At 41.7% G+C, this 288,358-nt stretch overlaps 9 protein-coding genes and 1 long non-coding RNA gene across 32 annotated transcripts in view; 4 read left to right on the top strand and 6 right to left on the bottom strand.

Moving 5' to 3' along the window:
• RFC1 (replication factor C subunit 1) overlaps positions 1–10,493 on the bottom strand; it is a 40,494-nt gene extending 30,001 nt beyond the window's left edge. Inside the window, 4 exon segments of the mRNA XM_087936822.1 lie at positions 1,503–1,616; positions 3,132–3,207; positions 5,020–5,145; positions 10,267–10,493. Coding sequence (XP_087792948.1) covers positions 1,503–1,616; positions 3,132–3,207; positions 5,020–5,145; positions 10,267–10,269 — 319 coding nt within the window. The 5' untranslated portion in view covers positions 10,270–10,493.
• A 4,460-nt stretch (positions 10,494–14,953) lies between these two features.
• Positions 14,954–38,648, top strand: KLB (klotho beta). The gene is made up of 5 exons (XM_087936830.1): positions 14,954–15,934; positions 27,600–28,110; positions 30,426–30,694; positions 32,690–33,833; positions 37,160–38,648. The coding sequence occupies exons 1-5, from the start codon at positions 15,200–15,202 to the stop codon at positions 37,561–37,563; spliced, it is 3,063 nt and encodes a 1,020-aa protein (XP_087792956.1). The 5' UTR covers positions 14,954–15,199; the 3' UTR covers positions 37,564–38,648.
• LOC148125475 (uncharacterized) lies at positions 15,940–19,386 on the bottom strand. The gene is made up of 3 exons (XR_015744192.1): positions 19,262–19,386; positions 18,754–18,790; positions 15,940–15,957 (listed from the first exon to the last, which is right to left on the bottom strand). It is a non-coding gene; the product is annotated as an uncharacterized LOC148125475 (long non-coding RNA).
• On the bottom strand, positions 38,544–46,176 carry RPL9 (ribosomal protein L9). The gene is made up of 7 exons (XM_026699839.2): positions 46,092–46,176; positions 45,836–45,951; positions 42,779–42,874; positions 41,480–41,612; positions 40,811–40,891; positions 40,399–40,510; positions 38,544–38,652 (listed from the first exon to the last, which is right to left on the bottom strand). The coding sequence occupies exons 1-6, from the start codon at positions 46,135–46,137 to the stop codon at positions 40,404–40,406; spliced, it is 579 nt and encodes a 192-aa protein (XP_026555624.1). The 5' UTR covers positions 46,138–46,176; the 3' UTR covers positions 38,544–38,652; positions 40,399–40,403.
• A 1,848-nt stretch (positions 46,177–48,024) lies between these two features.
• On the top strand, positions 48,025–68,332 carry LIAS (lipoic acid synthetase). Its single transcript, XM_087936818.1, has 11 exons — positions 48,025–48,630; positions 51,371–51,537; positions 52,133–52,226; positions 53,457–53,537; positions 53,956–54,112; positions 58,168–58,225; positions 59,804–59,932; positions 61,691–61,836; positions 63,883–63,953; positions 66,595–66,706; positions 68,077–68,332. The coding sequence occupies exons 1-11, from the start codon at positions 48,550–48,552 to the stop codon at positions 68,127–68,129; spliced, it is 1,149 nt and encodes a 382-aa protein (XP_087792944.1). The 5' UTR covers positions 48,025–48,549; the 3' UTR covers positions 68,130–68,332.
• Positions 68,227–96,739, bottom strand: UGDH (UDP-glucose 6-dehydrogenase). Of its 2 annotated transcripts, none has more exons than XM_026699838.2 (12): positions 96,484–96,739; positions 89,195–89,363; positions 87,689–87,790; positions 85,152–85,352; positions 84,872–85,069; positions 84,546–84,693; positions 81,795–81,889; positions 76,776–76,906; positions 75,305–75,438; positions 71,227–71,318; positions 71,032–71,142; positions 68,227–70,094 (listed from the first exon to the last, which is right to left on the bottom strand). In XM_026699838.2, exons 1-12 carry the CDS (start codon positions 96,735–96,737, stop codon positions 69,984–69,986), a joined length of 1,746 nt encoding a protein of 581 aa, XP_026555623.2. In that variant the 5' UTR covers positions 96,738–96,739; the 3' UTR covers positions 68,227–69,983. The 2 variants fall into 2 exon arrangements, with proteins under 2 accessions (XP_026555623.2, XP_087792943.1); XM_087936817.1 differs by having other exon boundaries at positions 75,326–75,438; positions 96,484–96,727.
• A 5,468-nt stretch (positions 96,740–102,207) lies between these two features.
• SMIM14 (small integral membrane protein 14) lies at positions 102,208–135,524 on the bottom strand. 9 transcript variants are annotated; one of them, XM_087936813.1, is made up of 7 exons: positions 127,954–128,033; positions 125,856–126,044; positions 124,860–124,952; positions 119,005–119,110; positions 111,745–111,793; positions 107,017–107,165; positions 102,208–105,046 (listed from the first exon to the last, which is right to left on the bottom strand). In XM_087936813.1, the coding sequence occupies exons 4-7, from the start codon at positions 119,077–119,079 to the stop codon at positions 105,014–105,016; spliced, it is 306 nt and encodes a 101-aa protein (XP_087792939.1). In that variant the 5' UTR covers positions 119,080–119,110; positions 124,860–124,952; positions 125,856–126,044; positions 127,954–128,033; the 3' UTR covers positions 102,208–105,013. The 9 variants fall into 9 exon arrangements, with proteins under 9 accessions (XP_087792939.1, XP_087792935.1, XP_087792936.1 ...); XM_087936809.1 differs by lacking the exon at positions 124,860–124,952 and having other exon boundaries at positions 126,952–128,033; XM_087936810.1 differs by lacking the exon at positions 124,860–124,952 and having other exon boundaries at positions 127,853–128,033.
• Positions 135,525–135,534: 10 nt separating this feature from the next.
• Positions 135,535–162,764, top strand: UBE2K (ubiquitin conjugating enzyme E2 K). Its single transcript, XM_026699835.2, has 7 exons — positions 135,535–135,880; positions 151,852–151,945; positions 154,815–154,873; positions 157,231–157,313; positions 158,661–158,760; positions 159,906–160,034; positions 161,652–162,764. Exons 1-7 carry the CDS (start codon positions 135,818–135,820, stop codon positions 161,724–161,726), a joined length of 603 nt encoding a protein of 200 aa, XP_026555620.1. The 5' UTR covers positions 135,535–135,817; the 3' UTR covers positions 161,727–162,764.
• Positions 162,765–169,119: 6,355 nt separating this feature from the next.
• On the bottom strand, positions 169,120–235,229 carry PDS5A (PDS5 cohesin associated factor A). 12 transcript variants are annotated; one of them, XM_026699829.2, is made up of 34 exons: positions 234,907–235,229; positions 234,107–234,289; positions 214,762–214,965; positions 213,801–213,887; positions 213,396–213,493; positions 212,265–212,391; positions 211,146–211,226; positions 209,306–209,446; positions 207,257–207,372; positions 205,794–205,888; positions 205,136–205,281; positions 204,174–204,325; positions 203,175–203,288; positions 202,380–202,461; positions 200,683–200,731; positions 200,454–200,593; positions 198,093–198,208; positions 196,363–196,468; positions 194,769–194,929; positions 192,632–192,755; positions 191,865–192,023; positions 191,657–191,725; positions 190,227–190,363; positions 189,079–189,202; positions 187,767–187,971; positions 187,473–187,587; positions 185,635–185,767; positions 184,964–185,083; positions 183,415–183,477; positions 182,475–182,620; positions 181,112–181,220; positions 176,337–176,692; positions 172,714–172,864; positions 169,120–170,269 (listed from the first exon to the last, which is right to left on the bottom strand). In XM_026699829.2, the coding sequence occupies exons 1-34, from the start codon at positions 234,931–234,933 to the stop codon at positions 170,177–170,179; spliced, it is 4,329 nt and encodes a 1,442-aa protein (XP_026555614.1). In that variant the 5' UTR covers positions 234,934–235,229; the 3' UTR covers positions 169,120–170,176. The 12 variants fall into 12 exon arrangements, with proteins under 12 accessions (XP_026555614.1, XP_026555615.1, XP_026555617.1 ...); XM_026699830.2 differs by having other exon boundaries at positions 181,112–181,217; XM_026699832.2 differs by having other exon boundaries at positions 234,780–235,195.
• Positions 235,230–238,625: 3,396 nt separating this feature from the next.
• N4BP2 (NEDD4 binding protein 2) lies at positions 238,626–275,971 on the top strand. 3 transcript variants are annotated; one of them, XM_087936744.1, is made up of 18 exons: positions 238,692–238,784; positions 245,494–245,818; positions 248,530–248,614; positions 248,733–249,900; positions 250,937–251,064; positions 253,027–253,115; positions 254,465–254,541; positions 254,918–255,076; positions 257,575–259,781; positions 260,547–260,632; positions 262,102–262,141; positions 263,651–263,877; positions 265,685–265,803; positions 265,902–266,037; positions 267,602–267,796; positions 268,723–268,891; positions 269,430–269,553; positions 271,540–275,971. In XM_087936744.1, the coding sequence occupies exons 4-18, from the start codon at positions 248,744–248,746 to the stop codon at positions 271,583–271,585; spliced, it is 4,959 nt and encodes a 1,652-aa protein (XP_087792870.1). In that variant the 5' UTR covers positions 238,692–238,784; positions 245,494–245,818; positions 248,530–248,614; positions 248,733–248,743; the 3' UTR covers positions 271,586–275,971. The 3 variants fall into 3 exon arrangements, with proteins under 3 accessions (XP_087792869.1, XP_087792870.1, XP_087792871.1); XM_087936743.1 differs by lacking the exon at positions 248,530–248,614 and having other exon boundaries at positions 238,626–238,784; positions 262,105–262,141; XM_087936745.1 differs by lacking the exon at positions 248,530–248,614 and having other exon boundaries at positions 238,697–238,784.
• The last annotated feature ends 12,387 nt before the right edge of the window (positions 275,972–288,358 follow it).

Raw genomic sequence — 288,358 nt, 5'->3', positions numbered from 1 at the left:
ACAAACTGGGATGTCCAGAAATCCAGACTGCAAATCGCAATCATGTGACTGCAAGTCACTGTGTGTATGTGTACATATACACATGTATGTGTATCTCTATGTGTGGGTCTGTGAGTATATCTATGTGTGTGTATGTATGTGTATATCTATGTATGTGTATATCTATGTGTTATGTCTCCCCTTTAATTGCAGGTGAGCAAAATGAAATAAAGCAGTTCCAGAAATATCACAAACCAATAAGCAAACCCTCACAAGAGGACTGCTGAAGTATTTTCAGTCCTCAACAATAAATCCAAACTCTGTCCGGTAATCCTGACGTGGCTATAAATCCCAATGCCTCTAAGAGTTCTCTTCGTGTGTTCACTCCCATAAATCACTTTGCTTCTGGCAAAGTTCACCAGCCAAGCTGTTTCCTTTTATCCTCTAAGGGGCGTGTTAATCTCCTTAATTAGTCACTGGCTCGATGCCTCCTTCCCAACTGAGATTGACGTCTCAATCTCCGTCTATTTCTTGCATCAAACCAGGATCTTTCTAAGTTCTCTTCTTCGCTAGAAAACTCTCGCATGTGTTCCTGGTTAGCTATTCCCGGCTGTTGCTCAGCCAGAGGAGAAGAATCAGAGGAGGTCGAAGGTCCTGACATCTCTATTAAATCAGGTTCGTCTCTCCTAGTTAAATCCATTTCCTCATCCTGGCTGCTATCCAAATCACTCAGCAGTGCCGGCTCATAATTCACTGCCATATCCTCTTCGCTCGAGCTCACATCTGCCAACGGAACAGATTCCAACTCCGGAGTCACAACATCTATGTATGTGTATATCTATATGTGTCTGTGTGTGTGTGTGTGAATATATCTATGTGTGTGTATGTATTTGTGTATGAGCATACACACACATATATACAGGGGAGAGGAGGGAGAGAGGGGGAGAAAGAAGGAGGGAGAGAGGGAGAAAGAGAAAGAGAAGGAGAGAGGGAGAAAGAAAGAGGGGGGGAAAGAGGAGAGGGAGGGAGAAGGAAAGAGAAAGAGAGGGAGGGAGAGAAACAGGGAGAAAAAGAGAGGGGGAAGAGAGAAAGAGAGGAGGAGAGAGGGAGGGAGACAAAGGGAATCTCCTGCTTGAGCAGGAGTTTGGACTAGAAGACCTCTAAGATCCCTTCTAACCCTATTATTTTATGTTATAAAACCCTCCAGTCAAAGGTTTTGAAATTGGCACAAATTTCCAGACATTTTGACAAAAAGGTCTCCAAAATCCCAAGAGTGATTAGCTATTAGGGAAACATGATACCCATAAGGAAGGTAATTAATAAGCCAAGCTAAGTCCACATACACACTCATCACATGTAAATCCATTTCTGCACCATGTTTGTAATATACTGCAAACTTAATTTCCTCAATCATTATTTTACAATAAGCGAACCTGGAAAATAAGCGAATTAAATTAACCTGGAAAATATATTTCCAGTGGAACATAAATCTCGCACATTAGTAGATCTTACAGTGGGGTTACCTGTTTCTGAAACGTAAACCACAGGCTCCGTCTTTAGCAGCTTAGCAGGTTTAGAAGATAACTTTCTGTCTGGCGGCTTAGATTTTTTGATTAATGGTACCTCCTCTTCAGAATCTGAATTAAACAGCATTATTATTTTTTTTAATGTATCCATCCACAAGTAAAAATACTCTGAGAGAAATAAGAGGGCCACTTTAGATTGACCAGCATTTCCCAACCTTGGCAAATTTAAGATATCTGCACTTTAACTCCCATAAATTCTCTGCCTAGATGAAAAAGAGGATGCAAAGCCTTAACCTTCAATACTGCTTCCCCGAAAATACAACCTACCCTGAAAGTAGGTCCTAGTTTGATTTTTACACATGCGCCCAATATAAGCCCTAATTAAGATCCCACCCACTCCAGAGTGGATGGGTAAAAATTAAGCTAGGGTGGGGATGGGAGGTGGAGCTGCCCTGCTACTTAGCTTTGGACAGGTGTAGCCAGGCCTCGCACACTCCAACACCTGCCTGGCTGGCCCATTTCTTCTGCAGCCAGCTAGGCTGGCAAGGCTTTCCTGAAGGCCTCGGGAGCTGATAACAAAGCTCTGGATCAATCCAGAGCTCAGTTATCGGCTACAGAGGCCTTCAGGAAAGCCTTGCTGGCTGTAGAAGAAGTTCCTGAAGGCCTTTGACAGCAAAAAGGAGGCCGGGGGTGACGCACGCAAGTGAGGTTAGTCAATGGATGACATCCCCGAAAATAAGACCAGGGGCCTTTTTTTGGTGGCAAAAATATATAAGACAGGGTCTTATTTTCGGGGTAACACGATAATCCAACTCATGCAATGCTTTTAAAGTTCCAGTGCCGAAATGTTCACAGGGATTCAAACAGAAATACTGAATACCATAAACTTCTTCACTTGGTACATATCTAAAAATGTTTATTTTCATATTTGAAATGTTCCAATGTTTCTATATTATGACTGCAGGAGAACTGCTTTTGTTTTTTAATCCGCCCCATTCATGGAATTTCCTAATGCTGTATTATGGAGCTATGGGCACACTAAAACAAGGAAGAGGCACCCTGTTGCTATTAGATCATGCAGATGGACAAAATCCTAACAAGCATTTATGATTTAAATCATTTATGATCAAGGTCCCTGAATCAAACTTCAGAATCACTGAAAAGTACAAGAGATTAAAAAATAAATAAATTCAGAGTTCTTGGATCACATTTGCCAGTTAAACGGAGGACAGTGAGCTGAATGGGAACAAGTCCAACATAATAAAACAGTGATATTAATGTTATGTTTGAAACTGATACTCTCCAAGTATTCTTTTTTGCAGTATCTTCCATCGTTTCACGGCCCTAATGGCTGACACTAATGAAAGCTGTAACTCAAACCATCTGAAGCCATCGTAGAAGGCTTTAAATAGAAGTTTTCTCCGGTCAATTTCAGGTGAGGCGAGTAATTTTATCGTGAATCCAGAGATCCCTTAATTCTAGATACACACGTTATGCAATTTATGAGCAAAAATTATTGGAAAAAACCTATGGAGATTTTCCAGTTGTCTCTCCAGGAAAACCTTAGCAAGCAGAAATCATTGTAGTGACGTAAAATAAATCTGGAACATTAGTTATAAGGCTTACCTGAATCATAGATTATCCTTTTTTTCTTGTTCACCTGTTTTCGCTTGATATCCTCTTCGTGAGATGAATTTTTCACCTACATAAATGATTCATCAGAACAATTCTGTCGATATTCATTCATTGATACAACGCTGCATGAATCAATGCATTTACCCTATATGGGATCCATTGTCCTCACTCTAAACTAAGTCTTCGTAATAAGAGGCTTAAGTCTGCCTCTTAGGAAGTGTTCTGACCTAGGCTCTCCAAGATCATGAAGCCGACTCCTCATCCTGATAAAACCCCTTTTATTTAGTTTACGGTGAATTCCTCTCTAGCAAAGTCCCAGCAAGAGATTTCATGAGATTTCACAACCACAGGCCTTTATCAGGCTGAAAGAGTTGCCAGGCCAATAGCTTCCAAATGCCACACTGTAGCAGCAATTACTTAGCGAGATATCAGGAACAGATCTTCACCCTAATGAATTGAACTAATTGTCTCCTGCAGACGCCACTCCCCTTTCGCTCTTCATTCCCTATGGGAGGGGGCATTCACTGTCCACCTATGGCTTTACTCCCGAGTCAACCCTTGTTCCTTAACTGTTCCCTTCTTCTGGCAGCTCTGTGCATGCGCACATCAGGAACAGGCTCCAGCTGTTCTTCTGTCCCACTGATCTCCGACTCCAAAGGCAGCTGATAACTGTTGGACGGCCCTGGCCCCATCTTTGCCTCTGATGCAGAGCCCTCGTCAGAGCCTTCCCCAGACTCCAGGACTGGCCCATGTTCCCCCCACAACCTCCTCATTGTCCGAGTCTGCTGCCAGCACCATTGGCCGCTGGAGGGCCACAAGAGGAAAGTCTCGCACTCCTCCTAAAACACCAAGCGACCACCACTCAATCCCACTGCCCACTGTCCCATCCTGTGTCCCCCAAGGTGAGGGACACACATGCACACATTAGGCGATATGATGGGCCCTTAGAAGGTTTCCCAGGCTCTGGTCCTGGCCACGCCTCCACCCAGCGTGGGGCGGGGATGCCGTTACTGGATCCTCCTTGGATGTGGGGTGCAAGGCTGATGCATCAGAGGCTCCAGCCCAGCTGGATCGAGCCCACATCTCAGTCAGAGGAGCTCTCCTTCCAGCCCCTTGGAGTTGGCATACCTTTTGGGTCTGGGGGCTTGGTCTCCTACTTGGCAGAATTCATCACTGACTTTGCAGACTGCATCAGTGGAGGCTTTCGAGAAAAGACTGGACAGCCACCTGTATGAAATGGCCTAGGGCAGGGGTGTCAAACACAAGGCCTGCAGGTTGGATTAGGCCTGCGGGGCTGCCCTGGAAAATGCAAAGGGCCGGCCCGCGTCGCTTCGGCCTGGTCTAACCAATCCAAAGAGGAAATATCAGGCCAGCGTGGCTTCGGCCCAGTCTACCCAACGGGAAGAAGAAACATGCCAGCAGTTGGGGGAGTGGCATCAAGCTGCCCCCCCCCCAGTCAGCCCCCCTCCCCCCAAGGTCAACCATAGTCCTGATGAAGCCTGCAATGAAATTGAGTTTGACACCTCTGGTAGAGGGTCTCTTCCTTGAGGAAGGGGCTGGACTAAAAGACCTCTATGGTCCCTTCCAACTCTATTCTGATTGATTGATCCTCCACTAACCCACAAATCATTTGATTTATATAGCTGCCGATCTCACAAGGAGACTTTGGTTAGATTACAGTAAGTAAAAGCAACACAAAATATAATTTTAAGGGCAGCAACACATGAAGCATAATATCTCTGAAGTATAGAATGATCCAGCCAACCATCAGGGAAAGTCTTGGCAAATTAAGCACTCCAGAAAAAGATACCACTCCAAAAAGGATCATAAAGCCATTATTAAACTCTTAAATATTTTAAACTAAACTTTATATGCTCACCTTGATTTCTTTCAGCGTTGACGTTCCCCCTGAATTCCTCTCTTTATTCTGGGGTTTCTCCTTTCTCACAATGCCACATTCAGGTTTCTTTCCTGGAGTTACAACTTCAAAGAATTTACGGATATCCTGGTAAAAGAATCCATAAAAGCAACATCAAATTTGATCTTTTCTTCTGCAAAATTTCAGGGCATACAATTCCTGTTGCGAAGCAAAAAAAAGTCTGTTGTTTAAGAACTGGCTTCAATTTTATTTTCCAACTTATTGAGAACACTATAATTTGCTAGCAAAGTTAAAACAGTCTAATGCTCAGCTATATACTGTAAATCCTGAATCAGTTTCTCTTAGAAATATTGCCTGCAGTTTAATCAGTATTTACAGGGGGAAAAACACTACGTAAGCCATTTATGTTCAAGTATACAGGTGCAATTTCAACAGATATAATTTGACAGTTAAACTTCCAATAAATCTTTGGACTTAAGATTGTTTTAAAACAAGTTTTGGATCAAGAGTAATGTACATCTTAAACAGGATTTAATGAGATTTTTTTTATAGCAGGTTAAAGACTCAAGAGTATCTCTGGCAAAATTGTGAGGATGGCAGCCTTCAATCAGATTTTCAACCATATCATTGAGGATTCATTTTAATACTTACATTTTTGGGGGAAGTTAAGATATGATTTCTCTCTTATTTGGGCCTGTTTGAAGAGCAACTGTAGAACACCTTTGAAATCTTGGCAATTTTTAAAAGCCAAATATATTAAATTGGTAATCATTACTTGTTTGAAAACTGTTAGCCATAGTTAGTAATTAATTGCTAAACAATTATATTTTTGATCCTACATCATGTAAGTAGGTCTTTTTTATAATTTAAATTTGAAAATAGCAGAGTAGATGTTCCTTTGGAATACCTAGGCTAAGAAATTAGTACATTAAAGGCACAAATTTTAATAAGTTCTTTAAAAGATATTACTTTTGTGTTTGACTTACTATATATTAGCTTGAAATAAACTGATATAATTGAAGTATGTATTAACTACCGGTAAGCAGTATGGCTTAGGTGCTATTGGACCTCTGAGAGTTTATCTACACTTTAACGAAATCCAAGAATACAATTTTCTGAAGTATTACGAGGTGAAATTAAATTTACCATCAGTTATATTTGATTTGTAAAAGGAAGAATTGGAACAATATTGAATTTTGGAAAAATGGGTCCATATATTAAAACAATGCGAACATGCGCTTTGAATGAGTTATGAGTGAGCTCATTAAAGACAAATTTCAGATCTAGTAGACCCCACAGAAATGTGTAAAAAAGAAATTAGATGTCTTATAATGTAGCCAATAATTTTTTTAAAAAGGGGGTGAAGGAACTGTAAGTGACGTAATGTAGTGATGGGATTGGTACTGACAATAGAGACAGGATATTCAGGGTGACAGAAGAATGGGTTCTGATCAGATTGGGGGGAATGGAAGATCATCTTTCTTTGCAGTCATCTGTTCATTAGCACTGTCTCTGAGAGCTCTTAAGGGTTTATCTTTTCCCTCAGGGTCACCTGAATTGGAGTGCAATTGGTTGTGGAGCATGCGTCCCTCCTGAGCTTCATTTTTGCTGGCAGAGTGCTTGGGCCGCCACAGGCGCCCCGACACAGCTGGCCATGCCCACCTTGGCCATACCCATCCCCCCCACGAGGTCAAACACAATCCTGATGCGGCCCTCGATCAAAACGAGTCTGACACCGCTGTCACAAAGCATCACTACACAATCCAGATTTAATAAGCTTGACAATGGAATTAAATCTGTAAAAGTATTAATTATTGTATATATTTTTTCTGTTAATTAGAAAGGGTATTTTATGTTTAGGATATTTAATTAACATAACATATTTTGGGACTTTTTGTTTTAGGCGTACAATAATTATTCAATATCTTTTTTTTTGCATTTCAGTATTTTGATAAGTAAAACCAGTAACAAAAACATTACTGAAACTTATTACTTATTTCCAACTAATTTGTTTGCTAAGGAATTATTCCATTGGATTCAACAAAATTAGGACTGGGCTATACAGATAAGCAGCTAATCAAACAGTAAAACAGTCAGTACTATTTCAGTTCATAATTGAAAAACAGCTTCAAAGATTAATTAATCTTTGCAAATAATTAGGAAGACATATTACAACAGCTCCTTGTAAAAAATTTCAAGACATGGAAAGAGTTGCATGGAAACACAAATATATGCATTTCCAGAGTGTAACTTGCCACATATTAAAGTATAGTTTGTTAATATTTTTATTCTCCATGGCTTCTGCAAACTGTGAATGCTATGTCACATAGGCCAACAAATCTCCTTAATTATCATTCTACTTCAAAAGCAGAGTAATAATTCTAATACTTCCAAATCAATATGTACATATTAAAGTGCTTAAATATGATTCAAGCATCTGCTGCCACTCAGTTAAAGTGCCTAGCTATCCATTGCATTTTATAGTAACTACATGCATTTCAGCTGATGATAAAAAATGGTCATATTTATTTATCTTAGGTGCTAGACTATATTATCCTATAAAGAGATTTAACTGCATTCTCATAGCCAATTATATATTTCATATCTTATGCAGATGGCCATTTAGCCCTGGTTGAAATTGTCAAAGTTTGAAAAATGTTTTAGCAATATACACACACACACATATAAAAACACAGCACGTATATGTTCTTTTTTTAATAGCAAAAGTAAAAAATAACGGTGCAAGAAAAAAATTAACTCTGATATCTTACTCCTCCCACATTAGAAACTAAAATGTTTCCTCCTGATTTTACCAATTTTATCAAAGCGCAAAGACAAGATTATGGAAATGTGCACTAGTGAAGCCAGGAAGTGTGTGCTTTGGCATACATCTGTATTTACAAATACAGAGAGAAAAACTAAATGTTTTGATAAGAGGAAAGAAGAAGCCCTTTCCAAATATTACTCAATAGACAAAAATAAAGTACTGGAAATTGAAGTAGATATCAGATAAATTATAATTATTCTAAAACAAAGAGAAAATATCCACTTTCTTACATGGTTGATTTTTAAAAAGCTGGATAAAAATGTATGTTACGCTGCAGTTTAATCTTTTCCAGATGCAAAATAGGCACAATAATGCTTTGTGTTCTGTATTACACAAAATGGCCCACTAACACAGCAGAATCATAAGCTTGATCCTGTGCTCAGTTTGCTACTATAGTAGAGTTTCGTTTCTTGACATCATGAGCACCCTTTCTCAACCGATTACATACAAATGCACAAAGCATATCAAATTGAGAATTTAGAATATCAACACATCATACAAATCTAAACTTTTAGAATACCAGCCTTTCTTGGAGGTTGCTAGCTTCCTAATGGAAGAGACAAAGGTTGTGAAACCACTATCTAAATTTAATACAGCATACAGTTATTGTATCTGCACAAATGTTAACAGTCATGTTTACCAAGAAAGTCATTCCTACTGGATGCACAAGGACTTGCTCCTAAAAATGCATGCAATTGAAGATCTAATCTATTGGTACTGATAGATACTGATGGGGGCATGCATAAGCGCACCAACGTGCCTACCGTCCCTGTCCTATTGTTTCTTTTTTTTCTTTTTTTCTTTCTTTCTTATAAGTATCCATTTCATGTATTCATAACTACGTTTATACTTATACCTGTTATCTTATAATCATTTGACAAAATAATATAAATAACAGGCTGTATCCTTGCCCTACAGCCTTCTGAACCCAGACAATTATTGTTAACTGATGCATGGAGAATAACTAGAGAAAAACAAGGTTTGACACGCCAAGTTTGCAACGTTTCTCATGCTAACATCTCAAAAGCAACAAACAAGCCACTTCCAAACACAGATTTGTACTCATTTTAAATTCCAAGGCATTTGTGATCATTTCCCTCCCATTCTCTGTAAGGAGGAGGTCTTTTTATCCATTAAACTGACCATCAACTGAAGGAAACACGGACTGTTGAGGACAACTGCCCTCATCCTAAAAACTGTTTGGGTGAATTATTTTAGAATAACAAGGGAGACAATAATCATTCCTTACAAATTGCTATAAAAGCGAAAGTATATAAAAGCTAAATGTAGGCAAAATTTAGCTCTTCATACTGACAAAGACTTCCAATTTGCAGCCATTAAATAAACCCAAATGGCTGAAACTGACCAAGTAAGAAATTCCAACAAGCTCTGATTTGCAATAAAAAAATTGCAAATTGCCTTTCTGTGTTTGTGCAATTTTAGTATTTTTTAAGGCAATGAGAACAGCACTGATGCAGTATCCTTATAAATAAGGCGAATGGGGCACATATTTATGCAGATAGAAAATATATCACTTTGAAGGGAGAGGGATATCCTAAATTATAGGCAGTCCTCAATTTATAACAGTTTTCATTTAGTGACTGTTCAAAGTTACAACGGCACTGAAAAATGTGACTTATGACTGTTTTACACACTTACGACCACTGAGCATCCATGTGGTCACAATGCTCAAAATTCAGATGCTTGACAATTGATTCATATTTATGACGGGGGCAGTGTCCCCATCACGTAATCCGATTTTGCGACCTTCAGACAATCAAAGTCAATGGGGAAGCCAGATTCACTTAACAACCGGGTTATTCACTTATCAACTGCAGTGATTCACTTAACCGGGGCAAGAAAAGTCATTAAATGGGGGCAAAGCTCACTTAACAAACGTTTTGCTTAGCAACATCAATGCTGGGCTCGTGTGGTCGTAAGTCGAGGACTTCCTGTAATTTTAGGACACAGAAACTTGAGGACTTTTAAGGCCTGTGGACTTCCAACTCCCAGAATTCCCCAGCCGCCAAGCGTCTTATACAAAGTCTTCCCCCCCCCCAAAAAAAAGCGGGGGGCGGGCAATACAAAATATCAGAATTGGAAGGGTTCCTAAGAGGTCTTCCAGCCCAACCCCCTTCTCAAGCAGATCTAACGTACAAAAAAGTAGATACATGGATTGATGTTAGGAAAGGTGGCTTGACTTTCTATCCCTGCTAGGACCGAAACCCAAATCTCTCCTGGCTCGGAGCCTGAAATAACATGAAATTTCAGCGGAATAAAAACAAGAGAAAGAGAGGGAAACAGAGCCACGAGAGCTCCCTTTCCCCCTCTTTAAGCTGGCTAACCCTGGCTCCCGGATACCCCTGGCCGATCCCGAGGGCCAGGCCCCGGGCGAGCAAGCCAGCCACGGGCTCCCTCACCATGTTCCGGGCCTAACGAGGCTCCCCCGTTGCCTTTCACGACGCTTCCCGCCGCCGCGCGGCCATCTTGGCGCCAAAGGCCCGGCTGCGCGCGCGCGCTGATGGCGTCACTGCGCTCGCTCACGCGCGGCCTCGCGTCCCCCTGAGGTAAAACTTGAGGTTCCCGTGGTTTCAGGCCTCTCGGCCCGCCCCAGTGTCCTCTTTCGACTCCCGTCCGTGAGGAAAGCGGGCCAGGATGGGAGGAATGGAAGTGAAGAAAAGGCAGCCGACGTTCTCCGGGCCACCGCCAGAGGGCGGAGACGTTGGGCTGGGGGTGCCGGATGAGGTAGTGCAGCCAAAGATGGCGTGGCTCTCTTCAAATCCGGACCTTGACCGTCACCCAGGGCCTCCACTTCCCTGGAGGTGCAACATTAGAAAACCACTTAAGTATTTTATAGAATAAAATAAAATATATCCCAGATTTTTAAAAAGAGAGAGAGAGAGAGAGAAGGATAGACAGACTAGATTGTGCAGACTGGATAGATAGATGATAGATAGATAGATAGATAGATAGATAGAGATAGTTACACACACACACACACACACTCACTCTCTCTCGTTTTCTTAAGTTTTCGCGGGTATTTATATGTATGGTATTCAGCTTTGTTTGGGTATTTTCCCACATCGTTATAGTTGTGCTTTTAAAGTTGTGGTTTAAAAGCACAACTATAACCATGTGGGAAAATACCCGAACAAAGCTGAATACCATACATATACACACACACACACACACACACACACACACACACACGTGTGTCTGTCTGTCTGTCTATGTCTCTATATCATCTATCCGTATGCCTAAACCGATAATAGGTAGGTAGGTAGAAAAGATGAGATAGATGCATACACACACACACACATAGATACACACACACACACACACAAGTGTGTATACATAAATATGTATGTATATCTGTCTATCTGTCTATATCTCATCTATTGGTATACCTATATTTTATTTAATATATATTGCTGCCTATTCGCCCATGGCGACTCGAGGTATATGGGTAGGTAGGTAGAGATAAATACGTATATACACACACACACACACACACACACCTACATGCATATACATACATACATACATACATACAAACACGTACACATGTATGTGTATACATATATATGTATGTGTCTGCCTATATTGGTATACCTATATATATGTAGACAGACAGATATATAGATATCAGGGATGTCCAATGGTAGCCACTTTAAGATTTAAAGATCTTTAAGACTGATGCAGTTCCGGTGGCTTAGAGGTGGAGCTCTCACCTCACAATCGAGAGGCTGTGAGTTCAATCCTAGGCAGAGGCTTGAGCAGGGGGTTGGAGTAGGTCCCTTCCAACTCTGTTATTCTATGATTCTATGACTTCAACTTAGGATTCATTGCTTAGCTCAGGGCTGTCAAACTCACGGCCTGCTGGCCAGATGCATCGTGCACTGTTTAGTGAAGGGGGAAAAAGTCGCGATATGTCACGAGGCGATGTGAGTTTGACACCGCCTGGCTTAGTTCAAAGCATAACTGGCTGGGGGATTCTGGGAGTTCAAGTCCACCTATCTTAAAAGAGGCCAAGATTGGGCATCCCTGATAAACACTGTTAAAACTAGGATACAAGAGATAAATATGTGAGCCTTCTGGTGATTCTTGGCTTCTGCATATTTTTTTTGGTAAGGTTTTGGATGTGGTTTGCTTGGCCGCCGCCCTCTTCCCGAAGCTGAAAGAGAGTAATAGAGAGAGAAAGAGGGACATGATGCTGTCCACCATGGCCTTTTTTGCAACCTGGCTGGAGAGAAGCAGACACTGATTTGTGGTAACGATCCTCCTTTTCGTGAATGATTTAAACCGGTATCGATAGTTGGGGTGAAATAATGGCTTCTGTCCTTGAATTCCTCTCTTCAGCCCTGCAAGGTTTGGCCACCTCTCTTTTTCTGGTTCATATCCACATGAAACTCCTGGGTGAAATCATTGGTTGCTTTGTGGTCAGGTCTTCTGCTGGAGATAGTCCAGGTTGGTCAAGTGAATCTAGACCAAAGAAGGACTAGAATTCACATTCTCCTAGTTCCTAGCCTGCTGCCTTGACAGTCCCTCCAAAGTAATTGTATTAAACTAGGATCAGTTATATTAACTAATCTTGGGAGAAAGCCAGGGGTGGGCTGCTGTGGGCTCGCACAGGTTCGGGTGATCCTCTAGGATTCTGAACCCACAAATCCTACCTTGGGCCGGCCCCTCCCACCCCACCTCGCCCCTCTCCTCCCAGGAGTCCCCACGTGGCCTGTCTTGGATGCAGATAAGTGCAGGGCCTGCGCAGAGGCTCAAGGAGGGCGAAAAACGGACCTCCTGGAAGTTCCGGAAGACCAGAAATGGGCCCGTTTCCAGCCTCCAGAGGGTCTCCAGAGCCTGGGGAGACCATTTTCGCCCTCCTGGAAGTTTGAAGAAGGCCTCCAGAGCCTGGGAAGGGAAAAACGCCCCCCTCTGCCGTGGTGCAGGAGGCTGACTAGGCCACGCCCATCATGGCCATGCCCACCCAGGAACCGGGCAGAGAACCAGTTGCTGAAATTTTTGAATCCCAGCCCTGGAGGAAGCCACTTGGTCGTCTTTTGACATGTAAGGAGGAACCTGAAGTCCTTTGGGCTGGGTGAGCTGAAGTTGCAGAAGAGCTGGGGAAAGTGTGTGGAAAAACGGTCCTGTCACTTTTTTCAATGCCGTTGTAACTTTGAATGGTGACTGAATGAATAGCGATAAGTCGAGGACTCCCCTTATCACTATGTATAGCTGTCTCGCACACAAACACGCACATACACACGCTCCTCATGATTTTGCGCTGTGTTGAGCCACAGCTTGGTGAGGTCCAGTTCCCATTCAAGATATTTATAAAAAAGGTATTCATTAACCTCATTTGCAACATGAAACAGGAACTGGAGCAGATTCAATTGTTCTATATTCAAAAAAGAGAGGAGATAAAAACATTATAGTTGACACTGATAAAGGAGAAAATTTGATTTATGGTTCTATTTGCAAAGTTTGCTATTCGATCCTTGGATGGGAAGGAAGAGAGAAAGAGATTATTTCTGCTTTTGTATCTCTCGCTCTGGAGATGATGTGAAATATCTTGGGTCTCGGGGGCCCAAAGATTTTCTAACAAGGGAACTCCCACAATAAAGTAAACCCTATTACGCTTAACCACAATAGTAGAGGAGCTCAAAAGATAAGAGTGGAAGGCTGCCTGTTGAGGTCTCCTAATCCAGGGGTCTCCAACCTTGGCAACTTTAAGCCCAGTGGACTTCAACTCCCAGAGGTCCCCAGCCAGCTGGCTGGGGACCTCTGGGAGTTGAAGTCCACTGGGCTTAAAGTTGCCAAGGTTGGAGACCCCTGTCCTAGTCCAACCCTTTACTCAAAAAAGGAGACCTTATACTATTTCAGACAAGTGGCTGTCTATTCTCTTCAGTGATGAAACACCCACAAGTTCTGACAGCAGGCATGCTGGAAAACACGTCCTTGTGGGAAACAATTGTATATTTCTATTCCATTATTTCTCTCTTTTTTTGTAAAGGATAGAACTATAGGCGAGGAGGTATGTTGATAAAATCTGTGACAGACATTTTAACACACCTTCCTACACCTCCACTTTAGCAGATACCCATCTTTCTGGAATTAATTTTCCAGAGTAATGGACAAGCAACGTTGTAACATCTGTTTATACTTTTAGGTTGTAATCTGTGGCGTTGTTTTCTGAATTTCCTGTTGTTTTTAATGTTATACATCGCCCAGATTCTTCATGAGTCAGGTGGCTTTATATATATATATTTATTTATTAGATTTTTAATCCTACTTGTATTATTTTATAAGTAACTCAAGGTGATGAACGCACACAATACTCCTTCCTCTCTTATTTCCCCCCACAACAACCCAGCGAGGTGGGTCAGGCTGAGAATGAGTAACTGGCCCAAAGTCATCCAAATGACTTTTGTGGCTAGGCAGGATTAGAACTCGCATTCTTCTGGTTTTTAAGCCCCCACCTTAGCCACCACACCAAACTGGCTCTATCATATATTTGACAAATAAACAAACATATCACAAAAATCATTAACATCACTTACAAATCAGCGAAAAAGTTCAAATGTTCATCCGATATCGGATTTTAAAAGAACATTTTTTTTGCTTTGTCTGAAGACCGGGGGGAAAAAAACGAAGAGTGGCTTGGTTTGAGGTGCATGCATACATACATCCAAACCAATTGACAGCATCCTGACAATACCAAAACCCATCTGCTTTTGTGTAGAAGTTGCCAAGGCCACGAACATTGCCAACATCCAGAGTCTACGAACAGCTGCTAACAAAATCTTGTACACGGTGAACCTCAAGAGCTGAAGAGGTGGTTTGGTTTTTTATTGTTGTTATCCGTTGCAGCTTTCGCTCTGCCCTTTCCCCCCGGCTGAGCGTAGGTTTAAAAAGTGGCATCTGATTCCTGACTCGAGGCCATTGTGTCTCAAATACAATTACTTGCTATTCCCTTTGAATATAATCAAATCAACAGTTCGCATCCTCTGACAAGCTGAAGCTCTGATTCACAGCTTCAGAAGCGGCTATAAATTGGGAAGCGTTCAGGATCACACCCACCCCACCAGCGTTCCCCAGCGGCCATAAGAAGCAGAGCAAACAAGAGATCTCCTTGCCTCTCATGACTGATCCTAAGTCCTGTAGTTCAGGCTAATTATTAACAGGGCTTCTGTAATCACAAGCTTTTATTTTATTTTTTAACCGAAGCTTTGATAAGACACTCCAGGGACCAGAGAGCGAGCAAGGCAAGGTATGCCACGGGAATCCAGGAATCAATTTTTGGCAGCCTCCAAAGAGAAGTGTGACTTTTAACATCTGCTCCACAGATATAGTAGAATGGCTGGCTGGCATCTGAAAGGTCCCGTAGGTTGGTGGGCTTTCATTTTCCTACAGTCCGTTTCTGGATTTCGCAGGGATGGCATTTCTGCGTGGGAAAAGGATCCCCGCTTAAGTCCTATGAATGAAACTCAGCTGTTTCTGCATGACACGTTCCCCCCCAATTTCCTCTGGGGAGTGGGAACCAGTGCCTTTCAGGTGGAGGGGGGTCTGCAGAAGGATGGGAGGGGTCCCTCCATATGGGAGCACTTCCTCCATTCAAACATCAGGCACACTGACAGGACCGAGGACTGGGGTGACAGCTACACCTTCCTGGAAAAAGATTTAACGGCTTTGAGTTTTTTGGGAGTTTCTTCGTACCATTTTTCCATTTCGTGGCCCAGGCTCTTTCCCACCGGGCTGGTGACATCTGTCAATGAGAAAGGACTCCGCTACTACAACCGTCTCCTAGACGCTCTCATCCACAGAGGTATTGAGCCCATCCTCACCCTCTACCACTGGGACTTGCCATGGGATTTGCAGGAAAGATACGGAGGCTGGGAAAACGACTGCCTCGTGGACATCTTCAACGATTATGCCACATTTTGCTTCCAAGCCTTTGGTGATCGTGTGAAGTACTGGATTACAATGCATAACCCTTATCTCATTGCTTGGCATGGATACGGCACGGGGCTCCATGCCCCCGGAGAGAGGCGCGAAGGTGCTGCTTACGTGGTAGGACATAACCTGATCAAGGTATGGCAGGGAGAGATTTTGTCCTAAGAAAGGAAGGCATAGCAAATCATAGCACGAAAAGGAAGGTATAAGAGTGAAAGAGGAGAGTGGGAAGAGGACAAACAATGCTTCTATCCAGTCTTTGCACATGAAATGTATTTTTTGCAATAATTTCTCTACATTTCTTAGAGAAAATAAATCTACTTTCTTGGCTGGTCTAATTGCACCATCAATTTTACCAGAAAGACAAGCAGATCGTGAATTAATTACAACAGTACTATATTTTAGTTGTAATTCATCTCTTGACAAATCTTGTGTGTCTAGTGAAAAGTTTTCTTTTTAGTTTGTCCTTCCTTAACCTTCTAGAAATGTTGAAATGAGCCCGCCCCCCCCCCAAAAAAAACACACATAGCTGATCTAGAATTCAAGCTAAAGGAAGGAATCCTAAATACATAATTCTGAGGTGGTAAATTCTCATTCCAGATTATGGCAGCTTCGCTGATCTCACACATTCTTTTTGTTTCAAGATAAACATGTCAATATTTAAGAACGTCAATATGACAGCGAGCTTGTTCTTCCTTTGGGCATTTCTTTAGTCTCGGAAGGAAGGAAAGATTCATTCTCTCACTTCAATTGTGTTCCCGAAAGTCTGTGCCTGAATTAATGTTTATAAAATCTGTGCCTGATTTAATGTTTTATAAAATCAGAAAACTAGTTGCGGCAAACCCTGCAATTTTTTGAAATTCTTCCGCTGCCTATCCGAGCGGATGTTTGGTGTCATCACACTGACAGGGCATTATACATGAACAGAGGTGCAGTAATCAGGATAATTTTAGTTATTTTCAAGGCAGCTTTTACTGCAGGTAATACTGCTTCCAATCCAGGGGTGGGATTCAAATTTTTTAACAACTGGTTCTGTGGGCGTGGCTTCTTTTTTTTTTGCAGTCACCTTTCCCCCCCCCTTTTGGGGGGGGGCGCTTCTGGGCCTCAGGGAAGCCTCCTGGGGGGATTTTTGCTCTCAGGAAGCTTCCCTCGGTCCCAGGAAGGCAAAAAATGGAGTGGGGGGGGGGCAGGGGGAAACTGCACCCTTCCCCCTCCATTTTTTGCCTTCCTGGACCTCAGGAAAGCCTCCTGGGCGAAGCAATAAAGACAGCGAGGGGAATCCTGGCACAGCTGATAATCGGAACAGCTGATCGTCAGGAGGGGGAAAAAAGAAATACCTTAAGGAGTGACTGGGTAGGGAAGAACACAGTCAGCAATGTCGGCCACGTGTGTGACGTTGCACATGCGCGATAAGGACTGACTGGGCAGGGAAAGGAGGGATGGGAGGAGAGGGGCGGGGCCAGTCAGGGCACAATTTGCCAGTTCTCCAAACTGTGCAAATCATAACAACCGGTTCTATAGAACTGGTCCGACCCGGTAGAATCCCACCCCTGAACATTGGAAGTGTAGTCCAAGAATGCAACTGTGTACATTTCTGGAGGGGCCCTCAATCTCACAACTGAAACTGTTACACGGGCAGTTCTCCGCTTACAAATTTGTTGAGTGACTGTTCAAAGTTAGAACCGCATTGAAAAGTGACTGATGACTATTTCTCACACTTATGACGGTTGCAGCATCCCCAGGGTCGCGGGGATGTTGCAGTGCCTGGCAAATGACTTAATATTGAAAATTCAACACCTGGCAAATGACTTAATATTTATGGCGGTCATGTGATTTCCCTTTTTGCAACCTTCCGACAAATAGAGCCATTGGGAAAGCCCGATTCGCTTAGCAACCAGGTTACTAGCTTTATCAACTGCACTGATTCACTTAACTGCGCCAAGAAAGGTGGTAAAATGGGGGCAGGACTCACTTAATGACAGAAATTTTGGGCTCAGTTGTTGTAAGTCAAGGACTACCTGTATTTATTTTTCTCCCACCTGAGTTTGGTAGTTTGGACCATGGAACAAAAGTGCTGATGATGTTGAAGACAGTCACACTGATAAAACATTGACTGGGGGGAGAGTCTTGAAAAGTCTAAAACAGGGTCATTTCGTTTTCTTTTAGCCTTTAAATCACCCTTTTTTTAAAAAAAAAGTTTTTATTCAATATAAACATTAAAAACAGTGAACATGGTGGTCATCTTTGACATACATTTCTGTCAAAATATTTTGCATTTAGAAATTTTTAAAGGATACATACATTTATTTATATATACACACACACATACATATACATACATACATACATACATACATACATACATACATATATACCTTTAGGCTGTGCAGTTCTTTTTCATATTTTTCAGATAAGCGGTGTCTCACCTTTTCCCTATTTCATCATGAGTTCTTATTTCAAATTTTGTGAACTCCCTTTCATACCTCTCCAATTGTAAAAATTTATTCCATACTTTATAACATTCTAATTTATCTTGTTCCTTCAATTCTAGTGTCAATATGTCCATTTTGGCACATTGTAATATCTTATCAATTATAACATCTTCACTGGGTATTTCATTTGCTTTCCAGTTTTGGGCAAATACTATTCTAGCTGCCGTGATTACGTGTATGATGAAATAGGTATCAGCTTTATTGAAGTTCTCTTCCATTATTCCTAATAGAAACATCTCCAGTATATAACTAATCTTTAACCCCATCATTTCTTCTAACCATAACCAGATTTTGTACCAAAACTCCTGAGTTTTTTGGCGGGACCACCATATATGGTAGTACCTCTTTCTTTCAAGCAGTTCCGACAATTGAAAACAACAACGTGCTGGATTTAATAAGCCAGCCAGTCTCTTTAGAGACCTGTTTTTCTCTCATACTGATGTGAAGGATTAAAAAAAAAAAAACCTGTTGTCCAGGTGATGGAAAATTCCACGAACTGTCCCTAGAAATATATTCAACACACGAAAGAATGGAACAGCTGCCACAAGGAAACACAGACTGGTTGATTCTAAAATGAAGTCAGCTCAGTGGCCAAGTGGAAAATTAAAAACACTTCCATTTAAATTGTTTCATTTAAAACGATTGAATTCAAATATGCGTTGTGGTGCACTTTCTCTCCCACTCCCCCCTCTCTCTCTGTGCATGGGGCAACACCTACCCATTTTAGGTGGTTCTTGAAAAAGCCAAGCACGCTCAAACATGTTTAGAATTTGGATGGGAGACCCCCCCCCCCATAGATTCCCAGGGCTGTAAGTTACACTTGGAAGTTCAATCCTTGAAGAAGGCAGCAGCAAAACTATTTCTGTATTTTTGAGAAACAGTATTTTTTAATTTTATTTATACAATTTGAAGAGTATTCATATTTGGTTTATGACTGCTAGATAAGTCTCCCTGCAGTCAACAAAGACTTTACCCTTTGTCTTTTCGTAATCCATTTGAAGTTGGTTGCTGAGATTCTCCCCACCTGCCAACAGGTGATCAAAATCAGATAAAAAAAAGTTGTTTTGCCAACAACATCACTTGGACTTTTCCTGAGCGTCTGACTTCGGAGCACCTGTCTTCCAACTCTCAGGGTTTCGAAAGAAGCAGGTTCGAGCTTGCTTATTCTAATGGGAAGCCTTCAGAAAATACTTCCTTTTAAACAAGATTTGGGGAGTGGGTAGGTTTTTCAGGTGCAGGAGAAAACCCCACAGAAAACAGCAATGCGGAAATCACTTCTAGGCCGTTGGGTTATTAATTATGTGGATAAGTTTAATAAGCATTTCTTCCCATGCAAGGAGGCTATGTACACTTTGTTAGTTTAACCCCCTTACTGGTATTTGTTACAAAAAATATTAGATAATGTATGCCCCGATGGGTTATTGTCTCAGAGATATTTCCTTACCTAAACAGAATGATGTATAGTTGGAGAAAAAAGCAATGGGAACAATGCCCATCTTCTTGACTGCTTCCCCATTGAGGTTCCTTGTAGCAGGAAGCATCATAAATCTTCCCTTCCCTTCCCTCTACTCCTCTTCCTCCCCCCACCCCTCCCCACTCCTTCCCTTTGTTTTTCCTCTTAGACGAGATACATTGGCTGCTTCTCCAGGTAGGTGATTGGCACGCATGTCTTGTTCTTAAGTGAGGTGCTCTGGAGATCTCATCCAAACTGAAATAAATATTTAAACAACATTTGTGTAGAAGTGTTTCTCAGGGATGCCTTATCCTAACAGTGCTAGGATTCCTGGGACAATATTGGTCTGATAAGTCAACATTTCTAGGAATTCTCCCAGCTAGCAAAATGGTGAAGTGACTGTCTAGCGCAAGATGAGGGGAAACTCACTAACCTAGCTCCAAGTGGGAATTAAATAAATGCATGGTTCAGAATTATTGAATGTCAGTGGCTGGGGAACAGAAGCTAAAGGGGACTATTGTTTCTATAGATCACATGTGGTTCTAGAGGAGTGTCCAATTGGATATTGTGAGTCACAGGTTACTGAATTAGATGGACCTTCGGTACTGGTCCATTCGATCAGTTATGTTGTTATCAGCCAATTAAGTATCAATCATTCCTCGGGACAAATTCCCACAACAGAAGTAACTTAAATGTACCTAAAAGCATTTAGGGAGGGAAAACATCTGAACAGAGCACTGTGGATATAACCATGGTTGGTAGCTTAGCACGTTGTATGAACTCAACCCATAATCAGTTGGTGTAAGACAAACCATAGCTTGGTATGATGTCCGCTATTGCTCAAATAGAATGGAGTCCATCGGTTAGCATCCATTTTCTCAACTACTAGATTTTGCGGATAACTGAATTAGGAAAACAATCGCCGTGTTTGCTGTGCGCCTGCAGTAAGATTGAGGAAATTGCTTCATCTGGCTAGAGGTCTTCAGACCAATAAATGATTTACTTTCTATCTGATCCCAAGATATGGAAGAAACTCTATGCAGAAATCTCAAGGATTATGAAGACATTGTAAGGGCAGACACCCCCTTCTTAGATTCTTGCTCACTAAACATTTCCCACAAAGCAATAAAGTTTGGAGTTGATTGATGGATAAGCAAAACCCATCTCTTCTCTGGTAGACTTATCTTTCCTGGGTGGAGCTAGCTAAAAACCATCTGAAAGGGTCTTAGGAGTAAACCTGCTTTGTAAATTCTTTGATTCTATATCAGGCCCAAGCAGAATTGCCATTGTTCTTCTGCTGTTGCATTCCGGTGCCAGAAGTGATCAGATTAACCCAGGGCGACGTATCTCGATGCTGAGTAGAACTCAGAAAGTCTTTGAAGTGTCATGACAAACACCATGTGTGAAAAGCTCCTTTTTGGGGGGATGTTTCTCATCCAATTTTATTTTTTTTATTTTATTTTTATTTAGTTTAGTTTGTCAAGCATGTATGAGAAAACAAGTATAAGTATGAACATAACATATAAACATATAAGTGTAAGCAGGTATAAGTAAATAGATGAGTACAAATAAATGGTGACAGTAGGACAGGGATGGTAGGCTTACGCACGCCCCCTGACAGACCTCTTAGGAATGGGGTGAGGTCCATGGTAGACAGTTTAAGGTTAAAGTTTTGGGGGGTTGAGGATGTAACAACAGAGTCAAGTAGTGAGTTCCAGGCATTGACCACTCTGTTGCTAAAGTCGTATTTTCTGCATTCGAGTTTGGAGCAGTTTACTTTGAGTTTGTATCTATTGTGTGCCCATATGTTATTGCGGTTGAAGCTGAAGAAGTCATTGACATGTAGGATGTTGTAGCAGACAATTTTGTGTACTGAGCTTAGGTCAGACCGTAGGAGGCGTAATTCTATGTTGTCCAGGTCCAAAATTTCAAGCCTGGTGGCATAAGGTATTCTATTGCGAGCGGAGGAGTGGAGGACTCTTCTCGTAAAATACCTCTGGACTCGATCAATTGTATTAATGTCTTTTATACAGTGTGGATTCCAGACAGATGAGCTGTATTCCAGAATTGGTCTGGCGAAGGTTATGTATTTCATGATGCTCCAGTCCGTTCGTCTTCCCCATTATTCTCTCCCTCTGTGGAAGGAAGGATGAAGGAAGGAGCTTAAAATACGTTTTCTTGGGGAAGAGGACTTGTTTTTAATGGCTTACAGTATCTTGCAGATAAACATTACCTTATGACCATTGAAGTTTGCATGTTCAGCACATGGTTCCTACTCGGAGTAAGGTATTCTCTTGAGTAGATTCTAGACTTAGTTGGTTTCAAATATAGGACTTGATTAGAATGGAATAGGAATAGGAAGGGAATGGAATGGAATAGGAATGGAATAGGAATAGAATAAGGAAAAAAGAATAGAGAAGGGGATAGAATAGAAAATAAGAATAAGAATAGAATAGAATAGAATAGAATAGGAATAGGAATAGAATAGAATAGAATAGGAATAGAATAGAATAAAATAAGGAAAAAGGAATAGAATAGAGAAGGGAATAGAATAGAAAATAAGAATAAGAACAGAACAGAATAGAATAGACTTCTTTATTGGCCAAGTGTGATTGGACGCACAAGGAATTTGTCTTGTTTTAGTGTACATAAAAGAACCTGGGCTAGCTAAAATTAGTTAGCCCATGTTCTGTTTCACAACAGGCAAGATGGGGCAAGATAAAACTTTTTGCCTTTTCTCGAGCAGTTAATCAACAACACTCAACAGCAATTAACTGTTACAATGGCATCTTCCACTTACACAGTATTTGAAAAGGGTTTTAAGGCTATAGTTGTATGCATGCATATCTCAAAATAAATATTGGTGTCTGCAGGAGTAGGACTTCTGTGTAAATATGTGAAATGCAGGGGTTAAAAGAGGTACATGCGGGTGAAGTCTTCCTAGGAAGAAAATATTGCCATACATTCTACCATATTTTTTTTTTGAGAAAATAGTAAGCAGAAGTTGAATGTAACAGATTATGCAAAAATTAATGCAGTTGTTATTAGACTACAACAGTGGTGGGGTTCAAATATTTTTTACTACTGGATCTGTGGGCGTGGCTTGGTGGGCGTGGTGTGGCTTGGTGGGTGTGGCAGGTGTGGCGTGGCAGAGGAAGAATACTACAAAATCCCCTTCCCCACTAACCTGCTTTCCAGCTCCGTTCTCCTGTGCAGGGCAACCAAAGAAGACCCAGCCAATCAGCTGGGTCTCAGGAGGCAGAGAATAGATGGGGACAGAGCCAGTCAGAGGTGGTAGTTGCCAGTTCTCCGAACAACTCAAAATTTCCGCTACCAGTTCTCTAGAACTGGTCAGAACCTGCTGAATACCCACCTCTGGATTACATGGCTATTTACTGATTATATTTCCATTGTTTACTTAACTGTCTCCCTTGTCATCAAGATGCCAAACTGATTAGGTAGGTATTAAGAAGCAACTACAGGTGGGAGGGGCTGTGAGCTGAATTTATTTTGGTATCACATCTCTCAGAACTCTTCATATTGCCCCAGAGATTGGGAATTATAGCAGTATATTTGAAAGGCACCAGCTTGGAGCGCCTCCTTTAAAATCTGAATGGAAGGACAGCTCAAGACTAGGTCAACTTCAGCTCCCTGAATTCCCCAACCAGAATGCATTCTGGGAGTTGAAGTCCAACATCTTAAAAGTGGCCAAGTTGTTAGAATGCCCAGCACCTTCTCTCAGATGATTTCTGACAATCCTTTGTGTTTTGTGTGTGTGGTTTGTGTTAGTACCACTTGATAGTGCCCTGGAAAGACCACACTTGGAATACTGCATCCAGTTTTGGTCACCACGCTATAAAAATGATGTTGAGACTCTCGAAAGAGTGCAGAGAAGAGCAACCAGGATGATTAGGGGCCTGGAGGATAAAATATATAAAAAGAACGAGTGCAGGAATTGGGCATGTCTAGTTTAAGGAAAAGAAGGACCAGGGGTGACATGATAGCAGTGTTCCAATATCTCAGGGACTGCTCCAAAGAAGAGGGAGTCAAGCTATTATCCAAAGCACCTGGGGGCAGGACAAGAAACAATGGATGGAAACTAATCAAGGACAGAAGCAACCTAGAACTCAGGAGAAATTTCCTGAAGGTCAGAACAAATAATTAGTGGAACAGCTTCCCTCCAGAAGCTGTGAATGCTCCAACACTGGAGGTTTTTAAAAAAAGATTGGACAACCATGTGTCTGAAATGGGATAGATTTTCCTGCCTGAGCAGGGGGTTGGACTAGAAGACCTCCAAGGTCCCTTCCAGTTACTCTGTTTTTCTTGTTTTCTTCCCCCCAAACATTCAGAGAAGCGTCTATACTCCATGCTAGTTTCAGAAAGCCTGGATGCAGAGCTATTATTCCATTTAACGAGCGGTGTGATTCATTTGTTCATGGCAGAAGCAGGATTATTCTCTATCTCAAAGGTTAATATGGACATCCAGACCTTAGTTAAATGCTTGGGGGAAAAAAAAAAGATTATCAGACTAGAAACTACAAGTGTTGACTGCATTTTCCATCTTGATCATTCTGAAATGTTTTCTCAAAGCTGACAGCTGTCCTAATTCCGGTTCCTGTTCTGCTACTCTGAGCAGCATCCTGCTTTGGGAAGGAGGAGATATATTACGCTGATAAAACTTTGAAAATAAATGCTTACGTAGGCCTGCCTTGTGAGTCATGGATGGCTGGGTTTGAGGGCACCTGTCATATTTGTTTTCTATGTACAGCGTCATCTTCTTTATCCAAAGCAAAAATTGACCAGCACACAAATCATCACATAAACATGTTTGTCTAGGGCGGGGGGGGGGGTGTCTCCAAATTTAGCAACTTTCAATGGCCGGCGGAGGAATTCTGGGAGTTGAAGTTCACAAGGCTTAAAGTTGTCAGGTTTGGAGACTCTGATCCCCGGGTGCGGGACAGAAAAGCCATCAAATTGTTTCCCATAAATCAAATGCATTTACTGCAAACTTTATAACCAACCTTCTTCAGCCTGCCCAAAGTACTTTTCATTTTTTGTGCACCGCTGTAATCTTTCACTTTCATAATCATGGATTCCTGGGGTGCTGAAAATGATGTGGCCGTGTTCCTTGTTCCTTGTTTGGTTTTTAATTTTTTAAATTTCCTTTTAATTAAAACTTAATGGATGGGAAGCCTGGCGTGCTGCAAAACCGAGAACAAGTTTCAAGTGGGGAAAAAAATAAATGCAACCCAGGACTCCGTCTGAAAATATTCCTTTCTCCTCTAAAAAGACAAAGAGAAAGGAAGAGTCCCGGGAAGTATAAAAGCCAACCGTGCTTTTTTCAAACTTGGCAAATTTGTGTGGACTTCAACTCCCAGAATTCCCCAGCCAGCACGCGTTCTGAGAGTTGGAAGTCCAACATATCTTAAAAGTTTCCAAGTTTGAAACAAAACAATCTAGTGTGTCTCCCACTGTACCAAGGGCGACTTTGTGAGAATGCCGAAGAAAAGTTCTAAAAAGTCAAATATATCCATTAGCTCCAAGAGGTTGGGGAACCCTGATTCCGAATGGAAGGATAGAGGTTTTCATTGTGACCCATTCAGGATTAAATCGTATATTATGTACTAAACGATGGAGGGCACAGCAACTCTTCCCATTTGATTAGCTAAGATGTCCTCCTCAAATTTTGCTATCCACTTCACAGCCAGCAAATGAGCATTACGTATTCATTACACGTAATTATGTTTATTGTTCAGAAGCAGAAGTGGGTATTCAGCAGGTTCTGACCAGTTCTAGGGAACCGGTAACGGAAATTTTGAGTTGTTCAGAGAACTGGCCAATCCCACCTCTGACTGGAGGTTTTACAGTATCCTTCCCCTGCCACACCCATCAAGCCACACCCACAGAACTGGTAGTAAAAAAAAATTGAATCCCACTACTGTTCAGAAGCATTCTTAAGCCTTTCTGTGATGGACATTCCTAGTCTTTCTGTAATTGTGAAACAAGATGGGCGGCAGATAAATTCAATGAATGAATGAATGAACCGCCTGCCATAATCACTATATACCAGTGATTTCCAGAGGCCTCTCGTCATTGAAGAATTTATAGACAGTGAAGATCGTTATGAGGCAGAGCAGCTTCTCCTGGTACGAATAGGGGAGAAATTCTCTTTTAGTTCCAACTTTGCAGAACCAGCACTGTCATTTGGCAGAATTAAGGTGGTTGTCCTAAATACCAAGCACTGAAGATGTGGTGACAGTGTTGGCAGCCTGGAAAGACATCCCTCTTGTCAGGGTAATGAGAATTTAGGAGCTGACCATCAGTAAAGCTGTTGCAGATGTGGAAGTTCTGATGCAATTGTAAGGCTGATGAAATAAGGATGAACCAGCATTAATACAGTACTTCCCTTTCAGACTGGGGATTAAAGATCCCTTTAAGAGGTGGTTATATATTGCAGCCATTATTAAGGGCGTGTCCTCTCCTTGTGTCCAGGATTGTTTGCAGAAGTTCTCCTTGTAGTTAAGAATTGTGCTTGCTTGTAAGGTATTTTTCTGTATATGTCTGTATATAACTGCTGTAGATAAACCACTGTTAAATGTTTAAGTCTCTGTGTGCTGGGGTTCGCTCCTGGGTTATCTCATAATGGTAGTCACGCTGCAAATGCTCTGAAATCTCTGTGATTCAGTCTAGAAGCTTTCTTTTGCAGAATGTAGCCTGTAACATGCTGGTTAACTAGAAGGCAAAGGAAGTGTGAGGAATTTTGCAATTGTTATTGTTTCATATTGTTCTAGTAGTTTTATAACCCAATTTTATATAGCCAGTTTAGTTGGTCTCAACAAGTTAAAGTCAGACTGAATTCATAGAGGGGTAGGCTAAATTGTGGTGGCTCAGTGGCTAAGATGCTGAGCTTGTCGCTCAAAAAGGTCGGCAGTTCGGCGGTTTGAATCCCTAGCACCGAATCACAGAGGGAGCTCCTGTTACTCGTCCCAGCTTCTGCCAACCTAGCAGTTCAAAAGCACGTAAAAATGCAAGTAGAAAAATAGGGACCCCTTTGGTGGGAAGGTAACAGCGTTCTGTGCGCCTTCGATGTTTAGTCATGTTGGCCACATGACCACTGAGACGTCTTCGGACAGCGCTGGCTCTTTGGCTTTGTAACGGAGTAGAGCACTGCCCCCTTGAGCCAAAAACTACTAGCACGGATGAGCGAGGGGAACCTTTACCTTTAAACTAAATTGTAAAGTTGAATAAACGTGCCAAAAGAAAATAGCGGCAAACAAGTTCTCTATTGTTGCCAAGAGTAGTTGTTATTTATATTCCATATTTCTAAACTGCCCAGCTTCCTCAAACACGGATGAATGCATGAAATCATTGAGGATCAACCTTGAGTTGAAGGAGATTTTATTTTACATTTAGAAATCAGCAGTTGTTATCATTAATCTTCCAGAGACCTATTAATAGATTCCTGTGCGTAACACCCTTATATTCTTGATTTACCAGAGTTGTTCTTCATTTCTGATTCTGTTACTAAGAACACAGCTTATTTCATGGACACATCTACCTCTCACACGGAAATTACCAATCAATAAAATCTTTCTGTAGTGATAAATTCTACATGAACGAACTAACAGGTTTATTGTGCTTGGAGCTTTTAGGTTATTAACTTGATAAAATGAATACCAGCTCATAAAATCCTGTATTACAATAAACCTATTTGTCTTTAAGTTAGCTCAACTGTATCATTAGCAATAATTAATACTTGGATTTTAACATTTGCATCTAAGAAGTATACTTTGTACAAATAAACTGCAACTAACGCCTATCATATAATTAAACTCCAAATATATTTTTTCTTCCTTAGGCTCATGCAAAAGTCTGGCATAATTATGATCAACATTTTCGATCCCAGCAGAGAGGTTTTTTGTCAATCACACTGGGATCTCACTGGATCGAACCAAACACAATCAACAATGAATCCGATATTAAAAAGTGTCAGCTGTCCATGCAGAAAGTCCTGGGTTGGTTTGCAAAGCCCATACATGGCGACGGCGATTACCCGGAAGAGCTGAAGACGGAACTGGCCTCTCTCCTCCCAAACACCACTTCAATGGAAAAAAAATATTTCAAAGGGACAGCCGATTTCTTTGCCTTTTCTTTCGGGCCAAATAATTTTAAGCCTCCAGGCAAGCTGCCCAGAATGGGACAAAACTTCTCCCTTGACCTAAGGGCCGTCCTGAACTGGATTAAAGTGGAATATGGTAATCCCAGAATCTTGATTTCTGAAAATGGCTGGTTCACCAACAAAGACGTAAAAACAGAAGATACTACGGCTATTTACGCAATGAAGAACTTTATTAATAAGGTTTTGCAAGGTGAGTGAGGAGGGTGGGGAGGAATTTGAAAGTAGCCAGTCGTGTTAAAAGAGGGCCGCTTAAATGAGACGGTGGGAAATCTAAATAGTCAGCTACAGGTAGTCCTCTATTTACAGCAGTTCTGTTCTGACCAAGGCTTTGGAGACCGTAATTAAGCACATGCTTAGTTACAACAACTCTTGTTTTATTTCATTGCTGGGAATTATGTTCATTCCCAGCCTGTAATGAGTCCCAAACAGTCCCTCAAGATAAGCACCCACCTTTCTCTCCTTTGAATTGCTGCCAACAATTAAAGTGCCAAATGAACTATAAAAAGCCAAGCGGAGTACAAAGTCCACACAGAGCTTCAAGGATTAATCCGAACAGTGAACGACTTTGCTTCCTGCAAAGGTTTCTTTACCTTTGCCTGTCCTTTATACCTTAGGGAAGGGGCAATCACCTCCCAGCCTTACTCCCGAGTCGCTCCTTTTGTTTCAGCTGCTCTCACCTTCTAGCAGCTCTGTGCATGCACGCACTGGGAACAGGCTCCCCTTGGTCCTCTGCCTCGCTGCTGCCAGACCCTGAAGGCTCCGGAGTCAGCACCCCACTCCCAGGTGGTCCTGGCCCCATCCCTGCATTGGACACAGGACCCTCATCCAAGTCCTCTCCAGACTCCCGGACTGGTCCCTGTTCTTTCCCGCTGTCTGGTTCTGCTGCTGTCTGCACAGGCTGCTGGTGAACCACAAGTTCATTTAGTGACCGTTCAAAGTTACAACGGTACTGAAAAAAGTGACTGACCATTGTTTCCTACTTAACAACCATGTGGTTATGTAATCAAAAGTCAAGATGCTTGGCAACCGACTCCTATTTACGACGGTTGCAGTGTCCCAAGTTATGTGATCAAGTTTTGCAAATCTGACAAGCCAAGTCAATGGGGCAACCAGATTCACTGTACAGCTGTGCTATTCACTTAACGACTTCAGTGATTCACTTAGCAACCGTGACAAGCAAAGTTGCAAAAAGGGGCAAGACTCACTTAACACATGTGTTCATTTAGCAGTAGAAATTTGGGGCTCAATTGTGGTCGTAAGTTGAGGAGTACCTGTAGATATGACAATACTACAGCTAACGTTGCAGAATGTATTTTAACAGGTTGCTTCAGCTAAGAGGCCAACAGGTAAAATAATCCACGGAAGCTTGCTAATTTTCTTCTCTCCCATTGCAGTCCTGAAGAGAAACCAGGCCATTGGAAGGAAATATCTGGGGACAAATGGTTGATGATATATTAAGGAGAGCATCCATGGCCCTTGGCCTAAATTAAAAGCTCTTGGAAACAATTAAGTCTGGGTCAGTGTTGCTTAAAGTGTGGTCCTTGGACCACTGAGGGTCCCTCAATGTCGTGGTTCGCCGGCAGCAGGTGCAGATGGCTGAGGTCTTGGAGACTGAAGACTCGGATGACAGGCCTGTGGGTGATGCAGGGATGGGGCCAGGACCATCAGGGAGTGGAGTGCTGCCTTTGGAGATTGTGGGGGCTGGCAGCAGCAATGAAGAGGCCCCCGAGGAGCCTGTGCCCAGTGAGCGTGTGCGCAGGGCTGCTCGAAGGAAAGAGCAGCTGCGGCAGCATGGGTGACTCGGGAGTAAGGCTGCAAGGTAAAGGCCCCTCGCTTAAGAGATAAAAGCCAGTTGAGAAACCGCAGTTCTTTGCAAAAGGCAAAGAAGTTTTACACTTGAGCCTGGTGGACGTTCGGAATATCTTGTTTGGTGTTTAGAGACTCTTTGTGTTTGAAATATTTCTTAGTAACTTTATGTAGTGTTCTTGGCAGCCTTGCACCACCTTGGCAAGGATCGTTCTTATCAGAGACAATTAATCTGAAACAGCCTTTTTTACCCGTGAAGGAACAGAATTCATAAAGAAACATTAAAAGGTTGTGCTGTAACCTTTGTCTTGTGTTTGCTTCCTTGGAACCAGGTTTGGGTCAGAACACTCAAGACCATGTCAGATGTCTGCAGAATCAAAATTATTTGCCAGGCACCGAAGATATTTGCCAAAATTCAAAACAATGTCCCTCTTCTCATTATTTATTTAAAAAACATAGGCCTTTTTCATGAAAAATATTTTTATTTAAGATAGTTTTTGATATTTTTTAAATCCGAGTCAATAAACATTCTACAAACGTGTCAGTTTGGACTTTTAATATGCTAAACGTTGATAAATAAAAACAAAAACAGCTGCTAAGAGAAATCCTTTCCAACCCCCCTCTTTTACTGGTTTACATTTGTGATAAATGCTTGGCATAGTCTAGGTTGAACCATTGTTTTTTATTTGCCTTACACAGCTGTTAAGTTTGATCAGATCGATGTCTTTGGTTACACGTCTTGGTCTCTCCTGGATGGATTTGAATGGCAACAGGCCTTCAGTGACCGGCGAGGTTTGTTTTACATAGATTTTGACAGTGAAGAGAAGGAGCGGATCCCCAAATCTTCGGCCTTTTATTATAGGCAAATAATTCAGGAGAATGGCTTTCCTGCGGAAGAATCAACCGGCACTTTGAGAGGCCAGTTTCCTTGGGATTTCTTTTGGGGCATCACAGAATCAGTCATCAAGGTAAGCAAACTAAGGCAAGCATCCCAACTCTTTGAATCAGAATAGAGCTGGAAGGGACCTTGAAGATCCTCTAGTCCAACCCCCTGCTCAAGCAGGAGACCCTGGCCTACATCATTTCAGACAAGAGGCTGTCCAGTCTCTTCTTAAAAAACCTCCAGTGATGGGGCACCCACAGCTTCTGAAGTAACTTCTGTCCTCACTGCTAGGAAGTTTGAAAGGATAAAATTAATTTAAAAAATAAGACTCTTGATTTAGTTTCCCCAAATGTTGCAAATATTAATCAGAATGCCCGTTATCCCTCAATGGCTAATCATCCTTTATAAATTTGAGTTTTTTTTTTTTTTTAAATCCACATTATTTATTAATGTAAATGTTTCAAACCATAGGTCTCTCTTAAAGGTCTTTCAAAGCAAAAAGCAAAAAACAGACATACTATTAGGAGTAGAACACAAACCAGAAGATTATGTGAAACACACCTTCCTCAAATGCCCGAGCCGTAAAACCAGTATTAGGTTGGGGCTGTAAACAGAGCACCAGGGGAAAGTCTCTATACAGGAATGCCACTATAGAAAACATTCTTCTTTATAGATTATTGTTAGGAAAGAAATATGTTCAAGAGATGGGAGAAGCTTTGGCTGAGAAACCCGCTACTCGTCTCAGGCTTAGCAAGCTGAGAATACGTAACTCTGGTGAAGCAACAGGTGGTTTCTCATCTCCCTTTTTAAGACCAAGCAATCTCTTCCAGAACAGGTTGGATACCATTCGCCTATAATCTAGATATATTGATTTCTTGTCCTTCATCCTGCAGTATATGTTGTCATGTCCAAACATTAATTCAGAACAACCCTCCCTCCCAAGGTTCACTAACATCTGATGGGCGGGAAGAGGAGGAAAAACTGGATGTCATTCGCAGTTTGTCATCCCAGCTCGTCTTTTTATATGGCCTTGCTAGATGTACTGATGACTTCCCACAAGGGTTGAATCAGCACGTGGGCCAGTAGCTTCAGAGCAGTGGTGGGATTCTACCAGTTTCCCTACCAGTTCGGTGATCGCACAGTAACACGCGGAGAGCTTCTGTGCTGAATACTGGTCGTAAGGAAAGAGAACCCTGCCCTCTAATGGCTGCCTTTTATATACACACCTCTTCACTTTACTCTCCACCCCTACTCTGCTGAATCACTCTTGTTACTTCAGCCAGACTTACATCAGCTTCACAGCATCGCGCAGCTACTCACTGCTGGTCAGTTCTTAACTCCTAATACCTTAACATGCGCAGCTTTCCAAATGCCAGCTGAGGCTCTGCCGCACCAATCAGCTGAGAGGATGAAGAAGACGCAGGGGCGGGTGGGAGGGCCGATCCTGCGCTTTTCTCTTCTTTCTCCTCACAGCTGATCATAGGAGCTTACGGGTCTGGTAGCATTTCACCACTACTTCAGAGGTTGCCTCAGAAATGCTCCACTTTGACCATGCTATTAGAAGCCACCCTGTATTAGAAGAATAGACTGTTATAGCTGGTGTTGCCAATGTCTTAAATCTCAAATAACGACTATGTATTGGGAAGGAGGAAACTATCTGTGTAAATCAATATTCCTGACTTAATCTGTCAGGATTCTGGAACTTAACCCCATTTAAATCATAGCCTTGAGCCAAACTTCCAAAGCCTCAAAAAGGTTTATTGGGAGTTAAAGATGCAGTATTACCTGGGTGTGAATTCATTGTCACCCTTGACCCTGGTTTTCTCCCCACCCCCTGGGTGTATCGTAATTCATATTCTCCAATGGGACACATCCATAGCCCAGAGTCATCAATCATGCTCTCCAGTTAGAATTTTGTGCGGCAGAAACTTCAGCTTCCTAGTTACTATCTGTGAAAACATTTATGGAATACAGCTTTGGTTTTGCAAGCTGTCTCACTGCTCCCCCCTCCTTTTTCTGTTGGCAACTCTAAAAAGACCAGAGAAATATGAGTTGACATGATCTTTATTCTCGTTCACAGGCAGAATCGGTCGCTTCTTCTCCTCAGTTCTCTGATCCCAACCTCTATCTCTGGAACATCTCTGGAGATGGAAAATTCTACCAGGTGAAGGGTGTGAAATTGAAAACCCGCCCAGTTCAGTGTACGGACTTCACCAGCATTAAAACACACCTTCAGCTGCTATCAAAAATGAAGATCACACATTATAGGTTCGCTTTCAATTGGTCGCTGCTCCTCCCCAGCGGCGACGTGTCGTCCCTTAACCGCCACGTCCTGCGGTACTACCGATGTCTTATCAGCGAGATCCTCAAACTGAACGTGAAGCCCGTAGTCACCTTACACTATCCCACCTATCAGTCATTAAGCCTGCCAGGTCCTTTACTTCAGCACGGCGGGTGGTTGAATCAGTCCACAGTTGCGGCATTTAAAACGTATGCCGAAATGTGCTTCCAGGAATTTGGAGACCTGGTTAAATTTTGGATCACTATTAACGAGCCAAATCAGTTCGGCAACATTTACAACGGCAGCAGTAACGACACTTATCAAGCAGCTCACCATTTGTTGATCGCTCATGCTGCGGCTTGGCAGGTGTACGATCAACAATATCGGTCTTTCCAGCAGGGTCAGGTGTCGCTGTCCCTGCATTGCGATTGGGCAGAACCCGCCAACCCGTATCTCGCTAGCGATGTGGAAGCAGCCAATCGGTTCCTCCAATTTGAAATGGCATGGTTTTTAGATCCGCTGCTGGGGACAGGGGACTACCCAGCGGCCATGAGAAAATACCTCACTTACAAAACCCACAAAGGCCTTTCCAGTTCATTCTTGCCTTTTTTCACGGAGGAGGAGCAGCAGCTGGTCAGAGGGGCTGCCGATTTCATTGCTATGAACCATTTCACCACACGATTTGTGGCACACGATTCGAAGAACGGAAGCCAGTACGAATTGGATCAGGACATCCGACTGGTGCAAGATTTCACCTACCCAAGTTCCCCTGCTCGCTTTGCAGTGGTGCCTTGGGGGTTACGCAAAGCCTTGAACTGGATCAGTCTGCACTATGGTGGTAGGGATATTTATCTCACTGCTAGTGGGATTGAAGATCAGTCTAGCGACAACGATGAGCTCCGTAAATACTACATCAAAAAGTATGTGCAGGAAGCTTTTAAAGGTGAGTAGAAGGTGACGAACGCTCATCTCAAATCATTCAGAAGTTTCCTGTGCATTTAACAAAATTTAAAAGAGGGTGGATGGATTGTTTTTCCTTTGCACCGAAGGGATGAAACACCTTCGAGGAAAGGCACATGGGAGGGGTACTGTGATGGCCCGGGGTATAGCACAAAGGCAACACAGTCAAATTAAGCAAGAAATGTCCCTTTAATACCTTCAACTTTGCCCCCAGTGTCCAGTTATCTTTGGCTGGAGAAAAAACTCTCCCAAGAACTGTCTTTAAGTGGAAAAAATTCAATCTGAAAACAAAGTACATACAAATTGTAAATAAAAATCCACACAAACCAGCAATTAACTGGACAGGGCAGGATAAGGAATTGCAGACACACACACGTGGGAAGATGCTAAGAACGCAGATAGGCCTCGATGACACCAGATAACTCACAATTTGCTCCCAACAACTTTGCTGTGTGCAGCTTCCCTTTTTAAACACGGTGTTCCCAGCTGCAACTAATGAAGGGAATCAGAGCCCTTTCCTCCCCCGTACGCAACTCACGTTGCTCCCTTCTCCGTTCCTCCCTGCGTGCCTTAGGATGAAGAGGGGGTGGCCCTGGGTCTTTTTCCAAATTCCCTCTCCCTTGCTCTACCTCTTCCCTGCTCTGCCCAGCCAGCCTTTGCCCTTCCCTAGTTTGCCCTTTGCCCTTCCCCAAAGGAGCCACACTCCCACTCCCTGTCAGCTGCTCAGCCTCTCCCTCCGAATCAGACTCTGACAGGGGCATGACAGGTGATTGGATTTGATCGATTGGAATAATATTGTTAGCTTTTCCTGTAGCATGTGAGGCTACTGGATGGGCCTTTCTAGCATGGGAAGATCACAATGGGGACAGGAATCAAAAGAGCCTGCTAGCAGTACATTAGACCAACCCTTTTTTTAAATTAAAAGTCATAAGTCTTTTGTAAGGAGAGCACCTGGATGATGGGAGAGGATGGGCACACGCAAGACAGATCCCGGGTACCATCTCAATGACTGCAGTTGTAATAGGTTAAAAAAAAAATCACTCAGCCTCACGATTTTTGGCTGCTAGATTAACATGGCTTCCCTCCTACTAGGTGTAAAATGGGAGCAAAGGATTCATCCGCACATGTTGTGCTGTGCTTGACACAACAGTTTGGTTGCTCTTTACACATCAGGCTCTTAAAGGGGGTTTCCCATCTTCCCGTGGTCTCCAGGTGTGTTTAAAGGATGTTGTGTTGTGCTAGCTGAGCCAGGGGTTATTGGCTCACATTTCTGGGGGGCCCTAAATTGAAAACAATTATTCCAATTATATTCATCAAATCCAGGACAAACATCACCCACTCACCCCACCTTTACTGCAGGTAGTTCATTTCTGTAGAATTTACACAATCCTGCCCAAAGCAAACTTTTTTCCATCATTCATAAAGCTGACATCAGCAGCTATGATTTCCAAGCGATACCGTCAAATTATTTTTTTGTCATACAGTTGATAACTTTCTTAAAAAAACAACCCAACACCAGACTATTCTATCCAAAATTATATTTAGCTGGATATAGCAAAATCTACCAAACAATAGTCAGAGCAATAAAATATGACACCTTTTCAGCAATCCTATCCTTTTTCCACCTGGACTTTGAATTATGTCATCTGAAATCAAGTTCAATAATGAAAGACATTTAAGGAATAGGGGTGCTTGAATAAAGATGAGATAAAAATAGATAAAAAGTATAGGGTGGTATTGCTGATTGTTTCTCACTAACAGTGCAAACGTAAGAATCTGATGCTAGTGATTGAATAATAGCAATAGCACTTAGACTTATATACTGCTTCAGAGTTCTTTTATAGACCTCTCTAAGAGGTTTACGAAGTCAGCTTATTGCCCCCCCAAATTGGGGTCCTCATTTGACCCACCTCGGAAGGATGGGTTAACCTTGAGCCTGGTGAGATTGAACTGCCAAATTGCAGGCAGCCAGAAGTAGCCTGCAGTACTGCACTCCAACCACTATGCCACCATGGCTCCTATAGAAGGGTGTGTGTGTGTGTGTGTGTGTGTGCGCGCGCGCGCGCATGTATGTATGTATGTACTGTATTTAATAAGAATATTTCATTCATTCAGATCTAGGATGTCTTATTTTTGTGTTCCCTTTATCTTTTTGAGCAGTGTATGTGTGTTTATATATACACGCACACATACATATATATAAATAAAGGCAGTTTTCTGATCAGCAGAACAAGAACAGCCCAAGATAAAGCTCTGAGGGTTTTTTTTAAAATGTAACTTAGTTTTGTATCCTTACTCAGCTCTGGCTATGGGAGTGGAGTAAGTGCCTTTTCAGTTTAATCTGTCACAAAAGATTATTGTGAAAGTCATAGCATCTTGATGGAAGGATGGATTTATGAGAAGTTCGTGAAATTCTACAAAAGCTCTATCTGGTAATTGTGAGATAACATGTTATTAAAAGGACGAGCGATAGGAGAATAGAGAGCGTAGGATTGTATTAAGAAGTGTTGTATAAGCAAATTATCCACAATCTTGTATTGTCAAAGCTTAATGTTTGTGAGGCTTACAGCCTACCAAATGCCAGGAATATTATTATAGGGTATACAGGTAGTCCTCTACTTACGACCACAGTGGAGCCCAAAATATCTGTGGTTAAGTAAGACATTTGCTAAGCCCCATTTCACTACCTTTCTTGCCACAGTCGCTAAGTGAATCTGGCTTCCCCACTGACTTTGCTCATCAGATCACAAAAGGGGATCACCTGACCTGAGACAGTGAAACTGTCATAAAACAAGTCAGTTGCCAAGGCTTTGAATTTTGATGATATGACCATGGGGATGCTGCAGAGGATGCAAGTCCATTTTTTTCAGAGCTGCTGTAACTTTGGTCATTAAACAAACTGTTGTTGGCTGAGGACCACCTGTACACAACTATTATTATTTGAGGAGAGGGAAAGAAATGATGAAATGACAAGCGAGAGACGGTAAGGATTACTTTTCAGAGACCATAAATAAAGCAATAATTGTCCAAGACAGAAATGCTTCTGTCCCAAAGTAATCTATGTAGTATGAATGAATAAGGTGTAGTTTCATTCTGGAAAGCTTCTAGAAAAAAAATGTTAATTGTAATATTAGTAATACCAACAAAATACTTTAAAAAAACCTGCAGAAATTCAGGGAAGGCTGTTCCTTTAGGGGGGAAAACGAGCTTAAACGAATGTACACCCATTTTTCTTTTCAATTACTCTCGAATGGCTTTTCGGTTCATACAGAAATAGAGAATTAACCTGAAATTGGTTGTCCTTTCCAGCTTACCATATCGATGGAGTCAACCTCAAAGGCTACTTTGGATTCAAGCTAACGGACGAAGTAGCCAAACCCAAACTTGGATTCTTTACCTCCGAATTCCAAGCCAAAGCCTCCGTCCACTTCTACAATCAGCTGATCTGCAACAATGGTTTCCCCACTGATCCTACTACATTAAGTAAATGTGGACCACGAAACGAAACAGCGCCCTGCACCCTCTGCCTACTTGTCACTCAGGAAAAGCCTCTCATATTCCTGGGATGCTGCCTTTTGGCTACCCTAATAGTGCTCTTAAGTATTGTTGCTTTCCGGAAGCAAAAGAAACGGAGACAAGACTGGTCAAAATACTTCCAGCACTTTGGCGTTTCTGTGGAAACTAAACCTAAGAAAGTTCTCAGCCAGATATAGAATCATTTTCTCGGTCCGTTTATCAACAAGGATCAGAAAAATTGGTGGAAACACTCTTAATAAGATACTTATGAATTTGGAATGCCAAATTCAGGATTCTGACACAAAGCCACACTTTTGGGTTTTTACAAGGGCTTGCACTACATTCTTGTTCCCCATCTTAGACATTTGTGGCTGCTCACTACAGAGAAAATTGGTGTCCAATCAACTGGCCTTATTCAGTTTCTTCAGCCTCCTCATTATACAACCCGGTCCAGTGGAAGCCATTTAACCTACTGTACATTTTGCACATCTCCATGTGAAAGCGAACTATTTAAAAGTATACATGTTGGTTTATTATTTTAATTGGAATTCAGACAAATGTTTCTGTTGGGATAACTATGTAGAGTTCAGTTTGAAAGGATAAGATTTTAGAAGTGTGCACTTTTAAAGAAATGTCTTTGCATTTCTCAAGTATAATTCTCGTGTGTGTGTGTGTGTGTGTGTGCGCGCACGCGCGCGCGCTGTGGTTTAGAGATGGAACATTTACAATATATTTTCATTTGTTGCAATCCCATTAATATTCCAAGTTGATCAAATACCAGCTTGTTTAATTATCACTAATGCTCACTTCCCATTATTTCTAACACCCCTCAAATAATTTAGGTAATGGAGTTAAATGGTGAGCTTGTAGCTTTTAATTCAGTTTCCAAAATAAGAAACAAGTGAAGTGTTGGAAAAAGACTTGAAATATCTCATGATTTGAGTTAAACCAACCAATTCCAGATTTCAAACGGACTAAAGAGAAATAAAGTTAATCCAGTCTTTTCATGCAAGATTCTCTCATGTAACTCCTAAAATGTTACTCCAAAACACTTTAAACACTCCTAAAGATATTTTATCTTACCATCTTTGTGTTGTAATGGGCAACTGAGCAGTCCATTTTCAAAATTAACAGTGAATTACAGCTATTCCATGCTCAATCACAAAAATACAGGATATTGAAAGATAATGGTTTTATTTTCTCAAAACAATCTGAGACTGTACAGTTCAAATAGAAAACTTCCAACTGCAAGATGTGTCATGTCTCCCAGATTGCCATTTCAGGACCTAAAACCATAAAAAAAAAGTTTTATTGTTGAAGCAGATAGAATACGAAGAAAATAACTTTACTTCCATTCTCTGACAAACATATTCAAGCTAATGTGATAAAGAATACTGTGGTGTAGTATTTTATAGATGTATTTAAATACATGAGAAGCTCTTACGTGTGTTTGTTTTATTGCATTTTTCACCTTTTGCTTTTTCCTCATTGTTAACTAAGTTAATTTCTCCTGTTTTGTTAAATAAAGGCAAACCAAAATGAAAAATCACCTGATAGTATCAGTCTGTGGAGTGAATACATGTCAGCAGACAAATTGTGGATGGGATTATTGGCTATTTTAGATTTCTTAAAATACTTGTGTTTATAAAAGATTTTAGAAAATATTTTAAAGCAAAGAAGGGCAGGAGAAGTTACCCATTTCATCACCACTAATGCTGAACAATAATCTCAGCTGCAAATCAAAGTTTACTGTTTTGTGCCATGAGGGAAGACAGTCTTCCTTTACTTCACCTTAAACAGTATGTGATGTACATTAATGGCATTATAACTTTGGCAAATCTCAAAAAGCTAATTAGAATTGAACATAGCCAGTGGTTGGATAATGGTTGAACTATCAAGAGGCCGTAGGCAACAGTGAAAAGGTGAAAAAGTCTGGAAGGGCATAGAACCATTGGCAAGAAAACAATTAAGGTATGTTTTTTACGGTCATCATGAATTGAATTCAATTCAATAAAGCTTCATCTTCACCCTTAACATGAAGAACTGCTGCAAGAACTGGGTTTGGCTAGTCTAGTGAAAAGGAGGACATGGGGTGATGCAATAGCAATGTTCCAATATTTTGGGGGATGCCACGAAGAAGAGGGGGGGGGGCAACCTCTTCTTCAGATCACCTGAGGGCAGGACAAGAAGCAATGGATGGAAATTAATCAGGGAGGGGAAGCAAGCTAGAACGAAGGAGAAATTTCCTGACTGTGAGAACAATTAGACTCCAGAAGTTATGGGTGCTCCAACATTGGAGGTTTTAAAGAAGAGACTGGACAGCCATTTGTCTGAAATGCTATAGGGTCTCCTGCTTTGAGCAGAGGGTTGGATTAGATGACCTTCAAGGTCCCTTCCATTATTCTGAATCAACTTATATCTATCTAAAGCTCCTATAGCCCTTCAAATCATAACAAGCAAGTCAAATTCAAATGGCTTTAATGATGCTCTCCTCGTTGTCTCAACTCTAAAGCAAGCTAAAATGAGAAATGAGCTTTCTCAATTGTTCACTTTTCAGATGGGATGAAGAAAATGTCCGTGCCTTTCCAACTACCTGTGGAATTTTACGAGCAACACTTCACTGTTCCAACATATGGGATATATATACTGTATGACTATTTCCCAAATGGTAACTTATAGAAATGCTCGTAAAGCATTTGATTAGCAGGGTGTCTATTATACACCAACGCTTTCTCCCACCCCAAACTATTCATCAGTCATCCTTCGTATATCCACTATCATGGAAGCTACAACTCAGTAAACAGCTACCTCTACTTGCTAAAACTATCTTCAGAATTGGTCCAGTAACATACAGCATTTCAGGGGTTAGTGACTGAGACAGGAGTTGAAATAAAAACTCACTGAATGGTTGAGTTATGCCACTTTTCTGGTACAATGGTCCCTGCTCTGAAAGCCAACATTTAATCCAGGATATTATTTGTATTTCACATAGCGCACATGGATTTATGCATTAAAAAATGTTACTAACTTACCGGTTTTATTCATCAGCTTGTTGCACTGTTCCCTTCTCGGAGACGTAGATACCATCCAAGAACTTTCTGATATCTTTATTCTTGACAGTTGTGGCTTGCTGGATCAAGGCAGCTATATAAAAATAAAAAAAGACGGCTCTATTTAATTTGGAATGACAAAATAATTACGCCCTCCAGATTTAACAACTGATTTAACAGAAGCTAGGGCTACAATAAAATCAAATTAGATGGCAAAGTCTAATTTGTAGCAAGGTAACAGTAGGAAAAAAAAGCATGGAAATATGAGCAAAACCTGTCAAGAATAAAAAGGCAACAAAAGAATTTCCCTGATCTTCTGTTTATTTAAACAAACTGTTTCCAAATGCTTTGCATGACATAATACAACGGGGCAAACCATAATATAAAGACGTACCCGAATTAGATACCAATTCAATGTCATTTCCTTCAAGGATCAGTTCATCCTTCTGAGCTTGCGACACTGCACAATTAACCCCTGAAGTACAAAAAAAAAAGAATATTTGAGAAAAGATTATCACTAAAAAAAGAAATGAAAATGTATTCAAAGGAACTGATTTTTAACTTAAGAAAAATATATTACCATATTAGCGCGCTCACTGTATTTTGCCTTTCAAAACTAAGAATATTTTTTCCCTTAAGGAAGCTTCCTACCAAACCCAGAAGAAGCATTACAAAAATAACTACAAGTATACATCACAACAAGGATGCTACATCTTTCTGTACTGAATAATTCAAAATGCTCTTAAGTTCTCTGTTTTATATATAAAATACACAAGTACCACCTTGAACATTCTGTGGTTGTATTAAAAAAAATCTGGCTAGTATACAATAAAACCTGCTTGTAAATCTAATGAAATCAGTATCTACTAAAGTTTTCGGACTATTCCAAGATTCATGTCAAGCAGTCGTTTTCAAACTTGGCTATTCTTAAGATACGTGGACTTCAATTCCCAGAATTCCCCACCGCCTCCAGGTTCGATAACGCACCGGTCTCGGGCCCAGAGTACTGGAATTCTTTCTCGTATCCCATTTAAACTCAGGTTGGGGTTGAGAAGCACCTTACCTTGCCTCATGCGCACCCGTCGGATATATTTCTCCCCAAGGAAGTTACGGATCTCGACCAGGGAGCCATTTTCTTGAATAACGACGTTGATGGGGAAATGGGCATAGACAGACCGCATCTTATAACGAAAGCCCTGAAATTAAGACAAAAGTCAACCAAACCAAAGAAACCGGAATTCCAAAGGACTGCACTCCGCTCGTCCAACACCAGCAGCTGCCAAGCCCAACTCAACTGCGCTGTCACGTTTTGCGCTTTAAGCTTGGTTTTAAGAAACTAATGTCAACTCATAAAACATTCCTATGTGTCATGCCCCTGTTGGAATCTGATTCCAAGGGGGGAGGTCAAACAGCTGACAGGGAGTGGGAGTGTGGCCCCCATGGCTGTGGAAGAAATGGGGGAGCACAGTCCGGCTAGGGATTCAGAGGAAGACCCAGGGCCATCCCCTCTTCATCCTAGGGCACGCAGCGAGGAACAGAGAAGGGAGCAATGTGGCTTATGGGAGAGGAAAAGGCCCTGATCCCTTTCATTAGTTGCAGCTGGGAGAACAGGATATAAGAGGGGCGTTTGCACACGGCTCCTTGCTGAAAGCAAAGCGTGCATTATCTTTGTCGAGGCTTATCTGGGTTTTGACACCCTCCCAACTGTGGTTGCTGCGTTATCTTGTGGAAGTCTGCAATTTATCATCCTGGCCTGCCATGTTAATGACTCCAGTATGGCTTGTGTTGGATTTTTTAATTTCTAATTACTTTTACTTTTGGTTCAGACTACGTTTACTCTCTTCATAGACTGTTTTGGGAAGAGTTCAATATCAAGCTGAAGATAATTGGACATTGGGGCCCAAGTTGGAGGCATTAAAGGGAATTTATTCTACTTTTGTGACTGTGTTATTTTTGTGTCATGCCCTGAGTCATCGCACTATGCCTGCTTTAGTAGTTGCCATAAAAAAAAAAGGGGGGGAGGAAATCTGTAGCAGTTTGAAAGCGAAAATACATTCCAACTCTTCTCTTTAAAAGATTGTAACTAAAATACCAGAGCTTCTGCCTGCGAATATATTTAATTGGAGAATGTAACTGATGACACCCAGCCTGTGAAGGTGCTCAATTGGAGAATCTGGCTTATGAGACACCCAGGGGGAAGGGAGAAAGAGGGTCACAGTGATTGTAAATGACATATGCTACAGTGGGCTTCAGACAGGGCAGTGCCAGTATGTCGCCTCTACTGAATCCTTTGCAGTTTTTTGAAGTTTGGCTCGAGAATCATGATTTAATTAGGGCGATTGCTGGAATCCTGACAACTTACCAATGTAACCCCCTTGATCATGTTTTGCACATGACTGCAAATTGTGCGAACGGTTGCCAGCTCCTTTCTGTTACCCCACCATTTGTCGACACGCAGCTAAAAGGTTTAAAGAAAAGAAAAAATGAATCGCCATTCCAGGACGTCAGCATAGTCTTTGACCTACAACAGTTCACTTAGTCATTAAGTGTGAAAAATGGTCATAAGTCATTTTTGTCAGTGGTGTTGTGACTATGAGCGGTTCACTGTTCAAAGTTACAATGGCACTGAAGGAAATGACTTATGACCATTTTTTTCACACTTATTACTGTTGTAGCACTCCCCTGGTCATGTGGATTTACATTCGGACGCTTCACCACTGACTCACATTTATGACACTTGCAGTGTTCCAGGGTCACATGATCCCCTTTTGCGACCTTCTGACAAGCAAAGTCAATGGAGAATCCAGATTCACTTAACAACAGGTTACTAATTTAACAACTGCAGTGATTCACTTAACAAATGTGGCAAGAAAGATCATAAAATGGGGCAAGACACACTTAACCAATTCCTCACTTAACAACATAAATTTTGGGCTTAACTGGGATCATAAGGGGAGGACTACCTGGACAGTCAACATTTTTTCTGAAAATGGATAATAAGTGGACAATTTTCTGCACCCGCAACTATTTATATATTTCTAACAAGGCAAGATTTTATAACACTAAGCTGTAATTATAGTTAGTTTGTAGATAACAGCACACACAAAGAATCCAACTTGACTCAACAGTACCTATCAAAACTATTCTTAAGATTGTATCTTTATTCCAATTTCAACCAAATATTGTTTCCCAAGGTTCTTTCCGCTACTTAAAGATACAAAAAGCACAGAAATAAAAAGGAAATTGAACAGAGATCTCCTAGAACGTAAACTTTTGTTGGTGACTGAACTCTGACGGAGAAGTTGCAACTGGCCAAATTCTGATTGGTGGTCTAGGCCAGAAGCCCCCAACTTTTTGGTTCCACGGAGAGATGTTTTTCTGCAGACCGGAGCAGTTTCACATGCTGCCTGCATCCCATGGATGGGGGCTCGATTGTTTGAGCGGCCCCATTGCTGGCATGCCGTGGATCGGTGTTGGTCCATGGACCGGGAGCTTGGAGGCCCCTGGTCTAGGTCAGAGTGGTTCCCTGCAATCTCTATCTCCAGCAAGCCTCCTTCACTGGGGGTCAGTTTGATACCACATCCCTGAATGCATGCTTGTTAACTTAAAAAGATTTCCAGTTGCAGGCCGTCTCGCATGCGTCAACCATGCAAACGCAACCATTTCAGTAAACCGAAGGCTTTACTGAAATGCAACACATCCTTCTCCAGACTGCACACGAGAACGAGAGTACTGCTGCACAGCTCACAAATAGATCAGTCCAACCAGCCGTCGGACGGCAGCAATTTCTGACATCACACTGACATTGTCAAGCCACTGCAACCATAGCAATTGTTTCCAATGATTTTCCCATGCTATCTTTACACTCAGTTCACACACCTCCAAGGTCTCTTCCAACTGTTTCTTTTTTCCCCTTTCTATTCTATTCTTCGTTCTATTCTATTCTACATTCCATTGTTCTGTTCTATTCCTTATTCCATTTTATATTCTATTCTCTATTGACTCTTGACAAATGTATCTTTTCTTTTATGTACACCAAGAGCATTTGCACCAAAGACAAATTCCTTGTGTGCCCAATCACACTTGGCCAATAAAGAATTCTATTCCATTCCATTCCTCTATTCTATTCCTCATTCCATTATTCTATTCTGTTCTGTCAATATTAAAGGGATGCCTAGGAAGGAATGTTCAGGAATCATCCACCATACTAACATGGATTAATTGATATACCATTTCCATATGCACTACAAGTCCACTGAACCTGTCAGGTTCCACTAAACTGTGTTTGGTGCTTTTACTACTCCAAACTTGGGTGTTCAATCCTGTGACTTTAAACTTGATTTATATTTGAGCTATGATGGGCTAAATAAACAGCACGAAGGATGGCAGCCAATAGTTTCAGAAACTGTAGTAGAATAGTTGTATAATACAGGTAGTCCTCAACTGACAACAGTCTGTTTAGTGACAAAGTTACAACTGAAAAAAAGGGACTTAGGACCACTTTTCACACTTACTAGTATCCCTGATACTAATATGTGGCAAAAATGTATGATAAAAATATGTGGCAACTGGCATATATTTATGACAGCTGCGGTGTCCCAGGAACATGTTATCATCTATTGCGATCTTTTGACAAGCAAAATCAGATTCACTTAACAACAGTGTTACTAACTTAACACCGCCTTGTGATTCTTAACAACTGTGGCAAGGAAAGTCGTAAAATGGGACAAATTTCACTTAACCAATGTCTCCACTTAGCAGAAATTTTGGGCTCAATTGTGGTTGTAAGTCGAGGATTACCTGAACAAATATGCGTGCACTCAAGACAGGAACATGGTCTGTGAAAACCACAGCATTACCCATAAAATATACATAAGTAGCAAGAATGAATATACCCGGCACTTGAGATGCAATGAAAGCTATCACAGGTCTTCAGAATTTATGACAACACAGCAAGGATTCACAAGATTTGTAAACATTGCAACTGTTTTATCAGGTTGTGTTGAATCTCCAACATTTTTGCTCAGTACCTTTCAAGTCCACATCTCCAAATCTCATATTCTAGACCAGAGATAGGCAACCTATGGCTCTGGAGCCTCATGTGGCTCTTTCATCCCTCTGTTGCGGCTCCCTATCGCCGGTCGGCTCCACAATTGATAAGAGCTTTCGGTTAGGACAGGTAAAAGAAAAAGGACGCCATGCTAGGAGGAGACTCTATGGTGGCAGAACCAGACTTCTAGTTGGCTCCAGAATTGAACCAGGGTGTGTGTGTTCTGATTAGGACCATTGTGGCTCACTGAGTGTTGCTGATCCCTGTTCTAGACACATCATCGCAATAAATTGGGAATTAATATGAGAGGCGATAGGAAATCTGGAAACCTGACACAACACTGAGCATTAACATTCAAAACCACCTCACCTTCTTGCGTTTCTTCCCCAAAAGGGAGAGTTCCACATTGATGTGGTTGAAGTCTCTTTTCAAAGTTCCTCTCGGCCCTTTGACAGTGACTGTCCGCCCTTTCAGGATAATGTCGACTGGAAAAGAAAAAGTAAAATTAGCTTCAGTGAACTACTCAGACAACATAAATATCCAAATAATGTCAGAGGTGTATTTATTTATTTGTTTGATTTTAAGAAAATAATCTTATTAGGAGAGTCGCTAGTTACGTTCTTACCTTTCTCAGGAATGTCAACTGTTTGGTTACTAAGAATGGTCTTCATTTTTAATCTATTAACAAAAATAAGACAAAATGGAAAGTTAAGAAAGGGATTCAGCTTTTTAAAAAAAACAAAGCAAAACTTCAACAGCATTTAAACATGGTGCTTTGCAAACTGCTAGGCTAACACTAGAGATGAAAAATAGGGATGAACTGAAATGTTATATAATTTGGAATAGATTTTACTATCGGTGGGGACAGAAAGGAAGAGTTTAAGATTGAAAAGAGTTGTTAAAGAGGACATCTGTGATCACGAGACTTAAATAATACTAAGAGTGTTGGAAGATGTAAATAAGGATGAATAAATGTATATTGTGCATGTGTGTATATATATATGTATATGCATTTGCACACACACACACATGTACAAATGTATTTAAGATCTATATTCTATTATATTTCACTAGAACAATGACCAAAAATTATGTCAAAACAACTCTGCTTCGTTCAATGTTTTTTTAATTGTTATGTTTAATAAAAAATTAAATAAATAAAAAACAAAACAAAACAAAACAAAACTTCAACAGCATTTAAAGCATGGCTGCTTTTGAAAAACAAAATTTAAAGCCAAATTGCACAGCTGCATAGTGGATGTTTAATATCTTTTATTTCAATGAAAGTATACCCACAGATGAGAATAATAAAAAATATGACAATGTGCAGAATTGGACAGGCTAACTAATAGAACTTGGCAAAGAGGATACAGAATACTGCTTAACATGGGGTGTATTGTATAAATGGTTAAACAACAGGTGCGGATTAGTACCTAACAATGAAAGAATATTAACAAAAATAAAAATAAATGCAGCTATATAGAAATATGTAAGAATACACAATGCAAGCAATACCACTATCGGACTGTACGTAAATATGAGGTTAAAATGTACAGAGTGATAAATGTAAAAGCGTGTTATGGTACAAATATGAAAATAGTAGATATGATGTACAACACTATGCAGTCAAGAGAGACTATATTGTATGACTATGAGAATAATAGTTATAACCAGGATGCATATACTGCGATGCGTTTTTTTTAAAAAAGGACACTGATGTTGCAAAATTAGAAAGGTGATAATAACAAAAAATGTACAATATTTTTAAAAAATATCTTTTATTTCAGTATCATTTTTATAAAATTGTCCTACAACCTATAGTCTTCTTGACTATTGATTCCAAAGACGACCTACCATGTTAAGCCCCCAAACCACTGTTTAAACCTTTTTGTTTTCCTAGATCTCCCTCTTAGTAAAAAAAAGAAAAAATGGTAATACTGAATTGCTAGGAAAAAAATACATAATTTTAATAAAATTGGGTTTCGCCCATTCCTTTAAGACACATTTCATACATAAAGCTGTCATAATAACGGAGAAACAATATGCACACAATGAACGTACAATATGCATAGATGAAGTTTAACTTTTGGACAGCAACTTATAATTCTTTGACTGGATGAAACAATTAACTGTGATTAAAGGCAGAGGAGAGTGGTGAAAAGCTTTTGGATCTCACAGCTCAAAAATATAAAGTATAACTGTTCCAAAGTGGCCATTCGTTGCTCTTAAGCAGGGGTCCCCAAATTTGGCAACTTTAAGACTTGTGGACTTCAACTGCCAGAATTCTCCAGCCAGCATAACTCTGCTCTTAGGGATTTCTACTGCATACACTTTTATGATCAGCAAACTGGGGAATTCTGGGAGTTGAAGTCCACAAGTCTTAAAAGTTGCCATGATTGGATACGCCTGAGCTACACTTAGCACTTAGCCTACGTTAAAGCAACACTAGAGGGGAGGCATTATTTGCTCGTAGTTCACACAACAACTTTGGACTCTCCTTTCCCTAAATCAGAGAACGTGCCCATTCAGGAACCGTTCAGCAGGTCGCGCGTGCGCAAATGAAGCCCGGGCGCGCGCGTCCCTCTCCAGGCCACCGGTGGGAGTATTGGGGGGGTGTATTATTTCTCAGGGGCTCCCTCTCCGAAAACGCGCGGACGCCAACCCGAAAAGTACCCCGACTCCGAAGGCGGATGCCGTTCAGGCCTGGCCCGGAGCGTTACAAAGTACCCGGCGGGACCGACTTGGCGGATGGAGCCGGATTCTCCTGCCTTTAAGTTCCGACGGGGGAAAAAGACAAACCGGCGCGACTCACCATTCGTGTTGACAGGAACGAGGAAAGGAAATGCGTCTTGCGTCATCACGCTTTTAAACGGCGCGGCGCGTGCTGATGACGACACCGCTCGGGGGAGGGGGGGAAGGGGAAAGGAAGGGGGGAAATCAAACGCCTGCGCGCAGGCGCGATCAGTTGATCACCGGGCGGAAAGGGAAAGTAGCCGAGCGCCGAGGTTGCCCATTGAGGGACTTCGGCCCGGAGACTGGGACGGGGTCGGGGTGGCGGCGGCTGGGCTGAGAGGACGACCGACATGTGGCTGCTCGGTAGCGGGCTCCCCTGCGCTGCCTTCGCCCCGAGGAGCCTCACGAGGCTGGTAGCGGAGGGCAAACCGGTGAGAGGCCTCTCTCTTTGCCCCATTTCCCCCGTTTCGCGGCGCCTGCCCGAGTATCCTTGACCGCACAACGTCCCTGCGAGGTAGGAAGGGCTGTCCGGTCGCCCTTGGTGGAAATCCAGCCCTGAGGAGGCGACCTGGGCTGATCTGGAAAGCGTAATAGCATCTCATCTGGATTACGGGTGGATGGGGCACCACCAGGAGATCCCAGGGCAGGGGGAAAAAAATCCAAACACACATTGGCAAGCTAAAGGCAGGTAGTCCTCGACTTGCGACCATAATTGAGCCTGACATTTCTGTTAAGTGGGGTTTTGCCCCATTTTACGACTTTCCTTGTTATGGATATTAAGTGAATCACTGCAGTTGATAAGTTAGTAACCTGGCCGTTAAGTGCACCTGACTTCCCCCCCATGGACTTTGCTTGTGAGTAGGTTGGCAAAGGGGATCACGTGACCGTGGGACGCAGCAAAGGTCGTAAGGGTGAAAAACAGTCACAAATCACTTTTTTTTTCAATGCCTCTATAACTCTGAAAGGTCTTGGGATTTAAGAGCTGACCAGCAGTGAAGCTAATGCAATATAGGCTGATGCAATAAGAATGAATCAGCATAGCATGGGTATTTCCCTTTAAGACTGGGGATGGGTTCTACCCCTTTAAGAGGTGTTTATATAAAGGAAGCCCTTAGAGGGTGTGATTTTCTCTCCTTGTGCCTGGCATTCATTTGCAGAAGTTCTCCCTGTAGAAGAAAGATTGCTTGTAAAGATATTGTCATGCCCCTGTCAGAGTCTGAATCCAAGGAGGAAGATGAACAGCTGACAGGGAGTGGGAAGTGTGGCTCCGTTGACTGTGGAGGAAAATGGGGAAGGGCAAAGTCCAACTGGGCAGAGCAGGGAAGAGGTAGAATAAGGAAGAGGGAGTTCAGAGGAAGACCCAGGCCCACCCCCTCTTCATCCTAGGGCACGCAGGGAGGAATGGAGAAGGGAACAATGTGGGTTGGGTGGCTTACGGTGGAGGAAAGGGCCCTGATTCCCTTCATTAGCCATACCTGGGAAGGGAGTTTAAAAGAGATGCAAGCTGAGTGCGGTGTCTGCTGGGAACAAACGTGAGTTTATCTTTGGTTATCTGTGTTCCTGGCGTCTTCCCAACCATGTTGAAATACTGCTGTATCTTCAAGTCTGGGATTCCTGCTCCTGCCCTGCCGGACTAATTACCTCATCTTGCCTTGATTGGACTTATAGTTACAGTTTTTGTTGACCATGTTTTGGACTTGGTTCTCTGCAGTCAAAGGCTGTTCCTGGGAGAGTTTTTCTCCAGCCCAGAAGGTAACCAGGACACTGGGGACAAAGTTGGAGCTGATAAAGGGACTCCTACTGATTATCTGACTGACTTTGGGTCATCACAGGTATTTTGCCTACCATGTTTATTTCTGTATATGTCTTGGGTGATGACCTGAAGTGCAACACAAACGTAACAAAATCCAAAACGTAAATAAATGTCCTTAATGCCTCCAACTTGGCCCCACTGTTCAATAATTCTCAGTTGGAGATAATACTTACTCAAAAATAGTCTTCAAAAGAAAGCAATACAGTCTGAACTTATTGAGCAGATAGAGGTGAAATGAAAAACTAAAACAAACTACAATGAAGGAATTTCCACAACAGACCAGGATAAGTAATTACCAACTTTAAGGAGATAACAAGGCACAGCCTGTTGGAAGGACACCAACCAAGGTAACTTCAGCCCAAAATAACACACACTTTGCTTCTGGCAACGCTGTGTTGTAATCATTTCTCTTATATACTATTCTCCCCAGCTGCAACCAATTAAGGGGGATCGTGGCTGCTTCCTCTCTCCTAAGCCAAGTTGTTTCCTTCTCCGTTCCTCCCTGCAAGTCCTAGGATGGAGAGGGGATGGGCCTGGTTCCTCCTCTGACTGCCCAGCCGGCCTCTGCCCTTCCCCAGCCTCCTCCTCAACCTCCGGAGCCCCACCTCCACTCCCTGTCGGCTGTTCCTCCTCTCCCTCAGAGTCTGACTCTAACAAGGGCATGACATCTTGTATATAAACCACTGTTAAATATCTTAAGTCTCTGTGTGCTGTGTTTTGCTCCTGGGTTATCTCATAATGGTAGTCACGCCGCAAACGCTCTGACACAGTCACTAAACAAACTGTCGTAAGTCGAGGACCACCTGTTGTCCCTGACATGGTGCTAAGGAAAAAAAGAAATATTGCGGTATGACTAGCAGTGCAATCAATTCTAATTATGTGAGTGAAGCTTTTAAAGCTAATTTTCTTATACAAACTACTGTGCTATGCTTTACAAGTAGTCCTTGACTTACAACGGTTTTGTTTAGGGACCGTTCAAACTTACAACGTCACTGAAAAAAGTGGCTTCTGGTCGTTTTTCACACTTACGACCTTTGCACCATCCCTGTGATCATTTGATCAAAATTCAGATGCTTAGCAATTGGTTCATACTTATGATGGTTGCCGTATCCCAGGGATTGGGTGATCCCCTTTTGTGACCTACTCACAAGCCAAGGCAATGGGGAAGCCAGGGTCACTTCACAACAGAGTTACTACTCGCTTAACTAAAGTGGCAAGAAAAGTTCTAAGATGGGGGCAAAGCGCACTTAACAACTATCTCACTTAGCAGCATTCCTTTGGGCTCAATGGTGGTCTTAAGTCGAGAATTACTTGTATATCACGTTTGCAAAGCAATGGCATTTTTTTCCTCCCTCTAGCTGTTTGGAAACCAGTTGAAAATGTCGAGTTCGAATTCGCTGCCAGAAGCCCAGATGGGACATTTTCAAGAGGGCCCTGATTTGAAGGATTTCATATCTGGGGAACTTTCGGACAAAACCAAGTGGGCAGAATATAAAGGCCATTTAAAGCGTCAAAAAGGAGAAAGGTATGGAGAAATCTTCAGGCTCGTTTGTTGTTAACCAATTCAGACCCAGGTTAGCCTTGTTGGTTAGCCTTTTGGCCCAGGGATTGGAATCGATGGTCCTTTTTGTTCTGACCCAGGCTTCGCCAAATCACGAAGTCGGCTCCTCGTCCCGACAAAAATCTCCCTTTTGTTTAGGCTAACGTGAATTCCTCTCATTCGCATCCAGCAAAGTCCCAGCAAACAGTCTTTCAAGGGTGAATTACAACCACAGACCTTTATCAGGCTGGGAGAGTTGCCAGGCCGATATCTTCCAAACGCCACGTTGTAGCATCACTTACTTGGCAAGAAGTCAGGAACAGATCTTCACACTAATTAAACGAACTAATCATCTTCTGCAAACACCACCCCTCTCGCTTCTCCTTTATTCCCTATGGGAGAGGGCATTCCCCGTCCACCTGTACCTTCACTCCCGAGTTGACCCTTGTTCCTTAAATTCCCTTTCCTGGCAGCTCTGCGCATGCGCACATCGGGAACAGGATTGGTACAGAAAGAAAGGAAAAAAACACCATTTCCAAACTGAGATACTTGGTGAACCAAAATAAGCTTTGATTTTTAGGTTACGGCTTCCTCCTTGGTTGAAAACTGAGATCCCCATTGGAAAAAATTATAATAAGCTGAAGAACACATTGCGCAATTTAAATCTACATACGGTAGGTACAGTACCAACACTTTGTTCTGGTTTGGGAAATTTTTTATTTCTCTCCTCTTTTTCTTCCTTATATGAAGGAGATGGGATTGGGCTGAATGTGATGGAAATACAGAACAGCAGTCAATTGTTTCAGTCATTTAAACAGAACAAAATATCCGTTTTAAGTTCTTCGTGAAAAGTTCCCTTACATTTTCCAATTCCTTTAGCTTATATTCTTAGTTCTCACTGGCCATTTTAAGTACTTTCTGTTTTTGCAAAAGTATCTGCAGGGCGCTAAAGCTATCTCTCGACAGTTGGAGGTTTCCATAGAAGAGGATATTTGTAGCTCAGGACTGAACTGTGGGGCCCTGGGTGCTCTCTGAGCTGGGTGGTTTTTCTAGGCGTTTCATGACCCAGCTAGGTAACATCATCAGTGCTAGAAAGGAGTGAGGTTTGCCGAGTGGAGAAGGAGCAGGGGAGGAGGAGGAAGATTGTTTGGTCCCTGGTGCTCTCTGAGCTGGGTGGTTTTCTTGCAGGCGTTTCATGACCCAGCTAGGTAACATCATCAGTGCTAGAAAGGAGTGAGGTTTGCCGAGTGGAGAAGGAGCAGGGGAGGAGGAGGAAGATTGTTTGGTCCCTGGTGCTCTCTGAGCTTGGTGGTTTTCTTGCAGACATTTCATTACCCGACTAGGAAACATCATCAGTGCTAGAAGGGAATGGGGTTTGTCCAGTGGAAAAGGAACAGGGGAGGAGGAGGAGGAGGAGGAGGAGAGAAGAAAGATTGCAAAGTCTTTGGTGCTCTCTGAGCTGGGTGGTTTTCTTGCAGACGTTTCATGACCCGACTAGGTAACATCATCAGTGCTAGAAGAGAGTGGGGTTTGCAGAGTGGAGAAGGAACGGGAGGAGGAGGAGGAAGATTGCAAAGTGTTTGGTGCTCTTGGAGTTTGGTGGTTTGCTTGCAGGCATTTCATGACCCAACTAGGTAACATCATCAGTGCTAGAAGGGAGTGGGGTTTGCCGAGTGGAGAAGGGGAGGAGGAGGAAGGACGACCGTGGGGTCCTTGGTGCTCTCTGAACTTAGTGGTTTTCTTGTAGACATTTCATGACCCAACTAGGGAACCAAGCATTAGGGGAGAGAAAGCTCATACAGCTGCAAGGGAGAAACCCAGAGAGCTAGAATCTTAACTTTTCTGAAGAAATAAATCTGGCGTTGCTCCTTTTCTCCTGCTAATCAAGGTGTCCTTCACGCTAGGTGTGCGAGGAGGCCAGGTGTCCAAACATTGGAGAATGCTGGGGGGGAGGAGAATACGCTACTGCTACAGCCACTATCATGGTAAGCTTTCATCACCGACCTCCAAAGGCCCATTCAGAGCGGGAAGCTCATGTGTGCCAAGGCTTCTCTAGCGTAATATGGTCTTTGCCTTAAAACCATAGGGAGCCCAACAATTCCCATACCAGTGGTGGCTAACCTTTTTGGGCTCCCGTGCCAAAAATTGCATGCGCACTAGCATGCACGCAATCGCGTGCCAGCACCTGGAATGCAATGTGGCCGCCCCCTCCCTACGCCCCCTGCGCATGCACACGCAATTCCCACCCCCACCACCCGCTTACCGCACTGCGCCTCACAGCTGATTTTTTTTTTTTGGCTGGTTTGAGGCCTTTTCGGCCTCCCAAAGGCTTGGAAAAAGCTTCTGCAAGGCTTTTCAGGCCAGATTATAGACCCGTTTCGTCACTTCCGGTATCTGTTTTAGCTCATGGGGGACACGTGTACGAGAGGCTGTCGCTTCTGCTCGGTGAAGACGTCAAGGAATCCTCCTCCGTTGGACCCCGAAGAACCCTGTAACACTGCAAAAGCAATTGCTGAATGGGGACTGGATTATGTTGTCTTGACCTCTGTAGACAGGGATGGTGAGTTGTACTTCTTGTTCTGAGCTAAGCTGACTCCTCGTCCCAATAAACCCCATTTATTTATTTATTTTAATATGCTTTTTGAAAGTTTCAAAACAAAAGGAATATATTTTAAAAAAACCACGAAACATGTTCTCACATTTTTGCAACATTTTCATAGCAGTTTTCATACATTTCTATTTGTGTCAAGTAAAGTCACTTGTTACAATCTATAAATCTATAACTTGTTTCCTAGATCCTTACTTTTTTATGTTATTACAATTATAATACAGTATTTAATTGATTAATTATATTACTTTACGTACATGGCTATATATACATTTATCCTTATTTCCATTTTCCCTTGTTGTTTGTTTAATCGGTTTCACTAGACATCTTTACTTCCTTTTTATACAACATATTTATACCATATATTCCAAGCTGTAAAAAACACCCCCTCTTATTTTTTAGGAGCATGTAAACCCCTTTTATTTAATTTACAGTGAATTTCCTCTCCCGCAAAGCCCCGGCCAACAGTCTTTCATGATAGTTCTCAATTACAGACCTTTATCAGGCTTGGAGAGTTGCCAGGCCGATATCTTTCAGACGCCACAATACTTGGCAAGAATGCAGGAATGAAGTAATTGTCTCCTGCAAACACCACTCCCCTTTCGCTCCTCTTTATTTCATATGGGAGGGGCCATTTTTCTTCCGTAACTGTTCCCTTCTCCTGGCAGCTCTGTGCATGCGCACATCGGGAACAGGCTCCAGCTGTTCTTCTTCCCCACTGATCTCCGACTCCAAAGGGAGCTGATAATTGTCAGATGGCCTTGGCTCCATCTCTGCCTCCGACGCAGAGCCCTCGTCAGAGCCTTCCCCAGACTCCAGGCCTGGCCCTTGTTCCTCCCCAACCTCCTCCATTGGCTGCTGTCGGGCCACAACATTTCTTGCCCAGAGAGAAAACACAACAATATTATGCCGGTAGTCCTCGATTTCTTCTTCTTCTTCTTTTTCTTCAGCGTTTGTCTCGCGCTCGGGCGAGGTCCGCTAATGTCCTTGAGTACTGCTTCCACGCCTCTCTGTCTGCCACGTGTGTCGGGTCTGCCTTCGCGATCTCTAGATCGGCCTTGATCGTGTCCATCCAGCGTTGTTTAGGTCTACCACGCGGTCTCGCTCCTCCGACAGTCACCTTCATTACAGATTTGATGATGGATTCTTCCTTGGCGCGGCTCACGTGGCCGAACCATCGTAGCAGGGACTGCCTCATGACCGTGGGGATGGGCACGACGTTGAACCGTCTACGCACTTCTTCGTTCCTGGCGCGATCGAGTAGGGTGAGGCCTACCGACCATCGGAGCATTCGCATCTCCATTATCTGGAGTCTGCTTTCGACTTCTTTGGTGGTAGGCCAGCACTCTGCGCCGTATATGGCCACAGGCGCACCACAGAGTTATAGATTTTCGCCTTCAGGCGCATCGGCATCTTCTTGTCACAGAGGACGCCCGTGACGGACTTCCATTTGCCCCACGCTGCATTGATCCTGGCTGCCACCTCAGTTTGTAGTAGGCCTTCTTCCCCAGAGTAGTTCCCAGGTACTTGAAGGTGGAGCGCGCGGTAGCTCCTGCCCGTTCACGTGGATGGAGCCTGTCATTTCATTGTCAGTGGTCAGGTATTCGGACTTCTTTAGGTTCAGCCGGAGCCCGAACTGCTCGAGGCGGTCGTGCCACTGTTGGACTCGGTGCTCGAGTTCAGCCTTGCACAGGTTGGCCAGGAACACATCATCGGCGTAGAGCAGCGTCCATGGGGCGGGCGTGTACAGGTCGTGTGTAATTGTGTCCATCACCAGAATGAACAGCAGTGGTGAGAGAGCAGAGCCCTGGTGTGCGCCGACGGTAATATTAAACTCCTCTGATATCCCAGCTGCCGCTTTTACACGGCTTTTGTGACATCTGTATAGGAGTTGGACCCATTGTACGAGCAGCTCAGGCACGCCGTGATCTCGCAGTGCGTACCAGATGAGATCGTGCGGGACTCGGTCGAAGGCCTTTTCAAGTCTAGGAAGGCGGTGTGGGCGGGATTTTCTTCTCTCTGTGAGCCTCCATCAGCATCCGCACACGAAGATGGCGTCGGTGGTGCCGCAGTTCTTGATGAATCCAGCCTGGTTGGCGCTGATGTCGACGATGTCCCGAATGCGCTTATCAGGACGCGTTCAAAGATCTTCATAGTGTGTGACAGTAACCTGACCAGTCTGTAGTTGGAGCAGTCCGCTGGGCTGCCCTTTCCCTTCCAGATCGGAACAGTGGTGCTGCGGTACCAGTCGTGTGGCACTTTTCCCGTGGAGACGATGTTGTTGAACAGCTCGCACAGCCACAATGCCGAGCCCGGTAGTGCCTTTTTCCAGAAGTCGGCAGGGATGTCGTCTGGTCCTGTTGCCTTACCGTTTTTCATGGCCTTGATGGCGTCGGGCGACCTCGCTGGCATAAATGCCTGAGACTGGGCCTTCAACTGGGTCACCTCGCGGGGTTCGTGGGTGTGGGAACTCCTCGGTGGAGATCTTCTCGAAGTATTGCCGCCACCTCTCCGCAGGCGTCTCTGGGGTTGACGATCAAATTTCCCCTTTCGTCGTTGATCCCATGAAACTGGTCAATGTCCAGGGTCTTCCTGTGTCTGCTTTTGGCTAGGCGGTAGATCTCGTTCTCGCCTTCTCGCGTGTTCAGCTTCTGTAGATGTCATCGTAGTGGGAGCTTCTGGCTGTCGCTACTGCTTTCTTGGCTGCCTTTTTGGCCGCCTTGTATTCGCAGAGCTTCTCGCTGGTCTTGTCCTGAAGAAAGGCCTTGTAGAGCCGTTTCTTCAGGTGTACGGCATCTTGTACTTCCGGTGTCCAGAGCCATGTATCTCGTTCGATGCGTCTCCGTCCTGGCTTGGTGCAACCAAGCTGTTGGCAGCCGGCAGTGTGAACAGTGCTCTTCAGCATGGACCACGCTTCCTGTGGCCGTCGACCATCTGCAGGAACTGCTCCGGTTTGATGAGGGGTCCCGCCATCTTCTTCTGGTTCCACCACTTGATTCGTGGCTGGTCTGCATTCCTTTTGTCAATCCTCGATTTATGACGATCAATTGAGCCCGCGATTGTTCTGGGTATGCGAGGCATTTGTTAAGAGAACTTTCCCCATTTGACGAAAGATGTAAACATGAACTTCTTCCTTGGCACTGTTGTTAAGTGAATCATTGTAGCGGTTAAGCCAGCAACACAGTTGCTAAGTGAATCTGGCTTCCCCATTGACGTTGTTAGTCAGACGTTTGCAAAAACGTGACCCCGCAACTGTCATAAATATGAGTCAGTTGCCAGATGCCTGAATTTTGATCACATGACCATGGAGATGCTGCAGTGGTCTTAAAAGTATGAAAAATGGTCATGAAAGTCTTTTTTTTTCCCAGTTGTAATGTCGAACGGTCACTGGATGAACTGTTGTAAGTTGGGGACTTACAAAAGTATTTAGTTTGCTTCACTTGCCTGCCCTTGATGTTACTTAGCCCCCGTTTCCATCTCGGTTGGTTTTGATTGCACAAATTATTCTCGTGCGACAAAATTCCTTGGATCTGCCTGAAATACTGTATTGAAACTTCGCGGGAAATAACTCAAGTGTCAGGATTCTGGCAGCTACCCCCAATTAAATCATGAGTCTCGAGTCAAACTTCCAAAACTCCAAAAGGATTTATTGGGAGTTAACATGCCAGCACTGCCTGGGTGCAGCCAACTCTGAGACACATCATTCATTGTCACCCTTAACCCTGGTTTTCCCTCCACCCCTGGGTGTATCGTAATTCACATTCTCCAATGGGACACATCCATAGCCCAGAGTCATCAATCATGCTCTCCAGTAAGATATTTGCGCGGCAGAAACTTCAGTCACATAGTTACTATCTTTGAAAAACTATTTACGGAATGCAGTTTCCGTTTCCAAGCTGCCGCACTGCTCTTTCAAACCCCTGTCTCCCCCCTCCCCTTTCTGTCGGCAACTCTAAAATGACCCTAGAAATAATTTTATGAGTTGACATTGAGAATCCTCTTTGCAGATCTTTCCGATGGAGGCGCCAAACACTTTGCGAAGACGGTCTCGCGCTTAAAAGAAAGGTATGGGGAAATGGGAATACGCCGAAGGCAAAAAAAAAAAAAAAACAACCCCTCCTGATTTCTGAAGAGAGATTACCTCCACGCGGTCTCCTTGACTCTTCCGCATATTTACACACGGGGTGGGCTGCTACGGGTTCCTCCCAGTTTGGAAGAACCCGTAGCTAGTTATATGGATGGTTTGACTGGCCTCACCCACCCGCCCCAAGGCCTGTTTGGATGCCAGGTAAGGGCACGGCCTGCGTGGAGTCTCAGAGAGGGCAAAAAATAGGCCGGAGCCTGGGAGAGGCCATTTTCGCCCTCCCGGAGGCTCAAGGGAAGCCTCCGGAACCTGGGGAGGACGAAAACGCCCCTCCCACCCCATCCGCCATGGTGCAGGAGGCCAACTAGGCAATGCTCACCATGGCCAAGCTCACCTAGCAACCAGGCAGGGGTTGCCAAGCTTTTGGACCTCAGGGACCACCAAACCCGTAATTTCAAATTGTAAAAAGATTTCGGGTAACCACAAATGTGGCCAGAGGTCCATTAACATCACAGTTCTGCTTCCGGGTGTCAACCAGGATTAAATCTGTGGCTCTTTGAGGGATTACACTGACTAAACCAGGGGTCGCCAACCTTTTGGACCTCAGGGACCACCAAACCCGTAATTTCAAATTGTAAAAAGACTTCGGGTAACCACAAATGTGGCCAGAGGTCCATTAACATCACAGTTCTGCTTCCGGGTGTCAACCAGGATTAAATCTGTGGCTCTTTGAGGGATTACACTGACTAAACCAGGGGTCGCCAACCTTTTGGACCTCAGGGACCACCAAACCCGTAATTTCAAATTGTAAAAAGACTTCAGGTAACCACAAATGTGGCCAGAGGTCCATTAACATCATAGTTCTGCTTCCGGGTGTCAACCAGGATTATTCCTGGTTAAATCTGTGGCTCTTTGAGGGATTACACTGACTAAACCAGGGGTCGCCAACCTTTTGGGCCTCAGGGACCACCAAACTCGTAATTTTAAATCCCGCGGACCACTAATATGAATTTTGACTGACAATGGCTTGCTGACGTTGGTGGGAAAGTGGGTCCCATGTTCCAGAACTGCAGGAGTCACAGGACTGGCTCTTTGGTCGTCCCGGAGCAGCTGCTCCTCCAACCGGATGCACCGGCCTGCCATGGACTGGAGGAGCTGCTCCAGGGTGACCAAAGGGCCAGTCCTGGGACTCCTGCAGCTCTGGAATATGGGACCGACTTTCCCACCAACGTCAGCAAGCTACCCCGGGGCAGATTTCCCTTCCCCGCCGTTGCTCTCACCTTCCAGTTCCGGCTCGCCTGGCTCTACTCAAGGTTTGTGCTCGGCCGAAGGATGGGGGCCAGCGGGTGGGCGGGCCATGTGGGTGGTGCAGTCTTGTGTTCCCACGCAGCCTGGATTAATTGCTTTGTGGGGGGGGGACATTTCTCTGCGGACCACCAAAATTTACTCACAGACCACCAGTGGTCCCTAGCCCACTGGTGGGCGACCACTGAGGCAGAGGACCGGTTGCCGGTATTTTTGAAGCCCACCCATGTTTACACAGTTTTCTTGCTTTGCAGGAATCCCAACATTCTGGTGGAATGCTTAACGCCCGACTTCCGAGGGGACCTCGAAGCGGTGGAGACAGTGGCTTTGTCTGGATTGGACGTCTATGCCCACAACGTGGAGACGGTCCCCGAATTGCAGAGGTGAGGGGAGGTGATCTTAACAGCCAGAAAATGTCCTCGTTCAAAGGGACATTGGGTAGCGCCCTGACGGCGAAGCTAGGGCACACGTGCCAGAAGTGGCGTGCGGAGCCATCTCTCTGGGCGTGCAAGCCGTCGCCCGTTGCTCTTTCGAGTTCCAGCACACACGCATGCCCTTCGGCCAGCTGGTCTTCATGCGCATGGGAATGCCAGAAACCGGAAAAGCATCTCCCTAGCGTGCACCATGTCGCCGGCCAGCTGGTTTTAGTACAAGCATATGCGCCAGAACCTGGAATTTCAGCTTCCCAGCATGTGCATGTACCCTGGGGAGCTGCTCTTCCAGTTTTCGGTGCTCCCCGTGCGCATTCCGGGGAGCTTCTCCTTGAGTTCCAGTGCCCGGCATTTCATTATACACCTTAAACCTGCAAAGCACCTGACTTTAAGGATGCTGCCAACTTGTCATAGCAAGACAGTGCGGTTTCCCATTCCTTTAGCCTCAATGTTACAACAGGGTTTATTTTTACAATGCGCTTGACGCACCCATGACCTATTGCCAGTTAGGCAACTGCCAGTGCTGCAAAGCGCCATTTTGACCTACTTAAAAGGTCAACAATTTTCAGCACCTAGGATAATATTGATTTTATTTCGGGCCCTTAATATACATGGATCGTGCAGGTTTAAAAAAGGCCTTCATTCAATAACCAAGGTGTACACTAAATCGTTTTTTCTTCTTCTATGCCTCTCCTGGCAGCAAATCCCAAGGTGCGCTGGGGAATTCTGGGAGTCGAAGTCTACCCACCTGAATGTTGCACGCTAGAGAAACGCTGTTCTCAATCTTTTTCGGTCTCAGAGCAGGGATGAAACTTAGCCCAAGGATGGGCTGCTACCGGTTCTCCCCGGTTCAGGCAAACTGGTAGCTAATAGAGAGCTAATTTTATGGCCGGTTCGGTGAACTGGCAAATCCCACCCCTGGCTGGCCCTGCCCAGCCCCTCCCAGGAGCCCCCACGTGGCCCGTTTTTCCAGGTAAGTGTCAGGGCTCCGACAGACGACCTCCGTTCAAATCATAAGTCTCTAGTCACATCTCTCAGAGTAAAAAAAAGAAAAAATGATTTATTAGGAGTGACCATGTCGGTGTTATCTGGGTGCAGCCGACTCTTACGACACATCATTCATTTCATCCTTAACCCTGGTCTTCCCCCCACCTCCTGGATGTATATTCTCCAATGAGACACATCCATAGCCAAAAGTCATCAACCATGCTCTCCAATAATAATCTTGCACGCCAACAGCTTTGGCTGCCTAGCAATTACCTGAAGCATTTAAGGAATGCACCCTTCCTTTTTGCTGGCAGCTAAAAACACCAAAGAAGAAGTATTTTTTTAGTGGACAGTAAGTACAGGGTCCATGTGGAGGTTCAGGAAAGGTGAAAAACAGTACTCGCAGAGGCTCTGAAAGGCTGGAAACAGGCCCATTTCTGGCCTCCAGAAGGCCTCTGGAGCCCGGGGAGGCTGTTATCGTCCTCCCGGGGACTTGAGCATAGTCTCTGCAGCCCAGGGAAGGTGAAAACGCTGCCCCCCTGCCGTAGTGCAGGAAGCCAACCAGGCCACGCCCACCATGGCCACGCCCAGCCAGCAACCGGTAGCTAACATTTGTGAAGGCCCCCTCCCCAGACTTAGCCAGAGCTGCAACAAACCTAAGATCCGTCCGGCTGTTTTACTTGTGTTAGGCTAAAAACTTTTCCCTTCCTTTTCTCCTTGCAGCAAAGTTCGGGATCCACGGGCCAATTTCGAGCAATCCATCCGCGTTTTGAAGCGCGCCAAGGAAGTTCAGCCGGAGGTGATTTCTAAAACGTCAATCATGCTCGGCCTGGGCGAGACCGACGAACAGCTGCACGCCACCCTGAAAAGTAGGTGGAGAGGAGAGGGGATGTCAATAATAATAATAATAATAATAATAATAATAATGAGGAGGAGGAGGAGGAGGAGGAGAAGAAGAAGAAGAAGAGGAAGAAGAAGAAGAAGAAGAAGAAGAAGAAGAAGAAGAAGAAGAAGAAGAAGAAGAAGAACAACAACAACAATGAATCTAGGCCCTACCCCTATTTATGTGTCTTGTGGACAGCTCCTCCTCGACTGAACGACCCACCATTGAACCCCCCCAAATTCTATTGTTGCTAAATGGAAACGTTTGTTGAGTTTTGCCTCCTTTTACAACTTTTCTTGCCATCGTTGTTAAGTGAATCAATGCCGTTAAGTTGGTAACGGGTTGCTAAGTGAATCTGACTTCCCCCGTTGACTTAGATTGTCAGAAGGTCACAAAACGTGACCCCACGATGCTGCAACTGTCGTAAGTGTGGGAAAAAAAAGGTTATAAGTCACCTTTTTCCAGTGCCGTCGTAACTTTGAACGGTCACTAAATGAACTGTTGTTAAGTCGAGGTGTCAACTCAAAAATATTTCTCTGGCCTTTTAGAGATGTCAGCAGAAAAGGGAGTGGGGGAAGCAGTGCATTCCTTAAATGCTTCCGTAGATGATTTCTAGGCGTCCAAAGCTTCTGGCGCACAAGATTATTACTGGAGAGCCTGATTGATGACTCTTGGCTGTGGACGTGTCCCATTGGAGAATATGAATTACGATACACCCGGGGGTAGGGGAAAGACCAGGGTCAAAGGTGACAATGAATAATGTGTCTCAGAGTCGGCTACACCGAGGTAGCACCGGCATGTTCACTCCGAATAAATCTTCCTTAAACTCTGAGAGATGCAGCTACAGACTCATGATTTAATTGGGGGTGGATGCCAGAGCCCTGACACGAGGACTTGCCTGTAGAGGATTCGCATTACAAAAAAAAGGGTTAGGGTTTTTTTTATTTTTTACACCTTACCTCCTTTCCCATTTTTCTTTCTTTCTTTCTTTCTTTCTTTCTTTCTTTCTTTCTTTCTTTCTTTCTTTCTTTCTTTCTTTCTTTCTTTCTTTCTTTCTTTCTTTCTTTCTTTCCTTCCTTCCTTCCTTCCTTCCTTCCTTCCTTCTTACATTTTCCTTAGTTTGAATTAAGTCTACCTGTATCTTGGTATATAGGTAGTTACCACACTTTTATTTAGTGACAGCTCAAAGTCACAACAGCACTGAAAAGTGACTTATGACCATTTTTCAGACTTTGGACCGTTGCATCATCCATGTTGTCAGGATTCCGGCAGCTACCCTCAATTAAATCACGAGTCTTGAGCCAAACTTCCACAACTTCAAAAGGATTTATTGGGAGTTAACATGTCCGGCACTGCCTGGGTGTAGCCGACTCTGAGGCACATCATTCATTGTCACCCTTGACCCTGGTGTGTCACACCCGCCCCCTGGGTGTATCGTAATTCCTATTCTCCAATGGGACACATCCATAGCCCAGAGTCATCAATCATGCTCTCCAGTTAGAATTTTGTCTGGCAGAAACTTCGGTCACCTAGTTACTATCTTTGAAAACATTTATGGAATGCAAGCTGCCCACTGCTTCCCCTTTCCCTTTCTGTTGGCAACTCTAAAGACCAGAGAAATATTTTATGAGTTGACATGTGGCCACCTGATTAAAATTCAGGCACTTGGCAACAGATTCATATTTATGACAGTTTCAACATCCCGAGAGTCATGTGATCCCCTTTTGCAAGCTTCTGACAACCAAAATCGGGGGAGAGCCAGATTTACTTAACGACTGTGTTCCTCACTTAACAACTGCAAGGATTGACTTAACAACCGCTGGAAGAAAGGTTGTAAAATGGGGTAAAACTCACTTTACAAAGGTCTCCCTTAGCCACAGAAATTTTGGGTTCAACTCTGGTTGTAAGTTGAGGATTAGTTAGGTTTGTAAACTAAAGTAATTGTAAAAAAGAAAAAAAGAGAGGGAGAAAAATGCCAAATCCTAGTTCTGTCAATTACTAAAAGTATCTATTTTTTTTAACAACAAAATAGGATTACGTGAAGCTGATGTGGATTGCTTGACCCTGGGACAGTATATGCAGCCAACAAAACGGCATCTGAAGGTATTTTATTTTAGAACTAATTGGAAGATTGAAGGCTGTTCATTGCTTCTGATACTCTAAAGCTGTTCTGACCAAGACTTCCTGAGACCGTAATTAAGCACACGCTTAGTCCAAACAACTCTTGTTTTATTTCAGCAGCTGGGAATTATGTTCATTCCCAGCCTGTAATGAGTCCCAAACAGTCCCTCAAGATAAGCACCCACCTTTCTCTCCTTTGAATTGCTGCCAACAACTAAACTGCCAATTGAACTGTAAAAAAACCAACTGAAGTAAAAAGTCAATACAGAGCTTCAAGGTTTAATCCGAACAGAGTAAACGACTTTGCTTCCTGCAAAGGTTTCTCTACCTTTGATTTCCTTTATACCTTATGGGAGGGGCAATCGCCTCCAAGCCTTACTCCTGAGTTGCCCCTTTTGTCTTAGCTGCTCTTGCCTTCTGGCAGCTCTGTGCACATGTGCACTAGAAAGAGGCTTCCTTTGTTCCTCTGCTTCGCTGCTGCCAGACTCGAAAGGGTCTGGAGGCAGCACCCCACTCCCAGATAGCCCTGGCCCTATCTCTGCATCGGACGCAGGACCTTCATCTGAGTCCTCTCCAGACTCCCAGTTTTGTCCCTGTTCTTCCCCGCTGTCCGATTTCGCTGCTGTCTGCACAGGCTGCCAGCGACCCACAATAAAAACCTGTTGGAAAATAGCTGGACTAATATTAAATTGCATCGTACTGCTGGCAATAAACATTTTGAATTGAGACCCAGTTGTTCGGCTGGAAATATCCCACCCCAAGCGCAAAGCAGGTGATTGGAGCAGTTTTGAAAAAAATACCACCATCCAAATAACGCCTGAAAGCCTCCAAAAAAGCCCTTTTTGAAGGTTTGAAAATGTTCAAGAACTCCTTTTTTTTTTTTTTTTGGTCTTTGAAATCATTGTTTCACGTTTGAGATGGGACCTTTCAAACGTTTAACAAGATGGTTCAATTTCCGAATAGTTCAAATTCAAACATGTTGCATACTATGACAGTAGCAGCAACCTCTGCAATTCCCTACAAAAGAATCAGGGGGGACGTTATTAAAGACTGTTTAAACAGCCATTGGCCCAGCTGTGAGATTTAATAGAGGATCCAAAAGGATCATTTTTTCCTTTCCCTTTTGCATAAGGAAAGGGATTCTGCCCTTAAAATAGCTCTAAACTACCATGTTTCCCCCCCAAAATAAGACCCTGTCATATATTTTTTGCCACCAAAAAAAGGCACCAGGTCTTATTTTTTTGGGGGGGGGAACGACGGACATCATCCTCTGACTAACCTCACTTGTGTGCATCGCCTGTGGCCTCCTTTTCGCTGTCAGAGGCCTTCAGGAACTTCTTCTGTGGCTGGCAAGGCTTTCCTGAAGGCCTCTGCAGGCAATAACAGAGCTCTGGATCGATCCTAACCTTAACCCTAAGCCTTGCCAGCTGCAGAAGAAATGGGTCGGCCAGGCAGGTGTTGGGGGTTGCGAGGCCAGGCTACAACTGTCCAAAGGTAAGTAGTAGGGCAGCTCCACCACCCCCCGATCCCCACCCTAGTTTAATTTTTACTCGTGCACCCTGGAGTGGGTGGGATCTTAATTAGGGCTTATTTTGGGGTTAGGGCTTGTCAGCTTTCAAGACTCCTTTTCGCATCTTTCGGCTGCCATAAGGGGGGTGGGTGAAATAATTGGGCTTTGTGGGGGTGGGAAATGTGTTGGAGGTGTTAGAGAATGAACTGTATAACTTGGGGAAAAACTTTTATTGTTTATGGTTGGTTGCTTGCTTGTTTACTGCGCAACTGGGGCCCTTTATCAAATTAGGCCAAGGTCAACGGCCAGATATCTGCATCACCACCTGAAGATGCCCCACATGAGATTATACACATCTTCGATTGGATGGACCGTTTGAAGTATTGTGGGTGGGAACGTTGCCATCACTTTCTATATGTGTTTTTCGCGCGCAATTCCTCAGATCTAGAATTCCTTTGATGCTACCACTTGATTTCCAGTAAAAGTTCTTTTTCTCTATAATAATGGAGTCTAAGAATGACTTTTTTTGGATTTTGAATGGATCTGATAGGGTTTATATTGGGCACACGTGTCAAAAAATCAAACTAGGACTTACTTTCAGGGTAGTAAAATCAAGCTAGGACTTACTTTCAGGGTAGTAAAATCAAGCTAGGACTTACTTTCAGGGTAGGTCGTATTTTCGGGGAATACAGGGTAAATAAAGGGTTAGTATCCTAACCCCAATTTTCTATTGTTAAGTGAGACCGTTGTTAAGTGGATCCCTTCACTTGTTAAACTAGTAATATGTTGGTAAGTGAACCTGGCTTCCCCATTGACTTGCCTTCTCAGGTGGTCACAAAAAGAGATCACCTGATCCTGAGGACACGGCTAATGCTGTATCAGCCAATTGCCAAGTGTCTGAATTTTGACCACATGACCTGCAACAGTCGTTAAGTGTGGAATGCGGTCGTAAGTCACTTTTTTTTCAGTGCTGTAACTTTGAACATTTCCTAAACGGACTGTTGTTCAGGGCAACCTGTAAAAAAAGTGCTTTTGTGAAAACAATTGGACAACAATCCAGTTTCAGATTACCCTGAACTCATCTGCCCTTATAATATCATTTTTTCCCCCCAGGTGGAAGAATACGTTACTCCAGAGAAATTTAAATACTGGGAGAAAGTTGGAAACGACCTCGGATTTCATTACACGGCTAGCGGGCCTCTTGTGCGTTCTTCTTACAAAGCAGGTACAACGAGTTGTCTGATTAGCAGGACTGTCACAGTATCCAGAGTGCAACAGAGTGCTCAAGGATTATTAATTAAATTATTGCCAGTATATTATACTAGCTCGATACCTGTGCTTCGCTACGAAACTGTGTGGTTGGACTTAGTTTTCGGGGAGGAAAACTGTGCCTCTGCCTACCAGCATTCATCAGTATTCCTCTGGCTAGCGTCCTGTCAGTGTTGAGGGCTGTTTGGAAACTGAAACAGTATTTGCTGTGTGAGCAAGGAGCCTGGACGTGGCTTAGCTCAACTGTTCTGTACTAAAGCTGCTTGGTGCTGTGAAACTGAAACAGAAACTCCTCTCTTCCGCTTGTGTTTTGCATTTGGAAGAGATTTCTTTTCAGGTGGGGAGGGGGAGTAGAACTCCTTAGCATCAGTGTAATAATATAATAATAATAATAATAATAATAATAATAATAATATAGGAAATACTGATGCTCTGATGGTCATTTTGAAAAATCCTTTCTTAGGGAGCACCTAGAAGCCAAGAGGAACATACGTGTAGGCTTTACGGTTCTAGAGATTTTATGATGATGCATGAGTGGTATTTCGCTTTTACATATATGGATTTGGACTTTGAGTGGGCAATTTGCCATTGCCTCCTTCTCAGGGCTTAAGAGAGACTCCCTGGCTGAAACCCAGCCTCATTTTCATGCCTGAATCAGGACTAGAACTCAGATCTTCTAACCCATTACGTTAACTACTATAGCAATGTAGCCCAAATGTACGGGATTTATATTTTATTTCTACTGACTGGTTGGATGGGTCCGATACTTCAATTATTAATCCGTAATTAGATCCTCATGGAAACTTCATAAATCCAGTGTGCAGCAGACTATAACCAGGATTACTGTAGTTTAGATGTAAATTGCTATGTAATTTGCAACATTTGGAAGCTCTTTAAAATCAGACTGCGCTCTACTTCTTGAATGGCAGCTATATTTGAGAAGCTTAAAAATAGATTTTCTTTCAGAGCTGTTTACATTTTTGAAGCGTCCTGTGAGGTCCAGTAGCTAATTTCTGAGTTACTGGCAGATTTTGGAGAGTATTTAGCTTTAAAAACCAAACGAGGATCAATTTTTTTGAAATATCTTTTGCTTTTTTTTGACTATGCCGAAACTTGTAGATGCATCAGATAGCACAGAAACTACAAATCCCAGATGCTCTTGAAATTTTAGTTTTTTCCCCCCCACACACAAAAACTTCCATTGCATCTTTAGGTTCCCTCTTGTAATTGATGGCTGTCCTGTATTTTCCTGTGATAATGACAAAAATGGAATGGAAGATTTTGCCGCTTGGTTAAAACGTCTGCTTTTGTCTTGGGGCTACGCAGGTGAATTTTTCTTGAAAAACTTAATCCATAAGAGAAAGAAGAACGACATCTGATGCGTCCAAGACTGAAAAGAAGAATCGCGCTCTTTCCCTTGTGTTCCCGATGGCAATATCACAGATCAACCCAATTAAAACAACCTGGAAGCCTTCATTGCTTCATTAAAAAAAAAAAGAATACAAAATATTTTATTTGTTCCTGGACCCCAACATGTTCTCATATTGTACAAATAAAAAAAAATATATCAGTCATTATCCAGTAAGTGGTGTTCAAACATATCAAGAAAAACAGAAGTAGAATGAGACACACACACACATTAAGGAATCAAAAGATGGACATGCATTTCCCCCCTCTTCCATCAATAATCACTGCTTGCTCCGTTAGTCCCGTTATATTGCTAACCTGTCTTTTCAACGAGAATCGTAGGAATAAGAAATTCTCTGTCATTATCACTGTTTGCATAAAACACAATAAACGGCTTTTGTCATTGGTCATAAATAGGATTAAAAGCATCTGTACCGTAAATGATATTCCTGATTAAAATGTTGGATTGGAGCTCAGCTACAATATTATCTTTCCCTCCTCAACTAACAAGATCCGCTTTATAAAAGGTATGAATGAGGCTCTTGAGTCAAAAATGAATCAACGTGCTGATTTTGAGGCCGTTTGGCAAAAACAGTCCCTCAAAGAGTTGCTTGCAGCTTGTCCAAGGAAAAAGGGGAACTTCTGTTTTGTTTATGTTCATTATAAATGTGTTGAGAATTCAACAACAATCCTACTGCAGTGATGGGTATTCAAATTTTATATTTATTCCCGTGGGTACCAAAAAACGGAAGCATCCTTTGGTCATTATGTGTTGTAGTTTACTGGAACAAACTGCAAAAAATAAATAAATCAAATCTCTGTCTTGTAATAAGAATGTGAAAAGATATTTAAGATTCTGCAAAACGAAAAAAAATTTTTCCCAGATGCTTAAGGATGTTCTGTGTCCCAGTTCACACAGCGTGCTTAAAACCCAACTTTCCTTGCTTGGTCTTGGCTTACGGTGTTGTACGACCAACTTTGACTTATTCAGCAAACCATGATTACAATAAGTCAGCTTAATGTAGCGTACTGAAATCAGGTCAATTCCATATCTGGACAGAACTATAAAGTTCCAAGTCTGCTTTTAACCACAATAAGAAAGGTGTTTTGGTTAGAGCTTCTAAGGTGGGCTTCTGTAGAAACCTCTGAAAGTGATGGTCAACATATCAGCAACTGAAGAGGGAGAAGAATTCATAATTCCTTATTTTGGGTCTTCTCTGGAATAAGCATTATTATTATGCAAATTATCCCAACCTTGATTTCACTCAGGAAAAAAAGTATCTCTTCGCTTGAGGCTTCCATACCACACAAGTCTAATTTAAACTTCCAACATGAATAATGTTACATGATATTAATAGGTGACTATTTATTAAATAGGATAGGATGGCTTTCTTCTACTTTCAATCCAAGACGTCAAAGCTAAAGTTGAAGTCTGTAAAATCTTGCAAAAAAACCAACAACCCCACCCTAAAATCTTGGAAGTTCGAAGCTGATGGGTTCCGTTAAAAAAATATTTAAGAGCACAATGATTGTATAGTTAACATGTCATTGGCAGAAGTCACAATGCTAGAAAAATAGACCTTATAGAAAAGAGGAACTGGTTGAAAATGTCCCACGTAATGACGGCGTTCATATAAAATCCTTTTCACTATGCAAAAATACTAAACTTTAGCCCAGAGTTTAGCATTAAGTGGGGGTTTCGGTGGGAGATATTGAAATCTCCTCTGAAAATAAAAATCATTTGTAATGCTTTATTGAGGCTCAAAGGTGCCTGTTATTTTCTTCTGTTTTTCCTCCTCATCCCAACTTTTCTGTCCCAAGGAAGCCTAGACCCTGGGCTTCTTCAGAGGAGGGTCCTGCAGGCTGAATTTTGGAATGTCGCCGGATGATGCAAAGGGAATTCTTTTGGCCGAAATTTTCTTTCCGATGGTCTCAATCTGAAGCAAAAGGGGAAAAAAATACACAAAGTCAGCTGGCAAAACATACCCAATGTCAACTCATAAAATATTTCTATGGTCTTTTTTTAGAGTTGCCAACAGAAAGGGAGGGGGGAGCAGTGCGACAGCTTGCAAAACCAGAACTGCATTCCATAAATGTTTTCAAAGATAGTAACTAGGTGACCGAAGTTTCTGCCACGCAAAAGTGTAACTGGAGAGCATGATCAATGACTCTGGGCTATGGACGTATCGTATCCCATTGGAGAATATGAATTACGATACACCCAGGGGGTGGAAGGAAAACCAGGGTCAAGAATGACAATGAATGATGTGTCTCAGAATCGGCGACACCCAGGCAATGCTGGTATGTTAACTCCCAATAAATCCTTTTGAAGTTGTGGAAGTTTGGCTCGAGACTCCTGATTTAAATGGGGGTTAAGGGTCGGAATCCGGAAACCCTAAGCCCATGATGGTGAACCTATGGCATGCATGCTGGAAGTGGCACCCAGAGCCATCTCTGCCGGCATGCGAGCCGTCGCCCCAGCTCAGTTCCACTGTGCCTGCGCGCGTGCCTCTCCCACCAGCCAGCTGATTTTCAGGTATCTGCCGTGCATGTTCGTGGAGGCATATGCGGGAAATGTGTGCGCATGCATAGGGAGTAGGGGGGGTGCGTGCATGCGCAGGGGGGCGGAGGGAGCACGTGATGACAAAAAGGTTAGCCCTCGCTGCCCTGAGCTGATCCTCACCATTTTTGAAGAATGAAATCAGTATTTGAGAGGCTGCCCCAAAGAAGAGAGGGGTCAAGCTATTCTCCAAAGCACCTGAGGGCAGGACAAGAAGCCATGGATGGAAACTAATCAAGAAGAGAAGGAAGGAGAGAGAGAGGGGGAGGGAAGAGAGAGAGAGAGACAGACAGAGAGACAGGCAGAGATCATACCTGGAACCCGATCGCTTGCAGCTGATGATGGAGATCATCCAGGACTCTCCTGCCATCGAAGATAAAAGCCGGTTTCAGCATTTTCTTGTGAATGCGCTCGTAATCCAGCTCCTGCAAAGGACGCCCAAGATAATGTTTCAAACGATGGGAATGAGTCTCAAGGGATACTTTAATGTGGCACTTATCTGCGTTTACCTTAAACATGTCCCACTCTGTGCAAATGACAAGAGCGTGGGCCTCCTCGCAGGCTTCGTAGGGGTCCTTAGTAATGGTGACCAGTCGTGAGACTAAAATGGGAAGGAAGAAGAGAGGAGTTGGCGTCAAATCCATCAGCCCAAGAGAAGCTGAGTCTCAGTGGGAGGAGAGGCTGAAGCACTTGACAGAATGATTTCCCAATAGTATTATTTTCCCATGGTTCCGTTAGTAGAAAGAGCTTTCATGCTATTTTAATGATCTTTTGCTTGGTGATCCATAACAACATGCATAAAATAAGGAAGAAACGGCAGAATCAGAATTGACCTTGGAAGTCTTCTAGTCCAGCCACCTGCTCAGGCAGGAGGCCTTCAATTGTGGTTGCAGGTTGAGGGTTACCTGTATGTTTGTTGTTGGTTTTTTTTTTGAAAATTTTATTTGGGTTTTCACAAAAACAAAATACAAATAAAACATCTTTTTTTGAAAATAGCATGGTCCCAGGTTATCACTTCTTCATACAGACACAAAACTCAATTTCATGCTCATTTTTATATTCTATTCCATATATTCTTATTACCATTTTATATTTTCTACATAGTTTTTCCCCCTCTTCTAATTTCCTCAACTTTGTTTTAATTATCTCAATTCAAATCATTATATTTTACTTTTTGTCTGTCCTGTTACAATTTCACGTTATCTTTTCTTATTAAGCAAATTTTTCCCTGTAGTTACCAATTAGAGTATGACACCTTTATATCCTTTAATTTTATCCATTCAAACTCTTATTTAAGCTTCAATGTATAGCTTTAAGATTCTAGCATTCAATATAATACATAACTTCCAATTGAATTCTGCTTGGTACATTCTTAAAATAGACACTATATTCTTAAAAAGAAAAAATTGTGTGTGTGTGTGTGTGTGTGTATGTATGTATGTATGTATGTATGTATGTATGTATATATATATATATATATATGTTGTGATTGGAAGGTCCAATCCTGTTAGGAACTTTGAATCTGATGACTGTTAGATCGTGGATTGACGTCAGAACCAGGGAACGTTACTCCCTGTAGTTTGATTTGATTGTGAAATGACTGTTGAATTTCAAAAGGGAATCTTAACAGTTTTGCTTGCAGTTTTGAATGAGAACGTTACTCCCTGTAGTTTGATTTGATCGTGAAATGACTGTTTGAATTTCAAAAGGGAATCCTAACAGTTTTGCTTGCAGTTTTGAATGAGAATGTTACAAGGGAGGACATTTGATTTGCAGGACCGGCCTGAACCTTCAACCTCCTCGGCTTCTCAATCAGGTTAACAGCCGGGAACGGTTGTTAATGAGGAACTTATGGAGTCTTCAGGTGAAAGTAATAATTTAGATAATCGCTGGGTGGATGTCAGAAGCAGGCGTCTCCTTACGAGAAGAAACCAACGGGAGCACAGGAGGAGGGCAGATCAGTAATTAGCTGCTGCTCTATAAAAGGAAGAGGAATGACTCTGCACTCTTGTCGGGAACAAATTGTTTGCAAAGAGAACCGAAGACTTTGGCTTGGAGGATTTAAACCTGAAATATCTTGTTGGGACTTGGATTTATTGGGACTGTTAACTTGGACTATCTTGTGGAGGCTGGCTGCGGCTGTTATCAGTGAAGATTCCTGGTTGCTGCCTTTATTGCGAGGACTGCTGCTTTCAGCCTTATCTGTTTATTTTTGGAAGGTGGGACATAACATACATATATATATATATATATATATATATATATATATATATATATATATATATATATATATATATATATAAACATATTCCATTCCAATTCAATTCTATCATTCATATGCATTAAAATCTTAACATCTTTAACATTTCTTTTCAATTGAATATCATACTTCCTTGGGAACACTTATAAACTTTCCATAGTTAATTTTTTTTGTCCCCATATTTCTCACTTATATTTTTATAAATCATTACTAATAATTAAAAATGTTCCCTTTTAATTCTCTCAATCATTTTAATTCATTTATTTATTAACAAACATCCCACTGCATTACAATAAATACTTTATCCATCATCATATTTTCTAAAATTATCTCTATTTGTAATATAACAAAGCTATCTTATGTACCTTTGCAGAATCCCTTTTACAATTAAATTTTCACCCATTATCTCTAAACAAACTTATGGTTACAATCCTTGTATCTTTTCCCTGTTTCTCCATTTCTTGTTTCTGTCTTTTACAACTTCTTTTCCTTGCCTTCTTCCCCCTCTTCTTCTCCCTCCCCTTTTTACCCCCTCGTCCCCTACTTTTAACTCTCTCATCTGTAATCCCCTCTTCTGTTGCTTTCTAATATTATACTTATCTTTCAAATTGTTCTTCTTTTTTATTGTTTTTTCTAATCTTAAACCTTTCACTCTCTTTCCCCCCTTTTCTTTTTTCCCCCCACTTAAAATTATTTGATCAATAGAGATGGCTTCTTCTTTGTCCCAATCTTCTTCTTCTGCAAGCGTTTCTTGTTGTTTCTCATAGTTCCAGATTTCTAAGAATTGAAACACAAAGCCAAAAGAACTTCTCCCTTCTTGTGCGTCTTCTTACCATTTTTAAAGTTCCGTTTTCAGTTCTTCTAAGAGTGATACAATTTTAAAAACTTTTAAACAACCACCCAGTTAATTTTAGTCATCTAGATGCAAAAACCAAAAATCACCAAGTAATCCAAATAATCCAAGGCTGTTTCTACTTGCTTCTTTTTCCACTTTCTCTTCCTGGGGTTCTATTATTTTGTTACCAAGTTTCCATTAAAATGTATCTTTGAGGAATCTTGTTAAAATTTCACTGTAAATTCCTTTTAATTACAGTTCCATTCCTTAATTCCAGGCAGTCTCCTCCATTTTTCCAGATCCTGCCCTTCTATTCTTTTTTTTTCTCCTTTCCAGCTTTTAAAAACTTTTAAATGTCCAGAAATCTTTATTTATCCCTTTGACTTTTATTTTCAGCTTAGATGCCTATTAATGTCAAAGTGGATTTTTTTTTCCAGTTTCTTGCTTAAGTCTCTTAGCTGTCAGTATAAGGAAGGGAAGAAAAAAATCTAATCCTTTCCCTTCTCTCTCTCCTTCGCAGCTTCAAAATCTTCCTTGGGAACAATGTTGTTAAGTTTAAATTCCAGGTTACCTTATTTGTTGCTTTTGCTGTTTGACCCAGTCAACCAAAACTTTATCTTCTTATCTTCCTCCTGCACATTCTTTTCCGGTCAAGTTCTTCTTTGTGGTGGCCATTTCTGACCACCACTACAACCGCATTTGGGAAAGGGAGTAATGGCCAGCTGGGGAGGAGAGATGCAGCTCTCCTCAACCCTGCAGGCAGTCTCCCCCCTCTTCACCACCTCTACGGGGTGGCTTAGCCCCAAAACCAGCCGGCTCGGGGGGCTCCAGCGGCGAGCACGGATCGAAGCCTCGGAGAGACGAGGTTTCGGTCTGTTGCCGAAGAAGCTCAAACCGGAAGTCCCTGAGGGTTACCTGAATGTTAAGGTATTGAGATTTAAGAGCTGACCAGCTGCTGTAAGGCTGATGCAATGAAGGGTGAATCAGCATGGGTATTGCAGTTTTAAGACTATGAGTGGGTCCACAGAAGTCTTTACCACTTTAAGAGGTGTTTATATAAGGCAGGCATTAGAGGGTGTGCTTCTCTCTCCTTGTATTCCTACTCCACTGTAGAGTTCTCCATGCAGAGTTAAGAAGATTGATTGCCTGCTAGGAATTTGCCTACCACATTATTTCTGTATATGTCTTGGATATAAACCACAGTTAAATGTTTAAACCTCTGTGTGCTGTGTTTTGCTCCTGGGTTGTCTCATCATAATAGTCATGCTGCAAATCCTCTGACACTGTATTTTTTAAAAAATTCAATTACAGGATGCAGGTAGCGACCAGTTTATTCTATGGTCAATGATCATTCCAGTTCTTTTCTCTTCCCAATTTTGACATGCATTATGAAAAAAGCTTTTAAATATTTTTTTGTTTTGTTCATCTCACTTATTTTAGACTTGTCTCCTTTCTGAGATTCAAACATTTGTAGAAAGCTCATCCCACTCACCTTGGTCATCCTCAGACACACCTGGGTGAGAAAGATCCAGAATGATTTGCTCTTTCAGTACTTTGGGATCATAGATATGGAGTCTGGCACCTTCGTCCATTAAATATTTGCTGATGTAGATACTGGACGATTCTCTAAAAATAAAACGTACAACGTCCTGAAATCCTTACCTCTGTTAACCATCATCTACAGTTTGACCTAGAATACCTTCTTGGAACTGCTGAAAGAAGGCTCCACACCCATTTACACCACTCAGGTGACCCTGAAGACACAGATAAACCTCCAAGTGGCCTCAACAACCCTCTAAAAGGACGCAAATGACCAGCTGTCTGCAAGGAGTATAAATCCTTCCATTCCCCACCATCCGGCCAGAGCTGAAGAAGCTTCTGGGATGAGAAGCGAAACATCTTCAAAGAAAAACCAAGAAAGTCCAGTGGCCTCTTGAAAAAAAAAAAAAAAAAAGAGGCACCTTTGGGACGAAAAGAAGATGCTTCATTTGACTCACTTTTATGACCGTTGCGGTGTCTCCCAGGATCACGTGATCCTCCTTTTGTGACCTTCTGACCAGCAAAAAGTCAACAAGGAAGCCAGATTCATAACCACCGTGTGACAAACTTAAGAACTGCAGTGATTTACTTAACAACCGTGGCAAGAACGGTCATAAAATGGGGCAAGGGCTCACTTCTCAAATGTCTCGCTTAGCCATAGAAATTTTGTTCTCAAAAGTGGTGGTCATAAGACAAGGACGGCCTGTCATTTGCGGCTTCAGGGGTGTGAGGTACAAAATGTCCCATCTGGTTTTTGAACACACACACACACCCTCCAAAGGAGACAAACCCCAAAATTTCAGCCCATTCCCACCTTCCCTGTTTTTTGATTGGGGGGGGGAGGGAGGCACTTATTTCACTGGGAAAAATGGGGGATCCCCCCCCCAAAGGTTTGGGGCTCTCATCCGCTTTGGCAGTCAAGGCAGTCGTGGCTCATGAGCTGAAAGGATTCGTTTAGTGACAATTTGAAGTTACCAAAAAAAAAAAAGGGACTTATGACCACTTTACACTTATGACCGCTGCCATTTCCTCAAGGTCATGTGATCAAAATTCAGGGGCTTGGCAACTGGCACGATCCATTCCCGGGATCACAATTCCCCTTTTTGCGACCTTCTAACCAGCAAAGGTTAATGGGACAAGCCAGGCTTACTTAACAAACCAAGGTTTGTTACTAATGATTGTACGCATTCACTTTAACAACGGTGGCAGAGAAGGTCTTAATATGGAGCACAAACCTCCCTGAATGAATGTTTCACTTAGCCACATGAAGTTGAGGCTCCACTGTGGTTGTTAAATCAAGGACTGACTGTAATCCCTCCTCACTTCTGACTGACACCAATCCTGGTCCGCATTTCGCACAGCCAGATTGGGGGGTGTTGGAATCTATAGGCCAGGCCTGTGGCTCGAGTTCCCCTCCTTCTTACCTGGTATCTCCTGTGTCCTTTTTGAATGCAAATCCCAAAATAGCAATCTTCTTATCAGTGACCGTGTTGAAGAGGCTATCGATGATGCGGGAAGCAAATCTCCTTCGCTGATAGTCATTCATGTCAATCACCTGCCATTATGGGTTGAAAAAAAAGAAAAGGAGAAAGGGAGAGAGTAAGGCCTCCTTCTTTGTAAACATCAAATGAAATTCAATTGTTTTTCCTTTGCGTCCGAGTTTATAAAAACCCAAAGGCTGGGGAGATTTATGCTGCTCAGAGGTATAAATAAATCTATATACATAAAAGCGAAAGACCACTCACACATCATTACAAAATCTCCAGAACCATAAAGCCTACAGACTTGAAATTTGGCACGTATGATGTTCCTCTTGGCTTCTAGGGGCTCACTAAGAAAGGATTTTTCCAAATGACCATCAGAGCATTAGTATTTTGTATATTATTATTATTAACATGCTCTGATGCTAGGGAGTTCTACTCCCCCTCCCCACCTCTAAAGAAATCTGTTCCAAATACAAAACACAAAAGCAGAGGAGAGGAGTTTCAGTTTCAGAGCATCAAGCAGCTTTAGTACAGAACAGTTGAGCTAAACCACGCCCAGGCTCCTTGCTGTCTCCTTCTTTCTCACACAGCAAATACTTTTTCAGTTTCCGGGAAAAGACCCGAAGACACCTAGACATACATACATACATACATACATACATACAAACACAATACAGAAGTCTGATGATGGCAGATGAGATTCTGCCAAAATGTTTCTACAACTTTAAAAGCACAACTACAATGACGTGGGAAAATACCCGAACAAAGCTGAATACCATATCTATATCTATATCTCTAGATATAAATATATAGATCTTTGGTTATTCGGGTTTTCTCCCATGTAAAATTGGAAGTATCTAGGCGACATTTCGATGAAGTCTCATTCATCATCTTCAGGCTTGTGTCTTCGACTTTGTGCTTTTTGGAGTAATGTGAGCTTGCAGCTGCTTCCTTTCAACTGCTAGTGGGGATGTGACTTGACTGGGTGGGGGCTTGGCTGTGTTCTGATTGGCTGGGGGTGTGTTCTCATTGGTTAGGGGTTTGGCTCTGTTCTGATTGGTTGGGGGGTTGGCTGTGTTCTGATTGGCTGGGGGTGTGTTCTGTTCAGGTGGGGGCTTGGTTGTGCTCAGGTTATTCTTAGTAGCTGGGGATTTGAGCTGGTGAGCTGTGATCCTGTTGTTCGGTTTCGCGTTCATGGTCGTGCCACATCTTCATGGTGGGCATCAGTTCGCTTCATGTATAGGTCGGAGGGGTTTGAAGCGGGTAGTGATGCAGCTGCGGTACGGCTTCTGGTCCGTGGTCATGCCTCATCTTCTGTGTGGGTGTGAGTCTGCTTTCTACATGGAAGTGTGGTGGTGGCATCTTGTGTGGCCCTCGTGGGTGTGGGTCTGGTTTCATTCTTCATGTTAGGTACTTGTTTGTTAATGAGGGCGGGTTTCCAAATGGCTGGTAGGCTGGAGGTATCATCTTGTTTATTCATGCTGTGTGGGCGTTCTTCTTTCTCTATGGCTTCTCTGATTATTCTGTTGTTGAAGTGTTCGGTTTTGGCGATAGTTCTGGTCTTTTTAAAGTTAATCTCATGTCCTGTGGCTTTGAGGTGTTTGTTGGACCAGGGAAGAGGTCGGTTCTTCTTTTTTGATTGGGTTCTTATGTTCTTCAATGCGTGCACTTATTCTTCTGTTGGTTTGTCCAATTTCGTATACTCCCATGCACCACCTGCACCACCACATACATCCAACACCTCACTGTGAGTCTCACAGACGGACAAAATCAGTAGCCTGATGATGGCAGATGAGATTCTGCCGAAACGTTGCTACAACTTTAAAAGCACAACTACAATGACGTGGGAAAATACCCAAACAAAGCTGAATACCATATATGTGTGTGTGTGTGTGTGTGTGTGTGTGTGTGTGTATTATGTATATATGTATATATATACACACACACACATATATATATATTAAGAACATAGTGTGTATTTTAAGAATGTACTAAGCAGAATTCAATTGGAAATTATGTACTATAATGAATGTTATAATTTTAAAGGCATAAGTTGAAGTTTAAATAAGAGTTGAATGGATAAAATTAAAAGATATAAAGGTGTCATACTCCAATTAGTAATTACAGGGGAAAATTTGTTTAATGAGAAAAGATAATTTGAAATTGAAACAGGACAGACAAAAGTATAAATATAATGATTAGAAAGACACTGAAACTTAGAAAAAGATATATAATTGAATTTAGACATGAGACAATTAAAAATAAAGCTGAGAAAACCAAGGGAGGGGAAAAATTATGGAGAAAATGTTAAAATAGTAATAAGATATGGAATAGAACACAAAGATGAATATGAAATTGAGTCTGTGTCTGTATGGAGAAGTGATAACCCGGGTTCATGCTATTCCTAAAACAAGATGTTTTATTTGTATTATGTTTTTGTGAGAACCCAAATAAAATTTATATTAATAAAGAAATGGTGTAGGGTCTGCTTGGGAGGTGAGCTGGACTACAGGGTCCCTTCCAACTCTGTTAATCTGTATCTAAATGTACAAATTCTCACCAAGTATATATGCAAGGGCTGCATCTGATTGTGAAATTTTATGAGATGCATATGTCCAGGTTTATACATACCTATTCTTGAATGGACATGTGTGCACACTTACATAGGTACACGTACACAAACACACACAACACACACACTTTTTCTCACTGTGAGGTCCTTGGTGCTCTCTGAGCTTGGTTGATTTCTTGCAGACGTTTCATTACCCATCTAGGTAGCATTATCAGTGCTAGAAAGAATAATGTTTATATATGTCTATAAACAGACACACCATTCTCATATAACACTGAAGTTACCTAGCTGGGTAATGAAACGTCCACAAGAAAACAACCAAGCTCTGAGAACATCAAAGACCATCCAATACGTAATTTCAGGTTATTTTCCTTTATATTTAGGAATTTATGTTTAAGACAGACCTGCTTGTTTATGTATTAGAGAAGAGGCTACAAATAGCTTAAAAACAATAAATATCCAATAAAAATCATCCCCGGAGGAAGCCTTTTTTAAGGATGGGGAGTTGTAAGAGGTTGATGCTTGAAATCTCCATGTAAAATAGAACCAGTTTCTGCCCATGTTGTGAAGACACATAATGGCACACCATTTAAGATGATGGGGGCCTATGCTTCTGTTATTTGTACCAAAATAGAATAAAATAGAATAGAATAGAATAGAATAGAATAGAATAGAATAGAATAGAATAGAATGGAATGGAATGGAATGGAATGGAATGGAATGGAATGGAATGGAATGGAAGGGAATGGAAGGGAATGGAATGGGATAGAATAGAATAAGAATAGAGTAGAGTAGAGTAGAGTAGAGTAGAGTAGAGTAGAGTAGAGTAGAATAAGGGAATAGAATAGAATAAGGGAATAGCATAGCATAGAATAGAATAGAATAGAATAGAATTAGAATAGAATAGCACAGCGGAGGGTGGGAATAAAGGGGGAGGCAGGGGAAGGATAACCTGTTGGTACAAAGTGGGTGGGTGGGTGAGCGGGAGTGTGCGGGTGCGTGCATGGGCATGGACCGATGGCGGTCCATGTTTTTTTCTTTCCCCAAGCCGGGAAACTTGGACAGAGGGTAGGTGGGTAGGGGTAAAACAGAACAGGCTTGCACTCTTACTCCGGTTGCAATCCGGATTAAGGAGTCACCTGCACCCACCCACTCACCCACTCTGGGGTCTGGGACACATACCCCCAGCAGCCTTCTGTAGCTTGGCAAGCATGGAGTCATAATTGGGATTAGGGGTCGTGGGTGGGTGGGGAAATGGCATGCACCCTTCCCCCCCCCGCTCCACTCGGACTTGCTTGGGCCGGTCCCTCTGGTGCAGCGGGCTCAATGGGGTGGACCTGCGGGGCTGGCACCTTTCTAGCAGCTGTGGTGGCACGTTTGAAAAGTAGAGCAAAGCCAGAGGTCAGTCATTTTTGCTGCAAAGAATCACAAAATCTGGACTGTGCACAAGAAGGGACACACATGTCAATGCAATTCAATGCAACCCAGTCACATGACCACCAAACCACACCTACCCAGCCATGTGACCACCAAGCCACACCCACTCAGTCATGTGCCCACCAAGCCATGCCCACCCAGTCACATGACCATTAAGCCATACCTTCAAATTAGGTCAAACCCACAGAAATTTGAATCCTACCCCTGGGTGGGGGGCACTGAGGATGAGTTTGTAGCACCAAGGGAGCGGTGGACTTGAAAAGTTTGGGAACCAGTGGAATAAGGGAATAAGGAATAGAAGAGAGGAGAGGAGACTAGAGGAGAGGAGAGGAGAATAAGGGAATAAGGAATAGAATAGGAGTGGAGTGGAGTGGAACAGAACAGAACAGAATAGAATGAATTCTTTATTGGCCAAGTGTGGTTGGACACACAAGGAATTTGTCTTTGGTGCAAATGCTCTCAGTATACATAAAAGAAAAGATACATTTGTCAAGAGTCAAGAATCATAAGGTGCAACACTTAATCATAGTCATAGGGTACAATAAGCAATCAAATCATACTAGGAAACAGTCAATATAAATCGTAAGGATACAAGCGACAAAGTTACAAGTGGGAGGGGATGGGTGATAAGGAGTGATGAGAAGATTAATAGTAATAGTAATACAGACTCTGTAAATAGTTGGACAGTGTTGAGGGAATTATTTGTTTCGCAGAGGGATGGAGTTTGAGGGGGAAACTCCGTTTGTGTCTAGTTGTTCTGGTGTGCAGTGCTCTATAGCATCGTTTTGAGGGTAGAAGTTGAAACAGTTTATGTCTGGGATGTGAGGGGTCTGTAGATGTTTTCACAGCCCTTCCTAGCAAAACATCCAGCAATACGATGGGGACCAAATTAGAGTAATCACATTCCCTTAAGTCTTTGAGTTCCCTCCCACAGCTCACCTTTGCCTTACCTGTTGCCAATAGCGAGCCACTTCAGGTAAGTTCAACGCCTCGCAAAGGTAAACCAAATTCAGAACATCTTTTTGGAAACAGCTCCCGCCAAATCCTGTGGGGACAAAAACAGGAATTGAATCTCACTTTCAAGAAGGACAGTTTTTTAAAAAGAACATTTTCAAGTACGTCTCCCTTCTTCCTAGAATGGCCTTTCGCCTTTGTCTACCTGAGGTGAACAGATTTAAGAAATATGGGGCGTCTCTTCTGCATTTGCTCCACATTTGTGGGACTGCCTGAACGAACCTTTCCTTAAGCGCACATTTAATACGATATCCCATTTCTGTACAGGTAGTCCTTGACTTACAACAGTTCACTTAGTGGCCGTTTGAAGTTACAGTGGCACTTATGACTGTTTTTCACCCTTAGGACCGCTGCAGCATCCCCATGGTCGCGTGGGTTACATTCGGACGCTTGGCAACGGGTTCATATCCTGCTGCGCCCAGTGTTTACTACCTACCATGTTTCCCTAAAAATAAGACCCTGTCTTATAATGTTTGTTGCCACCAAAAAAGGCACCAGGTCTTATTTTCGGGGGACATCATCCACTGACTAACCTTATTTTCGTGCGTTGCGCACGGCCTCCTTTTCGCTGTCAGAGGCCTTCTTCTTCTGTGGCTGGCAAGGCTTTCCTGAAGGCCTCTGCAGCCGATAACTGAGCACCGGATCGATCCGGAGCTTTGTTATCACTTACAGGGGCTGTGATGACCCAGGGCATAGCACAAAAGCAACAAAGTCCACAAAAATATGTAAAGTCCCTTTAATACCCCCAACTTGGCCCCCAATGTCCAGTTATCATTGGCTGGAGAAAAAACTCTCCCGAAAACAGTTTTTAAAGGGGAGAAATTTAATCCAAACCAAAAGTACATATAAATTATAAATAAAACCCAACACAAACCACGTTGCAGCAATTAAGCAGACAGGGCAGGATAAGGAATTGCAGACTTTAAAAGATAACGAAACACACAGAGTTGCAAGGATGACAGAACCCAGATAAGACTTGACAAACCAAAATATTTCACATTTTGCTTCCAGCAACTTTGCTGTGTGCAGTTTGCCCTTTTAAAGTTTTCACAGCTGCAGCCAATGAAGGGGATCAGGGCCCTTTCCTCCCCCGTAAAGCACACAATTCATGTTGCTCCCTTCTCTGTTCCTCCCTGCATGCCCTAAGATGAAGAGGGGACGGGCCTGGGTCTTCCTCTGAATGCCCAGCCAGACTGTGCCCTTCCCCAGTTTCCTCCACAACCACTGGAGCCACACTCCTACTCCCTGTCTGCTGTTCCACCTCTCCCTCAGAATCAGATTCCAACAGGGGCATGACAGAGACCTTCAGGAAAGCCTTGCCAGCCTTGCCGGATGCAGAAGAAAGGGCCAGCCAAGCAGCTGTCAGGGTGTGCGAGGCCTGGCTACAACTGTCCAAAGGTAAGTAGTAGGGCAACTCCATACACACCCATCCCCATCCTAGCTTAATTTTTTCCCGTCCACTCTGGAGTGGGTGGGATCTTAATTAGGGCTTATTTTGGGAGTAGGGCTTATATTGGGTGCACATGTAAAAAAAATCAGGCTAGGACTTACTTTCGGGGTAGGTCATATTTTCAGGGAAACACGTTATTTATAGCATCTCCTTCATGTACTATTTATTTAATATTGGTATTCCTTTTATAAGATTCAGAAATCACTCAAATTAAAGTGAAGTCTGTTTAGTGACCGTTCAAAGTTAGAACAGCACTGTAAAAAGTGACTTAGAATTGGTTTTTTTTCACACAACCCCCACAGCAGCCCCGTGGTTTCCAAATTTGGACGCTTGGCACAACTGAACTCATATTTATGACACTTATATGTATGATGTCCCGGGGTCACGTAATCCCCTTTTTATGACCTTCTGACCAGCAAAATTCCACAGGGAAGCCCGATTCACTTCACAGCCATGTGACTAACTTAACAACGGCAGTGATTCACTTAACAATGGCAGTGATTCACTTAACAAATGTGGCAAGGCAGGTCATAAAACAGGGCAAAAATGTACTTGCTCACTTAGCCACAGAAAAATTGGGCTCAACTATGGACGTAAGTCGAGTAATACTGTCATGCCATACCATATAGCTTTATAATATACTATTGTTGCCCTCTAGCACCATGTAGTGGCTGGAGAGAGGAATTTGCCCCAAGTATATTGTTTTGAAGCTGACCCAACCCATTTTACCCATCAGCCTGCACTGTCAAACCAAGGGCATGCTGGGAAGCCAGACTCTATTCCCTTTAGGATTTGGAGAAGGCAGAAGCACAATGAATAATCCATCTTAATCTGTGGCACATGATCATCCAAGGACAAATCCGTATCCCACACACACAGAGCATCGCTGGTGAGATTTAAATTGCTCGTAGTTATTGTTATGTTCAGCAATAACTCAATACTGTCCATCTTGTATTTGGTTCCCATTGTATGTATCCCTATTTTCCCCAGCTTCACCATAACCTGTTCTTTCAATAAAGCATCCACATCTATGCACATGGTCTGTTTTATTGGAGGATAGGTGGGTTTAGCTGCATGTCAACCTGCATACATACATGTAGTGGGGACAGAACAAATACCCTGCACTATAGAAGCCAGGCTTATATAGATGTTTGCCTTTCAGGGCAGCTTAGGAATAATTTTAACTAAACTCCTTGGATTTCTCACAACTAGAATGACACCACGCTTCAGAACTTACCAACGCTGGCCTTCAAAAACTTGTTTCCAATTCTTTGATCCATTCCGATGGCTCTGGCCACCTCTTCGACATCGGCTCCCGTGGCTTCACACAGGGCACTGATGGAGTTGATACTGGAAATCCTCTGAGCGAGGAAAGCGTTGGCTGCCTTGAAACAAACAGAAAGCAAAGCACAACATTGTTCCAGTTGAAATGCAGGAACCAGGCAACAAAGCTAACCCACCGGGGTCCCTTCCAACTCTGTTCTTCTGTAAGAACTTTGAATGGATGTTAAATGAAAAGATTGTAAATCGAGGACTACCGGTGGGCCATTCTATGATACCAACCAGCTTGGAGAGCTCCGAAGACCACGTATTCGTGGTCAGGATCTTCTCTCGGGGCACCCACTGCTCGTAGACGGCACTCAACGCCCGGACGGCTTTTTGCCCCTCGGGGGTCTCGTCTCCCCCTATCAATACGCGGTCTGGATTCTTGAGGTCGTTGACAGCCGTGCCCTCCGCTAAGAATTCCGGGTTGGACAAGACCTGCGAGCCAAGGACAAAGACCGATTTCCAGGCGCACAGATGAGAAGCACCTCGCTTCGGTTCCCGATTCTCAATATTTTACCTGCAGATTTAAATTTGGTTTGGTGTTGGCGTCGAATATGCGGCGGATGCTCTCCGCAGCCCGCACAGGTACGGTGCTTTTCTCAGTCACAATTTTATAACCGTTGGAGTTCTGCACGATCCGTCTTGCGCAAGCCTCAATATATTTCAGGTCCGCAGCCCGGCCTTTCCCCATTCCGTAGGTCTTCGTGGGCGTATTAACCTAGGTTAAGAGATTGCTTGAAAGAGGAGACATTCTCCGGAAAAACCACCTGTTACTTACTGGGCTTTAGGAACAACTTTAGATCACTAAGAAAATTGTGATCTTATTTTTGTTAAGAGCTGGAAAAACACTTAGTGCATCTGAAGTCCTTCACTTTCAAGTATTGTCAGTTTGTCAGAATCCACACTCTACCGCCAAAGTTTGCCCGCCCATAGGGGTTAATTTATTGAAATGTTCATTGTTCCAGCGCATGCATGTGTGCCGGCCAGCTGCTTTTCGCACACGCGGGAGCGCCAGAAACTGGAAGAGTCAGCTGGTCTTTGCGCATGCATGCGCATTAGAAACTGGAAGACCAAGTGGCCTGTGTGCATGCATGTGCCAGGAAACTAAGCTCATAGTTTCTGGCACGCATGCGCATTCCCGTTTCAGCACTTGGTGCCAAAAAGGTTAACCAGCATTGTTATAGCATCTTAAAAATACAGAACCATCCTTTGAATAAAATAATTTAACCATTCCTGCTTTATCTTCCTTGCCATGGAAATAGTATGTATTTCTATTTTCTTAATACTTTCTTAATACTTTGTGAACTGTCATCGTTTTTATTAACAAGGTTCACTGTATTCTTACTGCAAGAGAATTTTATTATTATTATTTTATTCAAAGATGAAAATATATATGGATATTCATTTGGATATCACTTCTGGATTTTGCGCTTGTGATTTAAAAAAAAAATGAAACTGACTTTGGTTTTGTTGCTCAGAAAAAAATATCGTTATACAAATGGCTAGTTATATATTAATGTATAAAAGCAAAAAGTTGAGGTTGCTCTGTTTTTATTTTCAACTGTGCTAAGAGTTGGAAGTCATGCCTTTTTTCTTTCTTTCTCCTCCCTTATATCTCACATCCCCATTTCCCCACTCCTTTTCCTTCCCTTAATTTCCTCTTTTATTTGTATTTTATATAATAAAACAAATGATCTTTAAAAAAAAAATACAGAACCATCCTGAAATTCTACATACATATAGGGCAGAGGTCTCCAAACTTGGCAACTTTAAGACTTGTGGGTTTCCACTCCCAGAATTCTTCAGGAGTTGAAGTCCACAAGTCTTAAAGTTGGCAAGTTTGGGGACCCCTATTATAGGGTCTCCCCTACGGATAGTGGGGAGCGATGTTGATGGGTGTGTAAAATGAGTAAGAGTTTTTTTACAACTTTCCAGTTGCCATTATGAGGATTTTGATTCTGCTCCCACCCATCCAATTCCCAGCAGAATTGTATGCCAGAATTCCTACTTCTAAGGAGTTACTTCCTTTTAGCAGGGATAATGTAGAGCTAAATCAAGAAAAATGTAATTTTTTACAAGTTTTTTTTATATTATTCAGAAAGTTAAAACAAAAGCTCCTAAAAGGATTTTTTTTTTGCAAAAACAAAATAAAATTAGACAAAACATTTTAAAAATTGTCTGATTTTGTTTTGTTTAAGCAAAATGTAACTTCTTGTATTGCAAAAAGGGGCGTATCTAAATGCCTCTCGTGAACAACATATATAAATTTGGAACCTAAGTGTCCTCTTTTTAAATTCCAAAATATGTTGTCTTCTGTTGCTTAATGGAGAATAATTCCCAATGAATTTAGAGGGATTTCTGTCATTGTCAATTAATTAAACTATGCATTATTAGCACCAAACATGGAATCTGGAACACAATCCTTTCTTAACCCCACTTTTCAAAGTAATTCTGGAAAACCTATCATTGAATGAGAGTAGATGATCTGTAATTAAAGGTAAAGGTTCCTGTAGCAAATACGTCGTTCTGGCTCTGGGGTGTGTGTGTGCTCATCTCTGTGTCAAAGGCAAAGAGCCAGCACTGTCCGAGGACTCTCCATGGTCATTTGGCCGGCATGACTAAATGCCAAAGGTGCATGGAACGCTATTACCTTCTCACCAAAGTGGTCCCTATTCTTCTACTTGCATTTTTATGTGCTTTTGAACTGCTAGGTTGGCAGAAGCTGGGACAAATAATGGGAATTCATTCCATTACGCAGCGCTAGGGATTCGAACTGCTGAACTGCTAACCTTTCTGATTGACAAGCTCAGCCTCTTAGCCACTGAGTCACAGGCATCCCCAATATTCTCCTTTTTAAACTAACTGTTCTTCTGGAACTGACCAATGGAAGTTTTTACCTGGTACCATAATTCCCCTCCTGATCGTCTTTGTCCAATGAATTTGGAAGCTGAGTAGAAATATTGCTGCCATTTGTGATTAACTGAGTTTCTCCTCCTGATTTTCTCCCGTTTCCCACCGATCTGAACTTTTTAAAAGGTCAAATTAATTACTTACAGAAATGAATACCAGATCGGCTTCTTTGATAGCATCATCAATGTTGGTGGAGAAAAAGAGATTCTTCCCTCTGCAAGATTCTACTACCTCTTTAAGTCCTGGCTGGAAAAAAGAAAGTCAATAAATAAAGCATTTTCAATGGGTTTTATTCAAGAAGAACATGGCTCAAAGGGATCAATAAATACATAAAAATCAAAATTAAAAAAGCAACTTCATTCCTTCACTGTACATCAACAGAGGCTTGCGAGGTCCTTGGTACTCTCTGAACTTGGTTATTTTCTTACAGACGTTTCACTACCCAAATAGGTAACATCAGCAGTGCTAGTAAGGAGTGGGGTACGGGGCAAGCCACCTGTAAGCGAGGAAACAGCGAGGAAACCACTAAGCTCAGAGAACACCATGGAGTCTCAGTTCTCCTCCTTCACTCTGCAAGCCACAATCCCCTTTTAGCACTGATCATGTTACCTAGTTGGGTAATGAAACGTCTGCCAGAAAACCACCAAGCTCAGAGAGCATCACAGACCACTTCCTCCACACTTTCCTAATGTCTATGCAAAAGGACAGCCATTCAAAACTTGTCATCAACCTAATTCCTATTCTGAAAACAACATTTATTGAGTGAGCTTGTCCTTATTCTGTTCTGCCCCATGGGCAGTTATGAAGGTGTCATGCCCCTGTCGGAGTCTGACTCAGAGGGGGAGGCTGAGCAGCTGGAAGGGAGTGGGAGTATGGCTCCACTGGCTGTGGAAGAAACTGGGGAAGGGCACAGTCCGGTTGGGCAGAGCAGGGAAGAGGTAAAGCAAGGGAGAGGGAAATCAGAGGAAGACCCAGGCCCACCCCCTTTTCATCCTAGGGCACGCAGGAAGGAATGGAGAAGGGAGCAATGTGAGTTGCATGGCTTATGGGTGAGGAAACGGCCCTGATACCCTTCATTAGCTGCAGCTGGGGACACAGTGTTTAAAAAGGGAAGCTGCACACAGCAAAGCTATTGGGAGCAAAGCATGAATTATCTTGTATCGTCGAGGCTTATTTGGGTTCATGGCGTCTTCCCAACTGTGTGTGTTTTGCTGGGCTTTCAAGTCTGCAATTCCTTCTCCTGCCCTGTCCAGTTAATTGCTGCAGTGTGGTTTGTGTGGATTTTAAGTTACAGTTTGTATGTACTTTGTTTTCGGACTGAATTTCCTCCACTTAAAAATTGTTCTTGGGAGAGTTTTTTTCTCCAGACAAAGATAACCTGGACATTTGGGGCAAAGCTGGAGGTATTAAAGGAACATTTCTTGCTTATTTGACTGTATTGCCTTTGTGCCATGCCCTGGGTCATCACAGAAGGTGTAACAGGAGGTTCTTTTGATAGTCATCCTGGAACAGTACATTAAAATGATTAACAATAAGAACAGATTTCAAAAAGGTAGCAGCAGTGTTGCAGGAATCTAGACGCGTGAAATGCAGCATAAAAACACCAGAACAAAAAAGTAAGGATGGAAAATATTACTGAGCCCACTATACCTCATAAATGGGAAGGATGTCAGAATTCCAGGCCCCGATTCGAGCTTCGTTGACATCAACCACGGTGACTTGAATTTTGGGGCACATCTGAGCAATAACACTGCATGTTGGCCCACCAACATAGCCAGCACCAATACAGCAGATTTTCTTAATTTCAAACATGACCAATCTGGTGAGAATTAAGAAATAAATTGGGACGGGGTCTATTAGAACAGAATTTTAGAATAGAACAACAACTATATTGTCACTTTAAAGGTACACGAATCAGCATACCTTAAAACGAAATCTCGTTGCATTCAGTTCTCAAAAGATAACCATTACATGTGTGTGTGTGTGTGTGTGTGTGTGTGTGTGTATCTATATCTATATCTATCTATCTATCTATCTATCTATCTATCTATCTATCTATCTATCTACTATGACGTGGGAAAATACCCGAGCAAAGCCGAATGCCATACATGTAAGTACCCGCGAAAACTTAAGAAAAAATATATATATATATACATACATACACATACACACACATACATACATACATACACCCATATATGGAGATATATGACACAGAGAAACATCACAGTCTAGTTTGAATGTATACACATACATAGCAGTACCTCATATAGAAAGTCTGTACAGAGAGTGGTGAGGATAACGGAGATTATAGGAAGCTTACCCCATTATTCAGGACACTGCTTATAAGTGCTATGTGCTTAGAATTCAAAGCAAAGATTTGAAACTGGATTTGTTTCTTGCTTAGTTCCAAGAAAACACAACATTTACCAGTTGCCATTATAATCAGAATAATCAATTATGATTGCTGTAATAATAAATTATATTTCTTCTTCTGTCCTGGTTACTTTTTTACAGAGGCATGATTGAGATCATTTTAACAAACTGCATCGCTGTTTGGTTTTATGGCTCCAATGTCTCGGATAGAAAGTCCATACAGAGAGTGGTGAGGACAGTGGAGATTATAGGAAGCTCGTTTCCCATTATCCAGGATACTGCCTATAAGCACTTTGTGCTTAGAGCTCAAAGCATTGTTAGAGACCCCACACACCCACTCCTCACAGTCTGTTTCTGTCGCTCCCTTCTAGGAGGAGGTTTTGAAGTATCTCTAGCAGGATTACTAGGTTGTGTAACAGCTTTGTTCCTTAAGCCATCTGTCTTGTAAACTTGCAAGATTCTTTTTTCCCCGCCATGTATAGAATGTGTATCAGTGGAGACAGAAGAACTAGCTTTAAAAGGGCCTCTGCTGATCAGCAACTTGCCTCCACAGTGCCACGCCTGCCCTCAATTTTGGATCCTTTTGGAACAGATAAACAGAGAAGGGTTCTTAATTCCCTACAACAGAGTTCTCTAAACTTGTTCTGACCCAAACCCTTTTCCAATAAAACAAACACGAACCAAAGGGAAGAGAAACCTTTTAATGACTCTTATGAATCCCTGGTTAAAAGGCTGCTGCAAACTAATTAACTTTGATAAACAGAAGCCTCACCAAAACTGTGCGAGGCTGCCAAGAATAACAGATAAGGTTACCTAGAGATATTTTACAACACAAGAGTCTTTAAGTACCAACTTAAGACACTGCAATGTCCACAAGGCTTGAGTTTCAGAACGTCTTTGCTTCCTGCAAAGAATGTCCAATTCACAGCTGGCTTTTATCTTCTTGAAGGAGGGGCCATTACCTTGCAGCCTTACTCCTGAGTCACCCATGCTGCTGTAGCTACTCTTTCCTGCGAGCAGCCCTGCGCACACTTGGCACAGGCTCCTCGGGAATCTCATCGCTGCCAGCCTCCACAATCTCTGAAGGTAGCAGTCCCCTCCCTGGTGGTCCTGGCCCCTCATCTGAGTCCTCGCTGTCCTCAGCCATCCACACCTGCTGCCGGCTAACTACAACAAAACTTGGCAACTTTAAGACTTGTGGACTTCCAACTCCCAGAATTCTCCAGCCAACATTGAGTTTGCCAATTTTGGAGAGCCATGCCCTAAAATAACCAAGTCAATTACTTAATGATTACAACACTGAGAAGGATCATACAAAGCCCCATTTTTCAGACTATAGGTACTCAACCTACAACCACAATTGAGATCAAAATTTATCTTGCTTTAATATTTAATATTACACGTTTTGACCGCAGCAAGAATTGTATACACACAGTAGTGGAAGAAGGGAAACACCCCGTTAAGAGGATATGATAAGGAAGATGCTAGACTGTGCAGAAATGGACAGACTCACAGTAAAAAAAAAGATATACAGAATACTACTCAACATGGAATAGGTTTTATCAATGGTTAGAAACACGAGGTAGAAGTTGGAAGGCGAAAGAATCAGGTGAGGGAGACTTGGAAAGAGACACTGTCTGTATTATCGGTAGAGGAATGTAAGTATTAGAATGATAGAGGAGTTGACATATGATACGATGGTCAGAATTTTTTTTGTACAAAAATTTGTATATATACATTTGCATATACATTATTACTTCTGTTTTATGGCAATTGGAATGCCACAGCCCATTACACTGTATTCAATATATTTATAAGTAAGCAATAAAAAATATTCTAAAAAAATATATCTTGCCAAGTGAGAAATTTGTGCAGTGCGTTTTGCTCCATTTTACGACTTTTCTTGCCACGTGGTTAAGTGAATCACTGCAGTTGTTACATTAGTAACATGGTTGTGAAGGAAATCTGACTTCCCCCATGGGCTTTGCTTGGAGGGAATCATATGACCCTGGGGCACTGCAACGGTCATAAATAGGAACCACTTATCAAGTTAAGATAACAGATAATCCGAGTTAGAAGGGACCTTGTAGGTCATCTAGTCCAACCCCCTGCCCAAGTGGGAGACCCTACACCATTTCCGACAAATGGCAGTCCAATTTCTTCTTGAAAATCTCAAGTGATGGCGCTCCCACAATTTTCCAGAGAAAGCTGTTCTGTGGGTTGATCGTTCTCACTGTCAGAAAGTTTCTCCTTATTTCCAGGTTGAATCTCTCCTTGTTCAGTTTCCCTCCATTATTCCTCGTCTGGCCTTCTGGGGCTTTAGAAAATAGATTGATCCCCTGTGGCAGCCCTTCAAATATTGGAAGGCTGCTATCCTGTCTCCCCTGGTCCTTCTCTTCCCTAGACTAGCCATATCCCAGTTCTTGCAATCGTTCTTTGTATGTTTCAGCCTCCAGTCCCCTAATCATCTTGCTTGCTCTTCTCTGTACTTTTTCTAGGGTCTCAACATCTTTTTTATAGTGTGGTGACCAAAACTGAATGCAGTATTCTAGGTGTGGTCTTACTAAGGTTTTATAGAGTGATATTAGTACCTCCCTTGTTCTCAATTGTATCCCTCTGTTAATGCAATTTAGGATTGCATTGGCTTTTTTGGCTGCTGCAGCAAAGTTTTCGTAAATCACGGTACTGCAACGGTCAAAAGTGTGAAAAACGATCGAAAGTCACTTTTTCCAGTGCTGTTGTAACTTCGGTCACTAAACAAACTGTTGTAAGCCGAGGACTACCTGTACTGAATTATAAACCATGAAAAAAAAAGAAAGAAATGAAGTTCGGACAGGCTCCCATTGACTTGGTAAGCAGCAGCATTTTGAGGAAATACGGTAACGATCCCCACAATAAAACGCCTTCCTTGCAGCCCCTCCTCTTTTGGGAAGCAGTTGGTTAAGGAGTCACTTCCCTTCCCCCAAGACAGCATTTTTTCTCTCTCTCTCCTTTTTCTTGCAAATACAAGGAAGAAACCTCTGAGAAGGGAGGAGTGGGAGATTGCCCAATTGAGGCACCCTCCTCTCAACGGAATCTGGGTGGATTTCAACACTGGTTGGCCTGGTGGATTAGACATTCTTGTCGCTGATTAATCCCTTCAAATGGCAAACATCCTTCAGTTTTCTTCAAGGGGGAGAGGGTGAAAAGGAGGGCTGGACTGGATTTACACACGTTCCCAGGCGGAAGATTCACTTACTATGGCAGAAGAGAGTTGGAAAGGACCTTGGAGGTCTTCTAGTCCAGCCCCAGTTCAAGCAGAAGACCCCATAGTACCATTCTGGACAAATGGCTGCCCAATCTCTTCTCAAAAACCTCTAAATGATGGAGCAGCCACAGCTTCTGTTCCACTGAGTAATTATTCCCACTGCTGGGAAATTCCTCCTTCGTTCTAGGATCTCCCCTCAGTTTCCACCCATTGCTTCTTATCCTATCTTCAGGTACTTTGGAGAATAGCTTGACCCCCACTTCTTTGTGGCAGCCCTTTCAAATATTGCAAAACTGCTATCATGTCACCTCTAATCCTTTTCAGTAGACTAGAAATATCCAATTCCTACAACTGTTCTTCCTACGACCTCTGCCCCCTTCCTAATCTTTGCTGCTCTTCACACTTTCTGGAGTCTCAACTCTACTGAGTAAGGGTTTCCCTCTGTGGATCCCACTGGATTTCAAAAAGTTACACCACCCTCCCCCAGTAATCTCATTAACTTAACGGATCTGAAGGTCACGTAACTTCCTTTCGACCCAATTAAGTCACCCTGCTGTTATTATCTGCTGTTTAGCCATTTCTTAGAATACAAGAATCACCAAGGCTGACCTAATCCAGCATTTTATATTCTACATACCAGTACGTGCTTCCAGATCAAATAGTTCTGGATTTGTGATTAAAATCAGCATTTCAATCCAAGTCTGTCAATCAGAAACCAGAAGCTCTGAACTATTTATTTATTTGCAGCAATCAACAGATCTAGTAATACTGGTCAGCATGAATCCAAAATGTTCAATTCATCCCATTGTTGCCTCATAAGTCAGAGGCGAAATATGTTCTCCAGATGTTATTGGGTTGTAGTAACTTCTGTTCACCCTTACCATAGCAAAGACCAATAGAGATTTTAACATCTGGGAAGACAGCACTTTCAGGAAAGACAGGATGATTCCTTATTTATTTATTTTTGGATAGGAAGGAAAAAAGCTACGAGGACATGGCTTTCCTTAAGGCCTGTCTTACTGATTGACCACAAATATGGAAACTTACCAAATATGGTAAGAAATGAAGCAAACTCTGCTATTAAAGAAGGAATATAAATGCCTTTCTTTATAACTTTTTGAAATAAAGCATAGCGGGTCGACAATGGAATGCTAAATCTTGAACTTAACTATGAGATCTCAGTAACTCTTGGTCAATAAACATGGATATTCATTGCGCTTGGAACCAGACATGGTGGCTGGAGAAAAAAATTCTTCTTTGGCACTCAATTATGTCTTTCATTTGCGGTCCAGCCACAGGTCTCAATTCCTAAAAAAAAATCTTTATTTCATCATAAGCAAGTTACTGTATAAAGGAGAACAATCTTAAGTTTCCATCTATTTCAACTGCATGAAAAAAAAATAGGGCTAATATTGTAGGGATCAGAAACACAAGATTAGAGTGATTTTATTATCATTCCTTCTTATAATTACAATTATAACCCTGAAAATGTTTTTTTTCACGCAACCTATAGAATGTTAATAGCAAACTACAAACCATCTTAAATCCCAGTTGTGCTGGTGTAGAGATTTCTAGTGCTCCTGAATAGTTTGTCACCCACAAAAAGATTTATGTCTTTTTCAATGGATTCCAGACCTACACAATTTGCTTAAGGGACCTTGAAATACCATCCTAAATATATCCAATACAGAACCTGGGGAAGAAAAATGATTTATCTTCATTTTTCCCTAGCCCTTAATACCCACTCCTCCAATGTCACAGGACTTGTTCTAAGAATAAAAACGCCCTGTCCTCGAAAGAAAAATCAGGATAGAAACTAGAAGTACTAGGACTTGTTCAAAGAATTAAAAAACCAGGATAGAAACTAGTGGTCTAGCAACGCTGTAGCACTCAGGCAAGGATACAATAGACAATACGGTAAAACAAACACAGTACTGAAAATTAATGAAGACAACATGCAGATGACTTTAAAAAGAGTCTTTTGGAAATTATAGATTGCTTTAAAACAACCTCTAGGAAAGGAAGGAGGGCTGCCTGCTACATATTCTTTCTGAACTCAATGATCGCAGAGCCAGGGAGGATAATTATTCCAGTTTAAACAGATTGAATCAATGAAGGATGCAGAATAAATTGGCTCATCCATGAGGTCTTAAGAGAGGGGAACCCCGTTTTATAATCCCCTCCAAAACAAGCATGATTTCCCTTCCACATTTCCATGGGTGGATGGGAGACCAAAGCAGCTCCACAATAAACGTCTTTTGGGAGCACCAATCCAGACAGTCTTGAGCCTCGGGCCTCTCACTTAGGCTGGGAAATTCCCAGAAGGAATGAAATCCGGGGTGTGGAAAGCGTGGAAGAGAAAGCATCCCGCCTCCAACCCGCCACCCCACATCTTTCCTTGCAGCCTCTTGCCCCACATCACAGGAAAAAGAGTCTGGGGAGGGAGGGAGACCCACCTCAGCCAGAGAAATGGAGGAAATGGGATGTTTTAAAAAAGGAGGGGAGAGAGAGAGAGAAAGGGGGAGAGAGAGAGAGAAAGAAAGAAAAGAAAGATTCACCTCAGCCAGAGAAATGGAGGAAATGAGATGCTTTAAAGGAAGAGAGAGAGAGAAAGAGAGGAAAGAGAGAAAGAAAGAAAGAAAGAAAGAAAGAAAGAAAGAAAGAAAGAAAGAAAGAAAGAAAGAAAGAAAGAAAGATTCACCTGAGCCAGAGAAATGGAGGAAATGAGATGTTTTAAAGGGGGAAGGGGAGAAAGGAGAGAGAAAGATGGAAAAGAAGAGAGAGAGAGAGAGAGAGAGAGAGAGAGAGAGAAAGAAAGAAAGAAAGAAAGAAAGAAAGAAAGAAAGAAAGATTCACCTGAGCCAGAGAAATGGAGGAAATGAGATGTTTTAAAGGGGGGAAGGGGAGAAAGGAGAGAGAGAGAGACAGATGGAAAGAAAGAGAAAGAAAGAAAGAGGGAAAGAAAGAAAGATTAGCCTCAGCCTGAGAAATGGAGGAAATGAGATGTTTTAAAGTGGGGGAGGGGAGAAAGAAGAGAGAAAGATGGAAAGAAAGAGAAAGAGAGAGAGAGGAAAGAAAGAAAAAGAAAGGAGAGATGGAAAGAGTGAAAGAAAGGACCCACCTCAGCCAGAGAAACTGAGGAAACAGGACGTTTTAAAGAGGAAGGGAGGGAGGGGAAAGAAAGAGAGATGGAGAGAGTGAGAATGAGAGAGAAAAGGGAGGGAAGGAAGCGCCTCCCCCGCTTCACACACACCGCACAGCCAGCCAGCCTGTCTCCCTCCCTCCCCCCCGCTCCCCGACCCTCGAGGCCGACTACCTGCGGGGCGGCGAGGCGGGCGAGGGGCTGGCGGAGGCGAGGCAGCAGCCGGGCGGCAGAGGCCGAGTGGGGCCGCCCCGCAGCTCCTTCCCTCTTTTAAAGAGGCGCCTTCCCAGGCCAGGAGGAGGGGGAGAAGGGGGAGGGGAGGCTCTCCCCCAGCCCGGCCCGGCCCCCTTTAGGCACGGAGGCGGCCCAGGGCGAATTGCGCCGCCGGAGCCGGGCTGGGCCTCGGAGCGGACGGGGAGGGCGCCCATCGCCGCCGCCTCCTCCCCTTCCGCCGGCCGGGTCTCCTTCCCGCTTGGCCCCGGCAGGGATGGATGGAAGGGAGGGAGAAAAGGAGAGAGGATCGGCAAGGAAGAAGGAAGAAAAGGAGAATGGAAGGAACGGGTGGGAGGGAAGGAAGGAAGGAAAAAGAGGGAGACAAGTGAAATGGGAGGGAAGAAGGGAGGGAGAGGAGGAGGAAGAAAGGAAAAGAGGGAGGCAAGTGAAAAATAGGGAAGAAGGGGGAGGGAGGAGAAGGAAGGAAGGAAAGAAAGAAGGAAAAGAGGGAGACATGAAATGGGAGGGAAGAAAGGAGGGAGGGAAAGAATGAACAAGGGGGAAAGGGAGGACAGGGTGGGAAGGAAGAAGGGAGGGAGGAAGAAAGGAAAGAGAAAGAAGGGAAAGAGGGAGGCAAGTGAAATGGAAGGAAGGAATGCAGAATGGACAAGGAATAAAGGGACGACAGGGTGGGAGTGAAGAAGGAAGGAAGAGGAGGAAGGAGGAAGGAAGGAGAGAAGTGGAAGGGAGGGGGGAAGGAAAAAGAGAGGGAGGGAAGGAGAAAGGTGTTAGGAGAAGCGAAAGGGAAGGAAGGAGGACAGACAAGGAAGGACACGGAAGGAAGGAATGCAGAATGGACAAGGAATAAAGGGAGGACAGGGTGGGAGGGAAGAAGGATGGAAGGAGAGAAAAGGAGAAGAGGAAGGGGAGAAAAAGGAAGGAATGGCCCCGGCGAGAGAGGTGGGAAAAGGGCAGAAGCCCAGCAGGCCAAGGGGTGGGTTTCTTTCTGGGCTTCCCACTTTTCCACCCCATCCCTGGCTCCTTGAGGTTTTCCAGAGCAGGGGTCGCCAACCTTTTGGACCTCAGGGATCACCAAACTCATAATTTTAAATCCCAGGGACCTCTAATCGGTACTGTGGGCATGGCCTAATTTGTGGGTGTGGCTTGGTGGTCATGTGACTGGCTGAGCATGGCTTGTATGTAAATATTATAAATATTTATATAAATATTGAATTTTTTTTATAAAAAAAGAGCAACCTTTACCCAAAATCAGGCAAAGCAGGCAGGCAGATTGAGTTGCTCACAGAATCACAGATTCATTCAAAGATCTATCTATCTGCCATCAACTACCTCAGTCTGTCACATAAAATTTGCTTGCAAGCAAACTCATAAAATTTGCTAGCAAGAAACTCACAAAATTAACTCACACCATGTATGTAAATGGTTAATTTACATACATGGTTATTTTTTTATTAAAAAAAGAGCAACTTTTACCCAAAATCAGGCAAAGCAGGCAGGCAGATTGAGTTGCTCACAGAATCATTCAGTGATCTATCTATCTGCCATTGCCTACCTGAGTCTGTCACACAAAATTTGCTTGCCCTGAGTCTGCACTGAATAATAGAACCTTCAGTCCTAAGGAAGGTTAGGCTCTGCGTTTAAGCTCCAAATCTTAAGATCTAAAGACTAGCTAGAAAGCAAGAAATGCAACCATTTCCTGCTTTCTAGCTAATCTAAATCTCCCGGCACAGCAGAACAGATGATGGTCGGAAAAAGGAAAAACAGCAATTTAGCAGGCAAGTTTACCGGGTAAGGTTCCCATGGGCCATGTGGGCGGCACAGCCTTGTGTTTCTGCTCAGCCTAGATTAATTGCTTTGGGAGGTGCTCGGGGGGTGACATTTCTCTGCGGCCCACCAAAATTTTCTCAGGGCCCACCGGTGGGCCACGGCCCACCAGTTGGCGACCGCTGTTCCAGAGGATCCCAAGGACAGGCTAGGCTTCTACTGCCCCATTTAACGACCCTTTTCCAAGGCCTGAAATCTCCCTGGAGCAGCTGCCCTTCCTCCACCTGAGATCCATAAGTTTGCATGGAGAGGAAATTTCATTTTAGGCAGACTTGTTGCAAAGGAAAGGGGCTTCTCTGTCCAAGGCTTAAACAGCTGACGGGGGCTGCTGGCTACCTTCCTGTCCAGGGCCAAGCAAGCAAGGGGTGTAAACTGAGATCATTCGATAAACCCTGGCTAATTCAAAGGCACTGCAAAGGTTGTCTTCCCACAAACCTTTCAAGCATGTAGAAGCTGGCAAGGAAATTACATTAATGGCGTGACATGAAAGATATAGGAAGGATATAAATGGCGTGGGGAAGGAAATAGGACTTTGAAGTGTGACCTTTGGGGCTTTTCGTGTTTTGCTACAAAATGGGTCGGGCTTAGTTTTTGGAGAGGAAAATAAGGGGAAAAAAAATCTGCCTCTGCCTACCAGCATCCATCGGTATTCATCTGGCTAGCGTCCTGTCAGTGTTTGAGAGAGTTGAGGGCTGTTTGGAAACTGAAGCAGTATTTGCTGTGTGAGCAAGGAGACAGCAAGGAGCCTGGGTGTGGCTTAGCTCAACTGTTCTGTCCTAAAGCTGCTTGGTGCTATGAAAGTAAAACTGAAACTGAAACTCCTCTGCTTGTGTTTTGCATTTGGAGATGATTTCTTTCTAGGTGGGGTGGGGGAGTAGAACTCCTTAGCACCAGAGCGTGTAAATAATAATAATAATATAGGAAATACTAATGCTCTGATGGTTATTTCAAAAAATCCTTTCTTAGTGAGCACCTAGAAGCCAAGAGGAACATACTGCCCAATTTCAAGATTGTAGGCTTTACAGTTCTGGAGATTTTTGTGATGATGCATGAGGGGTATTTCGCTTTTATATATAAAAGAGTGAGTTTTCCTAAAGAAGCCACAATCTTCCAGACTTTCAGTCACCTAAGCTATAAAAAAAGTAGGCTACAAATGCTGCTGCTTGAGATTTGACAATTAACGCGTTACAGCCCAGCAAGTTAGTTTGCCGATTAGATATTTAGAAATCGTAAAACCAGTAGCTAATTTTAAAGGAAATCTGTGGCCCCCCCAACATTGTAAGTTCTTTCTGATGAAGATTAGCCTTGAAAGTCAGAAAATTGTAGAACGCCCTAATACTCCTTTCTGACAATTCAGTTGTGCTGGTTTTAACTGGGAGCAAAAGTTTGTGGAAGAAAGTTTTAAGTTTGGCTTGGGTATTGGGAAAGGAAAATCTTGGCCATTTAATCTTATCAAGATGATGCCATTTTACTAGATTTTTCTAGAGGAATCTGGGGTTAAGTTACCCGATGGGTGAGAGGAGCAACGTGTACGTTTCATGTAAATAAAATGAATAAAGAATCATCGATCCCAATTAATTAATGGGCTCCGTGAGCAAGAACCGAATGCAAATTTCGAGAGCTGGATATTAAAACTATCCAAAACCCAGCCATGTAGTAGTTACAAAGCAAGATGGGAACAATATTGTATCAAGATACAAAATCTCCAAGTCACGGGGTTATGATGTAGTTTGTCCTGCGCAGTGCAAAAATCTGTATCACAGATTGGCAAATAGAGGAACTGTTTATTTATTTAATATTGTTATTCACTACTGTATGAAAAATGCTTTTGCAGAATGTTCAGTAGGGAGTTCTTTAGGAGAAAGACTCATGGCTGTCTGGGAAATTCTGGGAGTTGACGTTCACAAGTTTTAAAATTGCTCATATTGGATACCTCTGTACAAAGAGGTGCTCCTTCAGTTTATCCATGTACTTCTGGGACAGTTCAACGGTATATAAATAACATTTCTTCCTGTAGGAGAAATTTTCCAGACTTACAAAGAGAGTATGGCTTAATAAGAAGCTGATGCAATATGCAAAGTTTCAGGTCTATAGAGCCTGTGTCTTGAGCACACTCTTGTATCTCCTGGCATGACAAAGTTCCAAATAGCGCAGTCTTGGAACATGCTAAAATTTCTACCATGTATATACTAGTGAAACAGCGACGTCTATGCTGGCTTGGGCCTGTCGTGAGGATGGCTGATGGTTGGATTCCGAAAGACCTCCTAGATCCGTGATGGTGAACCTATGGCACGTAGAGCCATTTGTGCCATCGTGCGAGCCGCAGGCAAACTTACCTCACTGTGCATATGCGCGCCTCACAGCTGATTTTTCTGCTACTGTAGTTTGAGGCCTTTTTTGGCCTCTCAAAGGCTTGCAAAAAGCCTCTGCAAGGCTTTTCAGGATGAATAGGCCTGTTTCGTCACTTCCTGTAATGTCAGAAGTGATAAAACGGGCATATTATTCGGTCTGAAAAGCCTTGCAGAGGCTTTTTCCAAGCCTCTGGGAGGCCAAAAAAAGGTCTCAAACCAGCCGAAAAATCAGGTGTGAGGCACAAAGCAGGTAAGGGGGTGGTAATTGCATGTGCATGTGCAGGGGGAGCACGCACATTGCATTCTGGGTGCTGGCACATGACTGCACGCGCATGCTAATGCGTGTGCAATTTTGGCACAGGAGCCTAAAAAGGTTAGCCGCCACTGTCCTAGATGGAGAATTAGTGCAGAGGGAGCACCCTAGAAGGAGACCACAGCTGCAATATAAGGATATCTGCAAGAGGGACCTAAAGGCCTTGGGAATGGACATCAACAGCTGGGAAACCATGACCTCTGATCAGCCTGGAGGCTAAAGATGGAGCATGGCCTTCAGTTCGAAGAAGAGATACTCGTTTGGCAGGCTGAGGCCGAGAGTCCCAGCACCAGCAAAATCCAGAGGCTGGACAGGAGACAGGCTGCATCTGTCCTCAGTGTGGAAGCGATTGCCCGTCTCAAATTGGTCCTTTTAGCCACACTAGATGCTGTTTTAGGACCCCTTTTCAGAGCATGATACCATAGTCTCTTAAGACTGAAGGATGCCAATAATCTGGGACAGTTCAATGATATGTAAATGAAATTTCTCCCCCTAGGAAGATGCAGGACACTTTTAATTAGAATTTCAGAATGAGAGGGAAACGTAATGATTTAAAATGCAGTCTCGTATGTACATCCACTGAACACAACGAACCTATGCAACTGCTGACATTCAATTTAAAAACAGATAAATGTTGAAATCCCTGTAAAAACCCAAAAGGGGCTCAGGAAAGGCCACACGTCAAGATAGCACGTTATTTTGGAGTAAAGCGTGAGCAAAGGAGACCAGTCTTCCCGCACACCAGGAGTTGGAAACCTACGGCTCTGGAGCCACATGTGGCGATTTCATCCCTCTGCTGCAGCTCCCTATAGCGTCGGTTCCACAATTTTGAGAGGAGCTTCCGGTTGGGGGGAAGCACGGCGCGCCAGGAGGAGACTCTATGGCAAGGGGCAGGTTATCCTGTCGGCTCCACAATAGATAGGACTTTCAGTTAGGACAGGTAGAGGAAAAAGGATGCTGCCCAAGGAAAAGGTTCCCCCCCCCGGTGGGGGAATCGGATTTCTGGTCAGTCCCAGAATTGAACCGGGGGGGGGGGGATGAGGGCTTCTGATTAGGACCTTTGTGGCTCCTGGTGATTTCTGTGGGAAACTGATCCAAAAGACTCTTTTGAGTGTTTAAGGTCGTCGACCCCTTCCCCACACCAAAGCAAAGCAAAACGTCTTGAGAAATGCAAAATCCAGATTTTGAGAAGTTTTATTAGTGGTTCTATTTGTCGAGATATTTTTTTTTAAAAAAAGTGCATAGAACAAGCCCTTTATTTCACAGCAAATCTTGTAGTAAAGGATTACAACATGGCACAGATCTTTGTGTTTGGCATAATTCAGACCATTTAAACCACTAAAATTCATCACAGTCTTATCAATCTTTTTGCCTAGGAGAATGATTCTAAACTAAGGCAGAAAGAGCTGTTGCAGTTTATATGTGAATGTGAAATATCGATTCTGACACCTAAACTTTAAACATTAAATGCTGTAGAAATTCACCAAGTAGAAAAACTATGTTTAGGATCTCCCAGGGTTTTTTTTTAAAAGAAACTTTAATTGGTGTCAGAGGCTGGGGTTATATAAAAGCTGCAATGTCAGAAAAAGAATCTCCAAACCGTTTGAGCACGATATTTTCACAATTAAAATCCCTCTGCCTTTTTTCCCCTCCTCTTGAAGAGCTTTCTGGCAAGAATGGTTTCTAAATTCTGCTAATCCTACCATCATCCCATAAACCAGCTTTTCAAAGTCTTGAAAACAAGTCATCATAATCTTCCACGTTATGTCTAGCTTGTTCATTTAAAGTAGGAAATATAAAAGATGTCAATAATCCAATGTTCGAGCTATAGATTTAGCCTGTCATATAATAAACCTTTTTAACGCAAAGCAGATTATTTTGTGGTTCTGTTTCATGGTCTGATTTCATAAAATGGCACTGGTTTCCCACTGAGAGCTTTGTTTCAATTTCTCCCATCTTTAGAAGGAGACAGAAGGAGGCATCTAACTGGCCGATAGTTGCTAATGAACAAGCTGTACATTAATTCACATTTTGTTTCTTCAGTTTTCTCTGTCCAAATGTTTACATCGATAGTCCTACAAATTATTCTTGAGAACGAAATAAAAACTAAATCATTGCCATTCAGCCCCAAGACTGATAACTGCTCCACATTTTTAGAGCTAGTCTGCCAACCTTAGAAAGGTGAATTTCACAAGGTTGGTAAAGATGAACAAACTTGCCTGAAACGTAACAAAGAGATCATTAAAAAAAAAAAAGAAATATAGAAAGGTTCTCGAACGCTATTTTATGCGGAATCATGAAATGCCCCAAACACAGTGCTATAATCCTTAAAACAATTCCCAGAATTCTTTAACGTTATTCCATGGCAAAAGAATGGATCTCTGAAACCTTAAAAACAGCATTTGATGAATAAATGTTGGGACAGATACACTAAGTTGTTTCCACACTGGTATTAATATGAAAGGTAGGTTCCTTCTTTGAAATAAATTGACCAAATCCAGTTATCAATGGATGGATAACTGTTGCCAAACTTGTTGAGATGTGTAAAAACTGAGAAATTGTCCTCAATCTTCGTACAAATATATAGATTAATGAATTAGATTTAGTTACAAGGTTGGTTGAAATACATTTTCCATCCTTCAAATCCAGTAAGGATTGGATTTTAGACTCAGAGGAGGTTCAAAAGTAACTTGGACAGCAAATTCTACCTGCTACGCATGTATTCCAGTAATGTTGTTAATTTAATTTCAAGTGAACTTTCCTGGAATGGAATAATTCAATGTTTGATTTTAAAAACTGGCCTTAAGATCTTAAGCACTAGCTATTTAAATCCATAATTTACCATGCTGCAAGAGTGGATTGTCTTTTTACAACTAGAAAGCATGAAGTTATCTCTGTGGACTTCAACTACCTGTAGACTTATTCAACTCCCAGATTTCTGATAGTTGAAATTTACGAGTTTTAAAGTTGCCAAGTTTGGACTTCTCTGGTTTTGATCATTTTTAGGAAAGGGATAATAACATCAACAGGTTGAGCTTCATAGAAGCTTAATATGCCAATTTTGCTTCCCAGGAAGACCGCTCAAAATTTGCAGTTTTGGCAAATTCGGTGCTGTGGCCTCATGCTACAAAGGGTTTGGTTGTATCAGGGTTTCATCAGCATTTGAATAACGTGTAAAATGTGTTAATCCAATGCAATCTAGAAATTACTTTTGACTGCAGAAGCTTTTAAACAATTGTAGTGAAGGCGGCCAGGCATTCTGCTGCGGTTCTTTCTTTTGACTTGAGGTTTGTTCTAAACAGAAATCACAAACTCAAGTCTGCAGGAAAATCATTGTGGGACTAGTTTTCAATGTAAACTTTAATTATTCAGGCTTTATTCATTAACTTATCTTCCTTCCTTCCTTCCTTTACTCTCTCCTCCCTCCCCCTAAATAAACTGTTTCATTGATAAAACTATAATTAGTTTAATCAGCTTTCTTAATCTGAATTCATCTAGATTGTTGACTGTCAGCTACGAATATGACATAATATTCAGCATATGCAAAAGGCACTAATTGGAGAAGGCTGTGGTATATGAACTTTTTGAAAAAGGACCCACTGGAAACTTTTGCAGATTTTCCCTCCAAAATGGGTGTACGGAGATCACAGAGGAATTTACTGTAGTTTTTAATCTCTAAGCAGATAGGAAGAGAAAACCCACTAGTCTGAACAAGATCAACTGATTATCAATAGAGAGATTTAACTTTTTTTCTTTGAATATGTATGTAAATAATGTAGTGGGCATAAGTTCAACACCCATCAATGAAATGCTGTTACTTCCCACCACGTTAAGTTAATCCAATTAATTGTTGTTTAAGAAATAGAAAAAGGAAACGGATATTCTATGTACAGGACAGGACCCTACTGTACAATGATAAGGAATGCTGTGGTCTTTCTTTTGGTCACTGACGATTACACTTGATGAATTTGTCCAGGAAACTTCAGTCCACAGCTGGAGCTGGTGGTTCTTGTCCCTGTGTGTTGAGAATATATTGAATTAGAAGTTTCTGAATGTTGCAAAAGGGGTTGTCCACTTAAAAAAATCCTCATACCTTTTATACATTTGTATTTCATGGAATAAAAGAAAATTACAGGTAGTCTTCAATATACAACTACAAGTGAGTCACCCAGCAGGCTTTCATGGCTAAGGCAGGATTAGAACTCAGGGTCTCGAATGCATGGTTTAAGAATAGGTCTATTCATACATATGGGTGGCAAAGGGAGGAATATAAATCTAAAAGCAGAGAACTACTGAAAGACAAGGTGATAGATGATGTGCTGGCTGGAGTGGATATTTAGTTTAGAAATGAGAGCTGCCCCCTTAAGGGAATGCTTCATGGGAAATGTAGTTTATGTCACGTGGTCATATCTGTACTCCTGATTGGCCACTGGGTTAATCTCCCGTTGGCCTGGGGAAGTTTATGCATGCCTGCATGGGGCGGGAGATTTCTTTTGCTCTTGTATGATGGGCTAAAGACCACCTTCTTTCACACTATTAAGAGGCACAAATTAAATGTTGGAAGAATCTCTGCATTAACTGTGAGCTATGATAAGAGGATCCCTAGCGAACAATAAACTAATCTGCATGGAAGCCTTTTGTAGTGTTTAACTGCCAGCCCCGCTAGCAATCAGAAACAGGGGCCAGAATAGGTGATGGTGAGGAATTGTGAACGTAAAACAAGCAATTGACAATCTTTGGAATAAATGCACCAGAAAGAGCAGGATAGAAGAAACAAATGAAAATAGAGAAAAGGAAAAAAAATTACTCTATGAAAAAAAAGAGATAAAATTATCTCCCAGTGAGTGACTAGAACAGGGGTGTCCAACCTTGGCAACTTTTAAGATCTGTGAACATCAACCCACAGAATTCCCCAGCCAACCATTCTACCTGGGGAATTCAGGGAGTTGAAGTCCACAAGTCTTAACATTTGTCAAAGTTGGATATCTCTGGACTAGAAAGGCAACAAAACAGAACAGGACATGGAGGCTAACGGGAACAAAAGGAAAAGAATCTTATTCATGCCAAAGAAGTAGGTGGACTTACACTAATGGGAGATGTAGGAAAGAAAGTGCTTGCTAAAATGATGAAGCAAGGGCGATTGTGCAATGTGTGTGGAATGATTGCTGCCAAAAGGAGAGGAGACAGATTGTGTGGTGTGCACAGACAGAGAAAAAGCAGCAAAGACGACAGTCCAAGGGAACAAGGAAGCGTTAAAAGGTAAACGAGGAAGAGGAAATGAAGAGCTATTTAGATTGGGGGGAAAAAAAATCATGGGAAATCAAAGTAGCTAACAAGGAGCTTTCAAGAGGATGAATGGAATGCTATTTAGAATCCTAGCCTAATCCAGTTACCTTCACTAGGTTATCACCAATAGGCTGAAAAGATTATTCACACCCCTTTCTTAAAAATCCTGGGTGGGTTCTTCACAAGCCCTGGGGACAAAATTCTCTCAGACAGATAGGATTTTAACTTGAATGATTCTGCTAAACAGCAATGCAAGATTACGACATCCCTGAAAAGAAGTCTTACAGGTAGTCCTCAACTTACCCTCCACAATGCAGCCCAAAATTTTCTGTTGTTAAGTGAGACATTTGTTCAAGTGAGTTTTGCCCCATTTGCCACCGTTCCTAAGTGAATCACTGCAGTTGATAAGTATGAACCCGTTGCCGAGCCTCTGAATTTTGATCACATATTCATGGGGATGCTGTTAAGGTTGTTAAGTGTGAACAACGGTCGTAAGTCCCTTTCCTCAGTGCCGTTGTAACTCTGAATGGTCACTAAACGAACTGTTGTGAGTAGAAGACTACCTGTATTGAACCAGTGTGGTATGACTTAATGCAGGTTGAGCAGAATATGTACCCTTTTTCCTTGTATGCTACATTTCCTTCTTGTCCTGTTATTACCCAACCAAAGAAGAAAAATTGCCTCAGGAAACAGACTCACGTTGTGCGGGCTTGACGGCTTTTCGGAAGTCATCGATCTCCGTAAGCTGATGGGTCTCATCAAGAACAAGACCAGGGCCACCACCAGCCAGCCCACCATAATCATGGTGACACTGATGTCATTCTCAGCGGATGGATTTGGTCCTGGCACTAGGAAAAGGACAACACCACCACAAAGGGAAGAGAGAGAGCAGAATTAACTTCAGATACGTCAACAAATGACCTGCCAGAAAACTCAGCTCCGGGTAGGGCAGAATTGTGAATCAGGGCAGAGGACTGACGTAGCGCCAGGCTCTTGTTCTAGACTTCTTGCGGTGTTAACAGGTGGACAGGAGCAACTGGGTGACTTAACTCCTTGTCCTAAAAGAATTCATGCTCCCGCTGATACACACACACACACACACACACACACACACACACACACACAAATCCATTCCATTTCAATCGTTCATCGACTAGGTACATATTTCAAATTACTTAACCAATTTTAATAATATTCTTCTTATTCAACTTAACAGCATAACAATAATCACATTCCCATATGTATAGTACAAATGAAATCCAATATACCTATTAAATTAATTCCTCTTATTACTTGATGAATACATCTAATCCCCTTTAATTTATTCTATTTTCCATCCATTGATAAAACAAATCCCATACTATATAATATTCAGATTCTTCTTTTTGTTTAATTTCTAGTGTCAAATTCATTTCTGCACATTCAAATATTTTTTCAATTATTTTTCCCTCTATTGGTATCTTATAACTCTTCCAGTTTGGGGCAAATAAAATTCTAGCCGCTGTTAAAACGTGTATAATTCAGTAGGTCTTTTCTTTACTATAGCCTTCTGGTATCATTCCTAATAAAAATATTTTGGGCTTCAAATCTATGTATTGTTTAATCATTTTCTCCAATCATGTGGGTATTTTAGTCTAATACCTTTTAGCTTCTGTGCAAGTCCACCACATATGATAATATATTCCTGGTATTTGATGACATTTCCAACATTTAATTGATTTATCTTTAAACATTTTTTGCTAATTTTGCTGGCACTAAATGCCATCAGTAAAACATCTTGTACAGATTCTCTTTATATGCTGTCGATATTGTCAATTTATAGTTCCTATCTCGTAGTTTCTGCCACTTATCCAATTCTATAGCATATCCATGCTATCAAGAAACAATAAATCAGGATTCTGTGCCTACCAGGGATGACCAGGGAATAATCCCAACTGTTATTGGCCACAAGTCAATAGAAAAGCACATGCTGGATTACATATTGTTATGCTGGCTGAAGAATTCTGGGAGTTGAAGTCCACAAGTCTTAAAGTGGCCAAGGACGGAGGACCCCCCCCCCGCCCTAGGACAGAAGGATGAGGATCCAACCAGCATAACTGAGAACAAATAAATCCTGAGAGAAAGGAAACATTTCTTTGAATGCTGTTTCGTATATACACTTAATCAGCTCCAAAACAAAAAAAGGAATTTACTTCAGAATAAGTGTGATAAGATTTCACCATAAGTTAAAAAAAAAAATAGCTGAGATAGATTAATTTTTTCATACTAAGAAACAACGAAGTTGCAAAAGTCAATGTTTGGTTTCTCTGACAGCCAACAACACAGAATGACACATATTTGGACAGTAACCTTAGCAATGCATTTAATGTCATGACAGACATTACGTCCAACATTCCAGCTGGCCTTAATAACAGTCTGGCTCTATACAGCCTCCGGGCTGGGAAATTCTGGGCGTTGAAGCCCACCCATCTCAAATTTGCCAAGTTGAGAAACATTGCTCCAAAGAATTGAAAGAGAACTGACATAACCATTTTGAGACTTCCATCTGTCATTAATTCAGGACTTCCCCTCTTTCTCTGCTATTAGTTATTCTCCTATTAAAGGAACAACCAAAAGACATTCATCACAACATGTTTTTGTCTTTTAATCTCACATAATCCTAAAAGCAGAAGTGAATCTTGCCAGCTCCCTATAGATCTTTTTTGTTCAAATGTCAAAAAAGTTCTATAGGTCCTTTGCACATCAAACATTCTTCCCGTTGTACTTTTAACTGTGGATATTCCCGAGGGACATATATAAAAACATAAATATAACATCTGACACGATAAATACAATATCTGACATGATAGTCTACATGGATTTTTTTTCAACTTCATTTTTTTTTTGGTTGGATCATTCTTCATGCTGAAAGGAGCAGATAGGACCCCAACCCATCTCTTGATAATTCTTATAGGTTTACTGCCAGGATCAATCTCACATGAATCTTTGTCACAATCCACACTCAGACTGAGATTAATCAGTATTTGGGTATGAACCACAAGCAGCAGGCTGCTTTCCCCTTCACCTTGATTGACTTGCAACTGAATATCTGTCAATCTTGAAGAACCTACAAACCCATCCAGCAAACTTTGCAGGGCCCCGTTTTCTCTTCTTTCCATACCTTCCCGCTGCTAGCTCCATCTTCCTCAACTACAGTTGTAAATTACAGTTGCAGTCCCAATGTACCTGGAAGTGATGGGCTTGGAGAAAGCTGAGCTAGCTAGTGAACAGGACTTTTTATATTAATGTACAAACAAGATGACTTTTTCTTAATTCCAGCATCATGGTCAACCATTCATGGCATTTCAAATCAGCAGCCTCAAATTGTATTTTTATCCTGTGGATGAAATGCTTAATAGGATGTGATGTCAAAATAAAAGAAATTATTTAAGGTTATAATTTTTTTTATTATTTATCTCACCAGAAGTATCATAAACAGCTTAAAAACAGGGCAGCTTATTCTTAAATCTTCATAATAACTTTCCCCCTAGCTGATCAACTTACTAAACTGATTAACATTGCAACTATGCTACCTCCCTAAAAATAAAACCTTTATTTAGTTTGATGGTATTAAAAAATTGCTGCTGGAAGAGATTGCCATATGTAACACTAAAACAAATACTAATTTATAACTGAAGTGAGGATTTATCAATATTCTTTGAAAAGAGATTGGACAAAGCAATGTTCTCTTCCACAGTCCACAAATGTCAGCCTTACTTTAATGTGCTGATACTGTTATATTATTAAAAAATATAGATAGTAATATAAAAGCATATGATAAGACTGCTTTGTCAGTTATTAGCCATAGAAATGGGCTGCTGAAAACTACCTCCTTAGAAATCAGCAAGACATTTGTATAAGCAATGCAACAAAAACAAACAAAAATGAATACCAGAAATGATATATATATATACATGTAAAAAAACCCCGGGGTGCCAAAGTTTTAAGCATTCAGGGCTTCTTTCTGAATGCAAAAAGTCAACCGCAGGTCTCATAGATATTTGCATATTCCAAACCAGGCATATCCTGCATGAGAACTCTCTTAATGAAAAGACTATTTGTCAAAAGTATGAATGAGGCTTTTAGCTTTACCAAGCAAAGGTATTAGAGTTAGTGGCATGCTTCGTTTGGGGGAGGGGAAAAAGTAAATAAGTCATAGCAGGAAATAACAGTATTTGAATAGCAGGGTATTTTTCTCCCAGCTCTTAAATATGCTGAACATCTTATGCAGAAATAGAAATGCATGTATGTGTCATCAAAATTAAGGGAATAATTATCCTTACTGTTCATATGTCTGTAGTACATTATTCATATTTGTTATCTGTCTGAACTTATAGGAGGAGAGTGCATTAGCTTACAGAATTAAAATTCAGGTATCTGGTTGTAACTTTCCCAACTATCAAATTTTATTTAAAGGCCTAAGTTTTATATCACATGCATCTAGCACATCTGTTTTCTGTACCAGTCCTACTCTGGAATGTCTTCTCACATTCTTTATACTTTTTGATACGATAAGAGTTTCCAATTTTATTGGGAGGGGATGTTGGAACATAAACAATTCAGGAGTTGCTAACATACGGTATGCTTGTGTCACAATTGCTACTTGGGACAGTTTGAAAGCAAAAATTCATGAGGCGGGGAGGGAGGGAATGTGAGAGAGAGACACACACACAGACAGACAGATCCGCATATGCTAATGTCTGTGGCAGACTAGGATGATTTTCAAACCTGACTCATTTATTTGTAATAGCAAAACAGACATACATTCTGACTTCAGCTGAGCCACAAATCACTTACTTCCTCCCCAATTTTTAAAACATCCATCAGGGAGCAAAGGAATTACAGAAGGATGAGTCAGAGGCAAACAAGAAGCAGAGCATTTGGGCCTTAATGTATTACCTTAAGACAATCTACTTTATTATAACTAATCGTCACAATTAGCACAATGTATAACCAAATTATCACTTAAATTAAAAATTTATTCTGGCAACCACTATAATATATCATCCCAGATTATAATTATGGCCACAACTGGCACAATCTCCAACTCCATAATTTATACTCATAAATCATAAATAATCATAATTGATTATTCTGGTTATAATAGCAACTGGTAAAGGCTGAGTTATCTTGGAAGCAAGCAAGAAACAAATCCAGCTTGAAATCTTTGCTTAATATAATGTATAAAGGAATGTACTTTTTTCCAGTTCAAATTAATTAGAGCTAACACAATGCCTGTCTTAATAAGAACAGAGACAATAGGCAGTGTGCACAGATAAAATTTTGGCTTAGCTACACTGGCTTGTGTAATGTATTTCTTCCTCAATCATCATGTTTCGCATTGTAACCACCTATTCATATAACTATTCTTGCCTTCCAATTACTTACATTCCTGAAGACATTCTGTATCTGTGCAGTAGGACTGAGATTGCCGTAACTGAAATGAAAACAACAATACAAGTTTAATTACATTTCACCATTTTGTTGGACAATTTCCAAACACTAAAATACACTGGAGAATTAAATGTCACTGATAAGAAATCCATGTCTGCTGTCCACCATGATAGTTTATAAAATGTTGGTGCATCTTATTCTGTAAGCTCCTGCGAACTCTGGTTGCTCACAGAAATGTAGATATTCTTCAGAATTTCTCTCAATTCATAGCAGAGCCAGTGACAACTTTCTGAGAAATCTGACATTGGCCAATAAAGACAACATAAATTGCCCTCTGTAACTACCCTGTTTCCCCCAAAATACGACCTACCCTGGAAGAAAGTCCTAGCATGATTTTTCCACATGAGCCTAATATAAGCTCTATCCCCCCAAATAAGCCCTAATTAAGATCCCGCTCACTCCAGAATGGATCGGTAAAAATTAAGCTAGGGTGGAGAATAGCGGGGTGGAGCTGCCCTACTACTTACCTTTGGATAGTTGTATCCAGGCCTCGCACACCCCGACACCTGCCTGGCCCAATTCTTCTGCAGCCAGCAAGGCTTTCCTGAAGGCCTCTGTAGATGGTAACAAAGCTCTGGATTCATCTGGAGCTCTGTTATTGGCTGCAGAGGCCTTCAGGAAAGCCTTGCCGGCTGCAGAAGTTCCTGAAGGCCTCTGACAGTGAAAAAGAGGCCAGGGGCGATGCATGAAAGTGAAGTTAGTCAGTGGATGACATCCCCGAAAATAAGACCTGGTGCCTTTTTTGGTGGCAAAACAAATATAAGACAGGGTCTTATTTTTGGGAAAACACAAGATAAAAGTTTATTGCTACATATAATTGGAAACTTTAGAAAACCTGCAAATAATATCACTATATGTATTTCCTAAAAGTCCACACTGATTCCATTCTAGGGCAAAATAGGACCTACACATAGCATAACCGTTTCTTTTGTCCTGGCTTCCTAACCCAGCCCTGCTTGATTCAGTTTTCAGCCATACAGCTGGTCCTCAACTGACAACCATTTGTTTAGCGACCGAAGTAACAAAGGCACTGGAAAAAAGTAAATTGTGAGTATTTTTCACACTTATGACCATTGCACCATCCCCATGGTCACGTGATCAAAACTGGGACGCTTGGCAACTGACTTGTACTTATGACAGTTGCAGGGTCACATGATCGCCTTTTGCAACCTTCTGACAAGCAAAGTCAATGGGGAAGCCAGGCTGATTTTACAATCATGTTACTGATTTAACAACTGCAGTGATTCACTCAACAACCGTGGCAAGAAAGGCCGTAAAATGGGGACAAAACTCACTTTAACAATGGTCCAACTTAGTGGCAGAAATTTTGGCTTCAACTGCCATCATAAATCTAAGGCTGCTTACACATTGAAGACTCACCCTAACACACCTGGTTTGCCTTAAAAAAAAAAAATCCAAATTGCTATAAATGTATCCATAGAACAGGTAGCCCTCAGAAGTTAAACATTTAAAAAAAACACAATCATTATATCTCTGTGGTCTAAACCCTCTTTAAATAAACTGAATACAGCTGTAATAGGTATCCATGTTACAGTATCTGGTTCCTGAATCATGATGAAATACGCAAAACCTGAGTTTTAAACTGAATCAGATATTGCAAAGCAATGGGAAAGCACCAGCTCTCCTGTCTTCCATCTTGCACTAACAGAGAGCCTTTCCAAAAAAAATAAAAATAAATGCAGAGCACACAAATGAGTTCTCTATTGTTAAAAGAAAACAGAAACCAAGAAAACCCTGTTTAGATGTGTTTATTATGTCCCTGATTTTTTATTGCTTCTAATGAGTCCATAAACAGATTTGTACCTTGCTCCATGTGTTTGTGTGTGCTTTGCTTTTTTAAAAAAAGAGGGCAATAGTAACATAAATTTAAGCTGATGGAAAGCCATGTGGCTGCGTTAGCAAACTTTCTAGAGAGCTCCTTTCGTTTATTACATTCAAATTCTTAATGCCAACATCATGACCATCACGCTGTCAAGATTCCAACAATCGCCCTAATTAAATCATGATTCTCGAGTCAAACTTCAAAAAACTTCAAATCCCAATTGTGCTCTTGGGAATTGACAAGCTGAAATTAAATCTGACGTTGTTAAGCCTGGGTGAAACCAGGCTCAATAGCAGTAACTGTGAGAGGGATCTTGGAGACTTAGTGGACAACCAGCTAAATAGGAGCCAGCAGTGTGCAGCAAAAAAGCCAATGCACTCCTAAGCTGCATTAACAGAGGGATACAATCGAGATCAAGTGAGGAACTAATACCACTCTATAAAGCCTTAGTAAGACCACAGCTAGAGTATGGCATCCAGTTTTGGTCACTAGACTATAGAAAAGATGTTGAGACTCTAGAAAGAGTGCAGAGAAGAGCAACCAGGAGGATTAAGGGACCGGAGACTAAAATATACGAAGAACGGTTACAGGAATTGGGCCTGGCTAGTCTAGTGAAGAGAAGGACCAGGGGAGACATGAGAGCAGTCTTCCAATATTTGAGGGGCTGCCACAGAGAGGAGGAAGGGGTCAAGCTATTTTTTACAGCATCTGTAGGCCAGACAGGGAATAATGGATGGAAACTGAAGGAGGAGAGATTTAACCTGGAAATAAGGAGAAACTTTTTGACCGTGAGAACAATCAACCAATGGAACAGAAGTTACCCTTGGAAGTTGTGAGAGCATCATCATTTGAGACTTTCAAGAAGAGATTGGACTGCCATTTGTCAGAAATGGTGTAGGGTCTCCTGTTTGGGCAGGGGGCTGGACTAGATGACCTACAAGTTCCCTTCCAACTCTGTCATCTGTTAAATCAAAATACTTGCTTTGTGTAGCAACCATATTAAGATGGGAGTTGGTGGGCCCCATCTTTTAAAAGAGTGGAACCATCCATTGGAAAACCCCATAGTAAACTTCGTGAAGAGACTTTAGTGTCAAAGATATCCTTTCCAAAGAAAACCTTGCCATATTTGGAATTTTATAGCTCAGAATCACTGTATATGCTTGCATTTTTATGCATGGGAGCATAATCAAGAATAGAATAGAATAGAATAGAACAGAACAGAATAGAATAGAATAGAATTCTTTATTGGCCAAGTGTGACTGGACACACAAGGAATTTGTCTTGGTGCAAATGCTCAGTGTTACATAAAAGAAAAGATACATTCGTCAAGAATCATAAGGTCCAACACTTAATAAAGTCATAGGGTACAATAAGCCATCAAATTATACTAGGAAACAGTCTATATAAACCATAAGGATACAAACGACAAAGTTAGCCATAGAGTCACAAGTGGGAGGGGATGGGTGATAAGGAGTGATGAGAAGATTAACAGTAAAAGGAGATTTCCCAAGAATTCTGAAGTTTAGGAAAGGAAAGACTGAAAACAGATCATCATTATTGGGATAAGGATTTCTTTTTCTTTGAAGGACCATGCAGTCCCTTCCTTCGGGATAGGAACTGAGCATTTACTGGTGTCGTTCGCAGCAGACAATCAACTCTTTGCATCCAGAGAGAGAAATATCTGTTGTTACCTAGGATCAAACTCACAGCCTCCTGATTGTGAGAAGAGAGCTCCCTCACCGTTGGGCTATCATGTCACTCCATCATTAAGGTAAGGAGCATCACTTTTAAACAATAGGCTGCAAAATTGAAATAACACCTGGAGAAGCAAGATTTGAGCTCATGGGCTCCCCCTTCTGGACTCGGTCATCCTCAAAACAAATCCACAACTTACAACAGTTCGTTTAGAATTTAGAATAGAGCGAGAAGGGGCCTTGGAGGTCTTCCAGTCCAGCCCCCTGCCCAAGCAGGAGAACCTATACAATCTCAGACATGTCTCTTCTTAACCCACCCCACCCCCCCGTGATCCACTTAACAACTGGGACAAGAAAGGTCATAAAATGGGACAAAAGTCACTTAACAAACACCTCACTTAATAACAGAAAATTTGGGCTCAATTGTGGCTGTATAGTAAATGTATAGTAAGTTACCCAAGAAACTGCCAGCGTGATGCTACTCCTGGGTAGGCATCTTGAATTTGGATGTGAAAATAGTCTGATCCAATAACTTTAGGAATGAACAAGGAACACATGCTAGTATTGTGTTGGAAAAACACATCAATGTGAGCTTCCCAGCAATTTTCATAGAAAAATACAGTGTATTCCATTTTATCGATGTTACTTGAGTAACTGTGGATTAGCATAATGATTAAAAGTCTGCCTGTTGATGACAAGACAGGAGAATTGCTGGGGGTGGGGGAAATACTGTTTCCCCGAAAATATGACCTACCCTGAAAGTAAGTCCTAGCTTGATTTTTACACATGGACCTAATATAAGCCCTCCCCCCACCAAAATAAGCCCTAATTAAGATCCCACCCCACTCAAGAATGGACAGGAAAAAAATAAGCTAGGGTAGGGATGGGGAGGTGGAGCTGCCCTACTACTTACCTTTGGACAGTTGTAGCCAAACCTTGCACACCCTGACACCTGCCTTGCCGGCCCATTTCTTCGGCAGCCTGTAAGGCTGGCAAGGCTTTCCTGAAAGCCTCTGTAGCTGATAACAATCCAGAGCTCTGTTATGGGCTGCAGAGGCCTTCAGGAAAGCCTTGCCAGCTGCAGAAGTTGTTCCTGAAGGCCTCTGCAGGGGGTGACGTGCACAAGTCCCCTGAAAATAAGACCTGGTGCCTTTTTAGTGGCAAAAAATAAAAGACAGGGTCTTATTTTCAGGGAAACATGGTACCAATAAAGGAGAATATTTGTAGCTCAAGGTTGAACCATGGGGTCCTTGCTTTGGTTGTTTTCTTGCAGATGTTTCATTACTTAACTAGGCAACATCATCAATGCTATTTGAACATTAAATCATAAGGACTCTTGGTGGCTGTAGCGGCTCTCAGAACATGTAATTCCTATGGTCGTACGGAATTCTGTTGTATGGACTTTTATTTTGCTATCCCAGAAATGCTAATATGATCAAAGACATTTTTTTCTTTATTTTGTGTGACTTATGGAAGCCTATTTCTATCTTCTGGTATTATTTTTTCTTTCTGGATGTGAAAAGAGGGCTTAAAAATCAAGAAGACCCTCCACAAATAAACAAGTTACCCCAAAGGAAAATATACATTCCTCATTTCTGCAAACACCAGATATGGAGATTGCAACTCCTACATTTTCTTTAAATCAGATCTGAGCCAAAAAAAAAAAACCCAAAACCAAAAAACTGTCATGAGACCAGGCCTCCTGGAAATGGTTGAAGAAGTTTACAGATGTTCCAGGTGTAGGAATGAGACAGTTAAAGCAAGAAAAGGAGAAGTCGCCTTAATCCCCGAAGCATAACGATTACAGCTTATGTGAAAAATCTCACTGCTTTATTTCTCTTTTCAAAAGGCTCATATATAAAATTACAGGAACTAGTAAGACCATTGTAGCAGAACAACTCAGATGCAAAAGGCTGGAGGACTCATTTCTGCCCCCTGCCCCCCAATAAAAATCTCTTCGCACCCAAGATCTGTTTCCTCCTTTAGGAGGTAGTGGCTTGGCAGTTCCTTCCAGAGGTGCATTAACTGACATTTACCCTCGGCGTGTAAGAGGGTATCATACCTTTTGCTGCCTTTCTGGAGACTAAAATGGAACTGTTTCTATAATGCAACCTCCTAGCTAAGCAGTATATAGATATGATATCCTGTTTCCTTGAAAATACAACCTATCCTGAAAGTAAGTCCTAGCTTAATTTTTACACGTGAGCCCAATATAAGCCCTACCCCCAAAATAAGCCCTAATTAAGATCCCACCCACTCCAGAGTGGATGGTAAAAATTAAGCTAGAGTGGGGAATGGGGGTGGGGCTGCCGTACTACTTACCTTTGGACAGGTGTAACCAGGCCTCGTACACCCTGACACTTGCTTTGCCAGACCATTTCTTTTGCAGCCGGCAAGGATGGCAAGGCTTTCCTGAAGGCCCCTGGAGCCGATAACAAAACTCAGGATCAATCCAGAGCTTTGTTTTCGGCTGCAGAGATCTTCAGGAAAGTCTTGCCAGCTGCAGAATAAGTTCCTGAAGGCCTCTGACAGAGATAAGGAGCCTGGGGGTGACGCACACAAGTGAGGTTAGTCAGTGGATGGCACTCCCTGAAAATAAGACCTGGTGCCTTTTTTGGTGGAGATATATATATATATATATATATATGAGAGACAGGGTCTTATTTTCAGGAAAACACGATATTTAAAACACTACTTTGCGAGAAAGGTCAATCTTATAAGACAGTGTCCCCCACTTTCTATTTTGGGGGCCCAACCTGGTGCCCACGGTGGGGGGGGGGGTGTGTGTGGCAGGCGTACACACATGGGCACAGCTCCATTGGATAAGCAGGATTTGAGCTCATTGGCTCCTCCTCACAGACTCGGTTACCTTCCGGACAAATACATATTATAGAATAGGAGAGTTAGGTGGAACCTCAGAGGTCCTCTAGTTCAACCCTTGCTTAGGCAGGAAACCCTATACCGTTTCAGACAAATGGTTATCCAATCTCTTCTTAAAAACTTCCAGTGATGGAGCATTTACAACTTCTGGTGGCCTCAACTTGCAACAGTTCATTTAGTGACTACTCAATGTCAAAATGGCACTGAAAAAAGCAACAGGATCATTTTTTTTCCCACACTTACAACCGTTGATTCAGACTTTCCCGGAAACTGTCCCATATTTATGACGGAAGGATAGATGGCAGCCTTCCAGGGTTCGTGCAATCCCCTTTTTATGACCGTCCGACAATTGGAAAAATCAACTGGAAAGCCAGATTGGCTTAACCACTGCAGGCGTTGACTGAACAACTGTGGCAAGTTGGGACAATATTCTCTTCACTGTCTCGCTCATCAACAGAAATGTTGGGCTCAATTCTGGTCACAATGTCTAGCTTGAAAAACCTCCATTGGCAGCTGTGGGAGGTAGAACATACAGGTATCTATAGAAAACTAGAGCGGGGTGGGTGGCTGTCTATTTGTCCATCTATCCTTCCGTTCCTCCATCCATGCAGGAAAGTGGGAGGAGTCTTCCAAGCACATGGCTATTTGCATTTGACTGCATGGGATGGAAAACCCAAGAGGGGTTGGCTGCCCTTATCCATGAAGATTGGATCTGAAGGCTCTTCAAAGCAGCCCAACTCCACAGGACAAGATTCTCGTCCCCCAGATTATCCTTACCAGGTTGATCAACCTCCTCATGGCGTGCTCTTGCGCGCAAATACACTCACAGGGGTCAAAGCCGCCTTCTGCCATGTTAGGGATGGGCCTGGAGCGTTAATAGACCCTAGGAAGAAACAAAAGGGGATGGATTTAGTTATATATTTATATAATTATTTATATTTATATAATTTTATTTTTATATTCACTTTTATTGGTTCATTCACTGATATCCCGCCTTTGTTTTCACAAATAACTCATGGCGACAAACATATCCAATACACCTTCCTCCTATTTTCCCCATAACAGAACCTTGTGAGGTGGGTTGGGGTGCTGAGAGAGAATGACTGGCCCAAGGTCAGGCAGCTGGCTTTTATAGCTAAGGCAGGACTAGAACTCACCATTTCCTGGTGGTTGACCCAGTCACCCAGCCATCTTTCATGCCTAAGGGAGACTAGAATTCCCACCTTCCGGTGATTAGCCCAAACTTACCCAGCTGGTTTTCATAGCTAAGGCGGACTAGAACTCACCATCTCCGTGTGATTAGCCTAAAGTGGGACTAGAACTCACAGTCTCTTTCTTTCTAGCCTGGTGCCTTAACTAGTCCAAACTCTCTGGCTGCCCAACTCACACATGGTGTATCTGGGCGGTTTAAAACACTAAAAATCAATAAGAAACTCACACACCCCTGGCAGCGACAAATACAATAATACAAGCCCTTTGATCGTCTCTGAATCAATCTGGGATCCCCAAACCCACTGACAGAATTATGTCTTCAAGGACTTTCTGAGAAGGAAGGAGTGGGGTCAACCTTATTTCTGAAGGAGTGACGTTCCAAAGGGAGGGAGCCATTGTAGAGAAGGACAGGATACAAATAAATAAAATACAAATTTTTAAAAATGCAGGGTAATCCTGTAATCTGTAGTTTTTCCATGGGAGTTTGCTAAAGAATAGCCACCTGTATCAGACGCTCCAAAAAGATATTAGAAAAAGTACATGTAAACAAACCTTTATGAAAATTATAAAGGAAACAAGGATGTTACTTTTAGGCTGTACCTCTTTATTTACCGGCTGTTTCCTGCCACACCTGTTTAACTAGTATAAACAAAGGCTTATATTAAGGTAAACACAAAAGTAGAACGGAACGTGGCAATTTTGATTGTGCAATAATTAATCGCACAGATTATGCCTTCAAGTTGCCAAAGTGATCTCAACCGATTCTTAGTAGCAAAAGTCATTTTGGGCTGAACACTATTAGTGGCAGTCCTCAACTTAAAACCATTCATTTAATGACCAAAGTTACAACAGCACTGAAAAAAGTGAGTTGGGACCATTTTTCACACTTACAACCATTGTTGCAGTATCCCCGTCGTCACACAATCAAAATTCAGATGCCTGACAACTACTTCATATTTATGATGACTGCCGTATTCTGAGATCCTTTTTTGTATAGTTTATTTATGTATTAATACTCCAGGGTCCCTAGTCCCATTAATCAAGGTTTATAAGGCTAAGGTTACCACAATGCTCTTGTATGGAGCAGAAATTTGGGGTCTTTACTCAACCACAGTCCCAGCATTTGAGATGTATTTTGGGTGTAGACCCAAGAACATCTGCCACAGCAGTTAGAGCTGAATTGGGAATTTATACTGTACAATTCAGGCATTATCTAAAATTAGAGCTTATAACTACTGGTGCAAAGTTAATGAAATGGAGACTGATAGACTACCCAAATTATGCCTACTTAGAGCAAATAAAACAACAATCACAAATCTCCTGGATCATTAAACTAACAAATTTTGTAAGAAGCTGTGGTCTTCCTATCTCTTATGTAACAGGAGAACAATCTAAAAAGAAGAGTTGCCCAAAGAATTAAGGATATAGATGCACAAACTGATATAGCTATCCTTAGTAAGGTAGGTAACTTGAAATGGTTGAGTAAATACAAATGTACTTTCCAAGTAGATAGCTACTTGAAATCACAAGTCCCAAAACATCTTAGGCAGATATTCACCAAAGCGAGATTTGAACAGCTTGACACAATGGTTAGATACGGGAGATTTCATGTAATACCGGACACTGAGAGTTTCTGCATTTGCGGAACGGCAGAGGTAGAAGACCTGGCTCACATCCTATTTGACTGTTGCCTGTATAAGAGGATGAGAGACAGATATCTTGGTCTATATATCAGACGAAAGACCCACTGAGATACCCATATCAAAATAAGTTACCTTATGTCCGGCCAGAACTTGAAAATAACATTTAAAGTAGCACAATATTTAAACAAAATGATTCGGTTGAGATCTGCATATGTGGGATTGATTGGGGTAGATTGCAAGGGCGACTCTGAAATATAATGTTATTATATTTTATCTATATCTTAAATTATAGTACATTATTACAATTTTATTTTGGATTGTATTTTATTACTATTTCATCTTGAGTCATATTTTATTTAGATTCCATTTTAAATTGTATTTTATCAAGTTCCATTTTAAATAGTATTTTATCAAATTTCATTTTGAATTGCTTTTGTTGACTTTTGGTAACAAATTGTTGCTCGAACTTTGCACTTTGATATGGCCCAAGGGCTAATCAATAAAGATGTCTCCTCCTCCTCCTCCTCCTCCTCCTCCTCATTATTATTATTATTATTGGCAAAAAATACAAACAAAAATAGTAGGAAAGATTGGGGAAGAGAAGAGCATAGGAACAAGGGTTAAAATAAAATAAAGAAAAGGTGTTGACTTCCAACTCTGTTTGGTGCAGTAAAATAAGGTAATAACATCAAACCTCAGCTTTTTACTTTTACATAATAGCATAAACTAGCCATTTCTATAACAACAAACCTAACAGGTAAAACTCAAAATCAAAGTTTCATTTTTTTCCACCTCGAGCACAAAGCCCAGAAGGGGTTTCCAAGGAGAAACAGAAGTAATTGTGTTTTTTTCCTCCTTTAATCAAGGCAGCCAATTTAGCCATCTCTAATTCCATCCATTTTTGCAGCCATTTATCCATTGTGGGAATCCAAGTGTCCTTCCATTATTGCTCATAAAGTAATTTTGCTGCTGTCAACATATATAATCAAAGTTCCATTTTTTCCCCATTTTTTTTGCATTAAACCCCAAAGTTTTATCTTTATAATCACTTAGAGAATCTTCTGTATTAAGATGTGAATCCTACTCCAATATAAAATGGGGCAAACCTCACTTAACAACTGCCTCACTTAGAAATGGGAATATGGGGCACAATTGCAGTCATAAGTCAAAGACTACCTAATATTTGTAACGGACAAAATATTGCAGGCTTGCTTTCTACTGTTTTAAAAAAGTAAAGACTCTGCCATGTGTAAAACAATTTGGTCAACTATCTTTTGCAGGGGTGGGCAATTAATTTCTGTCGGGGGCCACATGGAAAATCAGATCTGCGTTCGAGGGCCGAACCAATTTTATAAAAGGCCATTATAAAGGGCCCATTATAAAATGCAGCAAATTATATATAAGAATATATAATCTGCCGCGCGGCTCGGGGCCAGGCGCGAACGCCCGCGAGTTAAAAGGAAGCCGAAAGTTGCTGGGAAGTTGCTCGGGTTTCCGGGGCTTCCAGGCTTAAATTTTGCACAGGCAAAGTTTGCAGGCGGGAGCGTCTTCCCGCCGAGGAGCGGGAAGGGTTCTGCCCAGAGGGCGGGCGGGCTGCTTGGAGGAGGCGACCCGGCGGCGCTCCGGGTTTCCCCTCCGCTGCGCGGCTCGGGGCCAGGCACGAGCGCCCGCGAGGAAAAAGGACGCCGCAAGTTGCTGGGAAGTTGCTCGGGTGCTGGGAGCAGCGGTCGTGGTGAGCGGCTTGTCGGGCACGTACGCTAGGAGGAGGGCTTTTAAAGTGCCGCCCGAGCAGGACCACTAAGCCGGGAAACGGGGCACCAAGGCAGGGCAAGGCTCCACCAGCAGCGGCCTAGCTTTAGGTGGCTCCAAGCAGCCCGCTTCAAGCAGCCCACCCGCCTGCCAGGCGGAACCCTTCCCGCTCCTTGGCGGGAAGACACTCCCACCTGCAAACTTTGCCTTTGCAAAGTTTAAGCCTGGAAGCCCCGGAAAAAAAAGGGAGATCAGCGGGGACTCACCTTCGGAGAGGTCGCACTCGAAGGTGATTTCGAACTCCCAGCCGAGGCCTTTGCAAAGTTCTTCTTTTCTTTCCTACCCCGAGAGTGCTCCGCACTGTTTTGCAGCTTTGGGGGCTACGTGGCGCAGGGCAATACGCCACACCCAGTGATTTTTTTTCAGGGGCGGGCCGGATTGGACAGACCAACGGGCCGGGTGTGGCCCGCGGGCCGTAGTTTGCCCACCCCTGATCTTTTGGGTGATTAAAAGCTATTTAAAATATTTCAGCAGGAAATTCAACAGCAGATAATTAAGTTCTAAAGTCTATACAGGTTGTCTTCCACTTACAATAGTTCCTTTAGTCCTTTTTGCGACCTTCCGACAAACAAACCAATGAAGCCAGATTTGCGGTGATTCACTTAATGGTGGCAAAAAAGATCATAAAATGGGGCAAAAATCACTTAACAGCTGTCTGGCTTAACAACAGAAATTTTGGCCTCAATTGTGGTTGCAAGTTGAGGATTAACTGTCCTAAAATAACAAAACATTATCAGCAGCTTTGTCTCAAAATGGATGTTTTGAAAATATTATATAGCACCTATGCTAAATATATTGATGAAAGCAGGAAATGAGAAATTTCTCATGAGACAGAACAAACTTTCATTAAAAAACAGTATCTTACGGTAAGATAATGCAAATTATTTGGTTTCAGACAAATGTATCTCATCATGTTGCTGACATTTTAATAGCTTGCACAGTGAAGTGTACAAAAAGATATTTATATTGTGGTTGAAACTATGGACCGAGACAGTTTTCACCCCACAATATTACTGCAGCACTGAAAAAAAAAATCATTAATTGTCCTGACCTCCTTGCAAATAAAAGCTTTAGAATTTGGATTGTCATAGGTTGCTGTCTTTCTGTTCTTGATCTCATCAAAGCCAATCAGCTACGTAAATTGGAAAGATAAAATACAATGATTAGCGTGGGGCTACGGCAACTTTCTTGAAATTCTAACAAGAGGTGTTAAAGCAAATACATTTGCCTAAAATCAAGCCTGAAAAAGAACCCTAACAACATACATAGAACCAGTTTGGTCTAGTGATTAAGGTGCTGGCTTAGAAACTAGGAGACTGTGAATTCTAGTCCTACCTTCCGGCATGAAAGCTAGATGTATCTCTTTCAGACTAATTAACCACACAGGATTGTTGTTGCCGGGACAATTGGAGAAGGAAAGAGTAGTAACACGCTAGTCTGAGTTATCTATAAAAAGAATTCATGCAAGATGCCAATAAATAAATATTAAAGAGTGTGTCACTAAGCCTGCATTATATCGAGGTTGGTGGAGAAGAAATTAGGATATTAATTTTTTAAAATGGCCCCTAAATATTCAATTATACAATCACATGCACAATGTAAAGATATTAAATAAAGGGCTCCTAATGTCAGAACTCTTAATATCCTTAACTGTTAAGCCATCTCTGCATAGTTCAACCCTAAATTGCAAGTATTCTCTTCTATGGGTAACCTTTTGCATTGATAGCAGTTGCAGCCTGTGGCATATGGCTGTGAAGTCTCCATATTTCGAGGGGGGCAGGAGAGAGACAGGGAAAAATCAGAAAAACCTTCCTCCCTTTAAATATTCTATTTTTCTTCCCTGAGGCTTTAAGTCTGTAGACAGGAGCAGGATTTCAAAAGATTTTTTAAAAAAACAAACTGCCCTCCTATCAGCTAAAAATCAAGAGCCCATTCATCTGCCTATCACCCTCCCTTATCACCCCTTACCTCTCTGTCCTTGATAATCCTTACACTGATCAGACTTTCGAAAGAGTCTGTGCAGAAATGAGAACCGCCAGGAACAAAAGCAGGTACATTTTACTGAAAACACAAAGGTTCAAAAAGTTTTTTCCACCTAGCAAGGGTTAGGGTGAATAGATCTGAAGGGTTTGTGACCTACAGATAAAGGTATACAGATATGCCCCACCAATTCAAGATGTATGAAAGGCCCCCTGCTTAAACGATTGTGTGTGTTCTTTTGTCAATTTAACCCCAGTCACAATTACTAACTGGATTAAAAAAAAAAAAAGCTAGATGCAATTTGCATTTGAGGACATGTATCAATTGGATGAGTTAGGGAGCTGAATATACTGCTCTTTATAAAAAAAAAATGTTCCTCTTCTACCTAACCCCCCAAAAGCACTGCCATCAAGAGCAAGGCCAAAATATTGGTCAATCTTTGTCTATTTCTCTGCCATATGTGCACACACAAACCCAGATGTGTCGCCGTAAGACAATTCCTGCAGGTCATAGTCAACATAGAAGGAAACTATTTTGTAGTTCAAAAAAATCTGGAAAGAAATAACTTTTTAATGTCACAGGTATTTACAGGACAATTCCTGATACTATGCACCAAACCTCTTTTTTTGGTCTTTCTTCCTCAAGTGCATATTATGTGCTAATTATTCTTTCCCATCCCTTCCAACTGGTCATACTGGTTTTTTTTTAAACAATCTATAACTGCTAGCATTTCCTGAAACCAATCTCAAAGGGACCTTTTATTATATATTAATTCCAGTCTTCCAGGGGGACCGAATGCCATTACTGATAATGGTAATCAGAGGTAAAAAATGGGAGATAAGTACATTTTTCCCTCCCAGGAATAAAATGCAATGGGAATTAAGAGCAAAAACAGCCAAATCAGAATGAGAAAGGTAGAAGGATAGGATAAAAATTCAAGGGAAGATAATGAACAAAAAAAAAAAAAACAGATCCATTACTGACCACAGGGATTTTAATTTTCTGGACCAGCTTCTATCCATTCTTGAAAACCTTTTCAGCATTTCAAAGCGAGTGGAAAATTATTAGGCAGGAAAAATCCTTCACTGATCATCCTGGAGAGTCAAGATAGTTGCCGTTGGCTACAGCCCAGAAACTTCACAATTGGCTCTGTTGATCAGCTGCAACTTTAGACTTGAGTTTGGGGTGTGTGTGGAGTTTTTTTAAAGCAACAATAAACAGGACATGTCAGAAGCAATAAAGAATTGGAAAGGAAGAGCAAACAGAAAAAAAAAGCAACTAAAGCATACTGATATATATATTTTTTAAAAAAAGTTATCTTCCTTAAGTGGGGAGTTCAGTTCCTCTCTAACTATATTCATTTTTTTACACATAACTGAAGGTGACAAACGTATCTATATGCCCTATCCTTGGCAAGAATATAAAAGTGATTTGCTCTTGCTTTGGTGATTTGTACTTTTCGGCCTAATATGCGTATCCCACATTCAAGTAGGAAGGTGGATCCTTTTAACTTTCTTGAGGTTTATAGAATCCTAGGGCTGGAAGAGACCTGAAAGGTTTTTTAGCCCAACCCCTGCCCAAGGTAAGAACCTTATATCATCCAGGGCAAATATTGGTTGTCCAATATTTTCTTGAAGACCTCCAGCGATGGAGCAGTCACAACTCTGGGAGGAAAGCTGTCCATCTGTTTAATAGTTCTGGCTGTCAGGAAATTATTCCTTATTTCCAGGGTGGCTCTCCTTCTAAGGAGCTTCCACCAGTTTACTTCTTGTCCAGTCCTCGGGTGCTTTAGATTATAAACCAACCCTCTCTTTCCTGTGATAGTCCTTCCAGTATTGGAAGATGCTATTACGTCCCCTTTTCATTAGACTAAACATGCTGGTTCCTTAATAGTTCATTACACAATAATTATGTTTATGTAATTTAGCTTGCAGGCACTTATCTTTGTAGCTGCATTTTCTAAGGCCTCGGCATTTTTTTTTATTTTTGTATTGTGGTGACCAGAATTGATTAACCCAAGTTGGTTAACAAGCAGGGAATATATACTTTCTTCTTTTAAAAAAAATTGAGCAGTGCATACCTATAAAGTCATTTTTTGAGATGTCAACCCCTGACGTGTCCCAGGAGGACTTGAGACAAAAGACCAGTTTTCAAAGTTGTTCAGGCACAAGCACTTCACGGTGGTATTATTTTTAATAGGCTACACCGATTTGCTCTTGCTTTGGTGATTTTTATAAAAAAAAAAACTACACCTGATCATTTGGAACAACTAATAAAATTATATGGGCAGTTTAAAAGGGTTTGTGCTCAGCATGGATGGGAAGTTATGACCCAGGATAAGTTCAATTCTGATAAAGCATGAAGATTTTATCGGTATAATAAACTTGTCAACTCAACATGGACATTACAGAGGGCTCCACCCGGTTGCTCAGTGTATTAAATGGTATAATAACTAAAGGTATTGAATAATAACGATACCTTACTCTCTTTTTTTTCTAGTCAGGTCTGCCTCATCGCGTTTCAAGCATTCTATAGGGAGCAAGGCTACCTGATGACCTCACTGAGCCCACATAAATACATCACTTTCAAAGAATTCCAGAAAGACTTTAAAAAACAAAACCCCGCTTATCAACTCAATTAAGTCGCAAAATAAATCGGAATGCACAGAACAAACAAATCTTAGCCAGTAGAGCCTAATAAACGTCCGGCTGCCTCTCGAGATCGAGCCACGAAGACGCCGAGGCAAAACGCGATCACCGGATTGCAACGCCAGATGATCGCTATTTAACGCGCAACTTTCTCCCCAGCCATTCGTGCAAAGGGATTGCCCCCAAAGGGCCCATCCCTCATCCTATGGATCTCGATCTCTCTCTCTCTCTCTCTGGGGAGCAGCTGGGCTCCAGGGTGGGGAAAAAAAAAAAGGAAGCTGGAGGATCTGGTTTGGATCCAAGCGGCGAAACTTTGTAGGGTCCCAACCCCACCCGTTTGTCTCCTCGCAGCCACTCCGGCAACGGATTGCACCCCTTTCAACCGCAGCCCAAGACTCGGGGTGCTTAAGAAGTCGGAGCCAAACCAAACTCACCAAATTGGCGGCTCGGGGCAATTTTGGCGAGGCTGTGCAGAGAAGAAACCCACCTTCTCGTCTTGTGTTTTGATTGCACTGACTACGTCAGATTCCGGCCCTTGCAAGGAGACCCGGATCTGCCGGCTCCCACCGCCGGGGCGGTGCACGGGCCCAAGCTCCGCCTAACCCCCCGTTGCAGCGGATGCCCCTTCCGCCCTTTAACGGGGTCGCCCCTCGCAGCGTGCGCTGAGTTGGCATTCGCATGCAAATCGGCCGGCTCAGGAAAGGCGCTGATTGGCCCGTTTTGTTTCGACTCTCGGGATGTTTGCTACGCTTCAAAGCGATCAAGCTCGGCTTGCTTTTTTTGGGGGGGGGGAGGGGGCTCCGCCTTAGGAAGAGGGCGCTGGGGTGGCGGGTTTCGCTTTTACGTCCCCGGGGTTGGTGCTCGCTCCCACCGCCGCGGATCGGGGGAGGCGGGTGGGAGAAGGCTTGCTCTGGGGCCCCAACACGACCCCACCTTGCTTCCCTCGAATGCATCGGCCTAAGAAAAACAGCCGAGGAAGGCTTATGGGAGATGGGCGGCGCTAGAAACCGAATTAGCAACGTTGGTAAATGAGCAAAAGCGCCTAACGCGTTTAGTGGCGGGTTACAATAGGCTTGCAAAATTACAGCGGGGGTGGTGGTGGTGGTGTTTGTTGCAATCCACGGACGACTTCTGAATAGCCGCGTACTTTATTTTTTTGCCCGACGTTTAACTGGCATTATCAAGTAGTTCAATGGCCCATTTCATATGCTTCAAATAGTTTTGTTTTGGCTCCTCGACAGGCAATCCTCGACTTACGGCCACAAGTGAGCCCAAAAATCTCTGTTGCAAAGCGAGATCCTTGTTCAAGGCGCTTTCCCCATTTGTGCGACCTTCCTTGCCATTGCCGCTAAATGAATCACCGCAGGTGTTAAGCTAGGAACAGGAGACTGTTAAGGGAACCAGGCTTGATTTTTGCTTATCAGAAGGTCGCAAAAAGGAGATTGCAATGAACACTGCAGCCCGTCACAAATATGAGTCAGTTGCCAAGCGCCTGAATTTTGATCACATGACCATGTGAATGGGTGAAAAGTGTGTGGCCGTAAGTCACTTGTTCAGTGCCAACTGGAACTTTGAACAGTCATTAAATAAGTTGAGGACTATCGCTAGCATCCACTATGGGGAGGGAAATAATATATTTTGGGTATAAATCCCGTGTTAATATATGTATTCTACTACCCTTCATATAGAGCAATGATGACGAACCTGTGGCACGCAGAGCCATTTGTTCCGGCACGCGAGCAACAGGCAAACTTACCTCACTGCACATGTACACACCTCACAGCTGATTTTTGGGCTGCTTTGAGGCCTTTTTCGGCATCCCAGAGGCTTGAAAAAAGCCTCTGCAGGCTTTGCAAGACAAATAATAGGCCCATTTCATCACTTTCTATAATACTGGAAGTGACAAAACTGGCCTATCATTCGGCCTACAAAGCCTGCAGAGGCTTTTCTCAAGCCTCTGGGATGCCGAAAATCAGCTGTGAGGCACAGTGCACGTAAGGGGGGGATTGCGCACATGTGCAGGGGGCATGAGGAGGGTGCACATTGCCTTCTGGGTGCTGGCATGTGAGTGCGCACACAATTTTTGACACAGGAGTCCAAAAAGGTTAGCCATCCCTGATATAGAGCAAGGGTCTTCAAACTTGACAGCTTTAAGACTGGTGGATTTCAACTCCCAGAATTCCTGAGCTAACACGACTGGAGGAGGAATTCTGGGAGTTGAAGTCCACCAGTCTTAAAGCTGTCAAGTGTGAAGACCCCTTATATAGAGATACCCACCCTTGATAAACCTTCCCTCATAATCTAATTTTAAATCCAGATGTTAGTAATTATAGTAATTTACTTATATGCCAGTCCGGCTGCCGCATATATACATTCTTAGCTCTCCATCATGACATAAAAACATAAATGCAGTTCTAGATCAGGTCCATCTAACAACAAAATGATTAGCCAGTGGGATGCATAAGGCACAACACCAAACGCAACAAAGCTTGAATCGGGGTGGCGAATGCATGACCATCAAGAGCCTTAATAATCCCCACCTGTCCAAGGCCCTTTTAAACCTGTCCAATTAATACTCTTTGTAGGGAAAAAAATAATGTAGGTCAAATGTTACATGTTAAAAAATTGCTTTAATCTCCTCCCGTGTAGTTTTATCCAATGATGTTCCCTTTTGGTACTTGGAAAGAAAAAGGCATGTTGGTATTTTCTACTTGCCATATTACAATGCTATATTACAGATAAAAAGCTTGGGATTATTCTGAATAAATCCATATTTAAAATGCTGCTTGAAATGAGGATTTCATAAATTAGGACTCTTCAGTCCTCTGGAGTGCTCTTATTAGTTTAATTAATCCAGTTTTTAATCATAGTTTGGAAAACCTAATTAGTTCTTTGATGATATATCAAACAATGTGGTCACTTGGATCAGTTATTAAATATATATGTGTGGAAATGTGATCACTTGCCATCTGGATCCATCTTATTGATAAATTGCTAAATGATCGCAAGTTTCTATTTCTTCCAATACAGCTAACGTTTTCTTTACTATTTGTAAAATAAGCCTTTGACTGCTCCGATATTATAACTATTGGGTTCTATGGGGGTCTATTTGCAATCTCATCTTTTTTATATCGCCCAGCAGGTATACTTTTGAAATTTCAATTTCCTCACCCCCACAGGCATGAAACATGTTATCTAAAATAAATAAATAAAAAATTCCCAGATGAACAAAACTCTAGCAACAGAATAGTCACTGTATCTGAATGAATGCTGAATCCGTTTGCTCTTTGGCTCTCAATAATTTCATTAAATTCTTACATAATCCAAAGGTCTCCAAGAATGGCATTTGAGAAGTAAAAGACATAACAAGATTTGTTTTGGACTGGGAATATTATGTGGACTCATCCCATCCTATTTTGCACTTATGGGAATGTCCACAAATAGGTGAATAGTTGGGCAAGTGTGTTATCTGACTGAATCCTGGGCACTTTACTTAAGGTCTTTGGTCCTCTCTGAGGTTGCTGTTTCCTGCAGATATTTTATTACCCAAGTAGTAGAACCATCAGTGCTAGAAGGAAATGGAGTTTGCTCTCTTTTTATATACAAAGGCTTGCCTTGTCTTCCCATTTATGACTATAATTGTGTTGCTTGTATCTTTACAATTTACAGTTTTATTTGTTCCCTAGCATGATTTGATTGGTTTTTAGTAACCTATGACTATCACTAAGTGGTGTTGTTGTTTTTTTATGTACACTGACAGCTTATGCACCAAAGACAAATTCCTTGTGTGTCCAATCACACTTGGCCAATAAAGAATTTTATTCTGTTCTGTTCTATTCTGAAAAAACAAGCTCAGAAGAGCACCAAGAACCTCTCAAATATAGCCAATATTTATGAGATTTGAGATGAGTTTGGACCTGTAAATTCACAACACGAATCTGCTGATGGCTAGAAATTTACATTACTGTGACCCTAGAGATTTCCCAAATTGTAGGGTTGTATCAAAAAAAGTTTTAATTTAAAAAAATCAGAAGACTTTTAAACCCATGTTCAGTCTTCAGTGATCAACTGAATTAATATACAGTATCCTGCCAAAGCACTAGAGCAACTACATTTTAGCCCATACTGTATAGTATTTTACTTTTTAACATTATTCAGTAATCTCCTATCAAGAAGTCCGACATACCCTTTCAATTTTTTTCATTTCATTAAAAGAGCCAATCTACTTCTTTTTCTGGGTTTCAAGGGACCAGTTCAGATTTGATCATTTCATCAAGCACTGGAGGATGGCATGCTACAACTGAAGATTTGAATTTGCTAGATACATCTTTTTGTAAATCTTTTGTGTAATTTTGATACTGTATTTAATTATTTTTGAGAGGATATGACTTGGTGATATTTCAAATGAGAGCATTTGAGTACATATGCTGATACCCAGGATAAACAGCAGTGGGAAATGTAGCTATAATCCTGCAGTTGTGATTTAATTCAGCTTTAAATCCAATTCAAACATTCTGGTTAACAAAACACCCTCAAAAGTGTTCCATGCCTTCAATGAGCCAACATTCTCTGTGTTAGAAAAAAAACACAACTTGAAGTTTTAGATTTAGTAACTGGTGGCATTTCTATTACTGGCAATGATTTCAACAAATCATTTGAGGTATCTGTTGATTAATGTTGCAAATTATCTTGGAGGCATTTTGGTTGACTTATGTTAAAGAACTGCTTCAGTGCCTGTATGAAGTGCCCATTCAAAATAATGCCACAAAATTTCAGTTAGATTATTATAGTTAGGGCTTCCAAATTGTGACATTTCTGCTGCTTCAGCTATTCTGGTGGATTTGTGTCTTTAGGTCATTGTTATATAACTTACACTCAGGCTTTCAGTTCATGGGTAGAAATCAACATGCTTCTATAGAATTTCCTGGTACAATCTGGAATGCATTGTTCCTTCCACGGTTGTAAACCATTTGTGCCCTGAAGGTTGCAGGGCATTTTTATTCACATGGTTTGCAGTTGATGGAAGTTCTTTTATTGAAATTTAATGTTGTTCATTCAGGCACTTCTCTCGCTAGTGCCAGAAAGTTCCAGTTTTCTAGCTCCTGTTTTAATATACTGCTGGATTCATTTAAATGGTTTTTAACTTGAGATAAGTGGTCATATATACTTTTGGGAAGCAGTTTCTGCTTTGGTAGCCTTCCATGTTTTCCTTGTGGTGAGCCCATGAAACAATGACGTCAGGCAATACAAGAATAGCCTGAAGATTCTTTACTATCATTATACCTTATTTTGGGAGGCATTTTTTACTGGATGATCACTCCTATAAAGGATAGCAATTGTTCTCATTTCCTCCGTTTAAACTTGGTTGATTGCAGAGTAACAGAGAGCAAAGCCTTTAGAAATGGTTTATAGCCCTTTCCAGTCTCATTATTTCTGTTTTACAAAAAACTGTTTTGATCTAAGCATGCTACATTTCCATAAACCCATGGCACAAAGAGCAATCACCTTGCCAATCTATAAGGATGTTGTTCTTTTAGCACATGAGGCCCCTGTGATCAACATTATTTTGTCATCTAATTGAATGAAATCTGACTCAATTTACTTCCTGTGTTCATTACTGTTACAGATATGACACACTAGATTGTGTAGGCTTGTTTAATCAGGGGCATGAGTAAAACTCAGCTCCCTCAAGTTTTTGGGTTAGGATACCTGATATTCCTCTTTAAGGTTGTGGGCGATGTGGGAGAATGCTTTTCTAATCTGTTCTCCTGGGACAGTATTGTTCTTTTCATAGATAATGTTTCTTCTTTTTCATTTTGTGAAAATGCCAAAGTCATTTTACAGAGTTGAGTTAGATGGACTAGAAATATGAATAAATAATAAGATGAATTTTCAATAACATTGTAGGTCCTGGGATTCCACCTACTTTTTAAACTGTGGCTCTAAGCTGATGCACATTGGATAATTGAGAAAGCTAATTACAAAAAGAAGAAATAATCATGTCAAGTTGTGAGATTTGTTTAGCAAAATTAGGATCCCAAAATTTCATTATCTTCATGTGAAACCTATAAGTACAGTATGGGTAGAGAACATGGAGAAACAGATAGCAATAGCACTTAGACTTATATAAGTCTTTGGTGCTAAAAACTTTGGGTATAATATTGAATTGGAAAAATGGCAAGAATTATGGGAAAGAAATAGGAAAATAACACTTGCCATAGCATACAAATAAAATCTATATAAGATGTTTTATAGGTGGCATCTTCCCCCAGCAAGGCAGGCAAAAATGTTTAGAAATCTATCACCAACTTGTTGGGAATGTAATCAAGAACCAGGCATGTATTATCATATGTGGTGGTCATGTAAAAAACAAAAACAAAGGAGATTTGGCAAAAGATTCAGACATGGTTGGAAGAGATGATTGGACAAATAAAACAGAATCCAAACCAGAACTATTTTTATTAGGAATCCCAAAAAAGAGATATAGTAAAGAAGTGACCTATCTAATATTACATATTATAAGGGCAGCAAGAATGTTTTTGCTCAACAATGGAAAAATAGAGGAAATTCCCTTAGAAGGTGAAGTGATAAAGAAAATACTGATTGGTGCAGAAATGACGTTGGAATTGAAAAATAAAGGTGTCGTGCTCCTGTTGTGAGTCTGAATCCAAGGAGGAAGCCAAACAGCTGACAGTGAGTGGGACTGTGGCTCAGTTGACTGTGAAGAAAAATGGGGAAGGGCAAAGTTCAGCTGGGCAGAGCAGGGAAGAGGTAGAACAAGGGAGAGGGAGTTCACAGGAAGCGCACTCCTTCATCCTAGGGCACACAGGGAGGAATGGAGAAGAAGAGAGCAACGTGGCTTATGGGGGAGGAAAGGGCCCTGATTCCCTTCATTAGCCACACCTTGGAAGAGAGTTTAAGAGATGCATGCTGAGTGCGGCGTCTTCTGGGAACAAACATGAGTTTATCTTGTGTTGACTTTGCTTATCTGTGTCCCTGGAGTCTTCCGTGTTGAATGTCTGGAATTCTTGCTCCTGCCCTGCCAAACTAATTACCTCATCTTGCCTTGATTGGATTTATAGTTAGTTTTTGTTGACAACATTTTGGACTTGAATCTCTGCAGCCAAAGGCTGTTCCTGGGAGAGTTTTTCTCCAGCCCAGAAGGTAACCAGGACATTGGGGGCAAAGTTGGAGCTAATAAAGGGACTCCTACTGATTATCTGACTGTATGGCCTTTGTGCTATGCCCCTTTGGGTCATCATATAAGGTGAGACAGAATATGAGATATGGAATAAATTCTATCAATGGTGGGAAACGGAAAGGAGGGACCCAGAATAAAAACGAGGATTGGTAGAATGGACCGTCGAGGTTACGTATGTAATTACCACTGGATATCATGGACAAGACAAAAGGTGTAAAGTTAGCAGTACAGAAGATGTTATGCTGTCTTTATAAATGTATATGACTGGATAAGCTAACTGTATAAATGTACACAAGATACTAATTTTATAGTTTAGTATGTAAGGCAAAGATGATGCCAGGACGCTCGCACTGTGTCCGATATTTTAATGTGTAATTAATAATAATAAAGTACAGTCTAACACCACTTACTTTGATATTTGTTATACTGAAGGGCCTCATCGCTATTGACACACACAGACAAATAAACGGGCCTGCCTGCCCGCCGGCCGCCTCTTTCTCTCTCTCCCCCCCCCCGCCCCCACTTCAGAAGGCAGTTGCACCCACCTCACTAGGCCTCAAGCCTTCCCCGGCGTTGATGTGTCCCGGGAGACAGGCTCCGAGACCAAGCCGAGGGCTGAAACGTAAACAAAGGCGCCGGCAGTGGCGGATTTCCTCAGTAGAGCCTTCCCGCCCGCCATGAGGCTCGACGGGGGCGAGGGAAGAAACAAACAACAACAACGCTCTTCGGTTTCCCGCAGGGAAGAGGCGCCTCCTCTTTAAATGGCCCTCTCGCGCCAGTTCCCAAGGCGACGTCGTCGCGGGCGAGTGACGACGCACAAGGCGACCTCTCTCCCGCTTCTGAGGCCTCGCCCCCTTGCCGGCGCTGCGTCGCGCCGCGCCTCGCCTCGCCTCGGCGCGCGCCCCCCACCCCTCCACTATGACGGAGAGGAAGAGGACGGCTCCGGGAGGCGCAACGCGCATGCTCGGCGCGGGCGCCATTTTGGACGGGCCGCCGGAGCTTCTCCCGCGGTGGTGACGGTTGGCGGCGGAGGTCGGCCCGGCTCAGCGGCGGCGGCGGCGGGAGCGACCTGGGTTTCGGCGGGTCCCGCTGCCGAGATGGCCAATATCGCGGTGCAGCGGATCAAGCGGGAGTTCAAAGAAGTGCTGAAGAGCGAGGAGGTCAGCCTTTATACGCCCCCCACCCCCCCTCCGTTTCTGGCCCCCCCGAGCTCCGTTGAGGGGGGGGGCTCATCCCGGCCCAAGGCTCCTGGCCTGCCTTTCGTCTCGGCTGCCCGGAGGCTGAAGCCGCCGCTTCTCTCCTTCTGCAGGGGACGACGGGAGGGGGGGGTCACGGTGAGGGGCGCCCGCTGAGGGTGGGGAGATGTGGGGGGGCAGGCAGGACGGGGAGAAGCAAAGGGGGAGGGGAGGGCAGGCCAAGAGCCCCCAACCCTGTGAGGGGAGCTTTAAATCCTTTCGAGGGGCTGATCTCTTCTCCCTTCCTCCCCCCTCCCAATGGAAGTGTCAAGCCTCATATTAGAGGTGGGGGTGGGGCATCGTTTGCTGAATTGTTTGCAGAAGCAGCAGCAGCAGCAGCTAGGTACCAGGCGATGGGAGTTCTAGCTCCTCCTCAAGCCACCCGAAAGCTGGCTTGGATGCCTTGGAGCCAATCCTGTGGGAGATGGTGAGTTTTAGGCCTGAGAAAGGTAGCTGGGAGCCTTTGGGCCAGTCCCCAGAAGACTGGGATTTCTAGTTCGGCAGCTAGGTACTGGGTGATAGGCGTTCTAGCTCTTCCTTGAGCCACAAAGGCCAGCTAGGTGCCTTTGGACCAGTCCTGTGGGAGGTGGTGAGTTTTAGACCTGAAAAAAGTAGCTGCGCGCCTTTGGGCCAGTCCCTGGGAGGCTGGGAGTTCTAGTTCGGTGGTTAGGTACCGGGTGATGGGAGTTCTAGTTCCTTAAGCCACTCAAAAGCCAGCTTGAGTGCCTTGGAGCCAGTCCTGTTGGAGATGGTGAGTTTTAGGCCTGAAAAAGGTAGCTGGATGCCTTTCAGCCAGTCACCGGGAGACTGGGAGTTCTAGTCTCGTGTATGACGTAAAAGCTGGCTGGGGTGATTTGGGGTCAATCCTCAGGAGATGGTGAGTTTTAGACTTAGGCAAGAAAGGTAGTTGGGTGCCTTTGGGCCAGTCCCCAGGAGACTGGGAGTTTTAGTTCAGCAGCTAGATGCCGGGTGATGGGAATTCTCGTTCCTCCTTAGGCACAAAGTTTGGCTGGGTGCCTTTGGGCCAGTCCCCAGGAGACTGGGAGTTCTAGTCACATGTATGGCATAAAACCTGGCTGGATGACTTGGGGTCAGTCCTCAGGAGACTGGGAGTTCTAGTTCAGCAACTAGGTACTGAGTGATGGGAGTTCTAGCTTCTTGAGCCACAAAGGCCGGCTGGGTGCTTTTGGGTCAATCCTCGGGAGATTGTAAGTTTTAGGCCTGAGAAAAGTAGCTGGACTCCTTTGGGCCAGTCACCAGGAGACTGGGAGTTCTAGTCCCCTGTATGGCATAAAAGGTGGCTGGGTGACTTGGGTGGGTCAATCCTCAGGAGATGATGAGTTTTGGGCCTGCCTTAAAGGCCAAGAAAGGTAGCAGGGCGCCTTTGGGCCAGTCACCAGGAGACTGGGAGTTCTAGTCTTGCGTATGGTATAAAAGTTGGCTGGGTGACTTTGGGTCACCCAGTGACCAGGAAACAGTGAGTTCTATCTAGTTCTGCCTTAGCCACAAAAGACAAGCTGCGTGGCTTTGATTAAGCATTTTTCAGTCTGACCCACCTCACAGTGTGGTTGTTTCAGGGAAAACAGGAGGAGGAGGAGGGACGTTAGGTAGCTTTGCCACCTTGAGTTACTTATAACGTAATAAAGGCAGGATAAAATCTAATAAAGAAGCCAGCCCTTCTCTTTCCATTTATAGGCCCAGCGGCCTTTCCTTTAGGTTGAGTGCCCTTGTTGCTGAGAGTTTATTCTGGCAACAGAATCTGAATCTTTGGGGAAATTTCCCTGATGTTGGTATAATAGGCAAAGTTTTCTGGAATTCATGTGTATATGTGTGTGTGTGTGTGGACGCAGAAAGAGTAAAACATTGGAGTGTGTAAAATAGGCTTCACAATAGACTCTTCATCCTTAGGCAGGTTAGAAAACCATAGTTTGTGGAATAAGCCAGAATTCAGGGAAGCAAGTGATGGTGGCTTTTTTGGCCAATCCCTCGTTCTTTTAACTGATCTTGCCGTGGACCTTTACAGGTTGGTTAAGAGCTTAAGCAAGCTAGAAATCTGAATTAGCACTAAGGAAGGAAGGAAATTACAAAGACCTGTGTGTTGGTGTAGTCTCTTTAATTGTAGTGAGTAAGCCTTAAGCTATGATCTGTTTGTTGGCCTTCAGTGTACAAAATGCTAAGCCAAAAACAAATCAACAACATAGCTTCATGCAGTGCATGGGATGATGTGTTAAAATGCATGGACTGTGGGAAGCTAAAGTAGAATGGATAAACTATTTGAAAAATTATTAAAACCAAATACATTTAAGATGGAGCACATATATTTTCCCCTACTATACAGACATGGAAAGAATCAGATGTAATTATAACCTATATAACCATTGATTGGGAGAACTATTTCATTATTTCATATTTTAAATGTTCACAAGTAACACTGCTATTTGGATGAGAATTCATTGAGAGGATGTTTTTGTCTTTATTTTAAAAAGGATTCCTCTCAATTCTTATATAATGGATTGTAAAAATTGATGAAGGAGCCCACATAAAAAAACAGTTCTTTCATTTAAAAGTATATTCTGTTGATGCTGTGTATTATCAATTAACATATTTTTTCCAAAGGCCCTTTAACTCTTCACTCAGATATGTATATCTGAGTGGACTAAGAACATAATATTGGCACAACTGATAATAGTGAAAAAGTGAGCATTATAATGCATTAGATTTGTATCCTGGTCTTACTCCAATTTATTCAGAGTGGTATGTATGGTCTTAGTCCTGTTTTCCACTGTTTCAAATCAAATCAAACGTTTATTGTCAATACACAACAAGTGTACAATGAAATTGAAATTCATACTATTTTCATTTATTTTTACTATAGATACTATTCAGTCAGTATTCAATACTAGTTTAAAGAATTCCAAGAAATTTTTGTTCCATCCTTGTCATAGTCATAATAATTCTGCTTTTCCTTAACATCAGTAAAAAATATCAGATAGAAATAGATGGCCACATACTCCTGCCCTAATGGAATATATTGTCCTGAAATATAAGCATTGAGCTCAGAGACACTGTTTAATATTGTACATTAAAACAAAGATAACTGAAGACGTTTATTTTTGGGGGATGTATGTGATTTTTGTAACAATCTGATTTACTAAACTAAAATGATTTCAGGAACGAGCATTGAACCAACTCGAAAGTACTGCTTTTCAACTTTATTGTATAAAAAGATCCAGTTGACCCAATTCTAAATTCATTTATAGAACAGCTATAAAATAAATTCCAACAAAGATGTGTCATATCATGTTTAATCTAAATATCTTTAGCTTTCTTCCATGTACACTTTTCAAGTGTACAAATAACCCTCAACTTACAACCGTTCATTTGGTGACCGAAGTTGCAATGACACTGAAAAAATCTGACTTAATGGACGTTGTTCCCACAGCCATTCCAGCATCCCTGTGGTCATGCAATCAAAATCCAAATGCTTGTCAACTGGTTCATATTTAGGACCATTGCTGTGTCCCAGGGTCATTGGAGAATCAAGATTCATTTAACAACCACGTTACTGATTTAACAACTGTGGCAAAAAAAGCTCAAACAATTGGGCAAAATTCACTAAGCAACAAAAAAAGTGTGGTCGTAAATCAAGGACTACCCATATACATTTACTTACAAAACCTTTTTTTATGTAGCTTGATGGACAATCACACCTCTCGAAAATGAGGAATGCTTGTAAATGGGATGCTTTCTAAAGGACATTTAAATTCATCATTTATGTAAGAATATGATGTCTATCTGTCCTTACGTTAATAGAAAATATATCAGTAATAATTGGCTGGATGTTCTCTATCTTTACAGTGGTTTTAAACTCTTGAGATAGTATTTATTTGATTGAAGTAGTTCTACTTTCTCCTTCACTGTGGCCTTCCTTATGCCAGCTGAACAAATGAAAATAAAATAGCTGATTAATACTGTTTCTAAGAGGTCTTTGGTGCTCTCTGAGCTTGGTTGTTTTCTGGCAGTTTCTTCATTACCCAAACTAGGTAACATCATCAGTGCTAGTGCTGTTTCTGCCATCTGTAAAGCCGTTTTTTAAGCTTTAAATTTGGGACCCAAAATGTACATATGATCTGTGCTACCTGGGAATAGATGGAATTGGTTATCTATCATCCAGTTAATCATCCTACCTGTACAAAATTAGAGTAAGCTACTGATAATTTGGGAAGATAAAAGCTGGATTCGTATTTTAAACCGACTTACTGTTGCTTACTCAACTGTGCTAAAAAATCAAAAATCCTTTTGGATATAGGCCACCTGGTCCACGATGCATCAAAGCAGCCAAAATCCATATCATTTCCATCATCCCCATGCTTAATCGGGTTTTTCTGAGAAAATTCTCTCTTTGGATCTCCCCAAGAGGTTTTCCAAAGGACCAAATAATTCTTGAATCTGCAGGCCAAATTGTTCCTTCTTTGTCTAACCACTCATAAGCAAACTTTAGTATTGATGTTCTTTCTGGACAGCAAAGGTTTCCTTGTGTCACATCCCCCCTTATATGTATAATTTGTGCCCCTCTTTCTAGTGGTAGCCTTATGCACTTTGATATCAGTAGGAAAGGTACTCGTAACTCATATGTTGAAATGTTGAAATACAATGAAAAAATTAAAACAGATCAACGGGATGTGCTTGCTTTCTGACATGTCTACACATTTTACTTAACGTAGCAATACCTCTTTATACATTGACTCAAAATATATAGCTACGATCTTTGTTTCCATTTACCTGGAATAAGTTTCACTAAAAAAAAAATCCATGCAGTCTTTTAAACATACAATGTAAATTGAAAGATCTCCTAGAAAATATGTCCTAAAGCTGGATTAAATTTTAATCCATTTTTTAAAAAAATCTGCAGTGTGGATTCCCCCCCAAAAAAAAAAAATTGAATTGGAAAATTACCATTTCAATCATTGAGGCTTCCTAAAGTGAGAAGATATTGAACATGATTACTATATTGAGTTCAACACATCTAACCCGATTTACAGATATGCTTCCTAAAAATGATTATCTGAAAAGGGATATTTACAGATTTAAATTTGATTGTATTTATTTTTTAAAATGTTAGGGTTTCAGTGAAAAAAATATGATCGTTTTTCTGCAAGCAATTTCCATCTTTTTTAATCTATTCCGTATGGTGTTGGCATTTCAAAACATGGTTAGATGTTATCAAACTATAATTTGTAACCTCTGCACAAGGGGAATACATTACTTCCCTCCTTCTGCATTTACTAAATATAACAACTACACGGAAGCTTCAGTAATTTAGCATTATAAAAAAATTAATGAATAATTGCACTTTGCTGTTAACATTCTGTGAACAGCGTGACATATTCAGATGGTTACACGACTGACATTATAATGTACCTTGTTTATGTATTTTAATAGTAGCGTGCCTTTCCATGAAAAAAAATTGAAGGAAAGCAAAAGCGTGCAGTTTTAAAGGAGCATTGTAGAGGACACAACTGTCAAATAAAAAAATGTGGACAGCAAAGTAGACTAAAGGGAGGCAGAAGTATGTTCTGTCAAACTTCTTCAGAGAGCCCTGGTGATTCAGTTGCAAAAAAAACCAATGACAGCAGAATCCTCACGATAAGATAGAAATCTTCAGCCTATGTGGACATTTATATAATGTACAACTTTTCAGGAACATTCAAGCCAGTTAGAAATTTAGACAAAATATGATAGATGAAACATACCCAGCTACTGTAGAATGGATTAATCTTAGCAAATCTTGTGTTTGCAAAATATCCAGTCATTTGAAGGCTACTTTCCGTAAGCAATTATATTAAAATTCAGACAGGCAATCTGCAAACTCATCCTAAACATAGAGAAAACCGTCAAAGGCGAAAATAATTAGGTACTGATTGGTTATTTTTGAGAAAGTAAGCACTACTCTTAAAATGCTATCAGAGTTGTTTTTCCTCGTATAGTTGTTAGCAGAATGCTAATATAAAATTGCATTCTTCATCTAGCTGATATCAAATGCAATATTTTGGAAAAGCAAGTTTCCTACTTTGGAGGAAGAAAATGACAAAAGTTCTTGTAATACTGAAGCTTGTTTAAAGTTTCTCACCGCCAGCATGAAAAATCAATAGAAATGAGACCTTTTACCGACCTTTAGATTATATTTTTGGCTGCTGTCCCATACCACTTGTCCTAAGAATAAGTGTCTGTATTCCCAGGCAGTTATTTTGGAGTTGGCCTGTACGTGTTCTCAGAGCTCAACAATCTACTGCAAAATGACGTACCATTAACTTATCATGTTCAAAAAAGTTTGCAGACTCTTCTATGTGCTTCAGTGTGCCCAAAGAAACAATATATACTGGGACTGATTGGGAAAGCTGTATTTTATAAACTCAATGCAAATATGTCAGTGTTTTTTTTTGTTGTATACCATCAAAGGAGGTAGATCCATGAGAAACTGATGGCTGATGACGTAACTTTCCAAATAAACCTCCCAATTGAACAGATCGGAAATGCACACTCCACAGAATGTTTTTCCAAATATAACCAGGAGAGAAGATTGATTTCATTTCTTTCATACTGAGTTTTTAATTCAATACAATAGAATTAATTCCTTTCCATCCATTGGATAGGTTTTCCATCTGACATATTAGAACGAGACGGCAAGTTTTGTGGGAGTTTGATTGTCTTAAGACGTTCGGAACCATGAGGCCCTTGGATCATAAAGGAGATGGGAAGACAGCTAAAAAATCAGCTCGGGCGATAAGGGAGGTGATAGCCCTGCGAGAAAAAGGCAACGCAGGGAGCCCTCGACGTACCCTTCCAATTGAGCCCCAAATTTCCATTGCTAATCAAGACAGTTAAGTTAATTTTGCCCCCGTTTTATGAGCTTTCTTGCCACTGTTGTTAAGTGGATCATTGAAGATGTTACGTAAGGAATACCGTTGCTGGTTTCCCTACTGGCTTTGCTTGTCAGAAGGTTGCAAAAAGGTCTCCCATGACCCCAGGACACCGCAAGCGTCCTAAATATGATCTGAATTTTGATCACGGGGATGCTGGAGTAAGTGTGAAAAATGATCAATCGCTTTTTCCAGTGCTATTGCAACTTCAAGCAACCACTGAATGAATGCTTGTAAGTCAAAAACTGGCTTTATACACAAATGTTCCTAACTTCACCTGTATAATTCTCGGAAAGGCAGTGAAATCTGTTCTTTTTCTTTAGAACTGATCATGGCAGAAGCAAATGCACCTTATTTTCAGCGAACCCCCCCCCCCCACCTGTCGGCATGAAACAGTGGCTGTTTGATTGGCATGCTCACACCCTCTTAATGCACTTTCACATTTCCTTTATTTCAACCAAAATTTGTCAAGCTGGTTTGTTGTTGTGTTCATTTACTTTACTTTAAAAACATGTGTTGTCAAGGCACTTGACAGCAGTGTCAAAATAATTAAATTAACAGGTAGAAACTTTGTCTGACTGTTGGGCAACTTGCTTATAGCCTCCAGGTTTGTAACGCTGATGGGATTGATGTTGATGGGATTTATAAGCGATCCATAAGCATTTTTATCAATTGTCTGTTTTATTTTAAAGCAGCAGGCAATAATTCCCACTACACCAGCACAATTATAGAGTTAAAACAATCCAATAAATTGTGAATTAAATGCGGGAGAAAACTCCGATGTCCACTGCATCTGCTAGTGTAAGTGATATTAGAAGGAAGGTCTCCAAGGAATAGAGAAGGCCAGTACCATGGGATTTTGTCGTTCCTTTTCGCAAATACAGGCTTGCGTATAAAAGCCTGATTTTGTCTAAATGTTTCAAATTACATGGTGATGTAAGTACCTCATCATGTAGTATGCATCACATGAAGGACGTAAATGGGTGCAAATGACCAACTTTGCTGAATTGTACAATTATACAAACAATGCCGATTGCAATGGATTTTTTTTCTGCTCAGCCAAGGTTTGGAAATGTCAACAAAGACATTTTCACATAAATTCATAAATTCATCCGTAAAGTCTGCTATAGGAACTTGAGGGTTTGCTCCGAGATAAGAAACTAAAATCCTAAATTAGTGCCCGTGCTGTTTGTTGTAGCTGTTCAGTGAAATTTATTTCGGTGATTGATCGAATTTATACAGCTGCTCGTCTCAACCAAAGGCAGCACAATGGATAAGATCATGTAACATAACAATAGATGGAGAATTTCCTAAGAGAAGGCAAGCTGACTTTGAGCTGTGGAAGAGGAAAAATGATTGAATGTGAGCTCTGAGGTGTACTTTAATGAAGGTTATAAATAACAACAAAGGGTAATGTTTCATTTTTATTTTTCACAATCTGTAATTTAGAAAGGGGGGTAGTTACTTCCTTTGCAGCTATAATGTGTGGGATACTGTTGTATTGCTTCAAGGTCCGTGATGGCGAACCTGTGGCACGCAGAGCCATTTGTGCCGCACATGAGCCGCAGGCAAATTTACCTCACTGCGCATGCGTGTGCCTCCCAGCTGATTTTCGGCCTGTTTGAAGCCTTTTGGGGCCTCCCAGAAGCTTGAGGAAAGCCTTTGCAGGCTGAAAAATAGGTTTGTTTCATCACTTCCTGTATATGCCGGAAGTGATGAAACGGGCCTGTTTTTTGGCCTGCAAAGCCTTTCCTCAAGCCTCTGGGAGGCCAAAAAAAGCCTCAAACTGGCTGAAAATCAGCTGGGAGGCGCAGGGCAGATAAGGGGGCAGCGGCAGGGGTGGGAATTGCGTGCGCATGTGCATGGGGCATGGGGGGGGCGCCCATTGCCTTCTGGGTGCTGGCATGTGAGCGCGTGCACAATTTTTGACATAGGAGCCCAAAAAGATTAGCCACCACTGACCTAGGTGCTTGAAGCATTCATTCTATTCTAGTTCTTCCTTTTTTTTATAAATATTTTTTATTTTAACAACAAACATTGACAAACATATACATAAACACAAAACATAAAACCTTTCCATTGTACAGTGTGTCGGTCGGTACAGATCTTCTTGTGCACAATATCCACAATCCTTCCCTTTTAACCACATCATTATTATTTATTTTACATGAATATGCAAGTTGTTTTATATTGTTATTAACTACTTATTGGACTTAATGTATACACTATATCATCCTTTTCTAGCAAATTTCAGTTTTTAACGTATCTCAATTCATAATGTCATACATTCCAACTGCTCTAGTTCTTCCTGAGTGAAAAAAAGAGAGAATCTAGCATTTGGAGACACACACCACCAAATATGTATTTCTAAAAGTTAGACGGCTACATCTGTTCAAGGCCATAAGACAGACTGAGCAGCAAATTAGTTGTAGTGAACCAGAGCGGCTTGTTTAACAACATTTTACACAATAGCACTTGCAGTAATGTGGACCCTGAGCTCAGGTGGAAAAATTATGGAGTATAGTCTGGTTATATAAAAAGGTGCTGGAAATATTTCAAATGAAATGAGTTAAGATAGGATTTTATTTATAAAATTTGTTTTTTTTTAAACAATTTGTAACGTTATTGAAGCATCCTTTAAATGGTTTTAACCAGTAGGAACAAAGAAATAGATATAAACTGAAGCCACTTTGCCAAGCACCAAAGGATAATGGGAAACTTTATCGTTATTCCAGTAAAAACAACAGTTTAAAAGATTTATACTGTATCCTGAGTACTTTTGTGTTTCCAACATGCCCAGTAAATTTAAGTACCACCTAGAGTCCTAGATTAACTAGGAGATACAAAAAATAGCACAATCTAAAACGTATGTATTATTTAGAAATAAACCTGCCATTAGTTTCTTAATCATATATGTAAACATGTCAGATATAATTAGGGATAGTCACGAAGATAGGCATGATGTAAGCAGGCAGCCCAGGGTGTGTATTACATGACTTAAAAACAACGGGGAGATATAAATACATTCCAAAGGAAATGAGCTAATCAGAAGGATTTTCAGTGAAGTGACCAATTAGACTTAGGTTGCTATTATAATTTTTATACATGTAAAGTTTTATTAATGTCCTACTATTACATTTGATTAGTGCTTAATTAACATGTCTTTTGTTTTGTTTGCTTAACAAATCAAATTATATTCCTAATCTTTACCCCTCCCCTTTTTTCCCAGCCATTGATAAAATTAATTCCGTGTTTGGTAGTATTCTGTATCTTCTTTCTGTTTAGTCTTCAATGTAAGTCTGTCCATTTCTGCACACTCCAATATCTTCCTAATTATCTTTTCATCTATTTAATTTGAATCTGCGAATAGATTTCAGGAAAGAATTTGCATTCCCCGCCCCCTTTAACTAATCCGATTCCTTCAACCATAAGTAGAATTCATTTTTTGGTTTAGGGTATACCAATGAGAGCAAAACAAACCTTAAAAGTTTACACTTTTTATAAGCGAATAAAGCTCCATTATAAACCCGGTTGTCTGTGGAGATTCTCAGTCATCCATGGTTGTCCCAAAGGGTTTTTTTTTCCAGAGGCTGACCAACCTCTCTCAGAGCTGAAGAAGCTTCTTGGATGAGAAGCGAAACGTCTTCAAAGAAAAAAAACAGAAAGTCCAGTTGCCTCTTGGGAAAAAAAAACACTTTTATGAACATGGTTAATATTTGAAGATAAATTATTGTTTTTTTATAAAAAAATATTTGGGTTTTCACAAAACATAATACAAGTAAAATTTCTTTTTTTGAGAATAGCATGGTCTCGGGTTATCACTTCTCCATCCAGACACAAATTCAATTTCATATTCATTTTTGTGTTCTATTCCATATCTTATTGCTATTTTAACATTTTCTCAATTTTTCCCTTCCCTTAGTTTTCTCAATCTTACCTTTAACTATCTCATTCCTTCCTAAATTCAACTATATATATCTTTTTGAAAGTTTCAATATCTTTCTAGTCATTATATTTATACTTTTGTCTGTCCTGTTTCAATTTCGTATTTTCTTTTCTCATTAAAGTTTTTCCCTGCAGTTACTAATTGGAGTATGACACCTTTGTATCTTTTAATTTTTATCCATTCAACTCTTATTTAAATTTCAATTTATGCCTTTACAATTATAATGTTCACTATAGCATATAACTTCCAGTCGAATTCTGCTTGGTACATTCTTAAAATATGCACTAAGTTCTTCATGAGAAAATATATATATAACAATAATAAATAAAATACTTATTCTATTCCAATTCAGCTCTACCGTTAATGTTAGTTATAATCTTTAACATCTTTAGCATTTCTTTTCAATAGGGTATCATACTTCTAGGAATACTTATAATATTTCCATAATTTTTTCATATTTCTTTCATATTCCTCTTCACTTAAATTTTTATAACACATAATAATTAAAATGTTCTCCTCTTTTTCTAATTTCATTCTCTCATTCTCTTTTTTCATTTATTTATTAAACATTCCATTACATTACAGTGAGTATTTTATCATTTTAATCACACTTGTTTCATATTTTCAAAGTTCATTTCTATTTCTAATATAACAATACTATCTTATGTACCCTTGCAGAATCCCCCTTTCAATTAAGTTTTCACCCATTACCTCTGTGTCTTGTACGTTTTCCCTTTTTCTCTATATCCTGTTTCTGTCCTTTATAATTTCTTTTCCTTTCCCTCTTCCCCCTCTTCTTCTCCCTTCCCTTTTTGACCCCATTCTGATTCCCTCTTCTGTAATCCTCTCTTCTGTTTCTTCCTAATGTTGTAATTATTTTTCAAACTATTCTTTTTTGGGGTTGTTTTTTCAAATCTTAGTTTTTTCACTCTCTTTCCCCCCTTTCCTTTCTTTTCCCTGCATAGAAATATTTGGTCATTGAAGATGGCATCTTCTTTGTTCTGCCCTTCTTGTTCTACAGGCATTTCTAGTTTCTCGTAGTACAGGATCTCCATTTCTAAAAAAATGAAATACGAAGCCAAAAGAACCTCTTTCTTCTTATGCATCTTTTTTCTATTTTTTAAGTTCCATCCTCAATTCTTCCAAGAATGATACCATTTAAAAAACTTTTAAACAACCACCCAATTCATTTTAGTCCTTTAGATCCAATAGCCAAAAATCCAAAAATCACCAAGTAATCCAAATAATCCAAAGTTGTTTCTTCTTGCTTCTTTTTTCCACTATCTCTTCCTGGGGGTTCTTTTATCTTGTTACAAAGTTTCAGTTAAAATGTATCATTTAGGAATCTTGTTAAAGTTTCACTGTTAATTCCTCTCACTTCCAGGTCTCCATTTTTCCAGATCCCACCCTTTTGTTTTTTTCCTTTTTTGAAAAGTGTTTGAGAATCCAGAAATCTTTATTATCCCTTTGACATTTTATTTTCAGCTTAAATACCTGTTAATGTCAAAGTGGATTTTTGCCAGTTTCTTGCTTAAATCTCTTAGTTGTCAATATAGGGAAGAAAAAAAACAAAACCCAAATCCTTTCCCTTCCCTCTCTCATTCGCAGCTTCAAAGTCTTCTTTGGGAACAACGTTGTTCTTTATAATTCAAATTCCAGGGCACCTTATATTGTTGCTTTTCCAGTTCAACTCCGTCGGCCAAAACTTTCTCTTCTTATCTTCCTCCTGTACATTCTCCGGTCGAGTTCTTCTTTGAGGTGGCCATTTCTGACCACCGCTGCAATTGCCTTCAGGAAAGGGAGTAATGGCCAGCTGGGGAGGAGAGATACGGCTCTCTTCAACCCTGCTGGCAGTCTCCCCCCCTCTTCACCACCTCTACAGGATGGCTTAGCCCCAGCCGGCTCAGGGCACTCCAGCCGTGAGCACAGATCGAAACTGTGCACGATCGCAGATTTCAGTCTGTCGCCGAAGAAGCTCAAACTGGAACCAATATTTGAAGATAAACTATTGACTCCTTTTCCCTAGCATGTTTTTCCCCTTCAAGCAATTTTGCTAAAAATATTTAGAAGTTCAACCCTTTTACAGGTGTAAAAGGTAGCTTTGATTTTCCTACCAATACCATCCTAGTTTTGCCTTAAAGTCTGTTAAATGTTCAATAACGTTAAATAAAATTGTAACATTATTGAAGCATCGTTTAAATGGTTTTAACCAGTAGGAACCAAGAAATTGGTATAAACTGAAGCCACTTTGCCAAGCACCAAAGGATAATGGGAAACTTTCTTGTTATTCCAGTAAAAACAACTGTTTAAAAATTTTTAGAAGCCCAACCATTTTATAGGTGTAAAAGGTAGCCCTGATTTTCCCACCAATACCATCCTAGTTTTGCCTTAAAGTATGTTAAATGTAACCAACAAGATGTTAAAAGGTTATATTTATGTAGTTAACTTATCAAGCACATCTAAATTATATTAAAGTAACCAAAATATCTTTACAATCCCCAAGGCGTGTCCCAACTTTTGAGCACCCCTAATGGCTTGGCAATTAAAAGTTGAAAAAGTTGACACCCCCCAAAATTTAGATATCCGATGCCTAGCAGTGTAAATATTGATGAATCATTTTATCCTGTTGCTTGAGTGGCGCGGTGGCCTAGATTAGAGGTGGACCTCTCTCCTCACAATCAGGAGGCTGTGAGTTCGATCCTAGATAAAGGCAGATATTCGTCTCTCTGGGCACAATGAGAATATATCTGCTGAACAAAACTCCGCACTGACAACAGGAAGAGCATGCGGCCAGTAAAAACTCAGTTCCATTTAGTTGCCCGGACTCCATCCTGCAAGGGATTGTGGGGTTGATAAAAGAAGATGATGATTTGATCCTGTTGCTTTTGGTTTGCATAGGCAGCAAAATAGCCCAAGCGATTGAAAAGCAGAGAAGAGTGGAATATATAATCCTAATGCCATTTGGAAATGTTTTCTAATACTTCAAATTCGAAGACATTATTATTTTATAAGATAAATGTGTAGATACTCTCAAGTTAGCTTGAATCTTGGGGATTATATGGATATATGTTAGTTTGCCGTTCTTTTCTCCTGTGAATGTTTTCCAGTAAATTGCTTCACTTGTATAACTTACTGCTTTGACATTTCCTCTTGATTTATCAACTAATTTATCAATTAACGAATCCTAAACCTGATGAGCTTCCAAGCCAAGATCATGTTGGTCCAATACTTTTACCTGTTGAGACATATTAAAGAACATGAATAGAATAGAATAGAATAGAATAGAATAGAATAGAATAGAATAGAATAGAAGTAGAGTAGAGTAGAGTAGAGTAGAATAGAATAGAATAGAATAGAATAGAATAGAATAGAATAGAATAGAATAGAATAGAATAGAATAGAATAGAATTCTTTATTGGCCAAGTGTGCTTGGACACACAAGGAATTTGTCTTGGTGCACATGCTCTGAGTGTGTATCGCTAAAAATACCAGTCTATTATATTTGAGTAGAATGAGGTTTTAAACTCATGTCTATGAGAAAAAAATCCAATATTTATAGATCCAATAATACAGGTAGTCCTCCTCTTAGGACTGGATGCTTAGTGACGGTTTGACGTTATGAGGGATCCAATAAACAATACTTACAACCCAGATTCAGAGTTTCAGCAGTCAGACTCTGGGCGTGTGCTTGCTGTGATTTGATGGGGATGTTGCCAGGATCTTAATGTGGAAAATAGTTATTGGTCGCTTTTTTCAGCGGTGTTGTAATTCTGAACGCTCTTTAAATGAACTGTTGCAAGTCAAGGACTACCTGTATATTATTTAAAATACCCTTATTGATTTCCGGTGATTGTGTACAGTGGTAGGGTTGTAGCTTTGATCTGACACTGAAATCAGAAAGTCATGGTATAGAGCAGGGGTGTCAAACTCAAGGCCCGGAGATGCTTAGATCTGGCCCGCGGGGCCACCCTGGAAACAGCAAAGGTGTCAGGGTTCCAACAGATGCCCTAATTAATTCATGAGCGAGCCAAGTTTCAAAAGAAATCCAATTATTTGTTAGAAGAAACATGTCTGCACTTTCCCATGTACAGTCGGCTCTGCCTCACACAATTTACTGCCCACTTATGACCCTCTCCCCCCCCTCCTCCCAGGGTGTGTCATAAATCACATTCTCCAACGGAGCACTTTCACAAGCTGTAGAAACCACACCTCTCCGTCTGGCTCTAGTAACCTGGGATACAATCCGGAGAAAGGTATGCGTGAAATGTGCTTCTGGTCATAGCAACCGAGCTTCTCCATCACTTCTCCTCCCCTCCTGCCTATGGCAACTCAAGAGCAGGCCAGGAATGCTTTACGAGTTGACAAAAGGACTGGCCCATGGTGCCTCTGCCAGCGAAAACGGATGCGGCCCTCCCAAGCTCCATTTTAGCTGGCAGAGGGGTGTAGGAGGCCATCACAGCCAGAAACAGAGCTTGGGAACCTGTTTTCACTGGCAGAGTGTTCGGGCCACCGCAGGTGTTCCCGACATGAGTGACACACCCCCAGCCCCTCCAAGGTCGAACACAACCCTGACACAGCCCTCAATGAAATCGAGTTTGACACCCCTTGTATGGACTGTTAGTACAATTATAGAAATTAGAGATATCTATTATTGATTGATCAGGGGTCGAGGGAATCATTGCCTGGCTGATGGGAAGATGGAAAGCAGATTGATACTCCTCATATCAAAGGCTTTGGCAGAAATTGCTAGCAGTAGCGACCCATGTGGTTTATACAGCTTTGGGTTTCCGGTGCCGTTTTCTAGAAGTTCCTGGAAAGATTCCTGTGGCACTTGTTCTAGTGTGTCAACTACAATGGAGCAGTTGCTCAATGTGAAGAGAACTGAGAGGATTGGTCTCACATTTGAAATTAAAAGGCAATTATTGAACGTATATAGCAAATTCATCTCTCTAAATTTAAGTTAAAAAAAACAAAGAATCCAATGAATAGTAAACCTCTAACTGTTTTTTTTTTTCTGTTTTATTTTTAAGACGAACAAAAATCAAATTAAAGTAGACCTTGTAGATGAAAATTTTACAGAACTAAAAGGAGAAATAGCAGGGCCTCCAGATACACCATATGAAGGTAAGGAATTTTTTTTTTTCTGCCCATCTTAAGATTTTCTAATCTTGTTAATTCTTAAAGCTCCTAAATGCAATATATATCTCGATTTTGCAAATCCTTTGCAAAACACCGTAAACATGTTGCAAATATAAATATTGTAATTAACCCTTGAAGTTAATCACTCGTGCAGGATAATTAAAAGTTGCATTCTGGTTTATTGTTCTTAAGCTGCTCTGTAACACTCGCCGTTGTTATGGTCTGGGTTTTGGCTTAATTTACCAGTCAGGACATCTTAAATATTTAAAAAGTCATTCAGTTATTTCTTGCCAATATTTGTACAATGAAATAATTGCACCAAGATTAAGTTTTACATAAATAAAACAGCTAGAGCAGGCAAAAATATATATATACGGTATTCTGTTTCCTTAAACTAGTTACCTTGGCTTCCTCAAGATACATGTTTTTCAATCCCAAGAATTCTTAGCAATTCTCAGAATACGGATAGAATTCTGAATATTAGTTCCTGCTTCTGCAGAACTCCCAAGTTGTAAAAAGCTACCCCAGATTTCCATGCCAGATAGCACCCAAAATAGTTTGCGTTTAGGTGCTGCCATTTGAGAGAATCACTGTCTGAAAGGATGAGGTTGGACATGTAACTGTTGGACGGGTTTTTCAATTCATTTTTTTCCCCCTCTTCTCACCTTCACTCCCTTGACTCAGCTTAGGAACAAAATTCCAGGCAGCTGGTGGGTATCTGTTGACATGTGAATACTTAGAAAGTTTTACGTGCATTCAGATCTGTCTTTTTCCACTCGTATAAAAAGCAAGTAGTTTCCTTAGTGAAAAGCTGCCCTAAAAAAAAATAAAAGACAAATGCTTGGAACTGGAGTCAATGCAGAATGTACCTTTAAAAAAAAGGGGGGGGGGACTACTTTTTTTGAAATGGACACACAATGGCTGGCTCAGGAATTCTGGGAGTTGAAGTCCCCACATATAAAGGGATCATCGTTTCCCACTCCTGATTTAAGGAATTGGATGTTCATTTAAAATAGTTAGCAAATAGCTGTGGAGACGTGTTTTCATTGCTCCTTTTAATACAGTTGTGTTCTTTTGGGAGGATCCTAAAGTAGATTTTTTTTTTCATCCTTAAAAATAATGAAATCCCCATTCAGATTCTTTTTTTTCCCACCTTTTTTGTGGTTTCTGTAGAGGCCCCTCCTATATAGGCTGCCTTGCTTGATCGTGGCTCCAGCTACAAAACCTCTGTACTAAGGCTAGATCAAAGGTCTTCAAACTTGGCCAGTTTAAGACTTGTGGACTTCCAACTCCCAGAATTCCTGAGCTAACATGACTGGAGGAGGAATTCTGGGAGTTGAAGTCCACAAGTCTTAAACTGGCCAAGTTTGAAGACCCTTGTCTTAAGCTGAAAATCTTAGGTGCGATAGCAGAGGTCTTCAAACTTGGCAAGAGTAAGACTTGTGGATTTCCAACTCCCAGAGTTCCTGAGCTAACATGACTGGAGGAGGAATTCTGGGAGTTGAAGACCACTAGTCTTAACTCTGCCAAGTTTGAAGACCCCTCGGCTAGATAGTGAGAGGTTGAATGTCTACTCAAGAAACAGGACCATAACATTCTTCTTGGGTTCCTTTTGCTGGTAGAGCTTTGCTTTTGGAGAACTCACTCATGATCTGTTCTTTTTTTCCTCCCCTTCCGTGTTCTTTCTCACTTGGCCTTTACCCGACTGTCAGTCTGCGTAGCTTTTAGTTTGTTTTATGGGTAGCCTCAGGAACGATGACTCAGAAAACGGCCGCCTTCTCAGAAGTACTATTTTTGCTGAAGCAAAATTAAATCATGTTTGGATGGATGGCCACCATCGTGGTCTTCTTTTCCTCTTTTTTTTTTAAAAAAAAAATTAAGTAGGCAGCTACCGAATGAAACTTGTGCAAGCATGGCTTATTCTTGGTAAGACACATCAAATATCAACACTTCGTTTTGGTCAGGAAAGAAAGTTCTTTAGAAATCCTTCAGGTCGTCTCCTTCACTGACCTGTTGGCATCAGTGAGCAAGATTGTTGGGCTTTCATCCAGAAAATTCCATTCTTTTCCCGTTGATCACCTGCCTTTTTCTTTGTGTGCCATTTTTAAGATGAGAGATGTCCAACCTTGGCAACTTTTTAAGGCCCAGGGACTTCAGCTCCCAGAATTCCCCAACCACGATGGTTGGTTGGAGAATTCTGGGAGTGGAAGTCCACCGGTCACAAAAGTTGCCAAGATTGGATATTCCTGTTTTCTTGATCTTATCCTTGACAGTCTTTAATCTTTCCCAAAGAAATTCGGATAATTCTTGCATTCATACTCTATGGAGGATTCTGGGAGTTTTGCTACTCCTAATAATTGTCCTTGTTACTTGTTATATTTGGGGGTTGGGGTTGGGTTTTTTGGCATCAGTTTGCATCTAAATTTGTGTTTGCTCCTTGTTTAAATTGTCACTGGAATATTGGTATAGTCTCGCCTTCCTTTAATCAAATGGAAGCTTTTATTCCAGCTTTTCATAAATAGTGCCCATGTTCCAAGAACTTTCCTCGGGGGGATAAAGACAACAGGAACAAATAAGAATAATTACTCTGGTATTACAGATGATGCGCTTAAAAGATTTCCACCTCCAGGGGTTTGCAAACTGAGAAAGCTCTGTGTAATACAATAGTGGAGGTGAACATGTTGGAAGGCTACTAGTACAATTTCCAGCTACATTATACAGAAATCCATCCTGCCTTTAGAACCAAAGCAAACTTTTAAAATCTTGTTGTTTATTTAACTTAAAGGAAAGTTCATTGCTGTGATAAATTGATGTCTGATAAGTATTCAGTGGTTATATGTTCTGGTTTTTATAGGAGGAAGATATCAATTAGAAATAAAAATTCCAGAAACGTATCCTTTTAATCCCCCTAAGGTATGGTGAATATAATTATTATGAATAATTCTTTGGATTCTTTCTTTATGAATCCTTTTTGTGCAGTGCTCTTCATTGTCTTGGCTGCTCCTCCAAGGTCTTTCTAATTGAACATAGTCCCCCTCCAAAAATAAACAATTTATCTTTTATGATGCTTTGCAAAATTCCCTACTTATGAAATGCTTTACTGTATGAACAAAACTTCCAATTTTGTACAAACAATTCATTGTCTCTTTAAGTGTGATAACCTGTACTAATGTCATTTCAATTAAATAAGAATTTGTTTTAAATGAGATTGCTTCTTATAACGTACAAGTGCAATAGTAGAAAATTGTACATATGCTTACGTTTTCAGTAGAACTGATAGGTGGAAATGTTTCTTTTCTTGGCTATTTAAAAAAGAAAAGCCAAATAGATAAAACGATAAAACTATAGCAATCGTCAGAGTAATTTGTTCCCCCCCCCCCTAGTGATAATATCAGTTTGAAAATAATAAAAGAAAAACACCATTGTACACTATTTCTGTATTCTCATTTGTGGGCAGTATGAGAATTGGCGAAACTTAATACAACATAAGAGCTTTAATTTAATGTGGGCATCTTTAAATGAGCCAGTGAACCTGTATTTCTTTCACTCAATTCTTACAGATAGCAACATCACATTTTAAAAAGGAGTATTTAAGGGTGAACACCCCGTACATCACACAATTTCATGCACAGCCCAGTGTCAAATGAAAAGTTTCTCCCAGATGCCCCCAAAACCTACATTCTGAAGCTTGATACACACACACACACACACACACACACACACACACACACACAGACGAAGATTTTAAAAAACACACCCAGATTTGAAGTGGTTTAAAACTTGGAGAAGTGCTGATTATCATGAGTTGAAGTTTCATCTCCTCACCAAAATCTAAGTTAATGTTGCTCACTTTCCCCGAGCTGCTGGAAGTGAGATTAGTCTGGTGTCGTCCCAAGGGTGCTTTTTTTTTCCCAGGTGGCAAGTGGACTTCCTCGTTTTTGCTTTTGAAGACATTTCGCTCCTCACCCAAGAAGCTTCTTCAGCTCTGACTGGAGAGTGGGGAATGGAAGGATTTATGCTCCTTGCAGACAGCTGGTCATTTGCATCCTTTTAGAGCAGGGGTGTCAAACTCAAGGCCCACAGGTCTGGCCTGGAAACAGCAAAGGCCCGGCCCGTGGTGCCTCTGGCAGCCAAAACCCCATGGGGCACCATGCGCAGCCCCTCCGCACCCCTTTTTTTGGCCTGGGCGGCCTCCTGCTGGGCAAAACAGGGCAGGGGGGCATGTGAGCCCCCACCACCACTGTGCCGCGTTTTGGCTGGCAGAGTGCTGCAGGAGGCGTCTGTCCTGTCCCCCCTGGCCAGCCCGCGGAAGAGAACCACAATACTGATCTGGCCCTTGGAGAAATCCAGTTTGAGACCCCTGTTTGAGAGGGTTGTTGAACCCCTTGGAGGTTTATCTGTGTCCTCAGTATCACCCGAGTAGGAGCACTACAGGAAAGGAGCCCTACTCAGGTGATCCTGAGGACACAGATATACCTCCAAGTGGCCTCAAGGACTCTAAAAAAATGCAAATGACCAGCTGTCTGCAAGGAGTATCAATCCTTCCCTTCCCCACCATCCAGTCAGAACTGAAGAAGCTTCTTGGATGAGAAGGGAAACGCCTCCAAAAGAAAAAGCAAGAAAGTCCAGTTGCCTCCTGAGAAAAATCACCTTTGGGACTACCATGCCCTGGATGATTTGAGAATCTCTACAGACTTCAAGTCTGGTGTTGGTCCACTTGTGAGAAGGTCTGGATAAGAGGACTGCGGGCATGGCTGTAGGAGCTCGCGGGACAAAATGCAACTCTTGACGGCATTGAGCATCAGAATTAATATCCCAGGGCAGTTTTCCCCAGAAATCTAGATGAAGGTTTCGGGTACTGTAGGAGCACACAACATGAACATGTATTCCAAATTTAATACAATGCTGCATCCGAATCTGATGAACCCAGATGTTAGATTATTACTGGTTTTGGGACCAGGCAGTATCGTCCATGAAAACACTGTAAAATTGTCCTGTACAGCAGGGGACCCCAATCCCCCTCCAGTCTGTGGCCCAGTGCCAGGCTGTGGCCCATTGGGAACCAGACCACACAAGTGGTGGGCAGGTGCACAAAGGCGCATTTGTGTAAGTGGCGTGCTCACACACAAAAACATCCCTTCTACATCCCACCCCCACCGGTCCAGAGCTGGGTATGGTATATTATCCATACTGGGTATATTCATCACTGCGGTACAGTGCTTATCCACTGTGTAGCTACTATTTTCCTAACAGCTTCTCTTACATTTTAGGTGCGGTTTACCACCAAAATTTGGCACCCTAATATTAGCTCAGTCACCGGAGCTATCTGTTTGGATATCCTAAAGGATCAGTGGTAAGGTACCGTGCAAAGTTCGGGAAAACCCCTGGAAATAATTGGAGAACCCTTCTGCTTGTAGATATGGGAGGACATAGGGGTCCTTCCTTAGAGGCGTTGAAAGACTAATTAAGCAGAGTTTACCATGACATCTCAAACTGGCTCTTGCTGGTCTCCAAACCATTTACCAAAAAGCTTAGATTGTGAGTTTTGAACAGCTTCAAAGTTCAAGTTTCCTGACGGCAAACTATACCCGAAGGAAAAATGATGAAATAGAAGCACAAAGCATTAAGAAAGGGAGGAAGAAAGGGAGTAGCTTCATTCATGCAGCTTAATTTAGCCATATACCTGAACTAGTGAGATGTTGGGAAATTCAGTGTTTTCATTTCTGAACTATAGAAAATGAGTGTAAAGAAGCACTGCTCTGTATTTCATGTGATAATGTTTTTGACCGGGTTTGTATTCCATGTTTCCCCGAAAATAAGACCCTGTCGTATATATATTTTGCCACCAAAAAAAGGCACCAGGTCTTATTTTCAGGGAATATCCTCCACTGCCTAACCTCACTTGCACACTTCACCCTGGCCTCCTTTTCGCTGTCAGAGGCCTTGAGGAACTTCTTCTTCTGCAGCCGCAAGGCTTCCCTGAAGGCCTCTGCAGTGGATAACAGAGCTCAGGATCGATCCAGAGCTTTGTAATTAGCTCCAGAGGCCTTCAGGAAAGCCTGGCCAGCCTTGCCAGCTGCAGAAGAAATGGGCCGGCCTGGCAGGTGTTGGGGTGTGCGAGGCCTGGCTACAACTCTCCAAAGGTAAGTAGTAGGGCAGTTCCACCCTTCATCCCCACCCTAGCTTAATTTTTACCTGTGCACTCTGGAGGAGGTGGGATCCTAATTAGGGCTTATATTGGCCACATATGTAAAAAATCAAGCTAGGACTTACTTTCAGGGTAGGTTGTATTTTTGGGGAAACAGGGTAGATGCCCAATATTGAATGTTTTTTTTAAACCATTGATCTTGCAGGAACTTCTAGTCAGCCAGTTACTAGAAAGTAGAATGTAATTGTAGCTTCGTTTTGAATAGAAAAAGAAAGCATAGAAATCAGCAGTGTTAACATTCAAGGAACTCTCTTCTTAGGAGTATCAAGCCATTAGTTGATGCCTAGAATTTAACCAAGTGAATAGTAAGCAGAACGTGTCCTGTTGGTAATTTTTGACTTAAAGATGGGTGTTGATTTTCTGCCTATACTACAGTGGGTTTTGTCTTGGACTAAACAGTCTGTTAAATCTTGATGTTACATCCTTGGGGGGTGGGGGTGAGGTGTCATGTTGGGTATGTGTAAACTCATTTTCCAACCTTTGTCTTTCCAGGGCCGCAGCAATGACTTTAAGAACAGTGTTGTTATCCTTACAAGCACTCTTGGCAGCTGCAGAACCTGATGACCCACAAGACGCAGTTGTGGCAAATCAGGTACAACTGTTAATTCCCTTCCCTTTTAGAAAATCCACGCTGAGTTTCCAAGGGTTATTTCCTTTTCTACCCCTCCCCCCAAGGAAGAGGGACTTTTAAAAGACGGGTCGCCAACCTTTTGGAGCTCAGGGACCACCAAACTCATAATTTTAAATCCTGCGGACCACTAATATGAATTTTGACAGGTGGTGGCTCGCTGACGGGGGTGGGTGGGTGGGGGGGGGAAGGGAAGGATCTGATCTAACCTCAGAAGGCTGATGGCTGATCGTTTTCTCTCTCTTTCTCCCACACACCCACACCCACAAACAGATCCTTCACACATCTCCACCCCCTCCAAGGGGTGCAGAGACCCTGGAAAAAATCCCAAAACAAGTCTGCAGGAAAATTCCCCACCTTGTTTTCCTACCGATTGATCATTCTTTACTTGGGATCACAGGATACTGTCTCCAGTTCCGTTCTCACGGGGAGCGGGGGGAGAGAGAGAGAGAGAGACTTTTGGCTTCATGCAAGGAAAACAGCAGAAGCAGCAGAAGTCTTTCTTTCTCTCCCCCAAAACTCTACCAGAAACGAATCTTTGCCAGTGCAGCCTCTTGGAGCAGGAGGCCTTGCAGGGTCCTAAAGACTCTTTTCTGGTGGAGTTTGGGGGAGAGAAAGAAAGACTTTGGCTGTTTTCCTTGCATGCAGCCAAAAGCAGAAGAAAGAACCAGAAAGAAGCAGCCCAGTGGCCAGGCCAGGTGCGTGGGGCAAATGGGGCTAGTTGCCCCCCACTGCCCTTTCCCCTGTCCCCTCACTATCTCGTGTTGTTCGCAATGCGATGCAAGCCTTGTGTTCCCGTGGGCCAGGTGGGCGGCACAGCCTTGTGTTCCAACGTAGCCTGGATTAATTGCTTTGGGGGTGACATGTCTCTGCAGACCACCAACATTTTCTCGCGGACCACCTGTGGGCCGTGGCCCACTGTTTGGAGACCACTGTTTTAAAAATCTGGAAACAAACTAGTGATAAAGTTGCTTTTTTTTTTTTTTCCTGCTGGGTTTCATCCTTTCCCAAGGAAAGAGAGTATTATCAGAGTATTACACGTTCCTTCACATTAGCTACAGATTTTGTCCTTTCCACACAAGATTTCAATTTGTCTTCCTTTGACACAGTACAAACAGAATTCAGAAATGTTTAAACAGACAGCTCGACTTTGGGCGCACGTTTATGCTGGAGCACCAGTTTCTAGTCCGGAATATACCAAGAAGATAGAAAATCTTTGTGCTATGGGATTCGATAGGGTAAGCCTCGCTTTGTGTAAGTCCTGCTATCTTCCCTGTTGCCAAGAAAAGTGGTAACGTTTTTATTCTTTTAAACCAAATCTGCTTTTCTAAGATCCAGAATTAGAGCTTGTCCTCAACTTTCGAGCACAACTGAGCCCCAGTTTCTCTTGGCTATCTTAAGACCGCCATTAAGTGAGCTTTGCTCCTTTTTGTGACTTTCCTTCCCAGAGTTCTTAAGTGAATCACTGCAGTTGTTAAATTAGTAACAGAGGTTGTTAAGTGAATCTGGCTTCCCTGTTGATTTGAGTGGTCATAAGGTTGTAAAAGCGGGGACACGGCAACTGACATAAAGATGAGCCCATTGCCAAGCGTCCGGATTTTGATCACCTGACTTTAGAGAGGCCGGGATGGTTGTGTGGAAAAACACTCACTTTCTTCAGTGCCGTTGTAACTTCAAACGTCACTAAATAAGCTGTTGTAAGTTGAGGACTCCCTGTACTTCCTTTTCTGTGGGAGCTGCTGCTGCTGCTGCTTGGGAAATTCCAGGGAGCTGCATTTGATAGGAAATTCCGTGCTAAGTGCCTTGCTTCAGTTTAGCCTTTGTCACATGCGTGGTTTCTATTATGAACATGTTTCCCCGAAAATAAGATCTTGTCATAATTTTTTTTGCCACCAAAAAAAGGCACCAGTGTCAACTCATAAAATATTCCTATGGTCTTTTTAGAGTTGCCAACAGAAAGGGAGGGGGGGGAGCAGTGCGGCAGCCTACAAACCGAAAGTGCATTCCATAAATGTTTTCAAAGATAGTAACTAGGTGATCAAAGTTTCTGCTGCCCAAAATTCTAACTGGAGAGTATCATTGATGACTCTGGGCTATAGATGTGTCCCATTGGAGAATGTGAATTACGATACACCCAGAGGGTGGAGGGAAAGCCAGGGTCAAGGGTGACAAGGAATGATGTGTCTCAGAATCGGCTGCACCCGGGCAGTGCCAGCGTGTTAAGTCCCAATAAATTCTTTTGAAGTTTTGGAAGTTTGGCTCGAGACTCATGATTTAATTGGGGTAACTGGCGGAATTCTGACAACCAGGTCTTATTTTCGGGGGAAGTCATTCACTAACTATCCTCACTTGCATGCGTCACCCCCGGCCTCCTTTTTGCTGTCAGAGGCCTTCAGGAACAATTTCTTCTGCGGCTGGCAAGGCTTTCCTGAAAGCCTCTGCCGCGGATAATGGATCTCTGTATCGATGTGCGGCTTTGTTATCAGCTCCAGAGGCCTTCAGGAAAGCCTTGCCAGCTGCAGAAGACATGGGCAGGCAAGGCAGGTGTCGGGGTGTGTGAGGCCTGGCTAGACCTGTCCAGAGGTAAGTACTAGGACAGCTCCACCCTTGCATCCCCACCTTAGCTTAATTTTTACCCGTTTGCTCTGGAGTGGGTGGCATTTTAATTAGGGCTTATTTTGGGGGGCAGGGCTTATATTGGCCACACATGTAAAAATCAAGCCAGGATTTACTTTCAGGGTAGGTCGTGCTTTCGGGGAAATGGTAGTGCCGGGGTGAAAATTCGTGCAATTCTTTTGGATAGAGGTGTACCTTCTGACCTCAGTTGCTTTTTTCTTTTCTTTTCTTTTTTCCAGAATGCAGTAATAGTGGCCTTGTCATCGAAATCATGGGACGTAGAAAGAGCAACAGAACTACTCCTGAGTAACTGAGCAGAAACTGCTTCAGTGTAGCCCAGCCTGCCTCTTCTTGAGGAACGTCATGTCGTCATCTCTTCTTTTTAGGTTTCAATCTAGATTCTCTTTTAAAACTGGCGTTCTTGCCTGATGCTATCTAGGCCCTGTTGGGAGACTGACAAAAAACAAAACAAAAAAACAAAAACTGCTTTGTAAATAAAGCTAATTAAACATCTGTGTAAATTTAAAACAAAAAAAAAAGAAAAACAAAAAAAAGGGGGCGAAATACTTTATTTTTTTTTTCCTTACTAAATATTGTAAATTCCTTGAGCTTGGCTAAAAAGAGAGAGAGAGAGAGAGAAAATTTAGTGCTAGCAGTGTGAGCAAGACTTAAGCAGGAATTTGCATCAGGATTTTGACTTTGTTCAGAACACATCATGTTGTGTCTGTCATCATCGTTGTCACTCATCCCGGCTCCCTTAAACCGTTTTTTTAAGATGGATCGATCCTACATGCCCGTGGACTGACCTTAATATTTGCATGCTTGTACTTTTACCTAGATGCTTTGAGCAAGTAGGGTGAACTGAACACAGCACCAATTGAAGTACTTTAAAAAAAGAAAGAGTATTCATTCTTGTAAACTTTTTGCCTAAAACTATTTTTTTTTTCCAGATGGCCTCGAAACTCAACATTTGGGGGTGGGGAGGGTGGCCCTCACTGTTATTTTCACTACCTTTTGGGGGGAGGTTTAACAATCCTGAACACCCCCCCTCCTCCTCCTTCCCAGCCTCCCCTCTCCCCCCCCCCCTCCAAGCTGCACGCACAGTTGCAATAATCACCCTAGGAACATCTCCAGAAATTGTGGAGTGCCTGTGGCATCTGGCCTCGTTGTCCCACTTCGTGTGGTCTTTGGAATAACCCGTACGCAAGTGTTTCCACCGTTGTAATTTCTACACAAAATTGTATAAAAAAGGTTTGGTCTCTTTTGGACATAGCACAAACCCAGTGGAGCTGCTGTTTTATTTCTTCTTGCAGGAAATCAAACCTCTTTCAATAAATTCTGGCTAGAATGAATGCGCTGAAAGGAGCCGGGTCTCTGTTAAAAACACTTGAGAATTGCCACTTTTTTCCTGTGACGCTGTCAGCTTTTTGGACAAAAATCAGCAGTGGCTTATAAAAAGGTGGTTTGTGCAAGAACCACTTGTGTGTGTGTGTTTCTCCCCAGCTGACAATTTGGAAATCCTGTTGTTTTTTTTTTTAACTGTACATATATGTTCAATGCCGGTAATTTCTTCCAAGATGAGCAGTCCTGTTAAAGGAGCTGTACATTTACAGTGTGTATTCACTCTTCAGGTTGTTAAGTTTTCTATAAGACCACAAAAACACCTATTTACTGTTGAAAGGGGGGGAGAATTTGTCGAGCCTTCCCGCAAATTCTTCTGAGCAGAAATGAAGCATATCAAATTTATTTGCCGCAATCCCAATTTCGTATGTACTGTAGATAGAAAAGGTTTACATTGAGAATATGTCTTTTTAACTGAAGAACAGGCAATGGGCTACTCGTAGGTTTTTGCGAAATTGTCATGTTACATTACTGTAATCATATATATATATATATATATATTACATATATATATATAATATATCGAGATGTGCGTGCAGGATTCCCTCCTGCGAGATATTCAAGTTATCTATAGTTTCAGATACTATGACACAGAAAATAGTAATTATTTGTGCAATAGGAGGCGCTGCTTTTTTCACATCCCATTTCTGCCTTGGATGATTGTGTGATTTATCTGACACGTCACATCAATCACTGGCAGAAGCCAAAGGAAATGTGATTCCTTTTTTTTTTTTTTTTTTGGTTGGTATTTCTTCAATATTTATTTTTTTAAAAAAAAGAAAAATTGTTGCTGCTCAACATTTTTTGTTAAAATACTAGCTGGGGCAAATACAGCCCTTAGCAATTTGCCATTTGTGTTTGTATTTTTTTTTTAATAGTCTATATTTCGATGAGGTCATCACAATATGATTTACCCTGGTGGTAATTGTGTAAGCCTACGATTTCATATTTCCTTGTTCTTTGCGCATTATTAAACGAAAGAACTGGGGAGTAGGTAGTTGGGATAAAAATGTCGTCTTTTATACTTCGATAACCTTTCTAAGGGAAAATTCTGCGGTGGGGTCAAATGAAATTAGCAAGGCTCTGAACGCAGGAAGGGGGCCTGGTGATATATACAGGTAGTCCTTGACTTACAATTCATACAGCTCATTTAGTGACCATTGGAAGTTACAACGGCACTGGAAAATGTGACATTGCCATTTTTCACGTGCCCTTTGTAGCATTCCCACGGCCATGCAATCCCCTTTTGCAACCTTCTCTTCAGAAAAGTCAGTGGAGAAGTGAGATTCACTTCGCGTATTACTAAGTTACAACGGTGGTGATTCGCTCAATGGCTGACAAGAAAGGTCATAAAATGAGGCAAAACTTATTGAACAACTGTCTCACTTTTGGGCTCCATTGGGGTTGAGTCAAGAACTATCTGTACGTCACTGTTCAGCTGTTCCTTGAATACTTTCAGTGATAATTTCAGCTTAGCTTTAAACTTCTCCATAAAAGAGTGAACATTGGACAGTGGGAGAGCCAATTTATATGGAAAACTCTAGAAGTACTCAGTTTGGCTAGTGCTTCAACCCTAATTCAATGAATAGAAATGTAGGGAGAAAGGATTGGCCTATATATGTTTAACCAAGACTGATGATATAACTAGCAGTGAGAGGGACTAGATCCTTGTGTTGGACCTGGAAGGCAATTGAGCTGAACAGGTGAAAATGCTGTCAGGATAAATCTAAATTGCACATAGCAATGACTTGGAAATGATGAACAATTGGCTAAATTTACACCCCCCGATAAAGGCGATGAAGCCTCCATAGAGCAATCTTTTTGAATATGGTATATACATGTGCGGTAAAGCTGCTGAGTAATGTACTCAGTGCGCACAACGTTGCCGTAATTTGTGCACGCAGAACAGAACCTGGGCTGTCCAGCTTTGGTTTGGAGTGTTTTTCAAAGAGATCTGGGATTGGTTAGTAATTCAGAAAAGATATTTTTCCCCAGAGAACTTAGCCAAGCGCAAAAACACATCATACAGAAGCACTTCCCAAGGTCCCTATTGGACGCCCGCTCTTCTTTTCCTATCACAAGGTCTTGTTCAAGGGGTGGCGTACTTGTACTACTGACTTAATGACAAATAAAGTTTCCCCATTCCAGCTCCTCGGTAATCCGAGACCCGTGTTTTTCAGCCGTGTTTTAGTGTTCGTTTTGTCCAAAGTGATCGGATTTCTACAATGCGTCGTCTTCCCCGTTGCCTCCGTTTGAGGTGTAGCGGAACTCCGCTACAGCAGCCCAGAGTAAATGAAACCAGCTGCAGCTCGAGTAAATTCTGCAAACGTGACACCGGATCCTCATTTTGGAAAAGGCAAACGTGAACCTTTTTTTGCTCATACTTTATTGTTTCATTCCAGAGAGAACGCTTCTTCGGCCCAATAGTAGTCCTTCCAAACCTGCCAGACTTTTGCAGCCACGGGATTTTGTTTGAGAAGGGGCTTCTTTTGGCCTCAACAGCCTGATAAAACAGTTCAACTTCCACAATTGCAGCAGCCTGGCCCAGGTAGCAGGTAAACCCAGCAGAGCAAGAATGGCACATAGGGCAGGAATGACACGTGAGGGGATAGGTGGGTGTATGTGAGGCTGAGGCACACACAAAGTGGCCAGCTTCTCATCCTTCTCACCCCATGGACTACATAAAAGCTCATTGCTGGAATAAAAGCTGCTGGCATCGGAGGGGACAACGTTGGGGGCGACCAGGCATCGGCAGGAGCTGAAGGGCGATGAAGGTAGACTGGAAAGCAGCCCCAGTCTGCGAGGGGACAAACGTTAAGCCCAAAAGCTTGTCTGGTTGAAGATTGTAGGCTGTGGCCAAAGAACGATACCTGCAATTCAGTGGAGAGCTGCAGGAACCACGTTCCTATTGGGATGAACGTAGCACTCGGAGGAGGAGCTAATGCCTCTGAAATTCTCTCTTGGTTAAGGAGCAGGTGGAAGGGCTGCAGCACCGAAGAGATCAGCCCTGGCAAGAGGAAACCACATGCAAGGGTGGGGATGAGAGACACGATGCCCTGCCCTTTGTTTCTTGTGATTTCCCTGGTGGGCTTTTTTTTTTTTCTTTTTGGCTCACGGAATCCCTCACAGAGGGTATATATGTCTCCGAAGACCCAGACTTTTTTGCCAAATTGCTGAGGAGGAAAGGGACAGAGGAAGTGAAGGATGCCCCCGGCCAGCAATCTTCTGTAGGAAGCGGAGCAGGTGAGGCCTCTTGAATCTGAAGAAGAGCTGGAAGCAGTTGATGGAGGCTTGGGCATGGAAGAACCTCCGCTCTACTGCCGATGGCCAAGCCCAAAGTTTCTAAACCTCACAGCATCCCTCTGGCTTTCACCTCGTGCTCCTGTCGCTGTTCTTGTTGGAGCTGCTCTTCTTTGGAGAACCTCTTCCCAGCCAAGACCAACCCTTTCGAACGGAAGGAAATCCAGGCAGACGTGCGTTGTAATGGTTAAGGTGTTAGACCAGGGCCATGAAGATCTAGAATCCTGGTTTTACCTCCAGCCACAGAAGCTCATCACTTTCTTCCCCAGGCCAGCCTACCTGTGATGACCTGGAGCGTAACACAAATGTAACAAAATCCAAAACATAAATAAATGTCCTTTAATGCCTCCAACTTGGCCCCGCTGTTCAATAATTCTCAGTTGGAGATAAAATGTACTCAAAAATAGTCTTCAAAAGAAAGCAATACAGTCCGAACTCAATGAGCAGGTAGAGATGAAATAAAAAACCAAAACAAACTACAATGAAGTTCCACAACGGACCAAGATAAGTAATTACCAACTTCAAGGAGATAACAAGGCACAGTCTGTTGGAAGGACGCCAGCCAAGATAACTTCAGCCCAAAATAAAATGCGCTTTGCTTCTGGCAACTCTGTGTTGTAACTGCCTCTCTCTTATATACTATTCTCCCCAGCTGCAACCAGTGAGGGGGATCATGGCCGCTTCCTCTCTCGTAAGACAAGTTGTTACCTTCTCCGTTCCTGCTTTAGAATGAAGAGGGGATATACCTGGTTCTTCCTGGTTGCCCAGCTGGCCTTTGCCCTTCCCCAGCCTCCTCCACAACCTCCAGAGCCACACCCCCACTTCCTGTTGACTGTTCCTCCTCTCCCTTAGAGTCCGACTCTAACAAGGGCATGACACTACCTGAGGGGATTGTGGTGGTGAAGGGAGGAAGATGAAGAGGATGAGGACAGAACCTGAACAAGCCCTTCTCCTGGGAGGCAGGATGAGATGGCTCTCCGAGCGTAGTTCTCAATGAGACACCCATTGCCTTCCAGGAATTTGACGGAGGATGCCAAATATGGCTACTCCAACCAAGGAGACCATCTTTGTTCCTACTGCTATTGCTCTCCACATCAGTCTAAGAGAAGCTCCAGGATCTCCTTCCTTGCAGAGATTCCTGCTAAGTTACGAAAGGAGAGACATTTCTACACGTCACAAATTTGGCCCAAATCTTGGAATATTCGTTTATTTAACTCCATGACCTTTATGGCCACATGGGTAAGTCCTTGGCTTACAACCACAAGCCAGAGCCCCTGTTGTTAAGTGAGGCATTTGTTCAGAGACTTTGGCTCAGTTTTACGACATTCCTGTCCCATGGTTCTAAAGTGAATCACTGCCGCTGTTAAATTAGTAACACGGTTAAGTGAATCTGGCCTCCCCCCTTGACTGGGGGGGTTTTTTTGCAAAAATCCCAGGACACGGAACGGTCATAAATACAAATCAGTTGTGAACTGTTGCAAGCAGGGGCGGGATCTTACCGGTGTAACTACCAGTTTGGTGATTTATTTTTTGCGCGCGTGCATGAAATATCGTGAGCTGTGCTGCCCGGACACCTGAGCAGTGATGCGTGAGGGTGCACAGCATTTGAAAAAGCACCATTTTCCTGCTTTTTCAACCGTAGCTGTGCCGCGCAAAGCAGCTGAGATTGAAAAAGCAGGAAATAAAGGACAGGTAAGAGCCGGGGCGGGTGGGAGGGAACCGGTTCTGTATCTGCTGCTCTTCAGAGCTACCAGTTCTACAGAGCGGGACAGAACCGACAGAATCCCGTCCCTGGTTGTAAGTCGAGGACTAGCAGTGCCATCAGTGCTTCAATCACCACTCCCCTTTCCCTAATTGGAGGCAAGCAAAATTCTGCTTTGAACTTTTCAAAGGATTTGATAGTCGCTTTTTTTTTGCTCTGCATATACTGGGATGGTGCTTAATGGTGGTTGCACACAATGGGGACTATAAGGAGTAACACCTTGCGCCGCTTAGGTACTTCTTGGATTTGCCTGGTTCTTTTTTCCCCTCTACCTTCCAGATTGTAGAGGGATAGGGAGGGGAAAATAGATGTAGCCAAAACAAAATACTTTCTCCTGGGAACCAAGGACATTTCCACAGATGGTCAGAGAGGATAGGAGCGACATTACTGGGCGACCGGATGGTGCCTTGATTGGACCATGTGACTGATTGATTGGGAAAGGAGAAAAACTTTTGCTTTTAATTAGGTGAAAACTGTGCGAACTTTCAGTCGGTTTTCCCCAGATACGTGCCAATACAATATGCCAAGAACAAAACTTTGAGGAACCAACCTGCCACGGAGTTCTGTTTGCTATGGGCGTATTATTTGGAACCCGGACATATATTTTGTAGGCTTTTCTACTACAAGAATAAAACCCTTATTTATCAGCATCTTAATTCTGCCTTCTCTTGTTTTGTTTTATGCTGAGCATGCCTAAAATACCATCCCGATAAAATTAAGGACATTTAACGAGTGGGATCTCATGGAGACTGTTTTGGCAATAAGACAATTGAGTTTTCAGAAGTTAGAAAACACAGGGCTCAGAGAACACCAAGGACCCTTCATTTCAACCCCAGGCTACAAATATTCTCTTCTATCAATTTATTTGTTGCGTCATTTGTGTCTGCAGTGAAACTCCATTTTTTTTTGGGGGGGGGGGAGGATACTCCTTTAAATGATATTAGCATTTTAGGGAACGAAGTCTCTGTAACAAGGAATAGCTATCACTTTGCTCCATATTGCCTGGGGAATTCTGAGAGTTGGAAGTCCACAAGTTCTAAAGTTGCCAAGGTTGTTACACCACAGCTCGGAGACCGAATCCGACATACCAAACATTTATCAACGATGCTGCCATTTGTTTTACGGACACTGTGCTCCCCAAAAACCATCCATTTCTTTTGTGTTTGATCAACGTTTGGCAGCGATGGCTGAACATCGGAAAAATGGTTGTGTAAACTTGGGGGGGAAAGCAGAAAGATACCAAATGACACCTAGAAGCATTTATTTTATGCAACCAACTTAAATATGATGGTGTGTACTTAAAAGCGTACACTATATGCTGAACAATGCCGGGGGGGAGGAGGGGGAATCAACATTGATGCAAAGTTTTCTAAATTAAATGTTAAAAAATGAGAAGGGGAAGGAAAACGTAAAACAGACTTAGTTTCAATCAAGACAATGCTTGAAATCCTAAACATTTTCAATGTTCCTTACAAAGCTGCCAAAAATCCAACTATTTTAAAAAATTGATTTTTTACATCAATAATAAAAATCTGGTGACAAACATTATAAAATCAAATCCTGGGATGACTTTACTCCATTTAGATTTAGAATATTCCAACAAAACCACAGGAGTAAACCCACTCAGAAGTGATATATGTTTTTTATAAAACGAACAATATGTACATTTATTGCAACTTATATTAAAACTAAAATGGAGCAGGAAATTAAAAAAAAAGATGAAATGTCTACTTAAAAATCAATCATCAAATGATTAGTCTCCTACCCTTGATAAAAGTCAGAAAGCAACATTATAAAAATTGCCACTAGGTGACTTCTCAATGCAGGAACCAAAATCTGTACATCTTATTTTGCTGGGGATAAAAATTATACATAAGTCTTTAAAATGAAAGCAGATGAGAATTCCATTTTGCAAGTATGTCTCAGTTTAAAAACCATTCGGTAGCCGCCTTCTTTTTCTTGAAAAAAAAATATAGGTGATGGGCGATAGATACCCAGTTAAGGTATGTGAATTTTTAACAATGGTATAAGGACCTCTCTCTGACTTTCTTTTAAAAAAATGCAGCATGAAAATTAATGGAGTAAAACACTTTTAAACTCCAGATGTGCAGAAACTGGAATTAAGTGTTAAGCAATTTGCTTAATTATTGACTTTTCATAAAAAAGTCTCTGGGGAAATAAGTACAGATGCTTTTAGCCTCTCTCAAGAGTTTCTGCAAATTCATTTTATCTGAAAGGGAAGCAGAGTTTTCCTTCGGTGTTCAGAGCTGAAAGCTGTATGATCGGAAGTATTTTCAGTTCCTATATAGGACATTTCTTGGGTTTTGCAGAAGCTGGGAGCATACCGTCCTTTGGCTCTCCTCTCTTCCTTTTGCGAGGAAGTTTTCTTTTTACCTTGTGGAGGAGGGAAAACATAGGTTAAACTCAGAAGAACATTCAACTCAACAATTAACTGGATCATTTTAAAAGGACCAACAGTCAATCTTCAACTATATGGATCACCTGGGCAGAGCAGAGGTATTGGTTTTAAGTATGTATAAAGGACCTTATTTATATAATTTGCATTGCTGTCTTTTGACAGCTTTGGAATCAACAAAATCCCATTCCTTGGGGGTGAGTCTAACTCAAGGGTCTTCAAAACTTGGCAAGTTTAAGGCTTGTGGACTTCAACTCCCAGAATTCCTGAGCTAACATGACTGGAGTAGGAATGCTGGGAGTTTGAAGTCCACAAGTCTTAAAGCTGTCAAGTTTGGAGACCCCTGGTCTAACTTAACATCTTGTTTGTTGCATTAAAAATACATTGAACGTGAGACCATGAACCTCAAGCGTTGCTGTATTTGACTGGCAAGGGATGTAAGGGTTACATCAGCGTTCCTCAGCTATTTCAGATATTTTGGGAAACTGGTATAAGTGTACAAGGCAGTATTTGACTTATAATCAGTTTGCTTAGTGACCGTTGGAAGTGAAAGTGACCTATTGACCATTTTTCATACTTCCCATTGTTGCAGCATCCCCAAGGTCACATGATCAAAATTCAGATGTGCTTAACAACCGTGTGACTAACTTAACAACTGCAGTGATTCACTTAGCAAATGGGACAAGAAAGGTCATAAAACGAGGGCAAAACTCACTTAACAAATGTCTCACTTTTGTTCAATTCGATAGTTGAGAACTTCCTGTATCTAATGGTTAAACCCTACTTAACACAACAGGGCATCCAGGCGTGCCTGCAAAGGTTTGCATTGCTAGCTCAGTTTTTTCATATCAGGCTTTTATCCTAGAAGACAAAAAAAACTGGAACCAATTTTTCTGACAACAGCCTGTTTTTAAAGTTCACTCTGCAATCTTTTACGAAAGCCTCACCATCATGAAACTTAGAATAATTCAGAAGCCAGGTTGAAGTCCACAAACGGGAAGATATTATCGTGTATTTCTGGTTTGCCAACTTTCATGATCTCAGTAAGAGATCTTACTGAGAAAATGAAAGTTGGCAAACCAGAAGTAAGGGATCTTACTGAGACCTTACATTACCTTACAATCTCAGTAAGGGATCTTACATTAGACCTTACAATACTTTGATTTGAATTGAGACACATCCAAGCGCTCGATTTTAGGAATGGGAATAATATAAAAAATTTATATCTAAAGGTTGAATTTATTTTTTTATGCATCGATCAAAAATAAGATTAAAAATAATAGGGAAAAATAATTTGAAAGATGAAGAGAAACATTTGTGGACACAGATGGTTAGACACTCACCAATGATTTTGTAGAGAGAAATGTGAATTAACTACTTGAATATTAAGCAGACAGAATTTATGCTAACATAATTAAGGACAGGGATACTGGGAAAACAGGGAAAGACCTGGTTAAATCTTAGTTAATCATTTAAATCAAACAAAAAATAAGGCCACGATTCCAATTATTACAGGTACAGGAGATGAAATATTTAAAACTTCAATGGATAAAAATCGTCAAATTTTAAAATTCTGTTCAGATTATATATATATCTAGTAAACCAGAGAATGTATCGAACATGGATATGAAGGCCTTTTTAAATAACTTACCCCATTTAGATGATCTACAAAAACAATTTTTATTTACTCCTCTATCTGAGGCAGAGATTAAACAAATAAGTTTAAAATCGGCAACTGGTAAAGCAGCAGGATTGGATGGCATTGCCTACTAAAAAACATTTATGGATCTTTTGGTGCCAAACTTTTATGCCATGGGTGTTAAGTGAATTACCCTGATTGTTAAGTGAATCATATGGTAGTTAAGCAATGTCTCTGCTTCTCAAAAACTGGTTTGGGAAGGTAACGAAGACAGATCACATGATCTGGGATGGAGTGACTATCGTAAATATATGCAGCTTGCCCGGCGTTCAAATTTTGCGCCCATGACCATAGGGATGCCACAACAGTTACGAGTGTGAGGACTGGTTATAAGTCACTTTTTCCAGTGCCATAGTAACGTCACACAGTCGCTAAAACAAATTATTGCAAGTCAAGGACTCCCTGCATATAGAACTGTAACTACATTATACTCTTAAAAATTATTGGGTTTTTCCCTTTTTCTCCTGTTGTATTTTTTCACTCTTTAAGAACATACTTTCTATGTATCTTTATTATAATTAACTTTGGTTCCACCCCGCTTTTGTCACCATCTTTAAAGCAATAAATAAACCAGCTTTCATTATCTAAGTTAACTGAATAAATAATCCTTAGTAACAAGAGAAACAGAGTAGCCTTGGCTCCTAGTTTTCATCCTCTCCCTCCAGGACTGAGAGTTTAACGAACGAACGAACGACGGAGCCCTGAATCTGCTGCCTCGTGCACCTTCAGCGAGCCTGCCTCTGTTAGAGCTCTCTCCTCAAGGTCCTCCTGGCTGCTCTCACAAAGTTTAAAAAGATCCATTTCACTCGCAGAATATCCTGGACTGGACTCTATCTCCAACACTGAATCTCCATCACTGCCCAGCACCTGGCTTCTGAAAGAAGGTCAGAATGGCAACATCATACGGAGAAGCAAAGTTCTGACTGAAATCACAGACTAACATCTAGGCCTCTTCCTTCCAAAGCGGAGCTTGGTTCATTCCTGTTTTTTTTTTTGTTTTCAACACTGGAATAGGCTGACATGAGACATTTCCGTGATTTTACCGTGTTTCTCTGAAAATAAGACCCTGTCGTATTTTTTTTTTGCCACCAAAAAGAGGCACCAGGTCTTATTTTGGGGGGACATCATCCACTGACTAACCTCATTTGCGTGCATCGCCCCCTCCCCCCCGGCCTCCTTTTCACTGTCCGAGGCCTTCAGGAACTACTTCTTCTGCGGCCAGCAAGGCTTTCCTGAAGGCCTTTACAGCCAATAACAGAGCTCTGGATCGATCCAGAGCTTTGTTATCAGCTACAGAGGCCTTCAGGAAAGCTTTGCCAGCTACAGAAGAAATGGGCTGGCGAGGCAGGTGTCAGGATATGCGAAGCCTGGCTGCAACGGTCCAAAGGTAAGTAGTAGGGCAGCTCTACCCCACATCCCTACCCTAGCTTAATTTTTACCTGTCTGGTCTGGAGTGGGCGGGATCTGAATTAGGGCTTATTTTGGGGATAGGACTTATATTGGGTGCACGTGTAAAAATCAAGCTAGGACTTACTTTCAGGGTAGGTTGTATTTTTGGGGAACAGTAAAAACTACAGGTGTGATTTATAATTAAGTATAAATGTGCTTGGTGATAAATATACCTTAAACTGCTTTTCAGGTTATCCACAGGATAAGGTTTACCTGCGTGTAGATACTGCAACAATGCCCAGCCCAATTTCAGATATAAAGAGATGTTGATAAATACTTTACCAAGTATATTCCCAATTACTTAGGCCATTCAAAAATGTGCTCATATCTTATTAAATTTTACATTTTTCACTTTGAATTAGGATCACCATGTAATCTGCTTTTAAGTACTTTTCAAATCTAGCTTGCTATAAAGACTGAACTAAGGTTCCACAGATTTTATCCGGCTCTTATAGCTCTCACTGACCCAAAGTTCTCTGAATGAATCAAAACAAATACATTTTGCTTTGATGCACAGGGTAAAAATCAGATTAATCCCACCCGCTTGAGCTCTCTATATGTCTCGGCAAAAGAGTGGACACTTCTTTAAAACCAAACCAAAGCAAAATGCTTTTCCTTCCTCTTAGGCAAAGCATAAATAATAACATACAGCAGCTTTTATTTACATGTTCTGTCCTCTCCAAAGACTCAAGTCCTTCGTGAATACAGAAATCTTTAAAGGGCAACAGACTTAACGATCATAGTAGAATAGGAGACATCTAGTTTTATCACACTCTGACCCCTGGAAAAATCAGATACCACAAGTCACCCCCGCTGTAGTCATTTCTTGAATAGTTTCAGTGGGGCTTTGTAGTCACACATGTATGTGCATAACATATCCAAGTGTGCAAGGAGAAGAACTGTAGAGAAGAGATGGGAAGGCAACCGTAGGTGACTCAGAATGTGGAAGAGAGTGAGGATAATAGAATAGTGAAACAATAAAGACTGGTGTGTGCATTTAATTCACCAAGGAATTGGAAGCCAGGCAGATGACCTGCTAATGGCAAAAAAGAGATCCGAGAGTCTTCTCTTGTGATTTGTGGCTTCTCTTATGCGTACAAGACAATGCCTTTCATGAACAAAAGACTACCAAATCTTTAGTGCTTGAGCCCGATAAATTTCAATGCTCAAAGCTCCTTATCATTTTGTGATTAGTAGTAATTCACAGCAGCTGCCATTGCTATTCAGAAGGAATTTTCCATCCTTCCTTCCATCCTTCATGCACTGGAGGTCCTAAGATCATGGCCCTGGTATATATCCTGGTCCTCCCAATTGGATAGCAATTAAGCAGAGATACACATTGATTTGTGGATGGGTTACCATGCGAGTTGTGGTTTCAGAGGCACAATACGGGTTACCAACACAACTGGATCTCTACTACTAGAATATTACAAATTCCCCTGTTTTTTTCTGCTGAGGTTAAATCAAACGCAGCTCTGACTTTTTCCCCTTAAATGGGGAAAAAACTATTAAGTTTGCTATTATCCAAAGGATTTAAGTATGTGATTCCTTTTACTTTTGAATCACCACAAAACCTTGGGAGGCTGAGCAAGGGAAGGTATGTACTCAATGAACAAAAATAAATAATTGCAGAATTGTCCCTAGGGGAAATTCAGCAAGGAGAGAAGAGTAGGGAGGCACATAGTGAGAGAGGTAAGATTTGTCCCCGAGAATAAACAGCCCCATCACCAATTACGGCAACTTTCCCTAACGGTGAGAACAATCAGTCAGCGGAACAACTTGCCTCCAGAAATTGTGGCTGCTCCAACCCTGGAGGTTTTTAGGAAGAGATTGAAGGAAGAGATTGGCCAACCATTTGTCTGAAATGGTATAGAGCAGTGATGGCTAACCTTTTCGTTGTCGCGTGCCAAAAGTGCATAATGCAATATGCGCGCCCCCCTCTGCCTCCCTGTGCATGCGTGCATGCCACTCCATGCACACCACGCACTTGACTCCCTCCTGCAAGCACCCTGCCTCCCTGCGCATGTACCTCCCGTGCGCCCCCCACCCTCATGCAGCAGATACCCAACAATCAGCTGGCTGGCGGGAGGCACGTGCACACGCAGTGGATCTGTTCCAGGCGATGGTTCGCGTCCTGGCAGAAATGGCTCTGCGTGCCACTTCTGGCGTGCGTGCCATAGATTTGCCATCACGGGCATAGGGCAGGGGTGGGATTCAAATTTTTAATAACCAGTTCTGTGGGCATGGCTTAGGTGGTGGGTGTGGCTTGGTGGTCATGTGACTGGGTGAGCGTGGCTTGGTGGTCATGTTATTGACTGGGTGTGGCCAAGTTAATATCACTCACATCAAGGCACGCATCTCCTCGCCTGGCCTCTCATGACTATGGGGATGCTGCAACAGTTGTAAGTGTGAAAAAGGGTCATAAACCACTTTTTTCAGTGCCATTGTAACTTTGAATGGTCACTCCACACAAGCAAAGTACCAGCAAAGGAGGGGAAAAAAACTCCAGAGAAGTTCCTGAGAGAGGAAGTCTAGTCCTGCCAAGAATGTAATAAGGCTTAATGGAGAGGCAGTTCCTGTAAGCAACACCAGAATGTTTCCTTCCTGCCTTCCTTACAGGATTAGGCCAGTAATCTCTTCTGACAACCGGTTTCTCCGAACTGCTTAAAATGTTAACAAACGGTTCTAGAGAATAGGTGCGAACTGATAGAATCCCACCCCTGGTATAGGGTCTCCTGCTTGACCAGAACGTTGGACTGGAAGACCTCTAAAGTTCCTTTCAACTTGATTTGACCTTCCCCGCCCAATAAAACCAGAAAGGGCTAATGCCAGCAGTCTTTGGATGCGATTAACCCTCCCTCCCTCCCCCACGGAGCCCAAGCCAGCCTGTGTTGTACCTTTGCAGGTCAATCTGCCTCTGTGCTGGTGCTGTTTTCTTGGTGGCCTCTTGCTGCTTTGGTGCCTTGGCATTGCTTGCCTCCAGTCCGCCCGGACCTTCTGAAGCCGGGGCTGCCCTTTTCCGTCCTCGTCCGGAGGGTTTACTCATTTCGGCACTTTTCGTGGTGGCTCCCTGAGATTCAGACTTGGGGGGACGTCCTCGCCGGGGTTTGGGAGGAGCCGGCTGACCCGTTTCATCTGTTTTCTTCTCTTCTGCTTTTTGATGGAAATTCTCCGTCCCGGATGCTGTTGTGATTCTTTTTTTGCCCCGGTCAGCACTGACATTTTCTTGGGGTGCCTGGTCAGAATTAATCTCCTGGAAAAGAAAACCATTTAGTTTAGTTTGGTTTGGTTTGTTGCGTCGACCGAGTAGCAGGTGGAGACGGTGTCTGTTTCAATCAGCTTGCCTTGCTTGCTGAAATACATTTCCAGGACTATTGGCAACACCAGCAGCCTCCTTGAAAGTGTAATTAATCCAAGGGGATTTACTGCTGCCAGAGGGATCTCTCGTCTCTGCGCCAGGCCCTTTCTTACACTCTGTTCACAGAATACATAATGAACAGACCGTAGTGTCAAGGTCCCGGCGATTGCCCTAATTAAATCATGAGTCTCGAGCCAAGCTTCAAAAAAATTCAAAAAATGTATTAGGAGCAACATGCCGGCATTAACCTAAATGAAGCCAACTCTGGCATATGTAATTTACAGTCACCTGTGACCGTTTCCCCCACATCCCCTGGGTGTATCATAAATCAGATTCTCCAATAAAGCACATTCACTGGGCTGGGTGTCATCAATCACATTCTCCAATGAAGGATTTTGAGTATCATCAATCATGTTCTCCAATGAAGGATTTTCGGGGCTGAAGATCCAGTAGCCTAGCTACAATCTTTTTAAAATATGGGTGGAATGTACTTCTGGTTTTAAACTGCTCTACTGCTCCTTCAGATCCCCCCCCACAACCCCCCAATTTATGGCAACTTGAAAATAGGCATAGGGGGACTTCTGGTGGCACTTCCGTTGGGGACAGATGGAGATTGTGATTGTGCGCGGCTTCAATCCGTGCTTGCTCTGTTGGAGGGGTCCCTATGGGACCGGAACCATCAGACCCACCTTGGAGGGGTGGGGAAAGAGGGGGAGACCGCCAGCCGGGTTGAGTGGAGCCGCATCTCCCCTCCCTGGCTTGGTATGCTCCCCTGGAAGACACGGATAAGCGGCAGTTTTAATGGCTGCCCTGAAGATGGAAAGCTACCAGGACTTAAGTGTGTGCTGGAGCGGTGAAGTGGTGAGCGGCATGTAACCAGATAAGAGAAGCTGAACTTTTTGTTTCAATAACCCCGAAAAGCAAAAAGAATGATTCCTTGAGAGTATAACAGCAGCCAATGGAAAACAAGAGGACAATATAAGGTAAATAAAAATTGGACTACAAAACAGCTAAAACGAAATTAAGGACAGAATTGGGAATAATATACAGAACCACGCAATAATTAGGCACTAGATAAACTATTGAACTTACTTGGAATTGATTATACTTTAAAAAAAAGCCAATGGTTGAAATGGTTGAAAATTAGCGTTAATATAATTGAAAAAAGGGTGGGGAAGAGAACTTTGAAAAGAGGAAGCAATATAGAGCGCCACCTAATGGTACAAGACATTTTTTTCCTGGATGACTTCATGGAAATTTACTGGTCTTTTAAATGCGTGAATGAGAAAAGATATGAAATAAAAGACTTTAACACAACCAGAACCCCGGAAGCTTAAAAGAAAAAAGGGGAGATTGCAGCAAGAGGATAAACAAAAGCAACATCTTAGGACTGTTGGGGGTTGACTGCGCAAAGGAAATAGAAGGACCAACAAGGAAAAGAGAAATAAACGGAGTCTCTTGGCAAGGATTACAATGAACTTTAATAAGATAAAGAATAACCCAACTGATTAAAAAAAAATGGAAGAAGCAAGCAAAGAATTTAAGTTGGAACTGCAAACTGTGAAAGAAATGTTAAAAGAAAGAGGGGGACTACTGGACATACTGGCAGAAAAAGTAATGCAATTTATAGCAGAACAAAGGAACCCTAGAGAGGAGGAGCCAAAGGAAGAGGAAAACAGCCCAGACGGACATGAAGATTCAGAGACATTGCCAAAAGACATAAAAAGAATCAAAACTAAGACATTGATGACAGAGATAATAAATAAAAGAGAAAACGTCTCCAAGAGTAAGCAAAAGAAGAAGCTGTACAAGAAGACATTTCAAAAAAGAGAAAAGGAAAGGGGGGGAGGAAAGATAGGTGACTGGCAGATGGAAATAAAAGCAATCTTAGAGGAAAAAAGAGGGATAAAGAGGAAAGGCCAGGAAAGCTTAGTAAAGGGGAAGCTGGCTAAAACTAAGAGAAATGACCAGACTGAAAGATTTAGAGATAACGGTTAGATATAGCATAAAAGGGGGAATACTACATGGGAATCTATCTTTGTATTTTTTATTAGAAAGACTGAGGAGATTTGAAGTTTATAATTTACTGGGAATTACCTTAAGATTATTAGATAATTATAAATGAGAAAAATGAAGATGGAGTGAGCGATATTAAGAAGGTTCTATTGTTATCAATCCTTTCTTTTTTATATATAAATACACATTCTAAAATATGTTAATGACTATTTAAATGACATTAGGAAAACAGAATATGATGACATGGGCGAAAATATGGTATTAATTATGTTCAAAAAGTGTGAATTGGGGTATATAAATTGGGGTTGAAATTGGTCAAAGGGAAGTAAAAGGGGAAATTAACTGTGTTTTTCATTTTTTGTGTGATATACATGAAATAGAAAATGCAATTGATTATACAAAAGATATGAGAAAGTAGAAAATATAATGAAGTAGAAGGGATTATGGGGGAATGTAAAATATTTATAATGAATGTATTATATTATAATGAAGAGCAGGGGAATGAAAATTTATTAAAACTATATAGGTAAATTTTGGCTAAGTGAAAACAAAGAAAAAAATTAAAATGATTATATGAATATCTCTGGAATATATACTGTATAAGATATATTGAAGATGGGGGGGGGGATATACCATGTGGATCCTGTATTAATCTTACTTTACTTTTACTCGATTTTTTTTCCTCATTAACTGTCTAATTATATATTGATCTTGAGAAAGTTATAGATGATAATAACACATAAAATAGGTGGTAAGTTGAAAATGGAAATAATAGGCGATAAATAATTGAAAATATATGTGAAGATGAAATGATTTGGATACTGAATTAATGAATTGAAATATGAAAGGGAAATTTATCTAACGATTAGTTGAATGGATAATCATTTGAGGTTATATTAATTAAGAAAGTTGAAAACCCAACTATGACTATATATAAATATTGTAATCTGGAATCACATTGCTCACGTGAAGAGATGTGTAAAAAAATAAAAACAAAAAAACTTGGATTTTTTTTTAAAAAGAAAGAAAACAGGCATAGGAATGTTTTACAAGATGACATATAGCTTTAATGTGACTGAGGCAAACTCCTTCTGGTCTGTATGGTCAAGTCAAAACCCAGTTCGGTTTAAAAACGAGAGAGCCACTTTGCTCTAGGGATTAAGGCACCAGGCTAAAACTTGGGAAAGAGTGAGTTCTGGTTGCTGGAGGGAGGCAAGGTATCCAGCTGTTTGACTTTGGGTCCATCACCAGGAGACAGTGAGTTTTAGTCTCTCTTTAGGCATGAAAACTGGCTGGATGACTTTGGGCCAATCAACAGGAGACAATGAGTTCTAGTCTACGTTAGGCAGGAAAGCCAGCTGGGGGGCTTAGGGTCCATCATTCTCTCTCAGCCCAATCGACCTCAAAGGGTTATTATCATAGGGAAAACAGGAAGAAGGAAGATTAGGTTTGCTTGCCAACTTGAGTTATTTATAAAAATAATAAAAGGTTATAAATAAATAAAAGGCCCAAGTTGTTTTTAATTAGTCTCTCTGATCTCAGATTTATACTGGATCCAGTTTAAAGAGTTCTAACACAATTATTACATTTAAAACTGTATTTTTTTAAAATCTTCTCTCTCCTACTTGGTGTTCAAAAAGGCAGCACATATTATTATTATTTAAATCTGTTTGTTGGCCATGTCGCTGCAAGGCGACAAGGTGGTATCGAGTTTACTGTTGTCATCGCAATAAATGGGAAGACAGGCTGAGAGAAAGACAAGACTTATGGCTGAACAAGGAAATGACCAGAAACACTCTGATCTGCGTCCTGCGATTTGCCAGTTCACAGTTCATGCTTAAAAGAAATTACAGGTAGTCCTTGACTTACAAAAAGTTCATTTAGTGACTGTTCAAAAGTTGCAACGGCATTGAAAAATGAGCCTTACGACCCTTTTCCACACCTACGACTTTTGCAGCATCCTTAGCATCATGGGATCAAAATTCAAATGTTGGACAACCGGTTCATTTTTATGACAGCGGATTCACAATTAACAACTGGGTTATTAACTTATCAACTGCAGTAATTCATTTAAACAACAGTGGCAAGAAAGGCTGTAAAACGGCGGAAAACTCACTTAACAAACGTCTCCTCTTAACAGAAATTTGGGGCTCTATTGTGGGAACTACCTGTAATTCACCAAACTGGAAATATTATGGATACTCGACGTATACTACTTGATTATTACAGCAGTAATTCTAACGGCTTCTTTATTAAGTTTCCCTACATAACACATTTTTATAAGAAACTTGACCATACCTTGTTCTTCACAGGTTCCATTTTTGTTGGAGTGACTGAAATAATTCTCACTGGATTTTCATCATTTTCACTCACCCCCGTCTCCGATAGGTCTGAGCTTGGCTCCCTGCTGGACAAATTTTTAAAAGATTTAACATAAGCTTGGTTTGTTCCCCCCCATTTGGAGCTACAAAACCAAACGATCAACAAGGAAACGGTGGCCAGCTGCATTGGGAGTTCATTATCAAATTCAGCGCATTTAGAAAATACTCAAAATAAAACTGTGTGTTTAATCCTAACCCATCTTTGAGGGTGAGTGAAAGTAAACATTTTCTCTTAGGCAACCGTCATGCTTTACACTGAGAACGTTAGTTATATTAAGAGTTGTATGAATAACTCGGATCAGCCTTTCTTTAAAACAGCTATGTCTTTCCTGGGGCCGCAACTCTAGCATCATCATCATCATCATCTTTTAATGACCCATAATCCCTTGCGGGGCGGTGTCTGGGCAACCGAATGGAGCTGAGTGTTTACTGGCCGGATGCCCTTCCTGTTGCCAATGCGGAGTTTTGTTTAGCAGATATATTCTCATTGTGTCCAGAAAGAGAAATATCTGTCTCTATCTAGGATCGAACTAACGGCGTGATTGTGAGGCGAGAGCCACCGCACCACTCGACTGCAACACTAGCATGATTCCAGGAAAAGATACATCTGCTCCCAGGCCTCCAAAAATACGATTTTGCCTCCAAATCGGAACAGCCGAATGGCCCTATAAAATATTGCTATTGTATGAAATATGATTTGAAGCACAGCTCTCCAAACTTGGCAGCTGTGAGGCTTGTAGACTTCAACTCTCAGAATTCCTGGCTGGCTGAGTAGTTCTGGGAGTTGAAATCTTAAAGCTGCCAAGTTTGGAGGCCCCCCAATTTAAAGGAAGTTTCCCTGAAGGAATGTAGAAGTACAACAAGAATAGGAATTCGAGTTCAAACAATTCTGAAAGGCAGTTACATAACACAAAATAACGAAATAGCAAGCCTCATTGCTCCCCAGCAGATAACAAGGTTTGAAGAATGGAGATTATGGAGGATGAAGATGAAGATTTCACTGATTAAAGAAATATTACTTATTCAGGAGATACAGAAGTATTTACGTGCTCTATCGTATAGTAAATTCAATCCCCAAATGCAATGTTTAGAGGGTAAATAGGAAAGTTTAATTATTAACTAAATTTCTGCAATCAGATTGAAAAAGGGCATCAATAGGAGAGACCTCTCTCTTCACTATTAGGGTGACTTCAGTAGAGTTTCATGCTGAGAAGAAAAACTATGTGAACCCAAGACCCTATTTTAATACCTCACCCTTATTTACTCAAAATGCCACAAACCTGGTTCTGTTTTCTATTGGAGAATTCAACTCTGAATTTACGCTATTATTATTTCCAGTTTCTGATCCTGTGTTTCGAATATATGGCCTTCTTCCCGTTGCAGACAGAGGTTTATTTACTGCCCCTAATACGCCGGTTGGCTTCGGCTACAAAATAGAAACGAGGTTTACAAAAAAAAGAAAGAAAAGTAATTATTCTTCTGCAAGGGCACATTTGAACTGGTTTGTTTGTCCTGTCTGCTGCAGTTCTTCAGTGTCTTTTGCACTTTCTATGTAAACACAATTGTTTTGCTGAGCAAGGCTGTGAGCATAATTCAGGATTATTCTTCCGTGCTGGAAACTACTAAGTATTGCAGATGTAAAAGTCACAACAGGGAAGGCAGGGAGGTTTTTTTTTTGGGGGTGCATGTGTGTGTGTGTGTGTGTGTGAGAGAGAAAGACAGACAGACAGACAGACGGCATCTCTCATTTTATTTTCTTTCTACCACTAAAATTTTCAACTCTTTTTTTGTTTGTTTTTGGTAATCATCCAGCAATTTTTTTTTAAAAAAAGCACCCAAGGTAAATGTGAAAATAGACTTTTAAATAAGGGATATATAGTCCTCGATTTATAACTGTAATTGAGCCTGCCACCTTCTGAAGCTTAAGTTATTATACATGCACCATGCACAACTGAAAATTATTACCCTGCCAGCACAAAGTTGTGATGCAATGCACAGCTTTGCTGGCTGAGTCCTTCCAAATTAAGAGCTTATTTAAGTGGAATCCTAAGTGCTTTGAAGAATACAATCCTAAAATTCAATCCTTAAAATGCTTATGATGTCCTCTCAGTTAACAATCCAGATTACAGTCTATTTTTTAACTTTCTATGAAACTGAAAAACAGGTGATATAATGTACTACATTGTTAGAAATCAAAAATTAGATCCATAAAAACAGTACCTTTCCTGTTAAAAGAAGAACTCTCAACTCTTCGGAGATATAATTCCTATCGTTACAAAAATCCTTCAAAGAAATGGAGGGGGGAAAAAAGCATTTCATTGTTTAGTTGAAAAATCAAGTCTTTAGTATTTTCAGATTCTGGCTATTCAGTTTGACAGTAATCCCACCCTGTTGCTTCTAGATAGTCTCCCTAAGTCAATAAAGGTTCATGTAAGGCTGGGGTGACCAATCTTGGCAATTTTAAGACTTCTGGACTTCAACTCCCAAAATTCCCCAGCCAGCAATGGGAATCACAATCCCAATCCCACAAATGGTGAAATAAATGCCATAAATCCAATTTACTTTCTGTTTCTGCGGCGTATTTGCAAGCTATTTATTATATTGTGCTGCAAATGACTTTAAAAAAAGGGAACAATTCAGGAACCATTCGTTTATTTATTTATTAGAATTTGTTGAACAAAAACACAAATAATAATAATAATAATAATAATAATAATAATAATAATTTAAAAAAAATAAAAAAAATACAATGACAGGGACGATAAGCGCGTTAGTGCACTTATGCACGCCCCCTCTACTGACCACTTAAGTATGAAGTAAGGTCCACGGAAGTCAATTTTGTGACTGAGACTGTGAAAATTTGTAGCTGAGACAACTAGATCAGGTAGAGCATTCCAGATTTCGACAACTCTATTACAAGAATCATATTTTTTTACAGTCAAGTTTGGGACAATTTCACATGGAGTTTGCTCTAGAACAGGGGTCGGCAACCTTAAACGCTCAAAGAGCCATTTGGATCCATTTCTCACAGAAAAAAAAAACACTGGGAGCCACAAAACCTATTGGGGGTTGAAAAGTTCAATAAATCGTGTGCAGGTGTCACACATTGGCGGTTGTGACAGATATTTTGAGTGACAGGACGCTGCAGCAGAGGGATGAAAGAGCCACATGTGGCTCTGGAGATGCAGGTTGCTGACCCCTGCTCTAGAATATTTTCGAATTGCCCCTGGATAAATTAAAAACTGGATCCTGCAGTTCAGAACAGTCTTATGTTTATAAAGACATCAAGAACCATGGTCATTTTATATGTGCTTAGGCTAAAATGGACCTTATTGCCTACCTTCTCCCTTTTATGTCCTGGCCTTTATATAATTGGCTGATATAATACGTCGGATATAAAGACAGTTCTGCATCCACATATTATATACACCCAGGATTTTTTTTTCTCTTAGCGTTAGAAAACTACGCTTAGAAACTAAGAGCCACATCATCCAATCACTGCAGCGTCCGCCTCTATTACTTGGAACCCTGGCACTACGTTTATCTGAACAAGCACTAAACGTAAAGTATTTTCAGCATTACGTTTCCACTGGAGAGAAAATAATTTTGGAATACAGTTTTTTTATTCAGGTAATCATCTTTAAAAAGAGAGAGAGAGAGAGAGAGAAAACATGGCATAAACCTGCACAGTGTTTTCTTGGCATATTTGAAGATACAGTTAAATCAAAGAATAAACTCAAATATTTGGCTTGATTGCTAGCCAATGTACCTTTTCAGGCTGCGCAAAAAATTTAGTTGGCAACACCGGATCCTTTGGACATTCTGCATTACATAAAGCACTTTTGCTGTTGATTACACAGAGGGCTACGTCACATACGGTGTAGAGTTTCTGAAGCACAAAGGAAACCAACACAAGAGAAATTTGGACATTATTTCGCAATTTTAATTCAAACATTTGCTAATCCCCATCTGTAAGTCACCTATCCTAAGACTGTCGTGCTTTTTGTTTTAACTGGATTATACTTGGGAACAAACTAAAGGCACCCTTTTGTTCCAAGATAGCAAACATATTTCAAATGATGACTGATCCAGAGGATCTTGGCTCACGAAACCGTAATTCATAGTGCGCATGATGTATCTTCGAGTTCCCACCAAATTAGGTGCTATTTTTGCTATTCTGTGAATGTACCATTCACTGTACATTTGGCAGGTATACTTGTCAATCTCAGCTGTAATATTTCCCCCCTTACAGAATGCTGTTTTTATTTAGCTTGGCTAACAGTTAAATTAACTTTTTTCCCCTCTGTTATTTGAGACTGCTAACACAAAACGCTTCAACCTCATTTGCTCTCTGGAGAGAAAGGAGAGACTGCCTTTCTTTTTCACTTGATCCAAAACTGACTTCAAACCCCCTTGTTTCTCTTTCCCCACGTTTCTTACTTCATTGGCCTTTGGCTCGTCTGGAGACTGGGCATCCTGTGTAAGCTTGATACTTTCTGTCATCTTTTTCATGAAGGCGTGGCTGTTGTTTTCATTCTTGGTCATTAAAACTTCCAGCATGAACCACAGGCACCTAAAGACCCAAATGCCAGAAAGATATAAAAGTACTTCTCTCTAAAGCAAAGGCACAGTTTAACCTGCTAGGAACTCCAGCAGATCTGACCCTGGAGACTGATAGATATTAGAACTCTGTGCCTCTCTCCCCCGTGCAAAATAGAATAGTATCTAAACTTCTGGACCTTGGACTTTCTTATTCAATCTGCCTTTGTATTATGGATTTCCTGTCTGGCTGCTCACAGAGGGTCAGATTAGGTAATCATACCTCTTCAGCCCTTATTCTTAACCCTGGTACACCACAGGGTTGCGTGTTGAGTCCCTTACTCTATGCTCTTTATATGCATGACTGCATTCCCACTCACGCTAGTAATACTATTGCTAAATTTGCAGATGATACAACAGTGGTGGGACTCATCTCCAGGGGGGATGAGTCTGCCTACCGAGATGAGGTGGACCGGTTGCTTTTGTGGTGTGGAGACAATAAGTTGGTCCTCAACACCAATAAGACCAAGGAGCTTATAGTGGACCACAGAAGGAACAGATCAGACATCCAGCCCTTGATTATCGATGGAGACCGAGTGGAGCCAGTTTTAAGTTGCTGGGTGTTCCCTAAGAGGACCTGACCTCACATTGCAGGTCAAAAGGGCCCAGCAGAGATTATACTACCTGAGACTTCTCAGGAAAGAACAACTGAATGGAAAACTGCTAGTGACCTTCTACCGCTGCACCAGAGAGAATATCTTAAGGGGATCGCGTGACCTTGGGACACAGCAACGGTCCTAACTATGAACTAGTTGTCAAGCATCTGAATTTTGATCACATGATCATGGGGATGCTACAATGGTCGCATCTGTGAAAAATAGTCATAAGTCACTTTTTTCAGTGCCATTGTAACTTTGAACAGTGACTAAATGAACTGTTGTAAGTCAAAGACAACCTGTAATAAAAGTGGAGGAAATTCAGTCTGAAAACAAAGCACAAACAAACTGTAACTAAAAATCCTCACAAACCACTCTGCAGTAATTAACTGGACAGGGCAGGAGAAGGAATTGCAGACTTGAACGCTCAGCAAAACACACACAGGTAAGAAGACGCCAGGAACCCAGATAAGCCTCGACGATACCAGATAATTCACAATTTTCTCCCAACAACTTTGTTGTGCACAGCTTCCCTTTTTAAACGCTGTGTTCCCAACTGCAGCTAATGAAGGGAATCAGGGCCCTTTCCTCCCCTGTAAGCCACGCAACTCATGTTGCTCCCTTTTCCGTTCCTCCCTGCATGCCCTAGGAGGAAGAGGGGGTGGGCCTGGGTCTTCCTCTGAACTCCCTCTCCCTTGCTCTAACTCTCCCCTGCTCTGCCCAGCCGGACTTTGCCCTTCCCCAGTTTCTTCTACAGCCAACGGAGCCACACTCCCACTCCCTGTCAGCTGCTTGGCCTCTCCCTCCGAATCAGTTTCCGACAGGGGCATGACATTCCCTTTATGTATCACTAGTTCCCACATGAAATTCAAATGACAAATATTCAGATGGCAAAGATGTACAAAAGAGGAAAAAATGAAAAGAAGCTGAATACTTAGAAGAATTGCAAATATGCTGGAAGTAACAATTAGTCTTCCCTTCTCTTAACAAATCAGGGCATTAAGTTTGTATTTAAAAAGTCCAGAAATGTAGCAATTTAAATCCCAACACTTTAAAGATGCTTAAATAAAGGGTGACACATACTCCTTGATATCGCGAAGCTGATCGATATCTTGCTGTTTTGTAAAATCTGGATCGTGAGCCAGCAAATGAATCATATATGGCACCACGTACTCGGGCAACAGAGATACGAGTTTTTCTGGAAGAAGAAAGAAGACATAATGCTAAAGGTTATACATGAGTAACCGGCATACCAAATTTCACTTACTAAGTATCCGAGAATTTAGTTTTTTTCTGCTGCAAAGCAAGCAGGGAATATGCACATGATATATTTTGCAGAGCCATAAACAGAAATATTGAGAGAGAAAAATGGCTCACCGTTTGCCATAGGGTTCTGCTTGATGTACTCTCGCCGTATGCTTATATTTTTAAGCAAACATTGCCGAGCGTGAGCTCTTCTTTCTTTTACAGGGTCTTTGGCACACAGTGCGAATATCGCCATGTACTCCAATGGGAGCAGTAATTTTACTAGTGCCTTATGTAGCTTCTGAGCAAATATCTGCCTCACCTGGTAACATTCATCCTATACGGGGAGAAGGACAATGAAGAGAAAGAGGGCAAACAGACTTTCAGAACAGTGATACGGGATGTTAAAAGCCTGCTTATCTATGGCAGGGGTCCCCAAAAACACCCCCTCCCCCCAAGTTCGTGGCATGCCAGAAACTGGGCTACACAAACAAGCGAAGTCCCATCTGCGGGATGCAGGCAGCATGCAAAACCACACCCCTGTTCTGGCCTGGCCTTCGCAGAAGCAAGAAAATAAGACTCCCCACGAAGGAAAAATCCCTATTTACAACTTGGGAATTAACTGCCTGCGCCTACAGAAAGTCCAGGCCAGAGTCCTGCAAGCAATTAAATGAAACAATAGTCCTTATCAGCTCGTTATGATAAATGCAAGGTTGTGAGTTTCCAGCCTGGACGTGGCAGCTCAAATAAGAGAAATAGACAAACCTCAGTTCTGGCAAGGCAATCTTTGTCCCACGAAACACACAAGGAGCCAACTTTCCAGAAGCACCCACGGTTGCTTGTGACAACCAAACCACTCCCCTTTCCTCCTATTTATTCTCCAAACAGGGAGGGGCCGGTCAGCGTCCACGTTTGTTTTGCTTTCTGACCCAGCTCAGAGTCCTCCATTGTTCACCTCTCCTATCTGCTCTGTGCATACATGCATCGGGAACAGGCCCCAGCTATTCCTCCTCCTCACTCATCTCTGACTCCAAAGGCAGCTGCCTCTCTGGCTGAGAAATGGCAGACGGCCCTGGCTCTATCTTTTGTGTCCAACGCCGAGCATCCATCAGAGCTTTCCCCAGGCTCCAGAACTGGCCCAAGTTCTTCCCCAATCTCTGCTGGCAGGCCATAACAGCTGCCTCCGGTCCACAGAAAAGCCTTTCTCCTTGAACCCCGTCCCTGGTGCCCAAAAGACTGGGGGCTGCTGATCTATGGCATTATAGGTAAATCATTGATACCATCAATTTTATTTTGGTTTCCATTTTATGCTTCCTCGCATGAAACACTCTGCACTGGAGACAACATGTACCAAAAAAGAGAAAGGCAAGTCAACACCAGTTTTATCCCGCTTTAACTCAAATTGCTACCGGCTTCAGACACTACTTGAAACAGAGCTCCTTACATTAATGACCAGTGCACAGAGCTGAAATTGTTCTGGTGTTATAATTTCGTGGTAACAGGGCTCTTGGGCAAGCTTCATTATGGCACTGCCAGCAGCCAACCGTAGTCGTGACATGTCTGATTTGCTGTAAATGAAAAAAAAAAGAAAGTATACTCTCAAAAATAACCTTTTTTAAATTCAAAGACTGATAAGCTGATAACTCTAACAAAATGTCTCACACAGATACAATGAGTTCTGGTTGAGATTACTGTTATCACCCTCTCTTAAAGTCTCACCTTAATTAACAAACACAGATTTTCATTACCAGCTTTGGCTATTTTATTTTAAGCCGTACATCTTTATAGACGGCATGTTTGTGCTTTAAATTCTGTGACTTATAGTCCACGAGTGACAATTTATACCCATGGGCAGGTCTTGTATTTCTGCTGGATCTAAATTAGCACCTTTAGGGTACAAACTCAGCTGCAAATGGACTGATATTTCCAAATCAAGTTGCATACAAGCTAGAAAGTAATACTTCAGTAGTAGCCTTCCATTTTTCCCCAATATGGACTCTACCGAGTATCTGATTTTTCTTCTCTTTAAAGAAGTCGGCTTAATCTGCATAAATGTAGCATAGAATATTCAAAAATGTTTCATTTCTCATTCGTACTGAAGAGAAATTGAACAGCTCAACCCACGCTGAACGTCTGTGTGTTTTCAGTATTCCAAATTCAGCAAGGGAATGCAAGGAGAGACCCTTTGTTCCCCTGGGTGAACAGATGTCCCTTGCTGCCTTGAGGCACATCAATGCACGCAATGGTGGGATTCAAACATTTTTACTACCAGTTCTGTGGGTATGGCTTGGTGGGCACGACGTGGCAGGGGAAGGATACTGCAAAATCCCCCTTCCCTCCCCATCCCATTAACCTGCTTTCCAGCTCCGTTCTCCTGGGCAGGGCAACAAAAGAAGACCCAGCCGATCAGCTGGGACTCAGGAGGCAGAGAATAGATGGGGGCAGGGTAGTCAGAGGTGGGATTTGCCGGTTCTCCAAACTACTCAACTTTTCTGCTACCGGTACTCCAAATCTGGTCAGAACTGGCTGAATACCACCTCTGGCATGCACGTGAAGAGATCCAGAGCGGTGACATATATCAAAAAGCCTTGCCTAATTCTCTTCTGTTCTGTCAAGTCTCCTTCGCTGACCAACATGGCTGATAGCAACCGAAGCGTTGAATTTGCAGACTTGGACTGGTTGTTCTTCATCCCCAAGAGCCAACGCACCAGGAGTTTAATGGCTTGGACCTGTCGTAAAAACACAAATATTGTGGTGAGGAAGTCTGCTTCACTTCCAGTCCTCGAGAATCAGTTCTAAAGAAAAAGGACAGGTCTCATGGTTGCCACTGCCAGAAAACTAAAATAAGCAATGCAAAAGCAGAGGGCCCCGATATGGTTCAAAGCCCCTCTGGCATCTTTCCAAACTAAGAGAGGCGCCCTTCCTGTTCTCTATGAGGAAACTGTGCAAAGCTGCAACACCTTCTGGCTTAGAATCCTAGGGCTGGAAGGTACCTTGGAGGTCTTCTAGTCTTGTTCTGTCTTAGGCCTCCCCCAAAAGCACTAAGTCAATTCTGAGTCCCAGCGAAAACCTCTTTTATTACATTAATGTGAATTTATTTCTTTCACAGTCAGCCAGTGGCTTGGCAAACGGTCTTGAAAAGGTATACTAATGAACTCAGACCTTTATCAATCCTGGAACGCTGCCCAGTAAATAGTTCCACACTCAATGCTGACAGGGAAGGGATGGGTTATACAGACAAATCTTCACGAACAGACGAACAAACAAGCAAGTTGTTCCTGCAAAAGCCCCCTCCCCCTTTGCTCCTCTTTTAATCCTGATCGGTGGGGCCATCATCCACCTGTGTCTTACTCCCACGTTGACCCTGACTTCTTAATTGTGCTTTCTTTTTGGCAGCTCTGCGCATGTGCAGGCTGGAAATTGATTCCAGAAACTCCCCTGCTTCACTGCTGTCTGAGCCTGAAGGCAGCTGATAACGGCCAGCCTGCCCTGGCCCCATCTCTGCCTCTGATGCAGAGCCCTCATCCCAGCCTTCCTCAGCCTCCAGGACTGCCCAGGTTCCTCACCAACCTCCTCACTACTGTCCAACTCTGCTGCCAGCTCTGCCAGTGGGCCACAAGAAGTCTAACCCTCTCCAAAACAAGAGTCCCGATACCATCTTGGACAAATGGTTACCCAATCTTCTCTTCAAAACTTCCAGCAGTGAAGCATCCAAAATTTCGGGAGGCATTGATTAATAGTTCTCACTGTCAGGAAATTCCTCCTTAGTTCCAAGGTTGGATCTCCCTTCTGACAAGCTTCTATCTGCTGCTTCTTGTCCCCAGGTGCTTTGTAAGCTCTCTTGTGGCAACCCTTTCAAGGACTGAAGGATTGAACCCTCTTCAAAAAGCACTGAATGCAAACTTCTCAGGAGAACAGGAAGCAAACTAGCTTTTTTTTTATCAGACATACCAAACGGAATTGCTTCAGAAGCCAAGGTGTCGCTTTTATGTAACTAACAGAATGTATATCGACACTCATACCTTTGCTAGGACTTCTGGGGACACCTCTTCGTCCGGAGACCACAATTTCCCATTTTTTTCACCTGTAGACTGCAAGATTTTAAACAATTAAAAAAAAATCTATCAAAGGCCGTAATTTCAGTATTGATACTAACAATCTCTTCTTCTCCGCCCCCCCCGCCCCCCCCTTTCTCATCATCGCATTTGGCAAAATTTTAACTCGACGTACCCTATCGTTCATGAGAAGATCTTTCACAATGAAATTTGCAACGACGGATTTCATGGGGGATGCAAATTGGTCTGGGGCCAGCATGGAAATGTGACCCAAGGAAACCAGAGGAGTTATGAGCTGCTCCGGAACGTCAGCATTCAAACTTCGACTTAAAGGCTGAAGGGAGAGAAAACAAGGGATTAACAACTGCATCTTAGGAGAGTCTTTAAAAATAAATTATTGTGCTGTCTGAAGTTTATTAAATATATATGTAAACCTCCAGAAATGCAATGCGGCCTGTTTCTTAATATACTGTTGTAAGAGTACATTAGCATAGCTGCCAAAAATCTAACATTTTGCCTTTCATTTTTCAGCTACTAAAGTCAAATACAATTTTATTTATCTTGCTGCTTGGAGAGCCATGGTGGCACAGTGGTTAGAATGCAGGACTGCAGGCTACTTCTGCTGACTGCCAGCTGCCTGAAATTTGGCAGTTCAATTCTCAACAGGCTCAAGGTTGACTCATCCTTCCATCCTTCCGAGGTGGGTAAAATGAGGACCCAGATTACTGGGGGCAAGAGGCTGACTCCATAAGCCAACTAGAGAGGGCTATAAAGCACTATGAAGCTATATAGAAGTCTAGGTGCAATTTTTATGTGAAATAGTTCTTTTTTTTTTCAAAATTAAATTAATTTGATATCTTATGAAATTCCATGCTGTTACAAGCATTAACAAGCGGGCTCCAATTTTTGACAGCATTTTTGAAAGCAGTAGCAGAAAATTACCTCGAAGATTTGAGCAAGCTGAACTTCCTTATTCGAAAATATGGCGTGTATGCAATGGACAGCTTGCTTGGCTTGGTGAGGTGTTCCTCTCTTTGCTTTCTGGTGCAAGATTGGAATAAGGGTTCTGTAAAGACACAATAAGTTTCAATCATTCATTCATTGAATTTCTATAGCCGCCCATCTCAGTCAATGACTCTGAATTGGCTTACAATTCTGAAAAAAAATACTACAATTAAAAGAACTATAAACAGTTTAAAATAATGAAAACTATTTATAAATACTCATACACATGAAATAAAATAAATATTTTTGGGGTGATTAATGGCCTGTAAACGGCAAAGTTAATATGGAACAAAAATGAAAATTTTCTTATTTTAGCATAATTTTTCAATTGTTATCTCGTACTTGGGACAAAATGCAAATTAAAAACTAAAATGAAGTGCTTGAACTTTATGAAAACTCTCAATAAATATGTGGGTATAGTCAGGAATATTCTTTTGAAAGAGAAGACTATATATCTCTTCTACAAAATATGCAATATACAGGCAGTCAGAGGAGGAGCCAGGCCCATCCCCTATCCATCCTAGGACAGGCAGGGAGGAGAGGATAAGGGAGAGACGTGGTCTCCTCGGGAGGAGAGGGCTTGATCCTCTTCATGGGCTGCAGGTGTGACAACTGAATAAGAGTTTGAACCTGCATACTGTCAAACACTGGAAACAAATCGTGTAAATATCTCTAGTTTATGGTTCCTGAGTTTGATGTCCTTCCCAGTGTGTGTTATCTGTGGACGTCCTCCAGCCCTTTTCTTGCCCATTTTGTGTTGCTTTTTTTCTTCTTCCTGTAACTCTGTGGGAGTTTTTTTGTCTTCCATCAAAGATATTTGAAGCTTGGAAGCAAACTGAAGGAATAAAAGGGGCTTCACCTGTTTTCTGTGACTGTGTTTGTTTTGTATCCCACCCTGGGTCATAACAATATCTATCTATCTATCTATCTATCTATCTATCTATCTATCTATCTATCTATCTATCTATCCATCCATCCATCTCAAATCAATATAATAATATAATATAATATAATATAATATAATATAATATAATATAATATAATATAATATAATATAATATAATATAATATAATATGATATAATTAATATAATATAATTAATATAATTAATTTGGCTTCCCTCTTGACTTTATCAGAAGGTCTCAGTCGCCAAGTATCCAAATTTTGATCTCATAACCATGGGGATGCTGCAACGGTCGTAAGTGTGAAAAAACAGTCATGTCACTTTTTTCAATGCTGTTGAAACTTTGAACGGTCACTACACAAACTGTCGAGGATGACCTGTAATCATTTGATTGTACATACAGTCTATGGCAGGGGTCAGCAAACTTTCAGACCTCAGGGACCACTAAATTCATAATTTTAAATCCTGCAGACCACTAATATGATCTGCCTAATGACCGGCTGGGTGGGTGTGGCTGGGTCATGTGACTGGATGGGTGTGGCCAGCTTGATGTCACTCACATTGAGGGGCACCTGGTTGGCCACACCCCTCCCCTCTCAGCCTCTCCTTGCCTGCCTGCCGGGGCTCCTTAGGGCCCCAACAGGAAGCAGTGGTTGGAGTAAAGCAGCCCCCACGAGAAAGAGTTGGCCAAACAGCCAATTGGATCTGACCGGAAAGGAAGCTCAGCAGAAGCACCTCACTGAGGACTATGAGCATAGGCTTTCCAAGCAGACAGAAGTCCTGCGGGAGTGCAAGGCCAGGTTCCGGCATCTGGAGCCTCAGCAGGCTGAGAGTCAGCCTGTTCCAGACCATGACGCAGTCCCACTGGAACGAGGCCCTCCGGCTCTTTGCCACCAGTGGCCTTTCCATCCAGCCTTCGCCCAAAGCCTTGTACCAGGAGGATGAAGCAGAGCCCAAGTCGGAATTTCTGTCCCCCTTCGACCTGCACAAAAAGACCACGAAGGGGGGAGACTCTCTGCAGCCACACAAACATTTATCACATGTATCCGGCCCAGGGACTGTAATTTTGAGGACCCCTGATTTAGTGCAATATAAAAAGTGCAAATCATTTTTGTGCGGACCACCACTGGTATATGGCGCTGTAAGAAAGCAAGTCAGAAATGCACTCACGATCTTATCTGAGGCAGATCGGTCTCTATTTTGTGGCCCGTATTCCTGAATATCTGAATGGCTGCCTCTGCCACCTTGTCATCTTCCATTCTGAGGCACTGTAGGAGAGATTCGTATGTCTCTGCGGAGTGGAACGAGGTAGGATGTGTGAAAGACAAAACCTATGGATACATACCAAACCAAGAAACATTTTAATAAAAAGGCAAGCTGGTTACTGGAAAGTGTGGCACACGATTATATGCGTCTAGACCAGGGGTGGGCGACTCCTTTTCCCAATGGGGCTCTTTGGAGAAACTGAGGCTGTTGTGGAGGGCCACACCAATAGGGCTGTGAAGGGTATGTAGGCATGCACCCACGCAAACACTGCTTGCGACAACTGAGTCCCCAAATTTATGTTGTTAAGAATTTTTTAAAGTGAGTTTGCCCCAGTTTTTTCTGAATACCATCACTCTGCTAAACAACTAATTCCCACAACACTGTCAACTTGTTTACTAAGACCTATATTACTATTATTCCTCTACTACTAGATTATAATAACACTTCCTAGTACTCTTCCCACTTATGACTATAACCGTGTTGCACGTATATTTACAATTTATATTATTTTGTCTCTAGTATGATTTGATTGCTTATTAGTAACCTATGACTATCATTAAGTGTTGTATCTTATGATTATTGATGAATGTATCTTTTCCTTTATGTATACTGAGAGCTTATGCACCAAATTCCTTGTGTGTCCAAGCACACTTGGCCAATAAAGAATTCTATATTCTATTCTATTCTATTCTATTCTATTCTATTCTATTCTATTCTATTCTATTCTATTCTATTCTATTCTATTCTATCCTATTTCTATTCTATGTTATGACTTTTCTTGCCACATCTGTGAAGTGAATCACTGCACTTCTTAAATTAGTAACATGGTTGTTAAGTGAATCTGGCTTCCCCGTGGGCTTTTGTTAGAAGGTCACAAAGGAAGACACTGCAACCGTCATAAATATGAGTCAGTTGTCAGGTATCTGACTGTAAATCACGTGACCATGGAGATGTTGCAACCCCCCTAAGTGTGAAAAATCATCATAAGCCCCTTTTTTTCACTGCTGCTGTAACTTTTAACGGTCACTAAATGAACTGTTATAAGTAGAGGGCTACCTGTATTGAAATTGGGGGGTGGGGGGAAATAAACCAATCCACGTGGGACAGACAGGGACAGACAAAGGACCACAGGTGGCCCAGGGACTGCAAAATGCCCAGGTCTGATCTAGACAAGCTATAATTTCTTCTCAGAGAAGCTCATTTTAAACGTAAGGGGAAAAAAACAAGGTAAGTCAATGAAATCGTCTTTTTAAAAAAATCATTCTAAATGTGACTTTATCTTGATCTACGCCAATGTTAGTCTCACTAAACCGTTCCATTACTTGCTGAAATGCATTTGACTTCTAGTGCAGCCGAAGTCTTGCTGGGAAGAAAAAAAGAGTTTTAAAATACTGGCCAGAAAACACCGTTTTTGGGTCAAAAATGTTCTGGAAGGGGTTGGACCCCGGTCATTTCATAGGGGATACTAGAGGAGAGATTTAAATTTAACGTGGAGTACCTTGAGAAGTTCAAGCCCTGAGCGGATTGCTGTGTCAGGACTTACACCCTCCTCTTCGTCGTCGGCTGTCCCTTCTATTGATTTATTCATCAGCTTTACCAACGCGCTAAAAGAAGACATTCCAAGATAGACGTACGCTCAGTCACACGAAGAATTACCGCTCGCAGGTTTTATACATTCAATCTATTCCTTTCCCTCCCCGACTAATCCATTTAATTAGCAACCCCGACATTCTCATTTATGACCAACCGGCTTATTTTCACAATTTTCCAGGATAGGAATCAGAGGTGGGATTCAGGCGAACCGGGTAGTTCCGCCGATCATTTGGCCCCGCCCGCTCGCCCCTGCTCTAGTCTGTCTTTTACTTCTCTGTTTTGCAGCTCAGCTCAGGGGTGGGATTCAAATTTTTTAACAACCGGTTCTGCGGGTTGGCTAGGTGGGTGTGACCATGTGACTGGGTGGGTGTGGCTTCTTTTTGCAGCCCCCCCCCCCTCCTGGGCCCCAGGGAAGCCTCCTTGCGGGTGGGGGGGTGTTGCTCCCAGAAGGCTTCCTTGGGGCCCAGGAAGGCAAAAAGCACAGTGCGCCAGGGGTGGGGTGGGCACAGCCTCCCCTCATGCCCCCCTTTTTGCCTTCCTGGGCCTCAGGGAGCCTCCTGGGGGGGGGCATTTTTGCTCCCAGAAGGCTTCCCTGGGGCCCAGGAAGGCAAAAAATGGAGCGCAGGGGGGGCACAGCCCTCCCCCACAGCCCTTTTTAGCTCCTGGGTCTGAGGGAAGCCTCCTGGGCGAAGCAGTAAGACAACGAGGGGATCCCAAACCCCCAAAACTTTAACCTTAGACTGTCTAACTATTGACCTCACCCCTTTCCTAAGAGGTCTCTAGGGGGCGTGCATAAGCGCACCAACGTGCCTACCGTCCCTGTCCTAGTGTTTCTTTTATTTTTTGATTTTTCTTTAATGTATCCATGTATTCATAACTATGTTTTTACTTATATCTATTATCTTGTAAGCAATTGACAAATAAAAAATAAATAAATAAATAAATATAAATCCTGGCACAGCTGATCATTAGAACAGCTGATCGTCGGGAGTGGGAAAAAAAAAGAAATACCTTAAGGAGTGACTGGGCGGGGGAGAACGCAGTCAGATGGGCATGCAGGCAATGTCGCGCATGCGTGAAAAGGACTGACTGGGCGGAGGGGAGGGGCTGGTGGTGAGGGGAGGGGCCAGCCAGGGGCACGATTTGCCGGTTCTCCGAACTGCACAGAATCATAACAACTGGTTCTATAGAACCGATCCGAATCGGTAGAATCCCACCCCTGGCTCAACTGATTCTCACGGCACAGGGATTTGCCGCGCCTCAGCTGTTTTACTCACTGGGGCTGAAGTAGAAGGTAAGTATTAACAGCTGAAAATGGGTGGTTGCGCTCACTGAACCAGTTATTACACCAGTTGAACCCCACCACTGGATAGCATTCAACTTATGACCGTCACGGAGTCTGGCCCTTATGGCTGTAAGTCATGATGGTCGTAATTCAGGCTACCCACACTGCAAACAGTTGAGCCAAGTGCTCGAAATGCAGTCATGTGACCACAAGGGAGATGGCCGCAACTGCGAGCAGTCACTAAATGACCATTCATAACTTGAGAACTACCTATATTCAAAGCAGCCAAAGACTTGGATGATTTTATTTTAAAGTTGTGCTGTGAACATTGCAACATATACTGTGCTTACCTGATAGCTTCTGAGTCAATATGCACAGGAGCAATTCTTTCTAAAAGAAATTTCACCATCTCTAAGAAAGGATTGGTTGGTTGCTTAGGATTTGCAAGCTTCCGGGCTATTTCCCTCTGCAAACAATAAGGTTTAAGTCATTTGATAAATAAGAGAAACACACTCACACAATATGCTGAACAGAAGCAGCTTTTTAAAATCCTACCACTTTCATAGTGTACACAGAAAATAAATATGAATAACAAGAAACTAAAAGGAGATTCCTATTTAAGCCACCTTGTTGTGATTAGCCGACAGCAGGTGCGGACGGCTGAGGAGAGCGAGACTCAGATAAGGGGCCAGGACCATTAGGGAGTGGACTGCTGCCATCAGAGATTGTGGGGGCTGGCAGCAGTGATGAGAAGGGCTGCTTGCAGGAAAGAGCAGCTGCAGCAGTACAGGCGACTCGGGAGTAAGGCTGCAAGGTAATGGCCCCTCCTTCAGGAAGATAAAAGCCAGTTGTGAATCGGATGTTCTTTGCAGGAAGCAAAGACGTTCTGAAACTCAGGCTTGTGGACATTGCAGTATCTTAGTTGGTATTTGAAGACCCTTATGTTGTGAAATATTTCTTATCTGTGATTCTTGGCAGTCTCGCACAGTTTTGGCAAGGCTTGTGCTTATCAGAGTTAGTTTGCAGCAGCCTTTTAACCGGGGATTCGTAAGATTCATTAAAATGTTTCTGTTCCCTTTAGTTATTGTTTGTCTTATTGGAAAAGGGTTTGAGTCAGAACACATCTGCAGCTTGAAAAAAAAATGGAATGTTATTTAGCAAATAATATACAGGGAATCCTCAACTTACAACAGTTCATTAAGTGACCGTTCAAAGTTACAACAGCACTGAAAAAAAGTGACTTATAGCCGGTTTTCACCCTTACAATACTCACGGCATCCCCATGGTCATGTGATCAAAATTCAGATGCTTGGCATCTGATTCCTACTTAAGATGGTTGCAGTGTCCGGGGTGTGTGTGTCACATGATCCCCTTTTGTGACCTTCTGACAAGCAACATCAACAGGGAAGCCAGATTCACTTAACAATCATGTCACTAACTTAACAACCACAGTGATTTACTCACGACTGGCAAGAAAAGTTGTAAAACGAGGCAAAACTCACTCAGCCAATTTCTCACTTAGCAACATACATTTTGGGCTCAGTTGTGGTCGGAAATTGAGGACTACCCCTTGCCTCCCTTGATTCAATGTGGTCTCCAAAGACTTCACTGATATTTCCAACTTAAGATTTTTTTTTTTGATCTCAGCAAGGATCAACTAGGTCTGTGTTCGCAAACCTATGGCAAGAGTGCCAGAAGTGGCACGCCGAGCCACTTCTGCCGGTATGAAGAGCTTGTCCGGAAGAGCCCCACTGCGCATGCACGCGCTGCTGCCACCCGACAGCTGATTTGTCGTGTATCTGGTGTGCATGCACAGGAGGAGGGGTTGCGGGGGTGCACGGGAGACACATGTCCATGTGCAGATGTGTGGCGTGCACGGGGGTCGTGCACACATGCGCAGATGGATGGTGTGCGTGGGGGAATCGCGCGTGTTGAGGCAATTCCCCGTTAGGAGAATGAGTGCATACAGGGAGACGTAGTGAGAATAATGTTGAATAACACATGACCAGCACACAGATACACTGAATAGTAAAATGTCGGTTTTTACTTCCAGTAAACGGTTAAACAAAGTCCAACCAACAGTCCAAGTCATACATGGTTAAAGCAGTCAGTTTTCACTCCAAATAACAAAGTCCACTATCATAAACAGTCAGTAAATAGACTCACAGCAATCCAAGAATGACGATCAGCAACAGTCAATAGGAAAAACACAGAAACCAAAAACAACGAACATCAGAACATCTAGCAGCAAGCAGCTCACAGCAACAACAGAACAGAACAATCCAGGTTTCTGGCTCTATCTTATGGCCGTTTGAGGAAGCACACCCAATTACAATTTTAGCATTCCCTTAAAGAGACAGTATTAAATGTCTATCCTGGTTTATATATTTCCAACCCAACTGTTAGGTGACTATCAATTCCTAACAGCACGCATGTGCAGCATGTTGCGGGGGATTGCACGTGCATGCACAAGGGGTGGGTGGGGGCCCAGCACACATTGCCTTCTGGGTGCTGGCACGCAAACGCGAGCGCATGCGCAATTATCAGCATGGGAGCCACAAAAGGTTTGCCACCACTGAACTAGGCGTTTCATCTACTGTGACTTATTATCGCAACAGAAATCTAAAGTTGTTACAAACCTTTGAGGAACGTTCTAAACTGAACATGGTATCGGCATTTGAAAGAAAGAAAGAAAGAAACAAACACCTTACCACACAGATATCTGCCTGTTTACAGGAACATGTAGGGCTGATTAGCACTTCAAGCTGAGAACGAAGTTTCTCATCATCACCGAGGACTTGATTGAACTTTTTCACAAAATCCTGGGCTTTTCCAGGATCTGGAAGATTTTCTATGGAATTATAATGGAAAAGTGTCAATTCTAGTTGTGGCTTTGAACCTATGCTAAAAAGTTTTTTAATTCTAATCCACAGGTCTTACTTGCTATGGTCATCAGCTTTCCGAACATTGCAGCACTGTTTGCCTCCGACTGAAAGGAGAAGTTTAGATGAGAATTCACACAGATTTGTCATGTAATACAGGGGTCCCCAAAACCCCCCGTCCGTGGACCGGTACCAGAAATCGGGCCATGCAAACAAGCAAAGCCCCATCCGCAGGGTGCAGGTAGTATGTCAAACTACACACACCCCACCCCCGGTCTGAAAAACTTTTCTTCTGTTCTGACTCAGCTCCCCAAACGTGGCAAACCCTCTGTAGTTAAATCAATGATTCCTTTATTACGAGCGCCGGCAGCCCCAGCACAAAGTCTCTCTCTCTCTCTCTCTCATGGCAGGCAAACAAGTCCAGCCGGCTGGGAGATAAATAGTTGTCTGCCACATCTATTCATCTCTGCCCCCTGCCTTTTATCCCCAGAGTTAGGGTGGGGCTTGGCTAGCAGCAGTGGTTCTTCCGTCCCAAGGGCCGGCCCATAGATTCCCGTTGCTCTCCTCTTGCTTTCAGCGCATCCGCAGGTCAAGGCACTGGACCCAGATGTTCCTGGGTTGAGATAGCCCAGGCTTCATCTCTCTCTCTCTTTCTCTGTCTCTCTTTCTGTCCCTGTTTCCCCGTCTCCCTCTCTCTTTCTCCCTTTCTTTGTCTCTTTTCTCTGTCTCTTTCTCTGTCCCTGTCTTCCTCTCTCTCTCTCTCTTTCTCTGTCTCTCTTTCTGTCCCTCTCTGTCTCCCCGTCTCCCTCTCTCTTTCTCCCTTTCTTTGTCTCTCTCTCTCTCTGTCTGTCTGTCTGTCTCTCTCTCTCTCTTTCTCTCCATGGAACTGGTCCCTGGTGCCCAAAAGATTGGGGGCCACTGACGTAACCCTTCTCTGACTTGTTCATAAATTTAGGGACAATTTTCAGCCCAGCCCGCTTTTGAGATTTAGCAATAAATGAATATTGCTGTTATCAGATGGCTTATAAAAGCCAGATTGTAATGTTTTAAAAGATCGCTTTTTCTTCCCTTGGCTCATCCATATTTTGCACATATATAGCTAGTCCTCTACTTACAACAGTTCATTTAGTGACTGTTTGAAGTCACAACAGAACTGGGGAAAAAAGGACACGATCGTTTTTCACACTTCTGACCGTTGCGGCAGTCCCATAGTCATCTAATCAAAATTCAACCGGACAGCAACTGACTCTTATTTATGACCTCTGCAGTGTCCCATGGTCACGTGATCATCTTTTGTTACAAGTTCATGAGGAAGCCGGATTCACTCAACAACTGTGTTACTAACTTAACCACTGCCGTGATTCACTTAACAACTGCAGCCAAGAAATGTCGTAAAATGGGGCAAAATTCACTGAACAAACATTTCGTTTAGCAACAGAAATTTCGGGCTCAATTGTGGTCCTAAGTCAAGGGCTACTTGTGTTATACAGAGTGTTAGTAGTACTTTGCCCTTGTGGGAAGAGACATCATCAAGATGACACCATATCATTCTTTGTGCGGTAGATTTTACCATATTTATGTCTCATTATAAAGCTCTCAACAGGCAATTATTTGGAAAAATAGCAGAGTTCAAAGAATAGATTCAGAGTTATTTAACACAGCAATTTTGAAACAAGGAATATTCATATTCTAAAATACAGCAATATTAAAAAGCAAAACATGCAAAGTAGAACAATTATCGATTTTGAAACCTACGGTGGGTATTTTATGCAAATCTAGCAATTCCCGCATATGACTCCTAAGCATGTTCTGGCACTTCCACATTTCATTCAATGCCCTGGGCATAAAGACATGAAAAATATATTAAAGCATGAAAAAAAAACGTGACTGTGTACATAGCATATGGAGCTCCATGGCATTCTCCACCCAGCAGCTTTTTTAAAAAATGAGATAGCTCTTCTACCCTCAGTAATGTCAAAGTTTATGCACATATTTAAGTCCCAGATTCCTACCACTTCTTACTTAATTTTATGATATGAGCCTCGGTGGCGCAGTGGTTAGAGTGCACTGCAAGCTACTTCTGCAGCCAGCTGCCTACAATTTGGCAGTTCAAATCCCACGAGGCTCAAGGTTGACTCAGCCTTCCATCCTTCCGAGGTCAGTAAAATGAGGATCCAAATTGTTGGGGGCAATATGCTGACTCTGTAAACCGCTTAGAGAGGGCTGTAAAGCACTATACAGCGGTATATAAGTCTAAGTGCTATTGCTATTGCTATTTAATTCAGACACTCCCACATGCAGTTTCCCCAATTTACTCAAGAATTCATTTCGCAAAATACATTTTTTAAAGTAGTTCTGAAGATTAGCAGGCTGCCTTGATCTGAATTCAATGTAGCTAGTGACTTCAACGATCTGGCCATTACACCACAGAAGAAACTCTGCTGAGCTAACAAGACATGTTAACTTAAAACATCTGTGCACGGAATATTTAAAATACTGGGGAAATAGATTTAAAAATGTAGCTGTTGTCCCAGTCAAAGCCATACTCACTTAACAGCATTTGGATCTAAGCTAGCATATAAATAATATAAGCACTTCATTCTCTCTTCGGTTTCCAAATTATGAGGAACAAGATACTGAGCAAAAATTTTCTCCACCAGCAATCTGCAAAGGAACAGAAAAGCAGGCATCGTTTAAATTGCTCACAGTTTAATATGTTTAAAAAATTGTTTTAAAGGGGACTGTCCTACACAGATACATAGGGCGGAGCAAGGTCTGCAAGGCAATGAGGCCAAGAAGAGGTAATCCGGCTTGTGGTGCTTTGGTGCAGGCAGGAATCCGCGACTGTGCGCGGTCCCTGCCTGTGTTCACTGCCTGAGTGCCCCGAGCCATTTGGCTTCGGGGCTAAGCCACCTTTGTAGAAGGTGGTGAAGACTGGGGGGGTTCTGGCAGGGACGAGAGACATCGCATCTCTCTTCCCTAGCCGGCTAAATTTCCCTCTCCGATGGCAGTTGAGCGGCGGTCTGTAATGGCGGCCACATAGAAGAGCTCAGCCGGAAAAAGAAAGTGCTGGAGGAGCTTGTGAAGAAGTGAAAGTGATTTTGCTGACCGGGACAAAGGAACAGTGAAAGTATCCTGGTATTTAACACCTACTAAAGACACATTGTTCCCAGACTGAGTAAGCAGCGAATGAATATTAAAGGGAAAACTTTTTTTTTTTCTTTTCACTCTCCTTCCAAACGGAACAGCTCTGAGAGAAATCGGAAAACCCGCATTGAAGGTATGCTAAATGCTAAAGACTATGCTAATGCCAAAGGGATATGGATTTCTAAATATTTAAAGAAATTTTTTTTCTTTTGCTGTGAGAAGAAGAGGTAATCCATGCTCCATGATACATATATGAGAAGGCGGAGTATTTGAACATGCATCTGCCAGATATAAGTGGCCAACCATTGTAGCTGATCTCTAATAAAGAAAGGAAGGGAAGGATGGAAAGGTCAGGCTGCTTTGGGATTTTATTCCAGGGAGAGAACAGATCCACCCACTTACTTATCATCAATGCTATTCTGATAATAGATGTGCAAAAGTTTGTCCTTTATCCAGCTGACTTTCTCGGCCGCATCTTTTCCAGCTTCAGCATGGAGGCAGTATTTCTTGTACAGCTGAGCAAGTCCCATCATCGCTTCTTTTCTTACCCGCCACTTAAAAAAGAAACAAACACAGGCCCAGGGAGATGATGTTACAATCAGCTCGGGCTTAAAAATTCATGACCAGAACACATCAGGAAAGCTGCGGCTTGACTTAACCACAGAAAAGTGAGCACTCTTTAGGTTAACAGCATTACAAAAGCTATATTGATAAATGAGATTGTACCAAAGGTGCTTATTTCAAAAAGCAACTGGACTTTCTTGTTTGTTTTTTCTCCCTCGAAGAGGTTTCGCTTCTCATCCAAGAAGCTTCCTCAAATCTGGAAGAAGCTTCTTGAACGAGAAGCGAAATGTCTTCAAGGACAAAATCCAAGAAAGTCCATAGACAATTGAGATTGTTAAAGGATTTAAAGCGGTCTCATTCCAATCACAGGGCCTCCAAAAAGTTCCTGTATTGTTCTTTTTTGGAGAATCTCCGTAGACAATTGTAACTGTAATTTCTAAATGGTAAGTCGACATTTACCTAATCTACAATCACAATTGTAATTTCTAAATGATAAAATCAATAGTTTGTAAAACTTTTGGGAAACTACTTTTATTTTGAAAAAAAAACAACAACAACCACGCTGCAGCAATGGTAGGAAATGATTTCACGCACACAGAACACGCTCCCAAACAAGAAATGTCAGTTTTGTATTTGTCAACATAAAACAGCTCATCGACTTTTATATTCAGATGAAAGGCAATTGAACTCTCCTTTCAATAACTGCCATTCATTTTTAACACAACAGCATGACATGTCTTGTCCATCCGTGCCCTCAGAACCCCTCTAATGTGGAAATTACAAGATGCAAGTGACTTTACCCGCTTATCCAGTGTCCTTTCCCTGACAAAGCCAAGGAGCTGGTCATTGACTAAAGAAAGATCTCTTTTGCCCGCAGTTATGATTGTGACAATGACATCATGACGGATGGCTTCTTCTGGATCATGGGATCTGACTTTTAAGTATTCTATTTCAAAAAAAGAAAAGTATGTGACTTCCCCTGAAAAATACTAGGTGTTCATACGCCTGCAACTAAAGAGCAAAGCCTTCAGGAATATTAAAATTAAGGGGTGTGATGCAGAACATATTGATAGACTACATTAATTAGGGATGTCAACAAAACCTGTTTGTAAAATAAATATAAGTTCAAGAAATACATATCAAATTTAAGTAGGCAAGTAACCAACAAAGAATGACAAGGGAAGATCTGATTTGTAGATAGTCTGCTGCACTGAGCTGATAATTGGATGGTATTTCACAAATGGATTGATAAACACCTCCTCTTATTTTATATGTTGAGTGGTGCAAGATATAAGCATCATTAACATTTCCCATTCTTTCTATGAAGAAACGTATCTCCAGAATGTCTCCTGAGCCTTGTGATTAATAATTCTTTGATTATTATCAAACCAGTGTTGTACCTTCATGTTATTTATTTGAACCTATTATCCTCAATTCTTCTGAATTAAGATATCTTACCAGTGAGGTCTTTTGCTAAATCTGGGTGGTTCATTAAACAATGACTTGCAAATTTCACACTTTCTAATCTCACAGGAACATGAATATCATTGAATCTAAAAGAGAGGAATATATAAATCCAAAATTATATTCGACTTCAGTGACGAATACAATAAACTAAATATGCTTTCATGAAAATATACTTTCACAATGCTACATACTACAAATATATAATCCAACATACTGAGCATCCCACACAATAAACCAAATTCAATAAATAAAACAAAAAGTAAGTATTTTCAGTTTGACAACACAGAAAAGACAGGAAAATTAAAATGGATAATTTCTCAAAACCAAACCCGACTTCTTAAAATAAAGCAAAAACTAATTACTATATTCAGTATTCAAGGTAAATGCAAATACAAACATGTATTTACTGTACAGTACATGCATATTATTTCAAGGAATGATAACCGCATAATGTATAAAACCAAGAAAAAAAATCCATTTGGCTAAAACATATAGATAGCATTTCAAGTTCAAAATATGTTATATGAATGTCACTTACTATAATACAGTAAATACACATAGTATTCACTGCGTTACAAATTTTATATAGGTCTTTTAAAAACAAGCAAAGTTTTTTAAAAAGGTGTTACAGAAAAAGAATGTCTAAAATCAACCCCGATATATATATAATTATAAGAACTTATAATTGACTTCAGGAGGAAGGGAGATGTACATTTACCATTGTACATAAATGGCAAGGAGGTGGAGAGGGTTGGTAGTTTTAAATTTCTGGACACTTATTTCTCTTTGAGGACCTCTCATGGATTATGAACGCTAACATGCCTGTGAAGAAGGCACAGAAGAAGAGGCTGTACTTCCTGAGAATGCTCAGGAAGATTAATCTATCTCTACTACCACAGCACCATTGAGTGTCTTGACATACGGCATTCTTGCATAGTATGGGAGCAGCTCTGTAGCAGACAAAAAGGCTCTACAGAGAATCATTAAAACTGCCCAGAATATCATCGGGCTCTAGCTACCAGCCCTGGACAACATCTTCGCATCTTGCTGTTTGAGGAAGTCACACAACATTCTCAGAGACTCTTTCCATCCTGCACACAATCTTTGTGAACTGCTGCCTTTTGGCCAAAGATACAGAACCATTAAAGCTCGGACCACACATTTTCTGAACAGTTTTTATCCCAGAGCTAGAATTGCACTTAACAATGAACTTAAGGACCACTATCAGTGAGCTGTTGGACAGTATTACTTGGTCTGTTGTGTGGGTCTTGTTTGTTTTTAGGAGGTGGGGGATTTTGGCGGATGGGGAGGTGTTTGGGGATTGTCATGTGTGTCCATGTTGAGTCTGGTCTCTGGGTGTTCTGTGAATTTCATTGTATGTATACTGTGTATATACGTACAATGACAATAAAAAATTCAATTCAATTCAATATATATATAGTTGCATTTCTCACCGGCCAAGAAAACACTGCCAGAGTGGACGATTTTGTGTTGCAAGATCCGAATCTTTGGAACCAAATAACTTTGCTAAAAGCCTTACGACAGCTAAGCGTTCTTCTCCATCATTGCTCTGTCAATTAAAAAGACAAAAGTGAAAGGTATGCATATAACATTTAAGCAAGTTGGAATATTTGCTCTCATTCCACAAAGTAAGTTAAATCAAAGTAATGGAAAGTTTAAAGTTATGCGCTTCACTTGAAATCCTTTCCTAGGTTTAATGCAGGTAGTCCTTGACTTATGATCACAATTGAGCCCAAAACCTCTGTTGCTAGGTGACATAGTTGTTAAGTAAGCTTTGCATCATTTTGCGCCCTTATTTGCCATTGTTGTTAAGTGAATCTGGCTTCCCCATGGACTTTGCTTGTCAAAAGATTGCAAAAGGGGATCACATGACCCTGGGACACTGCAACGGTCGTAACTATGAGTCAATTGCCAAGAGTCTGATTTATGATCACATGACTATGGAGATATTGCAGCAGACATTATGTTGTATGCCAATTTTTGTCCGGCCAGAAATGAGATATCTCTTCATAGGGATGTCTCTTTTTCTCTGATTTTTTTTTAAGCAATATGTAGAGCAAGGGTCGAACCCGGTTTAAGGCTTATGGACTTCAACTCTGAGAATTCCTGAGCTAACATGACTGAAGGAGGAATTCTGGGGGTTGAAGTCCACAAGTCTTAAAAGCTTAAAAGCCAAGTTTGGAGGCCTCTGCTACAGCACCTAAGATTTTCAGCCTAAAACAAGGGTCTTTGAACTTGGCCAGTTTAAAGCTTGTGGATTTCAACTCCCAGAATTCCTGAGCTAACGTGACTGGAGGAGGAATTCTGGGAGTTGAAGTCCACAAGTCTTAAAGTTGTCAAGTTTGAAGACCGTTGATGGAGAGTAACATATACCCAACTTACAACTGATCCTTTAACGACAGTTCAAAGTTACAACAGCACTGAAAAAAAATAACTCTTCACTCTTATGACAATTGTAGCATCCCCACGGTCACATGATCAAAATTCAGATGCTTGGCAACCGGCTCATATTTATGACTGTTGCAGTGGGTCATATAATCCCCATTTTGTGACCCTCTGATAAGCAAAGTCAAGGGGGGGAAGCCAGATTCACTAACAACTGGGTTAGTAACTTATCAAACAACAGTGGCAAGAAAAGTCATAAATAGGACAGAACAACTGTTTCACTTAGCTATGGCAATTTTGGGGTTCAAATGTAGTCGTAACTGGAGGACTACCTGTATTCTAAACATGACCTCACTAGTGCAGGATAGAATGGTACTATCACTTCCTATGAGCTTGACAGCAATGGCACTTAAGACTTATATACCGCTTTATAGTGCTTTACAGCCCTCTCTAAGCGGTTTAGAATCAGCCTGTTTCCCCCAACAATCTGGATCTTCATTTTACCCACCTCGGAAGGATGGAAGGCTGAGTCAACCTTTGAGCCGGTCAGGATTGAACCTCTGGCAGAGGGCAGTTAGATTGCAATATAGAACTCTAACCACTGCGCCACCACAGTTTCCTTCCTTCCTTCCTTCCTTCCTCCCTCCTTCCCTTCCCTTCACAAATAATAGCACTTAGACTTATATTCCACTTCATGATTTCACCGCCCTCTCTAAGCGGTTTACAGAGTCAGCCTGTTGCCACCAGCAATCTTGGGTCCTCATTTTACCCACCTCGGAAGGATGGAAGGTCGAGTCAACCTTTGCGCCAGTCAGGATCAAACTGCTGGCAGTCGGCAGAATTGGCCTGCAATATACTGCATTCTAACCACTGCGCCATCACAGCTCCCGATGCTATCCTTCTGCGATACAGCCTAGGATTGTATTACTTATTCTGTTTCATGATTCTTTGGAAGTTGTCCAAGATATAGTTACTTCCATTGGCAAGTACAGAAACCAACGTGTTCTGACAAAGTCTCCGATTCAGGCCCTTTCCGTATGCCAATGCTACAGGCTTTCCATACATACAGAACCTGAGGTAAGGTCAATTCTTCTTACCTTCAGCTTGAACTCCAGCTGTGGCATGACAGACAACAGTAGATTGGGATCAACGGCGAAAAGTTCTTGTATTAGATCAAATATATGCTCAGACAAGTCACTCACAGAAGACTTTCCTAGTACCAAAACCTGATTAAAAAACTAATAAAAGAGAAAATGTTTGCTTTAAAAAGTAAATATTTTCAAAACATCTACACATTTTAACTGATCATTGCCATAACTATCACACGTTTGCAAAAACTTTGTTCAATATTAAAGCATTCCTCCCGCCCTATGGCTACGTCAGGTAGTACGGGGATCCAAGTGTAGGACACAACCCTGAGGATGGCTGGTGGCTTGAGGACGCTCCATCATTTTTTAGCTTGATCTATTTTGGAATGAATTTTATCTGGATTTTAAACCTTTTTTAAAAAATTGTAAATTATTTCCATTTATTATTTTAACGCTAAAGATTTTTCAGAACAAAATAAAGCTTTCACTTGTATTGTATAAATATTTCAAGGGAGCAACCTTAAGTTGGTGTTATAGGAGTAATTCAGGGCGGAGGAATTCACATTTACTTATATCCTATTGATTTGACATAATCCAGGAAGGAAATTATGTTTTTCTTACTGTCAATTCCTGTAAGCAGGTATAAAATAGTCCTTGGACTGATAGTTACAAATCTAGAATATTTTCCACTGACTCATGGCTGTTTCCTATTTGACGGTCTAGGAAAAGGGAAGCCTGGCGATAAGATATGGAGAATTAACTTTGTCTATTTTTGAATGGATTTTTATATGGATTTTATTGCTTGCTACTTGTAAACCAAACCAAAGTCGCTTCAGCAGTGAGATGGGGCAGTGTATAAATTTGATTAGTAAATGAACAGAATTGTGGTTTCAATTTCTATCCAATACACAGCATCAAAGATGAAATTCTATCACCCTCACACATATGTTGGAGCAGATTACAGGACACCCAAGATTCTCAAGATAGCAAAAACCATTAAAAATTCCTGTCTCAAGCATTAAGAGTGTAGACACTAAGGGTCTTTTTAAAAAAAAAAATGGAATGGTAATCATTTTGAAATCATAAAGCAAGATTATCCTGTGGGATATATTTTCGACAACAAGTGTATTTCGCAAGGACACTGCAAGTTAAAAGATTAGCATTCTACTTCAGTGCAAATTGTGGACTGAAGCAGCTGAAACTTTGATCATATTGATGGCCTTGGATCAGATTATTTAGTAACGTGATGCAACTTAATAATTTTCCCTAACTGTATTTTACACACACAAACTCCTTCACTTCTATCCTGCATCACAAACACATGAACAAGTTCACAGATAATCCTATTGAAATTAATTACCCCTGTATAGGTACTCAGCCTTAAAGCCAGCTTTTATTTGAAAACTCGATTTCCCCCCCTTATAATTGGCTTGCAGATTTTAAAGTTACCCACTCTGTAAGCATTTGTAGCAAGTGACAAGGCAGTTATAACCCACATCACTGCTAATTATTTCTACCTCTAGATGCTGGGCGGTCTAAAAATTCGATGTGCTACACCCAGTAATTTCTTGTTTATCAGCACACAATGTCAGTTTGCTAACCTGGCCAACACAGCATGACTGCCTTGTCATGAATTTAGCTTATCTCTGACTGAAATAGTGGGAAGGAAGAGAGATGTAATAGATGTAGGATTATTCTTGCTGAGTAATTGGCCTCATAGTGCATGTAAAGTATCAATGCTCATTTTCAAATGTTATAAATTTGCTATAATGAATCCAAAGAAATATTCAAAACAAGTAAGGTTTTAAAATGCAGCAATCGCTAGTATGTTAAAACGTGTAATACATACATTGGCAATGCATGGTTCAATGGTTTGGACTGTTCTTTTCAACAGGATTTTTGCAAGATCAAAGGCCTGTTTATTAAGGTTCTAGAATAAAAAGAAAAAAATATTTAAGAAAATTACAGTTATTAAGCAATTCATGCTAGATATTTCCGAACACAAGGTATGAGGCAAATTCTAAAGTGTGATATGTATACATGTATGCGGCAGATAGATAGATAATAGACAGATATTGATACAGACAGACAGACAGATATATACATATTAATCTTGCCTTTTTACCAGGGAAGATGTGAATGAACCTTACGTTCATGAATATTACTATAAATCTGTTCTTTTATAGATAGGAGAATATGATTCGGCAACATTCTGGCTGTGTGTGTGTGTGTGCACATGTGTGTGTGTGTGTGTGTGTGTATATATATATATATATATATATATATACACATACACACACACACACACATACACATTACATACATACATACATACACCAAGAGTTCACCAAAAGTTAACAATATTTAAACAATGAGCTAAATCTCATGCATCTATCAAGCCCTACAATCTTTCAAAATTGACTGCATCACTGCATGGTGCCCCTCGTGACTGAACAAATCGCTAACCTCCATTTTAAAACAACTTTTTAAAAACCACCCTAGTAGGTTCACAAATTATAACGTCACTAATTATATACCAACAACAAAATATACGTTAAAATACACACAGGTGCCTAGTTGTTGTCTTTAACAACATGCCCCTTATAACTTTTCTGAACATCTTTGTATTTAAAAATAAGATTGCCCCTATGAGGTTCCATCAGAAATAAGAGAAAGGAAAGATCAGCAGAAGGCCAGCAATTTTCTTATTTAAGGTCCCTGTTACTCTGTATTCTCTATTTTGGCAACACATCCTGTAAGATGGAGGTGGACAACTATGGCCCCTTTATGACTTGTGGACTTCAATTCCCAGAGTTCCTGAGCCAGCCATGTTGGCTCAAGGATTCTGGGAGTTGAAATCCAGAGGTCATAAAAGGACCGTAGTTCCCCCCATCCCACTGTAAGAGAAGACTTTTAATTTCTATCCCAAGCATACAAGAGGTTTTTTTTCTTTTTGGTCTTTGCAAACCTTGTGTGCAGGAATGAGGTTGATAAGAATGGAGTCCAACAGTTCTTGAGTCACACCATCGCCTTCCATGATGATAGAACTCATCAAATCTAGCATATGCATTTGGACCTTCTGATTGTGGCTATTGCTAAATATAACATTAAAATTAGATTATTAAATGACAGCCATGTTACTACTCAATTAAAACATCTTGTTACTAAATTTCAGTCAATAATCAACAAGTTTGCTCTTGTTTTTAATAAAAATGACCAGGTCATATGAAAGACATTTTAAATTTTATTTCTCTCTTGATTTTACTGGGAAACATCATGTTATCTGGGTTCTTCTGTTTTTCCCCATGCCTTTCCCACTAATTCACCGAAGCATTAATATTCATTATCAAAATCATTTGCATAGGATGAAGAGACAGGTTACATATTTTATAGTGCAGATTTCTAACATCTTTGCTCTAAAATTCACTCTCAGGACAAAATGAGAAAGTCAGTGTGAACGTTTACTTTCTTGCCAATGTCACTGTACCCCAAAGGCAAAAGAATATATATTTTTATATGGGAAAGTCATGTGTTCTAACTGTGGACAATTCTGGGACCTTGGTGCTCTCTAAGCTTGCTAGTTTTCTTGCAGACATTTCACTACCAAACTAGGTAGCATCATCAAGCAATCATCAGGCAATTAGTCGATTAATCAGTCAACAGGCCATTAAAAATTGTCTCAGATTCTTTTAGATTATATTTTTGTCCTCTATCTACTGTCTTGTCAATTAATTATCCTGACTCACAGAATTAAACAGAAGCTAGAGAGAAGCAAAATTTTCCACGCACCTCTATTCATGCTCATTGCTTGGATGTATTAGATTCATAAGATACAAAGAACTTGATTCTGATGTTTAGGCATGTCTGTGGTTGCCATGGTGTATTTCTCAGCCTGGTAATTCTGCCATTACAGGATTTATTTTTGCAACCCTAAAGTTCATGTGTAACACTGCTACCATAGTACACTTTTATAAAGTTGTAATAAAAACAGTTATGTTGTAGAAATACAGCATATCTTTAGTAATGTAACAAAAGTTAGCATATTTGCCCTTGCGCCCTTCTGAAAATGCACAAAATAGGCATGACTACTCCAACTTACTTGATAACTGAAAAGAGAGTCCTAAAAAGCTGAATAAAAATTTCATTGCAATCTTCCAACTCAAAGCAGATGTTGTAAGATTTAACCCACGCTAAGTTCTGTAACAAAAACAAAAAGCATTAATACTATCATTTCAATCCACACTACATGTCAATGGCAAAAGGTCAGCACAACCTCAAAATAACTTGCCAGCGATGAAACACTGGTTTGTTGAAAAAGAGCATCATAACGTTTTTGTATGCTTTGATATATTAAACTGAAAAGGAGCAAAGGGGAAAATATTTTGCCTTATTACTTTTCAACAGAAACTGAACAAGCATTTATAAAGCTGCAACATTCATAAACATAACTCAAGTTTTGTTGAGCCTTGATATAGATTTGATTTAATGTGATATAAATTCTTACCTCTAATAAGTAAAAGTATCTGTTAAACTGAGGGCTTTTAGTGTCCTCTAATCCTTTTAACTGTCTTGTAATAAACAAAAATATATCCTGCAAAACAAGAACATTTTTAATGGATTATATTATCTATAGATTTCTATCTTGGGTTGTTGTTTTTTTGTAACTTAAGTGATACTCCCAGCATTAAGAAAATTCACAAAAGCTTTTATTCAGATGTAATGATTAACTATAGTGATGTTTACAGTTTTGTGAACACTTTGATTAGCCATTTCTTCCCCAGAGCCAGTGACTGTGGTGGAATGAAGAGTTAGCAACTAGACTGCCTATAACTAATTCCTCTCTGGAAAAGGAGAGGACATGGGATCGCCCACAAATGCTCCACGCAGTTGCTCATGAGGAGACCATAAAACTAGATAAAGAGAACCCAATTAAGCCAATGAGTTTGCAATCTACACACATCTATTAATGTTAGCTGCTCTGTATATTGAAATAACTTTTAGGGAAGGTATTTAAGTACCACTATTCAGCTCAAGCTTACATGATCAAAGTGTTTTGAATGTTTTGAATTCAATGTTTTGAATTCAATGTTTTGAATTCATATACTCTTCGCCCTTAGTTGGCACTACCTTAAATTCTGCATCCATTTATGATTCATGTAGTTAGCAAGATTATCCAACAAACTGAGGCTAAAATTAAATTACAGAATTCAATCTGCCTAGAGTCAGACATGCAAGCTTGGTCTTTTTTTCTCAACAAAACACAATGCAAATGTTTCTATTTCCTTTTCCTCTGGAAAAGGAACCTGCAAGATTAATAGTTGCCTCAGTTTGTTCAGATAACCATTAATCCTGGTTTATTATTACAGGTGCATTATGCTGTTATCTGTTTCTGACTTAGTGAGACAACCATCATTTCTTTGAAAATCTCAAGAGCCAAAGAAGGTGGAAACAGTTTGTTAATTTACCTTGAGCTTGTCATGTGAAGTATATGGTGCTTCAGGGGCATAAATTCGAAATATATCAGCCAAACAACAAGCTACAAGGAGACGGACATCTTTGTTGGGGTTCCTGAGGAAGAATTCGGACGCAAGGTGCAAGGCTAAAGGGAGATATTGTTGTTTCTCATCTTCTGAATCCTGGTCCATATCCATAAACGTTTTCACTACCATCTAGGAAACAAGATAAACATTTCCTATTTTCATTTCCAAATTGTAATATCACTTATAATGACCTGAAAACAATGGTTTGGCAAATGTATCTCTTTCAAGATTCTTTGTTAGTCTTTATATATTTAATAAGAGCTGTGGTGGCGCAATGGTTAGAATGCAATACTGCAGGCCACTTCTGCTGTCTGCCGGCTGCCTGCAATTCGGCCGTTCAAATCCCACCAGGCTCAAGGTCAACTCAGCCTTCCATCTTTCCGAGGTGGGTAAAATGAGGACCCAGATTGTTGGGGACAATATGCTGACTCTGTAAACTACTTAGAGAAGGCTGTAAAGCACTATAATATATAAGGTATATATCACAGGTATATAAGTCCGCTATTGCTATTGCCAATTGGCTCAGTAATATAAGTACTGAATCTTCAATATATTCTCCAGACAAGACCAAATAAAAGAAATACAAAAACAAAATAATGGAATAAATAACAAATCAAATTAAAAGCAGCAAACAATAAATATAAAGGAAGCACGCTAATGTAATGGCACTGTTTATCAGCAAGAAAGAAAACCTTGGCAGGAAAATAAGAGGATTCTTTTCTTGATTTGAAAATGGAAATGTTTATAAGCTGAGGAAAATACTCTTAATAGAATAAGACCATCGCTAAAAGCTGCTATGGAAGGGAAGGGCACCAAAAAGAAAGATGTGAATCCTGGGTGGTTATATTTTTGGACATGGCAACGTTCCTTTGCTGCCCAGCCAGATCTTTTTACTGGTAGTCCCCAACTTATGACCGCAATTCTGCCCAAAATTTCTGTTGTTAACGGGAAACATTTGTTCAGTGGGCTTCGCCCCACTTTACGACTTTTCTTGCCTCAGCTGTTAAGTGAATCACTGCAGTTGATAAGTTAGTCACTCAGTTGTTAAGTGAATCTGACTTCGCCCCTGAATTTGCTTGTCAGAAGGTCGCAAAAAGGGGATTGTGTGACTTTGGGACATCGCAACGGTCATAAATGTGAACCCGTCGCCAAGCCTCTGAATTTTGATCCCATGACCATGGGGATCCCATGACCATGGGGTCGTAACTGTGAAAACCGGTCGTAAGTCACGTTTTTCAGAGCCGTTGTAACTTTGAACTAAATGAACTGCCGTGAGTCAAGGCCTACTTGTACGGCATACCGGATCTTCCTTTCCTGCAGCGTTTGATCATGGACATGTACGTTATTTTTTTGTTACCATTCACAAACAGGCAGCTAAAGAGCAAGAACAATTTTGCCCTCTGGGCACAGGACAGAAAAAACTCATTCACAAGAACAGGTCTTGGTTTACACACACACAGTGCTCTCACTGTACCTGCCCTGGCCCGCGAACCATCAATCCGAACTTACACCGTTTCACTTCTCTCCAAAGGTCAGAAGATTTGCTGCCATCTCCAACCTTACATGCCCCAACAAATGCCACTTAAGCCTTTGCCACCTTGGGCAAGGACCTTCTGCAAGTCTGATTGCGTCGTCACTCATATACACAATACCGTTTCTCCAAAAATAAGACCTTGTCTTATTTTATTTTTTTGCCACCAAAAAAAAGAGGCACCAGGTCTTATTTTGGGGGATGTCATCCACTGATAACCTCATTTGCGTGTGTCGTCCCTGGCCTCCTTTTTGCTGCCAGAGGCCTTCAGGAACTTCTGCAGGTGGCAAGGCTTTCCTGAAGGCCTCTGCAGCCGATAAAGGATCTCCAGATCGATCCGGAGCTTTGTTATCAGCTCCCGAGGCCTTCAGGAAAGCCTTGCCAGCCTTACTGGCTGCAAAAGAAATGGGCCAGCAAGGCAGGTGTCGGGGTGTGTGAGGCCTGGCTACAACTGTCCAAAGGTAAGTAGTAGGGCAGCTCCACCCACCCATCCCCACCTTAATTTTTACTTATCCACTCTGGAGTGGGCGGGATCTTAAGTAGGGCTTATTTGGGGGAGGGGGAGGGCTTATATTGAGCACATGTGTAGAAATCAAGCTAGGACTTACTTTCAGGGTAGGCTGTATCTTCCGGGAAACAGGGTAGATAATCCATCCCGATTCATATCAGCTAACTGGCACTTTCCAACTCTTTTTAAGATGCAAGAGTTTATGCACACTTTTTTCACTTACCTTCCTACCTGCCTCTCTCCGCCTCCCTCTCTCACTGTACAGAGGAAAACCACCTTTTGCCAAATTGGCTGTCGCCCAGGGAATGCAACATTATGGTCTAAATCACTTTGATAAAATCTGCTTTCCCGTTTACTAGTTTTTCTGGTTTCGCTTCACGTTCGTTTCTGAGGTGGCAGCAGCACGTCGTCTTTTCTGGCCTCGTTTCCCTCTCAGTTTCACCAGTACAGACAGGTAGGCGTCGGCTTACAACTCAAAACTGAGCCCAACATTTCTGCTTGTTTTCAGTGAGACATGTGTGAAGTGGGTGTTGTCCCCTTTTACGACTTCTCTCGCCCCCCCTCCCCCAGGGTGAAAGGGAATCATAGCAGCTGATCAATGAGTGACACGGTTGTTAAGTGAATCAGATTCCCCCTCCCCGTTGGCTTGGCTTGTCAGAAGGTCGCAAAGGGGGATTGATTGCGTGAACCTGGGACATGGCAAAGGTCATAAATAGGAACTGGGTGCCAAGCATCTGAATTTTGATCGCATGATCATGGGAATGCTGCAAAGATTGTACCTAGGTCAGAAGTCACATTTGTCAGTACCATTGTAACTTTGAACAGCTACTAAATGAGTGGGAGCAAGGCGAGGACAACCTTTAGCCATCATAGCTATTCTGCAATTCAGCAGGCAATCCTTGTCTAACTGAGGTTACTCTCACGGACCTCTGCATGGCTCGTCTCCAGACCGGGCCCAGTTGTCTGGTGCATGTTTCAGATACTGTCCTTCTCGCTGGTACAGGTGGATACACACTTGCCCAGACCTTCCAAAATAAAACTTACTGGAAGTGCCTCCAATACATCTCTCCATCTAGGCTGGAAGGAGGTGTAAAGAAGGGGCCGAGTTTAGAGTTCTTGCATGGCAAAAAATGTTACAGGTCTGACCTTCCCCTGAGAATCCCTGAACCAGGGGTGGGCTTCAAAAAGTTTTAGCAACCGGTTCTCTGCCCGGTTGCTGGGTGGGCGTGGCCATGGTAGACGTGGCCTACTTGGCCTCCTGCAACATGGGGGCTGGGGGGCATTTTCACCCTCCCCAGGCTCCAGAGGCTTTCCTTCAGCCTCCAGGAGGGCAAAAACAGCCTCCCCAGGCTCCGGAGGCCCTCTGGAGGCCAGAAACAGCCTCATTTCCAGCCTTCCCGAACTTCCAGGAGACCTGTTTTTCACCCTCCCCAGGCTCTGGAGGCCTAGGCTTCCAGAATCTCCAGGAGGCCCATTTTTCATCCTTCCTGAGCCTCCATACGGCCCCTGCACTTACCTTGGATCCAAAACGGGCCGCGTGGAGACTCCTGGGAAGGGAGGGGTGGGCGGGGCCAGCCAGGGGTGGGGTTTGCGGGTTCGCTGAACTCCGCAGGATCCTAGATGACCACCCAAACCCGTGCAAACCCACAGTAGCCCAGCCCTGCCCTGAACCCTTATTTGACCATTCCCAAGGGAAAGTAGTGAAGTGAACTGTGCCTCATTTTAGAACTTTTCTTGCCACTGTTGTTAAGTGAATCCCTACAGTTGCTAAAATTACTAACAGGGTTGTTAATTGTGAATCCGGCTTCCGCATTGCCTTTGCTTGTCAGAAGATCGCAAAAGGGGATCACATGAGCCTGGGACACTGCAAGTGTCTTAATATGAGTCACCTGCCAAGTGTCTGAATTTTGATCACGTGACCCTGGGGAGGCTGCAAGGAGCCTAGGTGTGGAAAAACAACCCCAAGTCACTTTTTTTCAGTGCTGGTATACCTTTGGTCACTAAATGAACTGTTGTAAGTCGAGGATGGATTTTCTGGGGAAGTCAGCAGGGAAGATAGCAAACAGTGATCACGTGGTCGTGGTCATCAATGCCAGCGGGTTGCCTTATCACAACTGTGCAGTTGCCGGGGGCACTTGCAAATGGCATAACTCTGGGAACAAGTCGAAGGTCCCTTCGTTCAGCACAGTTGTAGTTTTGAAAGGTCGCCAAACAAATGATTGTAAAAGTCATACATATCATGAGGGCATGCTAGGAAGTCAACCCTATGAATTCATCTTTCAACTACATTTTTTAAAAGGCACCATTACCCTTCTCCTAATATATTAACACAGAGATGCCCAGCCACTGGGCCACAGCTACTGGGTCATGGCCTATTCGGAATTGGGCCTTGCGAGTGGCTGGCTGGAGCACGCATGCTCTTGCAGCTCAGCCTGCCCGAGTGGTGAATCACTGCTTGCGCTCCTCCTTCCCTCGAAACGACGCTATAGAGCACTGCACAGCAGAACAACTAGACACAAGCGCGGTTTTTCCCCAAAAGCCATCACTCTGCTAAACAAATAATCATTAAGTGTCGTACCTCATGATTCTTGACTCTTGACTCATGTCTCTTTTCTTTTATGTATGCTGAGAGTATTTACACCAAGACAAATTCCTTGTGTGTCCAATCACACTTGGCCAGTAAAGTATTCTGTTCTATTCTATTCTGTGAGCATGTGCACTGGCCACCCAGTCATGCAATGGCTGCATGCATGCATGCACACTGGCCTGCTGCTCACATAGCCCAGTTCACCTCTCCCCCTCCAGCTGGAGCTGCAAAGGTTAGGGACCACTGCATTAATGAATGTGGTCCCTAACCTTTGGGGAAAAAGACTTTACAGAAGACATGCATGGTTATAGGAAAGGCTATCAGGGGCAAAAATGTTTTGAATGTTAAGTTTCTCCCCCAAGGATAAGCACTCAGCTGGCAATGATCTCAAAAAGTTAACTATAATCTGACTGGTATTTGGATGAGAGTTCTAAGAATAATACTTAGGGCTGGTAAATAAATAAAATTAAATAAACAAACATTTAAAGGATAAAGATTACCATGCATATCCGCCTTCCCCTTCCTAATAAATGTAACACACTTTCGCCAACTGAAAATATGATTGGCCAATCCACATTACATTTTTCTGAAGATATTCTTTCCTCCCCCTGTCCTTTTGGTGAAGCTTTAAAACTAGAGAAAGATTATTATATTAAAATCAAACCAAGGGGGGAAAACCTCCCAAATATTCTTTAATAACTGCCATGTGGTTAAACGGATATATGTGAAATTATGTTATTAGCATACTACCCAGCTGTTTCATAATGTACAACTCAGGAAGTAATTTGTTCACTTTAGGATAAAAACCCTATTTCCTACTGGGACTGAAGAAACCACCATCCAATATAGTGGGAGGGTCACATGGCTTTGTTCTGAAGAGCTCAATTCACCACACAAAAATATACTCCCCAATGGGCTTCCAAGCTTATTCGCTGTAATTAGGCTTTAAAATAACTTCTGCTAACAACAAGGGAGGTTATTTTAACACCTGATTACAACACTTGGGGGCTGCCCTTTCAATTGAGTGATCTTATAAGTGCTACCCAGATAATCTTGAGAGCTTTAAAATAGCCTTACTAAAAACAATGGAGGTGGCTTAAAAGAATATGAAAGGCAGAGGCCTTATCAATTAAGTGATAAAACCGATTCTCTTCCCCCCCACCCACCCCCAAAAAGGATGCGTGACCAGAGTAGATCTTGGGAAAAAAATGAGATTTCCTTTAAATGAGTTTGCAAAGAAGCTGGGAAATTTCTGGTGTGTGTGTGTGAGAGAGAGAGGGGGGGGGGGGGAGAGGGAGAGGGAGAGAGGGAGGTGGAGGGAAAGAGGGAGGGAGGGAAATCCTCAACTTATGACTGCAATTGAGACTGGAGAATTCATTGTCAAGTGGTGTGGTTGTTGTGCAAGACAATGATGGCAATTTGCAACTTTTCCTGTTGGATTTCCCATTAACCTCGCTTGCAGGAAGGTTGCAAGCAGTGATCACATGACCCTGGGAGGCGGCAACTGTCGTAAATGCAAGTGGGTAGAATGCAAGAGTGTTTTCAACACTGCTGTAACTCTGAGTAGTCGCTAAACAAACGGTTATAAATCGAGGATTATCTGTGCACCATTTAGGTGAAGAAGATAGATGTCAACCTTAATCACTGAAATATGGAACACTTAATTTGGGCAAACTTTTCAAACGGCGTCGCTGTTTATTTGTGAACGAGGCTGGGATTTCAAGCGTCCACTTTGCTCCATCGCTTTCATACCTGACTAGTAAGGATGCTGCTGTGAGACAACTCTGCCCTGGATATGTGCTTCTTTTGGTTCCTTCATTAATCCATTTTTGTTTCAAAACAAAGTAAAAAAAATAGTGGGCAAGGAACAAAGAAAAATCTATTTTATTTTTGTTTTCTAGATCACAAGTTGTATATATTGAGCGTTTTCAAAACAGAATAGAATACCACAAGAGAGAGAGGGAGAAAGGGAGGGAGGGAGGGGGGAGAGAGAGATCGATCTAACCTCTCTCTCTGTCTCTCTCACATACACAAACACACAGAGGCAGGGGTGAGATTCAAATTTCTTAACAACCAGTTCTGTGGGCATGACCTAATTTGTGGGTGTGGCTTGGTGATCATGTGACTGGCTGGGCATGGCTTATATGTAAATATTACAAATATTTATGCAAATATTGACTTTTTTTTATAAAGAAGCTGGTCAGGATCAAACTTCTGGCAGTCGGCAGCATTAGCCTGCAATACTGCACTCTAATCACTGCGCCACCACAGCTCTAAAATAATTCCAAAAGCAAATTAAAAAGGTCCGTTTAGGGAACTTGGAAGGAACTAAGAATACCACAGCTATATGGCCATTTTATTTTTTTACTTCTATCTACGATCAATATATGTACATTGTTTTATCTGCTAGTTTTACCCTATGCTTAACTCGTAAGAGGCATTGACATACCAGAAGAAGATCAAAGCCTTGGATCTATGTTTCCTCAAACTTAGAACTGCAATGTCGAGCATCCCAAATTATTGGTCATTCTATCTGGGGCTTCTGCAGATCACAGCTCAACATCTGGAAAGCTGCAAATTCCCTACCCTATTTAGAGTAACACAATTGAAATCAATAGGTTATTTAATTACCATATGTCTAATTCAACTTTCAGTGTGTCTACTCTAAAGGGAGCTTTACAAGACAAATTTTAACAGTGCCACCTTGGTATCTGAACACAATAACGCTGTCAGTGATAAAGGAGAGCTCAGCTAATTTTTTGTGGATCAGCTGTTTTACAGTTATCCTAATGCAGAAACAGAGATGAAACTATGAAGTGAAAAACAGGACTGCTATAGGAATTACTCACTACTGTTCAGCCTCAATCCTTGGGCCACTTTAGAGGCACAGAAGAACAGCAGATGGATACAATCTGATAGATCATCTTATTATCCCACTGTTATTTAAACGTATTTTCAATGTATTATATTTTCAAAAAAAGAGGAAAAGATAATTGAGACAACCTCTGACCAAACCAGAAAACAAGTTCAGATTTCATTCATATGTATGTATGTATGTATGTATGTATGTATGTATGTATACACACATATACACATACACACACATATATATTGTATAGGTCTAGGTGTGTTCGGGTCTTTTCCCACGTAAGATTAAGACTATCTTGGCGATGTTTCGGTGAGGTCCCAATCGCCATCCTCAGGCTGGTGCTTTCGGCTTCGTGCCAGTGCAAGCAGAATGATTGCACTGCTTGCACTGGCATGAAGCCAAAAGCACCAGCCTGAGGATGGCAAGTGGGACCTCACCGAAACATCACCAAGATAGTCTTAATCTTACACGGGAAAAGACTCAAACACATCTAGACCTACATACCTGTACCCATGAAAATCTACGAATATATATATGTGTGTGTGTAAGTATATGTATACGTATATGTATATTTATTTCTTAAGTTTTCGCGGGTACTTACATGTATGGTATTCAGCTTTGTTTCGGGTATTTTCCCACGTCATTGTAGTTGTGCTTTTAAAGTTGTAGCAACGTTTGGCAGAATCTCATCTGCCATCATCAGGCTTCTGTATAGTGTTCATCATTCACAGACAAACACAATACAGAAGCCTGATGATGGCAGATGAGATTCTGCCGAAACGTTGCTACAACTTTAAAAGCACAACGAACAAAGCTGAATGCCATACATGTAAGTACCCGCGAAAACTTAAGAAAAATATAAATATATGTGTGTGTGTGTGTGTATGTATATATATATAATCTGTAACGGCCTCCTGGCACACGTTCCCTGATTGCCAGGAGACCTTCACAATAATACTGCGTGTGCGAGGTTGCTATTAATTAGTGTGATGCTCCTGACAAGAACCTGGCTGATGAAATACTTGCATTTCCAGTCCACCTCAACAACCCTTAATGAATTAGTCAACAGAAGGCCGTGATATCGATTTACAGGATCCACTGGGGTCTGGGGCACCAAGGTATTATTAAGGCTAAAGTCGGTATCAAAAGATTGTAAACGCAACACACCTAAGCACCCATACAGAGACTGCAAGAATAACTGCAATCTGAAGAGCAATTACTCAGGTTCACTTCCAAATAAGACTGCTCCAAACTCAAAAATTGCAATTAATTATTGGCAATCCTCAAAATGCTCCCCATATATGATAGCCTATAGAATGTGGTTTAAAGCAGTGGGATTCTCAGCCTGGGGCCCACAGACCAATGGTGTCTTCTCAGGGGGTTCCATAAAGGCTTGAAATGATATGATTTAAATCTTGAGTTAAGTCCTGGTGTTCGTGGCCACAAAAGGTGTATAAAGAGGTTCCAGGGTGAAGACAAGATTAAGAACCTCTGGTTTAAAGTAAAACACGGTACCATAAACATTAATAACTAGCAGGGTACCTGTGCTTCGCTACAAAACTATGTGATTGGGCAAGTTTTGGGGGAGGAAAATAAGGGGTGTGTGTGAATGCTACCTCTGCCTACCAGCATCCATCGGTATTCACCTGGCTAGCATCCTGTCAGTGTGAGAAGGTTGAGGGCTGTTTGGAAACTTAAGCAGTATTTGCTGTGTGAGCAAGAAGGAATCCTTTTTTAGTGAGCACCTAGAAGCCAAGAGGAACATACGTGCCAAATTTCAGGTTTGCAGGCTTTACGGTTCTGGAGATTTTGTGATGATGCGTGTTATTTCACTTTTATATATAGATAGATTTACAATATGAGATTTATACACCCAGAAGAGAAACCAGAGTCAGATGGACAGAGATTATTCGGTTCTAAATACATTAAACTCTAGTACCTCTGGAAACAATTGAACCAGTTAGAAAGCTATGAAATATAATGTCTAAATTAAAAAGTGGCCCTTCTTCCCATGCTAGGTAAGTTGACTTACCTAGCTTAACTTAACTTTAGAAATTGGAAAAAAGATAGTGATGTGAAAAAACAGAATGGAAGCCTGGATACTGATTTTGGACCAACTGATTGATGATGAAGATGAAGTTTTAACACACTCAGGGTTAAGAGATAAATATCATGTATCAGATATTATCCAATCGCAATCTTTACATCTACATCATTTCTTAACGACACTGTATGAACCAGCAGCATTTTGAGCTCCTAAGATACTAGAATAACTTGTTAAATCCTTTAAAACTAAAAACCCTGTTACTTTTTAATAGATATTTGTTATTAATAAACCAATTTGATAAGCATATGCTAATACATGGCAGAAATATAGAATTAGAGTTCTTTCTATCATTTTCTGATGTTAGTCCTATCCAGGACTTCATGGTAAATTCTAAAGAGGGCCCCAGTATCTATGTTAAGTATAATATTTTCAAAATTACTTACAGAGGGTTCTGGATCTGTGCCCTCTGTGTTCTGGAAATGTTTATCTTTCACAGAGCTTTTTCCTCCTTCACCAACTCCATTTGTTTAAAAGTATTTTTTTTTCTTTTTTCGTTCCATTCTGTTGTCATACTATCTCGGTGTGTGTTTCTAGTTTCCTGAGCTCAGTTTAACTAGCACACCCATTCTTGCAATCCAACACTTTTTTTCCTCGATCTGTTTTCTACCAGATGGCGTCTTTCTTCTCAATGGTATGTGCTGGACAACTCTGCTGCCAACACTAACCAACTTATCCTAGCAAACCCAGGAGTCAAAAGTAAAAATAAATTCTGAGTGTGCTAATTCCCCCTTCCTTTTTCTGTTAAAAATGAATTAACGGGTGGGATTTTTTTTTTTTGCCTATCTTACCCAATTCAGGCACCTGCCACACACCAAACCCCCTTTTAAAAAACCTAAAATCCTCATTCTGTCTCCTGTGTGAAGCAACAGCAAATTGATAGTTCTTGCTGCTACCATCTGTCTTCTCCGGGTGTTCATCATCTGATGGTGATAAGAAAAGGCTCTAACAATCTGCCCTGACTTTTAGGATGATTAAGAGGTCAAAAGTAAAGAATAGAAAGAATATTTATTTAGCATGTGACTTAATTTTTCACCTTCACCCCCCATTTTGTCGAGAGACTAAAAAAAAAAACCTTTCATCTTTAAAAGATAAAACACAAAAACTCAAAAAAGATAGATAGATAGATAGATAGATAGATAGATAGATAGATAGATAGATAGATAGAATAATTCTCCAAGCAAATTACAAGATAGTGCTGGATTGCCAGTAATGAACATTTTTCCTTGCCTGAGAAAGGAGATACAGGCATTCTGATGTTACAGATGGAGGCTTTAAATAACATGAATATTTTTCTGGCCAGCCTGAATAATAAAAAGTACAGCTGAAGTTACAAAGTACCCTAATTTATACAAAGAAAAAGTATTAGCACTTCAGATTTTAATACAAATATAGAAAAAAAGAGAGAAAAATAGTATGAATCCTACTTGCAACAATAAATGATCTATTTCTGTAGAAACAGTATTTTTAAGCTTTTTTCAGTTGGATTTCCTTTTTTTCTCCCCTGGAAATTTTAAACTTTAATTTTAAACTCTGGGGAATAAAGTTAACCGCTCTTTTCTGTTTCTTGCTGTATGAGTTGCACCTAAAAGTTTTAAAACAGCTAAAGCTTTTCTACAAGGATTGAGAATACCTGCATTTGTGAACATGATGGAAGGTATCTCTCAATGATTATATACAGTGTTCCTGAGCCTTTGCTAATATGTACCAAGTATCTAAGCAATCAAGATGTGCAGTAAAGTCACAACTGACAATGTTCACAGGTCTATGGAAGCCCACAAAATTACTGCAAGAAAAACTGTCACCTGAAATGAAGAAGTAGAGAACTTATTGCATTTTCAATCCATAAATAGAATACACTAGTCCCAATTTTAATGTCCTATTAATCTTTGATCTCCATTGCAAAATCTGTTGGATAACCCTAAGTTATCAAGTAAAAATATGCTCAGGCACGCTGGAATGACTTCTTCACAACGTTCATTGTATGAGTCAAATACTAATGTATTAAGTTACATTTGTCCAGATCAGCAAGGAAATACAAAACTTCTCCAATTTGCAAATTTACCTCAATGCCAACAAAGAGCAAAATTCAGGTTAGCATTTGAGGATTTGGAAAAAATAAAATACACGGCTAGAGTTTTTAGCTACCAAAATTTGCCTTGCCATCCGATGATTTTTCTCAAAATGTAACCCAGCCATGCATTGACAGAAGTTGTGAGAAGATACCATCCTGACAAATTCCAGCTGAAATGGAGAAATTGATTATATCCTTCATATGCTCAAATCTGATATTTATTGCCTGGTAAAGGACCTTTGATAATTGGACGTGTTTGGTAATTAACTGCTTTCCCATCTCCCAGGAACATTACCTAAATGCTAATCAAATTCTATTCAAATTCTACTCTGAAATAAATAAATCAAATTCTATTCTGAAATCAATAAATCAAATTCTACTCTGAAATCAATAAATGCTATACAGGTAGTCCTCGACATAAAACAGTCTGTTTAGTGACCATACAACGGCACTGCAAACAACTGACTTATGATTGTTTTTCCCACTTACAACCGCGGCTGCATCCCCATGGTCATGTGAACAAAATTCAGATATTTAGCAACCGATTCATATTTACCAGTTGCAGTATCACATTTTGCGACCTTCTGGCAAGCAAAGTCAAGGGGGAAGCCAGATTCGCTTAACAACTTGTCCTTCTAACTTAACAACTGCAGAGATTCACTTAACAATGGGGGCAAGAAAGGTCATCAAATGGGGCAAAATTCATTTAACAACTCTCTTATTGAGCAACAAATTTTGGGCTTGATCGTGGCCGTAAGTCGACTAGCTCTATGTACCTCTTAAGGAAACTCAATCCCCAATTCCAATAGTTGCCAGATTGCAAATAAATTTATAATAAATTGTAACCACACCTTGGTCTCCATCCAGCTCGATTTTCTCTAGTTTTGTTATCTCTTTCATATCAAAGGTAATTAAACAACTACATAGACTAGATATTGCAAACAGAATGCAAATGTAGTTATATTTCTTCCAGCATATCCAATGCTCGCTTCCATATAATGACGTAAGCAGAAGCCTGCTCTTACATTCAGCTATTTTTACTTCTTTCACAAGAGACACTGTCAAGATTTACATCTGTTAAATTTTCTCCGATTTCTAGGAAACATTTTTCCAAGGTACTAAAAAAAGTTAGCCTCTTGCACTAATGCTTCAGTAGTTGTAATGTGTTGTTATGCAGATTAATGGCACGCACTAAGGGGTGCCAGTCTAATATTTCATGATTATATTCCTAGGATTCATAAAGTTAGCACGTATCGTCCAATGCACCACCATTGCAATCTGAAAAGCAATTAAACTAAATATAAATTGAGTGAGTACCTAACACAAAATGACGCTAATTTTTTAAAAAATGACTGAAAGCAAATATTGAAATTTCACTCTTAAAATATTTAAAGGTATCTCAAAGTTATCACCAGCTGGTTAATCATATAAGAGTATCATCATTCCTAGATGAATTCTTACCAACACTATTTGTTTTTTTTTTTGTTGCTGCTAGAGTTGAATGTATTTTTTTTGTTTTTCTTTTACTTTTTATGATAAAACAATAATATATATATATATATATATATAAAAAAAAAAACACAAATTTTTTTCTTAAAAGCAACAAGAGCCTCTCTCAATTACAAAAGAGAATAAATTATATTCCCAAATTTTCAGACATCTGAGTCCTATTATCTTTTTCACAATAAACCTTTTCCCCCTGTTACGGGATCATTCTCTTTAAAATAAATACTTGCCAGCTTATAAACTCATCTCTTTAAACCAGTGTTTCCTAATGTGGACAAGTTCTATACTTGTGGACTTCAAATCCCATAATTCTCAGCCATGGACATGTCAGCTGAGGGATTCTGGGAGCTCAAGTTCAAACATTAGTACAACATCCAGGTTAAAAGCCCTACCTGAAACCTTGTTCTGTACCACACAGTTCCTCCCTTTATTATATTTTTAAAATCTGTCATTCATTTCATTCTTCAGTTTATTTTCTTTGCTGCAATTGTTTCTGATGAACAAAGACAATAGCTTGCATTATGACAAATTTAAGCACAACTTCTGTTTATTTTCCCCAGCCTAAAAACCTTCAGACCTTGAGCCAAATATCCTTACAATCTCAAAGACATTTCTAATTTCTTCAGAACTATTAATTTTCTTGGCTTGAAGACTAGAGTGGACATTGTGACAACTACAGTGAGGACTAGCTGTATTCCGGGCCAATAGATTTTTCATTAATTTGATATCTGATCGATACTTTGAACATGCCCAATAACATCACTAGTTTTATAATTCTAGAAAAAAATAGCATTTGTTTTAATTTTATTACACATCAAGTATATTTCTAACAGCTAATTAATCAGAATCATATTCTAACCCATACTGAAAAGGTTGAGTATACTTTATAGGAGGCCAGGCGGAAAATGTGGACGACATATATAAGATTTGCCATTGAGTCCTCCACACAACAGGCAATTCCAGTGCATTAAAGTCATCAATTCTACTGAACATTTGTTTTCATGTGCCAGAATTTCAGTGATCTTTCAAATATGGAGATGACACAAGAGTTTGATGAAGAAGGAAAAGACAGAAACAACAAAAAAGGAGGAAAATTGTATTTGTACAATTGTACAAAACTGTATTGTAGCAAACGAATGCGCTCACATAAAGCGGTTTCTCTAATTCCATTGAAATCCTTAATCCCCTGATATAGTGCATTCTACTTCTTAGATTTCAATGGCGCTTGACTCCAGAAGAGGCTGAGTGGCTTAGAAATTTAAAATATTACATGAAATTAAAACAAACAAACATTGAAGTTGCCAAAGAAAAGAAATGTAGGAAATGGCTTCAGTTGCAAACCATTGTTCTATGCCCTGACTTTCTAGCCAAGCCCTGGCCCACTAACTAAGACATATAGTGCCAGCAAAACAGATGCAATCTTCCTTGTTCACTTAGCAAACCTTCAGTAAAGTCTTTCTCACAAAGGCCATCTTAATAAGACAAAACAAACAAAACAATTTTGTAGTAAAAAGTACAGGTAGTCCTTGATATACGACTGCAATTATTTCTGCCATAAGTCTTTACAATCCTTAAGTCAAGCCAGACCTGATTTAACCACCATTTTTAATGATGGTCAAGTAAATCACGGTGGTGATTAAGCAAAATTGCAGTCAATAAGCAAATGCTGCAAACTTATTCTCCCGAATAGGCATCGTTTCCCCAGAAGCTGGCAAGAAAAGAACGCAAATCACCATCACTGTGGGACACCGCGACTGCTCATAAGAGCAAGCGCTTACGCTGCCCAGTTCCCAAACTGCAATCGCGTGATCATAGGGGATGGTGCAACGGTCATAACGGCAAGGACCGGATTTTTTTTTCCAGCAATGTCGTAACTCTGAACGATTGCTAAAGGAATGGTTGTGAAGCTGGGGACTGGCTGTAAAGAGAAGACAGGAAGGATCTATGACTTCTTCACAGGTCTTCTTGAGGCCAGAGATGACACAGCAAAGTCCAATCGAGTTCAATCCTTCATTTTACGCCAGGGGTCTTCAAACTTGACAGCTTTAAGACTTGTGGACTCCCAGAATTCCTCCTCCAGTCATGTTAGCTCCGGGATTCTGGGAGTTGAAGTCCACAAATCTTAAACTTGCCAAGCTTGAAGACCCTTGGTTTACACCAATGGACAGAATCTTGCAGAAGTCAACCTACTAGACCAGTGGCCCCCAACCTTTTGGGTGCCAGGGACCGGTTCTGTGGAGAGAGGTTTTTCCACGGGTCAGAAGAGGTGTGGTTTCGCATGCTGCCTGCATCCATTGGATGGGATTTCACTTGTTTGTGTGGACCAGTTTCTGGCATGCCGTGGACTGGTGCCGGTCCACAGACAAGGGGGTTGGTGACCCCTATACTAGATACATCCTAAGAGATTCTGGGGTATGGCTACCCTAAACCTCTTCTTGCCTCTCCCATCCAGCTTGGGATATGCAGCCTCTTCATCTGGGCTTTTCCCTGGGAAAGCCAAAAGACTTCCTTCTCTGCTTCTCCAGTTGCACTTTCCATCACACTTGAGGATGGCAGAAAGCAGCAGGAGGAGATATGAAGCATCATGGTCCCAGTTATTCCCTGCTTTCTACAAAGGACTAGTAAACCTCCAATATCTGCTGACATCTTCTAAGAGTATTGCTATTCGTGATTAGGTTGATTAGATTGAGGCACGGCACAATTTTGCAAGATACATAAAAAATAGTAGGCAAAAAACTAAGCAAGCCACATCATGGTTTAGCACAAGAAATGAACCCCCTCACTTTCTCTGCAGCAGGAGGCAAGAGCGCACAAAGGAGCCAAGAATAGAGGGTTGGAAGAGAGCAGCTCTCTCCCCCCCTCCCAAAAAAAACCCCAAGCAAGATATCACATTATATAAAACAAGTTGCATGCAAAACAGAGATGATTAAATTCCTCCTAATCAAATGATCTCCTCTCTTTCGCTAAATCGGAATACCATTCCTAAGTAAACATTAAAGTAGCAGTTTCCACAAATGAAATTCGGGATTGCCATGCCACATGTTAAGGAAGTGATATAGTTAAGGAAGTGATATAGTTTTTCAGGCTAACATGTTGGCTTGTTGTTATACCGCTCACAGCTTCAGGAAGAATTCCGACACTGTAACAATGAGTTGGCTGGGCTCAATCATAGCCTGCTTGGTCATCATTCAAAACACAGATACCTGCATTCAAACAACATGCTAAGCAAAGCTCAGAAAAAGAAATCATGATTTAGCACACTATGCTCACTTTATCACAGTAAAAATATCCAGCTAGCTAATATCTAAAGGTTGATTTCCTGAATAAATTACATTCTGCTCACGGAAACAAGGTTTACACTTTGGACTAGTCCAGTTTACTCAGCTAAGTTACAAATGGTGATTATTTAATCATCAATAACATGCATTTTTATAATATGACTGGTTTTACACAACATACAAAACCAAAAAATCCCTGATATAATGTGTGAATTTCAACAAGATCTACCTACCTGGCAGCCAAAGATCTTGAAATAGTGTACTTCGGCATCTCTTACATTGAATAAAGCCTAATCATCCAGGAATGTTATTCCTATAAATGCACACTCCATCACAAAGTTTGCTAAACGTTCATTCTGGTAACTAATAATGTCCACAAAACTGCTAGTTCTTTCAGCTGTTTCTTCAGAGATAGAGGGTATGATTTGAAAAAGAAATGAAAATGCAAGCTTCCAATCCCACTGTCCGATTTTTTTTCTTTACTATTTAAAAAAAAGATGCCCTGTATGGCAACAGCTTATTTTCTAAAAATAAAAAAACACCATGTTTTTCAATTTTCAATCTCGTCACCTCCATATGGGTAGAGCAGATGGAATAGTTGTTTCATCTCAGCCCTAACCTACACATTTTTTTTCAACCTGTCCATAAAAAGGATGAAATGACAAACTACCTTGATCCTATGTCATATTGAACCCAAAATGAATCATGGTTTTGCATTACAGACTAGGCTAAAAGTCTAATTTGTGGTCCCAATATGCAGTGTGAACACAACCACTCATTGCTTGCAGAGCAACTTGATTTTCAATTTAGCAAGAAGCTGCTGTGTTATATGCTACTCTGGGTAAATTATCCACGTTCTTCCCAGCCACCTTGGAGCAATCTCCACTTCCTCTTTTCTACCTCTGTCTCCCACATTCACTTCTTATCTTTCACTTTGTTCAGATCAAGCTAATTTCTATAGAAAACAGATTTTTCTTTCTGGCAAAAACAACAAACCCCGCAAGCAACAATAAGCATATACTAAAACCATTCCACCATTCCTGAAAATTCATGAAAATTTGAGGACAGGTATTTATCAGCCTTAAATATGGCTGTAGAATGTTTTGTATCATCAGCTATTATTTTCTAATAAGTATTATTAGACCTAAGCGTGTTATTTATTTTAGTGTTATACTCTTGCTTCTGCAGCTGTTGTGCAACTTAATAAAAGGGCACGTTTAAGGTATACAGAGCGCACCTTGAATTTTATGGTGCTCTTTAGCACATTTAAGGTGCTAAAGAGCCATTTGTCAGAAATGGTGTAGGGTCTCCCACTTGGGTGGGGAGGTTGGACTAGATGACCTACAAGGTCCCTTCCAACTCTGATTATCTGTTATCTGTTAAGGGGCTAAGGAGCCCCATAAAATACACACAAAAATTGGGGGGGGGGAGAGAAAGAGAGAGAGATGTCCTATCTGAAAATAAGGGGCACAAGGCTTTTGAGAATCAAAATGACACTAGAGAATGAAATGGCAAATAAGAGAACAACTCTGAGGTCAAAAAACAATGATCAATCCCTCCTACACAATGGAATATTCTATTTATTTGTATCCCACATTTATTGCTTTTAAATAACTCAAGGTGGCAAACATACCCAACACACCTTCCTCCTCCTATTTTCTCCACAATAATTCTATGAGATGAGTTGGGTTGAAAAAGAGCGACTGGTCCAAAGACACCCAGCTGGCTTTCATGGCTAAGGTGGGACTAGAACTCACGGTCAGCTAGTGATTAGCCCAGTCACCCGGCTGACTTTTACCCTGAGTCAGGACTAGAACTCACCATCTCCTAGTGACTGGCCCAAAGTCACCTAGCCAGATTTCTTGCCTAAGGTGAAACTAGAACTCCAAGTCTCCTGGTAATTGGCCCATCCTGCTGAATTTCATGCCTAGGGCAGAACTAACATTCACAGTCTCCTGGTTTCTAGCAGAGCACCTTAACTGCTATATTGAACTAAAAAAGAGTTTATGTATTAATAGATGGCTTACAAACAACAGTGGTTGCAATCGCCCTAAGGCAAGTTCAAAGAGGATATTATTGGCCCTCAAATAACCCAGCTGATGTTTATGCCTAAGGCGGCACTAAAACTCAGTCACCTGGTGATTGACCCAGTCACCCAGCTGGCTTTCATGCCTATGTGGGCACTAGAACTCAATCACCTAGTGACTGACCCAGTCACCCAGCTGGCTTTCATGCCTACGTGGGCACTAGAACTCAATCACCTAGTGACTGACCCAGTCACCCAGCTAGCTTTCATGCCTAAACCAGCACTAGAACTCAGTCACCCAGCTGGCTCTCATGCCTACATGGGCACTAGAACTCAGTCACCTGGTGATTGACCCAGTCACCCAGCTGGCTCTCATGCCTACATGGGCACTAGAACTCAGTCACCTGGTGATTGACCCAGTCACCCAGCTGGCTCTCATGCCTACATGGGCACTAGAACTCAGTCACCTGGTGATTGACCCAGTCACCTAGCTTGCTTTCATGCCTAAACCAGCACTAGAAGTCAAGTCACCCAGCTGGTTTTCATGCCTATGTGGGCACTAGAACTCAGTCACCTAGTGATTGACCCAGTCACCCAGCCTGATTTCTTAAGGTGGGGCTAGAACTCCCGTCTCCTGGTGATTGGCCCAAAGCCACCCAATTCCCCTTTGATGCCTCAGGCCAAACTATAACTCCCAGCCTGGTGCCAAGAGTATTCCAGTGCCCCTCTTGAATGACTGGGAAGCTAGGCCAGCCTATCAAGGGAGAATAATGGGGGGGCGGCTTACCTTCAAGCGTTTGACCACTTCGTCGTTGGTGATCTTATCCGTGATCTCCTTCACTCCAGGCGGGTAGAAGATGATCTTGCCATCGGGGGGAGGCTTAGGTTGGGTGGACGGGAAGTCCATCCTGGCGCTGATGCCGCCGCTGCCGTCGAGAAAGTTTCCTTCTCCGCAGGCTTCTACCGGCCTCTGCCGGTGGCAAAACAAAAGTTCAGACTTTCCCCAGCCGTTGATTTCCTCCCCCATTTCGAAGCCTCGAGTGGAAATAAAGGCCCCTTTCCCACGACGACGACCGGGCTCGCCGCTCGTTTCCACCCTCTCCGCGTCCGGGCCGGGCCGAGTCCCACGGGGGCCCGCCCGGCAGCGCCTTCCTTCCCCCACCCTCACGCGGCTTTCCGCGATCAGCCCCTCCGGGCATCGCTACCACGATGAGAGCCGGGCTCGGGCGGGAGCGTTGGGGGAAGAAGGAGCCCCCAGGGCCCGCAGAAAGATCCGAGCGGGGAAGGAGAGTCCCGCCGCCAGGATAAGGCGCCTCCCGCAAGCGGGCAGGCGAGGCCTAGAAGTTAGGCCTCAAAACGACCCGCAACACCCGGTGGGGGCAGGGGGTGTCCCTCACACGGCCGGAGGAGCCCCCCGGCCACTCTGCGGCCACTTGGGCCGCTCCCTCGGCAACTTTTACCTCAGCACTTCCCTCAGGCGACGCCCGGCTCCGGCCAAGATGTCGCCCCTGCCCTCACCGGCGACTGGAAGAAGCCACCGCCGCCGCCGCCGCCAGACAGATCCCCGCGCCCGGCCCGCCTTTTTACCTCATGCAGCTCCGGGAGGTGCAGCATCGAGCAGGCGGTGGCGGAAGGCGGCGGTGGTGGTCGGGGTCTCCGGCGTTTCTGCCGCTCGCTGGTGCTGCCACGATGCGGACCGACCTGCTTTTTCCCCCCCGCCGCCCCGCGCGTCTTGCCGCCTCAGTCAGGCCCGGCGGCTGTCGGGGACGCCTGGGCCGAGCGTGCGCCTGGCCGCGGGGAGACAGTGCCGCTCCTCGGCCGGCCGGGGAAGAACAGCCCAGGAGGAGAGGAGGTGAGGCCGCCGCTCGGCGCTCCTCTCCGGCGACCGTCCTTCCACGCAGGCGGGGAGTGAGTAGGCCCGCCCTCCTGGCCGTGGGCCCAGTCGGATGGGGCCTTTCTGCGCTCGGGACCGCGGGGAGGCGTCGGCGAGGGCAGCAGGCCGCATCCTCCGAGCGGCGTCTCTGAGGCCTCGGGCCTGGCTGGATCGGTTGGTTGGCCGGCCGGGAACCGGCGTGGGACCTTCCTGCGGGATTGTTTGTGTGTGTTTTCTCTTCAAAAGGTCCCCTTCGAGGCCCTGACTTCGGAGTAAATCTCTTTAAGGGGGTCCTGGGTGGGTTTCCCCATGTAATAAATAAGGAATAAAAAGACTAATAAAAAGAATATTTGCAGGAAAGCTGGGATGGTGGGGGGAGTGCTATTTGGGGACTTTAGATGAGCTGTTCCCAATATTTCAGATTTATTTAAATTTTTCCATCTTAATTCATGATTCATCTTAATCGAACTAATTCTCAGTGCTGTCTAACGGCTGTGTGTATATTTTTACCCACGTAGTATGGCTGCAGTATTATTGTGTATATTTGCCCATGTGGTATTATCCTTATTATTTTCTTTACCACCCACTCTTATTGATATCATGCAATGATTATTGTTCTGTTGCTTTGCGTGTACAGAAGACAAATTCCTTGTGTACACTTGACCAAATAAAGTATTTTATTTATCTACTTTATTATTTATCTTAATGTATTAATTTATCTTAATTTATTAAATAAAATTATGAATTTATTTAATTGATCAAATGTATTAATTTTTCTGTTATTCGGTTATCTAGTATTTATCTTGCTCTCAAGATGAGTAATGGGAAATAAAGTGCACAAGAGACTGAGAATGCTGGCTTGGTGTCTAGGTGATTAGTTCTAATCTCTTCATTTTAGCTAGTTTGTGGTTAGTTTTAGCTTAGCATGTGGCTTAATGTGTGATGAAAATGCAACTGATCCCTGGTGAGCTGGCTTCATTTAGGGCAGGGATGCCCAATGTTGGCAACTTTTAAGATTTGTGGACTTCAATTCCCAGAATTCTCTAGCCGGTTACGCTGGCTGGGGAATTCTGGGAGTTAGTCCACAGGTCTTAAAAGTTGCCGAAGTTGGACACCCCTGATTTAGATACAGGATGTTCTTTGGATGCTGTGTTTTCAATTGTAGCTTAGTCTATTTTAGCATTAAAAATTGCAGTAAAAATCTTTGAGAAAAAAAAGAAGGGAGGAGTTATTAGGTATGTTTGCTGCCTTGAGTTATTTATTAAAATAATGAAGACTGGATAAAAAGGTTTTTTTTTTAATGTGAAAGTTACCAATTTCAATAAACATGATTAAGCCTACCAGCATTGTGTATGACATATCTGGTTGACGATTTCGATCTAATGGAACTTGTTGCTTTAAGAAGTTAAAACACCCAGTAAAATGATTTGGGTTACTAATGATACTTGGACACAATTGGGGTTGCACAGGTGGGCAAATATAGCTTATTATTCAAAAGTAAGATTGTTCATAACTGGTCAGTGATGATGACAATTTTATACTAATCGCCAAAAAGGGAAACTTTTTTTAACCTACTTTATATTGAACCTGCTTTTGTCCTGTCATTTATTCCGTTTTCCTATGCTGCTGTCATGCTATTTCAGCCATGTTTCTAACCTTTGCCAGCATTATGTATGTCACACTGTTATCAAATAACTTTATTGTTTAATTAATTAAATTTATATGTCACTCACCTTGCTATCAAGTTTTTCTGGATGGCTTGCAGTTTAACTACATATTTTTACATATAGTGACCACACATGAAGAAGAAAAAGATGCAAATACTGTGCAGATATTTGCAAATTTGAATGCAACTAGAACTGCCATAATGATTTTATACGTTTTAATTTTTGATTGGGAGCCTCTCAAGAGTTGCTTGAAAAAGGGTGGCTATATAAATATATTAAAGAATGTTTTTAAAAGCAAAATTGTAGTCACTGCCTGGGGCTTTGAGATCTAGATGACATCTAGCCATTTCATATTACTGTATTTCATTTAATGTGTCTACTACTGCATTAGTAGCTTGTAACTGGCCATGAGTTTTACAATTCTCAGGGTATATCTGACGTGTATGAAATCTTAAATATAGATCCCAAAAAGGGTATGTAGGAAACCTTGGTTTAGATTTCAGTGGCTTCTGTTTGTGTGGGATACAAATAAATGTAACTTTGAACACACATCAAAGAGGGAAAGCTGGTTTGGCATTTTGGATCTGAAAAAACAGGTTTAGCTGGAGTTATAAGCAAGTCCTTCTCATACCAAACTTTTTTCATTCCTAAGACTGCGGTGCTTTGGATTTCATTCTAGTAAATGCAATAGAAATGTGAACGCATATCTATTATGTCTATAACTAATTAATGCATTTCAAAAAAACATTCTGAGCTCTTAACAGTAAGTCTTTTCTTGACCTGAAGGAACGTTTTAAATTATTTTTACATCTCGGGGGGCATCCTTGAACCATCACCCAGAGGCAAGTCTAAAAACATCTGGCTTTTAATTCTGTCACGTTGCAATCAAACTCTGGCAGCACAATCTGAATTATCCCTTTGTTGCAGAATAGGAGCTAGGAAATGCATGCAACTTGTGGGTATGGTGCAGTGACTCTGGGGTTTGCACTGGCACCAAGGACAGATCCAAAGTGAAGTCCATCCTTGGTCTTGTAAGTTCACTGAGGGACTTTTGACTTTGGGGTAATCCTCTCTCACCCCAAGCACCCCACAAAATTGCTGTTTTGCAAAAAAAAAAAAAGTAGAGGAAGAAAGGTCCCACCCAGTTCTCCTTCTGTCCTCCTCCTGTCATCCTCCTCGTCCTTTTCCTCCTGTCCCTTCCTTCTCTTCCTCCTCCTTCTGTCCCCTCCTCTCCTTCCTCCTGTCCCCCTCCTCTTCCTTCTCCCCTCCTCTTCCTCCTTCTCCTGTCGTCCTCCCCTCCTTCTCCTCTTCCTCCTCCTCCTGTCCTTGTTGAAATGATGTTGCCTAGTTTTTGCATAACGTCCACAAGCAAACCACCAAGCTCAGAGATCACCAAGGAACCTACAGTCCTCCTCTCCCCAAACCCCACTCCTTCCTATCCCTCCAAGGTGTTGCCTATTTCGGTAATGCCAAGGACCCCCGCAAGGAAACCACCGAGCAACAGAGGAACCCCCTCCTCCAGCCCTGGCCTGTCCATATATCTCCCTTATGGGATCCCGGGCTGCCAAAACTCCCAAGCGGCCGCAAAGGCACCTCTCCCTGCCCGCCCTCCAACGGGCCTCGGGCCCTTCGCGGGAAGCCCGAACGGCGAACCCCCGGAGAAGTCTTCCCTCCCCGCCCGGGCCTGCCTCCACATGGACGCTGCAAGGCCTTCCCGCGAGGAGCGAGCGGTAGGGCCCGGCCGGGCTCCGGGGGAGGGAGAGGCGGCGGCAGCTCCTCCTTCACTTGGCGCGCTCGGGCCTCCTTGGCTGCTCCTCCTCCTCCTCCTCCTCGGTCAGGAAGTGCCGCCAAGGCTGCTGGTGCTGCTGCCGCCGCCGCCGAGGCCGCCTCCCCCCCCTGCAGAAGGAGGCGGATCTGCTGGCGAGGTAAGGGGAGGCTGCGGCCCTCAGAGAAGGCCGGAGGGGCTGAGAGAGGGAAGGAAAGGAGGCGCCCTCAATGGCGGCGCCCTTTTCCCGCCAAAAAAGGAGGCCGCTTTGCCTGGCTTCTCCCGGCCGGGCTCCCAATCCCCACGGCGGCGCCGAAACACGGACCCTCCTCATAAAAGGAAGGGCCGGGGGCTGGAACCCCCCCATTTCCTCAACCCCCCCAAAAGCCCTTCAAGGTGGGGGAGGGTCCGTCTCCCCTCAGGATTAACCAACTTCACGCGCCCCTCCAGGCCGCCCTGCCCGCTTTTATTTTTATGCATGGATCCTCGGTTTTGACTCGTCTCCTTTCCCCCCTCACCCCCGAAAAATTGGTTCCTCTATCCCGCCCCCTTTGGGGAAAGGGCGATCGGCTCCCCCTCTGATTAAAGGCAGTCCTCGATTTACAATGGTTCGTTTACTGACCGTTCATTGTTAGGATGGATTGGTGTGTTCACAGTCAGAAAAAAACCCGAATATACAGGTAGCCCTCGACTTAACAGTTCGTTTAGTGACTGTTCAAAGTTACAGCAGCACTGGGGGGGGGGGGCGGAAAGCGGGGGTTATGACTGTTTTTTCCTCAGGGATGACATTTGCAGCATCACATTTTGCAACTTTTTGACAGTAAAGGGGAAGCCAGATTAACTTAACAACTGGGTTACTAATGTACCAACTGCAGTGATTCGCTTAACAACGGTGGTGAGAAAGGTCGTAAAATGGAGCAAAATTAACTTAACAAGTGTCTCGCTTAACAGAACTGTCGGGCTCAGTTGTGGTCGTAAGTCGAGGACTACCTGTAGTTAAAAGAGTTCCTGGAATTATTAAAAATAACAATAAATCTGTTATGGTTTGATGGGAGGCACATGCCAACTTTGGATAACATTAAAAAAAATCATACAGGTAGTCCTCAATTTACAATCTCTTGTTTAGTGACCGTTTCAAGTTACAATGGCACTGAAAAAAAAGTGACTTAGCACCGTTTTTCTCACTTAATGACCCTGATCAAAATCCACGCGCTTGGCTTCTGACTTGTATTTATGAACCTGGGTCACAGGTCCCCTTTTGCAACCTTCTGACAGACAAAATCAGGGCTCATTTGTGGTCGTAAGCTGAAGACTATCTGTATTCTACTCTATTTGTAATAATAGTACAGCATATTTAATTTTTTAACTTGTACTTACTACATTGCTCTTTGCTTTTAGAGTGAAATGGCATAGAAAAGTTATTCCCCCTTGTACCATAATTGGACCAGCTATTTACTGTAATTTAGAAATGTCTTAAATATCCTTATTATTCTTGAGGTTTCTGAACACAGCATTCCATCATCTCCAATATAAGTTTTATGCTAGTGTTCTTGACTCTGATGTTTTTTTTTTCTTTCAGCTATGGAAATGTTGCTTTTTTTTCTTTTTCTTGAGCTTAGATTGAGAATCAGTTGGCTTATTTTCTGTACATCTCCAGTAGGCATTTGTTTAATAATCATAATGACGCTGTGGTAGTCATGCAGATTAAAATAAAAGTCCAATAAAAGCTCTCTAGTCCAGCTGGACACTTGGAAACTGCACAAACATATCTATTCACTTTTCTAAATGGTTACAGAAATGATTTGCCATTGTCCTGTTCTTTAAGTCAATCCCGACTTCTCTCTGACATCTGCTTAAAAAACTCCCAAAATGATAATTTAATTTTTTCCTTTCCGCTTTTGAATGTAAATGCTTAAGAGCCTTGCTTAATTTCTCCAATAAAATTAATGAATGTGAAATTTCAGAGGCTGCAAAAAGTATGAGTAATGATTGTTGAATAAATTATAATAACAAAGTATTTTAAGCTCAGCTGCGCCTTTTGAAACAAACTTATTTTCCCTTAGCCTTTCATAAAATCGTATACAAAAATTCTTGTGGAATCCTAGGGTTTGAAAAATCTTTAAAATAGGAGATGAAAATCTCTATTTGCATTAATGAAGCTTTTAGGGGCCACTTATTTATATTGCATATATAAAATGCACTATTTTTAAATTAACTTGCTGATAAATGTGGTGTATTATTTATTTTTAAATTTATTTATTTTATAAATTGGTGATGTTGCTATGGTGTACACTAGATTAGAGCTCTGAAGATTAAAGCAAGTACATAAATCTTATTAAATAAATGAAGGATTAACAATATGTTATCTGTTATTTTTAAAAGCATATGTAATTAACTCTTGTGATCATAGATGGTGATGTAACCTTTGACCCTTTTAAAAAGACATAACTGTTTGGTCCATACTGCTTAATATTTTTCTATCATCCATCCCACTCAAAATATATGTTTTAAATTAATGTCAAATAAAACAGCTTCAGGGAGATGTCCAAAATTGCTACAATGTATGCTGTATGCTTAAACTTTCAATATCAGAAACTTTGTCCTGTTTCTTACAGTCAACCTGGAAAACGATGAGAAAGAACTGAGCATTGTGTAAAAATACAAGAGCTTTTCTCGACTCTTTTTAAAATTAGACTGACTAATTTCTTCTTAGTAATTCTGTTCTTACTGGTCCCCAAATGCCTCAAAGGCTATTGAGGAAATTAACAGCGTATAGGAGTTAATTAAAGGTTATGTTGCTGTAACAACCAGTATGGGTGTTTCTCATTAATTCACACTGCCCCTGCCTGTTTAATATATTACAGTGTATAAGACTTGTTCAAAGAGATACATACAACATATTTAGAGATAAAATACTTTTTTCAAAAGAAATTTTTTAAGCCCAGCAAATTTTCCAGAAGTTTCTTTAGCAAATACCCAAAATGAAAATTATATACAAATCTTTAATTATCCATTAATGTTTATCTGGGAATTGTAGGTGCCTCTAGAATTAACATTATTTGAAGAAAAAGTTTGCCTTCCTATCAGGCAAATAGCATATATTTTGGAGCTATAATACCACCTCTGTTTGAAAACCTTTAAACAATCACCGAATTCAAGAGAGACAGAAAGACAGTCCTTTTTTATCTATATTTGAAGAAGAAAAGAAATTAGAGGAGCAATTTTTCTGAAATATATTGAACATTATTAAAAATACCTTTGTAATAGCACTTGAAATCCCTTTACAGGTAGTCCTCAACTTACGATCACAATTGACCCCAGAATTTATGTTGCTGAGAAATTTGTTAAGTGAGTTTTGGCCCATTTTACGACATTTCTTGCCCACCGTTGTTAAGTCAATCAATGCACTTGTTAAATTAGTAACAGTTGTTAAGTGAATCTGGCTTCCCCATTGATTTTGCTTCTAAGTAGGTCACAGAAGGGGATCACATAATCTCGGGACACTGCAATAAATATGAACCAGTGGCCAAGCATCCAAATGTAAACCATAAGACCCTGGGGTTGCTACAATAGTCATAAGTGTGAAAAATAGTCATAAATCACCTTTTTCAGTGCCTTTGTCACTTTGAACAGTCACTGGGTGAACTGTTGTAAGCCAAGGACTACCTGTATTATTTTTTTAATGTTATCAAAAATTGGCCTGTGCCTCCCATCAAACCCTAATGGATTTGCTATTTATATAATTCCAGGAACGCTCTGACTTTTTAACTACATTGATTTTTCTTACTGTATACCAATCCAGCCTAAAAACGAACAAATACAACTGAAAACAAAGATAAACAAAAACATTTGCTAGGGAGAAGCAGTTCTGATCTATGCATTTCAAACTGTGAATATATCAAATAAATCATTGGAGCGTAAGAATGAATAGAAACACACAGAACCAAAACTCGTGAACACAGAGCATAAAATGAGCAAAGTACAGCATTGTAGGTATGAATATACCCTTCTTGTTGAAGAGGAAGGAAATTCATGAGTGCTGAGTATGAACGAATGCTGATGTGATTTCAGTAAAAATGGGGAGGGAAGTAAATAAGTTACTTTGTGAATGCTTATACTGTATTTTGATATTTTTGAAGGAAAACAGCAAAATTAATGCTGTTGCATCTCTTTCCAGAACTAGTTCTAGCCCTGATGATGATTTTAAAAGGCCAGCTTTTCCCATCCCATCCCTCTGACAATTCACAGAGAAGTCTGAAATTCTTAACCACCACCCCCCCAAAAAAAAAACTTGCAGATTTTCCTGTTGTAAAATCATTACAGGAAATGAGATGCGTGTATTTGCCAAGAACTAAATGAAACTTAACATAATTATCTGATGCCGCTTGATCTCTCTTTTATCTTTTAATTAAAATGATGCTGCAGTCTTTCCTCTCCCCCCCCCCCTCCATTATAATACAGAAGGAACAGAACTCTGGAATAAGTGGACAGGTGGAGGAGTCCTTGACTTAAAACCATTGGTTTAGCAACATGTTCAAAGTTATAATGGCACTTGAAAATCTGATTTATGACCATGACAACATGCCTTTGGTCACATGATCAAATTCGCCCACTGGGCAACCGGCCTGTGTTTACAACTGTTCCAGTGTCCTAGGTCATGTGATAATTATTTGTGACCAGCCAACTTCCATCAAGCGAAGTCAGTGGGGGAAGCCGGATTTGCTTAATGACATCATAATTCACTTTAATAACTGTAGTGGTTCGTTAAACAACCGTGGCAAAAACGGTTGTAAAATCAGGCACAAATCAACAGCCTCTTTACTTAGTGGGAATTCTAGTTCCAATTATGGTCATAATTCGAGAGCTACCTATATAGGGTAGTATAGGGTGCACAACATAAGAGCTGTTATTTTGTTTTGCTATATTGTTGTCTTAGCTTGTATAATGGGGGGGTCTTTCTAATTTTTCCCAAGGATTAATCACTGCTATTTAAATTTTCATCGCATGTGCTTCAAAGATTTGTATATTATTACATGTGATATCTGATAACTAAACTATCAGCTATGTTGATTTGAGTCCTTTTACAGTTTGGGTGGATGGTGGCTGCCACTGACATTTCTTCATTTTCTAATTTTTTAAATCCTTTTGCGGTATTCTTATACTAAGGTACATCAAATTGTCCTTCCTTTTCTCTTCCTAGAAATCAATCATGTGAAATATTTCATCTGACATGAATCTGCCTTTCTTAAGAGACCATCTTGGCAATTAACTGTTCACAGCATTTGTTTTGCAACATGTGATAGATTTTTAAAACAATTTTTGTTCTGCTGGTAATAACATATTCCTGAAATTAGTGTTCTTTTCCTATATTAAGATTTTTAGATTTTTTAAACTTAGGCATTTTTTGTTTATGGAATATATAATATCAAAAGTATTACATTGTAAGCTGCCTAGAGTTGTACTGAACAAGGTTGAGGATCTTCTAATTAAAATGGAGGCCTATAAGTCTTTGATAAAACTTCCAGAGAACAAAAATATTTTACTCCATGAAGATAAGCTGGAAGGGGTGACTTAAACTTAATGAGTTAACTGGAATTAGGATGCATTTTTCTCTGCATGATATGTGCAACTGAAAGAAAAGTTTAACCCCAAATTTGAAAATGTATTTTTTTACATACATACATCTTAAGTAATTCTTAAAGTAGGCAAAAGCTATTGAAAGTGTATTTGTGAGTTCCTGTATTAAGAGAAAGTTAAAGAAAATGATGCCACAGTTTAAAGAAAAACTGTTAAAAAGGATGTTTATAAAAGATATACATATATACATACAGTTTGGAGGGAAGGATCTAAATGCAATATTGACGTTTAAAGCTTGTATGTTAAGTCAAAGAAAAAGATGTATTAGAAAGTTTTGATTTTAAAATGTTTTTTTTTTTAAAGTTTAGTACTTTGAAGGAAAAAAGGGTGGGGAAGGGGTTTTCCCCCGTTTTTTTTCAGTAAGGTCAAAAAATTTGAAAGAATACATTTGAAAGAATACATTTTGTAAATAAAAATGATGACAATTCATAAAGATTACTAGGTGCAAATAGAAATGCACATTTCCATAGCAAGGAAGATAAAGCAGGAATGGTTAAATTGAATACTTGATTTAAAGAGGAAAATGTGTTCTTATTTGGATATCACTTCTGGAATTCATGCTTGTGAAGAAGAAAAAATGAAACTTTGATCTTAGTTTTGTTGATTAGAAAGATTTGGTGTTATAGGAATGGCTAGTTGTATATTAATGTGTAAAAGCAAAAAGTTGGAGTGTTTATCTTGTACTGTGATAAGAAGAGTTGGAAGTCAATGCCCTGTTTTCTTTCTTTTTCTTTTCTCCTTTGTATCTCACACCCCCTTCTCCCCGCTCCCTTTCCTTCCCTTAATTTCCTATTTCTTTTCCTCTTGTTTTTATATGATAAAATAAAAATGATAAATTTAATAAAAAAGATAATATCAAGACTTAATTATGCCATTGAAGAACAAATAATCAAATCTGATTGCTTATACCCAGCATTTTACCCTGCTTTCAACCTTAAAACATTTCATATGTAAATATTTATAAATGTGATTTTTTAAAAAGATGTTACAATACCTTTAGGTTCAAACAAAATTGCTGCTTGAATATTCAACCATTATCCTTTTTTTTTTTTTTTGCTTTAGTACTGCATTTATATTTCTTTTCCATTTGTAATCAAACTTTTTTCGGTTAAAGTGTAAAGAATTCCACTTTTTTGAGCCTGCTAGAAAGCACGGAGGGGGGGAAAAAGTTCCATCCAACGTCAGGATTCAGCGGCAGCTTCTAAAACACTTGCTCCTTCTCTCCGTTATAGGTTGGCTGCCCTCAACCCAAACATGTGGCCTGGAAGGATAACCTGTCCCATTCCCGACGTAAGCCCCGTCACGTGGGGAGTAGAATAACTCGGAGGCAATTGCATTTTGGGAAAAAGAAAATGCCAAAGAAAAAGAAAAACTTTGGCGCGAGCCCTTCAAGAAAAAACACAAACCCAGAGACAGTTTCTGCGACTGATGCCTCGTCCTCACCAGCCTCGTTACATGGAATCAATAAAGAAAGACTCATCAGCGGGCTTTCCGAAATGTTCTCAGATTTGGATCCAACGGTCATCTACATGGTGCTGTCTGAATGTGACTTCAGAGGTAACCACTCAATTTTGTGGTTATTTCCCTCCCTCCTACTCACTTTATAAAGGGGCTTTAAAAAAAAAGGATGCTGACATTTATGCCTATTCTAGGGGAGAGGTCTCCAACCTTGGCCACTTTAAGACTTGTGGACTTCAACTCCCAGAGTTCCTCAGCCAGCAAAGCTCTGGGAGTTGAAGTCCACAAGTCTTAAAGTGCCCAATGTTGGAGAGCCCTGTAAATCTAGGGATCAATTCCAGCCCCAGGAAGTACAGGGACTTACGACCACACTTGAGCCTGAAATTTGTGGTGCTGAGTGAGAATTTCTTGTGAGTTTTGCCCCATTTTTACGGCATTTCCTGCTGCCGTTCTTAAGCGAATCACTGCAGTTGATAAGTTAGGACCCTGGTTGTTAAGCAAATTGGGCTTCTCCGTTGACTTTGCTTATCCAAAGGTCGCAAAAGGGGACCACATAACCCCCGGGGACACTGCAACCATCATAAGTGTGAACCTGTTGGCAAGCACCTGAATTTTGATCACATGATCATGGGGATGTTGCAAAAGTTGTAACTGAAAAACAGTCGCAAGTCACTTTTTTCAGTGCTTCTGTCACTTTGAACGGTCGTTAAATGAACTGTTGTAAGTCGAGGACTGCCTGCATTCCATTGAGTCACTGGGACCTCTTGCATTTTTCCGTTGGTTTGCCTTCTGCTGTTGAACTTTCAGCGGAGCCAACGCATTATCCATGGAGACCTCAGGAACTTGCTGATGGGGAAAGGGAGGTCTTAGCCTCCAACCATGCAGCTACAGGTAGTCCTCAGCTTACAACCACAATTGACCCCCAAATTTCTGTTGCTAAGTGAGACCTTTGTTAAGTGAGTTTTTCCCCCCATCCCTTTTACGACCTTTCTTGCCGCATTTGTCAAAGGAATCAGTGAAGTTGTTAAATGAATAATACGGTTGTTAAGCAAATCCAGCTGTCCCATGGATTTTGCTTGTCGGAAGGTCATAAAGGGGGATCACGTGACCCCAGGAGGCTGCAACCTTCATTCATATGAGTGAGTTGCCAAGTGAATTGTAACTTTGAACAGTCACTAAATGAACTGTTGTAAGTTGAAGACTACCTGTATTTATTTATTTAGCATATGGCATACATATGCCATTGAAAGGGACGCAGTGGCTCTATGACTAAGACGCTGAGCTTGTCGATCAGAAAGGTCGGCAGGTCAGCGGTTCGAATCCCTAGCGCCGTGTAACGGAGTGAGCTCCCGTTGCTTGTCCCAGCTTCTGCCAACCTAGCAGTTTGAAACCATGTGAAAATGGAAGTAGAAAAATAGGGAGCCCTTTGGTGGGAAAGGAACAGCGTTCCCTGCGCCTTATCAGCGTTTAGTCATTCTGGCCACATGACCACGGAGACGACTTTGGACAGCGCTGGCTCTTCAGCTTGGCAACGGAGATGAGCACCGCCCCCTAGAAACGGAAACCACTAGCACGTAGGTGCGAGGGGAACCTTCACCTTTATGCCGTTAACTCTGACAGGGTGGAGTTGGGGTTGGAAGGATCATATTTCTTTGCAGTTATCTTGTTGTTAACCCTAACCCCCTAACTTCTAACCTAACCCTGAGAGCTCTTAAGGTTACTTGAGGGTTTATTTGTGCCTTCTTGTAACTGCTGCAAAGGTTTCTTGTAGACTAGAGATATGTGGTGTCTTATCCCTCCTCCTCTCTTGAGAGAGGACTGCTCCGTGTTAATATAAATGGCCTCTTTTACCTCTTTCAAACCAATGCTGCCCTCTATCCAGAAAGTGGACTTCGCTGTCCTCGAAAGAGTGACCTTTGTCTTCCAAATGCAGCTGGACTGCTGAATTTTTTTCCCGGTGGCTTTGATCTCCCACGTTGTGCCATGCGCCTGTGAAGTGGCTGTTTTGTTTCTGATCTGCTCATTGCATCGTATTGCATGTATCACATTGCTGAGTTTGTGTCTGGGTGTTTTATCCTTGTGGGGGACAGGCTTCAGCCTTGGTGTATATAATTGGGTTTAAAGTGGGTATGTATGTTGTGTTGGTTGAAAATCGTCTGGAGATTTCTAGATGTTCCTGCAACTCATGGAATGACAACGTTGCTTCATTGTTGTTCTCTTCTTTCTTTGTCTGTTTTGGAGAAGGGTCTTTTTCTGGATTGGATGAAGGTCCAGTTGTGATAGCCACAAGTTCTGAGGGCTTCATGAATTTTGTCTGATCTCAACTTTTACCAATCTCTATTTTCAATGACAATTAAAAGAACCAGATGTACTTTTTTTTTAAAAAAAAAGATAAGAACTCTTCCCAGTGATACCTTAGAATCCACATTTTAAACAAATCTATTTATCAAATTTTTATATCGCCCATCTCACTTGAGTGACTCTGGGCATTTTACAATAAAAGAAGGTTTTCAGTGCAATGTAAAAGTACCGCAATACTGTATTTACCTTGCTTTGTTTGTTAAAAAGACATTTTAGCGCTCTCAATTTTTCTTTATTCATTAAAAGTGCATGAATATTTGACAAGTCTTTCATGATAATTGTTGCGATTTTCTTTTCAAGTTGCACCTCACGAATGGTTTTGCGCCCATAACTCAAAATTCATGTTTAAATGTAAACACAATATTTAGATCAAGCATTATTTTTTTAAAAAAATTGCTTGCTTGTAGTCCTCCCTGTTAGTTCAAGGCACTGCTCTTTGGCCCCCCCAGGTAGCAGAATCTGTGAAGAGCGTCCTTTAATCAGTCTTTTTTTGAAGAGAGGGCAAAGGTCGCTGCAAGACGAAAGGAGACCCAGGTAATCTTTAAATGAAAATTCACTGCCTCGTTTATTTCTGCAATGCTACTTGAAGTTGGTGTGTAGAATCAGGAATAAGTTTAGTAAAGTAATCGTGTCCTTTCTTTGTTTTTACTAGTGGAAGAGACTATGGATTATCTACTGGAATTGTCCACAGCTGCTAAGGATACAGTATGTTCATCAAAAGTGTCAGGTTTTGATTCCCTGTCCGCATTGCTCGTTGGTGGAAATAACTCAAGCTGCAGTACTCATGAACTTGAGGGTCATGATACTACTGCAGTTGCGAAGAGTGGTGAAGAACCCTCATCCTCTGAAGAACTGGCACTCTTGATAGATAATTCTCTTGAGGACCGCAGTCGTAAAATTGAAGCAAAGAAATCAGAAAATGATCATCTCATAGGTAGCCTGAATCTGGCTCAGGACCACAATAATTCCAATTGCACTGAATTATATATGAACTCCAACGGAACAGCAATAGAAAACTGGTTGACTGCCTTAAAACCAAGTTATAAGGAAGCCGCTGAGTCGACATCCATATCAGAGATTGAGACAAAGGATATTCTGACACAAAGCCCAGAGAGTAACACTTTGCCAGAAGTTGTACTTGACAGTGGTGCCATTTCGGAAATTGTGATGTTAGCCGACAAGGCCGAGTCTTACACTGAGCCAAATCAAACACACAATGTTTTATTTGACTTTACGGCGGTAAGCACCCTGACTGCTCAACGTCATCAGATACTTGCAAAAATAGAGACCAACGCCTTTCCTAATTCTCCTGCTTCTTTGCAGGAGGCTGAAGGGCAAGAAAATGTAGTGGCTCTCTGTGATAATCTGAAACAATTCTGCGTTCCTGACCTGTGCGCAGGATCTGGTTTGAAATGGGCCCCTTTGACGCGGGAGGCTGATCCTCCACAGCAAACGTGGAGTTCACAGTTTTCTCTGTTTCAGAAATACCCTCAGCGGTTTCATTTTTATCCAGCTTTTGAAGCGCAATGGGGAAATCATAGCTTTGTGACTCCTATCGCAGTCAGTCCTGGGAAGTGGAGGCCAGCTTCGGATTGTGGGAGTCAAGGAAAGACATTTTGCTCTCCGGAAGTTTCTAAATCCTCGGAGAGCCTCTCTTGTGTGCCAAAGAGATGTGGCAATAAAAACAGGCGACCAAGACATCATTTTTCTCAAGACCACCAATTGCCTGGTGGTCACATAATGAACAGGAGGACCTTCGCAGGTCATGTACTGGTTCTCCTTCGAGGGCTTCCTGGATCGGGCAAATCCTACTTGGCAAGGTAGGTTCTTGTGTACAGAAGATTCAGAAATACGACGTTGCTGTCTTCTTTTTGCTCACACACAAATACATCATTAAATTCTATCGGTTAGCCAAATTCCCTTCTGACCTTATGCAGGTAGTCCTTGACTTAATAACAGTCTATTTAATATTACAGATTAACAGATTTGGAAGGGACCCAATAGGTCATTTAGTCCAACCCCCCTGCCCAAGCAAGAGACCCTACACCATTTCTGACAGGTGGGAGTCCAATCTCTTCTCAAAAGCCTCCAGTGATGAAGCTCCCACAACTTCCGAAGGTAACTTCTGTTCCATTGGTTGAAGAACAGTTGCTGGAATTGGATATGGCTAGTTTAATGGAAAGAAGGACCAGGGGTGTCATTGTAGCAGTCTTCCAAGGTATCAAGGGTTGCCACAAAGAAGAGGGGGGGTCAACCTATTCTCCAAAGCACCTGAAGCCAGGACAAGAAACAATGGATGGAAACTGATCAAGGAGAGAAGCAATCTAGAACTCAGGAGAAATTTCCTGGCAACCCAATTAATCAGTGGAACAACTTGCCTCCAGAAGTTGTCGATGCTCCAACACTGGAAGATTTTTAAGAAGAGATTGAACAACCATTTGTCTGAAATGGTATAGGGTTTCTTGCCTGAGCAGGGGATGGACTAGAAGACCTCCAAGGTCCCTTCCAATTCTATTTCTGGATACTACTTTTTATGTTTTTATTGTAAACCACTCACAATCACTAGATGAGATGAGCAGTGTAGCAATGTAATAAATAAAATAAATTATAAATTAGAGCCAATATAGTCCCAGTATAGGGACTATACAGCATTCATGACAGCCTGTGAACGTATGGCTTCTCTCACTACATCAAAAGACTGCCAGAGATTATTGTAAGTTATTTTTCTGAAAGATCTAAATAGTGAGAGTCGCAAGGATGAACAATACCCAGGTTTATTTTCACAATGATTTGTAGAAGATGAGAAGAAGGTGTTGAAAAAAAAAAGATGAGAGCTGTGTTTGTCATTGTTCGCAGGGTTTTGCTTGAGGATAATCCTTGTGGGATCATTCTTAGCACAGATGACTATTTTTATCAAAAGAACGGGCAGTACCAGTTTGATGCTGACTGTTTAGCTGACGCACACGAGTGGAATTGGAAACGTGGTAAGAATTTGATGCAGCAGAACGTGCAAATGCTTTAGAATTTGCTTTAGAAGTATAAACTTATTGATAAAAGTATAAAGAACTATAAATTTGATCAATAAATACACTAAAATGAATACGTTCTGCTCATCCTAAAGGAATATTTCTGTCAGGATTTATGCTAATTGTCTTTGCATTAGGCGCATATTAAACATCTGAAAAATTAGACCATTTTAGATAAAGTACACATACATTTTCCGTCCCTGGGCCCCTAATCAGTTGAAAAAACCATCCCTGATGAATCATATATGGAACTGCACTAACAAATATATTAAATTAAGGAAAAACGGCCCCTTGAGGAGCATTTGAAAATTTCAGTTGGTGCACAATATGGAGATACAGACAATTATGAATGCCACTCATTCAGCACATGTGACACATGAGTTCCATTGATTACCAGGATGTTTCTGGGTAGAATTCAAGCTACTGGTACCATGGCCTGGGGAGGTGGGTTAATTATGGGATGTTTATGGAGATTCTCAGCCATCCAGGTCATGGTTGTTGCAGAAGTGCTTTTTTCAGGAGGCAACTGGGCTTTCTTTGGTTTTTTTGAAGACGTTTCACTTCTCATGCAAGAATCTTCAGCTCTGACTGGATGGCAAAACCTTCCATTGCCCACCATCCTGTCAGAGCTGAAGAAGCTTCTTGGATGACAAGCGAAATGTCTTCAAAGAAAAACAAAGGAAGTCCAGTTGCCTCCTGAAAAAAAGTACCTTTGGGACCTATTTATGGGGCCATCTTTCCCATAAGGTGGTGTCTAGCCATTCTGTCAGACCTGGCAGCAGAGTCCTGTCTGCGAGAGAGTGTCATCTAGCACTGACAATGCTACCTACCGTGTTTCCCTGAAAATAAGGCCTATCCAGAAAATAAGCCCTACTGAGTGCCTGTGCAGCCAGCCACCTATTCTGTCTAGTTGCTCGCGGTGCTGCTAACACGAAGTGAGGCAAGAGGGTTGGTGGAGCTGCCCCATGCGCACACGGGCTTACCTCAGGGCCCCCACAGCTAGGCCATGCACACCGCGACAACTGCCTTGCAGCAGCAGCCCCAGCAACCATGTGCAGCAGGAGCCCACGTGGCCACCAGCCCATTTCCGCTTGCTCACGGCTGCAACGGAAGAGGATGAGCAACATGCCATGGCCGCCCATGAGGTAGCTAGGTGTCGGGGTGTGGATGGCCCAGCTGCAGGGGCCCCTAGGTAAGGCAGGGCACATGGGGCAGCTCAAAAAAAAATAATAACACCCCCCATAAGCCCTAATGCTTATTTCAGATCCCCAAAGAAAATAAGACCAGGTCTTATTTTTGGAGAAACACAATAGTTTAGGAAAGAAACATCCGTAAGAAAATCACCAACCTTAGTACAAAAGATCCTGAAGAGTGTCATCTGTTGGAATCCAGGGGTCTTTTTCTTGCCCCCCATGGCACCAGCGTTCTGGAACATTATTCCACAACCTTCCCCAAATTAGATTTGCCCTAACCCTGCAGGCCTTTCACAAGGCACAAAAAAAACCTGGCTTTGCCATCAAGCCCAGTTTATGACTTGTCTTGGCTGTGAGTTGTCTTGGCTGCTAATTTTGTTGGTTTCATATGTATATGAGATTGGCAGCCCATAAATTTATGAAATGATTAAAAGTGTTGCTTGAGAGATCTGGAGTTTCTTTTTAAATGTCTTGGAGTTTTAGTTCAATGTGTAGTTGTATAGTTATGCGCATTATTGCACATATTATGAATTATATATTTGGGTTCTTTTTATTCCTTTTGCCTACATTTGTAATTACTACAAGTACTTCAAAAACAGAGAAGCTGGAGAATTCAAAACAGATTATTAGAGAAGAACATACATCTTTTGTTTTCTATTAAGTAGTGATAATAAAAAATTGTTGGTTAGTTAACAATTAGTGTTTTATTTCTCAATTTATTTGTCAGCCAAAGAAGCCTTTGAGAAAAGGATCACTCCTATAATCATAGACAATACAAACACACAGGCTTGGGAAATGAAGCCTTACATTGCTTTGGTCAGTATTCCGTATTTTAGTGATATTATGTTGAATATTGTTTATTTATAGATAAATGGGTGCGTGTATATAGCAGCGTGCTTCAAAGGATGTAAAAAAAATCAAGATGATAATTATACTGGGGCCATCAATGGTTTGCACAAACAATCTCCACATAAAAAAATCAAGTAGAGCTTTTAGTGTGATTATAGGGTTGCCATTTTGATTTTTTTTACTATATCCTGTATAGTAAATATAGTATTTACGGTAATATTATGGAGTCCTTGGTGCTTTCTGAGCTTGGTGGTTTTTTGGCTGACATTTCATTACCAAACTAGATAACATCATCAGTACTAGATGCTGCACTAGATATCTGTGCCAAATCCCACTCCCTTCTAGCCCTGATAATGTTACTTAGTTGGGTCATGAAAGGTCTGCAAGAAAATAACCAAGATCAGAGAGCACCAAGAATCCTACAGTCACCATCATAGTTCTACTGCTACTATTACTACTATTCCATTTCACAAACCTCACTCCCTTCTAGCACTGACGATGTGACTAGTTTAGTAATAAAAAGTCTGCAAGAAAACCACCAAGCTCGGAAAGCACCAAGGAACCCACATTTCAACCCTGAGCTACAAATATTCTCTTCAGTCCATGCTATAATATTCCAGTCTAGGATTAGGGACCAAGATAGCCACAAATATCATGGCACCTGCTGATACTTTTGTTGCCCCCAAATGAGATTTTATTTTATTTTATTTTCTCCCTTGTCTGGAGTGCTGAATGTTGGCCTGCTCCTTAGATTTGGACTCCTTGTTCTTGTAGAGGATCCCTTTTTGTTTAAATTGGAAAGCCTTCCCGTGTAAATAAGTATGATTCAGATTAATTCGAGGACAACTTTTTTTCCCCTTTTGTTTAGCCCTATCTGGGAATCCCCCAGCTTTATTCACGTTAAAATAAATTATATTGAATCCACTGGGGATGAATCATATGCAAATACGATTAGGATTACTAGCTGGTCTTATGCTCTGAGAGCACTATAGAAATGAGACTTGAATTTTTCAAAAATATACGATAGAAGATATTGCCTTCAAGAGTTTTAACTCCTGGAGAGCGCCTAGACTATTTCTTGGTAAGATTTGGCCAAAATGGTTGGCATAGTCTTCTTTTTCCTAGAGTTAAGAGAGGGGGACTGGTTCAAGGAAGACCCTGCATAGGGTAAGACTAGAACTTGTTGTATCTTAGTTTCTAGCCTAGCACCTAAAGCACTAGGCCATATTAATATATAGACAGAGCTATTACAGAATTAATGAGAATGGTGATTATTATTATTATTATTATTATTATTATTTTACATTTTTCTTCAGTCACAGCAACACAAGTACAAAGTTATATTTCGTGAACCGGATACATGGTGGAAGTTTAAACCAAAGGAATTGGAAAGGTAATAATAGCAACAGTAGTAATTCTGTAACAACAGTATTGTGTCAGGTCAATGAGAAATAAATAATAAACATATCTCAGTTAGAAAGCAGTTCACTTGCTTGCAGAAAGCTTCTACTCAGCCTGCTTTCAAATTATCTATATTTCTGTAGTGCTATTCCTTTTTTTTGTGGCTTAGATTTTATTGGTATTTATAAGATTTCATAGAATAATTGGGAATGGCAACTTTATTTTCTGAATACTTCTGAGTACTCAGAGATACCAAGTTTTAATTTGTAGTTACTTTTTAAAAACATTCTCTCAAATATGTTAAAGTTTCATGCAGCATGCCTATGTTGTGGTGGTATATCAAGTATTTTGTTCTTTTCAATATTTAGGCGAAATGTTCATGGTGTATCCAAAGAAAAGATCAAAAGAATGTTGGAACGATATGAACATTGCCTGACTGCTAATTCAATTTTGAATTCTTCAATCTCAGATGACATGAGGAAGCGTGAAACCTGTGGTGAAATTCTTCATCGTGAGAAAAGGCAGGGGTAAACTTTCTACCAAAGTTTTAACCTTGCTGTTCAAAGTACGAAGTTTATTGTGGGGTCCTCGTGGACCTTGATAGTTTTCTTGAAGACATTTCATGATCCAACTGGGTCACATCAAGAGTGATATAAGAGAATAGTATTTGGTACAGTTGTGTCACGCCCCTGTTAGAGTTTGAATCTGAGATGGAAGACGAACAGCTGACTGAGAGCGGGAGAGTGGCCCCGTTGGCTGGGGTGGAAACTGGGGAGGGGCAAAGTCAGGCTGGGCAGAGCAGGGGAGAGGTAGAACAAGGGAGAGGGGGTTCAGAGGAAGACCAAGGCCTACCCCCTCCTCATCCTAGGGCGCACAGGGAAGGACAGAGAAGAGAGCAACATGGGTTGCGTGGCTTATGGGGGAGGAAAGGGCCCTGATTCCCTTAACAAGGCACACCTGGGGAGGGAGTTTAAAGGAGAGGCAGTTGGGAGGGGCGTTTGTCGGGAACAAACACCGAATTCATCGAGTGTTGAGAGTTGTGGCCTGCATTTCTGGCCTTCTTCCTGACGGTTTGAATTATTGCTGTGCTTTTGTGTGCTTATCTTGTCTTGCTGGAATTATTGCCGCGCTTCTTGGACTCATTATCTGGCCCTGCTAGAGTGATTGACTGCAGGCATTCGGCTTACAGCGTTTGGACTGGAGTATCTGCAGTCAGAGGCTGCTACAGGTTTGTGGGAGAGCTTTTCTCCAGGCCGGAGAGTAAACGGGACGTTGGGGCCAAAGTTGGTGCCAATAAAGGGACTCATACTGGTTCTCTGGCTGGTGTTGCCTTTGTGCCACGCCCCGGGTCATCACAAGTTGTCTAGTGCAAGTTGTCTAGCCCTCATGCTAGAACATCAGACTGTGGGAGGACATCCGGGAGAGTTCCCTAAGCGGGGCATTCACAGTTTCAATAAAACCCTTAAAGTAGAAATGATATAATTTACCTTGACATTTCGTGTGTCCTGGAGATTTGCTGTTGTGCTTTTCCAGCAGCAAAACTTGAGTTCAAATGGGTTTGCTACACTAGCATAGTAGGAAATGTATAGTATTCTGTGAAGATAATTGTAAAAGTTGTAGACTAGGGGTGTCAAACTCGACTTCATTGAGGGCTGCATCAGGGTTGTGTTTGACCTTGGGAGGGCTGGGGGGGGCGCAGCCACTGTGGGCACGGCTAGCTCTGTTTTCGGTTGGGGTGGCCTCCTGCAACCCTCTGCCAGCGAAAACGGAGCTCGAGAGGACTTCCAAGCTCTGTTTTTGTTAAAAGAGGCACTACAGGCCAGTCCTTCTCGGTTTCCAGGGCAGCCCTACAGCATCCGGGGGCTAGATCTGCCCTTGACTTTGACACCCTTGTTGTAGACCATCTGTGTACCCAGTGACAGATTTTAATAAGGAAAAAGAATTAGAATAGCATGCTTAATGCTAATATGAATTTCTTCATCTGTGTAGACCTCCCTATTTATTTCAGTAGATAATACAAAGATATGACTATTTCTGCTGAAATAATCATATCATTATATTGATATTTGGGGGTGGGGGGTTGTCCACCAGCTCAAAGCAAATGCAGACTCTTCCATTTGGTTTTAGAGTCTTAATGAAATGTTAAGGGTGTGTGTGTGTGTGTTTTCTTAAGTTTTCGCGGGCATTTATATGTATGGTATTCAGCTTTGTTCAGGTATTTTCCCACATCGTTATAGTTGTGCTTTTAAAGCCTGCACTCTCAAACAAAAATCTCCACACCACAAGCCAGGCAAACACCTGGGTACAAACAGACTCCCCCGACACCTCCAGCTCAAACACACCCCAACCAGGCACCCAGATGAAACCTAGCTTCCTAATAAATGATAGCCGTCCATTTACCCGGAGCCAAGCCGCACTAAAAGCCTCCAATACAGGAAACACAATGTTGCCAGCCAATCAAGCCAAAAAAAGCCACAAAACAGACAGAAGATATTAGAAACACCAATCAAGCAGAACACAGCAAACTCCAAGACCAATACAGACCAAGACTCCCAACCAATCAGGGTGAAGAAAAAACCATTCTGGCACAGCAATAGGCTGCCCCAAATTTAAATCTGAAACCACTATAAAAGTCTGACTCACAGATGAACACTATACAGAAGCCTGATGATGGCAGATGAGATTCTGCCGAAACGTTGCTACAACTTTAAAAGCACAACTACAATGACATGGGAAAATACCCGAACAAAGCTGAATGCCATACATACATACATACATACATACATACATACATAAGTATTTATGTATGAGATTCCTTAAGCAGCCAGTCTTCATTTCAACAAAAATCCTCTTTTGTCCAAGAAAAAGTTTTAGTTTTGAGCAGCCAGTCTTTTAACACACTGTATCTTCCTTCTGTCTGCTTATGCCATTTTAGGTTATGCCCTAAAATGTTTTAGCAGAATTAAATTTCAGCGATGTATCCGTTAATTATATATATATATATATATATATATTTGTCTTGTAGGAAAGAAGACCAGAAAGAACATTTTGCCTCCTCTTTGAAAAGAATAGAATTAAATCCAGATGAAAAAGGTACTTTAGAAGAAGTTATAGCAGAAGATCAGAACCTTCAAAATGAAAACCGAAGAGCTGGACATGATTTTAAAGAATCCAGTTCTGAATGTAGTATAGATTGCTTGGACGCTACTGCATTACCAGCAAGAACCAAAATGGAATCCATTCTTGAAACAGAGTTAAGACCAGTCAGGGATTCCAGTGAAAATACTCTGTTGCACAATAACCATGAGTTGAAACTTCAGATTGAGGCAACTGCATGTCATAAAATAACAGAGCCAGAATTCACAGAAACACAAAATAAAGATGGAGATTTTAATTCTGGCAGCTCAGTAAAACCTGAAATGTTAAACTTTGTGGGAGACTGGCCAGTAGAACAAACTTTGGCTCAAAGAGTGAAAAGAATTAAAAGATTAGAAAAACGTGCCAGGAGGGACAAAGGAGATTCAAGTATGCCAACAGCTACTCTTGATTCATTAAAAAATACGAGTGAAGATAAAACATTGGATTTGATAGACTGTCATCAGGAACTTCCACTTTCTGACAACAGGTGTGAAGATAAATGGGACGAAAGTGACTGTAATTTTCCTTCTATGTTGGTGCCTGAGGTTAATAATACAGAAGTCCATACGACAGAATTGCTGATGGTAGGAGACTGGCCAGTCCAAACTTTGCAGCAAAGACAACACAAAATGAAAAGGATAACCAAGCGAGACATTAATGAGACAGGTGGATTAGAAAACAGTCAAGATGGTGTCAGCGTTGGTGATGGGACTGCAACTTCTCAGCTGAATGAGACCTCTGCAGATGCTGAAGAGCTGTGGGCCTCTTCAAAGGGGGAACCCTTTCAAGGGTCTGAAATCACAGCTTCTGAACCTCTGAGTGAGAAAAAGCCAGTGCTGAATAAAAGAACACGTAAGCATCATAAATTAGCATTAACATTTACCAACAGTTTGGCCCTCAACAAACCAGTAGAACCACTGTCCCTGTGCAGTTGGACAGAAGAAAAACCCAATGAAGTTGTGGGGTCCCAGGCTACCAAATCTTCACAGACAGAACCACGAGATTTTGCCCTTCTGTGGAGACTGGAGAGAGAGATTGTCTTTTCAGAAGGTACAAAAGTACTGCACGGCAGACTCGATGGATTCGTACCCAAAAGAGTTGAAGCTATTCCAGGTTGTCCAGAAAAAATACCCTACAAAGTAACCTACGAGAGAAGCACCTATGTGGAAGAAAGGGAGCTGGTGAGAGTCGATGAATCTGAGCATCTCAATATTTTGTGTAAACTCTTTGGGTCTCTTTCATTCGATGCCATTAAAGATCTGTACGAACGATGCAACCGGGATATGGATTGGGCCACAGGGCTCCTGTTAGACTCTGCTGAGAAGCTCTGCAAAGAAGATGACGTTGGAGGCCTGCAGGAAGCAGAGGTTCGGCTCCCGGATGTGTCTCTTCCTTCGAAGAGACCCGCTGCGACTGAAGACAGGTTTGCCGGTTCTGTGGCAGGTACTCAAGCGACTGCGATTTCAAGGATTAGTCACGAATGCGAAATAACGAAAGTCCCCCTTGGTGACGACAGTGGAAACATTTCTGACCATCCTGCAGGACACGGCGTACATTCTTCTTCAGGAGAAAACGAAACTCATCCGTTACCGGATGCAGGAGAAGACATAAGCCCATCAGATCCGGAGGTAGATCCTTTGAACACGCAACTAAAACCAAGAATTTCTAGGAGGCTATTAGAGAATGATCCATGGAGGACATCCTCGGTTAATGAAATGGATATCGCTCTTCCTGACAAAGATGATGGCCCTTCGAAAGCCACCTGCGATGCGGAAGAAGATCAGCTTCAAGCAAGCTTACAGGAGGGCCCGTTTCCAGAAGCGGCGTCAGATTTGAAGCGAATGGAAGCAACCGATTTGAGCAGTGCAGAAAGCCACAAATCTGAGCAGGGCACAAAAATGGATTGTAAGTCCGGCATTGTGGTTCCGACACAAAGAGAAAAGAACGTCTCTGATCAAGATGATGGGACAATCAGGTTGCAGAATTCCATCCCTCCCTCAAAGTCCGTGACCATAGATTGTCTCGAACTGGTCTTAGCTCCTGAATTAGCCATGCAGTTAAGTGAAATATTTGGACCGGTTGGAGTTGATACAGGTAATAACATCAATGACTATTTTACTTCCATAAAGTAGTAAATTGATTCTGAACTGGGAACTGATGATTGTATATACCTAACAGATCTTAAGATTTAAAAGAACTGAAGAGGTTAAATAATAGATGTTGGTATAGATTAGGCAATAATATATAAGTATTCCAAGACTTTCTTTTGAATTAAGCCACTTTAGGTCATTGTTCATAATTCATGGTTTATTTTTGGCCTGCTACATGGGTTTGACATTTTTGTTCAATGGCTAGCTAGCTGCTAATTTATGGGAAGACTGTAATAAAAATCAAGTTACTACAACTAATTGCTCTGTTGTAGTAAAAGCTTTAATGTTATTTTATCTTATAACAGCAAAATCTGTTCCAATTACGGGCCCAGAATCTAGAGTGTGTAGGTGAACTAGTGCTACCCAGATATTTGTGACTTCATCTTTTATCACCTTAATCAACATTTCCACACAAGCTGCCAAGAGATTGCAGCAGAGAGAAATTTGAAAAAACAAGTAAATATGATTTTGGTCTTGGCTGACTGGCTGGGGAATTCTGGGAGTTGAAGTCCACAGATCTTAAAGTTGCCATGGTTGGGAATCCCCAGTTTATAACATTTCCATGCTTTCACATTATTTAGATGGCACACTTAAAAAAAGCAATTAAAACTCAGTTGGGTCTTACAAAAAAAGCATTAACTAAATAGAATGAAACTCTCTTTCAAGGTGTATGTGAATTTTATCTCTTTTTCCCCTCTCCTTCCATAAGGATCACTAACTCCTGATGACTATGTGGTTCATATTGATCTGAATTTGGCCAGAGAAATTCATGACAGATGGAAAGCATCTATTATGGTTAGTCAGCTTAAATCTAAAGATAAGCTTATTGTTGTTCATGACTTAATATTACATGGCATGCATTATATTATGGAATATTTATGTTTTTACTTGTTCTATAAATTATTGACATTTCAATAATTTGCAGAACAATTACATTGCACTTAGTCCAAATGTAGTCCAAACACTTGTCTTTAAAAATATGTGCAGCTAGTTCTTAACTTACAGGCATAATGGAGTGCAGAATTTCCATTGTAATTTGTTTCTCCAGACAAGGGCTACAGGTGAGAAGATCTCCCAGTTTCGATCTGTTGGTCATCCTTCTACGTTAGGTCAAAGGATTCCTGTCCCACTGAGGATGCGAACAATATGGCTAAAGAAGTAACCCAGAGAGGCATGCTTAAATTTAAGATAAGATAGGACAGGGCAGGGCAAGGCAGGACAATATAAGATAATAAGATAACCTTTATTTTCACTTTTTCTATGTATACACTGGCACACATTAAAAATGAAATTTTGATGCCTGCTCTGAAAAGAATACACACACACACACACACAATTCACAGAGTTACTTATATACATACAGTCCATTTTGAATACATAGCAAAACAAAACATCTTGAGAGTTCGCAAGATTGATACTATATAGTATAAAAGTATTAGAGAATCTAGTTGTTCTGCTTTAGCTACCACGAAACTACCCTATACTTGAGAAAATGGTGCTAGAATTAGGATATCAGTCCCAATTTGCACATACTGAAGCCTATCAGTGAGCAAAGCAAGAATCCAGTTGCAGCCCAGTTTGTCTCCTAAATGCTGAGGAAGGATCGTATTAAGTGCCAGACTAAAGTCAACAAACAGCATTCACATATGAGTATTTCTTTCCCCTGCGTGCGCCAGAGGTGGTATTCAGCTGTTTTGGATTGGTTCTGGCATATCAGTAGTGGAAATTTTGAGTAGTTCGGAGAACTAGCAAATACCACCTCTGGATGGCCCCGCCCCGTACCCCCGCCCTTTCCCATCATATATTCCCTTGTTTTTTAGCTCAGCTGATTTGCGTGGCAGAGTGGGTTGCCGCGCCTCAGCTGAGCTAAAAAGCAGCTCGCCTCACTAGCGCTGACACAGAGGGTGGTCTTTGAGTGCTGCGCATGCAGAGCTCTCTCATAGAACCGGTAGGAAAAAATATGGAATTCCCACCACTGAAGTGCGCCAAGCTCCAATGGAGAACAGAGGAAATAACCTCCTCAGTGGAACCATTCGGACAGTAAGCAAACTGAAGTGAGTCAAACACTGGAGGAAGGCCAGATACAATAAAGTCCTTTATCGGCCTGTCAAAACATTTCATAATGGTGGACGTAAGTTCACCTGGAGGATAATCAGTAAGACCCGTGAATGAAGGATGTTTTGGGGGGTGCTGGCAAAGTAATGGCAGTTTTAAGTGTCCTGTTAGTATTGCAAGGTACTGATATTATCAATGTTTTGATTTAGAAGAGGAGAGAAGAAGAATTGCACAAACTTCTTGAAGAAAGTAAGTATCGTCTTCAATTATCATGGTTCTTCTGTTTGTAAAATCCACCGTTGCAAAGATCTTACTTCCTTCTACACCCACTGCCACAACCAGCATTTCTTATGTGTGGACTGCTTTTTTTTTTAACAGAAATGTATCTCTTTTGTGACTTAGTTCTCTTTGTGGTTTAGTCAGTGTATATAAGTCAGTGTGGTCTATAGTTGCCTATTTTTATGTTTGGCAATTTTTAAAAAGTGCAGCATCTCACCGGCTGAAGGTTGATTCCGCCTTCCATCCTTCCGAGGTCGGGTAAAATGAGGACCTGGATTGTTGGGGGCAAGAGGCTGACTCTGTAAAATGCTTAGAGAGGCCTGGAAAGCACTACAAAGCAGTGTGTAAGTCAAAGGGCTATTGCTATCTAATGACCACAGACTACAAGTGAGTAAGCAGTAGGTTTCACAACTGAGAGAAACCCTTGTGAGAAACATTGTATTGTGATCGTTTATTCAGCACCAGAATAAGTTTGTGCTTTTAATATAATTTATTGCTTGTTTATTAAGGTTTTAACCTACCTTCATCACTTATAAATAACTTAAGGCAGAAAAGATGCCTAGTACTCCTTCCTTCTCCTGTTTTCCCCACAACAACAACCCCGTGTGGTGAGCTGGACTGAGCGAGAGAGACTGATCCAAAGTCATCCAGGTAGCTTTCATGCCCAAAGCAGGATTACAACTCAGCGTCTCCTGGTGATTGGCCCACCCAGTCAGCTTTCATAGCTAAGGCGGGACCAGAATTCACAGCCTTCTGGTTTCTAATCCGGTACCTTCACCACTAGATCAAACCTGGACAAGTAGAAAAGACGGCTGTGGACATGTTGTTTTTTACCCTCATCAGTGGAGGTACACCTAAATAGACCTAGGCAAACAATCAGAGGTGCTATTCAACTGGTTCGGACCAGTTTTGGCGTACCGTAGCGGAAATTTTGAGTAGTTCAGAGAACTGGCAAATACCACCTCTGACTGGCCCTGCCCACCTGCCCCCACCCTATCCTGTCCTATATTCCGTTGTTTTTTAGCTCAGCTTATTCACACGGCAGAGCGGAGTGCTGCACCTCAGCTGAACTAAAAAAACAGCTCCCTTCACCAGTGCTAACAGAGGACGTTTTTTGATTGTTGCACGCATGAAACACGCTCTCATAAAACCGGTAGGGGAAAAAATTGGAATCACACCACTGCAAACAATGTATAAATGACAGTAACTATTTTAGTAAAGAATACTAAAATAGAATTGATACACACGATGTATTGGTGTGTGTGTAATGTAATACATTTATTTTCCTGTCCATCTTCAAAGGGGCCAAAGTTTGTTTCTGGCTCTGCAATTTGCAATCTCAGTCAACCTTTAACTACATAAGAAAACCATTGCATTCGGGTCCCTCTCCTTATTTTCTTTAAGATCGTCTCTTTTTTTTCCTTTTTTTAAAATCTAAATAAAATGCCATTTCATCTCCCATTTTTATTTGTCCTGAAGAACCTACACTGTTTGAGCAGCTGCACCCAGGCAAAGTGGACGACGTGCTGTCCCTGTACGCTGCTGAGTTTCAAGAGCAGGAAAGTTCATCTACAGCTGGGTCGGCTGAAAGCTCAGCAGCTTCTGATGTTTTTCCTTACATGGATCATTGGAACGTCCACACTCAGAGAGTCTCACTTCGGGAGATCATGTCCGAAGAAATTGCGCTGCAAGAAAAACTAACAGGGGTAGGCTATTTGCTACAGCTTCGGCTGGGTCTATTTCCTGTACATCTCATCCTGAGAGCTGGGTTGTCATAGTGGTCCCAACAACCCCAGCTGCCAATCTTCCAGTGCTTTGCAGCATTGTGTTCTCTGTTCTGGGTCCCCAGTAGGTTCCGCAAATCCCGCCTTCCAACTCCATAAGCCTAGAACAGGGGTCGGCAATCTTAAACACTCAAAAGACCCAGAAAAGTCCTAACTGGAAGCTCCCCTCTGCCCCCGGTTCAATTCTGGAGCTGACCGGAGGTCCGATTCCCCCATCATAGAGTCTCCTCCTAGCATGACGTCCTTTTTCCTCTACCTGTCCTAACCAAAAGCCCTATCAATTGTGGAGCCAACCAGAAAACCCGCTCCTTGCCATAGAGTCTCCTCCTGGCGCTGCTTCCCCCCATCCCAAACCAGAAGCTCCCCTCAAAATTGTGCTGCTGACCAGCAATAGGGAGCTGCAGCAGAAGGATGAAAGAGCCACATGCGGCTCCAGAGCCATGGGTTGCTGACTCCTGCCCTAGAAGGACAAGTAGCTACAAGAGGACACAGATGGTCAAATGTGGATTGTCATACAAATCTGTCCTTTCTGGATGTGCGTTGCGAAATCGGATGCACGTATGTTGCATCCTGACAGCACAATGCACATTTCATCATTCGAACAAAATCCTGGATTTGTTAAAGTGTATTGCCAAATAGATCCCACTCCCCCCGCCCCCCAAGAATTCACAGTGGAAGTCATAACACTTCCCCTCTGTTTCCTCAAAACAACCCCGTAGGGTTGGGTGGTTGGCCAAAGAACTGCATGGCATAACTTCATAGACTCTGAGAGTCCCTGTAGGCTCAAGAGTATTTTGAACCCAGGTCCCTAAAGCGCTAGGGCAGCACCTTAAATATTATATCATTCTACAGAGCAGTAGAACTATTGTATATACCCTTGGATAAGCCAAGAATTTTAGATGCCAAAATGCCCTCAGAAGATCGGGTTTACCTGTGTGTGGCTGGGCATTATGTGTTGTAATTGTACAGTAATGGGTAGTCCTTAATTTACACCAAGTTTGTTTAGTGATCATTCAAAGTTATAATGACACTGAAAAAAGTGACAGGATTATTTTTCACACAACTGTTGTAGCATCCATATGATCAAAATTCAGACACTGGGCAACTGATTCATATTTACGATGGTTGCAGTATCACCTTTTGTGACTTTCTAACAAGCAAAGTCAAGGGGAAGCCAGAATCACTTAACAACCGTGTTACTATCTTAACGACTGCAGTGATTCACTTAACAGCTGTGGCAAGAAAGGTCGTAAAATGGGGTAAAATAACTTTCGCTTAGCAGCGGAAATGTTGGGCTCAATTGTAGTCATAACCCAAGGACTACTTGCATACTTATGGATAAGCCAAGAATTTTAGGTACCAAAATGCAATCAAAAATCGGGTTCACCTTATCTGTGGCTGGGCTTATGCCCCAATATATATGATGAAATTTTTTTAAAGTTACAGTGCCCCTATTTCTCATATGTATTTGTGGATAAGCCAACACTCAAATTTTTAATCCAAAATACCATGAAAGATGCATGGCAGTTTACCCATGGGTAGTGCAATGTTCATAATACTTCGTTTAAAAGTTTGAGGATTGGCTCACCTGCAGATATATGCCAGTAGAGGTGGTAATAACTAATGCAAAAATATGAAAAGTTGTGCCATGGTTTATGATTTGCACCGTATCATTGTAGAAATGCTTTAGAGGTATAATTTTTTTCTCTCTTTTTTTTTGTTGGTATAGAAACCTTTTCCTTGGATTGCTAAAAAAGACTGTGCTGCTAAACTGAAGGAAAAACAACTTTTGGAGTTATTCCCAACCATTAACGCAAACTTTTTGATGGACATCTTCAAGGACTACAAGTGGGTCTTTCTTTCATAATACGATGCGCCATCGGTTACGTGAAAGTATTCTGCCTGAAGTGACTCCTTGTGTTGTGTTGTTGTGTTTAATTTGTCAGTTATTCCTTGGAACAAACTGTCCAGTTTCTCAATAGCGTTCTAGAGGCAGATCCCATAAAAACAGTGATAGCGAAAGAGCCTGCTCAGAATGCCAGACGTTCTCCTAGCAACACTTCCAAGACCCGGGATAAAAAGGTAAAGGCTGTTTCGCATGCATGTTGCAAATCTGATTTCTGAAAAGGACTTTTACAAACACATAAGTTAAGGGTGGGGGGGGGTGGCTTGATGTGCTCTGAGCTTGGTTGTTTTCTTGCAGAGGTTTCATTAGGCAAGTAGGGGAAAAAGTTCAAAAGAGACCGCCAAAAAGATCACAAAACCTTCCTAACCAGCAATCAATAGCCGGATAAGCAGATTAACATCAAGTGGTAAACAAGTACCCCACTCAAGGAATTACAAACTCAATAAACAATACCCTAATCAAGAACACTTCCGCAATATTGACAGGGCAAGCCGCTTGTATAGAAACAGAGAGCAAAACCCCCTCGCTTCCAGAATTGATGACATAACTTAATTGGGTCATGAAATGTCCACGAGAAAACCACCCATCTCAGAGGGCACCAAGGATTCCACAGCCTTTCTCTTCTACCCCGACCTCTATAAATCCCATTCCCTTCTAACACAAATGTTGTTCCCTAGTTGGGTCATGAAACTTCCCCAAGAAAACTCAGCTTGAAGGACCCCACAGGGTCTTCTCCTTCCTCTTTCTCTTCTTCCTCCTTTCTGTGATGACCTGGGGTGTGGCACAAAGGCAACCCAGTCAGATAATCAGGAGGAATCCCTTTATTATCTCCAACTTTGCCTTCAATGTCCAGGTTACATTCTGGCTGGATAAAAACTCTCCCAGGAACAGCCTTTGACTGCAGAGAATCAAGTCCAAAACATGGTCAACAAAAACTGTAACTTTAAGTCCAGTCAAGCCAAGCTGAGGTAATTAGTCAGGCAGGGCAGGAGCAAGAATTCCATATGTGAAGGCACGGCAAAACTCACATGGTTGGAAAGACAACAAGATGCAAAGACAACATAGGATAAAGTCATGTTTGCTCCCAGCAGCTACTGCAGTCAGCATTCAGTTCTTTTAAACTTTCATTCCCAGGTGTAGCTAATGAAGGTAATCAGGGCCCTTTCCTCCCCTGTAAGCCACCCAACCCACTTTGCTCCCTTCTCCATTCCTCCCTACGTGCCCTGGGATGAAGAGGAGGTGGGCCTGAGTCTTTCTCTGAACTCCCTTTCCTTTGTTCTACCTCTCCCCTGCTCTGCCCAGCCGGACTTTGCCCTTCCACAGCTTCCTCCACAACCAATGGAGCCATACTTTCACTCCCTGTCAGCTGTTTGTCTTCCTCCTCGGATTCACTCTCCGACAGGGGCATGACACTTTCCTTTTCCCCCTTCTCCACTCCGCAAACCCTTTCTAGCATTGATGATGTTACCTAGTTGGGTCATGAGATGTCTGTAAGAAAACCACCAGCTCAGAGAAGATCAAAGACCCCTCCCCAAACAGTTTCGCCCTGAGCTACAAATAGATTGGATCCTGCAACATTATCCTGGGACGCGTACCCTTGTCTCCATTTGTCCAAATATATTTGTCCAAATATATGTTTCTATTGGCACTAAGTGAAGCTCACTTCCCACAGTATGGCCTTTTTCTCGGTTGTCCTTGAGCTAAGCCTTGCATTGTGTCTATCAAGACCTCCCTGTTCAGTCCCAGGCTAAGAGGACTAAAGAGCTGGAAGACATTCTGAGCGAGAAGGGATTCCAAGACACTCAGTATCCAGGCTACGAGGACTTCAGGGCCGAGGCGTTTCTTCACCAACAGCAAAGGCAAGAATGCCTAAGGAAAGCGGGAGAAGCCTATCGCATGGGGATGAAGCCAGTTGCGGCGTTCTATGTGCAACAGGTAACTTCATTTTTGCCAGGGACGAAGCAGCATTTCAGCACAAAGGACACCCATTCTGGAAAGCCACAAACTGCACGGGAATGTTAGGAAGGAGGACGTGGTTTCTCAAATGACGCGGCTGTCAAAACTTTAGTTTTAAAATGGAGATTGTCCTCCTCCCTTCACCTCCCATGATTTCATAGGTCACTTTTTTCAGTCACTAAAAGAATCGATGTAAGTCAGCAACTACCTGTATACTGATTCACTTAAGAAATGTGGCGAGAAAAATCACAAAATGAGGCCATTTTTCACTTAACAAATTTCTCCCTTAGCAACCGAAATGTAGGGCCCAATTGGGGGTTGTAAGTTGAGAACTACCTGTATTCATGATCGGTTGCTTTTCGTAGTCGGTCACAGATAATGCCCTGTAATGTTTTTAATTCCTTCTGTTCCTGTTTCATACCTATGTTTCACTTGAACTGCAAATACCTCAGGGGTGGGATCCTACTGGCATAACAACCGATTCGGGGAGTGGTGGAGTGCGCGCATGTGCATTACCGGCTCCGGCAAGCATTTACCTTCTCCAGCTGACAAGCGGCACTCAGCTGTGCTGCGCAAAGCAGCTGAGGAGGTAACAGCATAGAATAAAAGACCGCCTAGAGCCCGGGTGGGCCAAACAGACGACCAGATGGTTGTCACAGCGAACCGATCCAGTGTCAGCTGCGCTTCGGAGCTACTGGTTCTATAGAACCAGGCCGAGCCAGTAGCATCCCACCCCTGAGCTACCTGAAACAGATGTAACTGACCAGTGCGGTCAAAAGAGTCCGCTCATTGTTGTGAGACCCGGAGAAGAGTTCAGCTCTTTGCTTGGGGGGGAGGGAACGGTGCTCCCCATAACCGGTACCGCACTTAAGTTGGCTGTTGTGTGTCTGTGTGTTTGACTGAAGGGTCAGCTTCATGAACAGAAGATGAAAGAAGCCAACCAAGATGCGGCTCAGCAAATCTTTGAGAAAGTCAACGCTGCCAAGCTGCCCATCAACTTTTTGGATCTGCATGGTCTTCACGTGGATGAAGCGTTGGCTCACCTCTCTAGAGTCCTGCAGGAGAAAACCAAAGGTAAGAGCAGGGGTGGGATTCTACCGGTTCGGACCAGTTCTATAGAACCAGTTGTTATGATTCTGTGCAGTTCGGAGAACCGGCAAATCGTGCCCCTGGCTGGCCCCACCCCTCTCAACCCTCCCCTCCCCACCCAGCCAGTCCTTATCGCACTCGCACAACATTGCATGCAAGCCCGACTCGCTGGCTGCGTTCTTTCCCACCAGTCACTCCTTAAGGTATTTCTTTTTTTTCCAATTCTGGGAGTTGAAGTCCACAAGTCTTAAAAGTTGCCACGTTTGGAGACCACTGCCATGGAGGGGGGGGTGGGGAGACACACGTGGCCCATTTTAGCCACCTGAGGAACCGTGGGCTGGTCCCTTGATATTTCCAGCCCAGCCCCATGGCCCGGATTTAAGCACCCTGCGGGCAGGTTCTGGCCCTCAGGCCTTGAGTTTGACCCCGCTGACTTACAAGGTCCCTTCCAACTCTTGTATAATCTGTAAGTTTAAAATGCCGAATGTCTGAAGAGAGAACGTCTCGCATTCTTGCGAAACAGAACACAGCCTGGCAGGCGGCATACCGTACCTCTACGTGATCACTGGAAGGGGAAACCATAGCCAGGGAGGAGTTGCTCGGATCAAGCCAGCAGTTACGAAATACCTCACCAGCCACAAATTCAGGTGAGTTCTCCACATCTTGTAATCAAGCATTTTGCAGTTCTACATTTTTAACCGCTTCAGGGCTGGCGCTCTCGTTTTCTTCAAAGGCTAAATGGATCAGTCTGGTCGTGATTCTCTACTACAGGCAGTTCTCGACTTACAACCCCAATTGAGCCCCAGCTTTCTTGTTTGCTAAGCAAGGCTGTTGTCAAAATGAGTTTTGCCCCATTTTACAGCCTTTCCTTGGCCGCAATTGTTAAGTGAATCCCTGCGGTTGTGAAGGTGAATCGGGCTTCCCCATTGACTTTGCTTGTCAGAAGATCGCAAAAGGGGATCACGTGACCCTGGGACGTGTTCATTTAGTGACCGGGTCAAGTGCAACATCACTGAAAAGCAACTGATGACCCTTTTTCCGCACTTAACAACTTTTTATAGCATCCCCATAGTCAGAGGTGATTTACGTTTGTATGTGTAATGACCTGGAGTGTAACACAAATGTAACAAAATCCAAAACATAAATAAATGTCCTTTAATGCCTCCAACTTGGCCCACTGTTCAATAATTCTCAGTTGGAGATAAAATGTACTCAAAAATAGTCTTCAAAAGAAAGCAATACAGTCCGGATTTAATGAGCAGATAGAGGTGAAATAAAAAACCAAACAAACTACAATGATGAAATTTCCACAACGGAACAGGAGAAGTAATTACCAAATTCAGGGAGATAATAAGGCACAGTCTTTTGGAAGGACGCCAACCAAGATAACTTCAGACCAAAATAACACACACTTTGCTTCTGGCAATGCTGTGTTGTAATCATCTCTCTTATATACTATTCTCCCCAGCTGCAACCAATGAGGGGGATCATGGCCGCTTCTTCTCTCGTAAGCCAAGTTGTTTGTTTCTCCGTTCCTCTCTGCATGTCCTAGGATGAAGAGGGGTTGGGCCTGGTTCTTCCTCTGATTGCCCTGCCGGCCTCTGCCCTTCCCCAGCCTCCTCCACAACTTCCGGAGCCAGACCTCCACTCCCTGTCAGCTGTTCCTCCTCTCCCTCAGAGTCTGACTCTAACAAGGGCATGACACTATGTTTGCAAACTGGGTCCTATTTAGTCTCCCTGGGGGTCACGTGATCCCCTTTTGCAATCTTCCAGCCAGCAAAGTCGTTGGGGACGCCAGATTCGCTTAACAACTGCGTTACTAATTTAGCAACTGCAGTGATTCGCTTAACAAGTGGCAAGGAAAGTTATAAAATCGAGCAAAACTCACTTAACTAATGTCTCACTTAGCAAAAGAAATGTTGGGCTCCATTGTGGTCATAAGTCGAGAACTGCCTTTATCAATATTTGGATCATACTGTCAAATTTTGATCACGTTCTCAAAGATCCATCTCATCCTGGGCAGCCTTTTTTTTTTTTTGAACTATTACCATCTGGTAGACAGTACAGGAGAAGAATAAAAACAAGGACAAATAGGCTGAAAACAGCTTCTATCCCAGAGCAGTAGCTCTGTTGAATTCTGCTGTAAAGTGCAATATTAATGCAATATCAGGGGTTATCAATTCAATTGAATAGAATGTGAAGGATGTGTGTTTGTGTTTATTTTCATAGTCATAAATTGTACACTGAAGATGGCATTTAATTTCATTGTACGAGGTGCAATGACAATAAACTAAACTTTTCCTGTTGCAAGTAAGTGTTTATGGCAACCTTTTCACGATCTGGACTCTCTCTGCACAAGAGCCGTTGCCCCTATGATACTTTTTAAAATGCCAACTGTATCCATGGTCACAAAAAAAACCCACCCCACAACCGAAATAATCAAAGTTCATCCAAAGATTATGTTTCTGCCTGCACAGCTTCTCCCTCAGGGAAGCCGGAGAAGTTTTGTTACAACATCGTAATTGAAACAGAAGGAATAATAGCTTTGTTCCTTCTATTCCCTGTTGTTTGAATTCCTCCTAAGGTCATTTATTCAGAACAGTATTTAAGTTCAATCTCTTCCTCTTCTGCAGGTTCACAGAAATAAAGTCGGGCTGCTTTAAAATCTTGTTGGAATAGACAGGAAGTCACCAAGAGGATCGGAAAAACTGAGGTTACCAAAGCAGAAACAACTTCACGTTTTAATGGGATAAAAATATGTGACTTGTCAAAAACAAGATTTCACTGGAAAGGGCTTAACCGTCAGCAGGTGTTTGTGTCAGTGTGTTTTTCTCTACCAAATCTTTGTGTGTGTGTGTGTGTGTGTTTGAATGAGGAATATTTTTATAAGTGTTCTGCTTATCAAGAAATGCACCCAGGAATTACCTTGAGAACAAAAAATAACATTCTCAATGGAAAGCAAAAGGTTCCAATCGGAAATGCTCTGCCCTTTTCATAAACATCTGGAACATAGTGCTTTTTTTTTAATGGTCTCTATTCCATTTTAAAACAATTCTTGAAATTATGGCCGAGCTTACACTGGATGCTTCAAAGAACTCTACGAAGTTTCAGGTGATAAGAGCTAACGATTATTTGCCTCCCTGTCTGCTTTTCACAAGAATCCTTGGCTCACTTCCGAAAGGGGGGGAAAAAATGGGTTGCATTTATTTTCAGGCAAAAAAGAAAAGAAAAAGAAAGGTAGTAGCTTGTATCTCAGCTTTTCAGATCTTTTCTCTTCTTTCCTTTTAACTCTCTAATGCATTGACAGGCTGCCTGATAGGACAGTAAAAATGTGATGAGGAATAACAGGGAGGGTCTATTATTCACTTAGAGCTTTGGCCTTGACTGCTTATTTGGATAAGTGTCATTTGCTAGAATCAGGGGCCTTTTCAAAAGCCCCTGTTATTGCAAGGATAAGTCTCTACTTGGGAGCTTTTGATGCTCCCACAGAACTCAATATGAGCAGGCTGACCCTATCAATATTAAGATCTGCCACAAGTGCAGTAAGCTTTGAAAATGAATACAGAAGTGTACATTCAGGTATATGTTTGCATTTTGGCTTCTAGAGATGTGAGCAAAACTCCAGCCTACAATGGTTATTGCCAATACTTCTGGAAAAGAAATATGAAGGAACCCCACCTGTTCTAACGCCATAAAAATGATGCTTGTTCCTTTTAAAGAAAACACCAGCACCCGTTTTATGACAGCATATGAAAAATATGATCAGCTCTGAGCACATACTCATGTCATTAAGTAGAACACAAGTAGAAGACTCCTATGGCAGCTATTCAAATTATTGTGCATCGACTGATATTTTCATTTTCATGTTGTCATTTTGCCATGAATTTACAATGATTTTGTCAAACTAGCATCTGGGAAGCCAAAGCATTATAGTGCATCCATGCAAGTCTCGGCGGTATCTTTGTGACCTGCTTTTCAAAATCTTTTCTTAAGACATAATATAATTGTACATTTGATATATTCTTCTTGTTGTTGTTTTTTTTAAAAAAGATGAGATTGCTGAAGGGAATATGTGACGGTTTATGGTATTTTTAAAAACACATTTCTGAATTGGATAGCAGAGCTGAGCTTCTGCCATGGTGTTCAGTTCCTCTCCACTGAACCAATCAAGACAAATGGAAATATTGTAAAGTCATTTATTGCTTTCTTTAGAAAAACTGAATGTACAGTTTTACGTTTCTCCTTTCAAAATAGAGCAGCAATTTTCTTTCAGATATTTTTTTCTTTCCACTACGCTTTTCTTTTTAAAATGCAGATATTATGTAAGCCCGCATTATGAATTTCAGACATTTGTCAGATCCTTTAAAACGGCATTTCAGTAAAATCTGGAACTAAGAACGAGGAGGGAATAAACTGCAAGCGTGCCCAATAAAAAACTACCCCGATCGGTATTATCCCATCGAACTCATATTTGAAATAGATTATTTTAAAACTGTCCTGATCTTTCGAAAGACAGGACTATCCATCTGGGTCTGTCTTACCATTGTTTGTGCAGGGATCATAAGACAAAAGTAACTTGAATATGATATAGTCAAGGGCATCTTGTCAATGATTTCGTTTTGTTTCTCCTCCCCCCCCCCCCATTTGCTCTGATAAGAGTTGCAGGGCACGTAGATGTAACTCTGTCAAAGGTGGGATTTCTCCCCCGATCCCATTCTGCCTTGCCTTAATCCACAGTGGGAAGCTAGAAAGCTCTTCTACTTTTGTAATGTAGACTTCACAAGTAGCCGTGGCCTGCGAGGCTCATGCATCCTGTTGCTGGCAAGGGTGGCTCCCCAGGAAGAAAGAAAAGGGAAGGAGGTGTATGAGCAACCACACCTGGGGCTTACTTTTCCCATAGGTTGTTCGTTCCCTTCTGACCATAAGGATGCCAGATGGTTCTCCAAAGTGATCAGAGTCCTTGTTGGGACGTTGTTAGCACTGTGGAGGCCTAGATAGGTCTTTCGTAGTGAATTATTGAATTATTTCGCTCAAGATGCTTATAGGGAAGGTGGACTCTTTAAGATTGCCTCATGACCTGGATTGGATTAAGAACCGTTGGAGGAATGAGATGTTTGTCAGTCAGATTCAATAGGGCTCCATATTTGTCCCCATGATTTAATCTCTTATTCCGCGGAGAGATGATTTAATCTCTCTTTCCACAACCCAAGAGCATTGGACAAATTCTAAATTCATCCTTCCAGAGAGTATTATGTTTTTATTGTGTGTTTTTTCCTTTGTTGCCATTTGCTTGCTTCCATTACTGTAGTTTGGGGTGTGTGGGGGGAGTCTGTCCTCCCAGAGCTAAATCTTAAAAAAGATTGTGTAACCTTTCTCGTCTCATGTAGCAGAGGACAATGTCAGAACGTTCTCCACCCACTCTCAATCAGAAGAAAACTCCCAATTTCTCTTTGTTTTATGATTATATGGAATTATATATGGGGGAGGGAGAACAAGAGACAAATAATTGTACAGATCAGCTATTTTCTAGGTTTAAAAACCAGGATAACTGGTTGTAGTAAGAGCATATTAAGTGGGGGGAAATGTCTGATTAAGATAATTATTGCTTCAGCTCTACCCTCATTCACTGAGAAATGTGACACTTATTTGTAAATCTTTGTTATGCATGTGTTCAACAAAACATATTTAAATATCTGCTTACTTCATTAATGTAATTGTTGAAACAATGCCTCTACAGTAATCAGGACTTACACATTTCTAATGAAAAACTACATTTTGTAGTCTGAATAACATATATTGCAACAACACAACATGCCCAGAAGTAACATTTGTAATGGAAAACTAAAAATGGGGAAAATTCTATCTTTTAATATGCCAAAATGCAGAGCAGAATGGTGTTTTTTTTGGGGGGGGGGAGATTGAGGGATTAAAATCATTTATAATGATTTATATTTATAATGCCCTTTCATGCAAAACCTTCAATAGGAGATAGCCAAGATGTTTCTATATTGTTCAAGTAGTCTGCAAAAAGGTTAGAAGATGATTGCACAAATAAAACTGAGGTTTTAAAACTTGAGAAAAATGTTTGCTATAGTCATTGAAATCTGCAAAGATATTAAGGGAAGTCTACTCTTAAATAGATTGCCAACATTTCCATAATTATATTAATACTTTACTGGGCTTCAGTAAAAGCAGCATTAAAATTGCAATACTTTTAAGATTTTCCTTAGTCTTAAATTGAGGGGGGAAATAACATTTCCTGTACTCGGTTTTTATTATCAGACTTTTTTAGATTAACCTACAAAAACTTTTAACAAGGTAGGGATTTTGATTAGGACGCAAGATTTGCGGGAAAACGTTTCTCAGGGTAGCAATTTCTATGAGAAGTGCCTAAGGAAAATAAAGCCTTCCCAGCCCCCCCCACTTTTTTTTTTCCAACCAATATCATTGTGAATAAATACTATTAGCATGAAATGTGTGCTCTTAAATTTCACAAATGTTTGTTAATTGCCTTTATTGAGAAGAATTTACATTATGATACTAAATAAAAACTGCAACGTGAAATGAAATATACACATTCATTTACATCATACAGCTTTTTCCATGGATTTGTATGAATAAGTAACCACATACCTACCGGTAGCTTCAAGAATACTTGCAATCCCATCAACTTTTGATGTGACTGCCGGTTTTGGAAAAACAGAGGTATATGATTACCTACATCCCATATTAATATTTATTCATGTGAATCTAAATTTCAAGTGAATGTTCAAAAAGGGATGAAAATATTACCAATCCTCTCAAGGAAGAACGTTGGAGTCTCAAGTAACTAACAGGAAACTATTTTGCATTAATGGTGCAGAAAGTACATTCGTAAAACATCCAGTATTGCAGTACTCACCGTCATATTATGGGATATATATGTGTATGTGTGTATATAAGTGAATTCCTCGTGTTTTTGTTAAGCATACAAATCTAATTCCTTATTTTTTTTATATTGCTTGGTTGTTTGCACATGGATTTTTTTTTAATAAAAGTTTTGAATAAATACCTTAAAAAAAGAAATTACAGGTCATTTATTTAAACATTTTTCATTTCTCAACCTTCATTTTAAATGGAACAAAAGTCATATTTGCATTAGAGGAGTAAGCTTTCTATACGTAAAGAAAAATAAGATTGTGCAGAAATTAGTGTAGTTGTAACTTTGGCTGGCCTCTAAACCAGTGGCTGCAAGTCAAGGGCTTTCCTGTATAACAGTCCTTTTAATAGTTCTTTTGCGCCTTAGGGAATTCTTGCACGCCTTGGGAGCGGGGAGGGGGCTGAGTATTGTTTGTGTGTGAGAGAGAGAGAGCGCAGCAGAGTCAAAGACGCATTTTCCAAATTTTTGACACACAGAGCCCAAAAGGTTCGCCACCATTGATCTAATGCCCAGTAAAACCCCTGCCAGAATGGGATTACAGCTAATTCTCCCACTTACAACAGTTCGTTTAGTGACCGTTGGAAGTGATGGCATGGGGGGGGGAAGTGACTTGTGATCGTTTTTCTCACTTAGGAGCGCTGCAGTATCCTCGCAGTCACATGATCGCATCCCGGTGTGCGTGTGTGTGTGTGTGTCGCGCAATCCCCTTTTGTGACCTGACAAAGTCTACGGGGAAAGCCAGATTCGCTTAAGTTGGCTAACTTAACAGCTGCAGCGGCAAGAAAGGTCGTAACACGGGGCAAAAACTCACTTTGCAAATGTCTCACTTAGCAACGGACATTTGGGGCTCAGTTGTGGTTGCAAGTCGAGGACTACCTGTGTTTTGATTATACTGTACACCTGTAGATGGCAAAGCAACCAGTCAAGTCCTCCATTTTGGCTACTCTTCCTCTTCATATCATCACCAGCTGGGGAAATAATAAAAAAAAAAAACACAGTACAGTACTGACAACGGGGGGCTGAGCTCCTTGCAGGGTTTCCTGAGCCACCTTTGCTACAAAACGACAAAGGCAACAGAAAAACCACAAGACAACCTCGGGGGACAATACAAGAAGCAGAAATTGCAACCTCTGGATGACACAAATTCACCCCTTCCTGAAAAATAGCCGTCCGTTACCTCAAACTCAGAAATCCAGGTAACCCTTGACTTACGACAGTTCTTTAGTGACCATTCAAAGTTTACAACAGCTCTGCAAAAAAGGACTGGTGAGCCTGTTTTAAAGTTACAACCTTTGCAGGATTCATACGTATGACTGTTGCTGTGTCTCTAGGTCACATGATCCCTTTTTGCGACCTTCTGGGCAGTAAAATCAATGGGGTTCAGCGAGATTCATTTATCCATGGTGTTAGTAACTTATCAGCTGCAGTGATTCACTTAACAACTGCAGCAAGAAAGGTCGTAAAATGGGGTTGGGGGGAAACTCACTTAATAAATGTCCCTGTCAACTCATAAAATATGTCTGTGGTCTTTTTAGAGTTGCCAACAGAAAGGGAAGGTGGACCAGAGGGCAACTTGCATTCCATAAACGTTTTCAAAGATAGTAACTAGGTGAGCAAAGTTTCTGCCGTGCAAAATTCTAACTGGAGAGCATGATTGATGACTCTGGGCTATGGATGTGTCCCATTGGAGAATATGAATTACGATACAGATAACATAATCAGAGTTGGAAGGGACCTTATAGATCATCTAGTCCAACCCCTCACCCAAGTGGGAGACTACACCATTTCTGACAAATGGCAGTCCAATCTCTTCTTGAAGGTCTCAAGTGATGAAGTTCCCACAACTTCCGAGGGCAACTTCTGTTCCATTGGTGGATTGTTCTCACTGTCAGAAAGTTTCTTCTTATTTCCAGGTTAAATCTCCCCTGGATCAGTTTCCATCCATTTTTCCTTTGTCTGGCCTACAGATGCTTTAGAAAATAGCTTGACCCCCTTCCTCCTCTCTGTGGCAGCCCCTCAAATATTGGAAGACTGCTATCCTGTCTCCCCTGGTTCTTCTCTTCACTAGACTAGCCAGGCCCAGTTCCTGTAACTGTTCTTCATATGTTTTAAGCTCCAATCTCCTAATCATCCTGGTTGCTCTTCTCTGCACTTTTTCTAGAGTCTCAACATCTTTTTTATAGTGTGGTGACCAAAACTAGATGCAGTACTCTAGGTGTGGTCTTACTAAGGCTTTATAGAGTGGTATTAGTATCTCACTTGATCTTGATTATATCCCTTTGTTAATACAATTTAGGATTGCATTAGCTTTTTTGGCTGCTGCTGCTGCTGCACACAGCTGGCTCATATTTAGCTGGTTGTCTAGGTGTGGTCTTACTAAGGCTTTATAGAGTGGTATTAGTACACCCAGGGGGTGGGGGAAAACCAGGGTCAAGGGTGACAATGATGTGTCTCAGAGTCGGCCACACCTGGGCAGCGTCAGCATGTTTACTCCTAATAAATCTTTAAGTTTTGAAAATTTGGCTAGAGACGTGATTTAAATGGGGGTAACTACTGGAGCACTGACAGTCCCATTTAGCTGAAATTTTGGGCTCACTTGTCATTGTAAGTCAAGGACTGCCTTCTTGCTGAGGAGCTTCCATATTTACCTTTCAAAACATCTTTAGACCCTCCCAAGTTCACCCCAAAATTATGCCACTGACATTCACCAGACAAATCATCACATTTGGAAGTTTATCTTTGTTATGATATGTACAGAATAATCCCTGAGTAACAAGGATATGCACATGGAAACATTTATGAGAGTAGTTATGAATAATTATTCAGCCACACACAGATACACTAAATTGAGTTAAAGTTTACTTTAAGAAATAGCACAGTCCAATAAACAGTCCAGGTCATGTACGTTTTACAGTCCAAAGAATATCCAATTACAAAGTCTTCTTACTGGTTGCCTTTGTCATTTACAGGAAACAAAAATATCAAAGTATAAGCACAGCATAAATACAACAGAGAACCTTAGATAGCAACAGAATGTCAGAGAGACAGAATGTCAGAGAGAGCAAGCTATGATCTCTAGCTCCCTCTAATGGTGATTTGCAATATAATCAACCAATCGGAATATAGTAAAAATCAATACAGTGATATTGTCTTAAAGCTACAAACATACATTGTTGGTTTATATATTGCCAACCCAACTAATTGGTGGACAGATTCCTAACAATCTTTGCTTTGGGGGGAAGGAATTCCCCACCCAGAAGCCCCTTGCTTTCATGTCTCCCAAAATTCTTTTTTTCCCCTTCACTCCAGCAGACTCTTGTGAATTACTGGGGGTTGGTTATATAGGGCAGAAAAAAGGGGCGATCGTGAGATGCAAAATGTATTGAGAAGCGTTTGTGAGAAGCAGCTGTGGATTGGCTTGAGTTCCTTGGTGGGCGATTCTGCAGTTAGGAAGCTCTCCGGAGCAAAGGTAACATTACAACTTCCTTCTAAGATTGACGCTGGAGCGACCAAATAAATCTTTCCCACACAGCTTTTCATGGGCAACCAACACTGTGCCAATTGTGACTGCTATCTATTACCTCAGATTTAGTTCATGGGAAAATATTCATATAGTATTGCAAAACTTTGTTTTGGTCAAACAAAAAAGTCAGAGATTTTAAGGTTCTGCTTAGCTGGCATTGTTAACCAAGTCACATTCACCTTGTGGCCTACATGACACATTAATACATCACCCTGAATATTTATTTTTTAAATTACACTATGTTAAGCCCACTACATAAATTCTCCTCAGGATGACACCTGTGGTAAACCACAATGACATAAAAGAACAGCTGGAATATCTGGGGAGTTAATGAAATGAAACTGAATGTCCAATGAAATCTTATCAATGGCACCCTTACAACAAACTCGCCTACCAATGTGTGATGCAAGCCCTAAGTTGTGGCATTTGGGTGATGCAGTCGTCATGGGTGTCCTTCCAGCGTCCGTGCTTCTCTCCTCATGTCTTCTAGGGGGAGTTATCAATAGAAGAAAATAGTTGTAGCCCAGGGTTGAACGGTGGGGTCCTTGATGCTCTGAGGTGGGTCGTTTTCTTACAGATGTTTCATGTCCCATCTAGGGAACATCATCAGTGCTAGGAGGACAGTGACGACTGTGGGTCTTTGGTGGTCTCTGTTGCTTTTTTTTTGCAGATGTTTCATGACCCAATTAGGGAACATCATCAGTGCTAGAAGGGAGGAGGAGGAGGAGTATGGGGTCCTTAGTGCTCTTTTCTTGCAGACATTTCATGACCCAACTCAGGGGTGGGCTGCTGGGGGTTCACGAGAGCCCCCTAGCTAACCTTCTGTGCGGTTTGGAGAACCCCCAAATCCCACTCCTGGCTGGCCGTGCCCTGCCCACCCCGCCCCTCCCAGGAGTACCTATGCGGCCATTTTGGGATCCAGGTAAGTGCAGGGCACACACAAAGTCTCGGGGTGGGCAAAAAACAGGCCTCCTGGAAGTTTGGGAAGCCCAGAAATGGGCCTGTTTCCGGCTTCCAGTGAGCCTCCAGAGACCGGGGAGGCCGTTTTCGCCCTCCCGGGGCTTGAGGAAAGTCTCCGGAGCCCAGGGAGGGCAACCCATCCCACCATAGTGCAGGAGGCTGACTAGGCCACACCCACCATGGCCACACCCACCCAGCAACCAGGCAGAGAACCTTTAGCTAAAATTTTTGAAGCCCACCCTGACCCAAATAGATAATATCACCAGTACTAGAAGGGAGTGAGGTTGCTTCTAGCACTGATGATGTTCCCTAGTTGGGTCATGAAATGTCTGCAAGAAAACAACCCAGCTCAGAGAGCACTAAAGATCCCACAAGGGGCAGAAACTGCCAAACTTCATGTGTTCTTAGATCAAGGTGATTTTCTGAATCCATTCAATCTTCCTAGAGTAGTTACAGCATGAGGCACTGTGCAGAAGGATTTTTGCGGTGATCAAGAGATAGCAGAAGAACACATCTTACAGTGCTCTTAGATCTCTCACCAGCGTATTGATGTATTGAATATGATGTGCTAGGGAGGCAATCTTTCACAGTGATTCTGTACATGTTTAGGCTGCCATTACCAGAAGGTGGTGCTAGGAGATTATTGCTTTATCCTGCAATAATTATATTACATTGTTTCTTAGGGTTTCAATTAAATCCTCATTTTATTTATTAGCGATATAAAACACTGGAGAGGGCTATCAGAGTTTGCGGATTGGCACCATAAATAGTTCACAGGTGTTTTTTTCTAGAAGAGGGAGCGCTCTACATGTTCGGCTTTCTTTGAAACTTCAATTACATCATTTGGAGACTTTGTCCTTAGAGAAACAGTCTGAGTGTTTTTGAGTATCCTGTAAGTAGCTTAGAGACGGCAAAGTAGAGATTGCATCAGGTTTGTGATTCACGTTCCCGTATATTCCACTTGGTAATGAGCATTTACTCATCTTTCATTCATCGTTGTCTTTCGATTTCTTGGTAAGCAAGTTTTGAAAACGTTTCAGGAACTTCAGCCAAGCCGAAGAACTTAAGATAGTGCCAATTGTGTAATATGATTAAGGATGCCACTGCTTCCTTGAGATGTGTCTTCTGATCCCTTTTTAAAATCAGTTCAAGTAAACAACCAAGCATTAAATAAACTTGGGGGAAAATTCAGAATAATTTAGAACAGGGGCATCCAACCTTGGCGACTTAAAAGACTTATGGACTTCAACTCTTGAGAATTCCCCAGCCAGCATGTCCACAAGTCATAAAGTTGTCAAAGATGGACAGCTTAAAATTCTCCCTTCCCATATATATTTGACTTGAACTCTTGAATCATCTTTAGAGGCCTTACTTTACATGTCGTCACTAAGCAAAGTTAAGTAGGTGGCCACAAATAAGAATCCCTTCATGGTTCTGTGGACTTGTTGAGAGAATGCCATCGAAAGCAGACATTTTGGTACTCATCTCTTTTTTCACCTGGGCAGGTGAGTTTTAAATGTTAAATGCCTGAAGAATGTAGGAACTGTGTTTTTTTGTGTTTGTGTGTGTGTGTGTGTGTGTGTTCAAATTTTATACAGTAAGCTATTGCATGATTTTTTTTAAAAAAAAACTTCCTTTACATGCTTACAATCTGAAGATAGTTATAGTTTTGATTATTTGTACTAGAAATATAAAATAACGAGGCACTGCTTCTTATTGCCTGCAACCCAAAAGTTCAAGAGAATATACTGTAATGTTGTATTGCATTGTACTGTCTTTCATAACACTGACAAATTCAGTTCAAGAACACAGCCTGCCCAAGTTATTGCTGGTACACTTTTTGACCTCCTCAACAAAGAAAAAATAAACAAGTTATGCAAAACTCATCTCCACTTATATTTACGTGGAAAGTCTGATAGCTGCTTTAGACAGATACATTACTGTGGCTTTAGAAGTCAATATATTTTTTTTATCATTGCTTCACCAATGCTATGCTTTATTATGTTGTTGCTTAATTATTTTGCCTACAACATACACAGTTCTTGCCAATATAGCAAGAAGTGAAAGAAGTCTGACCTTCACCCACAACTTTGTCACATCTTACGTTGCTGCATAAAGAGAATTTTGTGTCTTTCCACTAAGCACAGAATATTGTATATCATTTACAGTTTCTCATTCATGCATATAGCTGTGTTTCCAGGGGTGGGGTTCAGCCAGTGTTACTACCGGTTTGGTGACTACGTTTTATGCGTGTGTGTAAAAAAACCTTAAGCTGTGCTGCCCAACACAGCATTTGAAAAGCCACTTTTTTCCTGCTTTTTCAACCTCAGCTGTGCCTCGCAAAGCAGCTGAGGTTGAAAAAGCAGGAAATAAAGGACAGGTAAGAGCCTGGGCAGGTGGACCAAACAGCAGCAAACACAGAAACAGTTTGGTGTCTGCTGCTCTTCAGAGCTACTGGTTCTGTAGAGCCGGACAGAACCGGTAGCATCCCACCCCTGTGTGTTTCACCCGTATAACTGGTGAGAATCAGGCACATTCGTCTAGCTATGTAAATATCTAACATTCTGCTTCTTAGAGCAATAAGATCAGCAGCTACAGGCTTCTGTTTGGGTCCTGCAGTGTATAGAAGACACACTATGTTTTTAATGAAGATAATGTTTTGATGCTCTCTGAGCTTGGCTGTTTTCTTGCAGACATTTCATGACCCAACTAAGGACCATCATCAGTGCTGGATGTAGGTAGGTATGAATTAGGTAACAGTGATATTATCTAGTTGGGTAATGAAGTATCTGCAAGAAAACAACTGAGCTCAGAGGGCATCAAGGACCCCACAGTTTGTTTTCCTTCAGTGATTGCTAACTGATGTTCAGTGGAAGGTTGACAGCTGTCTTGCCACTCCAGATGCTTCACAGCTGACAAAATCATTAGTTTCAATAACCATCATTATGTTTCAGTTTTTGATATAAAACCCCCAAATATTTTTATCTTAACTGTTCATATTAAATAAACTCATTTAAACCAGACATTTTCCTCTGCCGCCTTGTAATGCAAAATTAATGAAATAAAATTACAGGAACTGTTGGGTTACTCGGGGGGCATGACCTTGCATTTGTTCCAAAAAGGCTTCTCACAACCTTCTGTGATTGTCAGGAGCCCAAAGGCCCTCAACGTTTTCTTTCTTGATCTTCAATCTTTATACATGTTCTTCTTCTAAACTGAACATATATTAAAATCTCTGCTGAATCATAACAGCCCAAGGAGAAGACTAACAACAATGCAAATACAATATTCTGGTACAATTTTCCAGATTCATGTTTGCAGGAAAATGACCCAATGGAACTGCAGGATACATCACATGGAGACATCAACCGAAGACTCTGGAAAATTGTTGTCATGTCCCTGTCGGAGTCTGAATCTGAGGAGGAAGATGAACAGCCGACAGGGAGTGGGAGTGTGGCTCTGTTGGCTATGGAGGAAACTGGGAAAGGGCAAAGTCTGGCTGGGCGGAGCAGGGGAGAGGTGGAACAAGGGAGAGGGTGCTCAGAGGAAGAACGAAGAGAGCAACATGGGTTGCGTGGCTTATGGGGGAGGAAAGGGCCCTGATTCCCTTCATTAGCCACACCTGGGAAAAGAGTTTAAAGGAGAGGAAGTGGAGAGCGGTGTTTTCTGGGAACAAACGTGACTTTATCTTGTGTTGGCTTTGGTTCCTGGAATCCTCCCAACCGGCTTGATTTACTGCCATTCCTTCATGTCTGGAATTCCTTCTTTTGCCCTGCTGGATTAATTACCTCATCTTGCCTTGATTGGATTTATAGTTAAAGTTTTTGTTGGCAATATTTTGAATCTCTGCAGCCAAAGGCTGTTCCTGGGAGAGTTTTTCTCCAGCCCAGAAGGTAAACAGGACATTGGGGGCAAAGATGGAGCTAATAAAGGGACTCCTGCTGATTATTTCCTTTTGGCCTAATGGAAAAAGACCTGGAGAAAAGAAAAATCTGGAACTTTGTTACTATGTATGTTGACAGCAGCAAGACTATTGTATGGGGAAAAAAAGGAAGGACACTTTGATTCCAACCATGGATGATTGGTTGCAGAAGCTGATGGGATTGGTTAAAATGGCAAAATTGACTATTTTGATTAAAGAAAAGAACATAAGTACTGTTGTTTTCACATGGAAACTGCTTTTGAACTTCGTGCTTGACATGGAAAAAAAAATGAAACTTGGATTTTGGGTTTTACCAATTAGATTGAAGCTCCTTATAGAAATGGCTTGTTTGTATTATTATGAAAAAAACCAAAAAGTTGTGATTCGATGTTAATGCCTCACGTTACTGCAACTGAAAGAGTCGGGAGTCAACGTTCCTTCTTCTTTTTTTCTTACCCTACCTCACTTCTCTTCCCCGTCGTCCTCCCCGCTGTTTTCCTATTCACTTTTGTATTTTGTATCTCATTGTATAACTTTAAAATGTTAAACCACAGCACCGAAACGAATCAATGAACAGGATCGTTGGTGGTTGTCCCTCAACTTGTTTGAAACCCGGCTCTTTCGTTCCGTCTCGCAACAGGCTAACCTCCCCGTTGAGTGTGGGCAGAGTGTGGGCAGATGTGCTCTGGTTTTCTTGATCCTCCTGAGCCGATGCATAACCCACCCCAGGGAAACCCACACAGGCCGAGCTGGAACGCCCCAGGAAACTGACTCAAGCGGATGCCCCCCCCTTTTTTTTGTTGGTCTTTTTTTTGCATCAGCTACTGCTGCTGCTGCTGCTGCTGCTTTGACCATGGACAAAGCTCCTGAACTCCAGAGGTGCTTTTTGAAAACTAGCTCACTCGGTTGGAGTTTCTCTGTTCTTGGAGTTTAAAGATTGTCACCCACTAGACTTAGGGAGAAAGGACAACACAGCTTCCCTTGATTGCCTTCTCACACAGATAATAGACTGCTACCCACGTTTGCAAGGGACCATGCTCAGCAGCCTCGATTGGTAAGTTTTCTTTCCTTCTTTTTTTTCTTTTTCCTTTTTTCCTTTTTTACCTTTCTTTCTTTCTTTCTTTCTTTCTTTCTTTCTTTCTTTCTTTCTTTCTTTCTTTCTTTCTTTTCGTGTTTGGATATTGGGTGGGTTAATGACAAGCTCCAGCGCTCCTGCTGAAATCAATGGGGCATGAAAGAGATGACGTGTGTTTCAATGTTGTTTTTCTTACAATTCACTGTAATTACTTCTCAGCAGAGAAGCCACCCAATCGTTAAATTCAGGGCCCTGAAGCTCTTAAGACAGAAATATAGTTTGGCAAGGGATGTTCTTATCAGTTCAACAGACCATATTTCCATGGGGAAGAGACCTTGAGGGCAAAAAACAGAGAATCACAAAATCTCTGGGGTAGAGAAAGTTCTTCCGTAACCCAGTCTTAACCCCAAGGCTGGCTCAACTAGCCCAGTCCTTTGCTTGACGCAGGAAGTTTGTTCCCCTTATCCACAGGAAAATCATGTTATTTTGTGTATCTACACCTACACAGTCAGTAGATTGGTTTGTTCATAGGAAAAGAAGATTTTGAGAACAAAACTATGAAGACAGGAAGAGAGGTGATATCATACAGATTGCCAGTTGCAATGCCATATCTGGGCTACGAAATCTGGACAAACGCTAGATGACAGCTAAGAGAAATGGAAATCTCTAGTTCTTTGCTGTGGCCAGATAATGCATGGCTACACGTGGTCGGATTTAACCATAGTTTCAACTGGTAAACTGTGAGCATCCCAGAGCAAGTTAAATCCGAAAGTGCTAGAGAATATCTGGAAACCTGGCACTCCCAACAAATCAGTCACCAACAGGCACATAAAGATAAATAACCTTTAGACTTGATTCAGAACCGCAGTGGAAAAGCTAAATGGAAATAAAAAGACCAGAGCACCTCTGGCCAACAATCAACAACCAAATAAGCAGAGATTAACACCAAGATGAACACCTGACAAACAAACAATACCAACAGTACTCTAATCAAGGAGCTACCAGCTCAGATGAACAATCCCAGTAAGCAACACGAACAATCAAGAAACTACCAAGGAGTTACCTCCACCAAAATGGACAGGGCAAGCTACTGGATATAATCAGAGAGCAAACCCTCCCTTCTAGCACTGAAGATGTTCCTTAGTGGGGTCATGAAACGTCTGCAAGAAAACCACTAAGCTCAGAGAGCACCAAGGACCCCACAGTTTAACCCTGACCTACAAATACCCTCTTCTATAGGGGTTTGCTATCATCTGATGGAAATTCAGAATTGCAGACCAGATCTGATACCTCCAACCAGAGAGGGGAAAGAATGCAATCTTTTGAAGGAATGGGACCTTCAAAGGTTTATAAAAGCTAGAATTCAAGGGAAAAAAGTCATAGACGGCAATAACAAATCTTGGGGCATATTTTTAATGTAAAGTGCACATATTTTATTACTGTTGGTGACTATGTTTAAAAAAACAGAAATGCTGGTTTTTAAGCAAGCATTCACCGATTATTTGAAACCATTTATGAAACTACGCACAACAACATATATAAATCTGCCAAAATGTTAGTCTCTATTATCATCTTACCTTTCCATTTGAAATGGTGGCTTTACTTCAAATGGATAATGAAAACCTGGGCCAAGTTTTGCATCTAATCTTGCAGCAGATTGCATTGAAATTGATCACAGTTAGTGGATCTAAATGTATTCATACAGAAAATATGTCCATGGAACCAGGGACACAGAATCCAAATTACTCAGAATAGATTATGGATTAATTCTAGCTAAGATTAAGCCTAGATATTCCCCCAAAGGATGTCAAAACAATAACTGCATTTTAGTCTGAATTATTGCTGAGTTACAGGAGTAGATGTTGGTGAAAATGGTCCAGAAATTTTGATAACTTCCTAAGTTTGTTAACCAGGACTGGTGCAAATGAACACACTGTGTAATTTACACTAGCTTTAGGTCTTTTTTCCAGGGGTTTCCAGATGAAATGGGACTGCTAGGATTTCTATCCAGGTAGATACCCAATTTGGGGATTTTGGAATCACTGGTGGTAGACGCATATGAGAACAAAGGCAGAAAGTGGGAAATAATTCTGTTCTTAATCAGAACAGAAGCAATATTCAGAAAAATGGTACCTTTATGTATTTCTGCTTCAAAAGAGAACAAATCTGCTGCCACTCATACCTGGCAGGTAGGCTTGGAAGACAATTATTCAGGTTCTGGGCAAGGAGCCTAGGACAGGGCTATTTGGACCGTATTCAAATTCTTTTGACACATCGTGGTGGAATGTGGCGGAAAACCCTAACCAAATTAGCATCAGATTCAGGCTGAATGTGAAACCACACTCTGAAACCAAATTCAGAAAGGGGACTTGGACTGCTGAAGCATCAGTTGGTTTGTTTCAACGTTATTCAGTGCTGCTAAGGACCAGATGACAGAGTTTCCCAAGCCGCTTAAGAGTCTTTATCAAGATATCTCTGTGACCACAAGTGCCCTTCGTGAAGTTTGGCTGGATCCTGGAGGCTGGGGAAATCTAAGCTACCTTTATACACTGCTGACCTCACATTTCGATGACAGCGGGAATTCCAGATCTGGGTGAGGAAAAAATCCAGACAACCACTAGAGGGCAGCAAGGAGTTTTCTATAATGTATCAGCTGCCACCCTAGTTTTCAGCTGGGGTTGTGGGGTTTTTTTGCAATCAAATTTCTGGTAAGTCTTGGTCATTGCAACTTACAACAGTTGGTTTAGTGACCATTCGAAGTTACAACGGCAATGAAAAAAAGGGACTTAATGACCATTTCTGAGACTCACGACCATTGTAGCCTCCCCAAGGTCATTCGATCAAAATTCAGGCGCTTGGCAACTGGCTCCACGCTTATGACGGTTGCAGTGTCCTGCAGTCATGCGATCCTCTTTGGCAACCTCCTGACAAGCAAGATAAACATGGAAACGAGATTCCCTTCGTAACCGGGTTACTAATTTAATCGCTTAACAAAGGTGTCCAAAAAAAAAAAAAAAAGAAGTCGTAAAATGGGGCAAAGCTCACTTAACAAC

The sequence above is a fragment of the Pseudonaja textilis genome, chromosome 6 (assembly GCF_049901715.1).
Source record: "Pseudonaja textilis isolate UNSWEBS1 chromosome 6, rPseTex1.2, whole genome shotgun sequence".
NCBI classification, from domain to species: Eukaryota; Metazoa; Chordata; class Lepidosauria; order Squamata; family Elapidae; genus Pseudonaja; species Pseudonaja textilis.
This window is presented reverse-complemented; position numbering and strand designations above follow the sequence as displayed.

Coding starts and splice junctions, on each gene's coding strand:
- LIAS (XM_087936818.1), top strand. CDS start 48,550: ATGTGGCTGCTCGGTAGCGGGCTCCCCTGCGCTGCCTTCGCCCCGAGG. Junction 48,631..51,370: donor TGGTAGCGGAGGGCAAACCG/GTGAGAGGCCTC, acceptor TCCTCCCTCTAG/CTGTTTGGAAACCAGTTGAA. Junction 66,707..68,076: donor GCGTTCTTCTTACAAAGCAG/GTACAACGAGTT, acceptor GGGGCTACGCAG/GTGAATTTTTCTTGAAAAAC.
- N4BP2 (XM_087936745.1), top strand. CDS start 245,614: ATGCCAAAGAAAAAGAAAAACTTTGGCGCGAGCCCTTCAAGAAAAAAC. Junction 263,878..265,684: donor TGCAAGAAAAACTAACAGGG/GTAGGCTATTTG, acceptor TTGTTGGTATAG/AAACCTTTTCCTTGGATTGC. Junction 268,892..269,429: donor CCTGCAGGAGAAAACCAAAG/GTAAGAGCAGGG, acceptor CTTGCGAAACAG/AACACAGCCTGGCAGGCGGC.
- PDS5A (XM_026699829.2), bottom strand. CDS start 234,933: ATGCTGCACCTCCCGGAGCTGCATGAG. Junction 203,289..204,173: donor CAGAATAGCATTGATGATAA/GTAAGTGGGTGG, acceptor GTTCCTTTGCAG/ATTGCTGGTGGAGAAAATTT. Junction 183,478..184,963: donor TTTTTGCGCAGCCTGAAAAG/GTACATTGGCTA, acceptor ATTTCTTTGAAG/GATTTTTGTAACGATAGGAA.
- UGDH (XM_026699838.2), bottom strand. CDS start 96,737: ATGGGCGCCCTCCCCGTCCGCTCCGAGGCCCAGCCCGGCTCCGGCGGC. Junction 84,694..84,871: donor CTTCGGAGCTCTCCAAGCTG/GTTGGTATCATA, acceptor GTTTGTTTCAAG/GCAGCCAACGCTTTCCTCGC. Junction 70,095..71,031: donor TGCAAGCGATCGGGTTCCAG/GTATGATCTCTG, acceptor CTTTTGCTTCAG/ATTGAGACCATCGGAAAGAA.
- UBE2K (XM_026699835.2), top strand. CDS start 135,818: ATGGCCAATATCGCGGTGCAGCGGATCAAGCGGGAGTTCAAAGAAGTG. Junction 151,946..154,814: donor TCCAGATACACCATATGAAG/GTAAGGAATTTT, acceptor TGGTTTTTATAG/GAGGAAGATATCAATTAGAA. Junction 160,035..161,651: donor GTGCTATGGGATTCGATAGG/GTAAGCCTCGCT, acceptor TCTTTTTTCCAG/AATGCAGTAATAGTGGCCTT.
- RPL9 (XM_026699839.2), bottom strand. CDS start 46,137: ATGAAGACCATTCTTAGTAACCAAACAGTTGACATTCCTGAGAAAG. Junction 45,952..46,091: donor AGTTGACATTCCTGAGAAAG/GTAAGAACGTAA, acceptor TTTCTTTTCCAG/TCGACATTATCCTGAAAGGG. Junction 40,511..40,810: donor TGAATTGGTATCTAATTCGG/GTACGTCTTTAT, acceptor ATTTTTATATAG/CTGCCTTGATCCAGCAAGCC.
- KLB (XM_087936830.1), top strand. CDS start 15,200: ATGGCTGGCTGGCATCTGAAAGGTCCCGTAGGTTGGTGGGCTTTCATT. Junction 28,111..30,425: donor TATTAATAAGGTTTTGCAAG/GTGAGTGAGGAG, acceptor TGCCTTACACAG/CTGTTAAGTTTGATCAGATC. Junction 30,695..32,689: donor TCACAGAATCAGTCATCAAG/GTAAGCAAACTA, acceptor TCTCGTTCACAG/GCAGAATCGGTCGCTTCTTC.
- SMIM14 (XM_087936814.1), bottom strand. CDS start 119,079: ATGGCAGAAGGCGGCTTTGACCCCTGTGAGTGTATTTGCGCGCAAGAG. Junction 111,794..119,004: donor TGAGGAGGTTGATCAACCTG/GTAAGGATAATC, acceptor TTTTCATTTCAG/TTACGGCAATCTCAGTCCTA. Junction 107,166..111,744: donor TACAGAATGTCTTCAGGAAT/GTAAGTAATTGG, acceptor TCCTTTTCCTAG/TGCCAGGACCAAATCCATCC.